At 32.4% G+C, this 269,172-nt stretch overlaps 1 protein-coding gene across 2 annotated transcripts; it reads left to right on the forward strand.

The window, feature by feature from the left end:
• Positions 1 to 4,585: 4,585 nt before the first annotated feature.
• On the forward strand, positions 4,586 to 240,346 carry LOC143913984 (lachesin-like). 2 transcript variants are annotated; one of them, XM_077434039.1, is made up of 10 exons: positions 4,586 to 4,754; positions 4,904 to 5,091; positions 31,423 to 31,514; positions 189,363 to 189,502; positions 214,976 to 215,116; positions 216,969 to 217,062; positions 231,753 to 231,946; positions 232,022 to 232,127; positions 236,333 to 236,474; positions 240,093 to 240,346. In XM_077434039.1, exons 3-10 carry the CDS (start codon positions 31,427 to 31,429, stop codon positions 240,121 to 240,123), a joined length of 936 nt encoding a protein of 311 aa, XP_077290165.1. In that variant the 5' UTR covers positions 4,586 to 4,754; positions 4,904 to 5,091; positions 31,423 to 31,426; the 3' UTR covers positions 240,124 to 240,346. The 2 variants fall into 2 exon arrangements, with proteins under 2 accessions (XP_077290165.1, XP_077290164.1); XM_077434038.1 differs by lacking the exon at positions 240,093 to 240,346 and adding an exon at positions 238,513 to 238,725.
• The last annotated feature ends 28,826 nt before the right edge of the window (positions 240,347 to 269,172 follow it).

The raw sequence follows: 269,172 nt of genomic DNA on the forward strand, positions 1-269,172 counted from the left end.
AGATCAGTAATTATTAAAATAGATATAAGGTGTATCGTGCACATAATTTAGTAATATTAAAAAGCATTTAAAAACCAAAAATCATTTTCGTTTTGTTCGCCTTGATTGATACACAAATGAGTGTTAAAATGATAACCAAGAATGTGTTAAAGTATGCAAGGAAGATATATTTACAGTATATATGTACGTATGTAGTACATAGATATTTTATTTTGAATTTACCGATGAACGCGTTCGTCAAATGACGCGCTCAATGCTGCCGGAAATTAAAAGAAAAAATTATCTCTGAAGTTTAGGCTTTTCTTTGATGTAAAAAATGAGGGTTTACGAGATCGGTTTATAAATAGCCATGTTTACGTTGCCAAGTGGAATATTTCAATTCGATTCAAGTACATATTAGAATACCACTGAAAAAACTATGTTCTTTTGTGAAGTCGATTAATTAATCCATTAAATTTATTAAAATATTTTGTTGTTGTAATAATACTACATTACAAGCTAGATATCAGATTGATTGTAAATATGTTTAAGTGTATATTGTATTGTAAGTATAATTGGTAAAAAAAGTAATGTTGTTTTTTATCTCGTTATTTGTCTTTCGTCCATGAACTCGCCTTTCTTTCGTATAATTTTAATTAATTGCTTCATTATTTTAAGTGATATCGTATCAGACTACGTTCAATTATGGCATCATACTGTATTCTATATTAAAGCATTACTGTAGTAATTAAATAATGTTTTCATACGTACATAAAATTATGTACATTATTATTATCGTGTAATTAAATGAATGTGCCAAAAACAAAGTTCGTCGAAATTGATATATTAATTACTTTATATATGTATATAATATATAAAGTTTTGTGATCATGCGAAAATTCAAACTTGAGATTATGACATATTCATACTCAGAATCTCTAATCTAATCTAAAAAAACGTGCGTGTGTGTTATTTTGTGTCTGTGTATTTTGGGGATTTTTTGAACACCGTTAGTCTGATCGAACTGAAAACTTAGTATCGGTTACTGAAATGCTTATCGATGTAAATTTTTTAGTTTACTGTAAATGGTACTTCCATTTATACATATAAACATAGGTGTCCTATTTTTTGGGTTCAATTCAATTCGCTTATTGGTCTGACACTATTCCTACATTCTTCCGATCGTTTGCCATTTTGCCCGGTTTGTTGAACGATAGAAATTTGATTTTGATTTTTAAATGCTTTTTATTAATACGAAATTATGTTCACAATACATCTTATATCTATTTTAATAGCTACTGATCTACTGATCATTTTCTATTTTACAATTTAATTTAATTTGGTTAGTAATCACAGTATTATATTATTATAATGTTAATCTAAAGCATAATAGGAAAAAGAGCTCAAAAACCTATTTACAATCCTTATAAATGTTCATAATACATCTAATACATAATATTAATTAAAGACTCTCTAAAGTAATGATAGAAATTTTAAATCGCTTCCGCGGTACGATGATGAAAAGCAATCGTAATAAATATGCTTAGTTAACCAAAAATTTTGTAGCCATTTTAAAGTCATCCCATTTCGTTTTTTTTGCAATCCCACATGTCGAAGATTATATCTGTCAAAATTTCGTTTGATGAAATAGTGAAAAATCAAAAATGCATCCACATATTCTATACTTCCATAAGACTGGTCTTGTAAGATTGCTGCCAACTTATAATGACACACTCTCTTTTTTCAAGATCGCTAGTTTGTCTCATCGCAGAAGGGTTTCTTATTTGTTACTTTTATATTATACAAGATTGCTAATGGTATCCTTGACACATCTGTTTTGAACGAAATTAATTTTAACGTTAATGCCCGATTCACCAGATGTAGAAATCTGTTCTATACACCAATTTGTCATAACAACACTTAATTGAATAGTACAATCGCTCGTATATGACGTCTTTACGATGATATTGATGATTGTCCCGACCTTTTTGATGACTCTTTCAGTACTTTTAGGGCTAAGCTGAAGAAGCAAATCTGTGGTTGATTTGTTTCTTCACCTTCATTGTCATTCATTGTTCAATATGTTTTTGTAATTTTTCTTTGTTGTTCCCTTTGTATTACTATGTGATGCTCACTGTATATGGAATATAATATTTTCATTTATATTTCTATATTTTTTGTCTAACTAAGAATCCCTCAACCGGAAGTGGCAGTGTGCTCTTGTTCGATTTTTCTTTCACTATTTTTTTCGACCCTTCAAACATGCGTGCTCGTCACGAAAATATTCAAGTATAATTCTTGTATCAATGTGATGAAAAAATCACTAAATTTATTAAACCAGAAGTGGGATTTTTTCCACTTAGAAAGGTCAAAATTGTTGTCGCCTGGATTCTGTCCACACCCCTGAACGTATTAAGCTGCAAATTTATATTTGTATTATTTATGTACTAACTTAGAGCTTTATGATAGTGGATAGAATGCAAACAGACACCGGTGATCTAACGTTGGATGGAGAGGTGATATAAAGAGTAAAAATATTCAAATACCTGGATACCTGGCTGAATGAAGAGATGGCTAGAACAGCATTTATAAAAATGAAGGCGGCGCTTACAAACAAGCATCTCAATCTTCATACGCGGTTGAGATTCGCGAAGAGCTATGTACGTCTGGACAGTATTACTATACGGATGTGAGACGTGGACTCTGAAGGCGTATGCTAAAAATTCCGTGGACCAAAAAGATATCAAACGAAGCTGTCCTCGGCATGATGGGGAGAGGCAGGGAACTTGTTTCTGTCATCAAGCGGAGAAAAATGGAGTACCTTGGACACATGATACGGGGTCGAAAATACGAATTTCTCCGTTTGATAACCATGGGGGAAAATAGAAGGAAAAAAATGGATTGGCAGGAAAAAGTTATCTTGGCTTCGAAACATGCGCATGTGGACTGATATGAGCGCCGAAGAACTGTTCCGAGCCGCTGAAGACCGATGCGGACATCGGTAAATAATCGACGAGGTGGTCGCCAGCGTCTGGATGCGGACAAGGCATTAACAAGAAGAAGAACTTAGAGGTGCTAACATTTTGGTCAGAATTTGTCATATAGAACAAAATCAAATCATATAGAACAAAATTCGACAACCGCATATAGAACTTTTGTCTTGTGCAAGTTTCCATATATTTGCGCTCAATTTGTATCACTGTCATAGTTATTGGTATTTTTTTACAAACCTCCTTTACGTTTCACTTACGATTACAATTCAGGAAAAAAATTGCCTCTTATCCGATCGTTTTCATACTTTGCCATATTGCTCATTTTGGTCATCAAAATAAGTAAACGATGGTGCGAAAATATCGTGTAAGACGCGTTCGAAAAACGCTCCAACGAAAAAGTGCCCGACGTTTATCCAGCGTTTGTTTAACTATTCTCACTTTTCGCCATGTCAGATTTCAATTGTTTAAATGCCTATAACTCTTTTTTTCCACTCTTTATTTTATAAAATTTGCTTTAGGGGTTCTCATTATTTCAAATATATAAATATTTATATTTTGAACTCTCATATTTATATTTAAATTTCAAATTTGACGTATAGCTTCATGTAATGTAATACACGATATATATATATATATATATATATATATATATATATATATATATATATATATATATATATATATATATATATATATATATATATATATATATATATATATATATATATATATATATATATATATATATATATATATATATATATATATATATATATATATATATATATATATATATGTATATATATATATATATATATATATATATATATATATATATATATATATATTGATTTTTGGCCAAATATGTCAAATCTGACATTTCACTGTATATCTCCTCAGTCGGTTTTATCTGCGAGATAAGTATTCAATAAGAAGTTATGTTGTATCTAATTGTTAATATGATTTATCATTAAATTTTCCACCGACGAACAAATCTGGGCCGCATTTGACGTTTAGCCCATAGCCTCAAATTTCAGTTGTTTCTTCGTCCAAAACAAACTTTCAAACCAATACAGGCTTAATATATGTAGATTTAGCTTCGTGTAATGGCGTATAGCCGCTATATATCGATTTATGGCCAAATGTGTCAAATCTGACATTTCACAGCTAGAACTACATCTCTTAATTGAGCGTTATCTGCGAGATAAGTATTCAATAAGAAGTTATGTTGTATGTAATTGTTAATATCATTTATCAATGATTTTTCCACCAACAAACAAATCTGGGCCGCATTTGACGTTTAACCCATAGCCTCAAAGTTCAGTTGTCTCTTCCTACAAAACAAACTTTCAAACCAATACAGGCTTAATATATGTACACAGATCAAACAGTGATAGTTTTATTTTTAGTCGACACATGCAAACTTATGAGACCAGCAACAACAGCGTACCGTTGTTTACTATCATCAGCGGCGATAAGACGCCTTGTACGCAGTGTAGGGCTTGCGTCCAGGGCCGGAGGGTGGCTGCGATAATTGTGATCCATAAGGGCGGGGGGTGGTCGAGGGGTGACGCCAGTGCGGCGCATGCGCCCCTCAAATCCCCTCAAGCGCCAGTCAGCGTCGAGACGCCAAAGACGCCGGCCCTCACTAAAACCCTCTCCTCCCAGATCAAAAAACCCGCGCGCGCGCGCGCTCAAACCGCAACCGCGAACCGAAATACCGACAAATGTAAAACTCATCAATAAATAAAACAGCAACGACAAAAAAATAATAATAAAAAAGTGAGTCGTAAAAAAAAAAAAATACACACATACAAATTTATATGTATGTAAAATGTACGATGTTTTCACGTGCGCCGATCCCGCTTTCTACATATTGCTGTACGAGTGAACGTTAACCTTTTTATTATTGTCTTGTGTGTCTTTTCCAGTGTTGTTCTAGTGATTTTTCTCGTCGATGATATATGTGATTTTGTTTCCACCGCGGATTAATTGGATGTGTGATTTTTTTCTGTGTTCGATGACATTTTCCGGATCGGTTGTCGTCCCGCTCTAAAGATAGGGAAATGTTGTTCCGCGTGGGATGATGTAACTGTATCATTCGGCGTTACATTATCATGTGAGTGTAACTGTTGTATTTATTTGATGTTTGAATGGTTGAACTGCTTGTCATGTTTATTTGTCCTGATAATTTGTTTTCAAAGTTACTTTTTTTATTATAAATTTAATAAGATTAGATGACATTTATACTGAATATTTGATTATAATTTAAACTGAATGATATCAATTGAAATTTGCTTTCAATTCATATTATTTGACATTTAGATTAATCGTCGACAGTGTATTATGATTAGGATCGTGTTTTATTATTCAATTCGATTTAAATATTAAAATGATAGAATATCGGTATGGGTCCGGTGTTTTAAAATAGTCGAATAATTAAAAATGATTTATGAGTGTTATACTTTTAATTTTTTATAAATACTTTTAAATCATATTAATGTATATGTTATATTTTACATTTATATAAAAAGGCGTGCTCCAATGCATTACCGAATTGAGATTTAAATAATTATTATTTATATGAACTAAAAAAATACTGAGATAAAACACACAGAGGTAAAATCCAATCCAAAAATATTATATTATACTAGTGTTTTTACCCGGCTTCGCTCGGTATTTGTAATATAAACCGCTTAAACATGGCCAATCTAATAGTAAACGTTTTATTACATTTATTTGAATAGATTTATTTTATTTAAATTTTGTTTGAATATTCATTTGCTGGATGACGTCAAGGATTTACGAACCAACATTGCATATTTTCTTATATACTTACAAAGTCTCTTTCAAAATTATATATTTGATTACATATACAGTATATAAAACTAGTTTAAAACTTATTCCCGTAAGATAGAACAAGTATGAATTAATCTAATGCATTTTGGTGGAGTTATATATTGTTTTATACTACTATTAAAGTACCCGGTGCTACCCGGGTAGCACCCGGCTTCGCTCGGTCCACTTTAGACGATCTCTTCCCTTTTAAGCACGGATATACTAAAAGTAAGTTGAAATGGAAATGCAGTCTAGTAGTGAGAATAACATGAAAAAATCTTCATTTTTTCTTGTATTAAATTTATTTGTATATAAAAAAAATTAATATTATTTAACGACCGAAGAATCACAGACGTCTTTGACCAATCCAGCCAATCAAAAACGACTTTGAGGATGGCCAATCAGAAACGAATTACAGACGCCGTTTTGGTTTTATATATAAGATTTTTCGTAGTTTTCGTTGCATTTGCTTTCGTAGCCAGCAGTATGTCTCGGTGGTTGCGTTTATGTATAGCACCGAGAGGTTACCGGGTTCGATCCCGAGCTAATATTCAATACTGCTGTACAGACTTGGATATTTGTGACTCCAAGTCGATCGTTTCGTATCAGAGGTTGCCAAATTATCTGATTTCATTATTGAAACGGTTCCTCCATCAGATTGGAAAAAATCATCCGACCCGCTATGTCACAAATATCTGAATTTGATTAATGTACAATATGTAAAAATTTACGTACAAGTCTAAATCCAGAGATGTCTATATGGATTAATTCATTAATTAATTAATTGTTAATTTTCTGTTCTTCAGTCTCTCAAAATACAGCGATTTATGTAATAAAAATGCTACAATGTTTGCAATTAATTATCTAGGGAGGCGCATTGGGGTCTACCTGTTAGGCCTTGCTGGTATATATCTATGTAAAATAAAAATAAAATATAATATCTGAAATGCGCCAATACAAGTGTTATTCTAAATATATATATTACTAGTTGTATTACCCGGCTTCGCTCAGTATTTGTAATATAAACAGCTTAAAAATGGCGAATCTAATAGTAAATATTCATTTATTTTTTTATTAAATTTATTTGAATCAAAAAAAAAATTATCTTCAACCAATCGAATCGTCGTCGTAGAAACTTTGACTTGTTTTCGTCGTTCCCAACCAAAAATACTTACATACATAGATATATACAAAGTATCTTTCGAAATTAAATAATAGAGACGCAAATATACCATTAGAATTTAAAAAAGTTTCATACATTTTTATTCATACAAAGCTTCATACACTTTTCCTATAACTTTGGCGCATTACTGCGGAACAGCCAACAGCCAAATTTTTACAAATCAAAATCGTTGCGTTTTAAAACGATATGATCATTGTTAAAATGCAAATTTATCATCGGACTTTAAAATATTTTCATTCTACACTTTTCATAAAAAGCTTTTCATAACATTTGTCATACAATATTGTCGCAATACTACGAACTGCTTTTAAGTCGCCAAGCCAACTAATAACTTCTGCAAATCACAACTTTTGCTTTTTTAAACGATATATAATAACTGTAATTAAAATTCGAATATATGTGTACGTAATTGTAGAATAATTAAAAGTATATGTTTCGTACAACTTTGGCGCAATACCACATATTGAATGTAAGTCATTAGTCATGTATTATTACAACTAATCCTTATACATTATGTTCTGAAGTTGTCTGTATATGTAGTGTAAAACCAAAATGTAATATTTTGTTTATAGAGTCGTTCATTCGACAGATCAGCGATCGAATATACCGCTCGAAACAAAGGATTTTAAATATACCGTAACGCAAAAAGATTTGCACACTTTCTCTAAATGTAGAACTACGCATTTCCTAACGTGCAATATCTTCGTACAAAATGAAAATACTATATTTATATTTTGTATTATATTTAAAATAAAATTTCGTGCATTACGGAACATTAAACAAAACTTCATACATTTTTTGCATAACTTTGGCGCAATATTACCTACCAACTGTAAATCATCTAGACAAATAATTATCATTGTTATAAAGTGTCATTATGTTTGTATTCAAATATAAAATTTTAGTTGTTGGGTAAAAGATAATCTGGGATTTATTGCGGTTTTGAAGAGGGCATATTTTCGTGTTGCTGCTTTCATTATATGTATGAAACTTCACGATAGATGTATGTACTTCTTTTTCAAAATTGGAAACAAATATGATGAATTAAGAAAACTAAATAAAAAATAATGAAAATCGAAGAATTTCAAAGACATGTCGGTATAATATACATTCAAAATACATACATACAATATACGAGAATAGTATTGGGTATAGTTTTGGGTAAAAGATAATCTGGGATTTATTGCACACTTTCTCTAAATGTAGAACTACGCATTTCCTAACGTGCGATATCTTCCTACGAAATGAAAATACTATATAGTAATATTTAAAATAATGTTAACAACCAAAAATACTTATGTACATACAAAGTCTCTTTAGAAATTATATATTAGATTTACTAGAAAAGTGGTCGTCTTCTGGTAGAGGTACCCTAAACTCACACATAAAGAATTTAAATTGAAATTGAATTTGGTGTTGATACTTTCCTTAGAACTGCCACATTTTTTGAAGCTATATATTATTGAAAATATTTTTCAATCCTCTATTTATGTATGTATGTATGTTCATTTGAATCACACACTGTCAGCGATTCCCAATCCGTTCCACAGCCACCATTGGGTGCACTTTGATGTTCGACGACAAATATATAAAACGTGATGGCGCATTAAAGTGATGAATCGTTTCGCTTAACGTCAGTCGTTTTTCTCGCGATCGTTATGATCGCAATTGATACGATCGCCGAGACGGACTATGATCGTCCATTAGGTGGCCGGGGGGTGTAATTCAGCGAATTTTACCCGCCGAAGAAATAAGGAACACGCGGTTGGGGAGGGAATGTGAGGTGAGGGATGGGGTAGGACTAGCAGCACAAAGGAACGTCCACTTTTCACATCCCGGCTTCCGCTTTCACCCCATACCGCGGGTTTCCATCATTTATCTTGGACCACTTTTGTCTTCCTCCCACCCACCCACCCCCTGAGCTCCACCCTCCCTTCTGCGTCTACATTTCTATTCCAAAACCGGCCGTACGACTATAGCCGGCTAAACGTACACGCGTCCATCACTTTTTCAATATAATGCTCGGTCATGTATTATACCTAGTTAGCATTCTACAACATAGTTTCTCAACCTTTTTTTTATCTGAAAAGATTCCAAAGCTAGATAAAAATCTTAGGATTTTGACAAAAGTTTTCGTTTCCTAAAAATTCAAACATACTTCTTTATTTATTTTTTATATTGTTCTTATATGATAATGAGACGCACCGATTGATTGCGACCGTAAACATGCGTGTTATTTGAAACAAATGATCTCACACAGAAATGATTTTCGTTCCCTTTTTAAATGTATTTTACTATTGCGTCACTTTTGATCATCGAAGAAGTAACAAGTGCGTGTATTTGAAGCAGATTTTTTCGAACATACGTATGTTTACTTATTATCAATTATAATACTTTGTGTGTGAAATTATTTTCATTGCTATTAACTCGAAAATATTTCAGATTTACATACCTGTTCGAAATATAGTTAGAGGCGTTCGCGAGAGATTGTGATAGTTCTACAGGTCCTTCGAAACGAAAAAGTCAAGATACTAAGATCTGGTTGCAACTACATTCACAGTATACTCTCGATTATCCGGGCTAATGCTGGGGAGGGAGGCCACAGATAATTGAAAAATACGGATAATCCGAATCATCAAATTTAGACTTGGTTTCTAGTATAATATCATATTAATAACACAATTTTTTGTTTCATAATTTTAATACTCATTATTTATTAAGAAAAACGCTTATAGTTAAGCAGATGTGTGGCCGTTAGTACCTATAGTTAGTACTACTGTTGCTAAAATATAAAAAAAATCTAGTCAACCAGCCAGACGAAGCATTGAAGTTGTCTACTAATGCAAATTTTTCATGGAAAAACTTGACTGTTTCCATACACATTTGACCGCTAATTGGTATTCCTTCTGCTCATTTTTGATTTAACTATATATTATATGTATGAGGATAGTTTCAACTGAATCTTCGTATCTTGACATGTTCATACTTTTTCGTTTCGAAGGACCTACAGAACTATCACAATCTCTCGAAAACGCCTCTAACTTATTTATTTTTTAAACTATATTTCGAACGGGTATGTAGATCTGAAATATTTTCGATTTAATAGCAAAGAAAATAATTTCACACACAAAGTATTATAATTGATAATAATTAAACATACGTATGTTCGAAAAAATCTGCTCTGAATACACGCACTTGTTACGTCTTCAATGATCAAAAGCGACTGAAAGAATTGACGCAATAGTAATAGACATTTAAAAAGAAAACGAAAAACATTTCTGTGTGACATCATTTGTTTCAAATAATACGCATATTTACGGTCACAATCAATCGGTGCGTCTCGTTATCGCACAAATAAATTAAATTAAAATAGCTTTCAAAACTGTGGCAGTTCTAAAGAAAGTATCAACAGGAAATTCAATTTCAATTTGAATTGTATACGTGTGAATTTATAGTAGCTCTACCGGAAGATGACCACTTTACTAGTAAATAATACGTATTTAGAATACCACTTGTATTAGCGCATTTCAGATATCTTATTTCACATAGATATATACCAGCAAGGCCTAACAGGTAAACCCCAATACACCTTTCTAGACCATTAATTACAAATACTGTAGCATTTTTATTACATAAATCGCTGTATTTCGAAACACTGAAGAACACGAAATTAACTATTAAGTAAATAATTAATTAATACACAGAGACGTATATGGATTTGGACTTCTACATATCTTTCTACATATTGAACATAAATCAAATTCAGATATTTGTGACATTAGCGGGTAGCTTGATTTTTGCCAATTTGATGGAGCAACCGTTTCAACAGTGAAATCAGATAAATTGGCAAACTCTGATAGGAAAAGATTGACAAAGATGGAGTCACAAATATCCAAGTCTGACCATCAGCATTAAATATTAGCACGGGATCGATCCCGGTAACCTATTGGTGCTTAATATAAACGCAAATGACTTTTAACCATGATATATCATTTACTTGGGGAAATTTTCCGAGCAAAGCTCGGTCTTCCAAAGTTTTTGGTCAGTAACCATATTTAGAATAATAGAAAGTTATTAAATGTCAAACTTAATAATCGGAAATTAATCTATCACTAATAATTAAAAATTGAGAACGTTGATTTGTTACATAACATGAAGGCTTTGAATTTTTTGCTGAAAATTGAGACTACAGGATAATAACAGTGAATTGTCAGGATACCTACAGGTATTCTTTCGTTTCTTTTAAAATATGTAGTAGTATTAATAATAATAATTATAAAAATAATATAAATTTATAATATACTTTTATAATCACTTTACGCAGCACCACTAATCATCGCAACCTTCTCAAATTTCATATATGTGTATTGTATTTATGTTCTGAGAACATAGGTAATTCTTTTAATACTCAACTTACTAATTTTCTTGAAAACATGTCTACTATTTCAACTAACTACCCGGATGATAGATTTTTAATTGTTGGAGATTTCAATCTAAGTAACATCCAATGGTCCCAGGATATCTCCAGAGGAGGACTTATACCTATCAATTCGTTAAGAAGCACCGAAATGACTCTTATTGATGCATTACATTTTTGTAATTTTAAACAATATAATGGAGTACTTAACTTATTCGGCCGTATTCTTGATCTAGTTTTATCAAATGAACATTTGGTAGTAGATGCCTGTTTAGATCCTCTCGTTCCTGAGGATCCTTATCATAAATCTCTGTTAATTACTGCTGATCTAACTTTTTATCGATCACTTAAATCTAAACCTTATACTAGATTCCTTTTTGATCTTGGTAACTATAACGAGATTCAAAATGAATTAAACTCTGTTTCTTGGTCTTATTTACATACTGTTTCTCTTGATGATGCTGTAAATTCATTTTATAATCTTATATATAATTTAAGGGATAAATATATCCCACAGAAACATGTTCAAAGTAGAAAATTTCCCGCTTGGTATACTGCACCCCTAAAAAAAGTCCTGAAGGAAAAGTACAAATTTTTTAAGAAATTCAAAAATTATAACAACCTGGCTGACCATCATACCTTTGTACTATTACGCAATCGGGCAAAAACTTTAGAGAAAGAATGTTTCAAAAATTATATGACTTTAGTAGAAAACGACATTTCCTTGAATCCCAAAGCATTCTGGTCCTACATTAAATCAAGGAACAAAAACAACGTCCTACCTCATATTCTGTATCATGGTGACATTACTGCTGATACGGGGGTGGACATTTGTAATTTGTTTTCTTCCTTCTTTTACTCGACGTTCCTTAAACCGGTCTCTAATCAATCGACTTCCTCTTATCCCTTACCAACCAACGTCTGTTCTGTCACATCTTCCTCTGAAATTGGATCAATTGAAATTCGAAGTGAAAAAGTATTAAATATTTTGAAATCAACTGATATTCATAAAACAGCAGGCCCAGATTTAATTTCTCCAATTTTTATCTCAAAATGTGCTGAAAGCCTAACTTTACCACTAACCATTATCTATAAAAGATCTATTAGTGAGGGCCTTGTACCTTGTATCTGGAAATCAGCATTCATATCTCCTGTACATAAGAAAGGAAAAAAAAACGAAATTTCCAATTACAGGCCTATATCAAAGCTATGTATATTTGCTAAGATATTAGAAAAATTAGTGTACGACCAACTTTTTCCAGCTATCTCGCAATCTCTTAGTATGCAACAACATGGTTTTCAGAAAGGACGCTCAGTTACAACAAATTTACTACTATTTAATGATTTCGTTACTAATGCCATGAACGATCGGTCTCAGGTTGATACTAAATATACAGATTATAGTAAGGCATTTGACAAGATTGATCACGATATTCTCCTTGAAAAACTTTTACAGATCGGTATTCATGGTGATCTCTATAGATGGTTCACCTCATACATTACGCGTCGATCACAGGCTGTCTCATTAAATGGATTTATATCGAAATGGATGAATATTCCTTCTGGTGTTCCACAAGGCTCCCTCTTGGGACCTCTATTATTCAATATTTTCATCTTCGATATTGAAAAATGTTTTCAGAATTCAAATGTACTATTATTTGCTGATGATATGAAGATTTTCAAGAGAATAGACAACCGAAATGATGCTTTGGCCCTACAAGATGATTTGTTCAGACTAGAGGCTTATTGCAGCATAAATAAGTTGGAAATTAATGTAGCAAAATGCTCCTGCATAACCTTCACCAGAAAACTATGTCCAGTTGACTTTCCTCATTCAATTAACGGACATAGACTCACAAGGGTATCGGAAATTAGGGATTTGGGAGTCTTTTTAAACTCTGATCTATCCTTTAGTAAACATATTGACAATGTTGTAGCTCGAGCGTCGAAGGCCCTCGGGTTCGTCATCCGGTCCTCCAAATGCTTTACTTCTATAAAATCATACAAAATACTATATTGTGCATACGTAAGAAGTATTGTTGAGTTTGCATCCCAAGTTTGGAACCCAGATTACTCTGGTGCAAGAGACAGATTGGAGCGCATTCAGAAGAGATTCCTGAGGTACGTCAGTAGCCGTTTTGGATTAACCTATACTTCCTATGAAGATGCTTGTAGGTGTCAGCATCTACTTCCTCTTGTCAAAAGAAGGGAGATAGCTGACATCTCAACAATTTTGAACATCCTTAACGGCTCGATTGACTGTCCTCAATTATTGAGCAGACTATCATTGCGTGTACCAAATAGAATGACTAGATGTAATGAGCTCCTTTACATACCTAATACTTTTTCTAATTATGGAAGAAGCTCATTCATCTGGCGTGCAAGCTCCACCGTCAACACACTAATCTTAACAATTTCTATGTTTGACTTATTTAATATTAATGCTATACAAGCTAGAGTAATTATTGCAAATTTGTTTTTCGATGATTAATTTTAATGAAAGTTTATGATTATGATTATGAATTTTTATTTTGATGTATTTATTTTGTCTTTTTGTTTTTTGTTATATATTATATTTTTTATATTATTTCATAATTTTTATCATATTATTATTCTTATTATTCTGATATTTTTATTATACTGTTATTTCTATTTTTTTTCTTTTTTTGTTTTCTTTAACTATCTTACTCTATTATCATTTTTGTTTCTTATTTTAATTGTTTGAGCTTTTCTTTTTTTACCTATATGTGAAAATTATTAATGGTTTACTTAACATAATTATATTTTTTTTACTATCAATCTAATAAACTGTAAACTGTAAATTTTCCAAATAAATAAAATAAAATAAAATAAAAAAAATATAAAAAATATATATGCATATATGTACATAGATATATTTAAGCCATGTCTAAGCGATCCAAAGTGTGGAATTATTCTTCAAGAAAGAACATAATTTTCCCATTGCGGGATATAAAATATATTCGAATATTCGATTATTTGAATATTTTACCAATGTCATATTCGATATCGAATATGGCATTGGTATCGAAGCACAATACAACTTAAAATATCAAATTATGTTTCAGCTGTTAAAATTACCTGGCAATTTAATTAAAATACTGACCGGTTGATATTTGCACACATACACAGACCTTTTTGTTTTATTATTGACCATTTATTTAACATGTGTTATGTATGCATTAATAATTTATTATAAGAATCGACCTGTATTACTGACCTCACTTTACGAGATTAAGTATGCTTTGAACTTTTGTAATCGGGTAAATATTCCAAATAAATTCAAACTCAAACGCAATAAAATATATATATAATATGTATATTCAACATCTCCTGGAGATATTGAAATGTATTCCTAGCTTCATTGCTTTTCGATTTAAAAGTTTTTATCTTTTATCAATTATTACTTTGTATAAGATAATATGTAATTTTAAGTTTTATAAATTATAAAAGGTGGTGTAATATTTATGACCTCATTAAAGTATTCATGTACATATACAAACATACATATATAGCATTCTTGATTGGACACATGATCTCTATTACTGACCGCAAATGCAATTAAGTTTTAAACTTTTTTATTACCTATGTACTATGAAGTGGAGTTTCCTTCAAAATGGTTCTTTTTTTAAATCTTAATTTTTTGTATGGTATTTTCTATATGGTCAAAGTCCAGGAAGACTACTCTTGTCGAAATGCACTCTTTTAAATGTAATATTGTACTCATAATTTAATTTGCTTCATGACCGGAAATTGAATCACGGCGAGTGATATAAAATCCGGTGCAGACTAAAAATGCGCCTTTCATCATTTTTTTTTTAATTTGTATTAAAACGGCATGATATACATATGTACATATATGTAAAATCAAATAATAAAATTTTATTTGCTTAATTTCATATCAAAAGTTATTAAACTTCCTATTCCACTCCAAGTTATCATTGTACGATTATAATACTGATCCATTACTATGATAATATTAATGAAAGTACATACATATGATATATTGGAATGGCCTTCATCCGCCACACTTTATTGATGGGTGGTTTTATTTGATGATACAATAAAATTGTAGTTAAGTCAACGATGTCAACACAATACATCACAATTAGCCAGTGCGCCAAAAATACGCGTCGGCTTTATTTGTTCTATTTAAGTCCTGTCATATCACAACATCTGTCATATTCGTTTATAACATTTGCAAAATAATAACTATCATAGTGTTGAAGTTTGATCCTTTCATGTTGTTATGAATGCCGGTTGTCTTCGCGCCGTGATGATTTCTAACGATGACTCCCTTTGAAGTCGTGCCGTTGCAACTTTAATAATAGAATATATTTTAAATACACCGATTCAACAGTGCCATAGTTACATTTGAGATTCTATATACATTAGTATGTATGAATTAATTAGAGTGTGTTCGTGTACGCGGGGCACTCGTGTATGTGTGAACAAAGAGGCGATTTGCTCGCGTGTTATTTAAGTTCATTAATCACGAGCGAAAAGGTTTAAAAATATTTATGGTTGAAATTTATACTGGAACACATAATTTTTTGATATAAAATCTTCGATGAAACCTTCGAACGCAGATAGCGTGTGTTTTTTAATGTGAAAACTTTTTTTTCTGTTGTTGATCGAAATTATAATATGTTTCGGTACGTTTTTTCGGGTCTGTAATTAAGTTGTCGTAACGGATTTTTACGCTTTTGATTTTCAATGCAAATATAATGTAATATGTTGTCACTGATTAGTGTTATTATTGTAATTATTATACGCTGATTCGTTCACACATTCATTTTACGTACGTATGTACATATGTACGTGTAAGAACATCCATAATTATGTATTCAGTGATTCGTATCCCTTGATACATATTAATTAACCTTCGTTATGTTCATTAGAACTGTGCCTGTTGATTCTGTTTTAAAACAATTTAATCAGCTACCATACGAAGCTATTTTCATTACTAATTAATATAAATACACAATATTTTCTCGTAGATATATTATACACATGCAGATAAGTGGTACTATTTATATTGTAAAAGTTGTTTATTACATACAGTGAGATAGCTCAAATTAAACATACCGCAGAAGATATGCATATATTTCTAGTATGAAAATGTATTATTATTAGGAGAAATTATTATGTAATGATTTTTATTATATAATATAATATTGTAGTTGAAAAGTTGCCCTAATTACAAATTGTTCGTATAAAAAAGAATGCTTTTTATTAGCTTCACTCTGTTATTAATGTCTGAACACGTATTGATGTGTCTGGAAAATTATTCTCGTAATTCTGTTGTGAATTTCTCAGTGTATTCAATGAGGGGTAGAAAATAGTAAAGAAACAAAGTCGATAAATATTCGATTTTATACTTTCACTTCTCTTGAAGGGAATACAACTTTATATTAACGACTTGACGGGATACATTTTCTACATTGACATGAAACACCTTTTTCTTCGGAAAATGGTTTGATGTCATCCAAATTTTGGTTAAGAAAAGTAATTATTTCATTTAAGATCAGCCATTCATTCAAAAGCCAAAGACTTCATTCTTATCACCAATGTCTTGTAGGTTGGTTTATAAATGCTTTTTATTGTTCTTATGAAATATGTATGCATGTGGCACACCGACAAAGCCGCGCGCGATAATGCCGCGCTGACAATACCGCGAACAACAATGTCGCATCGACATAGCCGCGCAGGACAATAGTAAATTCTTTTATATGATATTTTATATATAAAATATTCTCATATTTAGACATTAAAGTCACGTGGGCCCAACATTAAAAAAAGTTTCCACAAGAGCCCAATTGGGCGCTTCATACTTTTCACAAAATTATAAAATAAATTTATTTTGTGGAAGTTTCCAATTGCAATGAAAATAATTGAAAATATTTTTTTTCAAAGCTACCAAAAACGCCGAATATACAAAAGGCAAAAAATTAAATTTCGCGAAAAAGTCTGACGGTTGTAGTTTTGCCTAGTACTTCCGAAGCTTGGTTCAATATTTTGAGTCCTTAAAATAGTTTCATTCGATTGTATAAAACTAAAGATAATGAATCTTCAGTAGAAGTGCTTCTCTATTTTTTACTTACCTCCTTTACGTTTCATTCTCAAATAGACATTCTTTATTCTACCTTCCCATCTTCTAAGAATAAATTCTATTTTATTAAATTGAATTTATTCTTGAAGACTTCTCGGCACGGCAATGTCCTGCGCGACTTTGTCGGATCACCAATCAGATATAGCCAGATAACTTTGACAAGATACTTTTATTGGTATACATAGTCTAGGACACTATGTTTATCCTAAAGCATATAATGCTTTGTGTAACAAAGTTGTCACGGCTTCAAATCCCACTAGATTCTGCTTGCCAGATCTTCGACTTGTGACTCCAGGTAGATCGTTTTCTATCAGAGTTTGCCAATATCTCTGATTTTCATTGAAACGGTTCCGAAAAATTGGCAACCTTACCCATTTTCTGGCAAAATCTCGAGTTTTCAATGATAAAATAATAAAAAGCATTTAAAATTTAAAAAAAAAATACACATTTTTATATAAATTCACTATGAGCTACGAACCAAGTTACCCATAATTTATATGTCCATTATTATGATAGCCGCCTCTAAGTACGGACATAATACGAACATTTTCCATCGTCTTTTTACGATCGCGTCTCCTCTCCGAGTTATTTATTATCATCGGTCACATTTTGCACATTCATATTCGCCACACACTCCTCTCTACAGAACGCCGCTAATACTGGGCCCCGCCGCTCCGCCTACGGTTATATTAAGCCCTTCTTCTTTTACCCATACGTAATGTTTATTATAAGCGTATTAGGGTCGTGCGACAGCTGACGCCGCGAAAGTGGCGCTCGCGCGTGCAACCCATACACCCGCCCACCCACCCACCCACTCACCCTCCCGCTCACCCACCCTCGCAAATCTTTATGTTTTATGTATAACTAGAAGCTCGGCTTATCTAGCGAGAGAGGAGGCTTTCGCGCTCGCAAACGCGCAAATTTGTGTGCGAAAGTTCTCACCAACCAGCCACCCCCTCGCCACCCACCTTCGTCGTTGACGAGACGTACGGTGCCATTGCATACGTTAGCATATTTGTAAGACTTTATAGAGAGTTTCGGTTGAGGGTTGGATCAGATTGGAGGCTTTGTTTGGTGCGGCAGAAGTACGGACGATTTCAACGATCGTCATGATGACTTAATATATGTACATATGTATGTACAATATATATAGCCAGCAGCATAGCTCGGACGTTAAGCTTCTGCTTAGCGTCAAGAAGGTGCCGGGTTCAATCCCTGAATGAAAATGAATTTTTCAGAGTATGCTGTTGGTCAGACCTGGATTTGTGACTCCAGGTTGATCGTTTCCTATCAGAGTTTGCCAATGTTCTCTAATTTCATTGTTGAAACGGTTCCCGGAAAAAAAAATTGGCTAAAAATCCTTCCTACCTACTATGTCACCACTATTTGAAACTTGATTGATGTACAATAAAAATTTATGTACAATTCATAGATGTCTCGTTAATTTGCGAGTTTTTTCAGTGTCTCGCAATTCAACGACTTATAATAAAAATGCTGCATTTGTATTTGTAATTGGCCAGGAAGGCGCATTGGGATTTACCTGTAAGGCCTTCCTGGTATATATGTAAAATAAAAATAAAATAATAAAAAAATATATGTATGTGACTTTGTGATTTGTGACTCCAGGTGGATCGTTTCCTATCGGAGTTTGCCAATTTTCTTTGATTTAATTGTTGAAACGGTTTCCGTTTAAAAATTGGCTAAAAATCCTTCCTACCTATGTACTATGTCACCACTATTTGATCAATGTACAATAAAATTTATGTACAATTCATAGATGTCTCGTTAATTTGCGAGTTTTTCAGTGTCTCGTAATTCAACGACTTATAATAAAAATGCTGCATTATAATTGTAATTTGTAATTGGCCAGGAATGCGCATTGGGGTTTACCTGTAAGGCCTTCCTGGTAAAAAATAAATAAATAAATATGCACATGTGTTTCCAATTAACCGTGATTAGCCAGCAGTATGGCTCAGTAGTGGCGTGTATGTTTAGCACCAAGTGATTATTGGGTTCGATTGTGACTCCAAGTCGATCGCTTCTTATTAGAGTTTGCCAATTTTATCTGATCATTGTTGAAACAGTTCCTCAAAATTGGCAAAAATATCATCCTACCTTCGTCACAAAATCTTCTGTATTTAAATTTATGTACAATTTGTAAAAATTTGTACAAATCTAAAACCGTCAATTAATTGTTAATTTCGTGTTCTTTAGCTTCTCGTAATACAGTGATTTATGTAATAAAAATGCTGCATTGTTTGTAATTAATTGTCTAGGAAGGCACATTGGGGTCTTCTTGTCAAGCCTTCCTGGTATATATCAATGTAAAAAAATAAAATAAAATAAAATATGCCTTTGAAGATAGTTGTCACGGGTTCGAGTCCTACTGTTTGCTGCTGGCCAGACTTTGTGATTTGTGACTCCAGGTCGATCGTTTCCTATCAGAGTTTGCTAATTTATCTGATTTTCATTGAAAAAGCTCCAACAAATTGGCAACCTTTACCTATTTCTCGCAATTTTTTTTATCATCTCGAATTTCCTTGATTCGTATAAAAATTCTGCAAATTTGCCCATAAATGTCTTGCAAATTTTCGTATTTTTCATTTTGATTTATATATAAAAAAAGCTCCGAAAATGTAAGTTTATCACAAAAGTATCCATAGATGTCTCTAAGATGCTTTTTTAAAATTATTCTAATAATTGTACATCGATATTTGTAATTAGTCAGGAAGGCGCATTGAGGTTTACCTGTTAGACCTTACTGGTATATGTATGTACATATGTATATACTCGTAAGTATGTAAAAATAAAAATCTCAACCGACACTCCGTATATCGGAAAGTTTGATAAAGAGTGACTTACAGATACGTCTCATTCTGACACGTGTCCCATCTTGTTGAAGCCTGTATGTATTACTTGTATGTATGTTTTAAATAAAATACTTTCTGGCAGAAAGTCAAAAGGTATTTGATTGTGTATGAATTTCAATCAAGTTCATTTCAGATGGTTAAATTACCAGATTCAAAGAGTTTATTTGGGCTTGAAGATGATAGTTTGGTTTAATTTATTTCAAGTACACGAAATTGTCAAACTTACCAACAAGAATTCGATTTGTTTGTCTCGATTTGGCTTGTGGAAAAGTTTGGGTAGTTAATTTTGTATTAATTAAAATTTTGACGATGTTTATTTTAGTTCTAGAGACAGTTTAAATTGAAATTGGTAAATATTTATCCCGCTCACCAAACATTCATTCCTTTCATCATTTCAGTCTTAGTCCCTCCGGCAAACTTGAGACACTCACTGGAGAAATACCCTTCTCAAGACACTTCATTACATAGTAGACTGTAAAAATGTCGCTATACTATCCAAGGAGAATAATAATAATGGAATATTAAAGGCACGTCCGTTTTACAAGAATTTATATATATTTTTTTATTTTATTTAAACTAATAGAAATTCCATTTTAAATCAATTTAACATTAAAAATGTATTTAGATGGATACATGCATATTTAAACACTTCTGGAATATACGTATTTACATAATTTCATTCAAATTTATAAAATCATGACGCATGCGTTTATTTAATTCTGATATATCCAACTATATGTATATCCAAGTAGTTGCGAATCATAGAATATATGTACATATGTATGTGTGATTGATAAGAATAACGAGTCAATTTATCGCTTTTTCGTTTGGAACGGTTTGTGATATACGTATCGGCTTTTATTCCGTTGTTGGTTTTTATTACGATGGAAATTCGTGGATTTGTGATTGTATGAAATTGTTAGTCTATTCGTGTGTGGAATTTTTTTTATACTTTTACGTAATAGTTTTTAGCTAATAAATGTTTGGAAATGATCGAATTTCAATTATTTCGAATATATAAATAAATAAAGGTTCCCTCGGTAAGTATCAACCGAATATTAATTTCAGTAGAGTTTTAGTATTTATTTGCCTACAAAAATTTATAAACAATATTTTTTTAATTTATTAATCAAATCGAATACACCTATATTAATTTGGATTCAATAAAAGCTTAATAATACAAATAAATATAATCTCAACGATCATAAGAATACAATAATTAGTTTTAGGTATATATATAATAGCGCTATTCTGTGTGTGTCTGTTTGCAATAACGCTCCCCGTAGTATAATACTCACAAAATGTACGAATATGATAACGAAAGAAAAAGCTTCTATATATATAGTGTTTGTTACCAATTTTTCCTCTAAGTCAATAGTCTCGAAACATGTAGCGTCATCTATTGAAAATTAATTAATTAATTAATTTTTCTATTGGTGTTTTATATTGTTTATATGTAGGTAAGTTTTTACCGTTTTTATTTCATATTAAACAATTACATATAAATATTAAATTAAATATATTTGAAAAAAATGCGGATCGAACATAGAACCGACACATTTCTTTTATATTTTTTTTGTTTATTTAATAACTCAATATGCAAGCACCCATGCGAAGATATTTCATCGGGCACAACACTAGTAAATATTAATTTTGATGCAATAAAAAATATTTCTGATAAACATATGTACTTAGAATACAGAATACATATTGACACTTTTTTTCGTTTTAAATTTATGAATTTAATTAGATGGATTGGATTTGCGGCACGATTGAAAAATGTTATAGTTTATACCCACTCGTTTTTATGCATCATTCATAGGAATGCACGTGCAATTTGCACATGCATATACTCGTGTTAAAATAGCGAGGTCTTGTTTTCCGGAAACGTACATAGTTACAATTTCAAATTGCATCACTCAATATAAGTATTTTCCACATCCCATATATGGGTGAATACAACAATATTACAACACTTTTAACTTTTATTCTACCAAAACCCATCCTATTAGAGACGAGGCTCATGATTTAATTATAATCCACTGAATATGAACATAATTTTCGCATTAGAGTGCATATGCATTTACTTTTTGAATGATTCTTGCTTTTAATGATAGTTTTTTAACAAATTTTCTATATCCATGATCATGAAAAGGATCAACAGCCCAAAGCACCAAACAATTACCATTCTGAAATCTTCGATTTGGTTTCACATTAAATAATATATGTACATATGTACTTCGGTAAATCTCAATTCATACTTTGATGTATTTGATTCATCATTTAATTATGCTTTTATGTACTTGCAGGACTTATTAACCCTCCCTCACCGAAATGGGAAGTTCCCCAATTTTTACGTTTTTCGTAATAACTATGTGGTTTCCAAAGCTATACACCCTATATTTCTTGTATTTTTAGAATAAACTACAAGAAATTTATTTTAATAGATTTTGTATTGTTTTGAAAAGGGGTACATCGTAAAAAAATACATTTATACATTTCTACGTTCCAATGTATGATTTAAAGTTCCAATGAAAGAGATAGCTATATTTTCGTTAGCTATTATTTTCATCGCTTTTGGCGCGTGGTTATTGAGTCATGCAGTCGCACGTTGGCCTTACCTTGCATGTCGATACTTTTCGTTATTTTTTAATACAAAAATAGTCAAAAACATGCTATAGGACTTAATATTTTTTATGTTGACGTATAAAATGATTAATAATATATATATTGAACCCATTTATATTGAGAAAAGCTGTATTTTTCTTAAAAAATACTGGGGTCTTACTCGACCCCGGTTCGGAACACTCGTTCAATCTCGACTCTCTGTCCTTCAAAGGTTGAGAAGTATAATACTATACTAGAGAGGAAATATTGATTCATAATGTTCAGGAGGCTTCTGAATTTTCGGTAGAGCTGCATCGACTGTGCTTGCATATATGTATGTACGTTATCTATATATTTTTTTTACCGATTTCCGAGACATGAAAAATTTAAGAAAAAAGCCACTATCACAAAAGATCAATATTACGATCGATTCGTGTGATTTACAATATGGATTATTTTGTTAATGGTCGCTTTTACGAGCGAACCTTCGACCCTTTCGTGTTTATGTGTTTAACTTTCGCTTTACCCTGCCATTGTAGTCGTAGTCGTTATTATATTTTCGGCTGTTTGCGACGAGAAAAAAAAATGTTATATCCCACCATTACCTTCCACATATCACAGAAGGCACATAATTTGGCCCGTTTTTGCGAGAGAAACTGCCACGACGCAATCTATGCCCCACATGCGTTCGATTTTTCCCGGATACTATTCTCGTATATTGTATGTATTATGAATGTATATTATACCGACATTATTTATTTAGTTTTCTTCATTTTCTTAATTCGTCATATCTGTTTCCAATTTTTGAATAAAAAGAACTACATACATCTATTCGTGAAGGTTCATATAATGTAAGCAGCAACACGAAAATATGCCCTCTTCAAAACCGGAATAAATCCCAGATTATCTTTTATCCAACAATTATAATTTTATATTTGAATACAAGGATAATGACACTATATAACAATGGTAATTATTTGTCTTGATGATTTACAGTTGGTAGGTAATATTGCGCCAAAGTTATGCAAACAATGGATGAAGTTTTATTTAATGTTCCGTAATGCACGAAATTTTATTTTAAATATACTATAAAATAATAATATAGTATTTTCATTTCGTATGAAAATATCGCACGTTAGGAAATGCGTAGTTCTACATTTAGAGAAAGTGTGCAAATCTTTTTGTGATAAGGTATATTTAAAATCCTTTGTTTCTAGCATTATATTAGATCGCTGATCTGTCGAATGATCACCTCTATAAACAAAATATTAAATTTTGGTTTTACACTACATGTATATAGACAACTTCAGAAAATAATGCATAGTGATTAGTTGTAATAATGCATAACTATAATGATTAGTTGACCTGATTTCTTACATTTGATATGTGGTATTGCGCCAAAGTTATAGGAAACATATTTAAAATTATAATATTTTTAATTATTGTACAATTACATACATATATTTGCATTTTATTTATAGTTATTATATATTGTTTAAAAAAGCAAGAGTTGTGATTTGCAGACTTAAAAGCAGTTCGTAGAATTGCGACAATATTGTACGACAAATGTAAGAAGCTTTTTATGAAAAGTGTACTTTTGAATGAAAATATTTTAAAGTCCGATGATGAATTTATATTTTAACAATGATCATATCGGTTTAACACGCAATTATTTTGATTTGTAAAAATAATTAGTTGCCTTGATGAGGTATAGTCATTCCGCAGTAATGTGTCAAAGTTATTTTTTAAATTCCAATGGTATATTTGCATATAAATAATAGTTAAAAACTAATTTTCAGAAATAATTGGCTAGCTTGTTAGATAGATAGTCTACAATATTGCGTTAAAGTTACGTTACAATTGAATTGTATTTTCAGTTGTATTATATTTTGATTACTTGGAATATATTCCATTTAACCTGGTACCTACTGCCGATAAAGTTTAAGTGTATTTTCAGTTGTAATATACATATTTTAACTAATTAGAATATATTCCGTCTTATCCACGTAAGTTTATGCATATAGCGAATTAATTTCCAACTGGTCAAAATATATTACAACTGAAAATACAGTTCAACTATAAGTTGGTACTAAGTTAGATTGTAAGTTTAGATTTTCATGAAAACGTCACTCGACTGGTAAATTGAGTTAGAAAGTAACATTTTTGTTTTATACACGTTCTTAGAATTATCGTAATACAGTACTCGTTACCTTTATTCGATATATATAGCAAGTATTAACGCATTATTGAATTCTAAAGCATTCGTTAAACATCAGAGCTGTCAAACTTGACTGTTATATTACAACTGACTTACATTATTGGAAGTGTATTTTTGCGCTTGTAGAGATATAATTCGCAAGTTGAATTGTATTCGAATATAAATGAACTTTAACGCCAGTCGAAATATATGTATTACAACTGAAAATACACTTCGAATGTAACATATGTATGTATATAAAAATGAATGAAGTTTAGTTTAAACAGCTTAAAGTACACGCTTATGAATAGGTTTATGAAAAACACACGTTTATGAATATGTTTAATGACATCAGAGCTGTTAAACTCGAATGTTATATTACAACTGGCTTACATTATTTAAATCGCTTGTACAGATATAATTTACAAGTTGAATTGTATTCGAATATAAATGAAATTTAACGCCAGTTGGAATATATGTATTACAGTCATTGATGTATAATACACTGTGTATTATATATATATATATATATATATATATATATATATATATATATATATATATATATATATATATATATATATATATATATATATATATATATATATATATATATATATATATATATATATATATATATATATATATATATATATATATATATATATATATATATATATATATATATATATATATATATATATATATATATATATATATATATATATATATATATATATATATAATACAATGTGCATAGATATATTATACAATGTGTATTATATATCTATGATTACAATTGAAAATACACTTCGACTGAAACATATGTACATAAAAATGAATGAAGTTTAGTTTAAACATCTCAAAGCACACCTTTATGAATAGGTTTATAAAAAACACACGTTTATGAATATGTTTAACCTTTGAAGGACGGAGCTTCGAGATTGAACGAGTGTCCCGAACCGGGGTCGAGTAAGTCCCCAGTATTTTTAAATCAAAATACAGCTTTTCTCAATACAAATGGGTTCAATATATATCTTATTAATTATATTATACATCAATATAAAAAAGTTTTAGACATATAGCATTTTTTTTACTATTTTTGTATTAAAAAATAACGACAATCATCAACATGCAAACGCACATAAAGACCAACAGGCGACTGCATGACTCAATAACCACGCGCCAAAAGCGACGAAAACAATAACTTGATAAATATATATGAGAGATAATGAGGGCCTAAAATTCAAATTTTATAAGATATAGTGTGATAAAGATAAAGTTGTAGGTGTTTAAGCAATTAAAATCTAACAAAACGAGTGGGGAGCGGAAATTCAAACATACATATTATATAAGGCTACAGGCTAGTGGCAAATATTTAACTATCATAGTCTCCAACATTTTCGGATTCTTATTAACGTATTTATTACGATTATTGTTCCCCCATCGAATTAGCCGATCCAATTGAAATATCTATCAGCGGGCAAACCTTACAAAATGGCAAAGTTTCAAAGCGATTGGAAGAATCAACATAAAAAAGTTTTAGTCCTATTGCATGTTTTTGACTATTTTTGTATTAAAAAATAACGACAAGTATCGACATGCAAACGCACATATGTAGGTAAGGCTAACAGGCGACTGCATGATTCAATAGCCACGTGCCTTTCTCTCGCATTGATTCATCGATCAACAAGAATATGCAGGCGAACAGTCAAAAACATGACTTATCGCTACCGCCTTTAAATCATACTTTGGAACGTAGAAATTTATAAATGTATTTTTTTACGATGATCCCTTTTCTAAATCATACAAAATCTATTCAAATAAATTTCTTGTAGTTCATTCCAGGAATACAAGAAATATAGGGTGTATAGCTTTGAAAACCACATAGTTATTACGAAAAACGTAAAAATTGGGGCACTTGCATACCCCACTTCGGTGAGGGAGGGTTAATGTATGCAGTTGTGTGAGAGCAGGTTGCAGGTTTGCAATGAAACTAGTTAGCGAAAGTGGGTGAGATTTGAGGATATTAAATTATGTACAGGTGTCCGGCAAACGATGATATATATACGGCAATAAATTGCGTTAAGCTGTTAGTCCTAAAGTAGCCCCTACAGGTGCACTCTCGGGGTTCGCGCAAAATGCATTTAGCTTCGCAATTGCATTAGGGGTGCATCCCGCAAACGGAAATGTTCATTTGTGTCCTTCCCCGCACCTATTAACGGACCCTGCGCTAGAACTCAGCCATGATTTAAGGTCGCACGAATATCAGGATTGCAGGTAAACCGTAAGTTATGTATGTGTATAAATAGGTACACAAGTTAGTTGTAAATTATTTTTCTATCGGATATAATTTCGATAGAATTTTTGTGCAATTTATATAAATATGGTATATACATATGTCAATGTACATTTATTTAATTTAAATATGTGTACGATCACTTGTCGTTATGAAATCTTAACATTAACGGGTCTTATAAAGTTCCATTCAAACTTGAAGATACTTGTGAGAGTTGAGTTGTTCCATTTACCCAACCATTGACACCTCGCATAAGTACTCTTAAATTCTTAATAAAATCTTGTCACTAGCTTCCACTAGAAGTTTCAGAAACTGTAATTATATCAAGGTTTTAATCGTATGGGAAAGTTAAGCCGCGAATAGTCAGTTGACAAGTTTGAGCACTTAACAGACTTGCATTCATATGTATTGTACAAAGTTGTAAAAGTACTTGCCTCTTTCATCATTATTATCTATTAAGACGTCATCTAAAACTATTCCAAATATCAAAAATTTTATTTCTATACTTCATATTTGAAACAAACTTTATACATTGCAGATATTTTTGATTTTTAATTGCTTTTTATTATTGCTAAATTATGTTCACAATACATCTTATATATATTTGAATAGCTACTGATCTACTGACCATTTTCTATTTAACAAATTTAAATTAATTTTTTAGTAATCACAGTATTATAATATTCTAATGTTAATGCACAGCATAATAGGAAAAGAGCTCAAAAAAATTGATCGCTGATCACGTTTTCATGATCTAGAAAAAAGTGTGTGTGGTGTCTGTATATTTTCGGTCTTTTTTGAACACCGTTAGTCCTATCGAACTAAAACTTAGTATCGGTTACTGAAATTCTTATCAATACGACGTAATTTTTTTTCATATGTTAAGTTGACCCGAAATGGTACCTGCCCTTATAGGTGTCCTCTTTTTTTAAGTTTTTGAATTAAATTATCTCCCAAACCGCTAGCTAAATCGGACTGAAATTTTTTTACATGTAATAATAATAATCTTACAACCTTATAGTTTTTAAATATTTTTATCTAAACCGGAAGTAGTACTTTTAATCTAGAGAATCGGGGATTTTTATGTTTTTCTCAGAAACCTTTTGATTAATTGAACTGAAATTTCATATCTAGAAGTTTAAGATTAATACAAAGTTATAAATAGAAGTTGGTGAACAGCCGTCAACCAGAAGAGGCAGTTTACTCGTGTTCGATATTTCTTCCACTATTTTTGTCGACCGTTTTATTCCACTTCCACTATTATTTCGATTTAACACGAAAATATTTACATTTTAATTGATTTATTTTATTATAATACATTTTTATTATGATTTATTTTACTAAAATACATATGTACTCTATTTTACATTGAAAACTCCTATGTATACAAAAAAAAAACCAATAGAATAAGCCTAGAAAAACCGTACTGTCCAAAATGACCATCGTATTTGATGATACGTAATTTAGTATAATATATGTAATGTAAACCTGTATGAAGCAACCTTATTAGGATCTGTCATCTTTTGAAATGACATATAAATGTCATTCGACTTTTGGCCTTGATACCACGCTATTTAACAATCATTATATAACCTAAGAGTGAAGTAAAAAATATAAAAGAGATAAAGAGAGCTTACAAAGCAAATTTTATAAAATAAAGAGTGAAAAAGGAAAAAGTTATAGGCGTTAAAAAAATTAAAATCTGATATAGCGAGAGGGTGGCGAAAAGGGAAAAAACGATCGGAACAGTGTGGATAAATACGGCAAATAGACGTCACTGAGAATGAAAATGGAGTATTTTTCAAACGTGTCTATTACGATTATTTTTCACCATCGTAATGGTGTATTTGATTTCCACAAATATAGATGGTCAAACCGAGCAAAATGGCAAAGTTTGAAAACGAGCGGAAGAGTGTGGAAAAGAACCCAAATTTTATCAGACGAAAACATCGAAAGCAAACTAAGAAGAGGCTAGTAAAAATAAACTACGAAAATGTAGCTCGCGTGGCGAACACCACCCTACGGCGACTCGACAGTGGAGTTCCTCAACGCCACCGATGCGTCCAGCTCTGTCTGTTTGTGCGTTCGAATTAATTTCTAAAGAATAAAGGGTCGTGACGCACCCACCCGACCCACGAGATTTTTACGATAGCGAAGATTTCGAGCCGACAAAGAGCGAACGCTCCGTTAAAATTTAACCGCGCACCCCGTTTACGGCCACACATTAAATTAATTCAAATAATCAACTTTAAAACTGGGCAAAAATAAATTCACCCCGGTTGAAAACCGAGGGGGTGGTCTCGGCCGGGGTTTGGGGTAGGTTGTCCGTAACTGCGCGGTTGCGGCCATTATTCTCACGGCCCGGTACATTTACATTTCTTTAACCTCATATATTTCCTCGTTCCGGTATCTGCGCCATAAATTACCACAATATATATGTATTTTGCACACCCGTCTCTCTCTTTCTCTCTGTATACATACATATGTATGTATATATATGTGTGTGTGTATAATAAAAAATACAAATGCGACAAGTATGCGCCTTCCTACTTCAGATTGTCGCGTTTTTTTATTCGCCCCTTTTTTCTGTTTCGCCACTATCTCCATTTCCGTTTCCTACATATGTCCATAACTCAACGGAATTTTCCCTTTCGTCCGATCCGTCACGATTACATTGTTTTTCCGTCCTATCTTCCAGCGCCATAACAATGATTTAATTTTTTTTCTTTCACATTCTCATGCCAAACATGCTAGAGTTCAAATACGAAGCAAATGTAAAATACATATTAGGGAAAAATTGTATTGTATTATTATTAGAATTGTAATCGAATAATGTTAGCATTCATAATGCCTATTGAACGTCGTGCATGATTTGAATGAATTATTACAGTATAAATGGATAATGGAACGTCAAAAGACATACATATGTATATATTTTTGTCTGTGTGTATATGAATGCATATATTTTTATTTTTCTCATCTCTCTCTGTATTTTTTCGACCATTATGGCACATTAGGAACTCCTGTGATGTCACAATGGTACAAAATAAAACTTAAATAAATGTATGACTATTGAGTCATGCAGTCGCCTGTTGGCCTTACCTACATATGTGCGATTGCATTTCGATACTTGTCGTTATTTTTTAATACAAAAACAGTAAAAAACATGCTATAGGACTAAAACTTTTTTATGTTGATGTATAAAATGATAAATAAGATATATATTGAACCCATTTGTATTGATAAAAGCTGTATTTTGATTAAAAAATACTTGACCCCGGTTAGGGACACTCGTTCGATCTCGACGCTCAGTCCTTTAAAGGTTAATATGTACATATATTATATAATGTAATAAATTCCGATGAAACTTTACCAATAATATCGAAAAAATATTACATCACCACTAATAAATAAATGAACGTATTTACTATTTCAAATAATTATTTTCATACATTTGCATAAAATATACCAGTTTCGACTTTTAAAAATATACATATTTTAGTATTCAAATATATATGTATACATTCGTTTTTTAAATAAGTAGTACACGGGCTAATTAAATTGTAGCATGTTTAAAGTTTTGCGTCCGAAAGATGTCATACATTTCTTGATAGCCTAATAGGCTCGCATAATTTATGTTGTTTGGTGAGTAATTAAAATGAAGTGCGATAAAATATGACTACGTACTTTAGGGTTAAATTTACAACTTATTACTAGAGGGTAGTCGAAGGTCGAAGGATAGATAATTAAGAGCCGCTCCTCAAAGTTTCGGGTGGAAAATATAATATACATACATATGTATGTACATATAAATATAAACATCCTTTATGAAATTTTGATGTTAAATTTAAATACGTTTGGTTGGATTATTAAATTTTATATTGATTATTTTTTGTTTTTTTTTTCCAGAAGGATGACGTCACCAGTGAGTTTGGAGCTGGGGACTTTGTGTCCTAAAATGATTTCAGCATGGATTTTGATATTAGCCGAATTTATAACAGGTGAGTGTTTTGTCGATCCGCTCGTAAGCTTCGTGGACTTTCAATCTGTAGTAAAATGCAAAAATAATCGTCGATTATTAAAAATACATTTTCGAATGCGGGTCGGGTACCTTTTGGGATTTTAATTCGTCTCGGCACGAAAATCTTGAACGAATTATTGTATTCGCGTGCGCTAACTTTGAGCTCGCGATTATTTCAATGTTATAAAACTTTGATTTGCCGTAAAGCTTTCCCCATCAGGGGGGGGGGGGGGCTATTTTTATCCCGAAGATAAAGACAAAATTACGTTGCGCTATTTTCACGTGGAGGCTTTTAAATTCCTCGTGTAATAATTCAAAAACGGCGATCCGGTTTTGATAGGCTTTTTAGCCCTGCTAATGCGTGTCACGCAACCTCTGATTTGTGTGAATTTAAAATAACCCTCACCCAAATAGTACGCATTCGAAAATTAACCATGTCAGACGTAACACATGCCTTTATGAGATTCGAATCTATGAAAGTCAAAACTCTTACGGAAAATGTTTCTACAAATACTTTCAAATGTACTGGGAAAAAAATCACATTTTACAATATTCATAACATACGATAACGTTTGTAGAGTAACCTTCAATTGAAAAAAAAAAACAAACTACCTACATACATATACATATAATAGAGTCTCAGAGTATATTTTTTATATTCAATATATCAATTTGTATTTTAATTTATATCACGAAGGCCTAATAGGTTACCCCAATGCGCCTTCCTGGCCAGAAACATTGTACATTTGATACTGGTATTATAAGTATTGGACAATCTTCATATTTTTATGGCCACTCCCCACTTTAATGTATTATATTATAGAGTAGGGGTGGGTGGAGGATCCAAATAAAAGGCCAAAGTCGCTTCACAGCATTTATTGGGTGATAAAGGAGATCCACGCACTGCCAGTGCTCCGTCCAGAATGCCTTCATATTTATTTTTTATTTATTTTACATATATAACAGGAAGGCCTTACAGTGCCCAATGCGCCTTCCTGGCCAATTACAAACATTGCAGCATTTTTTTTTATATTATACAAGTCGCTGAATTACGAGACACTGAAAAAAAGGGAAATTAACAAGATATCTATGAATTTTACTGTAAATTAATAAATCTCAAATAGTGGTGACATAGTAGGTAGGAAGGATATTTAGCCAATTTTACCGGTAACCGTTTCAACAATGAAATCAGAGAAAATTGGCAAACTCTCATAGGAAATGATCGAGCTGGAGTCAAAAATATCCAGGTCTGACCAGCAGCACTATAAATATACTCAGAAAAATTATTTTCAATCGAAGTCAGCTGATGGGATCGAACCCGGTGCCTCTCGACTATGGCCTAAGGTACCTGCTTATAAAGGGCAGGTCGCTTACTGCATCTTCTTCGACGCGTTTGTTTACCTATTGTTATAGTCGCGTAACAGATACGCAGTCCCACGGTCTCAGCATGCAGTCCCACGTTTTTGCGATGTCAGTTCTGAGAACTCTAGCGGGAAGAAACTGAATGCCGTTCCCAACCACTAAGTCAATTCGAGAGTCTCCATTGTTAGCCGACTGCACTTAATCCTGGAGACAATCCTCGAAAACCAATTAAAACGGCGGCTCCTTTTAGCATATGCTACAATGTATATGTATAAATAGAGTGCTACGGTCAGTTAGCTTTAGCTTTGTATAGTTCAGTGATGTGACCAGTTGCACTGCGCCACACGACCGGCAGTCCCTCTTGCACTTTAAGCCGTAATAAAGGAAAGTAAACCAAAAGGAAATGAATATTATTGATCATTGCCACTTATACATTTCTCTAAGTATTATACAAAGTAAATACATGTCAATTAACACCCACAAAGACATCTACATATGTGATCAAATTTGTAAATTTGCAGAATTTTTTCATCGAAATTCAGTAAATTCGTATCAATCAACATCCACAGATATATTCACAGTCAAATTTGTAAATTTGCAGCATTTTATACAATTGAGCGAAATTCAAGATTGCCGAAAACTCCAGGTTTTGTAAATGTGTATGGTTGCCCTATTTGTTGGAATCGTTTCAATGAAAATCAGATGAATTCTATAAAATCAGATATAATTATGATTTTCTATGATCATATTTTTACTATAATCCTTTATATATGTACAGCCAGCAATTTGGCTTAATGGTAGCGTATATATTTAGCACCACTGAGATTTGGGGGTTTTTCCAAATCGATCGTTTCTCTATCAGAGTTTGCCAATTTTATCTGATCATTGCTGAAACGGTTCCTGAAAATTGGTATTAGATCTATTCCTGTTGTCGCAAAAATCTGCCTGTGTATAATTTGTAATAATTATGCACAGTAATCCAAAATCTATAGATATCTCTATAATTTCGTATTTATTATATGTATAAAAATTGTACACAAAAAAAAATCTAAAAATAATCCATAGATGTCTCTATGATTATTATTTCTGATTAATTGTTATATGCTATATATTCTGATTGTATATGTATTGCTGTATTTCTGATTTCTGATTGTTTATGTATTCTGTATTTCGTTAACGTAGACCCGTTGCATTGGAGCGATCTGTAATGACGAGTGTATGTATATTGATTTGTAACAATAAAATATGTATATATATTACAGTGAAAGCATATTTCAAATGAAAATGTATTTTCACTATTGAAAATATATTTTCACCAATTCAAGCAGTGAAAATGCATCAAACAATGATTTTACAACGTTTAATTCTATAAATTTAACCCTAACAACACAATCGAATTGAATTTTAATTTTAATTTTCATAATAATAATAAAATTATTAGGCTTTCCTTTATCATAAAATTGCTAAATACCCCTACTTATACGACGATAATCTTAAGCTTTACAGCCTTTGGTTTATTTACAAAGCACGAATCCGCTTCAACACGAGCTTAATTCCACATACGGAAATATGCAATTAATTCGATCCTAGTCTAAACTAGCGTGTAATTGAAACGTTTATCTCATTGAGCAACACTTTTTTATTTTTTTAAATAGTGACTGTCAATTTATGACTGACTCGTAATTGCTTCAAACGATGATTATGAGACATCAAGCAATCAAAAAAGTACAAGTACAAGCAACTCATGCGATTAGCCTCGTGGGATAAGATTAATTCGTACGACCACAAACAATTGTGTAGTACGCAAAGAATATTACGGTACGGCGCGATATATCTTGTCGGTCTTTCGCCTTTGTTCGGGCACATTATTCACAAACCGTGGGTCGCGACCGTCTGCGAGTTTAATTTACAACGTAAACTATGTTGAAATTACTTTTATACGAATATATCCGAAGCGTGCCCGCGCGTTAGCTCTTTGATGTACGGCCCGGTGCAATTTGACACCGCGAGAACTTCAAAGCCGAAAAAAAAATGGTTTATATTATATGAGGAGATTCATAAAGTAACCGGTATTTTGGATTTAAAAATTTTGTGCAAATACTCATTACTTTTACAAAAAAATCAACTTTGAAGATCTTCCTACGAAGCATCATACTCATTTCCAATTTCGTTTTTTGAAAGCAGTTCTTAGCTTCAGTTTAGTTGTATTTTAATTTGAAGGAAAAAGTTCAAACAGTGGCAAATTGATGCAAGATATTCCCAATTTTTTACAAACGTCTTCTTACTTTAGAAACGATTTGGTCGTGTGACAAAGTTTCGGTTCTTATGCGATTGTTTTCAATTTTTGCCATCTTGTAAGTGTAAATGACGTTTCGTCATTACGATGGTGAAAAATAGTCGTAATAGACACGCTTGAAAATACACGTCATATTTCTTCTTGATGTCTATCGTCCGAATTGATCGTTCAGATTGTTCGTTTTAGCCTCTTCTTACTTTATATCTCTTTTCGCCACCATCTCACTATGTCAGATTTTTACTGTTTAAAAGCCTATAATTTTTACTTTATCTATGTACGTAGTAACAATAGATGAAGTTTTGTGATCATGCGAAAATTCGAACTCGAGATTTTTTCTTTTTTCAATCTATATTTTAAAAAATTTACTTTTTAGGTTCTCATTATCTCTCATATATATTTTTAGTTCACTCAAAGTGTTCGACAAATGAGGACTTTTTTTTGGTTCAGAGACGAGATATAACTTTTCTTATAGATCTATACCCAATGAACACGAATCTGGTAATAAAAAATGTTGATTGGCTCGAGATTCGGAGGTATATGTATGTGTTTTTTAAATCGCGCGATTTTTCTATAACTTGGTGTTGTTCGGTCGATGTCTCAAAATCTGTCAATTTCCTGTTCAAAATGAATATTGGAATCTATAGTCGGGTATTTTATCTTGCATTTGTAGTACTTTTCAGCTTTCAAATCTCTCTAAGTAGTCGTCCAGTTCAAATCAAAAGTCAAAAGTAAGTTTTTTCACTAGGGATTTTTTCCCACTGTTAATACTGTTACGTACGCCGTGGATTGAGCGAATTGTACTTAGACCAACGGATATCTGTTATCGGATTAACTAAATGCATGCACTTACTTCCAAAGATTATATCTGGACTCTAAGTGCATTTAGGCTAAACAATGACCGATATTAGTTATTTCTCAGAATCGGTACGGGAAGACCCAATATCCGGGAAATACATATCCGAATACGTGACTATACAACAGGTAAACAGATTAGGCGTCCTGAGAGATCTACCCTTTATAAGGCGTAGGCGATATAATTCATTCTGGACTGAACACTGGCAATACGTGTATCTCCTGAATCATCAATAAATGCTGTGAAACGACTGTTGGCCTTTTACTTGGATCCTCCACCCACCCCTACGCAACAATACTATTTTATTTGAAAGATGTTTATTGGGATTGTGTTCTGGCCATGCTTTTTTTTTTTTCGTTTAAAAGGGTTAATTGGAAGTGTGCTGAATTTTAAATCGGTAAAATTGCGAGCTAAAAGCTCGTACTAGTATTTATTCGTATTTACACGAATCTGAATTGAATTAATAGGGATAATATATTAAATTGTTTTTATATGAGAATGAAATAAAATTCCACTTAGAAAAATCATATTTTGACTATTCTTGTGGATTAATAACAAAAATTCGTTTATTTTATCGAGGTAAGCCAGTTATCAATATCTCATCTCTGAACCATTTTTCGTGTCCAACAGTGTAATGAATGTTATCGATATCGTTGTTACGGCCAAGCGTCTCTCGTCCCCATAACGGTTAATTTAATTTGACACTTCGACTGTCATCGACTGTTTGGCGACTAAGGGCCGGGCCGCACCGTGCAACTTTGTCGGCCAGCTAGTTGCGCGACACGAAAAACCAAGTCGCTCGCAAGTCGCACGGTGCGGCCCAGCCCTAAGTTTGCGACTAAGCAACGAAGGACACTAATATATATATGTATATATATATATATATATATATATATATATATATATATATATATATATATATATATATATATATATATATATATATATATCATCATCATCATTTACAGCCATTCGCCATCCACTGCTGGATGAAGGCCTCTCCAACACGCTTCCACTCGTCTCTGTTTTGCGCAACACTCATCCATCTCATTCCGCACATTTTCCTAATTTCGTTCACCCATCTTCCTTGCGGTCTTCCTTTTACTCTTTTGCCTTCTCTCGGGTACCATTCAAGCACTTCTTTTGTCCACCTTTCGTCCATCCTCCTAGCTACGTGACCCGCCCATTGCCATTTCAATCTCTTCACTCTATCCACTATGTCCACTACCCTTGTCATATTTCTCACCCACGTGTTCCGCATCCTGTCTTTCCTCGTTATGCCAAGCATACAGCGTTCCATACTTCTTTGAGTACGTCTCTTTATCTCTTCATTTTTACTACCAGACATGTCAATTATTTGACCTAAATATAAATAATTATTTACTACTTCTACTGGTTTATCATCTAAGGGGATGCTATCAGGCATGCAATAACTATTGAACATTAGTTTAGTCTTATCTACGTTAATTTTTAATCCTACTTTTCTACTTTCCCTGTCCAGCTGTGTTAGTCTGATAAGTAGGTCAGCTGAATCACGAGCTACTAAAACTATATCGTCTGCGAACCGAAGGTGACTCAAAAAGCGACCATTGATGCTTACTCCGGCTGTATCCCAATCCAATTTCCTGAAAACTCCCTCAAGCACCGCATTGAATAACTTGGGCGAGATTGTATCTCCTTGTCTTACTCCTTTTCCTATGCTAAATCTATCTGTACCTGAAAAAATTTTAACCGAAGCTGTGGCATTCTTATATATTGCAGCTAACAGTCCCACATAGGGTTCCGGCACTCCCTGTGTTTTTAGAGCGTTAAGTACTGCATTATGACTAACTGTATCGAAGGCTTTCTCATAATCGACGAAACCTAGGCACAATGGCCGTTGATATTCGTTGGCGCGCTCGATTAGTTCGCCAACTACTTGGAGGTGGTCCATTGTGCTGAAATTTGCCCTAAACCCTGCCTGCTCTATAGGTTGGTTCTCGTCGAGGATATTTTTCAGCCTTTCTGTAATAACCTTCGTGAAGAGCTTGTAGACCGCTGAAAGTAGACTAATGGGTCGGTAGTTCTTGATATCGCTTTTGTCGCCTTTTTTGTGTATTAAAATGATAGTTGCGTTATTCCATCCTTCTGGTATAGCTTGGTTCTGGATGCATTTGCTGAAAAGCCTAGCTAAGATATTAATTAGGGGGGGGCCGCCACATTTTAGTAAGTCAATGGGAATATTATCTTCCCCTGGGGTTTTACCGTTCTTTGCAGTTTTTAGCGCGGCCTCTACTTCGCTAGGCAATACTGCAGGAACCCTTTGGCCGTGTGTCGATTCCAGAGCGGGGAATTGGCCGTTGTCGTTCTCGTATAGTTTTGCATAGAACGTGTAAACTCTGTCTATGATTTCTTCTCTATTCCTAATTATTACTCCGCTCTCTGATCTGATTGCGATCATTTGGTTTTTGCCTAAGAAAAGATCCTGTTTGCACTTTTTCAGGCTACGGTTATTCTTAATGGTATTTTCTATTAGCTTGCTGTTAAAATCCCTGACATCCCTGACTATTCTCTTTTTAATTTCCTTATTTACTAGATTGTATTCTTGCTTATTATTATCCCTATCTAAATTCCTTTTATGCTTAATTAGGTTTTTTGTTTCCGCTGAAATTTTGCTTAATTTAATCTGTTTCCTGAATCCACCTAATTTCTTACCTGTTGAGGTTAGAACCGAACTAATTACAGTGTTCAATTCCTCGATGTCTGCTTCTGGGTTTAATTTCCCGTATCGATTTCCAAGTTCGAGTTCGAATTCCTTTTTCCTAGACCTTAGTTGAGCGAAATCTGGAGAGTTACTGCATCCTTTTATTAATTTCCTTCGTTCGCAATTTATATTAATGGCCATCTTGGCACGGACTAATCTGTGATCGCTACCTATATCTACTTTACTTAAAACACTAACGTCTTTAACGGAGTGCAGGGCATTTGTTAGGATGAAATCGATCTCGTTTCTGTCTCCTTTAGGACTCTCCCAAGTCCACTTATTGTTGGTGTTTTTCCTGAAAAATGAATTAGTGATAAAGAGCCTGTTGTGTTCTGCGAATTCTATGAGGCGATCGCCTCTGTCGTTTCTTTGGCCGGTACCAAAATTGCCTACTGCTCTTTCTGTATTTGCCTTTTGTCCTATTTTTGCGTTAAAGTCGCCCATGATTATTTTAAAGTGGTGACGGCTATTATCGTATGCGTCCTGTATTTTTTCGTAGAAGTCTTCTATTTCCTCGTCTGGGTGGCTAGATGTGGGGGCGTACACTTGGAAGATTTGACAAGTGTACCTGCTCGAGATTCTTAATACTATATAGCATATACGTTCCGATATGTCGCTTATTTCTATAATATTTCTTTCTATTCTCTTATTGATAAGAAACCCTACTCCTCCTATTCTACCATTTGGTAGCCCTCTCCAGTAGAGACAGTTACCACTTTTTAGGATTATTTGGTTTTGCTGTTTTCGTCTTACTTCACTAAGTCCTACTATATCCCATTTGATATTTTCTAATTCATTCTCTAATGCAAGCACACTTCCTTCACTCGATAACGTTCTTACATTGTACGTGGCTAAATACAGGTTTCTATTAGCTAAGCTATCATCCATCGTCACTCTTACCTTGTTGGAGGTTTGGATATTATTTTTCTCGCATTTATCCAAGATGTGTTGAGAAAAAGGCGGTACCTGAGAGAGATTTCCATTCAAGGAGTGAGTTCTTACCGCCATAGACTCTTCTCTGTGGTCAGCTTTGACAGATAGTCATCCTAGGTATCACTTGGATCACTTATGAATTATTACATGCCATTTAACCTTTCCTTACCGGTGATAGAAACATAGTCGACATTTACTCTAATTGTGTGAATATCTCTGTAAATATACTAAATACAGAGTTCATATTTTGGGTATTCCTCAGCAATACATTAATGTATTAGATAGAATTATTATAATATACACGTATTTATCTGACGCAACAGAAAAAAATATTTTATCGAAGAATCGGGCATAATGCACAAATGCAGTGTGTGTTATTACGTTTTTTCCTTCAGTCGTGTCCCATTCTCGGTGCGCGCGTGTTGTTTTTTCGTTTCGGAGCTTTTTTGTACCGTGTGGACCAGCACTTTATTTGTGTTTCTTGATTATTATATAGTAAATACGGTAATAATTATTTAATGTTATTTTTTTTTAATTTGCTATGCTACATTGTATATTATATTTATATTTTCAAAGACAATTTTAATTTTAGAAAAAAATGGCTGAAAGAAATTTGATGAATGAAGAGGAATATGATAGCGATCTCGATTTTGAAATAAATGATAATTTTACTGATACGGAAGATTTTATTGAAGATATGGAAGATACAGATTCGGAATTAGAGGCCAGTGAAAATGAAGACGAAGAAGTGTATACATCGAATCATGGATTTCAATGGAATTCATTACCACCATCATCCTCAAGACGTAGAGAGTGCAATATTGTTACCGAAAATTCAGGACTTATAAATGGTAGCACTACTGTAAATACTATTAGAGAAATGTTCTCTTTGTTTATAAATTCAAATATGGTGAGAGAAATATGTGAACAAACGAATCGTCAGTTACATCGTACATCCACGAAATTTATCGAGCCGATATTGGCAGAAGAATTGCTTGCATTCATTGGAATAATGCTTGCGTCTGGCAGAAATAGGACCCGAAAATTAAGCTTAAATGAATTGTGGACTAATGACAGCGCTTTTTGCCAACCATTTTTTACGGCATTCAGTCAAATTCGTTTTGACGACAAAGAAACCAGACAAGAAAGAATACACGTGTCGTCTGATAAATTAGAACCTATCAGGACAATTTTTAATGAATTTGTAGAAGAATGTAAATGTAATTATTCTCCAAGTTGCAACATTACTGTGGATGAACGTTTGGCTACCTATAGAGGCAATTGCCCATTCCGCGTATATATGAAGTCGAAACCCGGTAGATATGGAATAAAAATGTGGGTATCGGCTGACTCTTCAACAGCATATATATTAAATATACAGGTTTATACAGGTATGGTTAATAATTGCCGAGAGATAAATCAAGGGAATCGTGTAGTGATGGATTTAGTTCAACCGCAATATGGCACCAATAGAGGTGTAACAACGGACAACTTTTTTACTTCGGTGGCATTAGCTGATAGCCTTTTAGATAAAGGGCTAACTCTAACTGGTACCCTACGTAAAAATAAACGGGAAATTCCCAAAGAATTTTTACCATCGAAACAAAAATGACAAGTGAGTATTCTTGTGCAAGATCAACAAGAAGATGGCCTTTTAGAGTGTTTATGGAGATGCTGGATATAGCTGCGCTAAATGCATATTTGCTATGGGCGCAGAAATATCCAGAATGGAAGGCGAATAACAGAAGTCGACGAAAATTATTTATTAGAGAACTTAGTTTGGAATTAGCTATGCCCAATATTGTAAGGAGAAAAAAAAGTACAGTAAAATTCCATAAACAACAACAGGATGCTATTGATATGGTTATATCGCAGTATGATCGACAATCACTAGAAGCACATTCCACTAACATTCCGCAAGAAGGCATATCGGAGAATACATCTACCATTTCTAGAGTGCAAACGAGAAACTGTAGATTCTGCCCTTATCCAATGATAAAAAAAAGAACTCGGCTATTGTGCTATATTTGTCAAAAGCCTGTTTGTATAACGCACAGAATTGAACAAAAAATTATTTCATGCTCTGATTGTTATGTAATGGACACAAATATTTAATTTTATTGTTATTCGGTTTTCGTACATTTTTGATGCTATTGTTCTTTACTTACATTTACATAAAATTTATATTTTTATCATTCATGTGAATTTTGTAATTTTTGTAATTGTCTACTTGTATTATAGCAAGGATGAATACTTATATTTATCAATTAATTTTCAACGTTTTATTATTGTCTTATATTTTTTTTATTTACGTTTACTTCTCATTTTTTTTTATCAATTTATGTATTTGTGTATTAAAATTATTATTGTGAAAATAAATACATAAAAAGTACATATAAATATATTTTATTTAATTTGATGAAAAAATTGAATATATTTTTACGCATAGGTTTTGAATCATCGCGTAATTCTGGCGGATGTGGCGTGATCACTGATCAGCGAGTCGCGGAGTGGGGGCCTAGTGTTCGTCCTCACTTGGAGATGGGCGGTCTTCTGTGATTGTCGTTCACGCGTCTTCAATTTCATGCTTTTTAGATCGTTTTTAGCAGTATATTACCAATATTGATACATATATATACATTTATATAGATACGGACTATTACTATAGTCATGAATAGAAGGAAAAATGGTTAAATATTCATATTTATCCGACTTTAAAATCACGAATTTCTAGAACGACTGAGTCGACATCACCGCTGCACGCGTAATTTTTTAGCACCGTAAGGGAAAGGTTAACAGGGTTACTTTGTAAGTGAAAGTAGTTAGTTATGATAATAATAGATTAGCAATTGTTATACTACTTTTTTATAGATCTTTATCGTGAGACGCCTCTTTGGAGATAACGGATTTATATATGTGAGTGCGGTTTGCAATTTAATATTTTAATAATAACTTTAGTAAAGAATATAAAATTACACGAATTACTTTAATATAATTTAAATATAAAAAAGAACTGATAGACAGTTGGGAAACACCGTTTCTGTTTGCTATTATTCTATTAAGTAAAGTTCGTTAAAGATTTTTGGCTGGAAGCAATTATGTGGAAGATTTATTGCTTCTGTGGGACCGACTGAAGGACCCTTTTTTTGTATTCAGGTAAGGAGATGTATCTCGTTCGTATATTTTTTTGCTCAGATTTGACACAAAAATTAGCACAAAATTTTTCGAAATAACTGATATAAAACCGCTTTTTACGACCGATTTGCTGTTTATTTTTACACTTAAATTATACTAGGATGCAATTAGTAGAATAAGTGATTAGATGGTTAAGTTTTTAGATTAAATTTCGTGCAATAGCCGGGTTTAAGCGAGTAATAGCGGGAAGAACGCAGAAGCACGTCTTCCCCGCATGACACGAAAGACCGAATATATATATATATATATATATATATATATATATATATATATATATATATATATATATATATATATATATATATATATATATATATATATATATATATATAAATAAATAAATATATATATATATATATATATATATATATATATATATATATATATATATATATATATATATATATATATATATATATATATATATATATATATATATATATATATATATATAAGGCTCGTAAAACTTTTTAACCATATGAATCATAACATGTGAGTTGATGGCGAATACATTCCAAAAGGGCAAAATATTGACATATGTATGTTGCAACTGAAAATTGTGAATAGACTTTCGTTAAACGTCAATCGACTAGTAAATTTAGTCACATTTTTTTTGTTTTGAACTCACTCTTATTATCGTTAAAACCAAAATTCCGGCTGCTTTTGGATCGCCCTTCGTAAAATATTGCGATATCGCATTTGGGCAAGGCGTTAGCGATTTTGGGAACGTCAAAGGACAATAAAGGCCGAACGCAATAATCAATCATCCGTTCCTGGAGGGGTTTTCACAGTGACTCGGCGGATGCACAATAAGTCGAAGGTTTTCGCGGTGGATGTCGCGGCTTCTGAGGAAGCTTTTCCCGACTAAACCTACCCCCGGCTTTCCACCGACCCCATCCCCGTCTCTGCTCAGGCTCCCGGGCTCACCGGGCCGTGCTAAACTACAAAGGTTCAGGTTCCTGTAAGCCTCCCCCAGACGCCTTGTAAAACCCGCGCACTCTCTGGATATCCCGATAATCCTGGTGCGGGTCGCGCGTGCACAATGTGTTGCAAATTTGATATTCGCAAAACAATCATTCTGTTTCGAATCAATTTTTACGCTCGCTTTCATCGAGAATTTCCAATTTAACAATTGCGTGTAATTTGTTTCCGCGCGAGCTTTACGTGCAAATAAGTGGATGTTTATTTTTGAAATTAATTGGTTTATAAACTGGCCGTGGGTTGTTTAAAATAAAACGAATGTTTCCAAATTGATTCAATTTTAATTGATGAGGGTATTGTTTTTTATTATTATTTTTTGCGGGTGTGGATCGTAGCCGTGATTGATTTTGTACAGTGTGGAAATTATTTTATTGTATTCTAAATTAAGAACTATGTTTGTATATATGTAGGTACATACATAAATTACAATACAAGTAAACATTTTGTTGGTTCATGAACAGTTGAAGTAGTTTGTTCATAGACGAACCAATCTGGTGAGTTTAAGTGTACATACATACATAGATATGTATATACAAATATACCAGGAAGGCTTAACAGGTAAACCCCAAATGCGCCTTCCTGCTCCACATAATTATTACTAGATACATGTAAATCTAAACCATATCTGACATCTATGGTCAGATATTACAAACATCGTATTAATACGATAAATAACGATGAATAACTTTCATGTAACAATACGAATTTTATATTCGATAAAAAACCACAGAGACATCTATGGTGAGCAATATGGCGAAACCTAAGATATAACAATAACTAAAGGTTCGTAACAGATAATTGGGAAGGAAACGCCAATTTTACAGGAATCGTTTCAATGAAAATCAGAAAAATTGGTAAATTCTGATAAGAAACGATCGACCTCGACAAACCAAGGTCTGATGAACAGCGAGACTTAGCGGGAATCGAACTCGTAACATCAAGTACGAAATAATTCAACATTCACCACTAGACCACGCTGCTGGTTGAATAAAATAATTTCCACATAAAATAACTATTTGACAAACGAACTTGTTTGTTCATACACAAATTCATAATTTAAGTATAAGTACCTTCTATTTACATACATGTATGCTTGCCCTGGGTTAAAATATTTTATTGCAATTAGTAGAAGCGGGAATTATAGAAACGTTGTAATGTGGTTTACATACAATTTCCTATTTAAATAATTAGCTTTTTTACGTTTGAGCTTTAAGAGGGCTGGATACCTGAAACCTTAATTTTGTTGCCGTTCCTGTCTTCGATATATGTACATACATATATATTGAGTGAATGTGACAGTTGCGCGTTGAGCAGATTATACCTATTTTAAATCGACGAAATCAAGGTTTCGTATTCTCCTGTTTTCTCCTCCGAAACTGGACCAATTTTAAAAAAAAGTTTCATCATCGGTATGAGAAAGATATTTTCTATGTTTGTGTCTCCGTATTTTTTTTTTAAAATCAACCATTAAATTAGTACGCTGGACTCTTTTCGTGGGTGTAAAAACGAGGCGATTTTATAGATGTTTGGTAGCTCCTAGCTCCTATAAAAAATAACTAATCAAAAAAATAAAAAAGATAGAAACATGCCTATGTTAGATATCCATTGCATATTAAAAAATAATTTCTCTAGTGTCATAATAGAGTAAAGGAGACGTGTAATACGTTTGTATGGACAAGGCGCTGGTGTACAGCTTAATAGTTTCATGTGACTCTTTGACTGAAACTAAAACCAATAGTTCGTGTATGAACAAACTAGTATGTTCATGAAAGAACCATAGTGAACACTTGGACTGTAACTTATACGTAAATATATGGCAACCCGACATACCAACTACTTTTCTATTATGTTTTGTTTTAATTTTTTTATTAGTGTTATCCGTTGAAATTTAAATAAATAGTTTTGAAAAGGACGTAACTTATATATTATTACATTTAAAATTTATAACTTTTGTACACTGAATTGCCAAAAAAAATGGGATGGTTTTTTGAAATATATTAAAACATTATATTAGATATATAGAACAGGAAAACTTCATTTTCATTTGAAAAACTAAATTTTAATAAACATTCCAGCCAGTAAGGTTGACATACATATACATACAATATGTAGTAGTGTAAGAGTATAATTAAAATTTAATTTTAGCTGCATTTAATTAAATCAGCACTGGCATTGTTCAAAGACTACAAACGCTCCTAGACGTCTTTGAGAGCATACCAGGGGCTTTTCAATCTAATCGCACTTATATACATATGTGCGGTTCCGAAGTTGAACGCCTCTGAATCAACCGTGCTCGGTATATATAATACATACATACATATATTATACATACGTAGGTGTTCTAAGACTCGATTTATACCAACGATGCACAATGCGCTTCATAAGCTAGTAGTAAAATGCAAAAATACGGGGTGTAACAGGGATATTACGACGAACGAAACATAAACACGTTGCATTATTATGGCTAGTCGGGACTTGCAAAGTCGTATGCCGTACGTTACGAGTCATTTTGTTCGTGTACATTGTATGTATGATTTATATTGTTGTGCTGGGGAAAACTATAATACCTGCCGGAAAATTCAGCGATGATTTTCGTGTGTTTTACGTCACGGTTCTGTTTTTAGACGATAATTTAGAAATTCGTCGGAGGTGAATTAGACTGAATTCTCCCTAAATATGTTTGATTTTAATTTTGAATTTTTTGCTCCAGGTTCTCGGAACATTTTGACGAGTTAAAATGTATGTACTTCAAAGCAAGCAAACAATCGTATTTATTTGTTTTTTTATTTAAATGCACAAACAAATGTTTTTTTAGTCTTTAAAAAAGGGAATTACTTTTGGAGGCTTATAGAAACGTGTTTTTTCAAGAGCTCTTTATTGCTTGTTTAAGTATTGTTTGAAAGCTCTTTTATTTTATAAATTTAAATATTTTTTTATATTGATAGTGTTTATAATGTTTGTATTATTTAATATTAGTGTTTGAGGCATAATAGAATGAATAGATTAAACCTTATTTACATTCAACATTTCCATAATTAATGATATAAATATGTTTGATTAAGGAATCGTTAGATCTACCTAATTAAAGAATGCAAACTATATACATATGTATAATTGGTTGAAAAACATAAGTCAGCCAAACAAATTAGTTTTCAGAACTACTTGTGTATGTAGGTATAAAATTTTACGAATTAGTTAAATTATGTGTGGAAAAGTAGAGTTTTCATTTTAATCAGGAAAAATCGATGATCTCAATTGGTAAAAGGCTCAGTTTTGGTAGTAAACTAAGGTATGCTTTTCCTAAAGTACCTGATTGAGACTTGATTCAATCTTAGATAAGAGCTCAAGTAAAAATATTTGGAAAGGAAGCTAATATTTGAGTTGAGACATTGGATGTCCTTTTTCCAGAATCAATCTTAATAATGTTTATTTATTTTCATACATACATACATGCATATCAGCTGAAAATAGTATTTATTTAGGTGCTTTATAAATATATATGTGTATGTTTACGTTACCAAATCAGATTAACATTGTAATTTTAGGGACAAGGTAATCTTTCCTTGCCTTTGATCGTGTCCGCGCACTTAATGAAATTGCACATCGTCAAAAGGCATCAATTTTTCATAAAAGATCAACCCCGAGGCCGCACGCTGCCGAATCCCCACTTTGGTAGGCCAGCATGGTGTAGGGGAAGGTTTTTTTTATTTTTCCACGGAACGGGAAAATCCGCAAGCACATCTCGGAGAAAAGCCTTCGACTTCGCCCCGTGTTTGAACCCGACCTACACTTGCTTTGCCGCATGCACATGTTCGTACGGTCGACATTTCGCGTTTTCTTTTTTTTCCGCGATGGTTTTTTTTTTATTTTCACCATTCTTGTTTTTTTTTTTGTTCAGTTTCACCGCAACGTCGTCGTCGTCGTCGTCGCCTAACAAACGGAATGTAATCAAGGAAAATGTGGGCGTGCTTAAAAGCGTTCCGCGCTCATTTTCCGAGATGAAAAACTGCGACGCGCGCTTTTCCGCTACGCGCCGAACTTGTGTCGGAATTTCGACAGGATACAATTTTCTCGGAAAAAAAGCCCACAAGTTTATTTTGCTTGTGATAAATAGCTGTAGTTTTACTGTTGAAATTTAACAGTGTTTATGATAGTCTAAATATAGATGAACCTTTCGTTTACGAACCTTCCTTAACCTTTCGTAAATTATTGAACTTCTCTAAAATATTCTGCGTGAATATTACGAACAAGATATGTCTAACAAATAATAGCGAAAGGGCCTAAGTCTTATTTTAATTTCATGTACCTATACATATGTTTTTCATTTAAAATGATGATAGTATAAAAATTCACTTGCTTTTTTTGATGATGAAATAAATTTGTCGTTTTTTTTTAATACAGCACCGGGAAATTCAGCTAGTACATATATACATATATTTATATGAATATTCATTTTCACCATAGCTCCAGCAAATTTGATTTAGATACTATGTTATAGTGTCTTCATTTAAACTATAGAAAACTTTCAAAAGGTCTCAGAGTTCGGAATCGAAGTTTTCTCATATAAAAACACCCTGGAAACGCCGGCAATTTTTTTACTATAGAATTTCAGTTTTCAGATCCGCCAAATTTATCAAAACTTACACTGGTGTGGGTTTTGGAAAGGGCTGGCATATTGGATAATATTAAAAAATATATAATATTTAAATTTTTTCATGAATAATTTAAGTATGTTATAATCATCAAGATTAAATTATTTTGATTTTCATCATTATTTATATGCTTATGATATAAAATGTAAGTAATATTTAACTACACAGAAAATAATGTAAATTTATAAATTGCTTTCAACTGATTGCGATTATATATTTACATACATATGAGCCCGCTATAATTGCACGTGGCATAAGTCCACTTGTCTTCATTCCGTGAAATATCTCGCAAAATATTAAATAAAATATTTTGTGTTTGACAATATGTATTTTAAAATACTGGTAGTCTGTAATACGTTTATTCTGCTTTCCCGAGATTCTGAACATATTAAAATTAAAGAAGTGATAACAATCTGTGAATCAAGTCAAACAGAAATAATGTTTTTGGAACTGAAAATTGGACATTGAAATATAACGGCTAATTTTATTTTATTTGATTTTACAAAGACATATACCATGAAGGCCTAACAAGAAGACCCCAATGCGCAATTAATTAAAAACATTGCTGCATTTTTATTACATAAATCGCTGTGTTTCAAAGTGGCTGCAGAACGCGAAATTAATAAATCCAAAGCAACATCTATGGATTTAGACTTGTACATATTTTTTTTACATATTGTAAATAAATCTTATTCAGATATTTCTGACATATCGGGTAGGATGATTTTTGCCAATTTGATGGAGGTACTGTTTCAATAATTAAATCAGATAAGTTGGCAAACTTTGATAAGAAACGATCAACTTGGAGTCACAAATATCCAAGTCTGACCAGCCGTATTAAAGATTAGCATGGGATCGAACTCGGTTACCTCTCGGTGTTTAATATAAACACAACCATCGTGCCATACTGCTGGCTATATATACTTAAATCGTTGCCTTATTTTGAAAGAGTTCCAACTGCACCTGTTCTAACTGTTAGTTAGAACTTTTTTAAAGTAATTTAACGATATATAACATATACATATGTATACCTAGTATTATCAACAAACACGAAAAATAAAAAATCAATTGAAAAAATCAAAGTTTTTAGCTCTTTTAAGTCCTCAAAAATTATTTCCAACTCGTAGCCGTGGAAGTACTCAAGTTTCAAGTTGTTTTTGTGCGCCAGCGAGCAACTCAAGAATTCTTTTGTATTGATTTTCAATGAAATTTTGCGGAAAGTCTCGTGAAGATCGCTTCGTGAAATTCGAGTTCTAACGAAAACTTGCCGACTCTCTTATCTTTAAAAAAAAAATGACTTTAAAATACTGAAAATAAATAAACAACCGTGTTAATTTCACTAATACGGTATTACATAGAAACCTAAAGATTGATCGCAGTTGCGTTTCGTAGCTTCGATTACAATTTCAACGGTTCAAAGAAAGAAAACCGCAGAAAAAAGTGATGTAAATTTTTCCTTTTCTGAGAAATGTAATTTGGCGATTTATTATTGCGTCCGCCCGACCACCCACCGGGCGTTTTAAAAATGGTTAACATTATATTTATGCGAAAGCTGATTGATGTTAATGTTTCCTTGCCAAAAATAAATGGCTGCCATTTATGGAGGCGAACACTAGAGCACAACAATAAATCCATACAATGGTATTTCTGTTATTTTTCGTGCGAGATCAACTTTAGTATAAATCATTTGTCAGAGTGGCAGCCGACCTCCCCGTCCCTTTCTTTTACTCTTCACGAACAATCACGTGTATCAGCTTTTATTTTTATTTTTTTCACGATTTTACGAAAATGTTAAAACATTTCAACAATTTTTTTCGATACATTCAAATTCCCCAGAATATTTCAAATGCTTCACCAGATATGAAGAAATATACAAATATTTTTTTTGTATTGCATAAATACAGAGTGTTTCAAAAAGATGGACTTGATTTTAAATAATTAAATGTCTGTTATCATGAACCAACCAACTAACCTGCAACATGAATGGAATGTAAAATTTCGAGCTCAATACTTTTAAGTGATAAGATTTGAAAAAGTTCGGTGATTGTTACTAATTACTAACCTATTCTTAGTTCGGAAATGATTTTGTCGTTCGACGAAGTTTGGGTTCTTATCAGATCGTTTTCAAACTTTGCCATTTTGCTCGGTTTGGTCATCAATATAAATGAAAAATGACGTCCGCCATTACGATGGTGAAAAATAATCGTAATGGACACCTTTGAAAATACTGCATCTTTGTTCACAGTGACGTCTATCGTCCACACTATCGCTTTTTGTTTTTTTATATACATTTATTTATTTTAATATTATATACAAATCTAAGAAGAGGTTAGTTTTTAAAAAACTTTTTTTTTTATTAAGTTCTTTCATCTTTTCTTTTTTTTCATATTTAATATCTCAATAGCCGTATGTTTTTTTCATATTTATTTTGATATAATTTTTACAAGCCTTTTCTAAGCTTGTCTTTGCTCGTTCGTCTGACAACATTTGGATTTGATATCCTACATTCTTACGATTGTTTTGAAACCATTTTGCGTGGTTTGATCAACAATAAATAGATATTCAAATCAAATCCGCCAGTACGATGGTGAAAAATAATCGTAATAGACAAGTTTAAAAAATGCTACAATCTTGACCGTCTAATGGTTATTATTTTAAAGTATTTTGCTGTATTTATCTACCTTTGTGCCACTCTCTCGCTTTGTCAGATTTTAATTGTTTAACCCTCCCTCACCGAAGTGGGGTATGTAAGTGCCCCAATTTTTACGTTTTCTGTAATAACTAAGTGGTTTTCAAAGTTATACACCCTATATTTCGTGTATTCCTAGAATTAACTACAATAAATTTATTTTAATAGATTTTGTATGATTTAGAAAAGGGTTACATCGTAAAAAAATACATTTATACATTTCTACGTTCCAAAGTGTGATTTAAAGGCGGTAGCGTAAAGTCATGTTTTTGACTGTTCGCTTGCATATTCTTGTTGATCGATGAATCAATGCGAGAGAAAGAGACAGCTATACTTTCGTAAGCTATTGTTTTCGTAGTTTTTGGCGCGTGGCTATTTAATCATGCAGTTGCCTGTTAGCCTTACCTATGTGCGTTTGCGTGTTGATGCTTGTCGCTATTTTTCAATACAAAAATAGTCAAAAACGTGCCATAGAACTAATACTTTTTTATTTTGATCTATAAAATGATTAATAAGATATAAATTTAAACCATTTGTATTAATAAAAGCTGTATTTTGATTAAAAAATACTGGGGTCTTACTCGACCCCAGTTCGGGACACTCGTTCTATCTCGACGCTCCGTCCTTTTGTCCAAAGGTTAAACGCCTACAAATTAATTTTTTCACACTATATCTTATAAAATTTGTATTATACGCTTTCAATATCTCTCATATATATTTATACTTCACTCATAGGCTGTTTACAGATTTTGAATTAGGTTCAAGTTTTTAAATATCAACATTTTTTGAAACATTCTGTAGAAAGGAGCTTTTGAGCGGAAATAATAGTATGTATATTATTCGAATCGCATTATCCCACGTTTTTGTCTGCCTTTCGTATACATATTTGAACATTGTTTCCTGTACAATATTCATTTCACATTTGTAGGTAAAAGTTTGGTAAATAATTTTTGAATAAGCGAAATAACGAAACTGGCGATAAACGAAAACTTTGCATATATTATGAAATGTAAGCGCGGAAAATATAATTTTCATTGTGACAGGAAAAATACATTTAACCAAGTTTTCCGCTTCACTCGACAAAGCGCAACTTTACACCCCATCCCCTACAGTTCACCTTCTTTTCCCCTCTCGCTTCGTAAAACAAAAAAATAAACTCCACTTTGACTTAATACTCGTTTGCTTTGTGAATTATTTAAATCCTTCTATGAAAATTTAATGTAATAACAACGCGGAAAAAGGAATAAATTACGTCATGTTTCGAGGATGCATATTGAAAGATCATTTTTTGATTCTTAAATAAATACTTCCTATCAATAAAGTGCGCATGTGTATAATTCTTGTCGCTCTTTTATTTAAATAGAAATGTTATTTTGAAGAAATTTGATTTAATGCGAAGGGGATGTTGCTCTCGGGGGAGTGTATTTTTAATGCTTTCAAAATAATGAAGTCGCCTTTGAAGAAAATATTAAATATTTTTCCCATTCGCTCCGCTGAGAATTCGGTTCCTTACGTCTTTAAACGTAAATAAATTCAGAATAAAATTTCCACTTGATCATTTTATTATAAATGTATTATACATATGTACATTTGTCTTCATGAACCTTCAGTTACATAATAGGGTGATTTTTATTATATATTATTATAATAATTTTGATACTTTCGAAGTTCGTATTGCAATATTGATAATTTTAAGGTTTTTTTTATAATTTATTGATATTTTTTATATAAAAACATACATATACATATATGTTACACTAAGAGCGTCAAATTTCAAATAAGTATACACTGACTAGTAAATGTGTACACTAGCTTTGGTTTTTAGCTAAATCTTACTACGCTAGATTCCGCACATACTTTTAATAGACAGAATATACACTGACACGTAAGTTCGTGCACTTACTGCTCTGCACTAGTAAATCTGCTAACGTATTAAGTTTGAGTGGTTTAACAGCTGACCTTATGTTATATATGTATGTATGTATGTCACAGTGAAATTATATTTCAAGTGAAAATATATTTTCACTAACGTTTGAGTGAAATCATGACCAGTTACATTTTCAAGGTTGGTTTTATTAATTTAAGATCAGATTGTTAGGGTTGGTATTATTTAAGGGTTAGGAGAGGTTAGGTTAAGTAAAGGTTGGCCCTATTCATTTAAGATTGGGTTGTTATGGAGTTAAACGTGGTAAATTCATTGTGTGATATATTTTCACGGCTTGAATTGGTGAAAATATATATTCACTGGTGAAAATATATTTTCACTTGAAGTATGCTTTCACTGTAACATATATGTACATACATATGTATAGTTGCTCTTCCAATGAATTTTATGCTCATAAATATAGCTGGTTGTGTTCAAATAATAACAAATTTTGCGCTATCTATTGAAAATTTATTAAATTAATTAATTAATTTTTCTATTGGTGTTTTATATTCTTTATACATATGTAATAATAATTTAAAATCCCTTCTCAATTCCTTTCCAAAAATAGATGTATGAAGTCAACTGATTAAAACTAGAATATTCTCGGTAGTCCAAAATATTATACATATGTACATACATACAAGTCCTATTTAAAATATTGTATAGATAAAATTTTGAAGTGATTTGAATTCCTCTTAAAACTTCGAAAGGATTTTAAGTGGTTTTAAAGATAATCCTGTATACTTAAAAATGCTATTTAAAGATCGACAAAGATGTTTTATGGCTATGAAAAGAAAACTCTGAAGTATTCTGAGAATATTCTGTACTTGCATCTTAAGTGTTATATATTGAACAGAAAAGAAATACAATAATTTTGCTTAAAAAAAATGAATAAAAGGTGAAAATATTTTAATTTCATTGTAGGTAGGTAGTTTTTACATACATACCTCCTTTACGTTTCACTTACGATTAAAATTCAGGAAAAAGTTTGCCTCTCATCCGATCGTTTTCATACTTCGTCATATTGCTCATTTTGGTCATCAATATAAGTAAATGGATCCTCTGCCATTACGATAGAGATAAAATATCGTTTAAGAAGCTTTTCAAGTCCGAACATTTTTAATCTCGGTGACAGTTGGTAGTCATTAATTTTATAAATACATAGATGGCGGTAGTAAAAAAAAAATTGGTGTTTTTATTCAAAATAATAATTTTATATACAAATTATAGAAGAGGTATGTTTTTAAAAAGCTTTTTTTACCATTTTTTTCATAGTTAACAATTAAATATAAATGTATTTAAAAGTTATTTGGAAAAAAATCGACCGCGTGCGGATCGAATACGGGACCAATACATAAATTTTTTTTTTATTTTTTTATTTAATAACTTAATATGCCGACACCCATGCGATGATATTTCATCGGGTACAACACTAGATAATAACAACTGTTCTTCCAGTTTTTAGTGTAATCCTTCATAGGCCAACTATTAAACTGTTAAGAATGTCAAATTGTTATTCCTTTCGTAAACATGCACTGTGTACGGATAGCTAGTGTATGAATGAACTAACAAACGTGTTCGTTCATTCTCTCGTGTATACTGTACAAGTCAGTGTATACTGATTCGAGCATACACTCCTACTGTAAAGATTTCTTCCAGTCGTAGATGGTGAAATAGTCGAAAAGTGCCACTATTTTCTTAGGTATATGTAGTATGTTGAATCAATTCATACTACTAATATGTTTGTATGTTTTAAAATGTCACAAAATAACACTGAGCAACAAAAAAAATTACCAGAGCGGAGACTAACCAACCTTTACTAAGTTTGACCCACTGAATTCGAATATGATAATGATTTTTGTTGGTTAGTGATCGTTTACGAGATATGAGGGTCCGACCGCTGAACTCTGTGAGATGGATTAAATAGCATCTCGCTTGCACCAACGCTAGCCGCGTTACGAATATCTACACAACGAAAGCATTTTTAATGCAATAACCGCTCGAGTTAGTAAGTTTAGATAAAAAAAATATTGAAATAGAAAACCAATTCTTATAAACGTGCTGAAATAAAAAAAACTGTCAAAATAAACGCAACATAGCACGGAGAAAAATTCTGTAAAAAAAATATATTTTTGACTTTAAAATTCGCTAGACAATTAATTATAAATTTTTTATAGCAATGAAATATTACAATCAATAGGAAAAACATCTGACTATTGATTACAATACTGACTTTGAGCACAGTAATAATAGATTTTGAGTTAAAGACTGCAAAAGCCAAAAAACTGTAAAAATCGTGCATTTTTTTAAACGCTCATATCTCGTAAACAATTACTAAAAAACAAAAATCATTATCATATTCGAATTTAGTGGATCAAACTTAGTAAATATTGGTTAGTCTCCGCTCTGGTAACTCAAAAACGTGATTTTTTGTTGCTCAGTGTATGTATGTAATTAATAGTAAATATGAAATGCAGCGATTGAATTTAAATGGCGTAACACATACACATATTTGTTTTCGCATTTGGATCGGCGAACGTCAAATCGCAACGTGAACGTTTTTTCCATTTTAACACGTCGACGCCCATTTGCGCGTTCGCCAATAAAATCGGCATTTATTACTTTTCGGCGGGCGAATTTCGTCAAATTTACACAATTCCCATACCGAGGGACGAAAGCGGAAAAAATTCGAACTAATATAATATTCTGATTGTGTAGATATGCAAATTGTGCGGAACTCCCTCTTGCGTTCCCCGTCCCGATTCATTGACTCAAGTCGTTGGAGGAAACGTGACTTGATTCGCCATTTGTATATTTTCGCGGACTTCGGCCGACATTAGGACTTCTGGGCTAACTTGACGGGGGTAAAAGGAAGATAGGGGTGTGTTTGTTATTAGTGGAAATTATTCCGAATAGGTCCGTTCTACGGGAAGTATCGAGTCGACGGATTTTATCGACACGCTTTGTGTGACTGTTATACCTTTATTATATTCATATGGCCAACTATCGGAATTAGAATTGATGTGTCGTATCATAATATTTTTATGTATGTAAGATGATTGTTCTACATATACATACATACATATTTATATAAGTAATTGGAATAAAATTGATGCTTAATGACTATAAAAATATATTTGATGGAATTTTTTAGTTTTGCTATAATATTATGTATATTACTTATAAACCCGATAAAATATCATATAAATTATAATAAATTTGAATTAAATATATCAGCTGATAACTAAAAATAATTGTATGTGATGTATGTATGTGTATGTAAGCTTATTGTAAAAAATTAAATGTATGTAAGCTTATTGTAAATCATATTAACAATTAGATACAACATAACTTATTATTGAATACTTATCGTGCAGATAAAACTCACTGAAAAGATATACAGTGAAATGTCAGATCTGACATATTTGGCCAAAAATCAATATATATCGTGTATTACATCCATGAAGCTAGACGCCAAATTTGAAATTTATATATACATATGAGAGTTAAAACTATACATATTTAAATATTAGAGATAACGAGAACCCATAGAGTAAATTTTATAAAATATAGAGTGAATTATAGGCGTTTAAACAATTAAAATCTGATATGGCCATTTCATGGCGAAAAGGTTGAAGATAGATTATGGTAGCTTGCCGTCACCGTCATAGATTTCACCGTACCCGAGATTGTGGATATTTGATACGCATTGTATACGATATTTTATCTCCAACGTAATGGCAGACGATACATTAATGTATATTGATGACCAAAATGAGCAATATGGCAAAGTATGAAAACGATCGGATAAGAGATAAAAATGTCCACTAACACAAAAGCCATGTGAAATGCAAAGGAGGTATGTAAAAATAGCAAAATAAGAGTCATCTAACGATTTAAAAATAATCTCTGATTGTTATCATTAATCCATAAACGTTGATTTTTGTCACATACACACACATTTACTGAAAAACACTATTGTGCATATTTTTAATTTCATTTTTACATATGTATAATAGATATGTACCTGATTTTTTTAATTTTCACCCATTTCATAAATCGCTGTATTTCGAGTGGCTAAAGAACACAAAATGAACTATTAATTAACTAGTAAATTAATCCATAGAGACATCTATGGATTTAGACTAGTACATATTTTTTCACACATTGTACATAAATCAAATTCAGATATTTCTGACATAGATAGTGGGATGGTTTTTGCTAATTTGATAGAGGAACCGTTTCAACTATGAAAATCAGATAAATTGGTAAACTCTGATAGGAAACGATTGACTTGAAGTCACAAATATCCAAGTCTGACTAGCAGCATTAGCAGCAAGAATAGCACGGGATCGAACCCGCTAAGCTCTCGGTGATAAACATAAACGCAACCACCAAGCTATACTGCTTTCTATATATGTATATTATTTAATAATTTGAATCATCGTTGTATTATCTTTTTATTACATACCTCCTTTACGTTTCACATGGCTTTCGTGTTAGTGGTCATTTTTATCTCTTATCCGATCGTTTTCATACTTTGCCATATTGCTCATTTTGGTCATCAATACACATTAATGTATCGTCTGCCATTACGTTGGAGATAAAATATCGTATACAACGCGTTTTAAAAACGGGGCCCGTAAACCTTCCTGACGTTTAATAAGCGTTCGTCCCGTGTCTTCCAACCTGTTCGCCTTGATATGGCCATATAAGATTTTAATTGTTTAAACGCCTGTAATTCACTCTATATTTTATAAAATTTGCTCTTTAGGTTCTCGTTATCTCTAATATTTAAATATTTATAGTTTTAACTCTCATATGTATATATATAAATTTCAAATTTGGCGTCTAGCTTCATGTAATGTAATACACGATATATATTGATTTTTTTAACGTATGTATTAACATACGTTAAAACAATTTAATTTAATTGTAAATAAAATGCACATGCATAGTATTTATTAATGATTTGTGTAAGAAAGAAAACGCTTCTTTAAAAAATGTTGACTTTGAATTTTAGTTAGTGTAATTCGTTTATATAATATATAAAATAAATATTTTTTGTAAGAATTCCAATTTACAAACACATGTGAATTTTTTTTTGTAGCTGAAAGCTCGGCATTTCTCAGTGTGATGAGTTTAAAAAATATAATCTATTAATGGTATTGGTTAAAGTAACATAAGATAGGAAAACGAATTTAGAATTAAAATGGAAAGTTGTAAATTTTCATAGCAGACAAAAGAAGATAAAATTGATTAGTGATATAGTAAAATTTTTGAAGATAAAATCAATTAGTGAAATTGTTTCTGTTTAGCCATCGTAGTATTAAAAAATATAAAATATAATAAACGATGTTGAACAATGTAATTGTTTTTACTTATATTCGCTAGATTTGAGTCCACACTATAATAATACAACATGTGGTTTTAAATCATATTTCGATTTAAAAAATTGTAAGAATTTCCCAATATATTTATTATTAATATTATATAATAAAACGCGTATACGTATAGTATGAATGATTTTTTTTTTGTTTCTTATCCGCATTATCATTGTCCGCCCACAAAATCGGGGCTAGAAAAATAAGGAAGGTATTTTTTTGCCTTTGGCAACTTTCTTTCGCTACAAAATGATCTCAGCCATGATAAAAAAATATTGTAAATAAGATCTTTATTGGATTGGCGAGCGCAAAAAAAAAGGCGTAATAAGGAAACGAAAAAATGCTGACCTATAGACGGCGAGAGAAAATGGCGCGCGCATGTGTGTATCCACATTTTGTATTAAATAGACGTGGTTATTATGTCCAGAGATACCCGTTTTCACTTCAACAACTTTATCTGCAAATTTTATCATCACCGACATTTTTTTCTATCACAAAAGAGGGTAAAAAACGCAGCGTTCTGACGGAAACTCAAATAAATTAACGGCAGCACGCAACGACACCTACGCACATAATGTTCTACATAGAAAGGCCACACAATGCGAATCAGAGGTGTCCAGCTCGACCCGTTCCAAAAAGTGAATATGCTTTTTGGGACCCGTACGTATAGATTATCTCCATTGTTCGCGTCCATTAAATAAGTAATTGGGTAAACCGTTTTCAACGATTAAAATTCGGGAAATGGCCGCTATATTTGATTGTTACCGCCCAAAGTAAAACGATATTTCATACATTATGATACTATCATTTCGTTTCGTTATTATTTCACTTACATATCGTGTCCTTAGAGAGCAATGGCCATATCTGAACAATACCCTTTTATTCAGGCCAGTATTATATAAATTATAAAACTGAATATAATCAACATTATTTTACATATTTTTCACTCCAATTAATATTCTTCTATTTCATGTATTATTCCAATCGCAATTATATGCTTCTATAGTTTAACCCTTTGATGGTTTTTGAAACCATCCATTGAATGGTTTCAAAAAGTTCCGTTTGACAAAAAAATGGGGCGCTATTTTGAAAATTTTCTAATGCGTGAAAATGGAAGTAAAACTGCATTCATAACTTTATTTATAAAACGACTTTTGTGTATATGTATAAACAATGGCATCATCTGATTCCGAAAACAAGAGGTTTTCAAAAAGAAAATCTCATATTGTATACTATAAAATAGAATAAAATAAATGAAGTTATACTTTACTATGGATAAGCATTCAAAGAAATCTTTAAAGTATATAAAAATATGTATTTTCAATATTTGGGTACTATCACGATGATATCTTAATATTCACAAGTATATCAAAATTCGTTTGTGCTTGTATCAAACCAAAACCATTTTGACCAAAAATAGTCCCTGATAGCCTCTGTTGATATGTGACGATTACTATCGATTACTTTCAGAATTTATTTGATTTCATTGGAAAAGGTTCCAACAAATTTGCAAGGTTGTCTTATTTCTCGCAAAATGTAAGTTTATAGCATCTCATAATTTATTTGTTTGGTATTTCAAATGCTTCCAAAATTTGTTCAGAGATGTCTCTATGATCATTGTAATGTTTGATGATCGATGTTTGTAATTGGTGTACAATGTACAAAAAAACTGATGTACAATGTTGACAATCCAAAAACAGATTTGCATTTATCCTATCTTAACAACATTCCGTTACCAATGATACAAAAGCCAGCAGTATAAATCGATGGTTGCATTAATTCTAACCACCAAGAGGTTCACAAGTTCAAACTCTGGTTTGAAAAGGATTTATTCGGAGTGTTTCTGCAGTCCTGCTGGTCAGATTTGTCTATTTATGAATCTAAGTCGATCGTTTCCTATCAGAGTTTGCTAATTTATCTCATTTTTGAAACGGTTCCTTTTTGGAAAATTCGCAAACCCATCCTACCTATTATTTGCCAACAATATGTATTTTTATTTTTTTAAATTGGTGTCACTCAGGGGTAGGGCCCGCAAAGAATAACATTAACATTAACCAGTAGCGTGGTCTAGTGGTGAATGTTGAATTATCTCGTACTTGATGTTACGAGTTTGATTCCCGCTAAGTCTTGCTATTGGCCAGACCTTGGTTTGTCAAGGTCGATCGTTTCTTATCAGAATTTTCCAATTTTTCTGATTTTCATTGAAACTATTCCTGTAAAATTGGCGTTTCCTTCCCAATTTTCTGTTGCGAACCTTTAGTTATTGTTATATCTTAGGTTTCGCCATATTGCTCACAATAGATGTCTCTGTGGTTGTTTATCGAATATAAAATTCGTATTGTTACATGAAAGTTATTCATCGTTATTTATCGTATTAATACGATGTTTGTAATATCTGAACATAGATGTCAGATATTGTTTAGATTTACATGTATCTATGTAATAAGTATGTGGACCAGGAAGGCGCATTTGGGGTTTACCTGTTAAGTCTTCCTGGTATATTTGTATATATGTATGTATGTAAAAAATAAAATAAAATAAACATTATAAATACATATGTATGTATGTACCTACATATATATGAAGAAATTTGATAGCAGGTTTATGGAAATTTTAAATAACGAACAAAAGGTTTCCGGAAACCCGTCGAAAACCTCTTGGATGACAAAATTGTATATTAAGTACGTCAAAGAAACTCATGTACGTATTTGATTTTTTTCTTTGACTATATTTTCACATTTAATTTTCAATTCGCGGAATACGTTCGTGTGCATTGCGATTGTTTTAAATTGAATTTTTACAATTTGCCGCTGCGATAGAAGGCGGTTATTTTGCATTTTTTTTTACAGGTAAGAGAATCCTCTTTATGCGATCGTAGCGTATTATGGCTTTCGGGTCTAAAAGGTATGAATAGGTAACGAATGGAACGTACGAAATATGTGAAAAGCAATTTGTACGAAATACACCTGCCGAATTTTCCGCAAACGGAAACGATACGAATCTGCTGCGTATGAAAATCATATCGATGTTTCCGATGCTGAAGTAAAAAAAAGAAAACAAGAAGAACTATACCGCGTATCTATTCTTGTTAAACGTTCTTCGCATTTTACTATGCAAATTTGAGTAACTATACATTTATGTATAGAATTCGTAATAATAAAATCTTAAACGTTCGTGAGATTAAATTACCCTTTTTATTACAAGCATATATTGTATGAAAATATATTATGAAGTTAAGCAGACCGAGTCGGGGGATCAGATGTGACCTGAAAACCCAGTTTCAGTTTCAGCGGCGCTTCGGCGATAACATCGAATTCTTCGTTACACGCGGTTGGAAATATTTTTTTAATTACCTCCAGTTAAGCGATGGGAATGTGACCTTATTATAAAAGGGACTTTTGCGATGAATCAATGACAAAATCAAAAATAGAAGGCCGGTTCGTGCGACACGACTCAATCCGCGCACACTCGCATGACTTTGGGCCTATAATTATAATGGTGAAATTCGTACTAAATATGTATGTTTGAATTATAAGACGGGATAGGAATCTATAGATTGCTTTGGGCCTATATATTTTTTTCATTTTTTTATATTTTAATGGAAAAGGTGCCTATTTTGCTTTCGTTCATCTGACGTGGGAATACGTATCGTACACTATTCACTATTCCGTACTAAGATTAAAATATTGAGATTGAAAACCAATTTTTGTAAACTTAGTAAAATATAAAACTAATAGGTTGATAAAAAATGTGTTAGTGAAGTAAAAATATATATGAGAGATAATGAGGGCTTAAAATGCAAATTTTATAAGATGTAGTGTGATAAAGATAAAGTTATAGGTGTCTAAACAATTAAAATCTAACAAAACGAGTGGGGGACGGAAATTCAAACATACATATTTATTTATTTTTATTTTTACATACATATATACAAATATACCAGGAAGGCTTAACAGGTAAACCCCAAATGCGCCTTCCTGGTCCACATAATTATTACATAGATACATGTAAATCTAAACAATATCTGACATATATGGTCAGATATTAAAAACATCGTATTAATACGATAAATAACGATGAATAACTTTCATGTAACAATACGAATTTTATATTCGATAAACAACCACAGAGACATCTATGGTGAGCAATATGGCGAAACCTAAGATATAACAATAACAACAGGTTCGCAACAGAAAATTGGGAAGGAAACGCCAATTTTACAGGAATCGTTTCAATGAAAATCAGAAAAATTGGCAAATTCTGATAAGAAACGATCGACCTTGACAAACCAAGGTCTGGCCAATAGCGAGACTTAGCGGGAATCGAACATCAAGTACGAAATAATTCAACATTCACCACTAGACCACGCTACTGGTTATTATATTATATAAGGCTACAAGCTAGTGACAAATATTTAACTATCATAGTCTCCAACATTTTCGGATTCTTATTAACGTATTTATTACGATTTTTCCCCCATCGAATTAGCCGATTCAATTGAAATATCAACAATAATATGCAAGTGAACAGTCAAAAACATGACTTATCGCTACCGCCTTTAAATCATACTTTGGAATGTAGAAATGTATTTTTTTACGATGTACCCCTTTTCTAAATCATACAAATCTATTAAAATAAATTTCTAGTAGTTTATTCTAGGAATTCAAGAAATATAGGGTGTATAGCTTTGAACACCACATAGTTATTATGAAAAACGTAAACATTGGGACACTTGCATACCCCACTTCGGTGAGGGAGGGTTAGTACATATGTACATAGTTAACTTACCACACAGTTAATAATCCCACATACGCGAAAGGCAAAAGCGACGAAACGACAAGCATGTCGAGACGGTATTAAAATTGGAAAGTCGTAAGCTTTTCGCGGTTAAGCCGAACGTGTACGCGTTAACGCGAAATCGCATAATATCGTACGCGGATAATAATTATTATTCGCGTACGAACGGTCGTTGTGCTTCGCGAATAATTCGTTCCGCAAATATGTCGTTCTCACGTGAATACTTCAGGGTATTAAGCGCACCTGTGCGTGCACACACACACACACACCTGTATGTACACTTATAAACATCCAGGTACACTAAATATGTGTGTGTGTGTGTCGTAATAATTCTTAGAACCCTTTTAATCCGAGCCAAGTACACCCCCATGCTTTCGCTAGTGCCGAACTCGCGCGCCTATTAAGGCCTATCCCCGCGAACACAGATGCGTCATAAAAGCGACCTAATTAAATATTCCAACGTTTTAATAAAACCTCCGTTCCATTCTGTACACGTTGCTCATACTTATGTACTAGCAGGCGTTGCTCGGGTCGACGAAAGTTGGAGAAAAAGCCTTCAAAGTTCTCCGACCCGTTCCAGTACATACGTGCATAAAATCTATGTAAATGAGATGGTTTTGGATTATAAACTGTGCTTTTGCATATCGAAATAACACTCACCCGGCGTCACCCGGGTGTTTTTCCTTCGCTTCCGAGACTTGTTCCGAAACTAGCCTAGCTAGAGTCTAAATTACATTACGAGGGCTGTACACCCGAAACCTTAATTTTGTTACCGTTCCCTTCTTCGATATATATATTGAGTGAATGCGACAATATATCAATATATATATATATATTTTGAGTGAATGCGACAGTTGCGCTTCAACCAGATAAAACGTATTTTAAATTGACAAAATCGAGGTTTCGTATTCTCCTATTTTCTCCTCCAAAACTGGACCAATTTTTAAAAAAATTTCATCATTGGTATGAGAAAAATACTTTCTGTGCATCTATCAGCGTTTTTTTTTTTTTTAATCGACCGTTAAATAAGCACGCTGGACTCGTTTCGTGGGTGTAAAAAAGAGGCGATTTTATAGATGTTTGGCGGCTCCTACCTCCTATAAAAAATAATTAATCAAAAAAATAAAACGATAGATGCACCCCAATAGTGGATATCCATAGCATATTAAAAAATTATTTCTCTAGTGCCATAATTGAGGAAGGGAGAAGTATAGTACCTTTGTATGGACGTATAGTACGTTTGTAAGGCGCTGCTGTCCAGCCCTCTTAATATGTGATTTTATTTTATTTTATTTTATTACCAGCAAACATATATCAGTAGTTACATATATTCGATTGTCTATAAACACAGATTGCCTAAACACAATCTTGATTTTGATTTTTAAATGCTTTTTATTATTACTAAATTATGTTCACAATACATCTTATATCTATTTTAATAGCTACTCATATACTGATCATTTTCTATTTTACAATTTTAATTTAATTTTGTTAGTAATCATAGTATTATATTATTCTAATGTTAATGTACAGCATAATAGGAAAAATAGCTCAAAAACCAATTTACATTTCTTATAAATGCTCATAATACATCTAATACATATACATACATCTAATAATCCCCTTCAGGTATAAACTAATGATCAGTAGATCAGTAGCTATTAAAATATATATATGTACATAAGATGTATTGTGAACATAATTTAGTAATAATAAAAAGCATTTAAAAATCAAATATTCGATCCGATGTAGCATGAAACTTCAATCATGCTATCGCTTTTTTGCAATATATTGTAATATAAAGGACGTTAAATAGTTTCTTTGTTTTTTTAATTATTTACTATTTTACTATTTTATCTTTAATTTATACCAGGAAGACCTAGCAGGTAATCGCAATGCACCTTTCTGACCAGAAACATTGTAAATTTGATAAAAATATTATCATTATTATACATTGTACATAAATACATATCAATTAATATCCAATACACATATATTGTCAAAATTTGTAAATTTGCAGCATTTTTAAACAATTCAGCGAAATTCGAGATTGCTGAAAATCATATAAATTGGAAAACTCTGGTAGGAAACGATTGACCTGGAGTCACAAACCAAGGTCTGGCTAGCAGCAACCAGTGGAACTGGAACCCATGACCACTATGTTCGAAAACATACATACATGCTTACTACTAGTCCACGCTGCTGGTTTGTGTGGTCACGGGTTCTGTCCCTAGCTTTGTACCGGCAAGAACCCTTGGATATAACCAGCGACATGGACTAATGGTTAGTATATAATGCTTTTGAACCAAGTGATCACCGGTTCCAGTCCTACTGGTCGCTGCTAGCCAGACATTGATTTGTGACTCCAGGTGGATTGTTTCCTATCAGGGTTTACCAATTTATATGATTTTCATTGAAATGGATCCTACAAAATTGGTATTCCTCTCCATCTCTCACGCAAAAAATTGAGTTGTTCAACATCTCGATTTTTCACTGGTTTGTATAAATGCTACAAATTTTTCCATACAAGTCTCTGTGGATGAGTAATGAAAGTTTATGTATTAAAATTGAAAACACGCACATCAAAATCAACAAAAATACAATTGCCTGGTTTCAAACCCTTGTAAAGTCACTCAACATTCTAAGTAAGAGTTCCATGAGATGTGTGCCAAATTTCAAACTATAGGCTTACGTTCCGGATAAAAATACATTTTATATACATACAAATACGAGTATACATAGTCAAGTATACGTCTTATATTGAAATCGTGTGCTTTGCCGCTCTCTTTCCATCTCGAGTTTCGCTATTGTGGTTTGTTGATTTCGCTTCTGGTGCGAGATATAAAAATTCATCCCTTCAAAACTGACAACCTTATTTGGGTAAAAACGGAAAATTTTGATGGAAAAACGTAATAGGATTCCGTCTATGAAAAAAAAGATCACCTGCAAAAACAAAGCTCGAAAATTTTCATATCAAGTTATTCTTGAATGTCATTCAAACGCTCTGAGAAGATGAAAATAAAAATGTTTTATCAAAGACTCGACTCTTTAGCTCTGAAATATAGGACTAAGTAGATTTTATTTAACTGTATTTTTATCAAATATTATTTAATATTTAATATAAATAGAAATATCATCATACATTATTATTATTATCTTATCATCTTATGGAGGCCATTGTGGCGCATTTGGTTATTTCTTTAATGCCACAATGGTCCAAACTAATGTTTAAATAAATATTATAATCACTTTATATTCAAATAGTTGTTTTACCCGGCTTCGCTCAGTATTTGTTATATAAACAGCTTAAACATGGCGAATCTAATAGTAAATATTAATTTGTTTTTTATTAAATTTATTTGAATCGAAAAAAAAACATATTCAACCAATCGGATCGTCGTCGTAGAAACTTTGACTTGTTTTCGATGTTCCCAACAAATAATATACACACAAATTTACATACAAATTCTCTTTCGAAATTATATATTAGATGTGAAACTAAGAATAGGATTTTATTTATTCCTTCGTTTGATTTTTTCACCTTATCTTCATTTTTACAAACCTTATTTACGTTTCACTTACAATTACAATTCAGGAGAAATTTGCCTCTTATCCGATCGTTTTCATACTTTGCCATATTGCTCATTTTGGTCATCAATATAAGTAAATGGATCCTCCACCATAACGATACAAATAAAATATCGTTAAAGACGCGTTTAAAGTTTTCAAATTTGAAATCTGGGTAACGTCTATGTAGTCTTTAGTTTTATACATAGATGGCGGTAGTAAAATAAAATTATTGGTATTTTTATTCAAAATAATAATTTATATATCTTAATATTATATAAAAAAATTAAAAAAGAGGTTTGCTTTTAAAAAACTTTTTTTTATTACGTATTATTTTTCTTTTGTCTTTTTTCGTTTACTATTTTTTTATCATATTATTCTGCTTGTTTTTATTTTATGCATTTTATTGTATTTTATTTTTCTGTTCTTCTCTTTTTCAAATGTAGGCGATTGTGGCGCATTAGGTTCTTTCTGCAATGCCACAATGGTTCAAAACTATAAATTAATGAATTAATGAATTATTTTATTTAACTTGTGTTGTGTCCGTTGATTTAACTAAATCGAAATCGAAATCGAGATACAAATCGAGATCTAGATCGAAGTCTAAATTGATATTTTATTACTTTATCTATGTACGTAGTAACAATAGATGAAGTTTTTTTTCTATATATTCTGGCGCGGCTTTGTCGCCGAGCGGTTTTTGCTGGGGCGGTTTGGTCGGCGCGCGGTTATGTCTGTCCCGGTTTTGTCGTGGCGCGATAATGTCGGCGCGGTTATGTCATAGCGCTTATTGACCGAGCGGTTTTGACTGATCACCCACATACACACAAACATACATAGATCGCGTCCGTTTTTATATATATTTAATTAATATAAATAGAAATCTCATCATACATATTTAATTGAAAATTCCTTTTTCTTTCGTTTTTTAAATCTCGTATTTAAATTTAATTATTGAGCCGGAACAAATTTGACACTGAAAAAATTCTCATACAGAAAATAGCACGTTACTCTTTTTGAATGTTTTCAGTCGTTTATTTTACCCAGTCGACTGTTTATTTTGTATAGAATTCGGTCGTAAAACACTCAATTTTTTTTATTTTGCTGAATAACCTTTTGAATGGAGAACGTATCTGCTCTAGAGTGTTTTATGGGAAATTTAAAAAAAAAAAGATAAATATCTTTACGTCTGAGTGCGTCCAGGCCGATCGAATTTTCAATTTGTTTTGATTGTGGAAAATAGTCGGGAAAAAAAAGACAAAATCGAACGGTTATATTTGACGAGCGCGCAAAGTGCGGACGACAAAAGCGCAATTTGTGTGAAAAATCTTAACTATTTCACGAGACGGCCAACGGAAAACAACTCTTAACTCTTATTTCCACTTCACCCCTTAAATCGACCCTCGCGGAAAGCCTACCCGACCCGAATATCTCGAGTTACCCCCACACCGGTTTCGGGTTTGCCTCCAAAACAGCGGTTCCCAACCTCTCCTGGTCCGATTCTCAAACGCACCCGTCCCATTGCCATATCCGGCACCACTCCCTCTTTCCACCCACCCTCCATATCCCCACCCCCGCGATTTCCCGCCTCACCTCCGACCACCCTTTGAACGAGCGATTCCCTTAAACTCTACCCTCGAATACATTTTACATCGGGCACGAGTTCTCTTGAAGCCCTTTAATTTAATTTTGATAAAATGAGAAAATTGCTCGAATTAAAGTGAAAAACAAATCAAACACATTTACGTTCGCAGCGCAAATTGAATGAAATTTTTCCATTGAATTTTGTTTTAATAATTTTGCCATCGCGCGAATTTTACCATTGCAAATAATTAACGTAAATTACTCATTTTTCATATCAATAGGCATTCACAAAATAACATAACGCCAGTCGCATAAAATTATGATATTACACACTGGATTTGAGACTACATAAATAATTTTATATTTAATGATTAATATTTAAAAACTTTTCCTTAAATTATTTGGCTTTAATAAATAATGTAGAAAGTATTTTTATTTCCAATTGAAGATAGATTCGTCTTTATAACAAAAATACATATGATTCAGAATATAAAAATATATTCAAATTAATCCTGTTCTTATTTATACGAAAAAAGCCTTCGTTTCGAAATTTTTGTCAAGATTAATTGATCGTTTGACAGAATATTGATTAAAATCAATGAAAATTTTATTGAGCGTTTTCTAGATACGATGAAAGTTTTCCACTAGGTCCATCGATGAAAATCCAAAATTCCAGTTTTTCGCGCGAACCTACATAAATCTAATTAGGAATTGCAATAATACCGGAATTATTGAATTAAAAAAAGAACGATACCGGTATTACCGCTACTTTCGGTATTTAAAAAAAAAACATTGCTTACGATATCCCGAGCACCGCTTGCATAATGTTTCAACAAAATTTATTAAAAAATACGCCAAGCCCTAACATTCAAATAAAAGATATTCGGGTATAAAACCGTTAAGTAGGTACGTCCCAGGTAAAAGGATTATAATAATTCGTTGAAAATAGTGTTTTTTTGTGTGATTTTTAGTTTATTTTTTCAATTCCGAGCTAGGCTTATCAGATCCATATCCAATTATCGCTCACTGGAGATGCAAACGAAGAGTTAATCAACTGGGGTATTAGTTGTTGTTGAAAAACAAATTATATTTTTTTCCATACACTAATTAGAAAAATAGTCCCTGTCTTGTCATCATTGTATATGTATGTATGTATATTTCGTACTGAAAAATGTACCAAATAATATATTTTATCATATTTCCAATGTATCTACGTAATTAAAAAAAAACAGCACTTTATAGTAAACATTTTCTTATTTAAATTAAAATTGAAAATGTTTGCAAAGTTGGGACCACAATATCGAAAATGTCGCCGAACATTGTATTTAACAATATGTATCGGAAAACAGTATAAAAATCAAAACAATTTTACAAAGATATATGCAAAATATAAACGTATCACAAAAATACACGCATCGGTCGTTCTCGTAGTTTTTAGCCATGGTAATATAGTTTTCGATACTATCGTTATTTCATTTTTTAATACCGGTTTTACCAAAGGCTTATTTTCGGTCAAATACCGATACTACCGGTATCGGTACTTTCGGTATGGCAATCCCTATTTATACATATAAAATTGAATGTCTGTTTTTTGTCTGTCTGTCTCGAATAGGCTCCTAAATCACTCAACCTTTCATGATTTGTTGTATGCCTGTCCAGGAAGATTACTGTGAAAAAAAAACGGGAAAAAACATCTTAATAATAATAATATTCGTTATTACAATTTTACCAACGCGAAAGTTTGAAGCGGCGCCATTGTGTAGTCAAGGATATGTGTTCGGTGGTAACCACGTTACCAGTTGGTTTATGACGACACGGCTTTGAAGAGACGTTAGTTTAACTCCAACCATACTTGAAAAGGGAACGGAAATTGCATGTCTTATTCTGGCATTGCAACGCATGTCGGGTTCAGCTAGTATGTAATATACAGTAACGTGCAGATAAATCGCATCACTTTCAATTGTTCGATGTTTTCGAATTTTTTTAATTACATGAGGCTATACACAAGTTTTTTTGGTTTTATTATTTGATTTCAACTATTTAACATGTTTTACGATTAAAAAAGATTATTTATATTTTTAAATTAAGGCGAGACACGAATTTTAAAAAAACATGTACAATAGGGCATTTTTCTTATATGTATTTCAAATGTCTCTAGCTAAAATAATATTACAGTAAATATTTTTCTATGAATTAAAATACATAGTCAATGGACATATGACAACAATAAATAGTAATATAATAATTACTAGACAATCGTCTAGGTTTTATGATGGGATTCATACCTGCCAGCACGGACAATAAGACTTTTTTTAGTATGTCGTCCAAAATTTCTTCAAACCATACATTTTCAACAGTTTTTTTAGCTCATAATGTGCCCCAGGGTTTTGTTTTTATTCCGTTTGCTTTATAATAGCCCATAAATATTCGATAGGTTGTAAGTCGGGACTATTGTCTGGTCATTTTAGTGATGAATATCTACTTTCTATTTGTAAAAAAAATAGCCGTCCAAACTTAATAAAATGCTATTAAATTTGTTTGATGATATCAATCACTTATTTTAAATACAATAAATATAATTTGTGCCCGATGATAATTTTCAAAATCGGCCTGAAATTTTGAAGTCGGTTGACTTTGAAAGAAGTTGTACATGTGTGAGTACATATACTCACACATGTACAAATATGTAAGTGAAAATTCAACGATCAAATAATCAAGACGGTATTTTAAGCATAATCACTTATACATTGCGTATTAATAAAGGGAAATTAATGTATAATATTGTTCTGTAGGGGGTTGGTCATGCCTTGTGTTGTAAAGCTGCGCTTTATCCCGGGAAACAAGCTCGCAAACAAACGGCAATTACAAAAGATCCCGGGCGCTGAAATTAGTGCTGTGCGAAAGAAATATTGCTTATTATATTTTCCGTGATTCAGTTGCCGGGGCGAAAGTAAACATAATTTGTAATTTGATGTCATTAATAGGGACCGGAAGGTGGGAGGATGGGGGGAGGTGGGGGGGGGGTGGTGGTGTTTTTTGGGCCTTCGCCACCCTCCCGTTTAATTATTTCGACAAAAGGGCCGGAGATTATTAAAATTCTGGACATTTTTCATTACTTCATCCGCTCTAATCTACGAAGTTAACTTTTAATTGTATTAAATTCGACAACGCGCGCACTCTTGATCCCCTTACATTTGTATTGCGCGGGCCGAATTAACTCCGGACCGGAAATATCGTAATTTATGTACGCACTCGACCGGTTCGGAAACTTTCGTTTTTGGAATTTGTCGCTTTCACTTCGTTTCGTACATTTTCCGAGTTTTCCGATCGTATGCGGACTGCGCCGTGTGACGCAACAAACGATGCTTGAGTTTAACTATTGATTCAAAATAGTCGATTGGATTTGTAAGCGTCGTATTTCATTTCTGTTTACTTGATCAATACATTGTACAACTTAAATATATAAACTACAATACACGTGTAAGTTGCAATGATTAATAATATTCCATTCCTTTTGGTTTACTTTCCTTTATTACTGCTTTAACCCTCCCTCACCGAAGTGGAGTATGCAAGTGGCCCAATGTTTACGTTTTTCATAATAACTATGTGATTTTCAAAGCTATACACCCTATATTTCTTGTATTCCTGGAATGAACTATAAGAAATTTATTTTAATAGATTTTGTATGATTTAGAAAAGGTTTACATCGTAAAAAAATACATTTATACATTTATACGTTCCAAAGTATGATTTAAAGGCGGTAGCGTAAAGTCATGTTTTTGACTGTTCACTTGCATATTCTTGTTGATCGATGAATTAATGCGAGAGAAAGAGACAGCTATACTTTCGTAAGCTATTTTTTTCGTAGCTTTTGGCGCCTGGCTATCGAATCATGCAGTCGCCTGTTAGCCTTACCTACATATGTGCGTTTGCATTTCGATACTTGTCGTTATTTTTTAATACAAAAATAGTCAAAAACATGCTATAGGACCAAAACTTTTTATGTTGATTCTTCCAATCGCTTTGAAACTTTGCCATTTTGTAAGGTTTGCCCGCCGATAGATATTTCAATTGGATCGGCTAATTCCATGGGGGAAAAATAATCGTAATAAATACGTTTAAGAATCCGAAAATGATGGAGACTATGATAGTTAAATATTTGCCACTAGCCTGTAGCCTTATATAATATGTATGTTTGAATTTCCGCCCCCCACTCGTTTTGTTATATTTTAATTGCTTAAACACCTACAACTTTATCTTTATCACATTATATCTTATAAAATTTGCATTTTAGGCCCTCATTATCTCTCATATATATTTTTACTTTACTAATAGCTTATTACACATTTTTTTCAAGTGATTAGATATCCATTGGGGCAGTTTTATATTTTACTACGTCTACAAAAATTGGTTTTCAATCTCAATATTTTTATCTTAGTTAAGATTGATTAATCTCCTCTCTGGTTATTTTTTTCGTTGCTCAGTATAATTATCATAAAATATTACCTATTTAAATATATAAATAGTGTTGTTATGCAACACATAACCTGGGTTTAATTACAATTCTCAAGGTGGTTAATTATCAAATATGATTTACTTCACATTAAATTTAATTGACTATAAGCCACCAATCCAATTTATCGTTAAAATTACATAACATAACACTTTATCTATGCAATGATAAAATATTATTGATATCTCAGATTTGTCACGATTTAAAAAAATCAATGGTAGACTATTAAGAATCCAAAAATATTGTAGTATAGTCTTTTTTGTTTGACTTTTCACCCCCCACTAGTTTTCTCACATTTTAATTGTTTAAACGCCTGTAACTTCATCATTTTCTCACTATTATTTATAAAATTTGCATTATAAGCTCTTAATATCTCCCATATATATTTTTACTTCACTAATTCATAGATTATATGATGAATTATGATATGAAATGTTTTTATAAAAAAAATAGCCGATGCGTTGTTCGTTCTTTGGCCAAAGCAATCTCACCGGTTGTTTGACGTCTCTCTTTTCAATCTCTTCTATCTTTGTTTTCAACTCTCTAATTTCGACTTTTTGGATTGATTTTGGACTGATAGCGTCTCTTTTATCATACTAGATTTTATAAGCCATTTTAAAGTTGTCCCACTACGTTTTTGTCATCCCACATATCGAAGATAAGAACTGTCAAAACTTCGTTGTTGAAATGGTGAAATCGTTTGACAGTCATCGGCAAATACATACATAGCTCCAATGTTAAAAACTGAATATTATTAAATATTTTCTTATTATCACTAAACAGCAGGAGAAAACTTGTGCTCAAAATTTTCCGGGAATGTTTATCGAATTTCATACATTATTCAATATGTACTTATACATGCATTGAATATTTTCCATGATAAATTTTAATGTATGCAACGCGGGACTTAGCCAGTGAAACCTCGCTTTAGATGTATTATTTTTGGAAATATCCTCTTGCGTAAAATAATATTTTGAATCCCATGTGTGGGTATTAAATTCGTACAGATTTAAAGCACCTGCACATGTGGGCTTTCGTTCCATGGTTCATTTTACTATATATTTAAATAATATATATATTATACATACATACATATACTGTGTACATGTACACATACTTTCCGAGTGTTATGAATGAAATGTGCATTGTATCTATGTATGTATATTATATATGTGAATATTATTTCATAAGTGTATTTTTGATTGCGAGAATTAATCCTTCGCTCTGCAGAAATCGTATACGATTTGTTTATTCTACTTTCCTGGAAAGATTACAAATGTTTTTTTGATTTTTAAATGCTTTTTATTATCACTAAATTATGTTCACAATACATATTTTATATATTTTAATAGCTACTGATCTACTGATCATTTTCTATTTTACGATTTTAATTTAATTTTGTTAGTAATCTAAGAATTATATTACTCCAATGTTAATGTACAGCATAATAGGAAAAATAGCTCAAAAACCTATTTACAATTCTTATAAATGCTCATAATACATCTAATACATAATATTAATTAAAGACCGTCTAAATTCGTTGATCTAAAGCAGATTGTGTTTAGTTAATCTGTGTGTATTACAAATGTAAATACTATGTATTATATTATAACAGAATATTAGCAGAACAAAGGTTGATACTTTAAGGGTGATGTTTGTTATCTTATTTGGAATAATTGTATTGTAATTATATCGAAATGTTTATAAAAGAATCTGTTGAATATCTTGTTTACAATTAATTTTGCAACATCTTACACAATAAAGTATAAAAAAATCATTTATACTAATTATGTTTATCTTTTTTGTTACAGGTATGAGCCGAATTCGTTGAAAGCTTACAAAACAGGTACCTTTACATTTCGTTAAATTATTTACACATGAATGCGTTACCAAAGGTCGAATTAGTCCTTACTAAGTAGTTGGGATAAATTAAATTTGTTTTTTAATAGGGTTAGTGGTCCTTGATATGGATTTTCATTTAAGTTGTATAAAACGTGTTCAGTCATGCAAAGTAAACTATTTAATTCTACGCAAGGCTGTCATTGATAAACATACATAGATACATATCTAATTTTCTAAAATACTATATATTGATATAAATTTGAGTAAAAAACTCTATATTTTCAGAAATTTTATGTACATCTTATATATATGAAATTGAATTTCTGTCTGTGTGTACCGTAAAGGCTCCTAAACCACTGAACCGATTACGTTTGAACTTTCAGAATTTGTTGTATGCCTTTACATATCGCTCTAAGGCGACGAGTGTACTAATACAGACACAATGTAACAATACAATTAATACAAGCATTTTATACAATGCAAATTCACACAAACATCATCCACAGTGACATCTATAGAGATATTTTTGTGGAATTTTATTATAGAAATTGACGAACCTCAGATCGCTCAATAACTTCATATTTGTAAGAGGGATTGGAAAGGAGATGCCAATTCACAGGAAACGTTTCAAACGATCAACCTGAAGTCACAAACCAAGGTCTGGTCAACAGCTACTAGTGGGAATCGAACCGTAAAAAATCGGCTCGAAAGCATAATATGTTCTATTCCACCGTGCTGGTTCTACAATAAGTATGTTCAATTTTCAATAAATATTGAATTTTATTTAATACTAGCTGAACCCGGCATGCGTTGCAATGCAATTCCCGTTCCCGTTTCAAGTATGGTTGCAGCTCAAATAACGTCTCTTCAAAGCGGTGTCGTCATAAACCAACTGGTAGCGTGATTACCAACAAACACATTTCCTTGACTACACAATGGCGCTTCAAACTTTCGCGTTGGTAAAATCGTAATTACGAATATTATTACTAGGTTTGTTCCCGTTTATTTTTCACAATAATCTTCCCGGACAGGCATACAACAAATGCTGAAAGTTCCAGCGTAATCGGTTGAGTGGTTTAGGAGCCTCTACGAGACAGACAAACAGACATTCAATTTTATATACATATACTATTTGAACCCGGCATGCGTTGCAATGCCACAATAACGCGTGCAATTCCCGTTCCCGTTCCACAGACATTCAATTTTATATATAGGTATAGATATATTTGTTGACGTGAGCCATCCGCTGTGTGTTTGTGGTACAGCCCTGAATGGTCAGTACATTCGAGTGCGAGGTAGGCGTGGCGCGATTATTGTCACACTCGCGGCGTGATGCGTTGAAGGCGGGAGGATAGCTTTACTTTCGCGTCAGTAAAATAGTAATTACGAATATTATTATTAAAAGGCTTTTTCACAGTAATCTTCCCGGACATGCATACAACAAATCCTGAAAGTTCCGTCGTAATCCATTCAGTGGCTTAGGAGCCTATTCGAGACAGACAGACGGACATTCATTTATATATATATATATATATATATATATATATATATATATATATATATATATATATATATATATATATATATATATATATATATATATATATATATATATATATATATATATATATATATATTATATATATATATCCATTCAGTGGCTTAGGAGCCTATTCGAGACAGACAGACGGACATTCATTTATATATATATATATATATATATATATATATATATATATATATATATATATATATATATATATATATATATATATATATATATATATATATTTATATATATTATTCGTTTATATATATATACTAACTGAACCCGGCATGCGTCGCAATGCCACAATAATGCATGCAATTCCCGTTCCCGTTTCCGTTCTCTTTTCCGTTCCCAATTGTTGGAAAAACGCAGGCAGCGAACACGTTGATCGCGACGCGAAAACATTTGAAATTGTAGCGTTACAATAACACTCATTCCCGTTTTTCCCGTTTTTTTTTCGCAGTAATCTTCCCGAACATGCATACAACCAATCCTGAAATTTCCATCACAATCGGTTCAGTGGCTTAGAAGCGTATTCGAGACACACACAGACATTAATTTATATAAATATATATATATATATATATATATATATATATATATATATATATATATATATATATATATATATATATATATATATATATATGTACATATAATATATACATATAGATAGAATAGATTTACATTTACTTCATTAGCTTACATTTGTGTATTAAATTTTAAAAATAAATAATTTTAACATTTTACTTTATTGGTCGCACGACGATTCGTACATATGTATGAAAACCGATACTAAACATTTACACGGCGTCAATCGACATACGCCTACATAATATGTAAATTCAATCGCAGTTTGCTCACAAGCCACATAACATCCCCAGTATATTCTCGCCGTTCGGAAGGTTTCCTTTATTTTATAGGCCTTTTTGATATTTTTACGTTTGAAATGCGCGAAAATATAGCAACAATAAAAGTTCGCCAGCGTCGTCGCGGCTAATAAAAAGGTCTCGTCGTTCGAGTTTTCCAAAATTGCTTTTTTTCCCTTTCCGCTTTCCACCGACACGTAGAGGACCGCCACTTTTCGTTTCCGGTCGGCCTCAGTAATCGCCCGGAAAATCACCATATTGTTAGTTTTGATGAATCGGCACAAGGCTGTGTATACGTACATATGTACATATATACAGGTACATACAGGTGTGTTTCGTGTGTCGTGCGTGAGCCGCATAACACGACAAGTTGTTTGAGCAGACCGATTTTCGCTGAAAGCAAAGTTGACGACGATCCTGCTTTTGCCTGGTAGTTCTTTCGGGGAGCTTTCGCTGAATGTGCCAGAGTCAAAGTCGATAATCCCATAGGTCTGATGTGTTCCCATACACCTTTACGAGCGGCTTAATCAGGTGTTCTTCGCTCGCGATCGGTATTTATCTCGCCTCCTATCTTCTCCCTTCCCGTGTCTTATACCTTATTCCCCCACCCCTCCCCCTCCCATTATGGCTCCTCTTAATAACTTGTCTTTTGCCATTTGTGCTACACGGGGCTGAAGTGAACGCGGCAGGTAGCTATAATAATATGAGAGGACTCGGTATAAAAAGAAAATTAAGTGCGCTCCGAACGGCTGCCTTATAACGGTGAAACGATCATTGATTTTCCATCGAATTTCTTATTATCATTCCGTGGATTTTTCCGAAGGTGATTGCCGAGGCTCTATAGCACCGCTTTTGATTCACAACTGGGTCGCCAAATGTGATTAGATTAAGTATGACGTTGTACAAATGCAATACACGTGGAACTGAAACATGTTTTTTATTTTTTATTTCCTAGCTGAACCCGGCATGTGTTGCAATGTCAGAATAAGGCATGCAATTTCCGTTCCCGTTTCAAGTCATGGTTGGAGCTCAAATAACGTCTCTTAAAAGCCGTGTCGTCATAAACCAACTGGTAACGTGGTTACCAATGGACACACTTCCTTGACTACACAATGGGGCTTCAAATTTCGTGTCGGTAAAATCGTATTAATACGATTTTACGTATTAATACTCTTAATAATATTACGAATAATATTATAAAGAGGTTTTTTCCCGTTTTTTTTTTCACTGTAAGCTTCCCGGACATGCATACAACAAATCTTTGAAAGTTCCATCGTAATCGGTTGAGAGGTTTAGGAGTATAAATATTTTTTTATTAATCTTTTATGTATTCGGCTTAGTTTGAAGTTCGAATTAACATTTAAATTGGGCTAAAAATGTGATATTTATTTATTTAATTTTACAAATTTAGGACCATTGTGGCATTACAAGATGTCCCTAATGCGCCAAAATGGTCGAAATAATACAGAGATGAGAAAAATAAAAATGTATACATACATACATATGTAAATATGTACATATGTACATATATATACACAGACAAAAAATACATTTATACGTAATCATAAGAAAACAATAGCAATATCAAATAATAAAAAAGTAGGGAATGTCTTGCAATTATTTTGCGATTCCTTTTCAAAATCACCTGTTGGATGATCAACCGGCACAGCATTAGGTTGCAATTTACTATTTATATTTTTAAATTAGTTTTTTTAGTTAATTAGTATTAGTATGGAAATAACCAAGTTAATTAGTATGGAAATAATCAAGTTAATTAGTATGGAAATTATCAAGTTAATTAGTATGGAATTTTATTTTTATTAAACTTCAATAAAATAAACTTTTGCGTGTAGTTAAGTCTATGTAATATTTTGCATATTTGTTCAAATAAATTAAATAATTGAAATATTATATATAGTGTCCGCAAGGGCAATTACTTAAAATTTGGCTTAGTTAAGTTGTTAATGAAGTCGTTCTATTAAAAGATATTGATAGCTTTTCAAAATTTAATTTAAACTTTAAACTCAAATATTGTCTCAATTTCTGTTATTAATTAATAATTAATCATTCATACGTCGAAATATTACACGGGCAAAACCCCAATGAAATATAAAAACCAAAAGAACATGAAATTAAACTTGAAACTAACAGTTGAAAAACAGATAATTGGTGCTAATTCCGGAAAAATATGTAATAATCGCATTCATTCCCTCCCTGAATTAGTTTTCATTTAATTTTATTTAGTTTTTTTAATATTTTTTTACATTGATTTTAAATTTCTTATCAATTATTCCAATACAAAATTCGTTGAAGCTTCAAATCACTGTATTTTCAGAAGCCTAAGAACACGAAATAAAAATTAATTAATTAATTACAGAATCAATCCATTGAGACATATATGGATTTAAATTTTGTACATAATTTTTACAAATTATACACACAATAAATACAGAAGATTTGTGACAACAGGAAAGATGATTTTTGCCAATTTCGAGGAACCGTTTCATCAGTGATCAGATAAAATTGGCAAAATCTGATAAGAAACGATCGATTTGGAGTCACAAATACTCCCAAATCTAACCAGCAGTATGGCGGATCGAACCCACTGATCACTTGGTGCTAAACATACACACTACCATTAAGCCATACTGCTGGCCATATATCTATGTAAAATACAATAAATTAAAAATATAATCACCTAACGATGCCCATACACGCTCTGCACTTTGCAAGCTCGCCAACCCCACACGTTCAAAAATCTCCTACAAATAGGATAAAAATGTTTGGGCCCCCTGATTTATAGTAATATTTAAAAAAAAAATACCCCGAAAAAAAAAGTTTTTTTAAGTATAACCTTGGCAAAAGAGTATTCAACAGTGCACTTTCGAAAATCCTCAAGATCGTAATTCGAAATTCGATCACTGCGAGTGGCCGTAAAAAAATCTTAAAAAATTCGAGCGTGCATAAAAAAGGGAAGAGCACACACACACACACACACACACACACACACGCACGCACGTGCACACTATTTATGCAAAAATATACACGTAAACTAGCACGTATAAAATATTTCGCTATATAGAAATATGTCGTCGTCCCGAACACGGCTCATTGATTTTCCATCGCACGCACGAAGCTTTCCCGCTCTCCCGGCATCCTTTGCGCTTTCCCCCTCGCTCCATCCCCCAGGTTTTCCCCTTCCAGTTTTCCAGCTTTTCTAAGGGGTCCTCCCCCTCTCCACCTCTCTATCCCCGCTCTCCCATTCCTCGCCCTATTTCCTACCGGTGGCCTTCCGCCTACCTTGGGCCTGACAGCCTGACTCAGCGAGCTTTCATTAAATAAGGTGAGCTTTAGCGCGGCCTGCCGTGAATACGGGATGTATCGACGAAATAATCAAGATAAGCGAGAAGCACTCACTATACTCGTATATATATGTATGTATGTATAAACATATGTACAGATATGTATAGGTGTAGTTTATACATTGACATGCTTGAAACTACTAAGCTTTCGAAAACTATGGCTATCCTATCAAGTTCTAATGTGTGAAACGTATTTTTCATTCCTAAATGAAGCTAAAAACTTGGCTGTGTATTTTATTACATTTTATACCAGGAATGCCTTTCAGATAAAGCCCAATGCGCCTTCCTAGCTAATTATAAACAGCACATCATTTTTATTACAAACCTCTTTTACGTTTCACTTACGATTACAACTCATTATACAAATCGCTGAAAACTTTTTATCGGACATACGTCGAGCACCAAGCATCAAATACGACTAATGCTAAAATTATTTAGGATTTTCTGTGGACAATCGCCACTTGACAACAATATGACGCCTATAGATACTTCTATTAATATAACATTTATCTGGGGTAGGACAATTTTTGTCAATTTTGATTGAGGAACCGTTTCAACAATGAAATCAGAGAAAATTGACATTTTTTGATTTCTTTGAAACGGTTCCAATCTATTGAAAACCTTGTCTTATTAACCACGTTCATTATAAAACTCCAGTTTTCAGTATCTCAAATTTTCTGATATATAAAATACCTCAAAAATGATGTTCTAGAATTGCTCTATAAATTACTTATCGATGTTAATAATTGGCGAGCAAGGCACATTGGGGCTTGCCTGTTAGGCCTTTTTGGTGTATACATACATACATATATGAGCCGTTATAATTGAACGTGGCATAAGTTGTTCTTCGTTTTGAGAAATATCTTGCAAAAAATTTAATTAAAGTTTTGAATTTAATAATATTTAAAAATATTGGTGGCCTGTAATACGTTTATTCTGCTTTTCCGAGATTCTAAACATATCGAATTGAAAGAAGTAATAACAATTTGTGAATTAAGTCAAACGGAAATAGTGTTTTTGGAACTGAAAATTGGACTACCTCCACTTTCGAATATAATGGCTCATGTTTATAAAATGTAAAATGTATTTTGTTTATTCTACATCCGTTTATGTATTAAACATTAACATACAAAGAATATTACATTTAACTTCATAAAATAAAACACGGCAAAAATAGACAACAAGACTTGTATCATCGGAATACCAAAAAAAATCAATGTTTTTCAGCAAAGTGAAGGTCACTCTAATGACTTTTTCACAGAATTTCAGTTTTACGACCGTTTTTTCTTTACAAAAAAACGTATATCAAATACGTGTCAATATTTGCTTTCAATTTTTTCAGAATGGAAGTGCAGTTTTATCATGTTTGTTTTAATGTGTACTCTGAAAGTCCACAGATTTGCTAATTTCAAATGCTAATTAGTAATTATGTATGCAAAACATATTTTTTTACCCGATAATAAACGGTATTAGCGGTGACTTGCTTTTATAGGCCAAACTATAAATGAGTAAATAAATGAAACGTTCCGCGATGTGTAAATAATACGGTAACGAAACATCGAAACTCAAATGTTGACTATTTGTAATGTGTTTGCGAACGACGAACAAACATAAACGTGGCACATTTGTACAAACCTGACAAATACCTATAATTATATCCGTTTACCTACTTCGTCGGTTCATTTCATAGAATTAACTCTATATATTTGTACACATGTACATATATACAAACATATATGTACATATGTATGTTACAGCTTGAGCCCTGAACACCTCAATATATCCGAACGTTGTAGAATTATGACTTTCCTATTGATTCCCAATGATATATGTATGTGTAATTCAGATTCTAGGAACGTATTTGGTATTATTAAAAGATCATTGTAATAGAATGTCATTTGTAAGTTATGTGCATTCAAAGCTTGCATATAGACAGTGGTCTATTGTGAAAGTTGAACCATTTCTATACAATGAATTCGAATATACAAACAATTCTTTGCTGTCTATCTCTTTGTATATACATATAATCTGCAACTGATCTGAATACTAAAAATTCAAAACAGGTATCTCGTTATTCGAAAAATATCCGTTTTTTCTTATTCATGTTATTATCATATTTTTCTACAACAATTTCTTGTTCTTTTAACGATAGTCAATAACGGGTATTCATGATATGCATACAGATAGTTTTCAAAAACAATATTAGTCTCAACTTTATCAATGATTTTAAGATCATATATGATATATTCAATTTGATTTTGGAATACCGAAAATTTGTATAAAAATAATGGATGTTTTTGTCAGCTATGAAAATTAAGTTTTAAACTTATGATGCTAACTTAGATCATAGACATAGTTGAAGTTGAAGCCACCCGAGTAAATTTTAGCTAGTTTCAAATATTATACGAATCATAAAGGTTTTGATGAGGAATACATATAATATCCAGCTGCGTGGCTCGGTGTTTGCATTGATACTAAGCACCGAAAGTTGGCCGGATTCAATCCCGTGAGCTGACCGGTATTGAAAATAGTTTATTCTGAGTATAATCTCAATGCTGCTGCTCAGACTAGGATATTTAGTACCCCAAGCCGATCGTTTCCTATCAGAGTATGCCAATTTGTATGATTTCATTGTTGAAGCGGTTCCTCAATCAAATTGGCAAAAACCATCCTACCCAATTTGTCACCACTATTTGAATATGATTTCAAAAAAATGATCTACTATCTATAACATAAATGTCTCGCTTATTCTTACATATAATATTTGTATCATGCTTATATGTATATCTGTATTCTTATATAACGTATTTATATTATGCTTAAATGTCTGGTCACAGTGACGCGTTAGAGTATTCTGTAATGTCACTGTGGCAAAATATGTTAAATATATAAAATATTCAGCATATTTGCAGTAGTAAAAAAAGTGCTGGCTATTCATCACCGTGCGGCAAGTGTTTTAAAGTAGGATACTTGACTTTTAGGTATTAATGTCAAGGACATTATTCATTTCATTTCAAATACTACAAATACTACTCAGATTTCATTTCAAATACTACTTAAATGTGAACCGTCCATTTTTTTATTACTAGTCTCTTCTTGGCTTGCTTTCGATTTTTTCGTCTGACGAAATTTGGGTTCTTATCCGATCGTTTTCAAACTTTGTCATTTTGCTCTGTTTGGTCATCAATATATGTGAAAATCAAACCACCATTACGATGGTAAATATAATCGTAATCGACACGTTTGAAAATACTCCATATTCGTTTTTTCCCTTTTCGTCACCCTCTCGCTATGTTAGATTTTAATTGTTTAAACGCCCATTACTTTTTCTTTTTTCACTCTATATTTTATAAGATTTGCATTATAAGCTCTCTTATATATTTTTACTTCACTCGTAGGTTATACATATAATGATTGTTAAAATGAATGTTAAATATCGTGATGTTTCGGCCAAAAGTTGAATGACGTTTATATCTGTCATTTGATGTGCCGACAGATTCGCCGAAATAACAGATGCTAATCAAATTGCTTCATACAGGTTTACATATAATTGGTTATACTTAATTACATATATCATCAAATACGATGGTCTTTTTGGACAATACGGTTTTTTTTTTAGTTATAATCATAGAATACGTTTCTTCAGAGTTGACAGATGTACATATGTACATAGCCTCAAATATTACAAAAGTTTGTCTTAGGGTTGACAAAGAAATGAGAATTAAAAGTAAAAATATTAAATATAGAGTGAAAAAGAAAAAAGTTATAGGCGTTTAAACAATTAAAATCTGATAACGAGACGGCGGTGAAAAGGTATATAAAGTAAGAAGAGGCTAAAACGAACAAACTGGACGAAAAGTCTGAACGATCAATTCGGACGATAGACTTCAAGAAGAAATATTTTCAAACGTGTCTATTACGATTTGTTTTCACTATCGTAATGGTGGACGTCATTTCCACTTCAGGTCTGACCGCACTATGCGACAGCCGAACGATCCGACACTTCACAACAGTACGCGACCAAATATTGTTTGTATGAAATTGTATGAGACATCACACAATGCGTGACAGTCGCATGACGTAGAACGCCACCGTGCGTCAAAGTTGACATTCCGACCAACTTTGACGCAAGGTGTCATTTGTGACGTGACGCAAGTGTCGTTGAGTGGGAGTTGCCTTGCGACAATTATTCTCCTTCTTCATATCGTGACTTTGAAATAGCATGTAGCCATAATCTTTTGGTTTTTCTCGATTATTCTTCTTCCTCGCATATCAAATATACTATAATAGCGTCTGTTTCGTCCATCTTGCTCCGAGGTACCGAACGAATGATTGACATAATTTATTGCGTAATGTCACATCGCTGTCGTTCAAGTGCGGTTTACTTAAAATTGTCGCACACTGTTGTGAAGGGTCGGATCGTTCGTTTGACGCACAGTGCGGTCAGACCTTTATATTGATCGAGCAAAATGGCAAGTATGAAAACGCTCGTCTAAGAGCCCAAAATTTTTTTGACTAGTGATCGTAAGTGAAAGTAAGAAGAGGTTTGTAAAAACCAATTGATAGAGAAAGAGGATTTTTGAACCAAATATAATTCTGTACATAATTTCATATACAAATTGGGACGACACATCACAATCCCGAATAAAAGCCTATGCTTCACCTGTATGGAATAACGCCTCGAATACTAATCTTTCCAAGCTCCAAGTAATACAAAATAAATCCATAAAAATAATTTATAATACACCCATATATACTAACTTGAAAAAACTGCATGCCATATATAATCTTCCGTCTGTTACAGACATTACTAACAAACTAACCAGTAGATTATATGACAGAATCACTAATAACCATACTAACACACTTGTGAAGAGTCTCGGTGATTACAACAAAATGTCTATACCCTTTAGTTATATATGTACACAGATTACCTAAACACAATCTGCTTTAGGTCATCGACTTTAGAGAGTCTTTAATTAATATTATGTATTAGATGTATTATAAGGATTGTAAATAGGTTTTTGAGCTCTTTTTCCTATTATGCTGTAGATTAACATTAGAATAATATAATACTATGATTACTTACCAAATTAAATTAAATTGTAAAATATAAAATGATCAGTAGATCAGTAGCTATTAAAATAGATATAAGATGTATTGTGAACATAATTTCGTAATAATAAAAAGCATTTAAAAATAATAAAAAAAATCTCATATACAAATTGTGACGACACATCACAATCCCGAATAAAAATTTCAACCAAATCGTCGGCTTTGTAAGCTTCATAAGCATGCAAGATTTAGTCGTCGCGGCGGACAATACGTAGCGTACGACTCGTATAGACAAAAGTACATACATACATATACATATATATGTGTGCAAAAGGTGGATACGTACATATATACGTATATGGAGCGTGAAAGTACAGCAGTGGTGTATTCGTGCCGAGTCATCAAGCGAGGCGCTTTATTTTGATGAAATATCCGTTATGCAAAGTGCGCGTCGGAGCCCACCTACTGGCCCCGGCCAGGTGTATTCTTTTTCAGGGGTGCACTTGAATTATTCAGTATACACTTAGCCCGGAGTCGGGGGGTGGGTTGGGGGAGGATGCTGCGGTCCTGAGGTGGCCGTGCCGAAGCGCAGGTGGCGTAACGACGTTACGTCGGGACGTTCCCATACAACCGTCGGGTAATACCACTCATTACGGTTCATTACTTCGCCTTTTGCCTCGCGGACTCGTAAGATACCCTCTCGTCTATGTGTGCGAACAGTTTTCCACTTTTCCGTCCCTTTTTCCTCGTTTTTTTGTGTCGTTCGCCCCTTCTGAAACCGCTGCTTCGCGACTGACTTGTCTTAATGGCGCCGGAGTCGTCCCTTACTTTCTGTCTCGACATTATGACTATTTTCCCTTTTTTTTATTGTGTTCGTGAATGACGTAATGCGGTCGACGATCGTCGGGAAAATGCTGCCGTGTCAGATTGAATATTTATACGGGGCATTTTATATTTAAATGCGTGATCAAAACGTGTGGAGGATCGGCGCATATTGATATAAGTGTATACGTACTGTAAATTAATATACATATTATATGAGTGAATTAAAAATGGAATATAATATTGTTGCGTAGGGTTGGTAGTAGGATCCAAATAAATGGCTAAAGTCGCTTCACAGTATTTATTGGGTGATTAAGAGGGCTGTACACCTGAAATCTTAATTTATATATTGAGTGAATGTATATATTGAGTGAATGAGACAATATATATCAATATTTATATTGAGTGAATGCGACAGTTGCGCTTCGACCAGATAATACGTATTTTAAATCGACAAAATCGAGGTTTCGTATTCTCCTATTTTCTCCTCCAAAACTGGACCACTTTTTAAAAAAATTTCATCATCGGTATGAGAAAGATATTTTCTGTGCAACTATGCGCGTATTTTTTTAAAAATCAACCGTTTAATAAGCACGCTGGACTCTTTTCGTGGGTGTAAAAAAGAGGCGATTTTATAGATGTTTGGCGGCTCCTAGCTCCTATAAAAAATAACTAATCAAAAAAATAAAACGACAGATGCATTTCAATTGTGAATATCCATAGCATATAAAAAATAATTTCTCTAGTGCCATAATTGAGGAAGGGAGAAGTGTAATACGTTTGTATGGACAAGGCGCTGTGTGTCCAGCCCTCTTAGGGAATTCACGCACCTCCTGGACACAATCGCACGCCACATCCCTATAGCGGATGTTTAAAATGCACTCATTGGTCAGAATGATTATACATTCCTCTAATTGGTCAAAGTTGAGTGCGCGCATTACACGCTCATTGATCCATCCCGTTCACCCGTTCAAAATAATGAATGAACGTGTGTTTGTGTGTATCCTCGTGGATGTTTATATGTGTGTACGCTCCCGTTCTGTGCATCTGACGCTGACGTCACCCGTTCCTCGGCCTGACGTCGCTCCGCGCTCAATATCAGGAGCTCATGTCAGACGTTCTACACTCCTCCACTTCCCCGCTACCCCACTTTTTCGCGACTCCTTGACACAATCGCACGCCACATTCTTATAGCGGATGTTTAAAATGCACGCATTGGTCAGAATGATGATACGTTCCTCTAATTGGTCAAAGGTTTTAATTCACGTGGGCCACTTCAATCTTATTGGCTGTGCGCCTTGTTTTCGTGTATTTATTTTGTTTAATATTGTTGCACAGGGGTGGGTGGAGGATCCAAATAAAAGGCCAAAGTCGCTTCACAGCATTTATTGGGTGATTAAGGAGATCCACGCACCATCAGTGCTCTGTCCAGAATGTCTTCATATGGCCTAAGTACCTGCTAATAAAAGGCAGGTCGCTCACTGCATCTTCCTCTACGCGTTTGTTTACCTATTGTTATAGTCACGTACCAGATATGCAGTCCCACGGTCTCGCGCTGTCAGTTCTGTGAATTCTAGCGAGAAGCGACCGAATTCCGTTACCGACCACTTAGTCTATTCGGGGGTCTCCATTGTTAGCCGACAGCACTTAAGCCTGGAGATAATCTTCGAAAACCAATTATAACGGCGGCTCCTTTTAGCATATGCTACAATATACAATGTATATAAAAACGGACGCGATATGTGTGATTATGTACGTATGCGGCAGTGGCGTGCGGTGGCTTTTCAACAAAGGGGATGCTGTCCAATTAAGCCAATATATAAAAAATAAATGTATATAATCGACCTTAAGTCACAAATCACAAATGAAATCAGCAAAATGATCGACCTTGGAGTCATATATTCCAGGTCTGGCCAGCAGCTCAAACCAAGTGATTGAACCTATGACCACAGAATTTAAATTATTACAATGTAACCACTGATATATGCTGCTGGTGATTAAGATTTTAATTATTTTTTTTATTTAATAGAACATGAACACTCGCCTTTACAGATCGCTCCAAAGCGACGCGTGCACTTATACAGATACAATTAATTCAATCAATATATTATATACAAAAGTATTTTTATTCATTACGAATTCATACAAACATCCACAGTGACGTCTATGAAGAAATTTTTGCATCATTTTGTTATCAAATTGGCGAACCTCAAGACGCTGAATAATTTGAAATTAGCAAAAGAGATATAAAAGGAGATGCCAATTTTTACAGGAACCGTTTCAATGAAAATCAGAAAAAAATAAATGTTTATAAAAAACCTAATGTAGTAAAATATAAAAGATAATTATAAAATAAAATAAAAAGGCAACTTAAGCAATATTTCAATAACAAATGTACGTGAATATAAACTATAAATATATAAAATGTGTGGAATTTCATGATTAGGATTGATTGAATCAAAAATATTTCAATGATTGGGATTTCAATCAAAATTATGATGCCGGCTTAAACTTATGTAATTAAATATTACTAAGAGAAAAATTACTAAGAGGCTTGGGCCGCGTAAGTACGTATGTAAAGATATAAATGCGAATTATATTATAAATGTTAAATAAATTTATAATATTAATATTTTGTTGACCCAGTCTTCAATTTGAAATACATTTATTTAACCTACATACGTATATAGAGATTTATTTTAATCTGAAGGCGAAATTCGAAACATTCATTATTCATATTATTACATTTATATGTAATACTAAATTTTATTTAATCGCAGAATTGAATATGTATGTTTCAATGAAATCTTTTTACCAGGCCTATTTTATACAATTAAATTCAAGTTCACTGTAAGCTAAGGCAATTTGTAGAATTATTTAGTGGCAAAACTAGGCTGATTTTAGCTCGATCCATAATTTACAAGTTGTTACAAACATGCCATACATACGTGATACGAGTATGTATATATTTTAAATAACAACTTTTGAATAATTCAAAGGTCGATTTAGTAACAATTGCCTCAATGAAGGTATATTATTCCTGTAGAAATTTTGAATCCGTATGTTTATAATATAAAGTCAATGCTTAAAGTATAATTTGATACAATTTAAATGTCGTAAAGTGGCAAACATTTCATGTAAAATATGGCCGTAGACTTTTCAAAGTACGAATAACTTTCTCGTGTGAATGTTTCATTAAGTTTTGCGGGGAGTTAATTTAAATTTGCTCAAAATTTACATTTTGAACGTCGTTAATGGCATTACAATTTAGTCCATTCGGAAAAGTTGTACAATTTTTGGCGATTGTGTTCATTCGAAGTCACATGGTTTGGAAATGTAGCAAAAACATTATATTTTTAGTACAAAATTTTATTTGTTTATATAATATTGACATTAATATTATAATATATAAAAAGTCAAAAAATAGTAATAGAAGAAAAATATGACAAGAGTAAACAGCTACTTTCACTTAACGGATTTTATCTAATTTAATACAATACTTAATCTTAGTTAATTAACTTATGTATAGATACGAAACGGCTTTTGAGGAAAATATAAAAAAACCCTTAACATTCACAAATTAAAGTTCCGTATAAAGATTCGGATCAATCCATTAAGTGGTTAAGAAGATAAAAAAAATAAAATTAACTTTTAAGGGAAAATACAAGAAGTCTATTTAAAATTATGAAAAAAAATTGCAACGATTAGCATTTATGTAATTCACCAATACAAATTTTCAATATAGGATTAAAATTTTTCAAATAACCCCTCAAAATAAGTTATTATATTTTCAAGAAACCATTAAAGGTCTATTCATACTATCCAGCAGCTGACGGCAACAGTAAACGACAGTTTCTATTCATACTATGTATACAGTAACGCACGTTTTGGCACATTTTTGGCTGAGAACAAGTTTTGGCAGAGTGCAAGGCAAAATCTGCTTATATATAAATTATATGGAATATTTTCAATATTGTACAATATGTTGTTTCCAAAAATATTCATATGCGCATGCGCACTTTCAACAGTACGCGTCCACTCGCTATTGCGACGTCACGTCATGTGTGAATATTTTCATAGCGGCCAAAGAAAACCGGTTTGTCATGATACTGTAACGTGGGAATATGGGAGAGATTATCCGCTGTCGAAGTGCATTCGTCGGTGAACAATAGAGATCCCGTATTAGGCTAATGAGACTCAGTAAGTGCCCTAACAGAGAATACACTGGGGTTCTAACAGAACGGCAAGACCTACTTGCCTAGACAATACATACGCCTAGAGGCACACACGGTAGATCGATTATTCTGAAGTGAGCGGTGGTTACGTGTGGACCTACTGAATCGTTAAATAAATACTGTGAAGTGACTTTGGCCTTTCATTTGGAGTCTGAACCCATACTACGCAACAATATGTTATGGTGACATGTACTGCCGTATCGTATGAATAGATGTTGCCGGCGCGTGATAGTACTTGCTGCTACGTCTACGCCACGTTACACATGAATGTGTCCATATAAAATGTACCAAATAATACTTAACGTGCAGTTGCCGTTACGTACTGTGCTAGTATGAATAGACTTCAAAGCGATTCCAAATCAGTATAAAAATATCCAGGTTGATTTTTTTTCACAATCACGACACTATATTGATACTTCGTTTATAGATAGAGTAAAAATGGCACTCGAATGGAATATTTGTGATAATATTTAATTAGCGTTTCTGGCGTATTGCGGCACGACGAACAAACAGACAAACAAAACGAAGGGAAAAAAGAGGATCAACAAAAGAAATATAAAGCATAATAGTGAAAAGTATGAACGTTTCATCTTTTTAAGTTAATTTTCTGCCTCGGCTCGGTATAAAAATCCCGAAGGTTGAAGGCGAGCCAACGTTGGCTGCTTTTCTTGGCACAAAGCACCCCTGTTGGTTATTTTGGATGTTCACTTCATTCAAACTGGATCCAACTTCCCCTATCAACTTTTTATGAAAGCTTAGCTCAGCAAACAAAAACTCATCACCGACACTGGCCGTAAAGACGCAAACTGGATAGGGGGATTTTGCGAGGCAAAAAAAATATACAAAAATAAATAAAAGAAGTAGCGGTGTTTCGGTACTCGTGTACCTCTCCTAATTTAGTTTTTACCTAAGCCATGCGTATTTTTACATTATCTTTATACATGATATCGATAATTTGTTCGAAATAGAAAGGGTATCGTGAGAAATTCACTGACTGCAATATTCCTTAGGATTGATTTACTTTATTTATATTTATATAAATAAACTGTCCGGTAGTAAAGAAGAAGAAATAAAAAGACGTATGTTATTAGGATGGAGTGCATTTTGATAAATGAATGTTGTTTTCAAATGAAAAATTCCATCCTGCCTGAAGAAAAAGATCTTCTATCAATTAGTTTTGCCAGTGATGACATATGGATGCAAACTTGAACATTGAATGCGAATATGCCACATCAAGTCCAATTAACGTTTACCTTTTTACTTTATCTATGTACATACGTAGTAACAATAGATGAAGTTTTGTGATCATGCAAAAATTCGAACTCGAGATTTTGACAGATTCGAACTCAGAATCGATCACTGATCACTTTTAATGATCTAGAAAAAATGTTTCAGTGTATTTTGGGGATTTTTTGAACACGGTTGGTGGAAAGGTCAAAAATGTTATGGCCACTATTCTGTCCACACCCCTGAACGTATCAAGCTGAAACTTTATATTTGTATTCTTTATGTACTAACTTAAAGCTGATAATGTTTTGGTCAAAATTTGTATACAAGAAGTACATAGTATTTTGTTTAAAACAATATTTCATTCTTTTTATTTTCTTGATATTTATTTACTTTTAGTAGACTGGAATTAATACCTATGTATGTAATTTTTATATTTTTTAGCACCTAAGCCTGTCAATTATTGATTTGATTTATCTTTCTAACAAATATGTAATAGGTATGATAAATTTTAGAAATAAAAAAATTTTAAGTGTCTATATTCTCGAGCTTCTAGATTTTTCATATCTTTTTCTGAAACCGTATAATGCATTGAACTAAAGTTTAATATCTAAAAGTTTCAACTTTAGGTCAAGTAACATAATAAATTTGATAAACATCCACCAGCCGGAAATGGTACTTTACTCTTGATCATATTTTCTCCCACAAAGTTTATCGAGCTTTTTTTTAATATTTCCTATCTCTTCTTATTGTATTATACTATAAATTTTATATCAATAATATGTAAATAAAAAATAAAAAAAATTTGCTAAACCTTTGAAGGACAGAGCGTCGAGATCGAACGAGTATCCCGAACCGGGGTCGAGTAAGACCCCAGTATTTTTTAATCAAAATACAGCTTTTCTCAATAGTAATGGTTTCAATATATGTATATATTATTTATCATTTTATACAATTACATATAAAGTTTTAGTCCTATAGAATGTTTTCGACTATTTTTTTATTAAAAAATAACGAAAAGCATCAACATACAAACGCACATATGCAAGACCCCAGTATGTTTTAATCAAAATACAGCTTTTCTCAATACAAATGGGTTCAATATATATCTTATTAATCATTTTATACATTAACATAAAAAAGTTTTGGTACTATAGCATGTTTTTGACTAGTTTTGTATTAAAAAATAACGACAAGCATCAACATGCAAACGCACATAGGTAAGACCAACAGGCGACTGCATTACTCAATAGCCACGCGCCAAAAGCAACGAAAATATAGATGTCTCTTCCTCTCTCATTGATTCATCGATCAACAAGAATATGCAAGCGAACAGTCAAAAACATGACTTATCGCTACCGCCTATAAATCATACTTTGGAACGTGGAAATGTATAAATGTATTTTTTTACAATGTACCCCTTTTCTAAATTATTCAAAATCAATTAGAATAATTTTTTTGTAGTTCATTCTAGGAATACAAGAAATATAGGGTGTATAGCTTTGAACACCACATAGTTATTACGAAAAACGCAAAAATTGGGGCGCTTCGGCGAGGGAGGGTTTAACTCCAAGTGAAATTTTTTCATTTATATTCGTCGTTGATAAGATTTTGCTTAGAATTCGTCAATATTTTTCTGCTTTTCAAATATACGCGATCTCCAGATTAATACAAAATAAATACACGTACATATTTTTATTCACAAGCGCACACACTTCATATATGTATGTATATGTTTATAAATTGATTTTGTGCGAATATGAAGGAAAGGGAGGGAAAATGGGCAGACATTATTTTAGGTCGCAGAAAACCCGGGGTTCTTCAGAAAAGTAAATTGATTCCGCACACTTGACGGAGAGAACACGCGCAGGATCTCATAAGGCCCGATGATTGGGTCATGTGAAATGATTACGGCCTAAACGCCCAACTTTATCTTCAATTTGTCCTAGTCCCGCAAAACGTTACTCATACGCGCACAAAATCCAATAAGCGAATCGGCAAACATCGATTCGCTTATTTTTGGAAATTTTTCCCGTTTTGACCGAAACACCCCCGCATTAACCAAGGTGGAATTAATTCAAAACATGTCTCTGCCCGAATTCCGGGATGTAAATTGAGCCATTCGTTGTGGAAATTGAACACGGCGACACTTTGACTTTGAAGCGAGAATCGTTATCGTCGTGATGATTAGACAGGGTGTGCTCGTTCTGTCGCATCATCAACGATTAACGTTCTCAATTGGAATGTATCTGAATTACATTATAATAATACAGATTCTACACACATATGTATAGCCTCCAAGTATGTTAAATAAATAAATAACAGCAGTGTGGTCTAGTGGTGAGTGTTGAATTCTTTCATGCATTATGTCACGGGTTCGATTCCCACTAGAGTCGTTGTTGGCCAGACCTTGGTTTGTCGAGGTTGATCGTTTCTTATCAGAATTTGCCAATTTTTCTGATTTTCATGAAACAATTCCTGTAAAATTGGCTTTTCCTTCCCAATTTTCTGTTGCAAACATTGAGTTATTGTTATAAATCAGGTTTCGCCTGATTTCTCACCATAGAAGTCTGTGTGGTTGTTTATTGAATGTAAAAAATGAAAAATGTTATTAAACGTATTTATACGGTGTTCGTAATATCTGACCATAGATGTCAGGGGGTTTGGTGCATCCGCTCTAAAATCGCCAGATAAACGAACGACAGATTAACAGAACGGTAGCTTTAAACGTAATTCTCGTTTACTCGAATGATAGATTGCACATCAGATGACGAGTAACCTTTCGATGTGCACAGATGCAATTATTAAAATGGTACTTATTAAAATTGAGTTGGGTCTTTCTGGCGAGTTTAATAAGGCAAGATTCGGAACTTATCGAATCTTGCCTGAAAGATCCAACTCAATTTTAATAATTAGTTTTCATGATCTAGAAAAAATGTGTGTGTGTGTGTCTGTGTATTTTGGGGATTTTTTGAACACCGTTAGTCCTATCGAACCAAAACTTAGTATCGGTTACTGAAATTATTATAGACACGAAGTAAATTTTTTTCAAATGTTTAAGTTGACCCGAAATGGTACCTCCCCTTATAGGTGTCCTCTTTTTTTTAAGTTTTTGAATTCAATTATCTCCCAAAGCGCTAACTGAATCGGATTAAGTTTTTTTTACATGTCATAGAAATAATAATATCTATAACCTTATATTTTTTTAATTTTTATATGTCATAAAACGTGTATATTTTCTTAACTTTAATTATATTATGAAATACAAAAATTTTATCAGATCTTAACTAAACTACGCTTTTAGCATATGGAATCCTCATTTTAAAAAATATGTTATATGTATCAAAAGAGTACAAAGGAGAATTACAAAGATTCCTAATGCACTTTATTATAACGAAATATTGAAAATAATGAATCTCCCAATCTACACTGGAGACGAGAAGAATAAGTCTAAGAATAAGAATAAGAAAAATATGTCTTTAAAATACTAAATAATCATTATAAATGTCATATGTCCAATATTATTACATTCAACGAAAACACTCCCTTAGATGCCAAAAAGAAAAATCTAATAAATTGATCACAGATTCCTTCTTTTCAAACAGAGTGGTTTCAGTTTGGAATAGTCTTCCCAATAATATTGTAATTTCTGATAACCTTAATATTTTTAAGAATAAACTTGATATATTTCTTAAACTACATAAAAGGATTTCTGTAATTCTTCTTTCCCAATATCTTAATTCTGTATCTTGTTTATTTTTTTCTCTTATTTTTATTTTAATATTGTCATTTTGAATGTATTTTACTTTTTTCTCATTTAATTTACATATATGTATAAATCAAACCCCTTGGGTCTATCGGCTTTGCCGCTTCCCCAAAGTACATATGTTAAATAAATAAATCCAAAGTAAGTCCAATCATTATGTAGGTTGCATATAAATCACTCTCTCCCTAATCAATTCTATATATATATATATATATATATATATATATATGTATGTACATACCTAGCAAAGCTCGATTTTTTTAGATAATTTAGATATGTTGAAGTACATACATATGTTAATATAATACATACTGTTTGTTCAATACATACATTTTTTGTATTTATTATACCGCAGTGGCATTTCAGACTAATCCAATGCGCCATTGTGGCCAAACATATTAGTTACATTTATTTATTTTCACAGGTTTGTACCCATATACTTTTACATTAAATATGTACGACATATATGCTTAAACATTGTACATTTTAAGTATTGTAAGTATAATACAAGGCATATACAAATATCAATTAACATCCACAGAAACATCTATAGTCAAACTTGCAGCATTTTATACAAATCAGCGAATTTTGAGATACTGGAAGCTTGAAATTTGCGAGAAATGGGTAAAGGTTGCCAATTTGTTGAACTGTTTCAATGAAAATGATATGAATTGACAAAATCTGAAGGAAATGATTGACCTGAAGTCATATATCCAAAGTCTGGCCAGCAGCAACCGGTGGGATTAAGCCCGTGACCACTTTGTACGAAAGCTTTTTTTGGTAAGAGTCTAGTATTGTCGTCAGATAATGTGTGTAAAATTTCGTATATATGTATGTATGTAAAAACATTAGTAAAATATATTAAAAACAGCCGGCGTGGACAAATGGTTAGAATATTATACTTTTGAGCAAAGTTGTCACGGGTTCGAGTCTGACTAGAGTCCCGCTGTTGACCAGACCTTGGTTTGTGACTCTAGATCGATCGTTTCTTATCAGAATTTTCTGATTGTCATTGAAACGGTTCCTGTAAAATTGGCTTCTCTTTTACTATCTCTCTTGCTAATCTCAAGTTGGGGTTCGCCAATTTAATTTCAAAATGCTGCAAAAATTTCTTCATAAATGTCACTGTGGATGTGTGTATGAATTCGCATTGTATAAAAAATACTTATGTACATATCTTTATTGATTGTATTGTATCTGTATAAGTGCAATCGTCGCTTTGGAGCGATCTGTTAAAGCAAGTGTTAATATTCTGAATGAAATAAAATAAAAAATGGGTTTGTAAGAGTATATGTATGTATGTATATTTATATATCTACAAATGCTAACTATATATCAAATTTCTTATCACTTTCGAATAATCTATTCTTATATGGAAAATTTATAACCATAAATGTCAATTTTAAGTACTGTAATTACATTAAGTTAAGTTAGGCAAAGAAATTTATTTTTTAGGCGTCTACAAATAAGTGGCGTTAAATGTGAGACAAAAAATATTTTTGAATATTAAATTAAATGTCAAAAATGACAAACGTTTTTTATTCGGCTTGTATAAGTACAGCATTAACGTTGTTTACAGCATATTGACTTTTGGCAAAAATAACGGTGGCATAAATATATTTTATTATAGATTTCACTAACATTAAGCTACACTTATTTATAAAACCGGGGATATTATATACGAGACTCACCGTATCCATTTATCCAATCCCTGAGAGAATTATTTATAAACCATACGCTCTGGCAGTATTGCGTTTGTGATTGGTCGTTTGAAACGTTCGCCATTTTTTTTGTTCTTTTCCTTTTTATTTATACACACACACACACACATACATATATAAAAATGTACGACGCGATAGTCAAACTGTGTGCTTAAGCGTAATAAAAATTTAGTTTGTATATATTATGTATGTATGTAAATTTCAACTTTGTAATTGTGTTTAATGTTTCGAGCGGGTGAGAATCATTATTCATTCTTTATGCGTTTATTATATGCGATAAAACAAAAAAGTTCGGCGTAATCAATTTACCCGAAAAGGGAAAAAAGGGTCGCGAATTAAATTAAAATCTTGCAATTTTCTTTGTGTAAATATACAGAAGCGTTCAAAAAGTTACCGTAAAATGCTAAAAAAAAATACTTAAATAGTCGGGCCACAATTTCACCAATTTATTACTTTATTTAATCTAATATAATGATTTAAAAACGTATAAAATTGTATTATTGAGTTCATATGATATTAGTGTAAATAAGAGTGACATAAGTATTTAAGTTAGTTGTGAAGGGGCGTTAGAAAGACTGAACGACTAGTCTTTTGATGAACAGCCCGTGTATTTATTTGATTTTGATTTTAAAATGCTTTTTATTAATAATAAATTATGTTCACAATACATCTTATATATATTTTAATAGCTACTGATCTACTGATCATTTTCTATTTTACAATTTTAATTTAATTTTGTTAATAATCATATTATTATATTATTCTAATGTTAATGTACAGCATAATAGGAAAAAGAGCTCAAAAACCTATTTACAATTCTTCTAAATGCTCATAATACATCTAATATGTAATATTAATTAAAGGCTCTCTAAAGTCGACGATCTAAAGCACATTGTGTTTAGATAATTCTATTCGTGATTTTTTTTTTTTTTAAATGCTTTTTATTATTACTAAATCATTTTCACAATACATCTTATATCTATTTTAAAAGCTACTGATCTACTGATCATTTTCTATTTTACAATTTTTATTTAATTTTGTTAGTAATCATAGTATTATATTATTCTAATGTTAATGTACAGAGCATAATAGGAAAAAGAGCTCAAAAACCTATTTACAATTCTTGAACAGCCCGTGTATGAATAGTCCTTTTATGAAAAATTTTCTATGATTTTCGATTCCATTATTAGATGATTAAATACTCGAAATAATTTCTTCTGATATAACAAATACGTTTAAAGTCTTATCTCTGCTTTGCACTATTATTTTATCACTTTTTAAAAGATTATCCTCATCATTTACAAAAATCATTTTTTTAATGTTCTTTTGCATCACATCAAAATCATAAATCCGTTCATAAAGGTGACAATTTAAATGGTCAGTTTTTTTCAATAAATGGTCAGTAACTTTTAAGATAGTTCATTGACAATAGTATACCATATTGATAAAAAAAATTAGCGGTCATTAAGCTGCTTATTGTTTTCAGTATATTTTGACAAAAACAGATCGATCAGTCAATGGCCGATAATAACACTTACTGATCGTCTATTTACTGACAATCGTTTCATTCTGTGATGAAAGGGTCTTTTGGACTGAATCCATTAGAGCGTGGCTTCATGTTGAGGATTTTATAGGTTGACTCCATTTACTGACCAAATAAATACTGTTCTTCTTTAATTTATTTTCACTATAGACATAATTACATATGTACATGAAATACTTCCCGAAAAGATGCACTAAATTGCACTGAATAGTAGCGCAGTTTCGAGAAATCATAATGTTCAAAGGCACTCAAAAAGAACTTATACCATAGAATTCCACAAAAAAAAAGTTTAGCATCCTCGAATAACATACAAATACCCATTCATGCTTTTTTTGGAATTCTATTGCATTAGTTCTCCTTGTGCATCTTTGAAAGTTTGGATGTATCGACAGTGCAACTATCTCAAGTGCATTTTTCCGGTCATCGTGTAATATGCCTTTTTTTAGATCTTATCTCTTCTATTTGGGCCTCACAGGGATGTTTTGTATTTGCGGCTGGTTTTTATATTATATATTGATGCTGGCTATAGGTGCCTACATTGTATTTTATTATTTGATATTTTTACATTATCTGCTATTATTATAATGCTATTGTTTTTTTTTATGATTATGTATAAATGTTGTATTTGTCTGTGAATAGTATCTATACTTTTTATTTTTCTCATCTCTCTGTATTTTTTCGACCATTGTGGCGCATTAGGGACTCCTGTAATGCCACAATGGTTCAAACTTAAACTTAAATAAATAAATATCACATTTTTTAGCCCAATTTAAATTTTAATGCGAACTTGAAACTAAGCCGAATACATATTTACTGATGCAAAGGTTATTTCACATTTATGTTAAGCACTATCATGAATATCTGATAAAACAAGTTTTATATAGCTTACATTTACTTAGCCAGCAGTATGGCTTAATGGTAGCGTGTATATTTAGCACCAAGTATTCAGTGGGTTCGATCCGCCATACTGCTGATTAGATTTGGGGGTATTTGTGACTCCAAATCGATCGTTTCTTATCAGAGTTTGCCAATTTTATCTTATCATTGTTGAAATGGTTCCTCAAAATTGGCAAAAAATCATATTTCCTGTTGTCACAAATCTTCTGTATTTATTGTGTGTATAATTTGTAAAAATTATGTAGAAAATCTAAATCCATAGATGTCTCAATGGATTAATTAATTAATTAATTACTTGTTATTTCGTGCCCTTCAACTTCTGGAAATATGGTGATTTATGTAATAATAAAAAATGCTGCATTGTTTGTAATTAATTGTCCAGGAAGGCCCATGGGAGTCTTCCTGTCAAGCCTTCCTGGTATATATCTATTTAAAAATATATAAATTTTATATATGTAAGTATAAATATGGGATTTTATTTACGAATAATAAAAATTTTCAGGAACTTTTCAAACGCCCTGTACATATGAATGTGTATGTGTACTTTCATCGTTGCTGAAAATAATGGGCTTTTACGTACAAATCTGTTTTTGATATGCGTATATATTTGAGTAACAAAGCGTCAATCCGGTTCTTACCTGTCAAAAGTGTTTTGAGTCAAACAAATTTAGATAAACGACGAGAGTTGAAAATTATACATAATATAGGCGATGAGCGCAGAATCCGCCTTTTTTGCGCTCCGCGCGAAGAAGAGAAGAAAAAAAATCGAGGCATTCATTTCGCGTTTCTATCGCGAAAGGAAAGGAAAAAGGGAAACTTGATTGATTGATAAGATAACTTTAAAAAGCTTTTCTCCTTACACGCCTTTGAGCGGTGGGCGAACATTTCGCGGCCGAGATTATTTATTTTTTTCACTTATTTTATTTTTTCATTTCGCCTTATGAATAAAAAAAACACCATCACTTTTGTATCAGAATGGCTTTCCATTGAATTCGTTTAATGTTTTTTTTTTATTTTTTATTATTAGCAGAGTGGCAAACAATGGACTTAACTGGCCTTTTGTTCGCCGAGGGCCGCCTCGAAAAATGCGCATGTCGCCACTTTTCCGGTCGCAAAATAACGAAACGTTTACGCAATTCGGGATTACCGAGACCACCGTGTTAAATTGGGTGAAAATATGTCGGTGCTCTTTTTCACAGAGATAAATTCGACTTCGGAAAGTCTGGCGCTCGTACGCAAACGACAATGGGTTAAAAAATAGCGATACGCTGCGAAAGGATTGTGCGATTACAATAAAATCAATACATGAATTATTTATGGCAGCCTTACTGTTGCTGCTACATTCCCCTTACACATCTCTACCGATAGTTTAAATGATTCGTATTTGTATATATTATATATAAAAACGGACGCGATTTGTGTATGTGGCGGACGAGTGGACAAATATGGGGATTTAAAAAAAAACAAATTTTAGAATACCAAGATTATATACATATGTTGTGCCTAAAGATATTGTAGCATATGCTAAAAGGAGCCGCCGTTATAATTGGTTTTCGAGGATTATCTCCAGGCTTAAGTGCTGTCGGCTAACAATGGAAACCCCAGAATGAACTTAGTGGTCGGTAACGGCACCCAGCCACTTCCCGTTAGAGTTCTCAGAACTGACAGCGCGAAAGCGTGGAACTGCATATCTAGTACGTGACTATAACAATAGGTAAACAAACGCGTCGAGGAAGATGCAATGAACGACCTGCCCTTTATAAGCAGGAACCTAGACCATATCAAGGCATTCTGAACGGAGCACTGGCAGTGCGTGGATCTCCTTAATCACCCAATAAATGCTGTGAAGGGACTTTGGCCTTTTATTTGGATCCTCCACCCACCACTACGCAACAATATTAAACAAAATAAATACACGCGAACAAGGCACACAGCCAATAAGATTGAAGTGTCCCACGTGGATTAAAACCTTTGACCAATTAGAGGCACGTATCATCATTCTGATCAATGAGTGCATTTTAAACATCCGCTATAGGGATGTGTCGAGGAGACACGAAAAAGTGGGGTTGCGGGGAAGTGGAGGGGTGTGAAGCATCTGAAATGTGCTCCTGATATTGAACGCTGAGCGACGTCAGGCCGAGGGACGGGTGACGTCAGCGTCAGATGCACAGAACGAGAGCGTACACACATACATACATCCACGAAGATACATACAAACACACGTTCATCGATCATTTCCAACGGGTGAACGGGATGGATCGACGAGCGTGTAATGTGCGCACTCAACTTTTTCTATTATTATATTTTTATTTTAATTCATGTAACAATTCCGTTCTAAAGCCACCCGTTGAAATCAACGGGCATAACACTAGTGTGTCAATAACAATGAATGAGTCACTTTATTCTGCATTTCTTAGAGATTTGTATGCATACTACTAGCTGGACCCGGCATTCGTTGCAATGCCACAATAACCCATGCAATTCCCTTTCCGGTTTTAAGTGATAGTTGGAGCTCAACTAACGTCTCTTCAATTCCGTGTCGTCATAAACCAACTGGTAACGTGGTTACCAACGAACACATTTCCTTGACTATATATGTACAATGGCGCTTCAATCTTTCGCGTCGGTAAAATCGTAATTACAAATATTATTAAGAGGTTCTTTCCCGTTTTTTTTCACAGTAAGCTTCCCAGACATGCATAAAACAAATTCTGAAAGTTCCATCGTAATCGGTTGAGTGATTTTGGAGCCTATACGAGACAGACATATAGACAAACAGACATTCAATTGTATATATGTATGTATATATACGTAGATTAAATTTTTTTTACGTGTGTGTGTGTGTTAACTTTTTCATTAATTTTTTCTCGACCAACATCTGTTGCTTTTACGCAAAATTTTCACTTTCCAATTTTAGTGAATTTGGTTTTTATCTACGTATATTTTATATAACATTTTTTTAACGACCAAACATCACTCTCGTCCGTCGATAAAGGTATCAAATTATTTCGAAGCGTTCAAAGAGGCATCGCGATTTTAAAACCGACAGCACACTTCAAAAGAAAAACCTTTTTTGAAAGGGCACACCGATTTTTAATATCGCGTAACAAAATAAACAAGCAACCCCCGGTCAGATCAATTGAATGCAAAATGATCATCGACCGATAATGAATTCGCGGGAAAATTTTGACTGATAAAATCCACCCATTTATAACAAGGATTCTTGTCCAGTGGTCCACTGGGATTTTTGTAGTTCATGGCGAAATTTAAAGGGTCTGTGATGTAATCAAACTTGTTGGAGGGTTGACGGACTATTGGCCGTCAACTCTTTAACTGAGTTAAGCCCAATATTGGAGGGTTGACGGACTAAAAAATGTGTGTTTTTTGGTGAATTTTTGAACACCGTTAGTCCTATCGAACTCAAACTTAGTATCGAATACTGAAATTCTTATCAATACGACGTAAATTTTTTTCAAATTTTTAAGTTGACCGAAAATGATACCTCCCCTTATAGGGTCCTCTTTTTTTAAGTTTTTGAATTCATTCGTTATCTCCTAAACGGTTAAACGAATCGGATTGAAATTCTTTTACATGGAATAGAAATTGTTAATTTTATACCTCAATATTTTTTCCTAAATCCAATGTAGTACTTTTACTCTATAGAATCGAGGTTTTTTATGTTTTTCTCAGAAACCTTTCAATTTATTGAACTGAAATTTCATATCTAGAAGTTTAAGCTATGTATAAAATTTGGTAAGCATCCGTCAACCGGAAGTGGCTGTTTACTCATGTTTTATATATAGATTTGTATTATGCTTATATATATGTCTCGTCACAGTGACGCGTTAAGGTCTGACCGCCCTACGCGACAACCGAACGATCCGACACTTCACAACAGTAAGCGACCAAATTTTGTTTGTATGAAATTGTATGAGACATCACACAATGCGTGACAGTCACATGACGTAGAATGACAACGTGTGTCAAAGTTGACATTCCGACCAACTTTGACGCAAGGTGTCATTTGTGACGTGACGCAAGTGTCGTCGAGTGGGGGTTGCCTTGCGACAATTATTCTCCTTCTTCATAACGTAACTTTGAAATAGCCGATGCGGTGCAAACGATTGACAAGCGCCAGACAGAATGAACCACAGATTAACGACACGTGTACCTTATGCGTGCGCACTTCTCGCACTTACACTAAGCGAAATCTACCCGAAGTCCCGACATACCTACCCTGTATACGTTATGTGCTTCTGACACTTTAATTCCGATTTTTGCCTTATTAAACTCGCCAGAAAGATCCAACTCAATTTCAATCATTGTATCTGTGCATATCGAAAGGTTACTCGTCATCTGATGTGCAATCTATCATTCGTGAAGTCGAGAATTGCGTTTAAAGCAGCCATCCAGTTAATCTGTGGTTCAGTCTGTCTGGCGCTTGTCGATCGTTTGCACCAAACCCGAAATAGCATGTAGCCATAATCTGGTTTTTCTCGACTGTTCTTCTTCCTCGCATATCAGAGATACTATAATAGCGTCCGTTTCGTCCATCTTGCTCCGAGGTACCGAACGAATGATTGGCATATGTAATTTACTGCGTAGTGTCGCATCGCTGTCGTTCAAGTGCGGTTTAGGGCCGGGCCGCACCGTGCGACTTGCGAGCGACTTGGTTGAGGGCGACCAGACCAATGCATGCAGGTAGATGGGAGATGCTACACCCATCAACTTGTTTGTTGCACACATTTCCATACATTTTTTCGTGTCGCGCAACTAGTCGGCCGACAAAGTTGAACAGTGCGGCCCGGCCCTTACTTAATATTGTCGCACACTGTTGTGAAGAGTCGGTTCGTTTGCTTAGAGTCATCTGTAATGTCATTGTGGGTAATATGTAAATAGAAAAATAAAGCTAAGATTAAGTTAAATTAATGAAACTGCAACCTTTTTCCTATAAACTGAATTATCCAAGGATGAACTAATTGGTCTTTTAATTGTAGTTTAATTCAAAAACTTTAAAAAGTTTAAGAATCTCTTATGGAAAATATTACATAAGCTAACTTTGTTATTTTCCAATTTTGGCGACCGCAACAAAATAGCTCACTCACACGGTCGTGATTTAATAATGAGTACGTTGGTTGAATAGCATTTGGCTGGGTGTCTGGCAACACTAAAATACTTTTACGAACGGCAATATCATTCCAGATACATACAAGCTGTATTCTTGCTTTGTAACAAATTTGCCACGAGACCCGACATTGAGACACTCTACGGTTATGTACACGTATATACGTCTAACCGAGCAACACTATGTATTATATCTAACTTAATTTACTACTGCTCTACCGAGACTTATTATTATATGAATCGTTTTGTCGTTTTTAAGTGGAATGAGCTTTCTCTATGTATTGTATACATTGTCGGCTTGTGGGGTAGTATGTAGCTGAAAATTTCCGATAATTTTGGTCTATTTATAGCGGTGGTGAATCGTACTTTTCATCGTAGTGATGTTGAATCAAAGGTTTCAACGCACGATGAAAAGCTTTTTGTAGTACTGTGTAAAATTTAAATACGGTTCTTGTTTATTTTTACATCACTAGCCGTGCATTTTTCGGAAAATCTAGATATTTTCCAGCTTTGTCTGGCAATACTCAGATAGATTAAAGTTGAGGAAAGCAAAATCAAAAGGCTCCAACTGCTTCCAAAACTATTACAATTATAACAAGATACGTACTTGCGCTCTTTATTAAGTTCAACTTCGAGCTTCAAGCCTTCTTTAAACCCGTTTCCTGGAGTATCGATTATATACTGAACTAAGACACTTATTTAGCTGGTAGTTTTTTGAACGGGATCTCTTCAATCCTAGACTCCTCGAAGCCCTCCAAAAACTCATCAGTGGTCTTAGTTAAGTAAACATAAGAAAAGTTAACAAATATCGAGGTTTTATATTAAAATAATTGGAATTAAGACACTAGCCTGGCATTAACTAGTTTAATTTTGTTTGAGAACCCTTTAATTTTGGGCTAAGAGTCCTTCCAAAACTCGTCTATGGTCTAAATTAAACTACTGAATATTGATTAATAGACAAGTTTTGGGTCGTTTTGTTTGGGAGGCAAGCCATTTCAAAGGTATTTTATGGTTTTTAAGTTGACAGACCATAAGACAGGGGTGTCCACTAATTTTAAGAGCCACTCTATCTTAAGAGTGACCGATTCAGGTTGGCTTAGGTATTATTTATATTATTTTATTTTATTTATGTATGTACATATGAACATCATGGTAATTTTTATGTGCAATCGAACGTAGACCAGTGATATTATCAGATCCAATTATAAATGAAATTGACCCAGCCTGTAATATAAAACTAATGGCATTGAAGAATATTTTGAAATGTCCTAGATTTTCACCCTGTAGTACTCCAAAAGATAATTTATATTTATTATATACATTTATGTATATATCAACTAATACTAATACATTTCATGATCATAAGTTGAAATTTGTGTATTTGTATAGTGGAAAAAGCACACATTAGTTAAACAAAAACTTAAATTTAAAAATATTTTTTCGTCAAAATTTTTAAAATCGTAAATTTAATCGTACATATTGAGAATATTTTCCCGCTAGCATGTAATAAATGACATGAAGTAAAAAAATCGAATCTTTTTCACATCTAGACTTCACTCGCTTTCCTCATAAAACATTCACAAGTTATGATCTCCGGCCAAGATGAAAATATTGCGCAGTAAACGGTCGGAAAAACTTTTCACGAAAGAAACTTTATTCCGCTTACACCATAAACGACTCATTTACCCACTTCGCGATGCATAAATTTCCCAAAGAAATATTACAAGGTCTTCTCATGACGATTCCTATGTAGCTTTTGGATGGTGTGTGCACCTGTCTGGCTTAACATAAATCAATGTCCGCTGTCCTCTGTCTCCGTTTCCCCGGCTTGTTTTCCCCGCTTTTCCGATGGATACAAAGAGATTAATCCGAGCCACTATTCATCGGCTTTTCCCATCCCCTCACCTTCCCCACACCGTTCGTGCGATAGCAGGGAAGCTCTAGCTCTTCATCCCTCGCGCCTGGAGGGTGCTAGTGTCTCGATCGTTTTATTGTAGTCGCAATAAATTGCCCGCACTACCCCTCCGTGTGCACCCTCGTCTGTCTGCAACTGTTCTCTGTTCTCTGTTGGCCGAGGAAGCGGAAGTGCCTTTGAAACGGTAACAGATTGTGAAAATAAAAGTAGTTTAAAGCGACTCTCTTCTACGAATGGAACGAATACGTTCTCTATTCAAAAATTCTATCAAGTACGTGCCGGTGTCGGATTTATTTTGCCTTCCAGTCGGAGAGATAACGATGTAATTAAGTAGGCTTTCCTTTGAATTTATAAAAATACTAGTAGTGCTCTACCCAATATTTGCACAATTTCGATACAGAAATGCACATTTTTCAACTTATTCTCACCATATCATAGACGGGTTTTGACAGATCTCTGATCCCAGATCGAAGGTCTTCCATACAAAATTGTTCTGGAAATTTGATGGTTTTTAATATAGAACCCCTAAATTATAATGGGTAAGAGCCATTTGATTTTGATATTAGATTGGAAACGTTTTTTGGCAAGAATTGAAGCTTGAAATCAAAGGATTATCACACAAAACGAATATTTGAATATACTGAATGTTGTTGATGTGAATATTTGCCTCTACTCAAGATTTTTGATGTGTTTTGGAACAGTTTGGAGTTTGGGTGTGAAGGGTTCTTATAAAAAAACCCCAAGTAAAACATGTTTGTTAATTATTTTCGTGGTTAGACAATCAATTTCTGTACTGGAAAATTATGTTTTGGAAGGATTCAGAGCCTTTTGAAATTTTTTTTTCAACTTTCATATGTTGAAGTAACGCTGAGTGAAGCCCAGAATTTCCCAAGCTCCCCAGACAAGTATACAATAATATAGTAATTGTAAGTATACGGATGCATTTTGATAAGCTGTTGTAAAGGGAAATTCACTTCAAAGTGCAAAGATCACGTTCACTATAAATATGATGCTTTTAAATTTAAATAACACCTTCTGGAATTTTTGAACCAAAATTATTGGGGCAAAATGGATTCTCCTTTATATAGGATTTAATTAAACAGGATCTTAAAAGCAAGTAATAATGAAATTTTAGTACAATAAGCTAGTATTTGATGTATTATAATATAAATGACGTAGTTCATAGACATGTATATTGAATTTCTTGTTCGATAGTCATTCGTCCATTTCCCGGTTTAAAGTGTTAATTTGTAGCGTCGCTTTTTTCCGTCTATTTTCCAAAAAAAATAACGGGGAACGCTTCGATGCGAAAACAACTGGTTCGCGAATTAATTGGCTTAAAGTGTGAAAAACGGAAAAGCTTCGTCGGGGAAAAAACTAGACAAAGCGAACATTTACGCCAGTGCCGTCTCTCTGTGTAGTTTGGAGCTTTTACGGCTCATTGAAATGTATTAAAAGAATCACTTTCAAACGACCGGTTAATTTTTTCCTCAATCCAATATGAAATATCTAAAAAAAAGTGGCAAACGATTGAATGAAAAATATATATATAGCATTATGTAAGTCTTAGCTTACGATTTTTCTCAGAAATGATAATATTTAGAAAGGCGGCTGCTTTACAAATATTCATTAATTTCAAATTTGTCGCTATTGTTTTGTACATTTGCTTTGTTTAACATCAGCGGAATAAACAGTAGTTTCATTAACTAATTTTATACAAAATTTTATACAACTTTGACACAATACTGTAAGTAATTACTTACACCAATTAATTAATTACACCGAGCAACAAAAAAATCACGTTTTTTTACTAACTGTAACGGAGACTTATCAATCTTTACTAAGTTTGAAACACTAAATTCAAATATGGTAATTTTTGTTGGTTTCTCCTCGTTTGAGGTACGAGCGCTTAAAAATGTGCAATTTTTCAAGATTTAAGGATGGCTTTTGTATTCTTTAACTCAAAGTGAAGTCTGTAGTTCTTTGTCAAAGTGAGCATTGGAATGAATAGTCAGATGTTTTTTTAATTGATTGTGATTTTTAATTGCTTTAAAATACGAATAATCAATAATCTAGCAAATTTTTAAAGTCAAAAATATTATATTTATAACACATTTTTTTCTCTAACTATTAGATATCCATTGGACAGTTTTATATTTTACTTCGTCTACGAAAATTGGTTCTCAATCTCAATATTTTTATCTTAGTAACGATTGATCAATTATTCAAATATATAAATAGTATTGCTATGCAACATACATATGTACATATAATCTGGGTTTAATTACAATTCTAAAGGTGGTTTATTGTCAAACATGATTTACTTAAAATAAAATTACATTGACTATAAGTCACCAATCCAATTTATCTTTAAAATTACATAGCATAACTCTTGTTCTATTCAATGATGAAAATATTATTGATGTATCAGATTTTTCACGATTTAAAAAAAGATATATTTGTTTTGCAACTACTGCTAATTTGTCCAACATTAACATATGTAGTTTTAAGTCAAAAAATTCATAATCGCTTTTCTATAGTGTGAGGGTTTCGAATCAAGTAAGTGGAATTTATTATATTATATTAACACTGTGTATTCAAAATTAATCTCGTTTACCGCACAGTGGTACAATGTGGGGGTCGAATGATATAAGACCCGTGTAAATGAATGTTTACGTACATGTGCGCTTTGAAGACAATAGGGGATGAAAGTTGGTCCATTTCTAAAGACTTAACCTCGTTTCGACGACTCTATTATTGGACACAACACAAAGCATTTCGTTTACAAGGAGTTAAATCAATACACAACAAAGACAACAACACAATTCTCTAAAGAATTCAACATCTTCCAACTCCAAACTTTTTATATGAAGTAATATGTATATATGTATGTAAGCATTGGTTGATTTCATTTAGAATTGTGCACAGTTGACTTCACGTACTTTCAAATTAGCGTTGAACAATTTAGAATTAGAACATGGTTGTTTAAGTAATTGTCTTTTGATCTTCGACTACTGTTTGAACGATTCTTCGTCTTCGGAGATAGAAACGTAACTCGGTTTCTCGTTGACCCGAATTAATTCGTTCGTTTTGCGAGCGTACCGCAGTTTCACTATAAATATGTATATAAGGAATGGTAAGTTCGCACGCGAATAATTAAGCATTCTCGTGAAAAATATTCAGCAATTTTAGCTCGCAATCTGAGATCGGCGACAAACTTGCTGAAAATGCACGAAGCACTTGAGCTTTTCCGGGAAAGCTTTATACTTTGCTCGCGTTTGTGTAAACAATCAACGAACTTATTTATTGAGGTGCGAAAATGGAACTCGCACACTTTTTGCTTTATTTTTTCTTATTATGCGGAAGGACTGCTTTTAAGAATGCTCGGCTATGCAAATAATGCAAATAAATCGGCGGAGTTGGCTGGGCTTTTTTTTTTATTAAAATAAACAAAAATAATTTATCGATTGTGGTGGTATTGGAAAGGTCATTGGTGAAAATGAAATCGTAAAAATCTATACGTGCTGACATTTCGAGATTATTTTTTACAGCCTTATATTACAATATAACATGAAAACTCAAGCCTTAAATCATTACAGTATAAAAAATGAGAATTTCGACATTCAAAGATTTCATAATTGGAATACAACAGATAATATTAAAAAAATCTTATATTTGATTTCAAATTTTATTTTATTTATCAAGAGGAAAGATCGATTCCAGAACATTTTCCTTCGCTTAAATATATTACATTTCCATTAATTAGACAATTTTATTTTGAAGTGTATTTTGTTATCATTTTAATTGTTCTATATATACAAACGCAAATATGTATAGCATAGTCTAAGTATACGAATTAACATACATACATACGTTCATATGTAGATAGTAACCAGAAGCATGTAATGCTTTCAATTGTGTGGTCACGGGTTCTATCCCGTATGCTGTTAGTCAGACCATGGAAATGGGACTAAAGTTGATTGTTTTCTATCTAAAAATGCTGTAAAAAAGTGTCCATTGATGTCTCTGTGGCTGTTAATCGTTTGACCATACCTATATATGTCGTGTTTAATAAATGTTTTTATAATTAATAAAAATATTTTGTATTCTGTATAGCACACTCATCGAGTTGAAGCAATCTGTTAAACCAGTTTATAAACTAGATATCAAGTTTTCGTTAAACCCTATGATTTTCCGGGGCCAAAAATGTTACCTTCTCCATGATAGCGGGATTGTGAATATCTCTTCTTAATGTACATATATACATGCGTATAGATACATATATTTTAACATAGATATATAGATACATATATTTAACCAACAGTGTGATCTACTGGTGAGTTTTGAATAATTTCGTGCTTGATGTCACGGATTCGATTCCCACTAAGAGTCTCGTTGTTGGCCAGACCTTGGTTTGTCGAGGTCGATCGTTTCATATCAGAATTTTCCAATTTTTCTGATTTTCATTGAAACGGTTCCTGTAAAATTGGCTTTTCCTTCCCAATTTTCTGTTGCAAACCTTAAATTATTGTTATTTCTAAGGTTTCTCACCATATATGTCTCTGTGGTTGTTTATCGAATGTAAAAATTCGTATTGTTACATGAAAAATGTTATTAATCGTATTTATACGATGTTTGTAATATCTGACCATAGATGTCAGGTATTGTTTCGATTTACGTGTGTATGTATGTAATAATTATGTATTTAGATGTCTTGTAATAAATTAGCCGTAGTGACGACCTGGAGCTAATCTGTAATGTCACTATGGCGAAATTGTAAAAAATATATACATATATGTGTATTCGTAGTACAAACACTTTTAAACTTAATTTAACCTTCCAGCGGGCGCGCTGTCGTAAAATTTACAACAAATGCGCTTTATCGCATCTCCTACTTTTACCACTTAGTGATAAGCATCGAGCTTCGAGCTATTCGAAGGTCAGTGTTTCCCAAAACTGCAGGCGAATCGGTTGTGCTTAGAAGTTTTTGTGAGTCATCGATATTTGGGAATTTCCGTTGAGCGTTCCGTTGAGTCCTTTACATGTAAGAAGCATTCTGCAGTTGAGGTGGTTTGTAATAATTGTAAGGATGAAAATATTAATTCTGACTAATAGGTAATACTGATTCTGATTAATAATTCTGACTAATGATCGAATAGGTCGATAAAATATTTTGTTTTGAAATTTTAGCATATTTAGAGTGTTGTTTTGGTTTTTTGTTTAGAAAGTAAAATATATATTTTTTAAAGTATTGTCATTTATCATTTTTCATAACCTTACAATATTTCCTTAACATTTACATAAAGAAATCACCATTTACATAAATAAAACAGCATTTACATGGAGAAAACTTGATGACGTAAAATTTACGACAAGCACCTGCTCAAAGGAAATAACTCCGCGCGCCCGCTGGAAGGTTAAAATAATACCGAGGTGAATGAATATATACTATGTATGTAAAATTTGATCCTTTCATATTATATATTGTTTCGCAATAAGCCTTTAAATAACAAACATGTGTACATATCTAAAATTATATACAACAAGTTTCAGGCCACTGCGTAGACTCTGATTCAATTTGAGATAGCACAGCCTCGTTTTTGCATTACGACCGTAATCTTTCGGCAAATTTGAATTCGGACCACAGTGTGTATCTTTGTCGACAAGCGTGGAGGACATTCAAAATTTTCAGAACGCCCACTCGCTATGACCCAGGGCCAGATTGAGTTATTGCGGTCGTCGTCGAGACAAAGTGCCCCGCGAAAGCCTCAAAAATATAGAGCCTTCGGCGACGCGTTGTTTATATAACCGAGTCCGAGCCGTTGAGGACAAGAGGGCGTGGAAGATAAGATAAAGGGGGTGGTTGGGATGCGAAAATCGATACGTTTAAGTTATTTCATAGATGAGGACTCATGAATAGCGGTCGTCCCGTACAATTTCTCACTTTTATGTGGGAGATGCGACATCTGCCGGATTACTCTTTGTTACCCTCCCCCTGCTTTTCCAGTTTTCCCTCCCGTTGCTCGGAGGGAAAACTGGAGAAGAGGACCTGCCCTCTCGCATCGGAAAGTGGTGCGGTCTGAAAGGCCAGTAAAAAATATCGCACACGACTTGTGAATTTTAAGCTAGGGTCCTTTTGACAAAAACGCTCTCGTTCTGGTGTTATTTGTCTTCGTTGCGAGTTTCTTCTTTGACAGTGTCATTTTTTTTCCAAGGTCTTTGAATCGTCGTCATGGTGCAGCGGCTCTTGAAATTATCCACATAACGAGATCAGAGCTGTGCTTGATTTCTTTTTTTTTCAAATCTTCACTTGATAATATAATTTAAACCGCTTTAATAATAAAAATACTATTTTTTTACTCCAGGCGACAGGGAGAATAGTGCAATCCCCAACGCCCATATAAATAACAAAAATTCCATCGATAAAATAAACGAATTTTTGTTATTAATCCACAAGAATAGTCAAAATATGATTTTTCTAAGTGGAATTTTATTTAATTCTCATATAAAGACAATTTAATATATTATCCCTCTTAATTCAATTCAGATTCATGTAAATACGATTAAATAATAGTAGTGAGTTTTTAGCTCGAAATTTTACCGATTTAAAATTCAGCACACTTCCAATTAACCCTTTTAAACGAAAACAAAAAATAGTCTGTCCAGAAGACTATTCTAATAAACATGTTTCAATAGAAAAAACTTAATATAAAATAGTATTAACAGTGGGAAAAATTCCAAAGTGAAAATACTTACTTTTGACTTTTGATTTAAATTGGACGACTACTTTGATTTGAAAGCTGAAAAGTACTATAAATAAAAGATACAATATCAGACTATAGATTCCAATGTTCATTTTGAACAGGAAATTGACAGATTTTGAGACATCGACCGAACAACACCAAGATATAGAAAAATCGCGCGATTTAAAAAACACAGATATATCTCCGAATTTCGAGTCAATCAACCTTTTTTATTACCAGATTAGTGTTCACTGGACATAGATCTATAATAAAAAGTCATATCTCGTCTCTGAACCAATAAAAAAGTCGTCATTTGTCGAACAGTGTTATCAACCAACTCAATGTCCATTTAAGGCGGTTGGTGGAATAGCTCCATCCATCGAACATACATGAAGATTGGAGATGAGAATATGCAGCAGCAAGAACATAATTAGAAGATAAAAATATGCAAAGACGTAGAGAGGCCGCTCTCATACTGAGACTGGTCTCAGAGTGAGGCCATCCATAAACATTTGCGACGCACTGCAGCTCCTTAGTAGCCTGAAGAGAGCACTGTAGCAGTTGCTATATTGTACCTTTATCTTTATCATCGTCTCCCACTTGTATCTGGTCCATAATTCACCAGTATAAAGGCTAGTAGAAAAGGACATAAATAATTGTCTCTTAACCTCTACACTGGAGTGATAAAACCGTCTTGCCAGCATATTTGCCCTTACACAAATAGCTCTCCTTTGTCTTTCGATGTCAAATTATTAGTATATACATATATACTAATCCAGAATCCTATTAAATTTTGAATTCTCAATACTTTTTACAGTTCTGATTCCCAATTCCTTGTTTCAGTTCCGAATCCCGATTGCTGCTTCAGTTCCTATTTCCGATCCCTGTTTCAGTTCCGATTCCCAATTCCCAATTTCTGTTTCAGTTCCAATTCCGATTAATTATTACAATTCGTATTGTAACTTTATTTTAAACCATGTATCAATTTGTTTCCGAAACCAGTCGTCGAAATTTCAACGGGCATAACAATAGTTTCGTATAAACATGGTTCAGTACAAAAATGTGTTTTGTTTAAAATCATCATAAATCTTAGACCATTTCTTTCATTGCAATAAATTTAAAATGTTTGAAAAGTGCAAAAACGAGGCTTTTTAACAATCATAAATAGTTGGTCTGGAAACATAAAGTTAGTCAGAAGGGTTGCGTCAAAGTTGTAAGATGTTGTATTGTTGTATAAAAGCTCTAAAAAAAACAAAAAAATACTACAAATTCTGTATAAAGCTTCGTAAATAACTGTTACAAATGAAATTGTGTAAGCGAATAAAATAGATAATGACTTGATAATAAACATTATAAGACTCAACGAATAATATCTACATACATAATAATGTTTTCTAGAGTATGTATGTATGTAGCCAAATTTGAATACTCAAATCTTCAAATTTAAAAAATCTTTATACTAAAGAGATTATATTTTACTGTGCTCTTTCACTGTTACAGGTGTAAATTTCACTCATGAGGATTTTCTATCCATTTGATATTTTAACTGCAATATCAGTGCTCATGGAATATAAAGTAAATATTATACAAATAGATTATGTTGAATATAATATACATATGACCATTGTTCATTTCACTGAATTTTTCTTAAGACAGTAAGTAGTATTTGCTCTTTTGAATATCTCAGTTACGAAGATTAATGGTCGTGGTATAAATATTGTCCGCCTTTAAACGTCAAGTTATCCGTTAGCCGTATAATGCCATCATTATAATGGCGTAATATATTCCGTTTCCAGGAAAAAAATGATTACGAAACGTAAAGTTTGAAGGTTGAAAAGTTCGTTCAAAATTAGGATTTATTTAGGGTCCATTAAGACGTGCGAAAGAAAGCAAATCGAAGTTGCCTAATCTTGTCGAGTATTAACTTCGACTTAATTTCATTATAATTTCGCGACGTTAAATTCAACAACTTTTTGAAAGGGAGGTGTCGGCGAGGGGAGGGGGAGATGACGGCAAAAACTCCCCCGCAAACTGATTTGCATGCTAAAAATATGTAAATATGAGGTTCATTAATATTTTGTCTGTTTTATAATTTTAGTCGGAACCGGCGGTGGCTCAGTCCTAATGAAATATACTTGTGTCCTGGGCGGTTTTCACATTCGAATCTCGAAATTTTAATTAGATTTGTGTATATGTATGTACATATTTGATTCATTTAAATTTATTTTAAATTGCACACATCTATGATGTTAATTTAAAAAAAAAACCTTGTTGCACTTGTGTGTTTTAAGCAAACCACTAGTCAACTTCCACTTCGTTTCATTTCAAATATGATATTACATACATACATATGTATATGAGTAGTTAGTTCGTCGGGAAAATTTAAGCTTTTATTTAAATTTATTTATGTGCATCAAATTAATTATATTATTTTATTCAATTATCTTACTACTCGATTCGAATGCTGCAAATTAAAAACTATTATAAAAAATCAAAAATGCTTATTTTATTATAAAAAAATCAAAAATGCTTATTTTATTATTAAAAAATCATAAATGCTTATTTAATCATCACAAAATATTTAAAAGTCGGCTAAATCAAAAAAAATATATATTTTGAGCACATTTAACAAGAGAAATTTGTCAAATAAGCCTGTATTGGTTAAAAAGTTTTTATTGATTTGAGGTTATGGGTTAAACGTCATTCTGTCAGATTCACCTAACAGTGTTGCCACCCTGCATAAAGGCCGGTGTGGCAACACCCAAGACCGTTGGCTCAGCAAACCTCCACAAAACTGATGCGTAGGGGTGGATGGAGGATCCAAGTAAAAGGCCAACAGTTGTCTCACAGTATTTATTGATGATTAAGGAGATACACGCACTGGCAGTGCTCAGTCCAGAATGCCCTGATATCGCCTACGTACCGCCTTATAAAGGGTAGATCTCTCAGGACGTCTAATCTGTTTACCTATTGTATAGTCACGTATTCGGATGTGTATTCCCACGACATTAGGTCTCCCCGTACCAATTCTGAGAAAGGACAAATAACGGTCATTGTTTAGCCTAAATGCATTTTCCAGTTCAGAGTCCAGATATAATCCTGGAAGTAAGTGCAAGCACTTAGTTAATCCGTTAACAGATATCCGTTGGTCCTAAGTGCAAGCGCTTAGTTTATCCGTTAACAGATAACCCTTGAACGGTCACATAGTCTCTGGGATTATATTCGCTTAATCCGCGGCGTACGTAACAAAACCATAAATATTTATATATTAGAGATAACGAGAACCTATAAAGCAAATTTTATAAAATATAGAGTGAAAAAAGAAAAAGTTATAGGCGTTTAAATAATTAAAATTTGACAGCGAGATGGCAGGGCGAAAAGTAATAAAACTACCGATGTGAATGATGAATGTGACAGATAAACGTCACCGTGTAATAGGATGCAGTATTTTCAAACGTGTCTAATACGATATTTTTTCACCATCGTAATTGCGGATGATACCTTAACTTATATTAATGACCAAAATGAGCAATATGACAAAGTATGAAAACGATCGGATAAGAGATAAGAGATATAAAAAATGACCGCTTACACGAAAACCATGTTAAACGTATAAGAGGTTAGTAAAAAGAGGACATATGCTCTCGAAAATAAACCTGTTGGTAACCCTAAATGTACCTAGTACTCTGTACAATTAAGATATAGTCAATATTAATAATAATTATTTCAATATTTATCTTGAAATTTCCAGTATTCACTAACATCGAAGTGATAACTTTAAATATTTGGGAATAACTTTCCAAATTCGAATCATTTCAATGGCCCAAAATGCATTATAAATTTTGACAAAATTAAAACTGCCTCACATTTTTCAGCCGCACGCACGCTTTTAATTCAATTTTCGCGGGCATTTGCAAATATATGAACGGCACGAAAAAAGTAATAACGTCTCAAATTTATGTACCTGAACAGCCCGCGAAGATATTTTTAATTATCCTTTGCCGCGTTATTAAAGGATCAGTGCGAGTCGCGCGGAAATATTTATTCCGGAATTTTTAATCTTCTTACATTGTGACTTTGTCTCTCGCGGATTCTGGAGCAGGGTTTGGAGGGTGCTACTACATTGTTAGGGCTGTCCCTCACACCCCACATCCCTCACACTCCAGAACCTCTCCTGGAAAAATGCTCGGCTGGCTATATTCGACTGCGTGCGAGACGGTAGGGTGTGGCTCTCAACACGACCAAGATTAATGTTTCAATTTAAAATAGTGCATTGCGACTGAGAGCCACACACTCACCCTATAATATATACATAATGTACCCCTATCTACGTTCATCGCATAACCATTGAACTCGACTCCCTATATATCACTCTTAAACACGAAAAATTTGATCGTACTTAAACCAGGGCTGTGGAGTTTAAAAAAACACAACTCCAGTTCCAACACCTAATTTTCATGTCAAATATGTATATTCATGTTAAAATATTAACCAGCGGCGTAAACTAGTGGTTAGCATTTTATGCTTTCAAGCAGAGTGGTCACGGGTATATAATATTTAATTTCATTTATTTAATTTATTAATAGTTTTGGACCATTGTGGCATTACAGGAAGAACCTAATGCGCCACAATGGCCTACATGTGATAAATATATAAAAACAAGTACAATTAGTATAAAGAAGAAAAAGTGAAAAGCAGAAAACATGGTAAAATAAAATAATAATAAAAAAAAAGTAACAAAAGAAAAATAATACTAATCAGAGAAAAAAAAATGAACTAGTGTAAAAATCAAAAATAAAATCTATAAATCCTATTATTTGTTGACATTGAGCAAAATTAAAATAGTACATAAAAATGTACAAAGAAGAAAGAAAAATTAAAATAAAATAAAACAAAATATGAATAAAAAATAAAATAAAATCACAGCGAGGCCCAAATGGAAGAGAGTCGATTAATATTCCACTCATAATCACATTCAAATTAAGAAAGTAACGGTGAGCGGAGGTTACCAGATAAATATGTTAAAATAATATCCGATAATCTACGCTCACCGAGGTGGAAAATATCGCATTCAGGGACGGCAGCAACGATTTCATTGATAAGTCGAATAGCTCTTGGTATAGGAGCCATTCGAAAAAGAACTGTGCGAGCAGGAGGTACATCCATTAAATGATGATATCTACCACGCACATAATTGTTAGGTACATTAAGTCCCAACTGTTCCAGCAACAACGGGCATGACGTATTACCACGCAGTAGCTGGAGAACAAAACGAATTAGTGAGAAGTTTCTCCGAAGTTCAAGGGAATTATACCCAAGCATGCCCAAAAGGAAAGAAGTAGGATAGAGATATGGGTAATACCCAAAATCTTTCTTATATAGAAAACGAAGAAATGCTTTTTGCACTTTTTCGATAATAAGAGAGTAGTTTGCTTCATGCGGATTCCACACAATCGCATTATACTCTAGCTTACTTATAACAAGCGAGTTGAAAAGCAAGCGAAAAGACAAGGGGTTGGAGAATAATCTAGCATATCTCATAATATGTATAATGTTTTCAAGTGGAGTGGTAACGGTTCGACTCCTACTAGTGGCTGTTGGACAGACCTTGGCTTGTGACTCCAGGTCGATCGTTTCCTATCAGAGTTTGGCAATTTTTCTGATATTCATTGAAACAGTTCCTGTAAATTGACGATCTCCTTTCCAATCTCTCTTGCAAATCTCAAGCTATGCAGCGTCTTAAGTTTTTCCAATTTCACTAATAAAATGCTGCAAAAATATCTCCATGGATGTCACTGTGGATGATGTTTGTATGAATTCGCATTGTATAAATGTTTGTATTATAATATTGTATCTGTATTAGTACACTCAACGCTTTTCAGCGATCTGTAAAGGTGAGTGTACGTGTTCGATTGAAATTAAATAAAATAAATAAATAGTGTTTTTGGATATTAATAAGAAGAGGCTAGTAAAAATTGAACTTCCGCCACTTTGAAATATAACGGCTCATATTTCGCCTCTTAAGAATCTCTTTGAGAATACGTACACATGTATGTATGTACATATGTACAAACGTTTGAATTTCATATCAGAAGGATATATGAAATGAAAGTGAATATGCCTTCAGCATCCTATTTCCTTTAAATATCATCAAAATGTGTCCGCGTTTCATATATTGTATGTTGAAACGTATCGAAAGCTTTCTGCAAAACGTTACGCGTTCATATATGTTAATATTACATCATAAACATATGAATATTTCCTTATGTAGAAAATATCATTGATCTATTTCGATTATACACTACCTATATAATTATTATAAATACCAACTTTGATATTATTATTATTATATAAGACAGCTGATAGATACATTCGAATCAAAGAGAAATTGTAAACATCGGTTGACGAAAATGTTTGAATAGAATACTGAAAATGATGAGCAAGCTAATGAGAGCCTGTTTTATCCCTTTTAGAATATATGAATTATTAACCAGTGGTATAGTAGCTATAATACTAACTACATGGTATAATACTAACTACATAGACGTTCCCGTATTCAAGTCCTCGATTGAAAATAATATTTCTGCAGTGTTGCTGGTCTGACTTTTTTTATTTGTCACTCCAAGTCGATCGTTTATTGTATGAGTTTGAATTTGCCAATTTATCTGATTTCAATGTTGAAATAAATCCTCATTAAATTGTCAAAACCATCCCACCTACTATTTGTCACCACTTTTTGAATATAGTTTAAAATTTAAAACCTATAAATTTATATATTTACAAGTTTAATATTGTTACGTAGAGGTGGGTGGAGGATCCAAGTAAAAGGCCAAAGTCGTTTCGCGGCATTTAATGGTGATTAAGGAGATACACACACTGGCAGTGCTCCGTCCAGAATGTCTTGATATTGCCTAAGTACCTTATAAGGGGCAGGTCTCTCAGGACATCTTCGACGTCTGATTTGTTTACCTATTGGTATGGTCACGTACTCGGATATGTATTCCCACGACATTCGGTCCCACGGTACCATGGTATCGGTCACTTCGGAGAAGGGACCAATAACGGCCAACTCGGTGGCTATTGTTTAGCCTACATGCACTTAGTAATCCTTGAAACCAATTATAACGGTTGCAAAGTTTCAGGGATGCGCCCCGGCTTAATCCGATTGCACTTAACCGGCGGCTCTTTTTAGTATATGCTACAATATCATAGGTGACACTCAGCTGTAATGGCATCATGGTATAATATGAATAAACAATAAATAATAATCAACTGAGGGGTCATGGGCTCAAACCCTGACCCGATGTTGCTGACCAGACTTTGGATATATGTATATGACTCCAGGTCGATCGTTTCCTATTAAGGTTTGCCAATTTATCTGATTTCATTGTTGAAAAAATTCCTACCAAATTAGCCTCCTACCCTCATTTGTTAACATTATTTGAGTTTAATTTCAAATTTATGATAATTATGTTTTCAATTTAAATAATGTATGTTAAAATTTGGCCATATAAGTATGTATGTCACCTTCAATGTATGTATGTAAATATAAATTATAAATTAAGTAAAAATTAATTTAAAAATCGTACTCAATTATTATTAAAGATAAATTAATTTTTATACATAGATTTCTCAATATACTAAGCAAATTATTATTAATATTCATTAGTCTGTTTATATTATTTTCATCAAAAAAATATTATCCAAAGTTTGAAACATAATTACTTTTTATAATTAATCAGAATATATTATTTGGTATCGTTGTATTATTTAACCTAATTATATTTTAAAAATAACTATAAAATTAATTAAAAATATGAAACTAATTAAAATTGAATTCTCTATATGAGAAAAATTTATTAGGCTATCTTTTTTATTATTCACAGATTAAAAATATTATAAATATAAACATTTTTTTTAAATGTGTGTACATAAATAGATATATTACTAGTGTTGTGCTCGTTGATATTTCAACAGATGGTTTCGGAAAAGAAATTGATAAATGAAATAAATTTAAGGACTCGTAGAGACGTGATTTAACCGTGATATATACACGCCCCAAGCTACTATATTTTGGACATATAAAGTAATATTAAATTACTAGAATTATTTTCATATCCGGAGAAAATTTGTTGGGGAAAAAGTATAATCATATTCAACTTTTTTTTCCATTTTAGTGCATTATTTATCCCATTTGATTGCATTACTATTTTAAATTATTTTTCTCATTTTAGTGTATCAATTTTTAAATTAGTTTTTTTTATAATTCTATTTTTTCAATATATATATTATTGTATAATATATGTATTCTTATATAATAGTTTCAAGTATTTTATGGTTTTAAAAAATCAGATAAAATTTTCTTACAAAACAATCCTTTTCAACTAAAATTCATTCATCTTTATTTAATTATTTATATAAAATCCCATTGAAAATTATTATAATAAAATCTATTGTATACTTATTTTCTCTCATGAAAGCTTATTTGATATCACGACTCACGTTAATAATAGGGAGATGTTATCTTCCCGCGAAAAATGTCTTATAAATGTACTCAAAATATAATATAAGACACTTTTTTCTATACAATTGAAACTTCAATAGAAATTTAAAAATATGCCATCATGCTATGAAAGCAGTTGAATTTATATACAATATACTCATATTTCCCTGTTTCAAAAGCATTGAAACAACCCTTGAAAAATTCCCATTATGAAAAACCACTCTATGTGAGACAGTATAATAAATCACCAACGCAACTATTTTTCACTCGGTCAAAAATATGTGAAAGTTTACATTTATGGGACAGAGACATATTTTTTTGATTTTTAAATGCTTTTTTATAATTACTGAATTATATTCACAATACATCTTATATCTATTTTAATAGCTACTGATCTAATGATTATTTTCTATTTTACAATTTTAATTTAATTTTGCTAATAATCATAGTATTATATTATTCTAATGTTAATGTACAGAGCATAATAAGAAAAAGAGCTCAAAAACCTATATACAATTCTTATAAATGCTCATAATACATCTAATATATAATACGAATTAAAAACTCTCTAAAGCAGATTGTGTTTAGGTAATCCGTGTGTTATACCTGAAGGGTATAGACATTTTGTTGTAATCACCGAGACTCTTCACAAGTGTGTTAGTATGGCTATTAGTGATTCTGTCATAGAATCTACTGGTTAGTTTGTTAGTAATTTCTGTAATTAACGGAATATTGTTTATGGCATGCAGTTTTTTCAATTTAGTATACATGGGTGTGTTATAAATTATTTTTAGGGATTTATTTTGTATTATTTGGAGCTTGGAAAGGTTAGTATTCGAGGCGTTATTCCATACATGTGAAGCTTAGGTTAATATGAGGGCGCGATATAATTTTATGCTATTTTGAGTTGATAAAGAACTATGGCGATTAAATATTGGGTATATTGAGGATATACCCCGCATCACCTTGCAGGACAGAGACATATGCAATTTAATACAGATATGGGAAGGCATTGAAAAGTGATATTAATTCATAGGTAGGTGATTCAAGCATTGAATCATTGGATTCACATTGAATCACGTTGGGCATTAGGTAAGATTTATGAACGGCGTTAGATCTGACCGCTTTGTGTTCGTACTGGAGTGACAGGCGCGCGTTAATGCGCTCCCTTACAGGAAGAGATTTAACGCCGGGAATTCCGGGACGGAAAAAAGTTGCGCCGGCTTAAAATCCAGGAATGTGTGCGTTCGGGAATGAGGCGCGTGTTTCGGGTATTCAAATGACAAAGCACCTGGACGTGCCGGGAAAATCCGAACGGATAAGGATGACGCGGGGGCGGGAATTTCAGGATGAGGAGGCGAAAAGCGGGAAAATCGGGAAAGCCTATGACGCGCTTCATACCCAACCCCCCCCTCCCCTGGTCTCACCCTCTTCATTCCGTCTCCCGCAATAATAAACAATGTCTGTTTAATTGCAGTGTTTTGCTATATGAAAATGCACTATACCCTTCTGGCTAATCTAATATATAATTTCGAAAGAGACTTTGTAAGTTTGTATCTTTGGTTAGGAACTTCGTAAACAAAACAAAGTTCAATTGGTTGAATATTATATTTTTTGCGATTCAAATAAATTTAATAAAAAAACAAATGAATATGTACTATTAAATTCGTCATGTTTACGCTGTATATAAAATAACTTATATGCATGTATGTATATGTATCTATATTGTATATAAAAATCAATGTTTGTCTGTATGTCTGTCTCGAATAGGCTCCTAAACCACCGAACCAATTACGATGGAACTTTCAGGATTTGTTGTATGCATGTCCGGGAAGATTACTGTGAAAAAAAACGGGAAAAAACCTCTTAATAATAATATTCGTAATTATTATTATTATTATTATTATTATTATTTATTATTATTATTTATTATTATTAGACTTATTTATTATTATTTATTTATTATAATTATTATTATTATTATTTATTATTATTATTATTTATTATCAGTAATATTTATATATTTACTTATGTATTTATTTATTTATTTTTTGTTTACTATTTTTCAATACTTTTTTTATTATCTATATATTATTTATATGGGCGTTGGGGATTGCACTATTCTCCTCATCGTCTGGAATAAAAGCTATTATTATTATTATTATTATTATTACGATTTCATCGACGTAAAAGTATGAAGCGCCAGTGTGTAATTAAGGAAATGTGTAGGTTGGTAACTAGCTTGCGCGCACGCATGCCAACCGTTACATTACGTACTACTCATACCAACCATGCATTACGTACCACTCATAACAATCCTACATATGTATATATAAAAATCAATGTTTATCTGTCTGCAACGTATGCGTTCCTATACTTTACTATAATTTAATTTCATTATTAAGTATTTATTTGAAACTGAAACATTCACTTATCGAAACGCACGAGAAACGGAAACGGGAACGGAAACTGCATGCGTTATTGTACGATGGAACTTATGGAACTTTCAGGATCGATTGTATGCCTATCCGGGAAGCTTACTGTGAAAAAAAATCGGCCAAAAACGGGAACGGAAACGGGAATGAGTGGCATTGCGACGCAATAATTTCAAATGTTTTCGTGTCGCGACATGCGTTACGGTAAAATAAACAAATAATTGAATAATTTCAAATGTGTTCGCTGCCTGCGTTTTTACGATAAATGGGAACGGGAACGAGAACGGAAATGGGAACGGGAATTGCATACGTTATTGTGGCATTGCAACGCATACCGGGTTCAGCTAGTATACAAAAATGAATGTCTGTTTGTCTGTTTGTCTCGTATAGGCTCCTAAGCCCCTCAACCGATTACAATGGATCTTTAAGGATTTGTTGTATGCATGTTTCTATAAAAAAAATTGACCGAAAATGGGGAAAATCGGGAATGAGTGGCATAGCAACGCAATAATTTCAATTTTCGGCACATATTTTTTATTTTTTTATCTTCTTAACCACTTAATGGATTGACCCGAATCTTTAAAGGGTACTTTAATTTGTAAATTTTCAGGTTTTTTTTTATATTTCCCCCAAAAACCATTCATCTTATTGTTCTGAAGTTTCGTATCTATACATAAGTCAATTACCTAAGATTAAGTATCGCATTAAATTAGATAAAATCCGTTAAGTGAAAGTAGCTTTTTACTCTTGTCAGCTTTTTCTTATAATAACATATTGTGACAATATTGAATATGATTCGAATGTAAGCCGATTTTGCCTCACAATCGACCAAAACTTGTCTGAATTTGACGAAACATGCATTGCTGTATAGTATGAATAGAAACTATCGTTTAATGTAGTCGTGACCTGCTGGATAGTATTAATATACCTTAAATGTTTTTTTGAAAATATAATAACGTGTTTTGATCTTTAATCCTTTATTATTATCGTTACGTTGCATTTTTTTTTTCGAAAATTTAAGTAGACTTTCTTTATTTTCCCTTATACGTAATTTGACATACAAAAATACGTCAGCAAATAATTGGGCGTGTAACGACAAACGGCAACGTCCACCTTAACCCTCGTTCTAAAAATACTCGATTGTGTCACAATGTCAAATTTTACATAACGAAATGCAAACTTTCGCCGTACACGTGATTCGAGCATTAAAATAAAAACTGCGCCAAATATGTCATGGCGGAAAACACAAATAAAAAAAAGTAAACCATGCAAATTTCGCCTCTTTATTTCCACCGGAACAAAGAAGCGTGTACGCTCGCCATATCAATCGATATTTTCGCAACACGTTCGAATAATATTTCAACACTTTTATACTCTCGGCGAGTGTTCGGCGAAGATTTACAACACCGGAACGGAAAGAGTGGGGATGGGAAAAAAAGTTTTAGAAGTACTTAGAAGCTGGAACAACACCTGAATAATGCGGGGGTGTTGGGGCACGTTTGTGCGTGACAGCCTCCCTACAGCAACCCCCCCACAAACCACCCTATTCCTGTCGTGGCATATGTCTTCGTCTAGCCCCGCATAATCCGGACATGTATTTGAATTAAACGAATTTGATCTCCTACCTAGTATGTTGTAACATTCCCGAGAAACGTGTGTTTTATTTTAATGTGCCACAGCTTTTATTCTCAACGTGCTCGGTTTCAACCCCCGTACATCCAAAACTACCCGTACAAGTTTTATTAAGTCGTTTGATGTCCCCCCTCTCTCTTACCACTATAACATTTTCAGCTTCCATCCAGTTTGGTTTAAACTACTGCATTCTCCTTTGAAGTGTAAATTTGGAATGAATTCGTCATAAAATATAAGCATGCAAAGACTTTTCTAATATTTTACAAACATTGTTTTTGTTTGATAATAGATTTTCAAAAACGAAACTTTTCTTTCAATATGGCTTGGAAAATTTCATAAACCACCGAGATCTACCGAGAAATTTCAATCTAAAATCCATATAAAGATTTCTCTACGGTCATTTTAGTAGATTTTTCCCTAGCGATTTGTCTATCGTAGCTTTTATACATATTTTTTTAATACATACAAACATTGTATGTGCCATGACATGGATTACCCCAAGTCAACACATATTTTATTTTTTGTACATTCGTACTGAAGAGTATTTGGGGGGAATAGGTGTCAAGTTAGAAAACAATTTGAGTTTTTAAGATTTTAAATAGATGCAGGGCTTCAAATGAATGCTGAGGCCAACCCTGCTTGATCGTTTAGTCGAGCTCGCTCATTGGTTGTTTGGTCGTTTAGTTGAGCTCGCTTATTGGTCGATGAGTCGGGCTCTCCAATTGGTCGATGAGTCAGGCTCTTTGATTGGACGATAATGCCGTGCTTTTCAAACATATGATACACAGAATACAATAGAGACATCTATGGACAGTTAATTTGTAGATACACATTAAATACGTTGTGTATGTAAGTAACGTTTATAAGATTCAACAAATTTAAGGCGGTAATAAGTTGAATTTGCGAGAAACTGAATGGAAGGATATCGATTAATTGGATCCGTCACAAAATATTAAGCTCGAAAAATCGTGAAATTCTAACAGGAGACGGTCGATCTGTATTTTTATTTTTAATAACCATTAAATTTCGCTAGCAACGTATATGCTTAAGAAAACAACCCTTACAGTTGAGTGATCCAAGCTGATCATTGCTATCTAAAATTTGACGCGGTAATGCTAAGGTTGACATTAATTTAATAATAATAAAAATAACAATAATGAAAATAAATAATAAATAATAATAGTAATAACTTGGAGACTTGGTCTTTTGAAAAATTGGCCAAATCGTTAACGAATGTTTCTCAGCAATTTGTCTGTCTGAAGAGAAATTCTTTACTTTAAAACAAAATACAACTGATTGGGTAATCCTATTTGTAACCGTCACTACCTTTTAACAACTTAAAGTTATCCATATATAACATTATCGAAGTACTTAAGAAAAGAATAACCTGCAGATCTTTTCAAAAACAAAATCAAAAGATTCATCTTTCAAATTATTTATTTACATTCAATTTATTTGTTTTTATGTAATATTAAATGAAGTCTTGAGACTTACCTCTCATATGATCCGTCGTAGAGGTTCTACAATATGTAGCTACTACGAATACCCTATGAAAGACTCGTCTGCTGAAAAATACCTTCATAAATACACGTATTTGTGTACGTGTTTAATTGCACTGACGCGCTTGTACGCACTTAAAGACTGATTGGCAAAAGTCGGTTTCGAACTGATTGTATTTCCATATCGAAAAGCGTCCTTTTTCTTCGTAATGGAAAATTGAAAAGAGAGGAGGGGCAAAAAAACAGATGAATTGTTCGGAATCGGTGCCAATTAAAAGCCTTTGTAGTAGTACTTTCAGGGAAAATAAATAAGCGAGCTTTTTTCCTCTGGCCCGCGTTATGGTTTGTGATAATTGCCCCACTTTGTACGCCGATCGATTCGACAACTATTCCGAATGTATTGATCGTCCCGCACAATAGTGAACCAAGTCCGCGTGTAAAACATTCATGAACAATTGCCTTAACTGAAGCATTAATAATTTGATAACTCGTGTTAATTTCTTCATTCCTTCGTTATATATACATACATACAAATATCGTTTACTCAGAATCACATATAACCGGTCGAAAGCGTGGAAAATTAGCTTGTCAATTAACACTTTACAAGCAACAAATTTATATTAGAATTGTCTTCATTTTGCTTTTTTATAGCTGCATACATATATTGGATGATTGAAAAAATCAGTACCTAATTTTTATAAATGACAGTAATTAACAGACAGTGAGCTTCTAATAAATGAATGTACATATGTATATATGTATATATATTAGGCCGGAGTGAAAAACACAAATTTTTTTTTTGTATCAAGGAAACGTAAAATAAAATTAAAAAAATGATTATAAACAATGTCCTATGCTTCCAATCATTCATTTTATCCCAAAAAAAAATCGGAAAAGTAGGTTTTTTTATATTATATATATATATATATATATATATATATATATATATATATATATATATATATATATATATATATATATATATATGTTTTTAGAATAGTTTCGGTTATTTTATTACTTAAAAAAAATTAAACACTTAATATTCATTAATTTTTTCTGATTAACGAAAATTCAAAGTTACAGTTTCGTTCGAAAGTCCTTATACAAAGCGCACCGCGTTCGAAATGTGTGTTTGTATGGGAAAAGCGTTATTTTCATTAAATCATAATTTTTTTCAAGTTAACGTTATTACTTTGAAAACAAAAGTCGTGGAAAGCTTCCTTAAATATATACCTATAATTTAAATAAAAAAATACCCAAAAGATTAACGAGTTTTATGAAATATAATGAGGCCAAATTAACCTATTTTGACGCAAAATGTCTTGTTTTACTTGAAAACACGTCGTTTTGGCCTTTTTAAAATATATAAAATTCTTAATATTTTGTGTTCAATTTAAAGATATATAGATACATAAAGCTTTCAACGACTTTGATTTTCAAAATAACTACGGAAACATGATAAAATGAATATTTCTGTGGAAAAAACGCTTCTCCCATCTTTGAGCGACTGAAAAGTAATATATTATACAAACGTAGTTATTGAACAAGATATGTTTTTATATACTGTCTCACAAAGAGATTAGGAATTTACCTAGTGATTTTTCAACTCTAATATAAAAGGAATATAGCATGTGTACATAAATAGTCTTTCCATAAAGCCTTACCTATAGTTAAAAATGTGAACGTAATTTTTACGAGAATGGTTTATCTGAATTCTTCATCATAACAATAGATTATATGTAATACAGGACTAATTGATTACTTTTTACAAACCTCTTTTATTCCTCTTGTTTTCTCCACGCCACTGTCCACAAATAATCGTTTAAGACTCTTTCTAAACTAGGAACAGCATCAGGTCATTTGTAATCTCAAAATATTTACATCAAAGTGATTTGCTTATAAATTATTAACATATAACACGATAATTAACACATAACCATTCACGACTTATATCCATATATAATATAGCATTATGTTATCTTCGTGGAAGTTTCTTGTGCTTGAATATACAAGTAAATTAAGTGTACAAGTATATGATTTGATAACGGTCCAGTTTTGACTCAAAGCTGACACGCTTTTCACATAACGACCTTCCCTATTATTTACAACAACATATTATGAATCTGAAGGCTGTAGAACACTAGCGGATGTGTTTATTGGACATATCTTGTTCATCTCGTGGAATATTCGAAGGCTATAAAGCAAAGTGGGATATTGAATATAATAAATATCGAATTCCAAACCACCTCAAATAAAGTAAAAAGAGGGGGGGGGGGGAAAGATCGCTTCTTAGATTTATTATTATGATGTCGAGATTGGTCGACGCTTATAATGTTTATTTCGCGTAAGAAAAGACCGGGTCGAAATTCGAGATATATCCAATAAACCAATTAATAATCCACTTCTTCTGGAAAGCGAAACGGTGTTTGTGCAAGGCGCTGAAAGAGGTTCGGTTTCCAGTTTTGTCGGTTGCCTTGTAAGGCTTTTATAATATCCATGTATATAGTGCGGTATAGGTACGTATATCTATTTATTTTGTAACTCAATCTTTATTGAGGCGCCCGTGGGCCTCGCCTTATCTATCACTCTTCTTAAAATGGCAGGGGCAGACGGGCCTGCATAGTCACTTACGTCCATTGTTAACGAAGTACTGTTGTGTGCCTGAATACATAGTGGGCCAAATATCAAAGTAGGGTTTGTAAATGCAATAACTTTTTTATTAATAAATTTAATATAATAAAATTACACAAAATAAATATCAAAAAAAGGAAATTTCTAATCATAAATTCGATATTATTAGCCAGGAGTACGGCTCAGTGATAGCGTGTATGTTTAGCAACAAGTGATCAGTGGGTTCGATTCGGCATACTGCTGGTTAGTTTTGGGGGTATTTGTGACTAAAAAATCGATCGTTTCTTATCAGAGTTTGCCAATTTTATTTGATCATTGTTGAAACGGTTCCTTGAAAATTAGCAAAAAATCATCTTTCCTGTTGTCACAAATCTTCTGTATTTATTGTATGTAAAATTTGTAAAAATTATGTACAAAACTAAATCCATAGATGTCTCAATGGATTAGTTATTTAATTAATTGTTCTTCAGCTTTTCGGAATACAATGATTTATGTAATAAAAATCAGCTGATAACTAAAAATAATTGTATGTATGTAAGCTTATTGTAAAAAACTAAATGTATGTAAGCTTATTGTAAATCATATTAACAATTAGATACAACATAACTTCTTATTGAATACTTATCTCGCAGATAAAAACCGACTGAGGAGATATACAGGGAAATGTCAGATTTGACATATTTGGCCAAAAATCAATATATATCGTGTATTACATTAATTAAGCCAGCAGCATAGCTCGGACGTTAAGCTTCTGCTTACCGTCAAGAAGGTGCCGGGTTCTATCCCTGAATGAAAATGAATTTTTCAGAGTATGCTGTTGGTCAGACCTGGATTTGTGACTCCAGGTTGATCGTTTCCTATCAGAGTTTGCCAATTTTCTCTGATTTCATTGTTGAAACGGTTCCCGGAAAAAAAAATTGGCTAAAAATCCTTCCTACCTATGTACTATGTCACCACTATTTGAAATTTGATGGATGTACAATAAAAATTTATGTACAATTCATAGATGTCTCGTTAATTTGCGAGTTTTTTCAGTGTCTCGCAATTCAACGACTTATAATAAAAAAATGCTGCATTTGTATTTGTAATTGGCCAGGAAGGCGCATTGGGATTTATTTACCTGTAAGGCCTTCCTGGTATATATGTAAAATAAAAATATAAAAAATATAATATGAAGCTAGACGCCAAATTTGAAATTTATATATACATATGAGAGTTAAAATTATAAATATTTAAATATTAGAGATAACGAGAATCTATAGAGCAAATTTTATAAAATATAGAGTGAATTATAGGCGTTTAAACAATTAAAATCTGAAATAGCATATCAAGGCGAAAAGGTTGAAGATAGATTATGGTAGCCTTACGTACCGTCATAAACGTCACCGTATCCGAGATTCTGGATATTTGTTACGCATTGTATACGATATTTTATCTCCAACGTAATGGCAGACGATACATTTACGTATATTGATGACCAAAATGAGCAATATGGCAAAGTATGAAAACGATCGGATAAGAAATAAAAATGACCACTGACACGAAAGCCATGTGAAATGTAAAGGAGGTATGTAAAAATGCTGCACTGTTTGTAATTAATTGTCGATGAAGGCGCATTGGGGTCTTCCTGTCAAGACTTCCTGGTATATGTCTATGTGAAATAAATAAAATTATTTAAAAAAAATCCTATTTACGCCTCGAAAAGTTTTCTCTTTCGGTAGCAAAATTCATACATTAGTTCACTATTGAGGCTCTAGGCGCTTTAATTTTTGAACAATTGTCCTAATAACAAAGATTCCTTCTTTACTTAAATCATTTTCATGAAATTACACAAGATTTGGCCATATAATACATATGTATATATCAGTAATAGAAAAAAATGGATTATTGTTATAGTTTTTGACACATCCCTACTTTAATATATAGTCTACCCTGTATATGCGGGAAAAAATTGTGAGAAAAGTTCACTCGGAAGAATTTTGCGGGCAATCAAAGTAACACGTTGAAATATATACCCTTTTTGTTATTAAATACTCCTAACTTTTCTGCAAACGTTAATCATCAAGCCCCTCTCTCGTTTCGCCACCGAAATGAATAAATTCAATTTTAACTCTTGATAAACTGGGCCGTTTCGACTGTCGGTGAGCCGGTTCAAATTAAACGTTATTTAATTTGATGATGAACTAAATTTATTTTGATCTATTTGCATTCTATTTTATTGGTTTTTGTTCAAAAATTTTTATTCAACATACATACCAATAATTTCCCGATAGCCGTATACATATGTACGTACTAACATGCCTGTTGGTAATAAAGATAAGTACTAAAATACATATTGGAGTTTTATATATGTATATGTAGGTACAACAGACCTATTTTGATTAATATTATGTACACGATCGAAAACATGTATTTCAAAATCGAAAAGCAACATTTTATACGAATAATTTGGGTAAAATGAAAAACAGTATGTTTTGCTTATATAATATGTATTATGTCTTACAAGTAAAAAGGTTATATTCATACTGAAGAGTGTATTCTAACGTTAAAATAGTTACTAACACAAAAAATAGAAAATAGAAAATGATCTTATGAGCAGTAATTATTACATTAGACCTAAGATGTATTGTGAACATAATTTATAAGCAATAAAAAGCATTTCAAAATCAAACTTAAATATTGTTCAACCCGAGAAACTACATTTTAAATCTACTAAAAATTAAAATTATTACTAGGCTTATATAGGTAATTACAGAATTCTATCAAATTTCAATTTAATATTGATTAGAATATTATTTTTAGAAAAAATGAAACAAATATAATTTTCATTAAATCATTTTGACATATTTGTATATCGGTGCTAAGATTGATATTGCATATATAATTTACATATGCTGAAAATTGTTTATAAAACATTTTTTTCAGTTTCCAAAAAATATTATAATTTAATATATAATTTCGAAAAAGTAAATATAAAAGTAATTGTAGGAGGTTCAAAAAAAAGTTAATTTAGCATAGATAAGTTTTTGATTTAGCTTCATTATAATTCATACTTTTTACACACATTTTAAACGATAAGAATAAACTTATTGTAATTTTTTTTCAATTTTTAACTCTACAGTTTATAACTGGGCCAAAAAACAAAATTTATAAGTACTTAATTAAAATATATTAGAACTTTTGGTGTACATATTTATATTTTGAAATTAAAATTCTTAAATAAATTACCAAGTTCATTTAATTCAATGTTTTATATTAATTTATTAATTTAATTAATACATATTATAGTTTGTACAACAATGTGTTTACAATTGGTATTCGTCTAAGGTTCTTTTTAAATAGAACATAAGTTATTGCGCCAGTAAAGGTTGAGCTTGAAATCGGAAGATAGGGAAAAAGCAATCTTCCGAAACAGATACAAAGCAAATAAGCCTCAAATGAAATTTCACATGGGAGACAGAATTGGAAGAAGAAAGCCAGAAGAAAGGGGGGTTGGGTGGGTGGTAGAAGTTGAAGTCAAACTGAGCTTTATTCGCATATAAATTGCTTACGTACGTACGAAAAGGTCGCCTTTCGATAGATAGGTACATATTGTATATATTTATTTATTTATATTTAGATATATGGGGACGAAGGCTTCGGTTCTAAGGTTCTTTCAAATAAATTTATGGTTAGAAATCAGTTAACCCCTTGCAGCTCCCCTGCATTTATTTATCATCAACCCTCGCGACCCACGACTGGGTTGAACCTTTCACATGTAGAGGGGTTGAAAAAGCCGCACAAAAGACACTATATATTTTCTTCTTCTTCTTTAAAAAAGTATAACGTATTATCACCAGAAAAAGCTTTTAGAAGAAGTTCATCCGCATCCCTTCTAGTTCTGAATAAACATCTCGCGGGCTTTTTAAATATCGGCTTTGTTAACAGTATCGTGTATGCGTAAATATGGACATTTTATCCGGGACGTATCCTTTGCTCAACGAACCGGTTTTTTTTTATTATTATAACTAAATATATATGTAGATATATGTAGTTTCAAATATTGCATGGATATGTGTAATATAATATATATAGTTTATCGCTGAAAGACGGTGAAAGTTCTGGAATGACTATTATATTTATAAATCCCCAATAAAATGAATTAATGTTTTTCATAGTATGTGAATAGTTATGGACCAAAAAAAAAACTAACGTCGGTTTAATAACTTTGAACGTCGAACTGAAGCGAAATTATATTTTTTTCCGAACGGTAGTTTTTCCATTAGTTACACAGTTTTTCCGTTAGTCAATGTTCGAAGTTGGGAAAACCTTTTTATTACACTTTTTAATAGTGCTTGCGTAATGGCTACTACATATAACTAATAAATCGTATATATGTATTTATAGATCTCGAATATATGTTTACATTTAAAACAAACATTCTTAGTATCCCCTTTCATAAAAGGAGGATATTTCGATAGCAATAATAAATATAGAAATAATAATAAAATAAGCCTGCTCGATTTATAACAAGCACTCAAGATGTGCTTGTTATAAATCGAAATTCAAAGCTTTACTTGAAATAGATGCTTCTATATTATTTAAATAAACAATGTGTCTTGTTTTTTTTATATTATATTTACATAACATTAACTTTTTATGATAAATTGTCAAATATATTACGCTCTTGGAACGTAACGATGTTAAGTCCAAAAGTGCTCATTATATCTCATAACTATTTCCAGTTTACAGCTTTTGAATAATTTTAAGTTTTTTTGGCTTTCATTTTCATGGACTTGTGCTTAAGTCATATTTTATTCAGTTGAGATATTTTTTCACGTATAGATATGTACCTATGTATGTATGTCAGTGCTATACACTTTCGTATAAAAGTAGAGCTGATCACCGCTATGGGAGATAATTTATCCTGAATTTTTTACCCCTGGACATCGGAACTTTCATTCGGTCCAACACGTATTACTAATCAAGGGTTAGTTCGGAACGGGGTAGACCGCGATTAATTGAAACTCACCCCCTTCACCCCCACGGTCGGGGTAGTTCGCCAGAACGCGGAGAGGTCATAATGTTCTTTCGAGTCCGACCAATACATCTTTTTTTTATCTCGTCCACTATTTTACTTTTATATCCTTCAATCCTCATTATTTCTCTTCGGCGTCGGAGAAATCGCGAACATAATTTCTACTTCTTTTTTTTGGTTGCTATCTATTTTCGAATACCCAACCGGAACGGCTTAATTCACCCCTCAAACATAACTTTCTACTTCCGGTTTGGATTGATTCATCGTCACACCAAAACAAAATGGATTTAACGTCAACTCAATCTTTAAATAGTATAATTGAGTTATGACAATTTTTTAGCACCAACAAAAAAATGATTCGTCCTCAATACCTACCATTCTTTATCATCTTTTAAACAACAACGCTGTTACTCTTAAATAACCAGCAATCTATATTCAATCCAATTTAAATTAATAATGTTTGTTTGATTTCAACAGACTTCATTTCATGTCCTCAAAAATTCAATTAAACTATAGATTGCTTTGGAAAGGCTCACAGCCCTGACAAAAGATATACATATGTACATATAAAAACGCGCTGCGATACAAATCTTGTGTTTTTCCGTTTTAAAATTCTATAGTTTTAAATATAAAATCGTCAAATTTGATATACTGTAATACTAACTGAGATTGTAGATAGGTTTTCAAAGGGTTCTAGATTCCAAAATTGAACAGTTTTCAAGCAGAAACGCCTGGGCAACGCCGGGCAAGTGTTTTGTTCCACTCTGCAATTCTATAGATATCAATAACCAGTAAGAATCTGAATGTTTTGTATGTATATTTGTACGCATGTTTTCATCTTAGGGGCATTAAATTCAGTATATACATATGTATATACCATTTCATTTTACTCTAAATTAGGCAGTAGACTAGTTTTGTTATGAGTAAAAGCCGTTTGAAGGATTTTTTTTCTAATTTTCAACGCCTCAAATGTAATATCAAACATATTATTACATTATTATCGTATTCATTTTTTTTTCATAAATGAAAATCGGTGTATATTAAAATTTAAGCATAGATTTTAGATAGGTTTTCTAGAAGTGTAGATTCAAAAATCGAACAGTTTTCATGCAGAAACGCCTGGGCAATGCCAGGCAAGTCTTGATCCACTCTGCAATTCTATAGATATCAATCACCAATAGTAATTCGAATGTTTTGTATGTACGTATGTATATTTGTACGCATGTTTTCATCTTAGGACCATTAAATTCAGTATATGTGAATATATATCATCTCATTTTACTCTAAATTAGGCAGTAGACTGGTTTTATGAGGAGTAAAAGCCGTTTGAAGGATTTTTTCTAATTTTCAACGCCTCAAATGTAATATAAAACATATTATTACATTATTATCGCATTCAATTTTTTTTCATAAACGAAAATCGGTGCAAATATTAAAATTTAAACCTCAGAAATATCCATAAATCTTTCTTATAAATGTAATGGAAGAAAAAATTTAATTTAAAACCGGTTGTGGGCGCTGAAATGCTAATAATAATCGGCGTCTGATTTTCCTTACTCGTCGTTTTTGCAAGCTCTCTCGCGAGTTTTCAATTAATTCAAAGCCTTACATCCACCCCCACCACCTCAACATTGGCACATCTATATCTGTATATATGTATATACATCTTCAACACATAAACTTTATATCTAAGTTGTTCTTTTGCCCGAGACTGAATTGCCAACAAAAGCGATCTCACCACCCCAACAATGGATCGACTTCAAACTTCCACTCCCCTTCCTACTGAAGAGATATGTAGATATTCGAAGAGGAGAGAAGGAAATTTTCAAATCGTTTTTCATTCACGAGGGTGTGAAGGTGGCGGGGAGGGGGTGGGGTGGTAAGGAAAACACCGACACCCCCTCAACAGTCTATCGCAATTAATTATAAACAAAGTAAGTCGCTGTGAAAAGAGGCTTTCGAGGATGTACGACTGGGGTGGGCCTCTGACGTAACTAATTACTCGGCGCAGACGCGTCTCCATACTTCAATTAGTCATTAAATCGCCGGGATTCGAAAAGCCTCAAAAAACAATTATTTTCGGTGCGAAATTAATGCGGAAAATTTCGACCGTTTCGTTTCGCGAGCTTTTCAACGCAGATTTAACCCCACCCCGTTTTCGTCCGTACAATTTCCCCCTTCTATGTTTGGAATGTTGGAAAAGAAATATGGGTCAAAGTCGGCCTTTCGTAGCGCGACATTCTTATCGACGATCGTTGGGGGTCACGAATCTGCATAAATTCAACGCGACATCAATCAAAATATTCTAAATAGCATAGTGCAACATTTTCAGAGCTATACTTTTCAACAACAAAAAAAAATACCACGAGAAACTTTTGTTATTTTTATTATTTTGTAAAGCTCGAACAATCAGCACTCGTCGACCAATCAGCGACCGGCACTCAACGACCTATGGAACGGTAATGTCTCGGCCAATAGGCGATCGCGAATGACACTGAGCGACAATTAAAAAATTAACAGAATGTAAAATACTATAAAAGGCTGACGAATCACTTCATGAAATTCATTCCAAACTAGTTGTTCAAGACGTGAACAATAAACCATTACTTTTATAAATGTGGCTATTTGTACATACAGTATCGAAGAATTATTGACTATTTGTACATACATCATCGACGAATTATTGGCTATTTGTACATACAGTATCGACGTATTATTGGCTATTTGTTCATAAAGTATCGACGAATTATTGGCTATTTGTAGATATAGTACAAAATACATAAGAAGATTATAAGAATTAGGAAATAAGATTAATAAATTATAACATTAGAAATTTAAAGTCAATTAAGAAACTTTTCCTTCAGCCGTTGCACATAACCTAAAAGCGCAACATTTGACAGTGAAAGTGACGTTTGGTTTAAACTTTTTTAGGTTATGTGCAACGGCCGAAGGAAAACTTTCTTAATCGAATTTAAATTTCTAATCTTATAATTTATTAATAATTCTTATAATCTTCTTATATACTATGTACTGTATGTACAAATAGCCAATAATTCGTCAAAACTGTATGTACAAATAGCCAATAATTTGTCGATACTCCTCTTTTCGTCCGAGCAACAATATAAATCTTAAATCTGATAAGAATTTTATATCTATGTATGTATATTAAATATAATTTTAATTGTGTGTGAAATATTTGTATTCTTTGTGTTCAATTTGAAGCAAGCTTTTAAAATGAAATATTTTAGTGCTTAATATAAAGCTTGATGCGATGAAATATTAAATTTACTAACTTTTTATGCAATTTAAAATTAATTTCGCATTGAAATTTTCTTAAGCATGGTATTAGTACATATTTTCATGTATGTATAAGTATATACATCATATTCTATTCCAAAATTCGCACTATATATGCATTTTCATTTATAAAATTATGTTTTATTGTGTAATTAAATAACAATTTCCTTTTAACATGGTTTATTAATGTCCATTGTATATTTAATGCTCTAATAAATATAATAAAATACTATTATCATTTTTGTGAAATCAAAAATAAATGTATAAACATTTTCAAAATAATACAAATAAGTTACAATTTTGTTTCGTTTGAGGCTTTACAAATTTTTTCTGAAAGATTTTCTTAATTATTCCCTTTATTTCTATTGAAAACAATAGGAATAATTACTCTCGTGAAATATTTAATACAAAATAATCGCCTTTGATAAAAGTGTATACCTTTATATTATTTTACTTAAAATGACAAAATATATATATGTACATACATATTTCGATTACCTCCTTTATTTTTATTATAATGGAAAAAAATTTCACGAGACTGAAAATTTCATAAACAAAGAATTCTATACCTTCTATATACATATATAAAATTTTCATTTCAGACGCGGCTTAAAATATTAAATTTTCATATAAGAAAACTTTGATATATGTACATATAAAAATAGAGAAATAAAACACTACAAGCTACATGGTTTTATAAAGTTTAATTTTTGTTCCTTCAAATATTGGAAAAACACGACAATTATACACAGTTGTATCAAACAAGAACTGAATTTTCATTAACTACTTTACCACCGCACATTTTAGTTTAAGCCTCGAAAATATTCAACAACTTTATCAACTTTATTGGTTTTAATAACTATTCATGGATGTCGTTGTAAAGATATCAAAATAAATTTAAGGTGAAGCGAATATGTTGCCCTTGGGCGAGCGCGTGACAATTTCGAACCTAGCTCAAGCGCCCACCGGTAGTCGCACGGCGATGAAGCGATGATTTGGTAATCAAGTAATCTATATAACAAGTTTTGTAAATACATAAAGAAAACCCACTCAATGAAAATGAATCAAATAATTTTCAACGTAAATTTAACCAGCAGCGTGGACTATTTGTTACCATATACTTATATTTTCGAACATAGTGGTCCAGGGTTTGATTCGCATCAGTTACTGCTGGCCAGATCTTGGTTGGTTGCTCGAGGTCAATTGTTTCAGAGTTTGCCAATTAATCTGATTTTCATTGATACGGTTCCAACAAATTGGCAATCTTTACCCACTTCTTGCAATTTTCGAGTTTTCAGCATTTCAAATTTTGCTGTTGCATATAAAAATGCTGCAAAAATGTAAGTTTATCAAAAATTATCTATAGATGTCTCTATGATGCTTTCTTAAAATACAATTGTATATTGATTGACCAGGAAGGTGCATTGGGACGAGGCCTTTCTGGTATATACATATATATATATATGTAGGTACATACATATATATATGTATGTACATACACATATATATATATATATATATATATATATATATATATATATATATATATATATATATATATATATATATAAATAAATAAATAAATAAATATATATATATATATATATATATATATATACTCAGTGTTACTCAGGGGTCCACTTTAGGCCCATTGCTATTTACAATTCTTATTAATAACCTCCCTAGAGTTTTATGTAATGCATCATGTCTCTTGTTTGCTGACGACGTTAAATTATTTTTTGCTGTCAAGGATGAGAGGCAAGCCTCTCTCCTTCAAGCTGATATTAACGCTGTCTTGGAGTTCAGTTCTAGTTTAGGCCTTGAACTTAATTTAAACAAATGTGCAATTATGAGCTATGGACGTGCACATTCACTCTATTGTCACGGATATTCCATTAGATCCGTCTTGTTGAAGCGTGTGGAATCTATTGTCGATTTGGGTATCACTTTTGATCCTCAGCTCACCTTTCACAACCATATCAAAAAAGTCGCAGACGTTTCCTTTAGTCGACTTGGATTTGTTTTGAGATATGCAAGATTATTCTCCAATCCTTTGTCTTCTCGCTTGCTTTTCAATTCGCTTGTGAGAAGTAAGCTAGAGTATAATGCGATTGTGTGGAATCCGCATGAAGCAAATTACTCTCTGATGATTGAGAAAGTGCAAAAAGCATTTCTTCGTTTCCTATATAGGAAAGAATATGGGTATTACCCATATCTCTACCCCACTCCTTTCCTTTTGGGCATGCTTGGGTATAATTCCCTTGAACTTCGGAGAAACTTCTCATTAATTCGTTTCGTTCTCCTGCTCTTACGTGGTAATACGTCATGCCCGTTGTTGCTGGAGCAGTTGGGGCTTTATGTCCCTAATCACTATGTGCGTGGTAGACATCATCATTTGCTGGCTGTACCTCCTGCCCGCACAGTCCTTTTTCGAATGGCTCCTATTCCAAGAGCTATCCGACTTCTTAATGAAATCGTTGCTGCCGAGACTGAATGTGATATTTTCCACCTTAGTGAGCGTAAATTGTCGGAAATTACTCTAACCCATTTATCTGGTAGTCTGCGCTCATCATTGTTTTCATGATTGATTGTGATTTATGAGTGAAATTTTGATTAACTCTCTTCCATTTGGGCCTTACAGGGATGTTTTGTATTTGTAGTTGTTTCTTACATATTTATTGAAACTGGCTGTAGGTGCAAGGCATTCCTTATGCTATATTTTACTTTATCTGTTATTATAAATGCTATTTTTAATGTATGTATGGATGTATTTATGTTTATGTTTAATTGTTATTTTGTTTTTTTTTCTTTTTTGTGTTATATTTTTTGACCATTGTGGCGCTTTAGGAATTCCTGTTATGCCACAATGGTCTGTTTAAAAATAAATAAATAAATAAATAAATAAATATATATATATATATATATATATATATATATATATATATATATATATATATATATATATATATATATATATATATATATATATATATATATATATATATATATATATATATATATATATATATATATATAATAAAGTAGCGTGGTCTAGTGGTGAATGTTGAATTATCTCGTACTTGATGTTACCAGTTTGATTCCCGCTAAGTCTCGCTATTGGCCAGACCTTGATTTGTCAAGGTCGATCGTTTCTTATCAGAATTTGCCAATTTTTCTGATTTTCATTGAAACGATTCCTGTAAAATTGGCGTTTCCTTCCCAATTTTCTGTTTCGAACCTTTAGTTATTGTTATATCTTAGGTTTCGCAATATTGCTCACCATAGATGTCTCTGTGGTTGTTTATCGAATATAAAATTCGTATTGTTACATGAAAGTTATTCATCGTTATTTATCGTATTAATACGATATTTGTAATATCTGACGATAGATGTCAGATATTGTTTAGATTTTCATGTATCTATGTAATAATTATGTGGACCAGGAAGGCGCATTTGGGGTTTACCTGTTAAGCCTTCCTGGTATATTTGTATATATGTATGTATGTAAAAATATGTATGTAAAAATAAATAAATATGTATGTAAAATAAAAAATATAAATTTTCAGCTTGATACGTACAAGGATGTGGACAGAATAGTGGCCACAACATTTTTAACCTTTCTAAGAGGAAAAAATCCCACTTTCGGTTACTTAAATTTAGTGATTTTTTTTATTTTCATAACATTAATACATTAATTATACTTGAATTTTTTCGTGAAGAGCACACACGTTTAAGGGGTCGAAAAAAATAGTGGAAGAAAAATCAAAAAATAAAAAAACCATCACTCATAAATCTTTTATATAATATACGGTGTCTAATCACCGTGATGGACTATTTCACTTTGTAGTGCTTCGATTTGCTATCAGCTCATTGATATTTTCTTAGACGCCCACACAGGATGTTCAAAGCCTATATTTGTAAAATATAGGACATCCACATACGAATACATTTATATCCAAGTCATCGCTTAGCGAACACGTGATACGTAGCTTAAAACATCGGTACGTGTGCTAGTATACATATTTATGGATGTGTGTGTGCACGTTTTTCTCCTCTCGGGTAATATTTCCTTCCCTCTCTCTGTATATCACAAAAAAATGACGCTCATTTTTCACTCCAGCCCTATACTCGCACGCGGGTTCATGATAAACGAGAGGAAAGGGTAACGCCGTTATTTTTTCATTATAACACTAAGAGGCGGGGGGGAGCCGGGTGCGGAGCGGGGGGAAAGGCGGACGAAGGGGTTGAGAATTCCTCGGCCTACCCTAAAACGGGTTCGGCGGTTTTCCGAGGGGTCTGCCGGAAAAAATGTCGGAAAATTCATCCTTAAAATCATTATTGTCGAGAGCAAACAAAATTGCTAAGTACGACTCGGGTTTCGTCGGCGATTATTCAAAAGTGTTGTTTTTTATGTATTTTTTTAATATTATATATACAAATATAATTATATATAAAAATATTTTTTACGATTTGAATACATATAAAATGAATAAGCTCTTTAAAGGTTTATAAATGTATTAAACTTCTAATGTCAAGGAAAAGTTTCTAAAATGGAATTACATTAAGTCATCATACATATTTGATGCGATTTAAAAAAAATAATATCGTTGTAGACAATTACTAATTTTTACTTTGTCTACATAAATACATATATAATTTTGTGAACATAAGAAAATTTGACCTTGTTTTATGTATGTATATATGTATGTAAATATGTAGGTTTAACGTCCTTGAGACAACAAGATAATACCCTTCAGGTATAAACAGATTACATAATATAATTTGCGTTAGAACGTCTACTATAAAGTATTTTTTCGGTTCAAAAAATATATTTTCAACATTTATATTATAGGAGTTGCAATTAGGTTTTTGTTGTTTTTATAACATATTATGCTGTATATATGCACCAACAATATGATGAATAAATACTTAAAAGAAAAATGATGTGTAAAATTGACAATTATTACAGAATCAGTAGCTATTAGAATAGACCTACATATAATGGTATTGTAAATAGGTTTTTGAGCTCTTTTTCATATTATGCTGTACATTAACATTAGAATAATATAATACTATGATTACTAACAAAATTAAATTAAAATTGTTAAATAGAAAATGATCAGTAGGGCAGTAGCTATTAAAATTTTACATACATATTTTTACATACATATATACAAATATACCAGGAAGGCTTAACAGGTAAACTCCAAATGCGCCTTCCTGGTTCACATAATTATTACATAGATACATGTAAATCTAAATATCTGATATCTATGGTCAGGATACATATATTACAAACATCGTATTAATACAATAAATAACGATGAATAACTTTCATGTAACAATACGAATTTTTTATATTCGATAAACAACCACAGAGACATCTATGGTAAGCAATATGGCGAAACCTAAGATCTAACAATAACTAAAGGTTCGCTACAGAAAATTGGGAAGAAAACGCCAATTTTACAGGAATCGTTTCAAGGAATCAGAATTCTGATAAGAAACGATTGACCTAGACAAATCAAGGTCTGGCCAACAACGAGACTTAGCGGGGAATCGAACTCGTAACATCAAGTACGAAATAATTCAACATTCACCACTAGACCACGCTGCTGGTTAAAATAGATATAAGATGTATTTTGAACATAACTTATTAATAATAAAAAGCATTTAAAAATCATACATAATTTATAAATAAAAATCAAAATCGAATGAAGATTCTTTTTAAAAAATTTGTGTTTTGTTTTTTAAATAAGGTTTTTGTTTATTAAATACACCTACAAAATTTATGTCGAAAAATCATGTTTTAAAACAATAAAGGTGGCGAAAAATCTGCATGTAAAAGTTGGAGAAAAGAGTAAAAAATATATTCTGCTATTACACATTACATGAAATAGTATAAATAAAATGTATGAATTTAAAACCACCTTATTGCATAGCAGGCAAAAAACAAATACCCAGCGTTGCTCGGGAATTTTTTGTAATGAGATCCTTTCGATCACGGGTTCCAAGATATCCCAAAACCCATTTACCGTCAGTGTTATTAAACCATGAAATACCGAATTGGTAGGTTTATATAACAAACACTGAGCGAAGCCGGGTAAGTCCACTAGTAACATATAATTTTATTTTAATTTGTTTATCAATTCCTTTCCAAAACCAGCCATTGAAATCGACGGGCACAACACAAGCTATAATTATTTATTTATCTTTTACAATTTCACCATGGAGACATTACAGATTAGCTCCAGATCGTCACTATGGCTAATTTATTACAAGACATTGAAAACTCATAATTAACGAGACATCTAAATACATAATTATTACATACATACACATGTGAATCGAAACAATACCTGACATCTATGGTTAGATATTACAAACATCGTATAAATACGATTAATACCATTTTTCATGTAACAATACGAATTTTTACATTCGACAAACAACCACAAAGACATGTAAGGTGAGAAATCTGGCAAAACCTGAGATATAACAATAATTCAAGGTTTGCAACAGAAAATTGGGAAGGGAAAGCCAATTTTACAGGAACCGTTTCAATGAAAATCAGAAAAATTGGCAAATTCCGATAAGAAGCGATCGACTTCGACAAACCAAGATCTGGCCAACAACGAGACTCTTAGTGGGAATCTAACCCGTGACATCAAGCACGAAGAATTCAATACTCACCACTAGACCACGCTGCAGGTTGATATATAATATTACAATATGGGGTTCGATATTATATTAAATTTAAATAATGTACTTGTCAGTTGTTGATTTTACGATTATACGCTCGTTACTACGAGCTCAAACACTCGTTGACACTCCTTTGAATTATTCATATTCGTACATTTAAAAAAATTCAAATACATTCGCCCAACCCTTTGAAGTCACACAAAGTATTTTGACAATTTAAAAAATGCAACGCACATATTCAAAGACTCAAACGAAAATAAACTTCACGCTACAGCGTTGAATGTAATTTCGAATTTTAATTTAAACGAACGGGTAACGGGAACCTACCCCAGCGTACAAATTTCAATTTAAATTCTCTTTATGAATTTGCTCATTTTCAATTCCGTCTTCTACGATTATATCCAACAACGAATGTGTTTTTTTTTTTGTTGTTTTTTTCAACCGAGAGCTTTTTCACGAGCCAACGTTCGGCTTCATCCAGTGCTGCATTATTCAAAGTGTTCGCGACCGGAATATATATTTGAGTAAATGTAGGTTAAGCCGATATTTACAGCCGTTTTATCGCCGGTTTATAACAGGTTACACTCTCGAGATTCCCATATCAATTATTCTGGCAAACTTCGATCCGCGTGCCTGGCCTGCAATCTATTCGAAAAGTGTCGTTGTACACAAATGGTGATAAATTAAATTTAAAGCACATAAGTGTCATGGAGTTTTCCATCGTCGATAATCGCATTAGTACGTGTAAATTGAGGTTCGCGTGTTTCACGTGACAAAACACAAATTATATATAAGTCCATGTATATATGTGTGTGTATTTATACGTAGTTGGCCATAACTCGTTGTTGCAACTTGAATGCATGCATGCATGCAATATACTCTAAAATGTAAGTACAGTATAATATATTTTGATACATTATCGCAATTGCTTTTGTATGCCATTAGTGTACAAGTCACTAATGACCTCGGTGAATGAAAGTGAAGGCATTTTTTTTTTGTATGACATATGCGATGCATTTGAAGTGGTTTCAGATTAAGCTCAACAGTTGCTAAAATGTTTTGTATATTTTTATTTTATTTTTACATACATAGATATTGATATGATATATGATTAATTTCACTGTTCGACACGAAAAATGGTTCAGAGACGAGATATGACTTTTCTTATAGATCTATGCCCAGTAAACACGAATCTGGTAATAAAAAATGTTGATTGGCTCGATATTTGGAGATATACGTGTTTTTTTTAAATCGCACGATTTTTCTATATCTTGGTGTTGTTCGGTCGATGTCTCAAAATCTGTGAATTTTCTATTCAAAATGAATATTGGAATCTATAGTCGGGTATTTTATCTTTCATTTGTACATAGTACTTATCAGATTTCAAATCTCTGTAAGTAGTCGTCCAGTTCAAATCAAAAGTCAAAAGTACGTATTTTCATTTGGGATTTTTTCCCACTTACTATTTTATATTGAGTATTTTCTATTGAAACATGTTTATTGAAATAGTGTTCTGGCCACACTATTTTTTTGTTAATTGGGTTAATTGGAAGTGTGCTGAATTTCAAATCGGTAAAATTGCGAGGTAAAAGCTCGTACTAGTATTTACTCGAATCTGAATTGAATTAATAGGGATAATATATTAAATTGTCTTTATATAAGAATTAAATAAAATTCCACAAAAATCATATTTCAACTATTCTTGTGGATTAATAACAAAAAGTCGTTAAGCAGATATGTGGCCTATAGTTAGTACTACTGTATAAATATAAAAAATCTAGTCAACCAGCCAGACGAAGCATTGAAGTTGTCAACTAATCCTAATTTTTCATAGAAAAACTTGCCTGTTTCCATATACATTTGACGGCTAATTGGTATTCCTTCTACTCATTTTTTATTTAACTTTATGAGTATAGTTGCATCCAAATCTTCGTATCTTGACATTTTCATACTTTTTCGTTTCGAAGGACCTGCAGAACTATCACAATCTCTCGCGGACGCCTCTATATTATTTTTTTGTTTGACTACATATATTTCGAACGGTTCGGTGATTACTGGTCACAAATTACTCGTCACAAAGTCACTAAAATCTCTATAACGGAACATCTGGCAGCCGAAAAGTCCATCATACTAACGATAACTATCATAGTAACGAGAACTTGAGTGCCAAATATTGTGTATTCGCGATTTTCATGACAAAAATTGTCTTTGTGACCACCCCAATGTGACGAATAGTCCAATTACCATTTCGAACAGGTATGTAAATCTGAAATATTTTCAAGTTTATAGCAAAGAAAATAATTTCACACACAAAGTATTATAATAGATAATAATTAAACATACGTATATTCGAAAAAATCTGCTCTGAATACACGCACTTGTTACTTCTTCGATAATCAAAAGCAACTGAAAAAATTGACGCAATAGTAAAATACATTTAAAAAGGGAACGAAAAACATTTCTGTGTGACATAATTTGTTTCAAATAACACGCATGTTTACGGTCGCAATCAATCGGTGCGTCTCATTATCATATAAGAAAAAATAATTAATATTTTTCAAGCACGGATAATCCGCACCCGGATAATCGAGAGTACACTGTATATGTAAATGAAATTTAAAATAGAGACGGTAAAAACAAGCAGCGAGAACGCATTGACCAAAGAACGGACACCGAATCGGCTATTTACTTCACAGTACTTCACATCTACATCTATGTATGTATGTACATCATATATTTATTTTATCTTACATACATATACCAGGAAGGCTTAACAGGTAAACCCCAAATGCGCCTTCCTGGTCCACATAATTATTACATAGATACATGTAAATCTAAACAATATCTGACATCTATGGTCAGATATTACAAACATCGTATTAATACGATAAATAACGATGAATAACTTTCATGTAACAATACGAATTTTATATTCGATAAACAACCACAGAGACATCTATGGTGAGCAATATGGCGAAACCTAAGATATAACAATAACTAAAGGTTCGCAACAGAAAATTGGGAAGGAAACGCCAATTTTACAGGAATCGTTTCAATGAAAATCAGAAAAATTGGCAAATTCTGATATGAAACGATCGACCTTGACAAACTAAGGTCTGGCCAACAGCGAGACTTGGCGGGAATCGAACTCGTAACATCAAGTACGAGATAATTCAATATTCACCACTACTGGTTATGACACACCTACTTCACAATATTTTAAGCATTGAAGTAATGCGCAGATATTTTCTCAAGACTGAATTGCGTTTTTATCAATTTTTTTACGCGACACAATAACTTTACGGAGACATAAAAGTTTTCTTGTTCGGAGCCTCAATTTGTCACCGTCGACGGATTTCCACAGCCGCGCGCGAGCTTCGCAATGCATTTTCGCGGCAAAGCCTCCACCATTGTTCCCCATCGTGACACGTTTGCTCCCTGGACCGTTTCATGTTTTAAATCGTCACGGGATCACATAAAAATACGGTTATGGTTTGAGAAATGCCGGTGAATATTTCATGAGAAACCCCGCGCGCTACGCCTCCGAAAGGACACACCGACAATTCAGAGAGGCTTACAATATTATACGATATATTTATATAAGCGAGGGCGTGCGTGTATTTATACAAATACATATATCCGTGTGTGTGTGTGTGTGTGCTTATTTTTATATCCATAAATTATTATACGAGTATCTCCATTTGGACGGGCGTAACATCGCACCTTTCCCTCGGCTATAAAACCTTATGCGGTGCTTAACAGTGCTAAAAGATTTCATCTCGAATTTATAACGCAATGTGTAATACCGGGTCCCCGACCGAAAAGTAAATACGTACTCGAATAAAAAAACATATATTTTTTCATATATACATGTTTATTTAATACATAAAAAAATAGGCTTTTGACTTACAAACATATTACGGTGTGCGCACGAGTTACTTGCTCGTACTGTTTATAATACATACATAGTTCTATAGTGAAAACTCGATCGGAATTGTTTGTCACGAATGTTTTTATTTAACAGCTTAAAATTGCTTGTGCAATATATTTATATTATATTTCGCACGCGACTTATATTATACTAAGTATGGTGAAATTAGTTGAAATAATTACGAATTAATTTTCACTAAATTGTACACTGGCTAATGTGGTTTTTCTTAGAATGCAAGTCACTATTTTCCAGATTATATTTTTATAAACATAATATTCTGCTTTTATGGAAAATATTATATAGTGAAATTTCGGTATAACAAATATCGAAATGATGAAACTTTCAGCGCAGTCAATTATTGCGGTCGTTGAGAAAACCAGGTGCTTGGCAGCAATTTCCCGTTCTATCAGTTAATTACAACAAAATAATTAAATATGCTAAATATAAGTTCGTTATAACGCTATTTAACTGTGTGTGTGTATAAAATACAGCGTATAACGAAATAATTAATTTTTCGAATAATACATATTGTAGTATTATATTTCACTGTCATTTAAAGCAAAAACTTTAGCTATATATGTACATGTATTTAAGCTTATTGGATTTATTGATTAGGAATTTATTATAGAAAAACAACATGTCAATACATTTTATATAATTTTAAAATTTCAATTTATACTTATTTTAATTTAAAAATTAATTTATATAGTCTTAATATTTTAATTATATAACAATACATAAAATATACCAATGTCTACTTACATTATTAGTATATACAAAACTCACTCAAAATACGTTAATTTATAAGTATTATATTAATTATACATAAAATTATTTTATGACAGGTTCAATTCATAAAATGTTTATATATGTATGTATGTATATAAAACTATGCTTGTATAGTTTCCCGTATATCTACCGTACCTGTCTATTCCGAAAATTCGTACCCAATTTTTTTCAACATTATCTTCATGAAAACACTGTCCCACTTTTCTTAATAATGCCACATTTGGTTCTTAGCATACGAAGCCAAACAAAAGGTGACATGTCTCCGTTGCGACACATCTGAGGCAATAAAGAATAACCAAAAAAAAAAATAGCATGTAATAAACATTATACAAGTAGAACGAATACAACACAACAGCTATTAAGATGATTGCCGGAAGAGAGAAAAAACCGGAAAATTTATGGAAATCGACTTCTGTAATTAATTCGAAAAGTCAAACAGCTCACGGAAAGGGATGAGTGAGCTAAAAGGGGGCGAACAAAGACCCAAAAGCCCTCGAGACGAATTTCTTGGGAGGCTTTCGAAAAGTTTGGCCACGATTAGTAGTACAACATAAAACCGGGCAGGTTGGAGAAGTGTGCGAAACACGTGCTTGTAGCTTAAAATTAATATAAATGCTTTATTTTTATTTATTTATATGCTGACCAGCTCATCAAGTGGTGATTAATGTTTAAGTATTTAACCGTTTTCGAATATTTTACTATTCTGATAACACTGTTCGACAAATAACGACTTTTTTTCTGGTTCAGAGACGACGAAATATGACTTTTCTTATAGATATATGCCCTAGTAAACATGAATCTGGTAATAAAAGATATATGTGTTTTTTAAATCGCGCGATTTTTCTATATCTTCGTGTTGTTCGGTCGATATCTGTTAATTTCCTGTTTAAAATGAATATTGGAATCAGTGGCGTAGCGTGAATTCCAGGCGCCCCCCCCCCCCCCCCCCCATATATTTACAATATTTGCAGCAAATTATTAATTACAGCAAAATAACTTTCCAAATTAATAATTCATACCCTTTTTACGTAAACAAACTTTTTTTCTGGGCTTCTCATTGGCAAACACGACTATTTTTTTTTAAATTTAATACTTATCATTACTAATCATTGCTAATACTAGTAATACATTGTCAATGTTGTCACATATGTAGTTGACCTTAAGTAATTTTTAATAAGTTTCAACTTGTGAACGAGCGCTCCGTAGTGGCTTCAGTTACTGGAAGCGTGAGGAACAAGATGATTGAAATGACGAATTTCAAGTATAAAAATTACAAATGAAGAGCTTTGCCAAATTATGAATATTGTCGATCTTCTTTTAAGCACGAACGGAAATCAAGTACCTGATTAGGCAATGATTATTCAAAATCATTGACAATTTAATTGGCTAGAGATTTGGCTTCACGATATACGAGTACATATATGTAAATCGTCATCTGATAATTGCTTTGCAGGAAAGCGAACTTTGAAACAATGTTTAAATAACGTGATACGAACCTTCATTTGCACTAAGGTTACGTTTAGTGCCGCATTTAAAATTGTTTAAAAATTCTTTTAATGGATTCTGGAATCATTGAAATGCTTTTAAATAAGAGATTGGCGATTCAATTTCAATTTTGGCTTCAACCCTAATATTGTTACGAATTCTTCAAATTTATTTCTAAAATTACTGATCTCGCAATATCCATTTCTAATCATAGACTTAGCACTGATGACTAAAGAGCAGATCAACTTTTCGCCGTTCATTGTTCAATGTTCGTCGTGCTTTGTTCATTTTTATGATGAACCTTTTTTTATGATCTCTAGCTTTGTAGTTTGCCCTGTTTCCTGGAAAATAAACCCAAAACGTCCTTTTTCCCGGAAAAAGCACGCTTCCGGCCCTACATCTACTGATAACATAAGCGTTTATTGATTGAAAGAGCTTTGAAAAAAAGTTGGGAAACCACCGAATAATTTTTCAAGAAGCACGAGTAGGAGAATAAATTCGAAACTTTCTATTTTCCTTTTTAGTCACTTTTCTTCTGATTGTTCATCATTTACTTTTTAAAATTATTTCTGTAAGAAATTTTAAAACATCTGTACATAATAAATTTTAAAACATCTGTATATGTATGTACCTATATATCGAAGTGCATTAATAGAATCTAATCTGAACGACCAACAAGCAGCGCCCAGTCTGATGTCAGCAAAGTAACTGATGGTGAATTTTCCTTAAAAACTTCCCACCTGTTAATGTTGACAACGAAAAATTTATAAATTTGTAAATTTTATTGGTCTTAACGCCTCGTATAATTTTATTTTATTGTTTTAACACCGAAAAAATATATACAAGAATATAAAATAGCTCTCAGCTATATGTATATACAATAAAGCGAGATGCAAATAGGTTGAAAAATAATAGACGTTTTTAAAAAAATTATTACAAAGAAAATACAGAACAAATTAAAAAATCTGTGAAAAAGGCACGCCGCTTTGCGGCGCCCCCCCGCATTGCGGGGTCTGCGGGCGCGGTAGGTACGCCACTGATTGGAATCTATAGTCGGGTATTTTATCTTTCATTTGTAGTACTTTTCAACTTTCAAATCTCTCTAATTAGTCGTCCAGTTCAAATCAAAAGTCAAAAGTATGTATTTTTACTTGGGATTTTTTTACTATTGTTAATACTATTCTATATTGAGTATTTTCTATTGAAAAATGTTTATTGAGATAATGTTCTGGCCACACCATTTTTTATTTTCGTTTAAAAGTTTTAATTGGAAGTGTGCTAAATTTTAAATCGGTAAAATTGCGAGCTAAAAGCTCGTACTAGTATTTACACGTATCTGAATTGAATTAATAGGGATAATATATTTAATTGTCTATATATGGGAATTAAATAAAATTCTACTTATAAAAATTATATTTCGACTATTCTTGTGGATTAATAACTTCTTTTAGCATATGCTTCAAAATATTAGAGTTATGAATATTGTAGTTTTTGTCGTGAAGAGTGGTTTCTGAGATCGGATATGTACATACATATATGAACTAAATTTTCAAAAACATTAATTGTATTGTGGGAAAATTAGTTTAATAAAAATAGTACTTAAAGATTAATCGAACAGTTTAGCTTACGAGCAATCATTCCAAAGTCAACTATCTGAAAATTTCAACGCCATAAAGTGATTGTTTAACGAGTTGTTTGGAATGTGGCCCCATCATGCTTATAGTTGGTTCACATCCTTTTCCTACAGCTTAAGCCATAAAACTCCCTTAACGTGTTAGTAATGATTTAAGTGACGTTATGGTAGCAATTTTCATGTTTCAGACCATTTTCATAATGAGTTTGTCTAACTACTATGAAATTATAATTTGAATATGATGTACACGTGTACGTATACAGGCTAGTAATGGTAGACCGCATAGTTTATCCCAAGTTAACATTGATTACTTTAATATCCGCGAGGGGAACATTAGCGGGGGTGGTCGGGCGGGTCAGCTAATCTTCTTTATTGATCTTCAATCAATCAAAACGTCCTCCCCCAACCCCAGTATCAGACCCACCAGACCCAATTCCGGAGGATGAGGTCCTCTGCACCCTCTGTACCACCCCCAGACCCACCCCCCGAACTGGCAGAGTGGTGGCTCGTCAAAAATCCCGCTGGCATACTACAAGTCACTCGGTGAATGAGCCTCGAGGTATATACGAGATGAAAATGTACGCGTTTTTCTTTGTAAGAAAATCCCGCATTATACGTAACGCGATTTGTGTCGGAATAATTTATGCGATTTTTTATCGACTTTGACATATTAATTTATTAGATTTCTCCGAAATGGAGGGGAGATCCTTCCGCTTTTTATGGGTATACTAATAGATAACAGTCTATTGGAAATGTCTATAATCTGCATATGTAGACATTCTAAAGCAATTTATTACGTTTGATTTATATGTTAATAATACACGAATACTTCGTATTTCAAACACATGTGTAACAAATATTAAACACACTTTTTTTTTAAATGTGCCATGTATATGATACAACATATGTTAAACAAATAAATATATCAAAATAATTGGTTCTACATAGAGAGAGATTCCAATACCGGTACTGCCGAAACCGGTTTTAAAGGGTTTTCAGATTAAAATTCAACCTTTGGTACTACCGGTAGTACTGATATATAATAATTTCAATGTAATGCTATTTTTTTTAATTTAGAAGAAAATGTATCGAAAAGTTTCTATGGATGAATCAACACTTAACAAACTTTTTGACCCGCTATTTAAAGGAGCCACTAAGTGTATCATATATTTATATAAAATCATTATCAATATGCGGAAAATATCATACTTATACCTGAGACTATTTTTGAATATATACATACTTTGATTTAGAACTGACTGTTGACAATGAGATGACTGGTCGCTTTCCTATTTCTTCGAAAATCTATTTTTTATTTCACTTGAAAATTATTTGAATATAATATTTCAAAGCCAAAAACATAATTTGCAAACAAAAATTCTTTGAAGAAAAGAGGGCGCAAAAGTAAATTCACTTTTATTTTATGTAAATATTTTTTTATTCATGTTATATGCACAAAGAAATGTTAACATACAAACGTATGTCAAGGAAAAATATAAAATATAAATAAGACAAAAATAAAAATACCAAAGATATCGTGTTTTTTAAATGGAAATACATGATTTTAATACATGTAAGCTATGGGCTATTCCACGTACATATTTACCATATTAAATTGACTTCTGTAAACATTTCTTTTGTATGAAAATAATATATAAACATTAAAAAATCGTTTGGAAAGCTATGTATAGAAGAGGTATGTAAAAAATCATGCTTTATAATATAGCTTTTTATACATATATTTTATATATTTTATTTATATATCTACATATACATATGTACATGAAGCTATTGTTGAATTGTTTAACATTTATTATATCAAATAATACGATATTTCATAACTTTCTAATACAAGTGTTGTGCCCGTTGATTTCAACGGGTAGCTTCGGAAAGGAAATGATACAAAAATTATATATATTATACATATATTTATAAAAACAATTTATCTAGACAATTTAAAAAGCTTTATAAGCAACTGCAAGTGAGTGACAGATATTATTACATATGTATGTACATATATAAGATATTTTCATACAAGTCGTAAATAGATCTTATATTTGTTTATTTTTAACATGCGCTACATCGTACAATGTGACATGTACAAATATTTTGAAAGTATCACATATGACAAACTCAATCAAATTAGTATATACCTATATTTTGAATGATTATTGTAGTCGAAATAATATTATATTATATTTTTATATATTTCAATTATCAACTTAAAGTTTTCGCGTCATGAAAAATTTAATCAAATTTTATAATGCGATTTAAAATAAAATAAAAAGAAAATTTAAACAATATATCAATAACAAATGTATGAAAATACGATGATTAGGATTTCAATCAAAATTATGATCCCGGCTTAAATTAGTGTAATTAAATATATTGCTATATATTATAAAGCTTTGGGTCGCATAAGTATGAAACGATATAAAGGCAAATATAATACATACATATATAAGGTTACTTACCATAAAACGTCAAGATGGTCAAAGTTGTAGCATTTTTTAAACGTGTCTATTGAGATTGATTTTCACCATCGTATTGGTGGAATTGCTATTCTTGACCAAACCACGCAAAATGGCAAAGTTTCAAAACGATCGGAAGAATGTAGGGTATAATATAAATATGTTGTCAGACTAATGAGCGAAGCGAAACATGGTAAGCCCTGTAAAAAGGTAGCTATTCTGTTCTATTCCATAATTGTATATATTCCATGCAGTTACATATATCAATCAATTGAGTGAAGTGTAAAAAAATAGCACCCATTTACAAATATTATGAACGATTTCATGCAAAGCTTTCAATTGATATGCACGAACACATATTTTACGTCCATTACAATATTGACAAGGTGGTAAATAATAAGTGCAATACATTAATTCTAACGCAATTCCTATCTACTATATTCATTCACGTTACAATTATTTTCAACCGTCAAACCTTTCACCAAAAATATACATATTTACCAGTGGCGTTCAGTGACTTTTCAACCACAAGATGCTGTCCAAAATACGATTATTTTATTTTTTTAAATTTATTCTTTCAAACATTGTCATTTTTTATTTATTAAAATGTCTTTGATATGTTTTCGTTTTTGAATGAATATTCAATATTGGTGTGGGTTTTGGGCTCATAAAAATAATCTCTTTTTCCTTATATGGTAGAGAAGCAAATGTCCCTTTTAGTACATTTTTTATTAAACAATTGCAATTATTATTAACAACGGCGATAAATCCACTTGCATTGTTACTTTGGCTATTTATATTTAGGGCCATAATAAATAATAATTTAGGACGTAATAAATTACAATAAAATAATAAAAGTAAATAACTTACGACGTAATGTACGAAATATCGATCAACGAATCAAGCGAAAGTCCATACATAAAAAGCGAATCAAGTCCATACATACGCAAAAGGAGATTTTGCTTCCAGAGCAAGTGTCGCGCAGGCGAGACGACTGTAGAGTCGTCTCACGCATGCGCATACGCAAGAATGACAGCTCACTTGTGCGCATGCGCAAAGGATTTGTAGAGAACTTCAGCGTCCACGGTAATATAAGCTTGATGGGAAACAAGCACCGGTCGCATAGATGGCTACGACCATTCAACGAGGATGCTCGTTTATGTCAATTTTGGATCAGACAAAAAAATCGTACATATCGTAATAAAATAAAACTAAAAAAAATAAAGAGAAATGAAACTAAGAAATTCATAAAACAAACGATATTAAAATATTTTTGACGTAAATTTTAAGGGATACGCAGCATCCACAGCATCCATGGACGGCACGCCACTGATATTTACATACATACATAAATGCAAATTTTCAACTTTTTAATTGGATCGAAAATTTGTAAAAAAAACTTCATTCATTCGCGGGCACGTTATTGAATCGGATTTTCGCTCAATTTGAAATTGCCATTTTATTGCACGTGTGTGTGTGTGTGTGTGTGAACACGTAAAAATACATTATTGTTTTTGTTGCCGGTTACAAATTCGGCTTTATCGTCGTGTGTGTCCCACCAGATCGGAAACTATTTGCAAAACGGGCAAATTGTGAAACCCCCGAATTACGCGAATTCCCAACGGACTATTTTTGTTGCCGGGACTAATGCTTAATTGGAAACTTTGTTCGGGAATGTGTATCACTTCTACATACAATATGTAAACATACATATGTATGTCGACATATTATTTATGTGGGAATTTTGTACAATAGTCACTGAAATACCGTGCCGGGTTTACTAAGATTTCAATATAAAAGCTCTTGTGAAATTGAATATTTAAATATCTTTCAGTTTTTGTCATATATAAAAATAGAATTGTTGTGCGTGTCATATTATTGTGAATTTCCGACGCAATACACGGGTATTTTTGTTTTATTCATATTGTTCCTATGAAAACAAATATCTATGGAATAAGTGTACCAAAAATGATTCGTGTACTAAAAATAATTTATTTATATACTTAAAATAAAAATAATACTTAATCTATTGTACTTTAATTAGGCAAACGAAAGTAACAACAATTTATGCTAACCACCGAGAGGTTGCCAGGCTCAAGCCCTGGGTTGACCTCATGAAAATAATTTATTCCTAGTATTTCTGCATTGCTGCTGACCAGACTTCGATATTTGTAACTCCAATTCAATCATTTCCTTTCAGAGTTTACCAAATTATTTAATTTCATTGTTGAAACGGCTCCTCATTAAAATGGAAAAAAAACCATCCACTATGTCATCACTATTTGAATATGATTTCAAAATTTGTAATATATATGTACAAGAATAATACAATAATATTTTTTTTATTTGTTTCAGGTATGTTCGATGCGATTTTTCATCTTATATTTGCAGATATTGGTAATATTTTTATCTTATTAACAACATGTGTCAACATTTTCTATTTCATCCGCTCAAAATATGGATATAAATCGGGACGCAAATATATGAAGTTTTTATCTTATATTATTTTAATTAGTCTTTTATATATGTATGTCTTACAAGAGCACGGCGATAGTGGCATCATGGAAAAATAAATAAATATTTAATTTAATTTGACAAAAATAAAAAAATGCCCCTCTCTAAAATAGCTCGCACTCGAATTAAGAAATGTTAATTTTACATTAAATGTAATGTAATTTATTTAACAGCCGTATTTTAATATATTTTCTAATATATAAAAATGCTTATTTCAACATATTATAATGTTATATAGCAATTTACATTCAAAAAATTACATTTAATTTCTAGTTTTTATAATAAGTTCACTATCAAATTTTATTTTTGATACTGGCAACCCATTTGACGTTTGATTTGCCGGGCGGACCCCGATTGGGTCGTGCGAGCTTTTTTACACATGTTAATTTGGCATTAAATGTCGTTTTGACATATTATATCGTGTAATTTATTTTACGAAAATATTATCCCTTAAAAAAATAACCGTCAGTTTTTCCTATAATAATAAAAGAAACCGCAGAACAGCCCTCCATGTTCCGGAAAATTCCAATATTTCACCGGATACTATCCACTGGAAATTCATAAATTATTAATTTAATATTAGACAAATGTTCAATAAGTAAAGTACCCCATATTTATTATTGGATGGTTTCGCCGTGTACCGCTAATGTGCCGTTAATTTCGACGCTCGTCCCCCGCACCAACCCTTCACCTATGTATACAGACACACACACACACACACACGTATATACATAGCACACCCTTAAATATAATAATAACACACGAAAGCCTTATTGTCTGCCTTGTAGACATGCGATTCGGGCGTAAAGCCTCCCACACACACCCCAAACTCACCACTCAACTTTACAACAATCGTTATCGCCGTGGATAACGCGCCTTGCGCCAACACAAAACCCTAATTCGAGTCCTGATGTAGATGTATAGACACAACAAATATCCATACACAGATTCTGTTAGGACTAAGCACACATCTGAACCCTCAAATGCTTATAATTATCTATAATTGTACACAATTGCTTAGTTGCCAACGTTGGACTGAAATAAACGTTGAAATTTATTTATGTGTTAGATTATGCCAGCATTATGGTATACTGCTGGTTAGATTTGTGGGGATTTGTGACTCCAAATCGATCGTTTCTTATCAGAGTTTGCCAATTTTATCTCATCATTGTTGAAACGGTTCCTCGAAATTGGCAAAAAATCATCTTTCCTGTTGTCACAAATCTTCTGTATTTATTGTGTGCACAATTTGTAAAATTATGTACAAATCTAAAATCCATAGATGTCGCAATGGATTAATTCTGTAATTAATTAATTGTTATTTCGTGTTCTTCAGCTTCTGGAAATACAGTGATTTATGTAATAATAAAATGCTGCATTGTTTGTAATTAATTGTCGAGGAAGGCGCATTGAGATCTTCCTGTCAAACCTTCCTGGTATATATTCTAGAATTTTCTTCCATTATATGGAGTCCTACCCATATGACTCATTCATTGAAGATTGAGAGAATCCAAAAACGGTTTCTCAGATATCTTTATATGAAACTATATGGTTATTATCCTTGGCTATATCCTAGTGCATTCCTATTAGGGGCGTTGGGTTTCAACTCATTGGAGTCTCGTCGGGTTATGTTTCTAAAAAGGCACCTTTTTAATCTGTTAAATGGGATAATACACAATCCTCAGGTTCTTAATGAATTTAGGTTTTATGCACCTAGTAAATTCAGGGACCTGAGGAATCGTGATTTGTTTGTTCCTCCTGTGGCTCGCACAAATATGTTGGTGAATTGCTGGTGAAATTGATATCTTCAATATAAACTATGTTAATCTGGTTGAGTGGTTGTTGAGGAACGCCGACATAGATGTCTCAATGGATTAATTTTGTAATTAATTAATTAATTAATTGTTATTTCGTATTCTTCAGCTTCTGGAAATACAGTGATTTATGTAATAATAAAATGCTGCATTGTTTGTAATTAATTGTCGAGGAAGGCGCATTGGGGTCTTCCTGTCAAGCCTTCCTGGTATATATCTATGCAAAAATAAAAATAAATAAATAATAAAATTTAATATGTACATATAAAACACTTTGAGTATGATAAAACATAACTACCTACATATATACTATAATTAATGAAAGAGTGTTGATTTTGACTCAATTGTTTCCATGTAACCATGCTTTAAAATTACGTCCCATTTAAAATCGCTATTATCTTATATTATCTTTTGAATAGCAATAATACATCTGATACATATTTAAATAGCTACTGATCTACTGATAATTTTCTATTTTACAATTTTAATTTAGTTTGTTGGTAATCATAGTATTATATTATTCTAATGTTAATGTACAGATCATAATAGGAAAATTTGTCTCACATTTATTTTACTTTAAATTACACTTTCCTGGCTTGTTCCATAAGTTGCGCGCCGATGACTGCCGTGTGTATGCGTGGGCTCGAGTGACTGATTTCACGTGTCTGTCTGACTGTGCGTGAGCAATGCAACTTATAGAGCATTACGAATAACGGAAGGGGAAATAAGTCGTAACCATTATAAACACAAGTCTGTCCACCTATTTACAATTCTTATAAATGCATAATACATCTAATATATGTTTATTTTTTTATTTAAATAGGCACACATACAGAATAAAATATAAAAAGAAAGTTGTATAATGAGACAAAAAATAATAATAAACATAAATAAAAATATAATATTCCATTTACAGTGAGCACCACATGGTGATATAAAAAAGGAAAATTACAAAAACATCAAGATTTTAAAAAAAATAAAAGAAACAGATAAAGAAAAAGATACAGATAAAGTAAAAAAGAAAAAGAAAGACTATAAGGGTAAAGAAGCAAATCAACCACATATTATTTTCTTCACCTTTGTCCTAAAAATACTAAAAGGGTCACTAAAGAGGTCAGGACAATCATCTAAGCTATCGTAAATACGGCATATACGAACGATTGCACTATTGAAAGAGGTGTTGCTTTGACAAATTGGTGGATAAAAAAGATTTGTGCATCTGGTGAATCGGGCATTAACGTTAAAATTAATCTCGCTTAAAACAGATGTGTCAAGAATACCATTAGCAATCTTATATAAAATTAACAAATCAGAAACCCTTCTACGCTGAGACAAACTTGCAATATGGAAAAAATAAAGTCTGTCATTATAAGATGGTAACAGTTTTTTAAGACCAGTCTTATAGGATAAATGGCGCAAAAAACGCTTCTGGATTGTTTCTAAATGCTCAATGTGAGTTTGGTAATAGGGAGACCATATGATTGAGGCATACTCCATATTACTACGAACTAAACTGTAATAGAGTAGAATCAGAGTATGGGGATTCTTAAAGGGCTTCGCAACTCGGCAAATAAATCCCAAGAGTTTATAAGATTTAGTAACAATATGATTAATATGTTCATTAAATGATAGTTTGGAATCTATAAGTATACCTAAGTCTCTGGCACAATTTTTTGCTGTAAGATCTACGTTATTAATATTGTAAGTAAAGTCAATTAGGTTACGATTTCTGGAAAGTGTCAATGAGAAGCATTTAGAAATATTGAGATGCATAAGGTTTAAGATGCATAGATGCATTCAGATATTATATCAATGTCGGATTGTAATTTTAAGCAATCCGACTCACTATTGATAGGATGGAAAACCTTAAGATCATCAGTATAAAGTAAGCATTGACACTTCAGTAGGGGGATTAGGTCATTAATAAAAATAATAAACAGAAGTGGTCCAAGGTGAGAACCTTGAGGAACTCCTGAAAAGATTATTCTAGGGGCAGATGAGAAACCCTTAATTGTAACCAATTGACTTCTCAAATTAAGATAAGAAGTTAACCATCTTAGTAAATTGCCATGAATTCCAAATTTAGATAATTTACGAATTAGCAAACCGTGATTAACCTTGTCAAAAGCCTTTTGAAAGTCTATATATATAACATCTACTTGTGTACGAATATTAAGATATTTATAAATTGTGGTAGTGAATTCAATAAGATTAGACACGGTTGATTTTTTTTTAACAAATCCATGTTGTTCCTGTGCAATTTTAGGCGCTACATGAGAATAAATATGATTATAAGTTAAACATTCAAAAATTTTAGCAAAACAGGATATGATACTTATTGGTCTATAGTTATTACAAAGTGATTTATCGCCAGACTTGAAAATAGGTACAATATTGGCTAGTTTCCATTTAGAAGGGAATACACCAGCAGATAAAGAATTGTTAAAAATTATAAATATGTATGTACATATATATGTATGTACATAATATTAATTAAAGACTCTCTAAATCTAAAGCACATTGTGTTTAGCATAAATATCATGTAAAATGTTGTAAAGCTCTGAAATCATATTTTTAATTGACTCAAAACGTGGAAAATTATTCTCGTCCCATTTTTTTTAAAGTACGTGCTTCAATTTATAAAGGTCACTGCGACACTTGACAACTACTGGTCCTGAAATACTGTTGACACTCTATTATACATATAATATATATGTATAATAGAGCCTTGGACATTTGAACTTGAACCTTTGCCGAAATAGTTTCGCCTATAATAACTCGTGTATGCTTTCTTCGGGGGTGTCCATTTGACGTGCGTCTTGTTTTGTCACGTCAATTTGAAGCGGAAATTAGAGCAATGAAAGGAAAAACAAAAAATTTCCTTTTCAATTCATATGTATTTCAGTTAAACGATGACAAGCTTTCATTAACCCGTCAATTTACTTCGAATCGAATGATCGAGTGGGCGTAGACGTGTCGTAGACATCTCAAGATTAATTCGTCCTGTAAGAAAACTATCCTTGTCACGGCTTATTTCGAATGACGAAAGCAATTACTCCAATTGGATTAAACTACACCGATGAAATATTATAGTAGAAGTTTTCGAATTGCTATAATTTGGTATAAAAAATTGATTCAAACTCGATAAGACACGTGTAGGAAAGTTGACAGTGATAATTCTGTCATATTAGCTATAGTGAATGGTTTCTTTGATATGTGAAATGCTATTTGCCTCACGAATGTGACCGGTCTTGACAATGTGCCAAATTGAATTACGACTCAATGTCAAGTATGGTATTCGAGTTGAACATTCCAAGCAAGACGTTGCTCATGTAACATTAGCTATTTTACAATTCATATACATATGTATTATATCTACAATGTAATATTTTCATTATACGTACAACAAGATAACAGACAAGAGGAATTCAAATATTCATACGTATATAGTTTTCAGTAAAATGTCTCAAATTTCATGTATATATTACAGAAACGAAGGCAATTTGTGTTTAAAACTAACACTCCTTGTCAGAAAAGCCTCTCCAGGTAAACATTTATATTATGTTACATGGTATATTAATAGATAAGTAAATGGACTTTTCTTCGTTTGCCTGTCAGTGCTAATTTTGTAATGAATGTCAGAGCTTTTCCTAATAAAATGTATTAAGTTAAAAGAAGTTGACATTTTAAAACAATATTACGATTATAGATTATAGACATGAAACTTACGGAAATCAACGATCCAATTAGAAGCCAATTATACAAGAACCATTTCAATTGAAAAATTGGCAAACTTTAATAAGAAACGATCTACCTGGAGTAACAAAAGAAGGTGTGGCCAGCAACGGGACTTTAGTGGGGCTTGAACCCGTGACCACTTCGCTCAAAAGTATAATATGCTAACCACTAGTCCACGCCTGCGGTTCTTACTGTTTTCAATATATATTTATTTTATATTATAGATATTTTACTAATGTTTGTACATACATACATACATACGAAATTTTACACACATATACCTATGTATATCATTATCCGACGACAATACCAAAAATGCTTTAAATCGTCAGTGACATTTAATCTTGGACATACCAGCAGAATTGACTAGTGGTTAGTATATAAAGCTTTCGATCGAATTGGTCACGGTTTCAATCCTACCGGTTGCTGCTGATCAGACTTTGGATATGTGACTTCAGGTCAATCATTTCCTTCAGATTTTGCCAATTTATCTCATTTTCATTGAAAAAGTTCCACAAATTGGCAACCTTTACCCATTTCTTGCAAATTTTCAAGCTGATTTGTCGCTATGAGACATACCTTGAGTCACAAACCAAGGTCTGGCCAGCAGCGGGACTCTAGTTGGATTCGAACCCTAAGCATAATATTCTAACCACTAGTACATGTCACTGGTATATATTTATGTTCATTTAATTTTAAATTCATGAAAGAAAACAGATAAAAACCACGAAAATATTGGTGACCTATGATCAATATTGAGTGCACTCAGACGTTATCTTATTATATAAATATCGTTATAGAAAACTCAACACGTTCAGAATTTAATACACGTACTTTATGCACAAATATAATATAGTATGAAAATCGATCATACATTTTATTTTATTGCACATGCAAGACATAACATTTTCATCTCGCATGTTCCGTGTACAGGAATTGATTTAAATTTCTCTACTACCAGTACCAGTACTAGTAGTGAAGTGGAATTGAAAGTCATAAAAACGTTCCCGTCATTCCCATTTTATGCATATCTTATTGCATACGTGAAACTTTTATCATAATGTTTTATTAGAAAAATTTCGCGGCACACCAGTAAGTGCATATACATAAATCCGAGGAAATTTGATCGTCTGCGTGGTCTTTATTACCGTCAAACTAGGGCTTCCAAGCCGGTTTTTTTGACCATTTTTGACAAACAAAACCGAAAAGCCGGTTTTTTGACCATTTTTCAAAAAACCGAAAACCGGCATTTTTAGCTCAATTTAAGGCTTTTTTTCTCAAAACTAACAATTATGAATTTAAAATTTCCATAAAAGATCAAAATAAATGTGTATATCTAAACTTTATTCTTGAATGGGCGTATATTTCTTTGAACAACAAATAAAGGTATCGCACTCAGCGGTGGCTTTGAGATTTAGTTACGGACAAAGACCTGGTCATAAACCAATAAAATATTATTGAAAGTATTTTCAATAACTTACCCAATGACTTTCAAAATTTCGTCAAATTGGGTTTTCCATAATTTGTAGTTTTTGCGTCTTCAGTTATAAAAGTATGTATATAGAAAAAGTTATCGTAAGTAAGAATTCGTTGTTGTTTGAAACTAAAACAGATGTGTAAAATAATTTTGAAAGATGGAAATATTTCATATTTAATTACGTTTTCGAACACAAATTCATCTCAGCCGTGTACTTATTCACGATTCCACGATTACAGTTTTTCTACGAGGTAAGACGTTATTTTTTTAATATATTCTTGATTATTTAAATCATTTAATTATTTTTGCGTATTCAGGATCTACCATTTTACGGCTGAGATATATAATACAAATTCTATTATTTGTAATTTTATTTTTATTGTTACAAATCAATATAAACTCGCCATTACAGATTTGCTCCGATGCGACGGATGTACGTTAACGAAATACAGAATACATAAACAATACAGTAATACATACATATACAATCAGAATATATAGCATATAACAATTAATCAGAAATAATAATCATAGAGACATCTATGGATTATTTTTAGATTTTTTTTTGTATACATATAATAAATACGAAATTATAGAGATGTATATAGAGATATCTGTAGATTTCAGATTACTGTGTATAATTATTACAAATTATACTCAGGCAGATTTTGTGACAACAGGATTAGATCTAATACCAATTTTCAGGAACCGTTTCAGCAATGATCAGATAAAATTGGCAAACTCTGATAGAGAAACGGTCGATTTGGAGTCACAAAACCCCCAAATCTAACCAGCAGTGGCGAGGACTCGAACCTTTGAACTCAGTGGTGCTAAATATATACGCTACCACTAAGCCAAACTGCTGGCCAAATATCTGTAATAATAATGATCTTATGAAAGTTCATAATGTTTATAACTCAATTTAATTTATAAGCAATTATTTTTTTGCATAATATAATATATATATATTTACAATTTTTTTTCGATGTAAAAATTTAAAACTTAAAAAAATCTTAATTTCCTAAATCCGGTCAAAGCCGGTGTACCGGCTTTTTATTTGTAAAAAAAAACTGAAAATCGGCTTTTTCTTTTGGGTTTGATTGAAAATGTAGTGTTTAAAAAGTTTTTCGATATATATAAGCATATAATATGACACGTGGCAGATAAAAATGACATATTTGGCCAAAACTCAATATATATCGTGTATTACCTTACAAGAAGCTACACGCCAAATTTGAAGTTTATATAGACACATGAGAGTTAAAACTATAAATATTTATATATTAGAGATAACGAGAACCTATAGAGCAAATTTTATAAAATATAGAGTGAATTATAGGCGTTTAAACAATTAAAATCTGATATTGCCATTTCATGGCAAAAGGGTTGAAGATAGATTATAGTAGCTTGCAAGACGTCACCGTACCCGAGATTGTGGATGTTTGATACGCATTGTATACGATATTTTATCTCGAACGTAATGGCAGACGATACATTAACGTATATTGATGACCAAAATGAGCAATATGGCAAAGTATGAAAACGATCGGATAAGAGATAAGAGATATAAAAAATGACCACTAACACGAAAACCATGTGAAATGCAAAAAATGACCACTAACACGAAAACCATGTGAAATGCAAAGGAGGTATGTAAAAAGGAACCGTTTGAAATCGACGCATGTGATTAAATTAAACGGTGGTTATCAAATTGCCCGCAATCCTTCCGTTGAATTTATTATCCTCGAGAGTGGCGCTTTGAATCATTAAAGTGGCATTATTAATTCAAGGTTCAGACGTGTATAAATCCATTAAAATTGACATATCGCCTTACAAATTGGTTGCGAACAAAGTGCCACGGCAGAGTGTAGACATCGTCTCAGTGCGCCCCCTCATAAATATTCAGTTAATTTACTCGGGATGGATCGCACTCGCAGCATCATCCTCATAGTGTAGGTATTAAATTCAAATGCCACAATTTGTCAATATTATACTTTTGCATTTTTTAATACACATATTTACTAGTGTAAATGCATTGACCTCAATCGTTACCTTTCAGAGTTTTCCAATTTATCTGATTTCATTGTTGAAACGGTTTCTCATTAAAATGGAAACAACCATCCTACCCACTATGTCAGCACTATTTGAATACGATTTCATATTTATCTACATACATATATACCTATATATAAAAATCAATGTTTATCTATCTGTCTGTCTGTCTCAAATAAGCTCCTAAACGGGAAACCATTTCCTTGATTGTTCCGATTTATTGAGTAAGGTTGCTTTCAGGATCCCAATTAGGTTTTCTAGACCCGTTGCTCTCTTTTCATATAATCCTTTCAAAACCAATTTTCTAAAATATTCCATAACGGGGAGCCGAATGAAGTTGATCTATTCAGTATTTCTTTACATCAATTCAGGACTGCCATCAGGTTGTTTTGTTTTTCAGGACTGCCATCAACTGTCTTGACTGATTGATCCATTTATATTTCTATTATATAATCTTTATCCAATATTATATCAGTTTATGTTTATTTATGCACTGTCCTATTTAGTCATATTTTAGTTTTTATTTTTTTCTCTTTCATTTGTTTGTCTCTATGTACCATTTTATGTAATTTGAATTAAGCTTATTGTAAAAAACTAATTGTATGTAAGCTTATTGTAAATCATATTAACAATTAGATACAACATAACTTCTTATTGAATACTTATCTCGCAGATAAAATTCACTGAAGAGATATACAGTGAAATGTCAGATCTGACATATTTGGCCAAAAATCAATATATATATCGTGTATTACATTACATGAAGCTAGACGCCAAATTTGAAATTTATATATACATATGAGAGTTAAAACTATAAATATTTAAATATTAGACATAACGAGAACCTATAGAGCAAATTTTATAAAATATAGAGTGAATTATAGGCGTTTAAACAATTAAAATCTGATATCGCCATATCAAGGCGAAAAGGTTGAAGATAGATTATGGTAGCTTGCCGTATCGTCATAGACGTCACCGAACCCGAGATTCTGGAGATTTGATACGCATTGTATACGATATTTTATCTCCAACGTAATGGCAGACGATACATTAACGTATATTGATGACCAAAATGAGCAATATGGCAAAGTATGAAAACGATCGGATAAGAGATAAGAGATATAAAAAAGTGACCACTAACACGAAAACCATGTGAACTTAATAAGAGGTAAGTAAAAAAATCTTTAATTGGGCTCAGATGTTATTTTGTTACATTTATTCTTTATTTTTATGAATTTCTTCATATGAGGCCTGTTGATTTTTCAACAAATAAATAAATAAATCATGGGAAAATAAATATTTATAAATCAAAATAAATAAATGTTTATTATTTGAAGGATATTTGTAACTATAAGTCGATCATTTGCCAATCAGAGTTTGCCAATTAATCTGATTCCAATTTTGAAACGGTTTCTCATCAAATAGGCTAACCATTCTACCCACTATCTCATCACTATTTGAATATGATATATGTGTGTATATAAAAATCATTGTTTGTCTATTTGCTGTCACGTAGGCGTTTCTATACCATTCAATCGATTAAGATGAAACTTACAGGAGTTTTTGTGTCTATTTCCGCAATGGTTTCTGTAAAAAAATCGACCTAAAACGGGAACGGAAACGGGAAAAACGGGAACGAGTGGCATTGCAACGCAATAATTTCAAATGTTTTCACGTCTCCACCTGCGTTGTTAGGGTAAAATAAACAAACAATTGAATAATTTCAAATGTGTTCGCCAAATTATCCGACAAATTATCATAAATGTAGTTTAATTTGATTTTTAAGTATAAATCTGAAACTGAAACATTCACTTATCGAAACACATCGAGAAACAGGAACGGGAATTGCATGCGTTATTGTGGAATTGCAAAGCATGCTGGGTTCAGCTAGTAATCTTTAAAATATATATTGAATGTACAAGTTTAATACCATAGATGTCACTCAGGGGCAACCTGTAATGGCATCATTGGAAAATATAAATTAAAAAATAAATAAAAGACTACAGACTATTCAGCTAGGAATATACATATACTTAATTTTCCTATGTTTATGATTCTGTTCAATTCAAACAATAGCAAATGCGGCAATTAAAATTCGCACTTACATAACTGCTAATCCAGATTTTGAGGAAATATTTTCTTACGCTAAGGTTCTTACGCCTCAACGTTTTAATTATAAAACTTTTTTACGCAATACTTTCGTGCGAAATTTTCACACAGAGCAAGCTGTAGATTATTATTTCCAATTTGGCTTATCTTAATCCTGCTGTGTCGTCAAATAGTACAAATCCGGAGATTTGTCAACAAATGCCACAATGTTTGTTTGGAAATGTATCGAACGAGATAAAATTACGATCAACAAACAATAGTCGGATTGAATTTCCTGCGAATAAAACACACAATCGAGCCACATTGATTCAATACTTAATTTTATATCTATATACATATATTATTTCGCTAAAAAAAGTCTTCGAAGACTAATATAATATACATATTTTCTATTAAACATTTAAAATGATATGATTCGTTGAATGCATTCTCAATTCCGAACGTAACGGACTTTATCATACTGTAGCGTTGGAACATGAGAGAGTATCCACTGTCTAAGTGCATTCTTTGGTTAACAATAGAGACCCCGGATTAGGTCAACTTTGGCCTTTCATTTGGATTCTGAACCTACTCCTACACAACACTGGTCGTCAGAAATGGGATCCAAGATGAGTAGAGGAACAAAGTCGCTTCACAGCATTTATCAACGATTCAGGTGGTCAACACATAACCACCGCTCACTCCAGAATAATCTGATGTACCGTATGTACCCCCTTATAAAAGACAAGTTTCCCAACACAGTTTCCCCGATCCATTAATGTGTCTATTGTCTAGGCACTTAAAGGTTTACCCTGGCGAGTCCATTATTTACGCATACACTAAACCCAGGTCAGTGAGAACTCCAGCTTATTCTTTGTTCGGGCACTTACTGCGTCCCGTTAGCCTAATCCTGGGTCTCTATTGTTCACCCATGATTACACAGACAGTGGATACTCTCTCTACAATACTCAATATTTATATATATATTTTTTTTAATTCAATAAATCATGCACACTCGCCTAACAGATTGCTCCGAAGCGGCGAGTGTGCTAAGCAGATTAATACTTGAGAAATTATATATTAAATACATAATTATTACATACATACACATGTAAATCGAAACAACACCTGACATCTATGGTCATACATTACAAACATCGTAAACAATACGATCAGTCACATTTTTTATGCAACAATACGAATTTTTACATTCAATAATCATCTATATAACAATAACTCAAGGTTTTCAATGGAAAATTCGACAGGAAAAGCCAATTTTACAGGTACCGTTTCAATGAAAATCAGAAAAATTGGCAAATTCTGATAATAAACGATCGTCCTCGATAAACCAAGGTCTGGCAAAACAACGAGACTCTAGTGGGAATCGAACCCGTGACACCTTGCATGAAATAAAACAACATTCACCACTAGACCACGCTGCTGTTTGACTTTTTAAGCCATCTCAGCAATAAATACGTCAGATAAATCCAGCAAACTCTAGCACAAGTCGATCAATCTGAATTTCATAACCATACAATATAACCATAACCATAACCATGAACAATATATCAAGAATAGGCACAATTTCCAAACTTGCCATCATTTTGAAGACTGCAAAAGTAATCTGGCAAATTAAACGACGTAATATCTGATATTACATTATGTAACATCGTACAGAGGAGTTTTCCGATACGCATTACGTATCCCATAATGATTTTGTGAATTTGTAGACAATCCATCATTTTATATCGATATTTCCATCAGCGTATAAAAACCCCTTTTGTTGCCATTGTTCAAAGTTTACATGCAAGCCCACTCGATTGTTTCCCCCATATCATCCCTGCACACCATCACTGTCATTCTTTTACGTGGCTTCCTTGATTTCTATAGTTTTGTACACTCATCCTAGTCGATTCATCCACACACATATTTTTATTCCAGAATGTGCGTATACACAATATAATATTAAAATAATCGAAGCGGAAACGCTTTCCCGTAATTCTCCGCATTTTTGTATCGCTTGAAACATCGTCCTGTAAGCGTGTTTACTTGATGAAAAAGAGTTTTTATTTAAATTGGGCTCTTTATTGAGCGAATTTTGGGGGGCAAGTTGAAGCTAGGGGGTGGTTGGGTTGAATTCTGTGCCCCCCAACTAAACTATACATTACATATTTGGTGTAATGTGCGAAATGGAGGTGCCACGTAACCATGACGTAATCCAGGTACTGTCAACATTTTAATCTTGGCAAGGGTGTGATGTTAATTCTTCTCAGGCGTTTATAATTAGTACACGTTTTCGGAGGTCTGTGAAAGGAAGCTTTGTGTAAAATTAATTTTGTTTCATTAAATAAAAATTTACCGAGGCTGAAGTGGATTTGCATGCTGTGCTAGTTATAAATTTCAGGCTCCAGCAGTGTTATAACTATCATCAATGATATACGTATAAAAATAAGAAATATATTTTTACGTTGTGAATGGATATTATACGTCAAAATTTTATTCAAATATTTTAAGATTTGTAAATAGGTTTTTGAGCTCTTTTTCATATTATGCTGTACATCAACATTAGAATAATATAATACTATGATTACTAACAAAATTAAATTAAAATTGTAAAATAGAAAATGATCAGTAGATCAGTAGCTATTAAAATAGATCTATTAAATTAGCTATTAAAATAGATCTATTGTGAACATAATTTAGTTATCATAAAAAGCATTTAAAAATCAAAATCAAATTTACATAAATATCCATACAATATATGTGTATGTTTGTATATTTAATAATTTGTATATAAAATTATTATTTTGAATAAAAACACCAATATTTTTTTTTACTATCGCCATCTATGTTTAAAACTAACAAACAAACGTCAACCGTAAACGTCAAATAGAATGTCGGCGGGCAAATTACAAACGCGTCTTACACGATATATTTGCACCATCGTAATGGAGGAGGCTCCATTTACTTATATTGATGACCAAAATGAGCAATATGGCAAAGTATGAAAACGATCGGATAAGAGATAAAAATGACCACTAACACGAAAGCCATGTGAAACGTAAAGGAGGTATGTAAAAAGATCAAGAGTCCAACATTTTAAAGATAATAGAACCAAATAAAAAAAACAACATAGAATACATAACAATTAATGCACTCATAACCTACATTCAGTATTATGCACGGAAGTTTGTTTACCGTGTTGATATATTTATCGCACGCTATTTACGGTTTATGAATGTATGAAAAAAACAACATAAAAAATTATACACGTTATCATATAATGTATTCATACGTCGTAAAACGAATCACGAGCGGTTGATGTGTTTGCATTTTGGAATTGCATAAAATTCGCAAATATCCCACGAAATGGAAAGGGGGGGCTTTTAAAACCCCAGGCCGTATACAGATTACGCGGACATCAAACTCGGACATTTTACGATTCCCAAACGTATTTGCACTGACTCGATATGAGTTTATGCTTTATGGGTGGAAAGGTTGAGAGCCCCTGGCTCGCGCGTGTGTTTATGTGTGTGTGTGTGTGTGTAGTGTAGGGTCACCAAGCATTCGCAAAAATCGAACGGAACTTGACTTTGGCCAGCCTCCAAATTGGTACAGCAAAATACACACGCACAAACAAACGGAAGCAACTTCAAATATTGTTTTCAATCACGAAATTATATTTACTCTCGCTCTATTATTCATTCGATTACATTGCATGTGAATTTTTGTGAAATGAAAATGTGTTTTTATTTTATACTCATGTCAATATTATGTTTGGTTTCTGACAATGAAAATGTAATTAAATAATATTGCATTATTTGTAAAATTTATTGATTTTATATATGTACCAGCTGAACCGTTCCCGTTCTCGTTCCCGTTCCCATTTGTCGGAAAAACGCAGGCAGCGAACACATTTGAAATGATTCAATTATTTGTTGATTTTACCCTAAAAACATTTGAAATTATTGCGGTGCAATGCCACTCATTCCCGTTTTTCCCGTTTATGTTCCTTTTATTGGCCGATTTTTTTCACGGTAAGCTTCCCGGACATGCATACAATAAATCCTGAAAGTTACATCGTTTCATCGTACAATAAGGCATGCAATTCCCGTTCCCGTTTCCGTTTCTCGATGCGTTTCGATAAGTGAATGTTTCAGTTTCAAATTAATACTTAATAATCAAATTAAATTATGGTAAAGAATAGGAACGCATACGTGACAGACAGGCAAACATTGATTAATATAGATATGTAGGATTGTTATGAGTGGTACGTAATGTATTTGTACGTTGGCAATGCGTGCGCGCAAGTTGGTTACCAACGTAAAAATTTCCTTAACTACACACTGGCGCTTCATACTTTCGCGTCGATATAATCATAATTATGAATATTATTATTTAGAGGTATTTTCCCTTTTTTTTCACAGTAATCTTTCCGGACATGCATACAACAAATCCTGAAAGTTCCATCGTAATCGGTTCTTTGGTTTAGGAGCCTATTCGAGACAGACAGACATTGATTTTTATATATATATGTAGATGTGGTACAGTGAAAATATATTTTCACTTGAAATATAATTTCACTGTGACATGCACTGTATAGCAGCAGCATGTACTAGTGGTAAGGCTTCCAATCCCGGGTTCCTGGTGTTTTCTGGTACCGTGAATCCCGGTGCTGAAACTAGTCTGAATACCGGGATAACGGTGCTCTACAAATGGTTGCAAACCACGTGGCCGCATGCTCATTTCATACTTTTGTTTCGGCTTTTGCCATTTTAAACTTGCCAGAAAGATCCAACTCAATTTTAAGAATTGCCAATCATCAATGTACATCGAAATGTCATCTGCACAACCCCATGAATATCTCGTCTTCCGTTAATGCTGAAATTAAAACAGTCAAAATTCGTTTGCAACCATTTGTAGCAACCCATTCAAAAACTGCAGATTTAATTATGGAACGATGATGAATTTAAAATGAGATACGTAAAACTTTGTTTCACTTATTAACTTTGGTTCACTTTGTTCTGCTGATGTGCAGACCGTCACTTGCGGGGTCGATGTTAACGACTACCACTCTCGGAGTCTCGATGGTGATGACAAACTTATGTGATCAAACTGTGATATATATAAATGATTTTTATCTTTTGGATTGGGCACAGTCCGACACTCCTGCCTTACCTGACTATCCCTTTACAGGAATTTTAATGGACTTTTTACTCACGTATATGAATGTGAGAAAGTGAATTTGATTATTGTGGGAACTATCTACATTGATAAGCGAGTGACATAGCAATATATATGTATTATATATTAAAATTAATGTTTACATTCCTCAATTTTCACAGATTTGTTTAACCATCTTACGGTGGGCTTACTTTGCTGGTTAGTAATATCTACGAATGTGTCCAATCGCTTCTTAATTCTTAATCGTACTGCGGCTCAGTGTAGTGTACTTGAATATACTACATATAAATGATAATTCCCATTGGCATTATTTAAAAACTTATTAAACATTATGCGAATATACGACATTATTATATCCTTTCCGCTCGTTAATATAACTTTCTCTTTACGCCGGCAAATCTCCGGCGCAAAATAGTGGTACACGACGATAAAAAAATACTACTTTTTTCCTAGTAGGCAGAGGTCGTGCTTTGGGTAGGCGCCGAAACCCATCGAATATGGGAAAACTTTAACCGTTAGCTGTCTCGTAAAGTTAGAACGAAATTTTGGTTACCTTCTCGCAGTTAGTAGCCCTTGGGAAAGATTTAGAGCGTTGTTCGCGACCGCTCCCCCGCAAACAGTCCCGTCTCTATATCAAGCCCCCTTTTTTCGCATTCATTTTCCGGTGGGTTTATTTTCCCTTCATGTTCGTATCTCCTCCATCAAATCCCTTCCCGGAAGAAAAAAACACTTCTAAAATACCACACGTGATGCAAAAAATCAGAGAAAATACACACGAAATTATTATTCACAAGTACTCATTGATGTTTTATCTCCAGGTTTTGAATGGAATTTCAATATTGTTATTTTAGTTTATTTTATTTTATCTTTAATTTATACGTTTAATTTATGAGTTTATAATTTATAATTTTATCTTTAATTTATGAGTTTGGGCGCTATCCCTACTTATTTCCCAGTAAGTTTGTCATGGGCTCCTTGGGCTTTGACTCCTTAGCTTCACGTAGAAACAATCATCTTGGTAAGCTTTTTCTAAAAATTCTAAGGGGTGAATGTCATCTTCCTGAAGTTATGTGTAATCTTAAACTTAGAGTACCTGAGAAACTGAGAGAATCTCGCTCCAGAACTCTATTCCTGCCTATTCCGGCCAGAACTAATGTGCTTGATGACTCACCCCTTTCAAGAGCCATTCGACTATTTAACCTGCTTTCTGGGAGCCTTGATGTTTTTACTTCATCATACAGTTCTGTCAGGCAGCATATTTTAAATGACCTCTAGCTACATACATATTTACACATGTTGTTTTCATTTTGTAATGTTATTATTTAGCATAATGTGTATGTATGTTGGTTTTATCTTCATTTATATATGTATGCTATTTTTTATTTATATATATATATATATATATATATATATATATATATATATATATATATATATATATATATATATATATATAATAATTTATCTTTATTTATGTGTATTTATGTGTTTATGTGTATATGCATGTATAATGTTTGTATGTTTATGGATGTATGTAATGTATGTGTATGTGTATATGTATATGTATATGTGTATGTATGTATATGTGAATATATATATATATATATATATATATATATATATATATATATATATATATATATATATATATATATATATATATATATATATATATATATATATATATATATATATATATATGTGTAGGTGTGTATGTATGTATATGCATATATGTGTATTTTTATATTTATGAATGTATGTATGTGTATTTGTGTATACGTGTAAGAATTTGTGTATATATGGATGGTGTACATATATGTTTATATAATTGTCTTTGGCCAGGAAGGTGCATTGGGTTTACCTGTTAGGCCTTCTTGGTGTAAATTAAATAAAAAATAAAAAAATAAAATAAAATACCAGGAAGACCTAACAGGTAACCCCAATGCGCCTTCCTGGCCAGACATATTGTACATACGATACAAATATTATAAATATTATACAAAGTATATGAATACATATCAATTAATATCCACAGAGCATCTACATATGGTCAAATTTGTAAATTTTCAGGAATTTAAGCAATTCAGAGAAATTCAGTAAGAACATATCAACTAACATCCACATTTTATGGTCATTTTTTTTTGTATATTTGCAGCATTTTATATAATTCAGCGAAATTCGAGATTGCTGAAAACTCGAGATTTTGCGAGAAAATGGGTAAGGTTGCCAATTTGTTGGAACCGTTTCAATGAAAATCAGATAAATTGGCAAACTCTGATAGGAAACGATCGACCTGGAGTCACAAACCAAGGTCTGGCCAGCAGAAACCAGAGGGATTTGAACCTGTGACCACTCTGTTCAAAGCATTATATGCTAACCACTGGTCTATTCTACTGGTTATATCATATATAATAAGCAATCAAATAATCTATATAAATAAAAATGAATGTCTGTATGTGTGTCTCGAATAGGCTCCTAAACCACTTAACCGATTTCGATGGAACTTTCAGTATTTGTTGTATGCATGTCCGGGAAGATTACTGTAAAAAAACATCTTAATAATAATATTCGTAATTACGATTTTACTGACGCGAAAGTAAAGCTATCCCGGCTTCAACTCATCATGCCGCGAGTGTGACAATAATCGCGCCACGCCTACCTCGCACTCGAATGTACTGACCATTCAGGGCTGTACCACAAACAAACATAGCAGATGGCCCACGTCAACAAATATATCTATATCTATATATATACAATTGAATGTCAAATAAAACGAAAACGGGAATGGGAACAGGAACGAGAACGGGAACGGGAATTGCACGGGTTATTGTGGCATTGCAACGCATGCCGGGTTCAGCTAGTTATAACTAAAAAGTACACAACATTAATATAAAGGTTTAAATAAATCTATGAATTTTGGTTAAAGTTTAGAAAAGTTAATCAATACTATGAATGACCACAACATTTTGTAGGTTAGACTTCAGACTTCACTTAGATATATCAGTTTCACTCTAAAGAAACTATACACACCTATGAGATAAGATGTTCCTGAAATAGTTTTAGTCCGATTTTATCGATCGGTAAAGACCAACCGCCAAATGTCAAATCTGACACAATTGACCATAAGACAACACTTTAGAGGTTATATACGCTAATCATCAATATATATATATGAGAGATAATGACAACCTATAAAGGAAATTTTATAAAATATAGAGTGAAAAAATAAAAAGTTATAGGCGTTTAAACAATAAAAAAACTGACAGCGAGAGAGTGGCGTAAAGGGAAAAAACTATCGGAATAGTGTGTATAAATCCGGCAATGTGGATAATAGACGTCACCGAGAAAGATAATGGAGTAATTTCAAACGTGTCTTTTACGATAATTTTTCACCGTCGTAATGTCGGATTTGATTTCCACATATATTGATGACCAAACCGAGCAAAATGGCAAAGTTTGAAAACGATCGGTTAAGAACCCAAATTTCGTCAGACAAAATCAGACGTAAAAATCGAAAGCGAAGTAAGAAGAGGCTATTAAAAAATAATTATATCCCAATTGAAAATAATCACACGTTTTATCATTTCAAGTAAGTCGACCGTTTCCAGAGTTTTCCAATTTTCACAAGCTTTTTATTAGCTTCACTCCGTTATTTCAGTGCAAGTCAAAAATTTTGATCTGATTTTGAACCACTTCCACTCTTCAGACCTCTTTGATATCTTACCGACATTCTGGGATTAGCTAATTTTTAAGGAAGTTGATGAATCCTAGAGGAGTTTAATCATCCATGAACTCGTTAGAAATGCATTGAAATAATATCTGTCTACCAAAATATGACTTATAAAATAATAAAAGTTACTTTCTTCCCTATCATTTTTTAATTAAACTGTTGGAACAGTTCCTCACAAATTAGCCAACTAACCTCTATTTGTCACCACTGATTGATTAAATATAATTTCAAATGTATATACACATACATATTGTAAAATTTTGGCCATTAGTGTCTATTTGAGGGAACCTTAATCAAATATAGTATCAACAAAATGGCTCCACTTCCCATACAAGTCATCAAACGATTGATCTATGCTTTCAAAGCTCAGTGATAAAATTCAAGCATTTTTTTATATGAAATCGTGTAAATATTGATTGATCTGAAATGTAGTGCATTTTTTGTTAAATTTATTTATTCTTTAGTTCATTAAGAATTATTTAATGTACATTACTCATAGATTAATTACATACAAATATAAAATAGAACAATCAAAGTAAGTAAATTATCCAAATAAAATACAACAAAAGTTTGAATTCAATACAAATAAAAAGACAATGTTAAAAATTCATTTAGACGAAATACATGAATCGTTAGATTTGTTTTTGAAGAATTTAGAATTTTACTAGACAGACTTGTCTCAAACTTTAGCTACTCTACGATAGCAATAAAAAAATGTCCAACTGTCTTATTAAATTTATATCACGAGACTTTAAGAATTTAGCTTCTGAGAAAATGAGCATTTTCATTAAGCGTAACATGTTTTTATTTGACATTTATAATAGCTTTTGATAACTTAGCAGACTTTTATTAAATCACCTCTCAATATTTATTACATCAAATTCAGATACAATTTTGAACCGTTTATATATAATTCTTATTTGAATCCTAATTGCAATTATAATATATATAAAGTAGTCTACCTATATATATGATATTAACATATAATAGTATACAATTTAATTAAATTTTATGAGATTCTTATCATTATGCAATTTTTTTTAAAAGTTCAGAACAATATCTACTATCTACATATGTATATATAATTGCTTTTGATGTAAATACTCAGTAAATAGGTAGTATAATATATTTTTTATCATACCTCGTGCATGCAAGGTAGAAAAGGGAAAAGCGAAAAGCACCGGTAGCGTGCTACGACTCGATATATTCATTCGTTTCACAGAATTTTCCGAAAAATATACGTATGCAACCACCGAAAATAAGTGTTCACGAAATATGAGACCTTGGCACATTACCTCCATAAATTCATTAAAATACATTGCTTCGCCATATTTGCGTACACGAATACATAAATTTCACAACGCCGAATACATTGCATACTGTAAGAAGGTATATTTACGTATGTATGAATATCGAAATCCAAAGGCCTATTCAGATCAGCGACATACGACACGGGCCTATAGCTTTCGACTTTTTATATGAAGAATGGTTGTGCTGATTGATAACGATCTAAAGTGGCCATTAGTTATTTGTGTTTTGACTGATTTATTATGCGAACGTATGTACGTGCATTAATGATTGGAGCACCATGAAAGGTCTTATAAACCGGTATTATATTAAATTCATTGAATTTTTACTTGATACGTTTTTAATGACTTTGTTAAGGCGGTTGTGCATTTGTTATTAGAATTTTGAATATATAATGAGAACTCGTTATACTACTGAAACTACGAGCGTGTACGAAAAATACATAGCCGTACATGTACGCTAGAATGGTCCTGAATTTTCTAAAATAAAATAAGAATAAACAATTTCAAAAATTGCATCCAAATCTTGATTGTATACTGTATTTGTTTGCGTCAAAAATAAATGTGTCCCTTTAACATATTTATTCATTATAACTCTTCCGCAGTGACATGGCGTTTTTCCTCCAAACATATGCATCATCAATTTGAGTTGAAATAGTCCATCAAATATACTTAGATAATAAGTTTATTAATGAAATAAGTTATTTTTAAATTTGCAATAGGTACTATAATATATCATGGTACTCATATTTAGATTTTTGACCGTTGAAATGGGTGAAAAAGGTGACCAGAAAAATGCACTCGAGATAGTTGCACTCTCGAGACATCCAAACTTTCAAATATGCTCAAGAAGGATTAACGCAATAGAATTCCAAAAAAAGCGTCAACGGGTATTTGTATATTATCCGAGGGTGTTAACCTTTTTTTTGTGGAATTCTATTGCGTAAGTTGTTTTTGAGCGCCTTTGAAAACTAGTACTTCTTGAAACTGTGCCACTATTCACGTGCAATTTAGTGCATTTTTCTGGGATCCGGTGAAAAGAGCCCAAGTTCATAACCGTGTTTCAATTTAAGCCACCCGAGCAACGCTGGGCAATTCGGTTAGTCTATGTACATATGTATAATGCTGGTTAAGACTACCAAATTTGATATACTCTCTCATCGCATCCAAATATATACTGTAGATAGGTTTTAGAAAAGCCCAGAGTCCTAAGAAATGTATTTTTCTAACTTTTAATGCTGGGTAAGTGTCTTCCGAATTTCACAGTTTCCAAAAAAACGAGCAATCGCATTTTGAAAAGGGATGGAACCCTTTGGAGATTTTTTTCCCCAAATCCCATCCGTTCGAGAATTTCCGGCTAGTGCTCTCTTATAAAGCTCTCTTATCATATATAATTCAATATATAGATAAATTAGCGTATTACAGAATCTTTTATCGTTAAGGGTAAACAGATCAATAGACATATTCTTTAACATTTAAAAAACAAGTTAAATCCATCCTCATATTGACCGTGCGAGATTTTTTCGCGTTTCATAAATATCAATAACAACAAAAGTGATCGTGAAAATAACTACACATCCTCGTAGTAAATTCGCGATCGTATCGCTCTCGGAGGACCCACACAGGGCATTTACTTAGTAAAATACGAACTTGAACCCACCACGAAAATATTTACTACATCGTAACGTTGCTGAAAAGGTGAGAATCGCTAATCTGGTAGCTTTTATAAGCTATAAAATATTTCTCTCGCCTTTGGCACCCCGTCCGTATAAATTGCGGCAGCGGACTCATTGCCAAAAACCGCAAAAACGAGACTATACATTTCGTATATTACATACGTATTATACAGACATTGTCCGTAAATACGACAGCGTCTTTGACACATTGATATAATAGTTTCACGAACGATTTCCCGTCCGAATTCCGCGGATAAACAACCGCAGAAATCGTTTTAGCAAAGGTTGATTGGGTTCGCCTTGCGCGATCGAATTTGCCGAAATGTACAGAGTGTCGCTTTTCCGTTATCGTTTTCGTTTCGGTATTGCCGAAAAGCTATTTGGCGATATAATCACTTCGGGATATGACTTTTATAGACCGCCTACTACTTACTATTTTCCATTTCGACGTCAATCAAACATCAATACGTCACTCACAAAGCCGTCCGAGCGAAAAACGTACTATTATTTGACTTGTCACTTGTTAGGGGGGGTAAGTAATCGCTCTATTATGAGACGAGTTCAAATTGTTCTGTTTATTTATATTCACGAGGATTTAGAGGCTTTATTAAAATAAACTTCAGGTCTAAATATACCTATGCCTACATTAAAATTCCAACCGCAAAGCTGAAAAAATTTTACACCTTCTGAGCCATTGTATGCGGAGAAAATATACAAAAATTTTAATTAATAAAAACACCATTATTCATACTTTAAATACTGAGTACTCCTAATATGGATCCTATCAATTACATTATAAACATATTTAATGAGGAACAGGTCAAATTTTGACTGCCATCAAAATAATCATTCAAATTGAATTTATAACAAACACGTAAAAAAATGCGACCTTTTGACTTATTTTTCATCGAAATTTCAAAAATGATATTAGATTTCTTCATATAAAAAACCAATTAAATGGAATTAAAATATATAAATCGAAATATTATTCAAAATATTTAAATCAATTAAATTATAAGAACACTTTCTTATGATCATTCCCTCAATATGCACATCTCAGTATACATATTTTAATCAAATATTCTAGAAAATACTTTGATATGTGTATATTTCTATATAAATATTAAATACATTCAATTACATATCTGACAAAATTTTTAGATTTGCAGTACGGCCAAATTTGTATGAGAAAGTTTTTACGAAAAGGAAAGGTACAGTTGTAAGGAAAAATATATTTTCCTTTCTGAGTTAGCTTTAGAATACATCCCATTATATAACAAATCAAAAGACTTACCTATTTCTCGTATTTTTCTATTTAAAATCATAACGTCTATCTATTCGTCATACATATAAGAGGTTAACCACGACACAAAAAGGCATAACTATAAATCTGATATGATCGTCTGAATCGTAATTATAATGATTATCTTTGAATAGAGCTATAATGATACTTTTTTAATAATAATAATGTATGAAATGTTGTTTTAAGTTCATTTAAAGACTATAATAAACAAAAATACGGGTAGTTTCTGATCATCTAACATAGAAAATGAGCAATAAAATAGTGTTATGTAATCCAAATTGCAAAAAATGTATACCTACTTAAATTTCAATTATTTGGATTTATCTATAGGATTCATCCACGACATACTCGTACGAACATCCACGCCTCGCTTAACGTACATGCATACGTACACATAGGCGAATTTCGAATTCAGTACGTATCGTAAAATTCCGTCACGTATCCACCCGCATATGGAATATTTTCCAGGGCGTATTTCTTTTTTCCAGGGCTTCGGTTCGGTCCGGTTCGGGGGGCCCCCTCCAGACCGCAGCGGAGCCCCAGGGGGAGTGTGCCCTCCCTCGAAACGTACCCAGTGCTGTCGTAATATTTTCGTTTTATACCCCCCAACACCAGATATTGAACAGTAGACCGGTTTACGCGAAACACCTTATATACGTCGAGATGAAGTCGTGAATCTAAACGAGCACGTAAAGCAAGATTGCATATCAATCAGTTACAGTGCCAGCTAAAATTCGAAGCGGTACCGCTTAAATCGACAACTGATGGAGATATTTGTCCGAAGACATGATTTGTATATCGGAGTTATTTATCACAGACTAAAAACGAGTTTCCTGATAGATAAACCTATTTTAAATTCTAATTTTAGTAATTTTTTTTTGAAAGGGTGTGCCACAAGGATCCGATTAAGGTCCTAATTTTTTTTCCATTGAGGTTATTAATTACTCGAAACTCAGTTTTCTTAAATCTCTTGGTGCTGGTTACCTTAATGGTTGAGACACACTTTGGCTGACTGTACATGCTGAGGTTGGGAGAAAAAACTAGATATAAAACAGTGCTGGGATTGGTCTTGAATGGAGGAGATAAATGCGGACGTAATCCTCGCACAATCCAATCAAAAGATGTTCCTTTGACGATGCGAATAGAAAAACGTTGCCCCAAGTGGGATAGGAGATGTTGAGAAGATTAATAGGCAACAAACATAAGTGTGCGGCGAGTTTATCTTCCGTGATGATAAATTTACTTCTTTGCTTTCAAAATCCGAGATATATACGAGTGAATAAGATGCTATTATCCAGGCGGCACGTTTTTGTTAAAGAAAAAAAACGAATTTCTCTCTATCGATATTATTATATTTATATATATTATACTTTTCTACGAAACTCGCTTCGGGATTACGATCAAGGACTTGATTTGTTATATTCGAATCCGGAAATAAATATTTAATTTGTATTTCACAGACATGTTTACATACAAAATAAAAATTCGATTCAAGGCCTCGATCGTTCAAAGAACTTCATACATTGAAAAAAATATGTATTTTGCTCAATTGTATAATATTTACATATTTATAATGGAATTTATTTATTATTTACACTTTTATATCCTATTGAATTTTTTTCTGCTTGTTTTTCAATACAATACGAGGTATTATTCAATTCTCAACTAGATCAAATTAGTTTGAATCAAGACCATTCATATTTATCCTAATGTATGTACATATTTATTTATTTATTTTATTTATCTACATTATTGACATTACAGAATATTACAGAATAGTCTAACGTGACATGAATCTAATACTCCAAATGAAATCTAATACTCCATAGTGACATTACAGAATACTCTAACGCGTCACTGTGACCAAACATATAAACATAATACATATACTTTATATAAGAAAATTGACGAGACATCTACATATGTTAAAGATTTTTTTAAATCATATATTCAAATAGTGGTGACATAGTGAATAGGATGGTTTTTATCAATCTGATTGAAGAACCGCAATGAAATCAGATAAATGTGTAAACTCTGTTAGGAAAGGATCGACTTGGAGTCACAAATATACAAGTCTGACCAGCAGCATTAAAGATTATACTCAGAATAAATTGGTTGCTGCTGGCCAGACCATGGTTTGACTCCAGGTCGATTTTTTCCTATCAGAGTTTGTCAATTTATCTGATTTTCATTGAAACGATTCCAACAAATTGACAACCTTTACCAATTTCTGATAATGTAAGGAAAATTTAAGTTTATCAAAAATGTATCCGTAGATGTCTCTATATATGATGGATAAATGGTTAGCATACCTTGCTATGGTCAGTGTGGTTATGAGTTTGAGTCACACTGATTGCTGCTGGCAAAACCTTGGTTTGTGACCAGGTCCGGTCGTTTCATATCATTTTCTGATTTTCATTGAAACGAATCCAGAAAAATTGGCTATCCCTCACCATTTCTCTCGCAAAATCTTGAGCAATTATGTTATATCTCAAGATTCGCCAGGTTTCTCTCCATATATGTATATGTATGTATTTACACATTGATATCAATACTTCAAATTGTATAAACGTATAAAATTTGAATTGAATACAAAAATGTATGGAATTCAGTGTTAATTCGTATCAATAATAAAATATATCAAAATTTCTGATATATTTTATGATTCATAAAATGAGTATATTTTTTACTTAATCTATGTACGTAGTAATAATAGATGTACATAGTTTTGTGATCATGCGAAAATTCTAACTCGAGATTTTGACTGATTCGAACTCAGAATCGATTACTGATCACGTTTTCATGATCTAGAAAAAAAATGTGTGTGTGTGTGTGTGTGTGTGTGTATTTTGAGGATTTTTTGAACACCGTTAGTCCTATCGAACTGAAACTTAGTATCGGTTACTGAAATTTTTATCGACACAAGGTGATTTTTTTTCAATTTTTTTAGTTGACCGGAAATGGTACCTCCCCTTATAGGTGTCCTCTTTTTTTTAAGTTTTTAAATTAAATTATCTCCCGAACGGTTATTCGAATCGGATTGAAGATTTTTCATGTAATAAAAATTGTAAATTTTATATTTTTTCATTCTTATTCATAAATAAATCTTTTTAATTATTTTTTATCCAGTTTTTAAAGTCCCAAATAATTTAATCTATATTTAATAACAATATAAGTCACTTAATCGTCGGAAAAACACCCGAATTCGCCAACGTCGATGGAGTATGTGTTTCTGATTATTATTGAGTGCTCTAGAAAAAGTTGTGTGCTAATCCTCTTAAGACAGAGTGGAGGAGGATGCTGTTTGGGAAAAGGAAAGACAAACTGAACTCCGTTAATACTCTTAACTTTTCTGAAAGCGTTTTCGTTTCGTCTAGCTAGGCTATTGTGTTCTATGTATTCTAAAGGTGTACTTAATTAAAACTTTATACGACGGATCACATCCGCACGTTCATTCCACCAACGCACATACATACATACATATACATATGTATGTATATATGTATATGTACACATACATATGTATATATAATATACACATGTAAGTTGAACGGCCGAAACGATACTTCAAAACTGAACAAAACCTGGAAAATCCGGAAAAATCACCCGCACGGTGTGATTTACAAGACGGCGTGTAATTAAACATTGTTATGTAGGTGTTATAAAGTTATAATCTACAAGTTGTAATTAATTTTATTTATATTATAATAACACATTCAGTGTAGGTTGTGATTAAACGCTTGCATAATAAATAACGCTCGCGTTTTCGCAGCCGACACTACATATGTACATATGTACGTATATACTACACACTAGCAATGTTCTTTAACTTAATTTGATTTATAATTTCATGACATGTAAAAATATTGTCCCACTTTACGGCAAGATTCCCTATTTATCAAAGTAATTGGACGTTTCCATTCCCCGGCTCGGAATAATTTGTTCTACGCTCGCACAGAGCATCAAGTCATACACGTGTCGCATATTCGTTAGAATTTTCCTTTTTTTATATACATTTTTTCGTTTTTTTTTTCTTCTTGTTCGTGTGTCACGAGCGAATATCATTAACGGCGTATACGACGGCTAAGGATTCCCCACATTCCTATGAAATAATAAATAAATAAAATGTCGTGCGTACATCGCATTCTCTTGCAAGCGAGAATAACGACAACGTTCATTAACAACGTGCGGCAGAAAAACGAGCAAATATGAAATAATTACATTTTGTTTTACTTACATAATATTATTTATGAAATGAATATATGCACCAAATATAAATACACACAATATATACATGATAATGTATACATTAATTGCAAATAAAAGCATTTTAACATAGAACAATGTCTATTCGTGATTTTTTTTTATTTTTAAATGCTTTTTATTATTACTAAATTATTTTCACAATACATCTTATATCTATTTTAATAGCTACTGATCTATTGATCATTTTCTATTTTACAATTTTAATTTAATTTTGTTAATAATCATAGTATTATATTATTCTAATGTTAATGTACAGCATAATAGGAAAAAGAGCTCAAAGACCTATTTACAATTCTTCTAAATACTCATTTTTTTTTTTTTTTTTTTTTTTTTTTTATTTCATACCAGGAAGGCATTACAGGTAAACCCCAATGCGCCTTCCTGGCCAAATTACAGCATTTTTTATTATATAAGTCGCTAAATAACGAGACACTGACTTAAACTCGACAATTAACGAGACATATATGAATTGTACATACATTTTTATTGTAATATTTACATTAATCATAATTATTAATAATACATCTAATATGTAATATTAATTAAAGGCTCTCTAAAGTCGACGATCTAAAGCACATTGTGTTTAGGTAATCTGTGTGTTATACCTGAAGGACATAGACATTTAGTTGTAATCACCGAGACTCTTCACATATGTGTTAGTATGGTTATGAGTGATTCTGTCATATAATCTACTAGTTAGTTTATTAAAAATGTCTGTAACTAACGGAGTATTATTTATGGCATGCAGTTTTTTCAAGTTAGTATATATGGGTGTGTTATAAATTATTTTTCGGGATTTATTTTGTATTATTTGGAGCTTGGAAAGATTAGTATTCGAGGCGTTATTCCGTACAGGTGAAGCATAGGTTAATAATGGTAATATGAGCGCGCGATATAATTTTATTTTATTTTGAGTTAATAAAGAAGTATGGCGATTAAATATAGGGTATATTGAGGATATACCCCGCATCGTTTTGCATTTCGCTGCAGTATATTCGTGAGAATATACTCTATGATTAGCAATAGTCACGATATGCAAATATTTCGTCTTTACAATATTTTCTTTTCGATGACAATTGCAGTTGCATCTTTGATTAAACAAAAAATAAGGCTTTGTTATAAATTCAAATTAGTTAGCCTGACGGTTTATAGACAGATTGCAATATTGAGTTAAAGTTGTGCTAAGAATGTACGAAATTTAAATAAGTGTCCGTATTAATGAAATTATATAATATATTTCGTCGACTCGAATTTGTCTTGAAATATGCTATTTTATTCTCCAACCCTTTGTCTTCTTGCTTGCTTTTCAATTCGCTTTTCAGAAGCAAGCTATAGTATAATGCGATTGTGTTGAATCCACATGAAGAAAATTACTCTCTTATGATTGACAAAGTGCACAAAGCATTTCTTCATTTCCTATATAGGAAAGACTATTTGTATTACCCATATCTCTATCCTGTTCCTTTCCTTTTGGGCCTGCTTGGATATGATTCCCTTGAACTTTAGAGAAACTTCTCATCAATTCGTTTTGTTCTCCAGCTTCTACGTGGTAATACGTCATGCTCGCTGTTTCTGGAACAGTTGGGACTTTATGTCCCTAATAATTATGTGCTTAATAGATAGTCCTTTGTCAAATGGCTCCTATTCCAAGATCAATCCGACTTCTTAATAAAATTGTTGCTGCTAAGCCTAAATGTGCTATTTTCTATCTCAGTGAGCGTAGGTTATCGGAGATTATTTTGACTTTCTTGTCTGGTAGCCTGCGCTCATCATTATTTTCGTAATTGAATGTGATATATGAGTGGAATTTTCATATTCTCTCTTCCATTTGGTTCTTAGAGGGATGTTTTATATTTTAAGCTGGTTCTTGTATATTAGTGCTGTCTATAGATGCCAGACATTCCCTACTTTACATTATATTATTTGATATTTTTACTTTATCTGCTGATATTATAATGCTATTATTTTTTATGATTATATATAGATGTATTTTTGTCTGTGTATATATGTATATATTTTCATTTTTCTCACCACTATATTTTTTCGACAATTGTGGTGCATTAAGGACTCCTGTATTGCCAAAATGGTCCAAACTTAAACTTAAAATAAATAAAATAATTTTACTAATTCCAATGATATTCTCAAATATACAAAAAAATATTTAAAATGAGTTTTTAATGAATTGGTATATTCATTTCAGTTAAAAACTTCTAAGCCTGGTACGTATGCAGTTCTGTGTACGCACACCGTACGATACTTTCTAAATCTATTCAGATTATATATAAAATAATATCATTCAAATTTTTAATATAATTTATAATTTATACAGCTGTTGTATATTTATTTTATGTTAACGATTTGAATTTATCTGCGTATTTAAAAATAACATCTGCACTTATGTAATCGCCCATATATCTGCCGCACCTTAATAAGCGTGAAAATTTCATTCTTTCACAACGGACAACTTTATACATATTGTTACATAAATCTTTCATTTTCTTGTTTCAGTATTATCTTGCGGAGAGGCTCCGATGCCGAGACACACGGTCAAAAGGTTTTCCGGTCTGTACACAGGCCCTTATTTTGACCCTACCACTCCGACAAACATCACGGCGCAGTTGGGCACGCACGCCTATCTACCCTGCAAGGTAAATAATTGAGTCATAGCATTAAAATCGCACGAAACCGCCACGGATTCGCCCTATCGCTACATAGGGGTGGTGTGGCATGGGATGGGGTGGGTTTTTGGCAATTTCGCGAATGCTCACTCCCCCCGCTTTCCAACCATTGGACCTTAATAAGCCGCATTCATTAACCATACATTAGTGGGGCCTTTCATAATGGAAAATGCTACGTAGTAAAAATATACACGGAAGTGCAATAGCCGGAAAATGAGCTTTCATTTTTCAATGTTTTCAAGGTTCCGTATTTACATACATATTATATTATGTAGATCTTGAAGCTATTTTTATATTAGTTGAAATTTATCGTTATCAGCATATCTATGTATTGTGGAATGATTTGCAAAGTTTCCGTAATTAATTTATCTATGTATGTACGTAGTAAAAATAGATGAAGTTATTTATATGACTATACGAAAATTCAAACTCGAGATTTTGACTGATTAGAATTCAGAATCGATCACTGATCACGTTTTCATGATCTAGAAAAAAAAGTGTGTGTGTGTATTTTTGAAGATACCGTTAATCTTAATATCGGTTACTGAAACTCTTACCATAGAAATTATAAATTTTACGCGTTTTAATATTTTTACCTCAACCGGAAGTAGTATTTTTACTCTACATACATAGAGAAACAAGGTTTTTTATTTTTTTCTCTGAAACCTTTTGGTTTATTGAATTAAAATATCGTATCGAGAAGTTGAAGCTTATTACCGAGTTATATATTGAATTTGGCGAGCATCCGTCAATCGGAAGTGGCAGTTTACTCTTGATCGATTTTCTTCCACCATTTTTTTCGACCCTTTAAATATGTGTACCCTTCACGAAAAAAATCAAGTATAATCCTTGTATCAATGTAATGCAAATAAAAAAAAATCACAAACTTTAATAAACCGGAAGCGGGATTATTTCCTCTTAGAAAAGTCAAAAATTTTGTGATCAAACGATATTTTCCACACCCCTGAACGTATCAGGCTGAAAATTTATATTTGTATTATTTATGTACTAACTTAGAGTTGATAAGGTTTTGGCTAGAATTTGTAAATCGGTAGTAGTAATTTTTTTTAAATAATATTTCATTATCCTATTTTGACCTTTTAAATTATTTTCATTTTCTTGATATTTAATGTGTATAATATTTATAGTGTTATAATTAGTAATAAAAAAAAGAACAAAATGTGACAACCGGAAGTAGAACTTTTTTCTTATGTACATAAGTTTCCCTACATTGCGCTCAATTTGTATCGAAAATGCTCTCATATCAGAGCCTGTATGAATTTTTAACTATCGAATTTTGTTTTAAATTCCTCAAATACATAGATAATATCTTAGGTTGGTCACAACTTAATATTTACTGCTGAAATTTGTGCGAAATAATCCAAATTGAAAGCTTGCAATCATTTTAATAATTGGGGTTGTAAATTTAGTAAAAGATAAGGCCATTAATTGTACTGCATATAAAAAATGACGGTTTTCATTGCTGAATAGTATCGACTCACATTTAAAATAAATACACTAGTTTTGCCCCCTATACATGTTCGTGCAGTGCATATAATACAAGCATAGATATATAGGGGAGGGGGTGTCGACGAAAGTTTGTTTCGTATGTAAATTCGACGAACAAATTAGAATGTTAAGCGTGGCGCACGACTTCGGCAATAATACTGTTGCTCGTTTTTAATTTATGCACAGAAAGTACATAATTATAAGGTCCTTCGACAAAGGGTAAATATTACGATTTTACAACAGAAGTTTTCACATTATCCTGAGCTAAATGGCGCAAATGAGCGCTCCTTTCGGCTGCGGAATTGAATTAATGTTGTTGCGTATGCGTAGTACAATTTTCGACACGGCAAATGGACTGGTAACGAATCGAATACGTGTGTTTACACGCAAACTTTTACCAACCCCTCCTGCCACCCCTCCCCCCCCCCCCCTCCTAACTTTGCCAAATTATATTGGAATTTGTAATAACGTTTAAAGCGATTGTGACTTAACCGCGGTATCGCGAGGAAGCTTTCAATGCTTGGGGCTACAATTTGAACTGTATACATTTATATTTATATTTATTTTATTTTAGTTTACTTAGTTTATTTATTTACATATTAGCCACAGTGACATTACAGAGAGCTCCAACGCGTAACTGTGGCCAGACATTCAATTATCACAATATAATTATAATATCACAATGACATAATAATAGTTTGATTACATTTATGATTGTTAAAAACAACTATTGGCAACATTCCTCAACAACCACTCAACCAGATTAACAAAGTTTATATTGAAGATGTCAATTTCACCAGCAATTCGGTTGAGCAGATATATCGTCCTAGATATAGGAGCCGTTGCCAACATATTTGGCGAGCCACAGGAGGAACAAACAAATCACAATTCCTCAGGTCCCTGAATTTACTAGGTGCATAAAACCTAAATTCATTAAGAACCTGAGGATTGTGTATTATCCCATTATTAACAGATTAAAAAAGTACCTTCCCAGAAACATAACCCGACGAGACTCCAATGAATTGAAACCCAACGCCCCTAATAGGAATGCACTAGGATATAGCCAAGGATAATTACCATTTGTTTCATATAAAGATATCTGAGAAACCGTTTTTGGATTCTCTCAATCTTCAATTAATGAGTCATATGGAAAGGACTCAATATAACCAGCAGCGTGGTCTAGTGGTGAATGTTGAATTATTTCGTACTTGATGTTACGAGTTTGATTCCCCGCTAAGTCTTGCTGTTGGCCAGACCTAGATTTGTCTAGGTCGATCGTTTCTTATCAAAATTTGCCAATTTTTCTGATTTTCATTGAAACGATTCCTGGAAAATTGGCGTTTCCTTCCCAATTTTCTGTTGCGAACCTTTGGTTATTGTTATATCTTAGGTTTCGCCATATTGCTCACCATAGATGTCTCTGTGGTTATTTATCGAATATAAAATTCGTATTGTTACATGAAAGTTGTTCATCGTTATTTACCGTATTAATACGACGTTTGTAATATATGTATGTATACTGACCATAGATATCAGATATTATTTAGATTTACATGTATCTATGTAATAATTATGTGGACCAGGAAGGCGCATTTGGGTTTTACCTGTTAAGCCTTCCTGGTATATTTGTAAAATAAAATAAAATAAATAACGGAAGAAATTCTAGAATATATACCAGAGAGGCCTGACAAGAAGACCCAAATACGCCTTTCTGGACAATTAATTACAAACAATGCAGCATTTTATTATTAAAATCACTGTATTTGGAGAAGCTGAAAAACACGAAATAACAATTAATTAATTAATTAATTCAATAATTAATTCATTGAGACATCAATGGATTTAGATTTTTTCATAATTTTTACAAATTTTACATACAAAGTACAGCAGATTTGTGACAACAGGAAAGATGATTTTTTGTCAATTTTGAGGAACCGTTTCAAAAATGGTCATATAAAATTGGAAAACTCTGATAAGAAACGATCGATTTGGAGTCACTAATACCCCCAAATCTAACCAGCAGTATAGCGGATTGAACCCACTGAAAATATATTTTGGAATATAGATTTTTTTTTTCAAATATAGTAGGTAGGATGGTTTTTACCAATTTGATGGAGGAACCGCTTAAACAAAGACTTCAGAAAAATTGGTAAACTCTGATAGGAAACGATCGACTTAGAGTCAAAAATATCCAAGTCTGATCGGCAGCATTAAAGATTATACTCAGAATAAATTCTTTTAAATCGCGGAATTGAACCTGGTGACCTTTCGGTGGTTAGTATCAACGCAACAACCGAGCCATGCTGCTGACTAATATATAATATATATATATAGGTTTATATAATTACATATATGGACGATAAGGATTGTACTATTCTTTCTATCGACTGGAATAAAAAGTAATTATTATACAATAGGTAGGTAAACTGATATTAATTGCAGAAAACCGCAATCATATGTATACTTGCAACACTGAAAAAATTCAAGCCGGATGTTTTTGTTATTATTCGTTGTGCAATATAAAATTTTGCGATTTGGAGTGATAAGTAGCGAGGGATACCAAAGCTTTTATCGTTCGACGATTCAGCACATTGGAAATGTAAAATCCGTGAAAGTTTTCTTTGCAGGGCCACTTTTCCGCAGCACATACACACACAAACACTCGCCAGCATCCCCAATCGGCCCGTTTGACAATGCTAAATGGGACCGAAACCCTTCGGGGATGAGGACAAGAGCCCTAGGTAGGCTCCACGTTTGCCAGGGATAGTCAAATCTAATTTGCGTGTTTGGCCTTGCGGGTGTTGACCCAATTCAGAACAAATTCGACGACCATTAAACAATCAATAATTTACACGTGTAACGCATTTATTGAATTTAAAATACGCACATTCGCATTCGCAGAAATAGATTATATCCGGAGCTGGTCAAAAAGCTCCCGAAAAGACTGGATATCGAAACGTGTACTACATTTTTACAAGGTTTCGTTAAAAGAAAAACCCATCTAAGCTTAATAATCGTGGCATCTGCACTTCTAAGAATGGAAATCGGTGTTCTTTGATTCTTGCCACTAGCTACAAAGATTTCACTCATCGGAAAGACTCGGACACTTTAACATACTTTCTATTGATCCTACAGATACAGACCATATGTAATTTTTTTTCATAGAACATGTACACTTACCTTTACAGATCGCTCCAAAGCGACGAGTGCACTTTAACAAATACAATACAATCAATATACATACATGTGCATTTTATACGATGCGAATTCATACAAGCATCCACAGTGACCTATATAGAGAAATTTTTGCAGAATTTAAAAATCAAATTGGTAAACTTCAACACGCTGAATAGCTTGATATTAGCAAGAGAGATAGGAAAGCAGATGCTAGTTGAAAGAATTGCAAAATAATTGGCAAACTCTTATAAGAAACGATCAACCTGCAGTCACAAACCAAGGTCTGGCCAGCAGCTACTAGTGGGAATCGAATAGATGGGAATGGAATAGTAGTAGCCAATTTTATAAGAATCGTTTAAATGACAATCAGACAAATTGGCAAACGCTGATAAAAAACAATTGACTTGGAGTCACAAACCAAAGTTTTGCCAGCAGCGGGGCTCCAGTGGGACCTTGGTTTGTGACCAGGTTGGTCGTTTCCTATCACAGTTTGCCAATTTTTTTGATTTTCATTGAAACGACTCCTGCAAAATTGGTTTTTCTTTCCCATTTCTCTCCCAAAATCTCAAGCTATTATGTTAAATCTCAAGGTTCGCCGGATTCCCTCCATAGATGTCTCTGTGGATGATTGCTGTATAAAAATTCGTATTGTTGTATAAATGTTTGTTGATCGTATTGTATACGATGTTTGCAATGTTTGATCATAGATGTCATGTATAATTTTGAATTATGTAATATATAATTTAGTGTGTTTCTTGATCTGACTTGATAATGACGAGTGTACTATAATGGAGCGATCTTTAATGAATTGATTGATTGATTGAATAAAATATATAACCAGTGGCGTGTTCTAGTAGTTTGCAAATTATACTTTTAAGTAGAGTATAATACCAGGTTCGGTGATTACTGGTCACAAAGGACTCGTCACAAAGTCACTCTCTATAACGGAACACCTGGCAGCTGAAAAGTCCATCATACTAACGAGAACTTGAGTGCCAAATATTGTGTATTCGCGATTTTCATGGCAAAATTTGTCTTTGTGACCCCCGCAATGTGACGAATAATCCTATTACCATAATACCACTACTCTACGTATGCTTGCGTTTTTGTTCAATGGTCGTCTCCATGCTCACCTTGTTTGTACGCCGCTTAAGAAACAATCAAAACTATCTCAATCACCTGATTAAAAAAAAGTGTGTTACTCTGACAAAAGATAAACACTTTCCGTGAGCTTTTTGAATATGCCACGTATACGTGCATCCACATTTTAATATTTACGATTCGATATTCAATTTGCGTGTACGCGTTCTGCTAGCGGGCTTCGCGAACAATAACCGAATTATCGATTCGGAACGGTTACATCAAAGGATATCCGATGAAATTTCATCGAAAATCGCTTTCGAACCAAGCGATACGGCCTTTTGGATTGAAAGCGTAATTTTTGATACGAAAATTTTGAATCGAACCACCCCCTCCCTCCAATTTCCATCCCTGCCGTGTAGCGACGCAAAATCCGATTAAAATAAATCGCTCGCGATGCTTAAGACGTCGGTTATACATTATTATATACGTAAAAAAAGCTTATTCTCGATCGTGTTGGGTTTGTGTGTGTGTGTGTGTGTTCTGTAATCTTCGCTTATTAGATGTGGGGAGCTTTTGTGTCACGCTATTTAGCCGATAAGCTTTTACGACTCGTCCTGTGCTTTTCGTGGTTTAGCGACAAGATTGATTGGACGGCATCGGCGATACACTATTCTTATGGACAATTAATCGATTTATAAAGAAGAATTGAGGCCATTAGTCTTGCTCAATTATGGCGAGGGTGTACAATAAGTCGTGGGAGTTTTGAAACAGCCTTCGAAAGGTTTTATTAGGTGACGCAAATTGTGCCATTGTGTTATATTAGGTGTAACGAAAGTGGATGGCGAAATTTACTGGTTTTTTTTCCGGCTATCTGTGTCTACTGATTTTGTGATCGTAAAGCTTTGATTTTTTATCATTCTCTTATAGACATGAAACATGCAAGTACAAGGATGAAACTAAGACAGTTTTGGCACCGTGTTTCTATTATGTTACAAACATTTCTTGCAAAATTCGCTGTCTAGAAATTCTATTTATTTAACGTTATTCTCCTAACAGAATTTTTTTATTAAAATAATTCCATTTCGGATTGATGGGTTCATTAAAATTTCAATGAGCATATTTGAGTTGTATTTCTCGGAATAAGGAATGTTCTTTTTCAGAGTATCTATAAATAATGAGAAAGTGAATAAAAACCATTATACTCGTTTTAATAATAAATGTTTTTATTCAACTTGAGAAAAATAAATGTGGATATTTAGGCAATCTTACGTTGTGATCGGTTTTTTTTTAATCGTTATTATATTCGTACATTATGTTGGCAGTGACGTACATATGTCGAATTGACTGTTATACTACGGAGAGCGTTACTTACACACACACACACACAGACATATAAGGCGATTATATAATAAATAAAAATATGAACAACTGCACTAGTATATTATTTATATACTAGTGCAGTTCCCGTAGATTTCAACGGGTGTTATATATAAATATAATGTAAAATAATTTATAGGAGTGCGCACGTATTAATAATAAACAAGTTGAGCGCATTACACGCTCGCCGGTTCAACCCGTTCACCCGTTAGAAATTATGAACGAATGTGTGTGTGTCTTCGTGGATTAGTGTATGTGTGTACGCTCTCGCGCATCTGACGCTGCCGTCACCCGTTCCAATGCAAGCGCTCAGTATCAGGAGCACATATCAGACGCTCCATACCCCCCCCCACATACCCGCTACCTCGCTTCCCTGCTTAGGCGCGTTTTTTTTAATCTCCAACCTTTTCGACGCATCCGACACATACATGCCCACATACGCACAAACATACATCACGTCCGTTTTTTTTACATATTACTAGCTGAACACCGACATGCGTTGCAATTCCATAATAACGCATGCAAATCCCATTCCCGTTCTCGTTCCCGTTCCCATTTGTCGGAAAAACGCAGGTAGCGAACACATTTGAAATTATTGCGTTGCAATGACACTCATTCCCGTTTTTCCCGTTTCCGTTCCCGTTTTTTTTTCACAGTAATCTTTCCGGACATGCACACAACAAATCCTGAAAGTTTCATCGCAATCGGTTCAGTGGTTTAGCAGCCTATTCGAGACACACACACACACACACATACACACAGACATTCATTTTTATATATATATAGACTAGTATTGTGCCTGTCGATTTCAACGGGTGGCTTCAGAAGGGAATGGATACACGAATTAAAAAATGTTTTACCCGGCTTCGCTTAGCATTTGTAATATAAACAGCGTAAGCATGGCGAATTCTAATAGTAAATATTCATTTGTTTTTTTTATTGAATTTATTTGTATCGAAAAAAAATCGACTCGTCGTCATTGAAATTTTGACTTTTTACGATTACCAACCAAAGATACTTATAAACATACATACATATATATTTACATACAAAGTCTCTTTCAAAATTATATATTAGATTATTACACACTATATATTACATTTTTTTGGCAGTGTTTTAACTGTGACATATGTATGTCGAATCGAAACCGACTATTATACTACGGAGAGCGTTACTTACACACACACACACACACACACAGCCATATAATAAATGACAGTAAGAAGTATTAGTTTTTATTTACATATATATTACACACTGTATATTATACATATGTACATATATAATATAATGACAAGTACATATTTAAGCGAATAAGAACGGCAAAGCGATAATCGTCATTCCGCAACGGTGATTTATAACCGTTTTGTGTTGGATCGTTTACGCGAGAAACTCTCCATCTCTCCATCTGTTTTCGACCAGACAATGCGACACTAAAAACAATACCGAATTTACATTTTGACTTCAAAGGAGCCCGCGCCTGATTCGATATACAAGTTTACGAGTTTTCTTTGAACTTGTTCATTTCCATAGAAATTAATATCGCTTTATTTACCGAAATGTTCCCTCCTCGCTCTGGCGTCTGACGTCGACCTCGTAAAACTTCATTGATCCTTTGATGCCGTTGTAATGTGAAAATAAAAGGACCGGCCGAGGATGGGTTCGTCGGAAGGTCGATCATTCCACCGGGTAACCCGACTTGCCACCAATATTCCGAAATCCCTGCTCGCTTTTTACTTTTTTCCCCTCGTGTGACGTAATGCTTACATACATACATATAAGCCAAAGAAAACGGACGAAAAGGAATAAGATTGCGCATTCATGAAAACAAAAGCAAAAAAGCATACACCATTAGAATAAGTGACTGTTTTATATTGATCGGCATCGCATACGGTAGTTTGTTTAAATCATAATAGGAAATACCTGCTCAATCCCGTTCTAACAATTTCAATGTAGAACTAAGCCTTTTTAGACTAAATAATACTGTGACGTGGAATGTTCATGAATCACTGGTTGACCAGCACTCGGCCAATGAGTAAGCTGCATGCAACAGCCAATAAGATCTCGCGTCTCATCGACCAATAAGATTTCTGCGCTAAGTTTACACATTGTGTATAAACAGTCGGCGGATTTATTACGTGGTTCATTCTGAGCTGGCTGGTTGACGAGGAAACAATAAAATACCTTTACTACTACTCACTGAATCTTTCACGCTGATCATGAAAATCCCACTACGCGATAACATAAGCTTCCTTACGCAAAATATAAATACATATATATGCATAACAGGCAAGAAACATGTTAGATTTGTGAAGTAATTCTCAACGATTTGGGAACTGTATGGCAGAAAGAAGTGGGAGTGCAACTTCAGATACATAATCTAAATTCACTCTATGGTGCAAAAAAAAAAGCTTCCACTATTTTTACTTTATCTATATATGTACGTAGCAACAATATATGAAATGATACATTTTATACACTTTGAATCCAATTATCTCTCAAGCCGCTAATTGAATCAGACTGAATATATTTTACATGCAATAGAAATTATAAATTTTATACCTTAATATTTTTACTTCAACCAGAAGTAGAAGAGTAAAAGACTCTAGAGAATCGAGGCTTTTATGTTTTTCTCAGAAACTTTTAGGGTTGTTGAACTGAAATTTGATATCTAAAAAATTATGCTATTAATAATACCAAGTAATGTATACAATTTGGTGAAGATGCGTTAACCGGAAGTGGCAGTTTACTCTAACTAATTAACTTGTATCGAAAATGCTTTCATAGCCGGCATGTGTGCGTCATTAAAGAATTTGGTTTTTTATACTTCTAATATTCCTGAAATACATACATGTGTAGATAAAGCCAGCAGCGTGGCTCGGTCGTTAAGCTTCTGCTTAACACTGAGAGGCGCCGAGTTCGATCCCTTGAGCTGACCTCGATTGAAAAGAATTTTTCTGAGTATATCTGTAATGCTGCTGGTCAGACCAGGATTTGTGACTCCTGGTTGATCGTTTCCTATCAGAGTTTGCCAATTTTCTCTGATTTCATTGTTGAAACGATTCCCGATTAAAAATTAGCTAAAAATCCTTCCTACCCACTATGTCACCACTATTTGAGTATGATTAATGTAAATATTACAATAAAAATGTATGTACAATTCATAGATGTCTCGTTAATTGTCGAGTTTAAGTCAGTGTCTCGTAATTTAGCGACTTATATAATAAAAAATGCTGTATTGTTTGTAATTTGGCCAGGAAGGCGCATTGGGGTTTACCTGTAATGCCTTCCTGGTATGAAATAAAATAAAAAAAAAAAAAAAAAAAAATCATGGATTGATCATATCCGAAATTTTTTGTCCGATGCCCTTACACTTGCTTATCAAAGTTAATGCAAATAATGTAAAAAAGTTACCGTCAAAATTGAAACTATTATTATTTGTAAAATTGTTCACAAATTATACAAAACAGTGTTAAAATCGTAGAAATAAATGAACCTAAAGAAAGATTCCATTCCATTTAAAAAAAAGGGAAAACATATAATATAATTAGTAGTGGTGGCAATGGTTTATTGTTCACATCTCGAAAATTTAATTAGAATGACAAAACGAATCAATTGAATTGGCCTTTTAATCTCAACGCAATGAGCTACTATTGGTCAATTAATCATGATCACCAATAGAGGTCGATAGCTCATTGGCCAATGAGCACCGCGCGCTTATATACTGTTGAATCCCGATCGCTGATTGGACCATGAGTGCTAGTCATCCATTGGTCGACATACATACATTGATCGCACAATCTCTACAAAATAATATTCATAATTCTCTCAAGTCATATATGAATACAACATATGTAAATAAGAATGGCCATTTCAAAAAAATGCTATAAATCACCCAAACTTCTCAACATATATTATATAGAAAATTTAGGTTTTTGTACAGAGCAGTGACGTGCGGTTGTTCTTGTGCAATATTACTGGAAAAACGTCTCATTCTCCGATGAAAAGGTCTCTCAGACTGTATTCTTTGGGGAGGGGGGCTGGAAACCTCATGTTGAGGGCTTAAAGGGTTGAATTATTTGACCTTTAAAGCGGGTTTTTAGATAATTAAGGTACGTATGTACATACTTACATAGATTTTTTTTCTATTTATTTTACTTAATCGAACATACACTCGCCTTTAAAAGATCGTTCCAAAGCTACGAATGTACTTACATATATAGATACAATATATTCAATCAATATACATAAGCATTTTATACAATGCGAAGTCATAAAAACATCCACAATGACATCTATGGAGAGATTTATACAGCATTTTATGCAGCAAAATTTCGAACCTCAAGACACTGAATAAATTAAGATTATCAAGAGAGATAGGAAATTAAATTGCCAATTTACAGGAACGGTTTCAATAAAAATGAGAGAAATTGGCAAACTCCGATAGAAAATGATCGACCTTGAGACACAAACCAAGGTCTGGCCAACAGCTACTAGTAGGAATCGAACCGTGACCACTCCACTTGAAAGCATAATATGCTAACCACTAATCCACGCTGCTGGCTACAGGAATTTCACAGGAACCGTTTCAATTAAAATCATAAAAAAATGTCAAACTCCGATAAGAAGTTCTATTAGCTTTATTTTTGATACACATTGCATATAAAATATTCAATCGTATCGTGCTCCGTATCCATTCGTTAATATGTACACAAAATAAACATACGCAAATTTTATCGACATTACATATTTAAATTTATCAATTTAAAAGCAAAGCATTCCAAACGATACTTATGTACGTTATATAAAACACAGCTATTTTACATACCGTGGTTTTAAACACACTCGTATAGAGATTAGATCTCAAAGGCTAGAAAACGACTCGAAACGGTATCGATTTTCCAATCAAATTTTACGCGATAATTAGCGTCACCGGAAACGGGATGATTTCCGATTACCCAACGGTATAACGACAACAACAACAACGCCACCATCGTGTATGGGCGTTTGGCATGAAAGCCCCAACGTGGCCTTTGGTTGAGGCTTTCGTGGCCTTTTCAGCCTATTAAAAATTCGCCAGCGCCGAATTTCATTTACCACACTTAACGGTCGCCGTAAAAGAAAATGAAGTTAATATCGCACCAAAACGCCGTTCCGCAAATCGACAGGGCCGTGCCGGAGTCCAATAAAAAGGGTCAAGGCGTCGCTCCGGGGCGGCATCGACTGAAGCCTCGGGATCAATTTTATACCGTCGGCTTTTGTTTATGGAGTTACTTTGTATCGAGCGCAATTAAACGCAAACTCGATCAAAAGTGCACGATAATGAGCTGAGCTTCCAAAGTATGTACGTAGGTCCTTTCAGAGCTTATTTTGTATTATGCCAACGAAATTCTCAGAAGTTATTATGCTATTATTATTATAGTTTTTATTTTTCTCTCTTATTTTCTTATGGAGGCCATTGTGGCGCATTTGGTTCTTCCTGTAGTGCCGCAATGTTCCAAACGCAATGTGGGGGTGGGTGGAGAAACCAAATAAAAGGCCAAAGTCGCTTCACAGCATTTATTAGGTGATTAAAGAGATCCACGCACAACCAGTGCTCCGTCCAGAATGCTTTGTTTTGGCCTAAGTACCTGCTTATAAAGGGCAGGTCACTCACTGCATCTTTCTTGACGCGTTTGTTTACCTATTGTTATAGTCACGTACTAGATATGTAGTCCCACTGTCTCGGCATGCAGTCCCACGCTTTCGCGCTGTCAGTTCTGAGAACTCTAGCGGGAAGTGACCGAATGCCGTTACCGACCACTAAGTCAATTCGGGGGTCTCCATTGTTAACCGACTGCACTTAAGCCTGGAGATAATCCTCAAAAACCAATTGAAACGCCGGCTCCTTTTAGCATATGCCATATTATTATAGACACTTTATATTCAATATGAAACTTAGAATAGGATTTGAGGATTTTTTATTTATTCTTATATTTGATTTTTCACCTTATGTTCATTTTAATGTATTATTTTACTTTTTTTACTATTTTTTTATCATGCTTTTCTGCTTTTGCTTTTATCTTTTTATTTTATATATTTGACTTAATTTTTTTTTTCTTCTCTTTTTCAAATGTAGGCCATTGTGGCCCATTTAGATTCTTCCTGTTATGCCACAATGGTCTAAAATAAATAAATTATACATTTGAAACTGAACTTCAGAGTTTATGTAAGCTTGTCTGTAATTTTGAACGCACGAAAAGAATTCCATGTATATTATATGATGCTTCTTTGATTTTCGATACACATTATCAAATATTCATGGTATTTTGTAGCGGGTCAATACTTTCCAGTTAACGAACATCCCTAAATACATACATATTCATATATATATATATATATACACAAGTCCGCCCAAAAGTCAAACAGTTTTATGAGTGACGTGTTTACGAAAGGTTAACTTTAAACGTGATTTTAATTTTGTGTTTGAAACACATGAAAATGTGTGTACTTTTTGAGTAGAGATGTAATTTAAAAGATAAATTATACTTGCCGATATCCTTGAAAGGAAAAATTATAATGTGGCATGTATCGAAAAAAATTCGATAAAATAACCACTATATGTTTTATAAGTCAAGACCAACTTAATTACATTTTTTTAGAACGATAGTGAATGAAAGTGACGTGATCTGATTCTGAAGCCCATTAAAAATTGGCTCCAACATGCATATAACTTATTCAATATCCCTAATCGAAATAAAATACATAACTATAAAACAAGAGTTAAATTAATATACTGTTACGTATTCCGGAACTCTACAAAGTTCCAACGATCTAATTTATAACGATCATACATGGCAATAAAAAACTACAAAATTGCGATAAGATAAAATATTTGAGATAAAACAAGCATTGACATCATCGAATTGACTATATAAACCGCACCATTAGTGCGACATTCAGTCAGTACAACCAGCTCATTCCTATAAGTCAGTCAGTACTTAATCTAAAACTACGCATTTCTCCAAGGATGGAAAAAATATTCTCCTATATATACATAACTAAATCCATATTTTAGCCTGTAGTATGGCTCGGTAGTTGCGTTTATGTATAGCAACGAGAGGTTACCGGGTTCGATCCCGTGCTGATCTTTAATACTGGTGGTCAGACTTGGATATTTGTGGCTCCAAGTCGATCGTTTCTTATCAGAGTTTGCCAATGTATCTGATTTCATTGTTGAAACGGTTTCTCCATCAAATTGGCCAAAATCATCCTACCCGCTATGTCACAAATATCTAAATTTGATTTATGTACAATATGTAAAAAATTATTTACAAGTCTAAATCAATACATGTCTCTATGGATTAATTAATTGCTAATTTCGTGTTCTTCAGCCTCGAATAGCGTTTTATGTAATAAAAATTCTACAATGTTTGTAATTAATTGTCTAGGAAGGCGCATTGGGGTCTACCTGATAGGTTTTCTTGGTATATTTGTATCTATGTAAATTAAATAAATATTTGTTTTTGCTAGGTTTTTGTTAGTTTGCTTTGAAACTTTGCCATTTTGCAAGGATTGGCCCCTGATAGAGATTTCAAAGGTTTCCGCAAAATCGATAGTGAAATATAATCGTCATAAACATGTTTAAAAATTCGAAAATTGTGGAAACGTTGACTGCTTTCCCATTGCCAATAGCCTTGATTGTTTGACTTTCCGTTTTGTCAGATTTTCCCCCACTCGTTTTGTCAGATTTTAATTGTTTAAACGTCTATAAAATATAATACACTATATCTTATAAAATTTGCATTATAATCTGGCATATATATATATATATATATATATATATATATATATATATATATATATATATATATATATATATATATATATATATATATATATATATATATATATATATATATATATATATATATATATATATATATATATATATATATATATATATATATATATATATATATATATATATATATATATATATATATATATATATATATATATATATATATATATATATATATATTTATATATATATATATATATATATATATATATATATATATATATATATATATATATATATATATATATATATATATATATATATATATATATATATATATTTATATATATATATATATATATATATATATATATATACATATATATATATATATATATATATATATATTTTTTTTTTTTTCTCTTAATCAATAATGTATTATATAATGAACGATAAAAAAGGTTTATATAAAATTACATAGCCAATGCAGTGTAACGCCACTTTTTTGACGTCTTTCTTTTCGATCTCATCTATCTCTGTTTTCAACAGAATTTCACAGCTTATTTTTACTTAATATTTGATATGACTTTTTAATATTAAACTTAACAAGTTTGTTTTAATAGTATTATTAGAAAAAGATTCAGAGAGCGACAGATGTCAAAAAAATACTCATATAAATAGGTTAAAATTTTATTAAACTATGTTAATTGAGTTGCTCACTGCATATGTACATACATATATCGAAAGAAAGAAATGTACGTCCTAGAGAAGTTTTCAAATAGAAATTCAGTATTTAAATTTTTCAAGAAGATTAATCGGAGCATAAACTTAAATTTATTACGACTTACAGCAAACTTGATGGCCCGCAACCAAAATACTCGAATGCAGTATTCACTTCGAATGAATTAAATACACACTTTTAGTACCGATAAAATCAAACATTTTATTAAAAGTTTTCTTTATGACGTTAATTTGTACGAAGACACAAATATTAAAAAGATTTCATACTTTACTTTCCAAGACGATGCGCGGTATATCTTCAATATACCCAACATTTACTCGCCATAGTTCTTTATCAACTCAAAAGAAAATAAAAGTATACCTCATTGCATGCCATAAATAAGATTTCGTTAGTTACAGACATTAATAACAAACTAACCAATAGATTCTATGACATAATCATTAATAACCATACTAACACACTTGTGAAGAGTCTCGGTGATTACAACAAAATGTCTATACCCTTCAGGTATAACACACAGATTACCTAAACGCAATCTGCTTTAGATCGTCGACTTTAGAGAGTCTTTAATTAATATTATGCATTAGATGTATTATGAGCATTTAGAAGAATTTTAAATAGGTTTTTGAGCTCTTTTTCCTATTATGCTGTACATTAAAGTTAGAATAATATAATACTATGATTACTAACAAAATTAAATTAAAATTGTAAAATAGAAAATGATCAGTAGATCAGTAGCTATTAAAACAGATGTAAGATCTATTTTGAACATAATTTATTTATAATAAAAAGCATTTCCAAATTAAAAATCAAATACTAGACTTTCGACATCGATTATCTCACGTTGAAATTTCAAAAGCCATTCTTCGTGCTGCATCTTGAAGGCAAGTTTTCCAATAGATAGAAACTGTTTGAACCGAGATTCTATCATTAAAGTTGAATGTGTATTCGATTGCACACACAATAAGATAAAGTTTTCTCTGTCACCTCACACCCACCTCACTCCCCCTCCATTGTCGTCGTCGAAATGGCTTTTAGAGCGACCCTCTTCCAAAGTCCGAGTGATGTCAAGTCAAGTGAATAAAAGGGTGCGAAAAGTCGAATAGTTATCTCGGGTCGCTAACGAGACACGCGACCTTTATCTTTATCGCGACACTACGACGTACGGTTGACTACCCCTGGACTGGTTGACCGACCTTTATTTTGACTTTTAAATTTTAAATATTCCAAATAAAAAAAACGGAAAAACACACAAAGTAAGGACGAGTGAGATAATTGTTTATGTATGACAAAATTTATATATGTAAATACATATGAACCTTAATATATTATTTACATACATGAAGTACGATTAATTTCGTTAATGAATACACGCTTCTACTTACATTCGAACTCTCCCGTAATTCGCCCCTTAAATTGGGGCTCGTAATTATGATTCAACCCATATACATAGGTACATATAAATTACACAAAGTTTATTGGAATCAACGGTATTTTATTACATTTTTTACATACCTCCTTTGCATTTCACATGGTTTTCGTGTTAGTGGTCACTTTTTTATATCTCTTATCTCTTATCCGATCGTTTTCATACTTTGCCATATTGCTCATTTTGGTCATCAATATACGTTAATGTATCGTCTGCCATTACGTTGGAGATAAAATATCGTATACAATGCGAATCAAATATCCACAATCTCGGGTACGGTGACGTCTTGCAAGCTACCATAATCTAACTTCAACTTTTTTGCCGTGATATGGCCATATCAGATTTTAATTGTTTAAACGCCTATAATTCACTCTATATTTTATAAAATTTGCTCTATAGGTTCTCGTTATCTCTAATATATAAATATTTATAGTTTTAACTCTCATATGTATATTTAAATTTCAAATTTGGCGTGTAGCTTCTTGTAAGGTAATACACGATATATATTGATTTTTGGCCAAATATGTCAGATCTGACATTTCACTCCTAAAAGTATATCTCTTCAGTGAGTTTTATTATTTCAACTAGATGTACATATGTACATATATACATGCGTAGTACTTTTTCTCTAGGGAATTTTTTTTATTTTTTCCTCCAAAACCTTTCAGTGAATTGAATTTAAATTTCATATCTGGAATCTAAAGCTTAATACCAAGCAACATATAAAATTAAGTGAAGATTTTTCAACGGAAAGTGGCAGTTTACTGTTGTTCGAATTTCTTCCACTATTTTTTTCGACCGTTTCAATGTTCTTCACGAATGTACATAATTCAAGAGTGTAATAGAAATTATAATCTTTAAAACCTAATTTTTTTTTATACTTTTACCCGAACCGGAAGTAGTACTTTTACTCTAGAGAATCGAGTTTTTCTCAGAAAGTTTTTGGTTTATTGAACTGAAATTTCATATCTAAGCATCCGTCAACAGGTAATGGCAGTTTACTCTTGTTCGATTTGTCTTCCACTAGTTTTTCGACCCCTTAAAAATGTGTGCTCTTCACAAAAAATTCAAGTATAATTATTTTATCAATGTGTCGAAAATGAAATAAAATCACTAAATTGAATAAACAAGAAGTGGGATTTTTTCCTCTTAAAAAAATCAAAAATGTTGTGGCCACTATTCTATCCACACTCCTGAACGTATCAAGCTGAAATTTTACATTTATATTCTTTATATACTAACTTAAAGCTGATAAAGTTTTGGTTAGAATAAGCAAACCGGAAGTAGTATTTTTTTTTTAAACAATATTTCATTATTTTATTTTGACCTTTTAAATTATTTTTATTTTCTTGATATTTGATGGGTATAATGCTGATAGTGATTTTAAATAATTAAAAAAATTTGAACAAAATCCAAAGACCGCAATTTTCGTCTTGTGCAAGCTTCCATACATTTGCACTCAATTTGTATCGTGCAATTAGTATTTCATAATGCTGCCGGTATGTGTAATGTGTCAGCACGTTTCAATTTCGAATCTTATATTCCTCAAATGCATAGATAAAGTCATGTGTTGGTCACATCCGAATTTTTTTCAGTAGTAGTAATTGATCAGAAGTCATTAAGTAATTGATTAATTCCGAAATCTACTACATCTCAGTTGAATCAAAAAAAAAAACACTAATTGGAACGAAGTAATGATTTTGCAAGGTTTGTCGAGATCGATCCGCAAACATCGGTCCTTCGAGCGGGATATTTAAATTAAACAGGCCGGTCTATGAAGTGTCATCGAAAATTGATTTATTTGACAAACCACCCACGTATATAATTTTTCAAACCGAATGAAATGGGATCGAACACCATACGTAACAATTAATTCCAACCATATATACATATGTATGATAAAGTACACACTCAGAGAGCATCGCTCACATACACGCTAGCTAGAAGGGCCAGCATTATGCAAATGCCCTTCGTCGGTAGACAAATTTTTAATTGGCGCTTAATTGAGTCGGGTCGGAGCAATAAAAGTGGCGTCGCCGCCGTTCCGGACGGTACAGTGTTAAGTTTTGAGAGGAGGGCGAGAGTGCGCGCCCTTAATGGCGTGATGCGCGTTAAATATGAAATATCGTTCGTTCGGATTTAATACGCCATTAAATAAATTTAATGCTCCAATTTGAAATTCAAAGTTCCCGCCGACCGTAACCGCTTTCGCGTAAATTTCGAACCGTCTACGTGACGCCAATGGACAATTTCGCACGGAGGGATGCTGCGAAAGGGATGGAGGGGGGGTGCTCATTTGCGGGTCACTTGAACGTCGAACCCCGTCGTCGGTAATAATTCGACGAACGACCTAAATGTACCACTCCCCCCCCCCCCCCCTCTAACCACCCCCATGCCCCCTAGTGGTCCTTGATATCCAATTTTGGGCTGGCATCCGAGATACGGTCGCATTAAAATAATTTTTCGATTTCGAAGGAGCGATAGGGCAATCGTCGGATGTGACCAATTTTTCCGGGGGAAAAGACGACGAAACTATTAACAAAAAAACCTTGGAATAAATTTCCCGTAGTCGGTACGCTAATTTTCAATGTAAAATTAACGTTAAAGTGTGTGTGTGTGTGTGTTTCCATTGTGTTATGTAACAGTTTTTTTTTAGCCTTGACGCTTTAACCTTTGTCGTTGGTTTAAATTGAAATTTTCAGTGGAGACGATTCCGAAGCAGGTTTTCTCGAATCTAAATTTATCTTGTGGCTTTGTGAGGCTCTCGTTTCAATGAAAATTTAATTTTGTATCATCTTCTTTGACATTAATCTAAACTATGTAATACATTTATATGTATCACAATATATTGAAAAGATATGTATTTCATTGGTATATTTCAATTTTTTTGTGTCTTTGTACATAAATATAGTATGGTCTGTAAATAAGTTAGCCGACAAACGATCAGTAATTGTAATACTTTAGTCATGTAACATGTTAATTGGTACTTTGAATTGGTATATTGAAGCTATTTGGGCAGTTGGTTCGTAATTTGACGAATGAAATTCTATTGTGATATTACGCAGCCGAAAGCACGTACGAGATTTTCTAATTTTATGTAATCATTTTTATAAATCTAATACCAATGTATTTATCTAATACTAAAGTATTTAATGACTGAGTAAATTCGTATGCAGTTACTTGCCATTTAATTAAAAAATTCTATGCAAATTTGAAAGAAGCAATTATTCATAATAAAAAATTCAAATGTGACCAATCCAAGGTCAAATTAAAAAATGAAAAATTGTTTAAAAAAAAAATACTAGTTCCGGTTTACAAATTCTTACCAAAACCTTATCAGCTCTAAGTTAGTACAAAAATAATACAAATGTAAATTTTCAGCTTGATACGTGTTCAGGGGCGTGGACAGAATCGTGGTCACAAAATTTTTGACTTTTCTAAGCGGAAAAAATCCCGCTTTCGGTTTATTAAATTTAATGATTTTTATTTTATTTTCATTACATTGATACAAGGATTATATTTGAATGTTCTCGTGAAGAGCACACATATTTTAGGGGTCGCAAAAAATAGTGGAAGAAAAATACTAATTACCTGTAGTCAATGACTGACCAAAAATGTTTCTATATTATGAATTAAAATAGAAATTAAACCCAATAATGCATGAAAGGTTAAATGGGGAGTAGTTTTTAATAAAATTAAAAAGTATAATTACAAATGTATATACATATATATAATATAGCGATAGCGAAGAAAGTCAAAAATCCTTATTTAAGAAAATCGATCTTTAAGAACATGAAGCTCTGTATTTTGTGACTTTATTAATATTTTGACTTAACAAATTCAAATTCAAAAAATCCTATATTTGACGTTTTCCGCCAATATACCGACGATATGTACAATGTTTTTCTGGAACCACTAATTGAAATATTATAAAGTTTATATGATACTTCACAATACAATTAATTCATAAATTGAATATCGAACTGTAGAATAAACTTATCAAAAACAAACTACATACATACTATATTCACTTTAGTCAATCACAATCCTCAAATTCGTACAACTATAGAAAAATTCAGATCAAAACGCTTTCACATAAAAAAAATTTTAAATGTTCACTTATATGAATAAAATATTCATTTTTTACAATATATTTTGTATAAAATTCTTCTAGAATTATGCTTATCACGTTAACTTTTTGCTAGAATGTTTATAATACAGTACATGTGATGAATAGTGTGAACATTATCAATGTACAATATTTGTCCCTGACCTAAACAGATATCTGAGAATATATTTCAGGTGTTTCTTACCTATGCGAGCACACGTATGAAGCTTTTAACCAAGGCGTATATACATATGTTCACACGACGTTTGTGATGATTAATGAGTTGTCTTGAATTCTACTAGATCGATGTCAGGTCCTGCCGAAAATAAATTCTTTAGCACACAGTTAAGGTGAAGGTCGAGACCGAATTTTGTCCTTGAAGTTTCCCTTTCTAGTGTTTTTTTTATTATTTAAATAAAGAGAAAATTCGATGAATTCATTTCACTTTGCCACTGGGGGGACAGTCTCTTCGGACAGAAACTAAATTACATTTGAGACCTTCACACTTAGCGAGACCATTAAAACTTAATTGAAATGAGAAATGTCAAATGCTTACATATACCTATACATACTCACTTACATAATATACAATGTAAAACTGTTCGAGCAACAGTTTTGTGTTTTTTTATGGCTGTGCGTGACGTTAACTGCGCGGCTCTGCCCGTCAAAGTACACTAAAACTTACTGTTTGTTTTGAACTTCATACATTCGTTCATTGTTTTTACGTTCCACAAACATTATTCATTATAAAATACGATATATTTTATTTAAGAAATATACACACACATATGTAGAATATATACGTGTACATTACATTTATATAGCCAGCAGTATTGCTCGGTAGATGAGTTTATGTATAGCACCGAGAGGTTACCGGGTTCGATTCCGTGCTAATCTTTAATACTGCTGGTCAGACTTGGATATTTGTGGCTCCAAGTTGATCTTTTCTTATCAGAGTTTGCCAATTTATCTGATTTAATTTTTAAAACGGTTCTTCCATCAAATAGGAAAAATCATCCTACCCGCTGTCACAAATATCTGAATTTGATTTATGTACAATATGTAAAAATGTATGTACAAGTCTAAATCAATAAATATCTCTATAGATTAATTAATTGTTCATTTGGTGTTCTTCAGCCTCTAGAAATACAGCGATTATGTAATAAAAATGCTACATTTGTAATGAATTGTCTAAGAAGGCGCATTGGGGTCTACCTGTTAGGCCTTCCTGGTAAAATAAATAAATATTTATTTACACAAGGCTTTTATTTGTTTCGTTTCGTCCAATGGTTTGGAAAAACTTTCTAAAATTTTCCGATCGCTTTGAAACTTTGCCATTTTGCAAAGATTGGCCCCTGATAGAGATTACAATTATTTCCTACATTTGTAATTAATTGTCTAGGAAGGCGCATTGGGGTCTACCCGTTAGGCCTTCTTGGTATATATCTTTGTAAAATAAAAATAAATATACCTAAAGTACGTCTAATATGGCACTCGTTTTTATATGGTTTTATTTAGCTTGATTTTTTTTTAATGTCAATTAATCAATTTTCAATTTATGTAATCAATTTTTCATTCACAGATATTTTAAATGATGACAATATTCAATCACATTTAGCGTTGAATTTTTTTCGTTAACGTTAATTTTAAAATTCATTAGTTATTTATTTATTTACATAGATATATTAGCCACACTGACATTACAGAATACTCTAAGGCTTTGTTCATAGTCTCGACAATGTCGCTGCGATAAAGTCGCAGAAGTGTCGCTGTTCATACTAATATCTAATAGTGTTCATAGTAAGCGCGACAAACTGTCGCGCTTACTATTAGACATTAGTATGAACAGCGACACTTCTGTGACTTTGTCGCAGCGACATTGTCGAGACTATGAACAAGGCCTTACGCGTCACTGTGACCAGACATAAGCATAATACAAAGACTTTATATAAGAAAATTAACGAGACGTCTATGTTCTAGGTAATAAATTTTTGAAATCATATTCAAATAGTGATGACATAGTGGGTAGGATGGTTTTTGCCAATTTGATGGAAGGACCGCTTCAACAATGAAATCAGACAAATTGGCAAACTCTGATAGGAAACGATCGACTTGGAGTCACAAATATATGTACAAGTTTGACCAGCAGCATTATAGATTACACTCGGAATAAATTATTTTCAATCGAGATCAGCTCACGGTATTGAACCTCACGACCTCTCGGGAATTATTATCAACGCAAATACCGAGCCATGCTGCGATATCTATCTACATATATACCTATATATGTATATAAAAATGAATGTCTGTCTGTGTGTCTCGAATAGGCTCCTAAACCACTCAACCGATTACGAAGAAACTTTCAGGATTTGTTTTATGCATGTCCGGGAAGACTACTGTGAAAAAACCTCTTAATAATAATATTCGTAATTACGTTTTACAACGCATCACGCCGCGAGTGTGACAATAATCGCGCCACGCCTACCTCGCACTCAAATGTATTAAACATTCAGGGCTGTACCACAAACACACAGCGGATGGCCCACGTCAACAAATATATCTATACCTATGTATGTATATATAAAATTGAATGTCTGTGGAACGGGAACGGGAACGGGAACAGAACGGGAACGGGAACTGCACGCCTTATTGTGGCATTGCAATGCATCCCAGGTTCAGCTAGTTATAAATAAAATGGATGTAGCCAAACTGTATCAAATAAATAGCATTCAGTACGTATATTATAAAAATATTTTTAGCGAACTGTATGAATAACAAAATGGAAGCTTTATAAATCAATGCAACTTTTCTTTTTTTCCTAGACGAAGATTTAAATTTTTGCGCGAGCCTACATGAGAAGCTTTACGAGGCTCGAACCGGGAAGAAATATTTTCTTTTATTTTAATAGGCTCTATAAAATTAATTCGCCGTCGTAAAACGCAATTGGTTCATGTAAATTTCGTATCATAAAAGTAAATGTCGCAAAAGGCAGTTTTTCGCAAATAAAATGCCCTTTTTATTATCAATTCGAAACGGGGCCCAGACCGATGTATAAATTTTCAACGGTAAAAATTACAAAAAAAATAAATAAACAGTCGTGCATGCGCTCACATAAAAAGTACATTTTCTCTTATTACAATTTTTTTTACAAACTTCCTAGTTTACGAATCGCATGTGTTTGACTTGAGCTGGATTCAATTGGCATCGCATGCTGTGAAAAAGTTTGAACGTGTGCAATTTCAATTATTACTTACTTGAAAGCTCGCCGACCGTAATTCTCGCAACTCGAACAATTAGCATGAAATGCACGAAAGCCTTATTCGACTCAAAGAGGATACTCATCAAAGTACCACTACATATGTGTACATATGAGCCACTACATTTGAAAGTGGTGGAAGTCAAATATTCAATTCCAAAAACACCATTTCTGTTTGACTTAATTCACGAATTGTTATCACATATTTTAATTTGATATGTTCAGAATCTTGGAAAAGCAAAATATACACACGACAGGCCAATAGTATTTTTTAATATTATAATACGCAAAGCATTATATTTAATGGGTAGTAAGAAATAGGTGACAAAAATTACAAAATAGAGCTACGAGGAGTATTTTAGATATAAATAGGTATGTTAGTATACGATCAATGTTGAATGAATTGAATGTTAGTTATGCACTGAAAGTATGTATGTTGGTCTTTATTTATAAGTTATATAAGAAAATGTTACCGGTATATTTTAATAAGTACTTTGTTAGAGGATAAGATTTACATAAATATGGTACTAGGGGTATAGTAATAAGTTAGTAGTGCAAAATATAAAGTTAAGTAAAAATATATTATATGAAGGTGTTGTTGATTACAATAAGCTACCAGATGAAATTAGAAAAATAAATAATATTAACAAATTCCTGGTACCTGGTGGGTAAAAAAAAACCACCTCCATATGAATAAATAGTATAGTTAATTTTATTCGTTTATAGTTTATTGTTATTGTTTTATTAGATTCTTTTATTTTTTTATTATTATATTATTGCAGTTGTAAATAAACTATTGAGCTATTTCTTAAAGTAAATAATATTTTGCGAGATATGTCTCGGAATGAAGAGAAGTGGCCTTTTCAAATACAATAACGGCTCATATATGTATGTACATAGATAAACACAATTCGTCTCGCTTCCGAGTGAGAATTTAACCTGAAAAATCTTCATAATATTTTATTTTCTTGATTTTCAGGTAAAACAATTAGGCAACAAGTCCGTATCCTGGATAAGGAGAAGAGATGCACATATTTTGACAGTGGACCGATACACTTTCATAGCTGACGAACGCTTTCAAGCTTTCCTCGTCGAGGCTTCGAACACATGGACGTTACAGGTATTATATTTTAATCATTTTTTTATAAAACCAACTCAATAGGTATTATATATTTATATAAAATCGCTATTCCATCTGTCTGTCTGTCTGAGATAACGCTCGCCATATAATGGACGTTTCGATTCGACATACATATGTATTATAACGTCACTGCTAAAACGTATACGAAGATATAACAAAATAAAAAAAAACTTCTATATGTATACTAATCGATGTCAATATTTCCGCTTGGCTGAGAATTTACCGCCATCTATTGAAAATTTATTTAATTAAATATTTTTTCTATTGGTGTTTTATATTGCTTAAATGTAGGTAGGTAGGTAGGTAGTTTTACCTTTTTTCGTACCAAACAATTAAATATAAATAATTAAATATAAATAATTAAATATAAATAAATTAAATATATTTAAAAGCTTAGGTATCGAACTCATGACCGATGACACATTTCATTTAATTTTTTTTTATCTAATAACTTAATATGCCAACACCCATGCGATGATATGTCATCGGAGACAACACTAGTTGTTAAATAAAATTAGATTTTTATTTTATATTCATATAATTCATATTTATTCAGCAAAAATAGAATAATCATCGAATAAATAAAATTCTATCGTTTATTTCCCACAACCTCTCAACTGATAAGGACAGAAAAGCATTATAATAATAGAAGTGGCTTTAGACGTCATGTTGTTGTCAAGTGAGGAATGTCCACAGACCTTTTTAAATAATTTTGGCGGCAGTCGTATTTGATGCTTGGAGCTCGACTTACATACATATGTCCGATAAAAACTTCTCTGTTTGTTTATATTACTCGCAATATGGGCAAGTGCATCGTTAAAAATTGCACAATGCATTCAAAAACACACAATAAACAACATGTGATACATTTTTATAAGTAAATTGATCATTTAAGTAACATATTATTCAATTAACATCGTAGTTTGACAGTTTTTAAAAGTGTCATGGCGATCGCCCGCATTCTACATAAAATTTCAGGGGTGGCACCAGAGAAATGTAAAAATTATTTTAAATAAATGTAAAAACATTTCTCTTGGTGGCGCCGATTACTCAATTATTTAATTAATATAAACATCGTTCATTTTATATTATACATATTTTTGTTGAAACCATACATTACACGTTAATTTAAGAGTTCCCAAGGACAGACAAATACAAAAAAGTGGATAAAAATAATCCACCAACTGAGAAAAGAAACGGATTGGCCACCAACGCCCAACACCACCATATACTCAAATTGTAAATAAATCTATATCAAAATGAAACTTTAATTTCTGTAGTGAATATATGCGATGACCCTGATTATATTCCGTGCGTTGTAGCGTAGTTATGGAGACGTACCGCGCGTATTATTGACACAATTTATTTATTCGTAAAGGCACTTCTATTATTATAACATTTGTCTGGATATTGAAGTCAAATATCCTGATAATGCATGGCTCAACTTAAATTATATGCTGTAGTATCACACATTTATGAGTTAATCAACAAAAAATATAATATATTCGTCAATCACTCCCTAATAACCGGCCTGTTGATGACGACGTGTCATTTTGGGTGTTATGGAAAATGCCAAAAAAAATGAATGCTTTGCCCAAATTAACCTACGTGGTTCATATTTCGGGTCTACCGTACATAATGAATCCCTTCCACACAACCTCCCCCTAAGTCGTGTACCTCTACCCCACCTCTGAACATTATCTGGGTTGGTCGTTAATTAGCCAAGACCCATTAATCACCGTCGGTGTCACGCACTGTTACTGAAAATTGTTCGGTGGATTTATTTATTTTTTATTTCATTTTTTTCATTGTTTTATTTTTTTGTTAACAGGTGAAGTACGTGCAACCTAGGGACGCGGGCCAGTACGAATGCCAGGTCAGCACCGAACCCAAGATGAGCCACTTCATACAGCTAAATGTTGTTGGTGAGTTAAATAATATATTATTGTATTATTTTACATACATATATTACACTGTTCGACACGAAAAATGGTTCAGAAACAAGATACGACTTTTCTTATAGATCTATGTCCAGTTAACACGAATCTGGTAATAAAAAATGTTGATTGGCTTGAGATTCGGAGATATACATATGTGTTTTTTAAATCGCGCGATTTTTCTATATCTTGGTGTTGTTCGGTCGATGTCTCAAAATCTGTCAATTTTCTGTTCAAAATGAATATTGGAATCTATAGTCGGGTATTTTATCTTTTATTTGTAGTACATTTCAGCTTTCATATCTCTCTAAATAGTCGTCCAATTCAAATCAAAAGTCAAAAGTACGTATTTTCACTTGGGATTTTTTCCCACTGTTACTACTATTTTATATTGAGTATTTTCTATTGAAACATATTGATTGGGATAGTGTTCTGGCCAAACTATTTTTTGTTTTCGTTTAAATGGGTTAATTGAAAGTGTGCTGAATTTTAAATCGGTAAAATTTCGAGATAAAAGCTCGTACTAGTATTTACTCGTATTTACACGAATCTGAATTGAATTAATAGGATAATATATTAAATTGTCTTTTTATGTGAGAATTAAATTAAATTCCACTTATAAAGATCATATTTCGACTATTCTTTTGGATTAATAACAAAGATAGAACTACAGAAAAATCGCGCGATTTCAAAAAACACATATCTCCGAATCTCGAGCCAATCAATATTTTTTTTTATCAGATTCGTATTAACTGGGCAATCTATGTACATATAAGAAAAGTCATAAAAATTGAAAATACACTTCGACTGTAACAAATATACTTATTACGTATACATATTTTCAATTACGGGTTTCCCCAGAGGGAATTACATATTATAAATTTGAAATCATATTCAAATAGTGGTGGCATAATGAGTAGATTTTTTTTTTCAATTTGATAAGGAACCGTTTTAACAATGAAATCAGATAAATTGGCAGACTCTGATTGACACAGTAACAAATATCCAAGTGTGACCGGCAGCACTGCATAAATACTTCAAATAAACTCTATTAAATCGAGATCAACCCAGGTCTTGAACCTGGGAACCTCTCGGTGGTTAGCATTAACGAAACCAGCGAGCTATACTACTGGTAGATGTCTGTATATGTTTACAATTATATATGTATGTATGTGACCCATTTATTACAGGTACGTTACTATATCTACAAAATTAGACTTTAAGACCTAGGGACCTAGTTTTCCACAAAGTTAGGACCACTTTGTATTTTAAAATCCAAAGACTTTTCGATTAGATTGTCTTTCCTGATAAAACATGTGTTATACATCTATGAGGATGACGTTATCCGATTAACTACATAATCTGACAGCTTTACGATCAGGTATTTCAGATCCAATCTAAATCCATCTTTTATCCCTTATTTTCTATTACACCTTGTAAATTATCATGCATAAATCACGATTACAATATCGCGTCCTTTGAGAGCAAAGGTGATACCCCACAAGACTCAACTGTTCAGGGTAGTGATTTAAAGATTATAATCAATCTATTGGACTGAATATAAAAGGGTTAAGTTCCATAGGCTAAGTAGTATTTTCCAGTTGAATTTCAATGAAATAAAACTTCCATACATATTATTAGTGCATCTTACTACCGAAAAATACTCTGAAGGAATATGATTACAGAAACAAACTGCGTCATCCAGAAATATATGTAGCTCAGTGGTAAATATATAACGCTATCAACTGAAGGATCATGTGCTAATTTCTTGGCCTGTTGTTGCTGGTAAGATGGAAGAGCTTTAGGAGACTTGTCCAGGAAAATCGCAAAGTTTATTTATTTATTTCAGTGAACATGTACACTCGCCTTTTACAGATCGCTCCAAATGTTCTTATACAAATAGAATACAATCAATATACATAAGCATTTATAAAAATCCAAACTCATAGAAACATCCACAGTGACATCTATGGAGAAGAATCAAATTGGCAAGCCTCAAAACGATGAATAACTTGAGATTAGCAAGAGAGATAGAAAAGGAGATGCCAATTGTACAGAAGCCTCTTCAATGAAAATCAGGAAAATTAAACAGGTCTTCAACCGCTTAGACGCCCAGCCGACGCGCTGAGCGTATAATAGATACGGCTGTTTGCGCCTTAAGGCGCTTCGGGCAGCTAAGCGGTTAAAGATCACTCCAATGTGACCAGTGTACTAATAAAGATACAATTCAATTAATGCAAGCATTTATACAATGCAAATTCATACAAACATCATCCACCGTGACATCTATGGAGAAATTTTTGCAGCATTTTATTATAGAAATTGGCGAACCTCAAGACGCTGCATAACTTGAGATTTGCAAGAGAGATTGGAAAGGAGATTGCCAATTTACAGGAACTGATTCAATGAATATAAGAAAAATTGCCAAACTCTGGCTATTTTTTTAGTTACATACACTACTAACAAAATAACCAGTAGATTCTATGACAGATTCACTAATAACCATAGTAACATACTTGTGAAGAGTCTCGGTGATTACAACAAAATGTCTCTACCCTTCAGGTATAAACACAGATTATCTAAACACAATCTGCTTTAGATCATCGAATTTAGAGAGTCTTTAATTAATATTATGTATTAAATGTATTAGAAGCATTTATAAGTATTGTAAAAAGGTTTTTGAGCTATTTTTCCAATTATGCTGTACATAAACATTAGAATAACATAATACTATGATTAATAACAAAATTAAATAAAAATTGTTAAATAGAAAATAATCAGTAGATCAGTTTTAAGTATCAAGATTTATTGTGTACATAATTTAGTAATAATAAAAAGCATTTAACATTCAAAATCGATGGACACGTACAAGTCAAATTGTCAAAATATCATGGCTAGTTGGGAAAATAGTGGTCAAATTATAGAACACATTCAATTCCAGCTGGAAAAAAGGTTGCCAATTAACAATTGAAAATGCAAATGTGCGCGCGCTGTTTTGCAGTGAAATCGCACCGTTCGTTTTACCGTTTCTCCTTTTGTAATGAGCGCGGTTTTAATACTTGTAAGTTTTCAGCGATGGAGAACAAGGCTTGTTTACACATTGTCGAAGCCGTGTAATTTATTCTTGGAGACTTTGTAGCAAATCTCAAGAGCGTCGGCGCGAAATGAAGTTGTCGTTGTGTTGAATGCAAACGTAATTGGCGAGAAAAGTTCCATAGAACGAACGAACGAACGAACGGCGCAAATTCAACTCGCGCGAAATATTCCGCACTTACCTTTCATGACAATGAAAGTTGGAAAACTACCTGGGAAAAAAATACATACATATGTAAAAGTTTCACGTGGACTAGTTTGCGCGACCAGTTATGGGAAAATGTGTCTAAATGTGTACACAAAAGCCGTATATATGTATAATACAAACATAAAACTTGATGAAATTTCAATATATCCATACACACTAACTTGTCAATGTTTCAAATTCAAAACGACAATTATTTAAAAGGAAAATATAAACTATTTTATCAACCTTTATAGGTTAATTTATACTATAATATATATCGATCTGATGTAACGTGAGACTTACGAGAACCTAGCTGCTGTAGCATTCATGCAATGTGTGGTAACTAGTGATTCTGATATCTGGATGATTTCCATTTCTCGAGAAATAAGAATTCTCAATTTAACTTTTTAAATATCTTGGAAATTCTCAAGATATTTTGATGAATTAGAAAAACGTTTATTCGACATTATTGGATTCAAGAATACAAATATATGTTTTCGCATTATTGGAATGTAGTTTTTGTATTCATTTTGTTTTGCAATCTGCCAATTCCCACGCCTTATTTCTTCTTGTCGGAATGATTTCCATAATGACCAAAGCAAATATGACACCGCCAGCCGGCAAGTTATAGTAATAGAAATAAATAAAGGTCAGGTCAAAAATTACGGTAAATGCATTCAGAGGATAATTGTGGGTAGTCAGAAGATATTGTTTGCGTATTTCTAAAGATTGACGCGTTTGCAATGTCCAGGTCAAAATGAGATAAAGATCAATTCAGAAAGTAGTCAAAATAAGATAAGAAAAGAACGTAAGACAGGGCACGTTCGAAAGTTAGAAATTTGTAAACAATTTTTCATCATTCGCAGACCTCATATTATAACCTTCTAAGAAGTATGCACATTGTATATAAATCCGCCCTTTCAAATGCAGCTTTATAAAGGGCAGTGGTTGTAAACTTTTTGAAAATATTCGACAAAAAAATATTTTTGTATAATAAAAAATGTTTTATAGAATTTCTCGAAAAATTGTAAAATTTCCCAAGAAATGAGAATTCTCAATTTGGAATTTTTTTCGAGAAATTCTCGAGAAGGAACACTAGCTGTAACATTGAAAGGACGTTAAATTATTTTTTTTTCTTATTTCACTATATAATATTATTACAATATAATTCAATGCAAAGTTTTTAATAATATTACTATAAGTTTTGCTGTTCATAACATGACTTTGACAATTTATTTTATCGTCTAAAAAATATAAAATTCCATTAATATAAAATATATTCGTATTCCATAAATAAATTAACGATATCAACAACTTACGTATTTTATATTAAAACTTTATAAATGTAAATATTTCAAAATACGAAACACGAACTCAAAACTAATAAAAAATAAAAGTCACATTCTATCGACCGCTATACGCTTGAACAATTTTGTATAGCTTTCATACCTAAATATGTATCTACGATTTTTTAATTTATTTAATTTTACCATAACAGGTTGCCCCAAATCGATACCTGGTAAAAATAAGTTTTAAAATTATTATAAATTAAATACTAATGATAAATAGAAAGTAGGCAGCCAATTTCGTGAGGAACCGTTTCAACTTGAAATCAAAAACATCCAAGTCTGAACAACAACTGTATTTGAATGTAATATTTCGAATCATACCACTTATTATTATTTTCATCGAAATGAGGTAAATATTTTAAATAAAATAAAAACGTAATAAGTATGTTAGTAATGGCAATTTTTATCATGTCATGTTTTTGACTGTTCGCTTGCATATTCTTGTTGATAAATGAATCAATGCGAGAGAAAGAGACAGCTTTATTTTCGTAAGCTATTGTATTCGTCGCTTTTGGCGCGTGGCTATTGAGTCATGCAGTCGCCTGTTGGCCTTACCTATGTGCGTTTGCATGTCGATCCTTGTCGTTACTTTTTAATACAAAAATAGTCAAAAACATGCTATAGGACTAAAACTTTTTCATATTGATGTATAAAATGATTAATAAAATATATATTGAACCCATTTGTATTAATAAAAGCTGCATTTTGATTAAAAAATACTGGGGTCTTACTCAAACACGGTTCGGGACGCTCCGTCCTTCAAAAGTTAAATATACTGAGTAATAGTAGTGGCAGCAAGAATATAATTTAATGATACAAAGACGCTACAACGTAGGGAGGCCGCTGTCATTCTGAGAATGCCTCAAAGTGAGATACGAGCCCCTTCCACAAACATATGCAATCCTTTGACAGCCCAATGAGATCACGGTAGCAGTTGTTGTTATAATGAAACATTCAAGACCGTTCTTAGTTGAAATCTCATTCTCATTTATCAAGTTTCAAGGTAGCCGCTGTTCGGATGTCTCCGAATCGCCTGAAAGCTGCTGATATTGAGTCCTTGTCGTCGGCGAAACTTGACGGGAAATCCGTTTTTAAATATTCAGCTTAAATTTTCAAGAATTGTAACTGAACACCTGAAACTGAATTTCTCTCCCTTTTCGCTTTCCTTTTCGTGCGAAACATTAAGTGTCTCCTTTTGTTAGTAAAGTATATTTCAAGTTTGATAAAAAGACCTTGAATATAAAATTGTACCTATATAATACTTCGTTCGTCGTGAACACGGTTTTTTATCTTTATTATAAAAACGATATTTAGTTATCTTCGCACCAATTAATTTTCGTATTTTAATACCCAAACTCATTCACTTTCAATAAATCTTATAACATTTTTATTGTATTTCAATCTAACAAGTACATATATACTTACATACATACACTCGCCTATAGAGATCGCTCCAAAGTAAATAGTGTACTAATACAGATACAATACATTATACAATTAATACGAGCATTTTATGCGAATTCATACACACATCATCCACAGTGACATCTATCGAGAAATTTTTGCAGAATTTTATTTACAGAAATTGGCGAACTTTAATACGCTGAATAACTTGAGATTTGAAATTTAATTGCCAATTTACAGGAACCGTTTCAATAATAAAATATAGAGTGAAAAAAAGTTATAGGCGTTTGAACAATTAAAATCTGACAAAGCGAGATGGTAGCAAAAAGTGAAAAACAATGGGAACAGTGTGGACAAATGCGACAATGTGGACGATAGACGTCACCGAGAATGATAATGAAGTATTTTCAAACGTGTTTATTACGACTATTTTTCACCATCGTAATGGCGGATTTGATTTCCACATATATTGATGACCAAACCGAGCAAAATGGCGAAGTTTTAAAACGATCGGATAAGAGCCCAAATTTCGTCAGACGATAAAATCGCAACTGAAGTAAGATGAAGCTCGTAAAAAATAGTTTTTTCAAAACTTACCTCTTCTATAATTTGTATATAAAATTATTATTTTGAATAAAAATACCAATAATTTTATTTGACTACCGCCATCTATCTAACTAAAAACTGGATAATCATCAGGCACTTTTCAGAAATTCAAATTTCGAACGCGTCTAAAACGATTTTTATTCTCCATCGTAATGGCGGAGGATCGATTGATTGATGGAGGATGACCAAAATGAGCAATATGACAAAGTATGAAAACGATCAGATAAGAGGCAAATTTTTTCCTGAATTGTAATCGTAAGTGAAACGTAAAGGAGGTTTGTAATAAGCTTATTGTAAAAAACTAAATGTATGTAAGCTTATTGTAAGGCATATTAACAATTAGATACAACATAACTTCTTATTGAATACTTATATCGCAGATAAAACTCACTGAAGAAATATACAGTGAAATGTCAGATCTGACACATTTGGCCAAAAATCAATATATATCGTGTATTACATTACATGAAGCTAGACGCCAAATTTGAAATTTATATATACATATGAGAGTTAAAACTATAAATATTTAAATATTGGAGATGACGAGAACCCATAGAGCAAATTTTATAAAATATAGAGTGAATTATAGGCGTTTAAATAATTAAAATCTTATATAACCATATCAAGGCGAACAGGTTGGAAGACACGGTACGAACGCTTATTAAACGTCAGGAAGGTTTACGGGACCCGTTTTTAAAACGCGTTGTATACGATATTTTATCTCCAGCGTAATGGCAGACGATACATTAACGTATATTGATGACCAAAATGAGCAATATGGCAAAGTATGAAAACGATCGGATAAGAGATAAGAGATATAAAAATTACGGTGGTATGTAAAAATGGAGATAAGATTAAAAAAATCAATCAATAAAAGAATAAATAAAATCTTCAAATCCTATTCTTAGTTTCACATTAAATATACAGTGAGTATAATATTTGTGATTATCCAACATATACATAAATGTATCTATTATTAGTATTAAGTCACCTATTCACATACCGGTTGATTATCAAATAATAAAAAAAAAAACATTTAACACTTGTAATATTCACGAAATGTAATTTTGACAGTGTTTATAGAGACCTTGATTCACTTTTGAACCCATTCCCATTCGTCGTACGAATGAATTGTTTTATTCGTTTATCTTTTTCATGGCTAGTTACCCGCTTTCAGGCAAATAAATCGCTTTTTAAAACGTCTCGAAAAAATAAATATCATCCGAAATTTGATACATCCGAGTACGGCGCGTATTTTATACTCATTATACAAAACACAACCGTCATCTGATAAATACTATCCAACGTTTCTTTCCACATTTGTATAGAAACGAGCGCAATATCCCGAACCACTCGCTCTATATCGGTTTGTTCTCGGTTGCGCGCCCGCATACATCTATCTGATGGTAAGTACAAAAGAAAGACGAGAAATATATCTTATTCAGCGACTCGGGAATTATGTAACAGAGAAAAAATAGCCCGAATACTTACGTACGAACATATAACGGGTGATCCAACGGTTGTTTTCGATGTTTTTCCTAAATAAAACACATTTTACGAATGAATATCAGAAATATTTACTACTAACCAGCAGCTTGGACTGGTCGTTGGCATATTATAATAATTATTAGTGAATAGCCCGATGAAATATCATCGCATGGGTATAAAATTATAATATACTCGTATAAAACTAAAAAAAAAAATCCGGAACTGGAACCGTTATTTTCGTAGACTCTCATAGATAGTTTTCAATTCTTTATTTTTAATAATTTTCAATTCTTTAAGTTAACGTTTACAAAATGTTAATTAAAGTTAACAAAATGTAATATTTTCCGATTATAGACAAACGGTCATTGACCTCGTAACGTTGAATATTATTATTACACATAACAAATTGTGCATATACATATGATGTGTATGAATATTATTATTACACATAACAAATTGTGCATACACATAACATGCATATACATATGATGTGTATTTACAACACGTATTCTGGGCGAGGATATGGCGTGCGGCGCGGGCTCGTGAGAACATTGCGTTTGGATCGGAGGGTCTGAGGTTCGATTCCCAGCGCCCGCGGTGAATGAAATCAATTTTTTTCTCGAATATCGTCAAAATATAAATAATTTAAATTAAATTTAAATTTAAATTTAATTAAAAATAAATATATAAAAAAATGGTTTAAAATTACGTATTTTTATATGGTGAGAAGGAATATTTCAATTAATGTTTAAAAAAAAAGGCGAAATGAAGAATTGGATTTGGGGTGATGATGTTCGTGACCATTAGCTCAATTTAGACCTATATTCAGGCTATTTGAGATGAGTGGTTCGAGTCGTTGCAAAGTCGACTCGACGAATGAATTTATCGATTTTTATCGATTCGTTCATTATGTTCGGCGAGCGTAAGGACACACACACACACACACACACACACACACACAGATTACCGTCTTTATATATATATGATGATGTGCGTGGTAGACATCATCATTTGATGGTTGTACCTCCTGCTCGTACAGTTCTTTTTCGAATGGCTCCTATTCCAAGAGCTATTCGACTTCCTTATGAAATCATTGCTGCTGAATGTGAATGTGATATTTTCCACCTTAGTGAGAGATATTATTCTAACCTACATATTTGTCTGGTAGTCTGCGCTCATCATTGCTTTCATGATTGATTGTGATTTATGAGTGGAATTTTGATTTACTCTCTTCCATTTGGGCCTCACAGAGATGTTTTGTATTTGCAGTTGGTTGTTATTTATTGGAACTGGCTGTAGGTGCAAGACATTCCTTATGTTATATTTTATGTTTGATATTTTTACGTTATCTGCTAATATTAATTGCTATTGTTTTTTTATGATTATGTATAAATGTTCATATTTATTTTTCTTTCTCTTCTTTCTTTTATAAGATATTCCCTTCTTTGTTGTTTTTTTTATAATTTGTTATTATTATCCGCTCTTATATAGCTTATTATTTTTATGATTGTTTTAAAAGTGTTGTTTGTGTATATATGTATGTATATGTTTTATTTTTGTCATGTCTAATTTCTTTAGTTATTATTTTATTTATTTTCTGTTATATTTTTGACCACTCTGGTGCATTAAGAATAGCTACAATGGTCCAAACTTTAAATAAATAAATTATGCTTTTGAGCGGAGTGCTCACGGTTCGATTCCCAATAGTAGCTGTTAGCCAGACCTTGGTTTGTTACTCCAGGTTGATCGTTTCCTTTCAGAGTTTGGCAATTTTTCTTATATTCATTGAAACAGTTCTTGTAAATCTCCTTTCTCCCTTTTGCAAATCTCAAGTTATTCATCGTCTTGAGATTTGCCTATTTCTATAATAAAATGCTGCAAAAATTTCTCCATAGATGTGACTGTGGATGATGTTTGTATGAATTTGCATTGTATAAAATACTTGTATTAATTGTATTACTGTATTGTATCTGTATTAGTACACTGGTCACATTGGAGTGATCTATAAAGACGAGTGTACACGTTAGATGGAAAAAGAGTTCGAGTCCCACTAGAGTCCCGCTGCTGACCATATCTTGGTTTGTGACTCCAGGTAGATCGTTTTCGGACGTTTTCCATTGAATAGGCTCCTGTAAAATTGGCATCTCCTTTTCTATCTCTCAAGTTATTCAGCGTTTTGAGGTTCGCCAATTTGACAATAAAAATGCTGCGAAAACTTCTCCATAGATGTCACTGGATGTTTCTATGAGTTCGCATTTGTATAAATGCTTATGTTTATTGATTTTATTGTGTTTGTATACTATAAAATCAACCCTTTGGAGCGATCTGTAAAGGCGAGTGTACATGTTCGATTAAAATAATATGAAAATACCTATATGTTATAGTTGAAGTGCATCTGCCAGTTGTTATATATTTTGACTAATTAGAATATATTCCGTCTAACCCACGTTAGTTGATTCGTATGGCGAATTTGAATTTGATCATATCGAATTTGCTAATTTATAAAATAATGATTTAAAAACATGTAGGGGTGTATGTATGTATGTATAGATGAAAGTTTGATTTATGAAAATTACAGACAGAATCTAATATCGTTTATGGACAATTATCTGAACTGACCTTAAGTAAATTCATTAATAATTTTTACAATCTGAATTGAATGAATCGACTCTGATTTCAACAATCTCATATATTCAAATCTGATTATTTGATTATTAGAGGTTCAATGATCGCATAATTTTCAGAAACTCCAGATTGATTAATCTTCAAGATTATGTGATTTAACTCTTTTGCACATACTTACTTTGGGGTTGTTTTGAAAGTAAATGTTATACCGTTAATATATAAACACTTCAACACGCAAAGAACGCACGATCTTTCTATTGACTAATTTTTATTTTGAAATGTTGTCAACAATTTGATTGCCAATAAATATAAATATACATTGTAAGAATAATTAATGTTACCGTATCTATAAATCATGCAATCACCAAAATTCGAGGGAAGTAATGCGATAATTTGACAAGTCGTATGTGAGATGACGCCATTTTGTTTAAGCAATAGCTGATTTACATCCAATTCCTTCAATTTCGGCCGTAAAACTTATCAAACAAGTAATATGATAGCTTTGAGATGAATTTAAATAAACAAAGCTTTCAATTGTGGTGATCCAACGTATGATATTGTGTACGTATAATTGACATACATCTATATAATTGCAACGATAATACGATCATCAACAGTGATTGTTTTATGACTTGTATGATATATAGCGTCATTTTGTTTTAAACTAGAGCTAATTTACATCCAGTTCATTCAATTTATCAAAAAAAAGCTTAATGATTGCACTAAAATCAATTCAGATAAATGAAGCTTGCAAACGTGGTGACTCTACGAAGGATATTGTCTAATATATTATTGTAAATTGAACTGTCAGATATAATAAAGATCTCCAGTGTTCTTTTATAATTTTGTTTGTATTTTATTTAATAAAAAAGATCACCCGTTATATAATTCGTATGTATAGGTATATTGTATGGAACACGAAGATCGGTGTACGTTTCATATTCGGCGCTTTCGTTGTATCGGCGCGCACTAGCCAATCTTTTCTCGTTTATTTATATCATCTCCGTGACGGACGAGGATCAATCATGGATGTTATAATGGACATGATTTATAATCCACTTCTTTGCCATTCGCCACTCCACTGTGTACCTAGTGGTGCCCTCCCCTGTTTTCGATCTCCCTCTCTTCCCACATTCGAGCAACTGGGTCAAACTTGCCAAACGCGGATGAAGATTTATCGAGAGCTCCGATAAATTGGCGACTATGTAAAATTGTCTCATTATGGACCGAAATCTTCGCTAGAATTAATTGTGCAACATTCCAAGTGCTGCTCTCACTCTTGATTTGATGCATTTCTGAGATTTTCGACCGGTTGTTACAGCTTGGAAATGATTACGAACCGAATAAAAGGGTTGAAACGAGTCCCCTTCTCTTATATTTTAATACCATCTTATATAGTTTAATTAATTCCCAATTTAATTTCAAATATATTCACATGCATAATACTATATTATATTTTAAATATTTGATTCATTTTAATATATATTCTTATATTAAAATATATACAAATATCATAGATGCGTTATTATGTTGGAATCTTTTCGTAAATAAAATATTATATTTAACTACAATTAGTATCACAACAATGATATTTTTTTTATATTTCTAGTAACTAGATACATATATAAGTGTTTATTTACATAGAAAAATCGTTCTTATAAAATATATTGATACAAAAAAATGTCAATAATAAAGAATGTAGAAGAATATGTTGAATTTAATAAAAATATAATAAGAACTCGTAATGTGTTCTTTTTTACATACCTCTTATACAGTTCTCATGGTTTTCGTGTTAGTGGTAATTTTTTATATCTCTTATCTCTTATCCGATCGTTTTCATACTTTGCCATATTGCTCATTTTGGTCATCAATATACGTTAATGTATCGTCTGCCATTACGTTGGAGTTAAAATATAGTATACAATGCGTATCAAATATCCACAATTTTGGGTACGCTGACGTTTTGATCTTCTAGCAAGCTACCATAACCTATCTTTCAACCTGTTCGCCTTGATATGGTCATATAAGATTTTAATTGTTTAAACGCCTATAATTCACTCTATATTTTATAAAATTTGCTCTATAGGTTCTCGTTATCTCTAATAAATAAATATTTATAGTTTTAACTCTCATATGTACATATAAATTTCAAATTTGGCGTGTAGCTTCTTGTAAGGTTATACACGATATATATTGATTTTTGGCCAAATATGTCAGATCTGACATTTAACTGCTAAAAGTACTTCTCGTCAATGAGCGTTAACTGCGAGATAAGTATTCAATAAGAAGTTATGTTGTACCTAATTGTTAATATGATTTACAATAAGTTTTCCACCAACTAAAAATCAAGGCCACATTTTTTATAGTGTGGTTCCAGCATTGATGGGTATACATAACTCATAACCTCAAATTTCATTGTTTATTCCTCCAAAACAAACTTTCTAACCAATACAAGCTTAATATATGTACACAGATCAAACAGTGATAGTTTTTTTTTAGTTATCAGCTGATTTATTACTTATTAAGCTTAGCCGCTTACAAATGCTATCGATTGAACTGTATATGAATTGTATTTACGTTTAAAAAATAGAAATAATTAATATACTTTCGACTTTATTCAAACGTGATATTACATATTATAAGGTTTGGTATCAATAATGCAAAAATACAAATGGATGCTAACTATATTTTATCCTGAGAGTTTTAAACTGGATTTAAATCTAGTGCAATGAATTGTCTTGAAAACAAATGGAGCACATATTTTCTTCCTTCAAATAAAGTATCCATAAATGAACTTAATATAGATACCTACATACATCTGTATATATTATATTATATATAAAATATTTACAATCATTGGTCACCAATACAATTCCAATGTTCACATATATCTATTATACGAGCTAATCTTGCTAATATGTCAATTTTTTCTTGAAAAAATCCTAAGGATTTTTCAAAACTTTTCATTTACCCTATTTCTGGCCTAATATTTCAAATGGAATGGGTCTCAATCGTGAAAAAACTCATTTTGTTGGTAAAAATATCCTTTGTAACTGATGGTTGACATAAAGTAAGTCACTTTATGTCTTACAAGTCATATATTATTCACTGTATAATATACAAGTCACTGTTTTATGGCTGCAAAAATCGATCGTAGGACAGAAGGACAAACATTATATACATATGTTACAAATAAACCATCCTCTCTCTAATTGCCTCTTTACCAAGTTTTATAATGTTTTTTTGATATATTCAAAATCTGCCCAATACATTTTTTTTAAATATGCTTTCGCGGTGAAAATACTGTAGAACACTTTATAAAATCAAAAAATGTTGACGGAAACAAGGTTTTTATGTCAGTTCTTTAATTTGAGTACATTTTTTACTTAAAAAATTATATTAAGGTAATTATTCTAATTAATGTAAGTGTTCTTATCAAAAATGTCAGTGGATTTAATTTATGCCGAGCAGGTACAATGTGGTTAAGTTTTACATATCAAATCGAGAGAAACGGGGTAATCCGTTAACGTCTACGCAAAATAAATAAATGGCGACTCTTTTTTGACACGATTCGCGATAAAATGGCTAAAAGTGTTTTCGAAAATAACATTTTATCTCTCGCCGTTTTAATTGCTCAGATAAAACTTTATCGTTCATTCGGAAAACGAGAAAGTTAAGGCGCGACGCGAGAACTTTATTTATTTTCGCGCGCTTTAGTTCCAAGATTTTTGCTACACAGTATGTAAATTTATACAAGAGTGCTTTCACAATTCAACGACAGTATTGTCTAACCACAATTTGAAAAACATCGTACCTAGTGATAACTGTCCAACTTGTACAACTGTTCGAACTGTACATCCACTTTCTATTATTCTATTCCGCATTGTTAAGTGTTGCTAAAATCTACTTTCTTCTTGATTTTTCAGTACCAAAAATTGAAATCGTCGGTGAAGCTGAATTGTACGTAAAAGCCGGAAGCACTGTGAGCCTGCGATGTGTAATCAGCCGTTCTTTGGAAGAGCCTGCTTATATCTTCTGGTACAGAGACAGCGAAAGGGTCTTGAACTATGACAAAACCCTTATAGACATACGCATGGAACGCATAGGAGCCGATACTACAGTAATCATAAACATTATTTACAATTTTATTAGATGAATTGCTTATGAATTGGATATTAATCAGACTATGATTTAGGTCGGAACACTGATCATCTACAACTCGAGAAGGGAAGACTCCGGAAATTACTCATGCAGTCCATCGAATCTCGACTCGGCTAGTGTGATGCTGCACGTGCTAAACGGTAAGATTATTCAAAATTTATATTACAATTAACTGTATTTAATTTAATTTTAAAACCCACGAGTACGCTTATCTTTTCTACTTCTTATAATTAAACATCTCTCTAATTTAATTAATTCCAAGTAGCTTAAAATATATATATTATTTATGTAGCTTAAGACCGTACAAAGAAAATTTGTATGATATACATATGTAGGAATTGGCATTTAATTCGTTAAGCTCTACTCCAGTCATTAAGCTTCTTAACTACATTTCATGTTATATTATATTTTATTAAAATTCAGATTTGTTTTGCCAACTGAATTAATGTACTTAACACCTAATGATAAATCTTCAAAATGGCTTTTAAATTTGCGAGATTATGTAATATTTCATTTTACTTCCCTCTTATACAGTTCACATGGTTTTCGTGTTAGTGGTCATTTTTTATATATCTTCTCTTATCCGATCGTTTTCATACTTTGCCATATTGCTCATTTTGGTCATCAATATACGTTAATGTATCGTCTGCCATTACGTTGGAGATAAAATATCGTATACAATGCGTATCAAATATCCAGAATCTCGGGTACGGTGACGTCTATGACGGTACCACAAGCTACCATAATCTATCTTCAACCTTGATATGGCGATATCAGATTTAAATTGTTTAAAGGCCTATAATTCAGTCTATATTTTATAACATTTGCTCTATAGGTTCTCGTTATCTCTAATATTTATTCTTCTCTCGACTATTAGAAAACACACTTTTATAATGCAAATACTGAATGCTGTTTAATTTCAATTAAAAAAAATAATATATACATATATATATATATATATATATATATATATATATATATATATATATATATATATATATATATATATATATATATATATATATATATATATATATACATATACATATACATGAACCTATGTATACATACTAATTATAGGATTTGTTCCCAAACATGTAGAAATATCAAACTAAAAATAGAATACCTGTATTTACTTGGTCAATTATAATAATAAATTTTTAGCTACCATTATTAATGGTCAGTAACTTTATAGATACATATTACAGTAATGATAACATATTGATCCTTTTTTTTCTTAATAATTCGTATGTACATACATATGTACATATGTATGTATGAACCATTATATTTGAAAGTGACAAAGTCCACTTTTCTTTATTTCGAAAAAAACTTAGCAAAACATTAAATATTATGTTTCACGTTTAACAAAATACTAGTGGCCTGTTATACGTTTATTCTGCTTTTCCGAGATTCTGGACACATCGAATTACAAGAAGTAATAACAATTTGTGAACAAAAACAGTGTTTTTTGAACTGCAAATTGGACTTTTGCCACTTTCAAATATAACGGTTCATACATACATACATATATCCCATATATATTTTACCACTATTCAATTTTTTTAAAAGAAATAAAAAAATATACAATTTAGTCAATACTTCAATAAAATTTTCATTTTATTTTGAAAGTTGGATCTTAATTTGATATACGAAGTTCTACTGTAATAATTCGAATAATTAAATTATTTTTTCATAGAACATACATTTTGAAAAATTCAAATAAATTATTTAATAAACAAATTGACAACTTTACTAACCAGATTAGTATATAAATACATATGTACACAGTTATTAACCGTTTAATTTTATAGCTGATCAACTATCAACTTTATATTTAACCACAAAATCAAATCGATTAAAACAAAGGGAGTGATCCAGTAGTTACAAACTCTGCTTAGAATTTTACAATATACAAGATTCGAAAAGGAATTTGAAAATAAAGGAATTTTAAATAAAATTTAAATCATTGGCGATCTTTCTTTCGGCGGAAAGCCTCTGAAAACATATAGTATAAAATATAAAGAAATCTTACACATCATATCAGTTGATAAAAAATTTCATAAAAACGAAACAGCAACCCTCAAAAATAGATTACTCTTAAAAAGGTGCACAAAAACAAAACCAAAATCAGTATTCAGAGCTTGTCGGTTCCGCTGAATGCACATCGAACGCATAACGCAATTTCATAAATTTCCAGCTCGAATGTAAAATTTGCAATGGCGTAATTTAAACGGGACCGGGATTTATCCCTACACAATGGTGGGGGCTGTTTCCAAGTAATCGTGAATTAAAAACAGATAAAACGGAATTTATTGGCGCTACGGGTTCCGGACGCATCCACTGTTCGGATTAATGCGTGCCCGTTTATTTATTTATTCGATAGATGTATATATTTATATACTAATATATTCGGTGCCGAAATGTACGACCGACCGAGTTGTTTGTTTGTGTGCACCGGATTGTTGTATGGGATTTTCACGCGAATTTTCCGCTGCACCCGGCTTTGGAAAAACCGGAATGAAAAGCGGTCTAATAAATAGACTGCGAACTCCACTTGGACGCCGCAATCAAATGCACACAGAACTGGTCCAACGTTTTCCGGTTATATGTTACGTATTATATTATACAATACAACAACTAGGATGACACTTACATTATAAACTAAAATTTATTTATGGGTTTGGTGCATCCGCTCTAAAATCGCCAGATTAACAGAACGGCAGCTTTAAACATAATTCTCGTTTTCTCGAATGATAGATTGCACATCAGATGACGGGTAACCTTTCGATGTGCACAGATGCAATTATTAAAATTGAGTTGGATCTTTCTGACGAGTTTAATAAGGCAAGATTCGGAACTTATCGAATCTTGCCTTATTAAACTCGCCTGAAAGATCCAACTCAATTTTAATAATTACCATTTTAATAATTGCATCTGTGCACATCGAAAGATTACTTATCATCTGATGTGCAATCTATCATTCAAGACGAAAATTGCATTTAAAGCAGCCGTCCGTTAATCTGTCGTTCAATTTGTCTGGCGATTTTAGAGCGGATGCATCGCATACTTTATTTATGTATATGTTACAAAAATGTGTAACGAAACTTTGAAATGTATTGTATTTGTAATGATATTGCGGCGTGAACGTGTAGAGAGGTTTCCGAGATCAGAGTGAAAGACATGGACAGTAGTAGTAGAGGTATTTTTGTTCAGTCGTCTAAAATTATCGAACTAGCGGAAGCAATTGAAATCTTTATCGATGGCCAAACCTCGCAAAATAGCAAAGTTTCAAAGCAATCGGAAGAATGTAGGAAGTTTGCCAGACCGATTGGCAAAGTGAAACTAAGTAATTTTTTTTTTAAAAACAAGCCTCTTCTAAGTTTTGATTATAAAATTAAGACAATATATAAAAAAAATATATATATGAGAAAAAGAGAGCCTACAATGCAAATGTTATAAGATGTAGTGTGAAAATGAAAAAGTTATAGGCTTTTAAACAATTAAAATCTAACAAAGCGCAAGGGTGGCAGAGAGGCAGATAAATACGGCAACTTACCATTAAACGTCAAGAAGATCGAAATTGTAGCATTTTTTAAACGTATCTATTACGATTATTTTTTACCATCGTACTGGCGGATTTGATTTACACATATATTGACGTCCAAACCGAGCAAAATGGCAAAGTTTTTAAACGATCGGAAGACTGTTGATATCAAACGCAAATTTTGTCAGACGAAAAAGGGAAAGAAAATAACAGGCTTGTAATAAAATAGCGATACCATGACCTAACAAAATCACTTCCGCAAAAAATCCTTAGCTATGACGTATTTTATTTTTACATAGATATATATCAGGAAGGCTTGACAGGAAGTCCCCAATGCGCCTTCCTGGACAATTAATTACAAACAATACAGCATTTTACTATTGCATAAATCACTGTATTTCCAGAACAATTAACTAATTAATTAATTACAGAATTAATCCATTGAGACGTCTTTGGATTTAGATTTTGTACATAATTTTTACAAATTATACACACAATAAATACAGAAGATTTGTGACAAATGATTTTTTGCCAATTTTGAGGAACCGTTTCAACAATAATCGGATAAAATTGGGAAACAATGATAAGAAACGATCGATTTGGAGTCTCAAATACCCTCAAATCTAACTTAACATCCAAACAAACAAATTCCGCTTGCATTTATGGTATATATTAAACTTAAATTTCATCAAATTTGATTCCTTCAAAGCCTTGTATGCAAATTCAACTACCAAATACGTACGAGAGGTAAATCGTGAATCGAGTACACCTTGAATATTACATTTGTGTAATTTACAGGTGAGCAACCAGCCGCAATGCAACATGGAAACAGTGGTGCTCGAACACGGCCCGCGGACTGGAGGTGGGTCAGTCTACCACTGGCCCTTTTGGCCGCTCGCAAACCAAAACTTCTACTCCTGGCCGCAGCTCTACTCATACTGTAAGCATAAATTCATTATCACATTCCAATTAGCAAATTTGCATACATGTATAATTTAATATTATATAATACACTAGTAACCAGGTGCACACATTCGTGCACTTGATAAAAAGTGAACACCTGTACGAACAATCAGCGTTATGTAATTACAATTACATATATATTATAGTAAACCTGGAGACAACGGATCGCCTTATATAATACATGCTTTTTATTAGCTTAACACTATGACGGCCGCTGACACATATTTGTACCGTGTTGGGTGCACAACGCTTACTGGCCGCAGACACAATATGATTCACGACTGCGTGAATTGTTTCAGTCCGCCGATATATTTTTATATCACGTTTTCGACATATTTTTGTGGCCGATGATACAATTTTGTATCACGTTATTTATTTTATTGTCACAAATCAATACACACTCGCCATTACAGATTTGCTCCAATGCGACGGGTGTACGTTAATGAAATACATAAACAATCAGAAATCAGAAATACAGTCATACATACATATACAATCAGAATATATAGAATATAACAATTAGATTTTTTAATACCAATTTTCAGGAACCGTTTCAGCAATGATCAGATAAAATTGGCAAACTCTCATAGAGAAACGATCGATTTGGAGTCACAAAACCCCCAAATCTAACCAGCAGTGGCGAGGACACGAACCTATGACCTCAGTGATGCTAAATATATACGCTATCACTAAGCCAAACTGCTGGCTAATATATATATGATTCACGACTGCGCGAACTGTTTCAGTCCATTGATATATGTATGTATGTTTGTCATAAACGAAACTGTTTCAGTCCACTGATATATTTTTGTATCACGTTTTTGTCAATCGTTTGTGGCCGATGATAAAATTTTGTATCACGTTTCGTTTATGACAAACATATACCAGCGAAGTGAAACAGTTCACGCAGTCGTGAATCATATATGTATTAGCGGCCAGTATGCGTTGTGCACTTAACATGATACAAATATGAGTCAGCGGCCGTCATAGTGTTAATGAGCGATATCTAAGTAGATTTCGGAACCCCGACTTCTTCGCTCGGTCAATAAGCGCCCCGAAATTATAGTTAATAGTCAAGTAGTACCAAAGGTTGAATTTTGCTCAGAACCAAGTACTTCCAATTTCGGTATTACCGGTATTAGAATCCGTAGTTTCATCAGACATCATTATTCTAATTTCAATTCCTGATAGTACATATGTATATTTCAGTATTACCGATAGTTAATAGTCAAGTAGTACCAAAGGTTGAATTTTGCTCAGAAACTAGTACTTCCAAATTTGAATCAAAATTGTATCATCGGCCACAAACGATTAACGAAAACGGGATATAAAAATATCACGATATATGTTTGTTATAAACGAAACGTGATACAAAATTTTATCATCGGCCTCAAACGATTGACAAAAACGTGATACAAAAATATATCAGTGGACTGAAACAGTTCGCGCAGTCGTGAATCATATATGTGTCAGCAGCCAGTAAGCGTTGTGCACCCAAATATGAGTCAGCGGCCGTCATAGTGTTAACAAACATTGAAATCAATTCAATATTATCTCATAAAAATATTATATAACCTTTTTTTTAGTTTTAAATATATATTATAAATTTATATTTCAATCCATCCGTTGAACATTAATGACACTGCACATTAATTCAGCAAACATTACATTTTACAATCCAGACATAACTGAACGGGTGATCACACTCGTTGAGGGATGTTTCATAACTGAAGGGGTGGTCCATATGCTCTAGGTTTATTATTCATATATACATATGTACATTGCGAAGATAATTTCGCGGAATGTATACGTAATGTTTATTTATTTTTGCCAGCCATTAGTGGCTTGTTTGTACAAGGTCGTGCGGAAAGAAGTTCGCGTAGGCTTTTCCAACTCCCCACGCCCACGCTCTGCCCCGCTTTTCCGAATGATTGTTTTCCGGAAAAAGTGGTTGGCAACGGCTCTGGTGCTCATCAATCTTGGGCGCGTAATTAATTACTTGTTGAATTTCACAGGATCGCCTGTCACGAGAGCGACGACGGCAAGTAGGAGGAAGGAAATCGCGGCTCAGCACGGCCCTGTAAATAATGTCCACTACTATAAGTCAATGATTTGTAATAAATAAATAAATTCAAAAAAATGAATTATCAATAATTGCTATCATAATGAATTTATCATTAAAAAAACTTCAATAGGGGCAATTTTTGCGTAGTTAAATAAACATTTCCAAAAAAAAAAAAAATAGCATACGTATGAATCTACTACGACATCATGTTATATAATGTAATGTTTCGATGAGTACGATTAAGTGTAATTTGAACGATTGAATATTTTATAGTTTAATTGTGATATATTATTATAAATAATTCAATTTTCGTATGTGAAAAAAAAACAAATTTTATAATAAACATATATACATATTACTTATATAAAAAATATTAATAGCAAAAAAAATTATATAATAAAATTTAATTTTGTTAGTTTCAACGATGTTTATTTTGAAAAGTTATATTTTTTGCGTTGTTACGAAAACGAAGTCGTTTGCAGAATAAATGACCGTCAAAGCGAGATGAAGATTTGACCTGTCGTTTTTCTCGACCATTAATTTCGAATTGTATAAATTTTTCGACGTAATGTGTACTTTTACGACATCATATAAAATTTAGAAATCCATTTTCATAATTGAAATTTATTCATTTGAAACTATGTCAGTTTAATATACTTTTTGTAATAAAAAAGTGACGACTTTGCAAATCCACTTAATCTTATTTTATTTTTACATGTCAGTTTATTTTATTAATTTTAAACGTTTGGGAGCCATTTTGAATTACTTTAAAGGCCTAAGTGGGATCCATATTCACCAAAAAATAATTAATGAATAGGTAATTATCATAATGACTAAGCGTAAATTTAGTATTTCATCTACAAACCATACAGCAATGAGCATAAACGAATATTAATTAATAATAAATAAAAAAAATATATGAAAAGAAACAAATAAATATAAATAATAAAACCAATAAGTGCTTCCAGTACAAACAGTGTAATGTAAAATGTACACTTATCATGTGAAAACAAGAATAATTAGGGTACTTTTAATAAGTTTAAGATGTATTGCTAAGTACCTACTTAGTTGAGAGTATGTTTAATTTAATGAAAATCATAATATGATGATAAAAGGCCAACATTTCTATTTAAATTTTTCATTGTTTTGAATAAGTTGTTTAAATTAGTTAAATCATACGAATTCAATTATTCAATACCTTACTTATATTTTATTTTTTCGTCTGTGATTAAATGGCGTATATTTTGTACATAGGTAAAAATTAAAACAAAAAATCAAAAAAGTAATCGTTATTATGTTGTAAAAGTTCATCGATTATTTTTATGTATGTACATATTGAAAAATCCATTAAAAAATTATACATATTGATATCAACGATATATATTGTTGTTACTAAAGTGAATGAATGATGGTTAATGACATATTTCGATTATGTAGTGCGTCAATGAAATAAATATATTTAAAATATACATAAATTATGCTACATTTTTGTACTTAGTACTTTCATCGCGGTGAAAACTTTCCTTTCAGAAAGCTAAAGAGACGACTAAGCATTGGATAAGAATGGTCAAAAGTGAGTGTCATTTTGTATATACATTACCTACATTTAATAAAAAAAAATCATCGTATTCTTATATAATAATAATGGTACTAAAAAAAATTGCTTCAAAATATCTCAATCCTATGTCATTGCATACTTACTTATCCAAATAAAATTAAACAAAAAAGAATATGTATAACTAATTCATAAGTGTACAAAGTTGTAAATAAAATGTTAAACATTGAACACTCTATTTATTTACGAAACCTTAATTTTGCATCCCCAACTATGTCTACTAAGTATCCCAACTAAATTGAGCCTATTCGACAAATTTCGATCCCACGAGTCCAATTAAACACAAGAACGCCCTATGTGCAATATTTAAACGATGACTCGGTATCCTCCAGCTTTCCCTGGCAAACCCTGTATATATGTATGTGTATATACTGGAAGAAAAACTCCACCGTTCCATCCTCAAATTGCCTGAACCCAATTAATATCGTAATTATGACGAAACTATGTAAATGGCGTGAAGTAGTGGGCTAATTTAGACCCGTGCAATCCTGCTCATGGCACATACATAAACACACTATACACACGTACACATTGTACGAACAAGCCTTTTCAATAAGCCACTGGAAGTTTACCGCCACGATGACGTGAACGTGGCGTTTGAGTGACATCACCACGCCCTGGAAACCGGATCGTGAGAGAGGACGCGTCTCCTGTGTGCGAAACGACTATATATCATATGTAGCATGTATGGGAACCGTCACGTTTCGAGTTGAACATGTTTGTTACGTTGTCCATTATGACAATTTTTCAATAAATAATGTAACCGCAAATCGAATCCGATTCAGAAGCACACACGTCTATCGAAAGACAGCGTTCGCGAATAATACGTTCAAGCTTGTGACGCTGTCGCACACTTGAACGTGTCATGATTTCGAAACAAGAATAACCAGGACACGTTACAGGTGTATTCAGAGAGGTTTGGATCGAATAAAAATTATGACTTAAGAAGGAGATACATACACAATCAACCCTCTTGTAATTTATTTATGTATTTAAATTTGTTGCACATGCAGAATAAAATAGAAAAGAAAGCAGTACAGTGAGAAAAAAACTCAAGTAAAAAAAAACTGTAGTAAAAAAATAAATGTATTTAATAAAACTGTAGTAATAAAATAATCTACTAAAATATAAATAAAATAAAAAGGCAATTTAAACAATATTTCAACAGCAAATTAACAAATATGTGGGATTTCATGATTAATATTTCAATCAAAGAGTTTTCAATGATTGGGGTTTTAATCAAAATTATTATCCCGGCTTAAACTAATGTAATTAAATATATTACTAAGAGGTTTGGGCCGCATGTGATGATATATGTACGTATGTGATGATTTTTTTTACTTGAGTTTTTTTTTAATTTTATAATTTTATATATCTTAATATTATATACAAAACTAAAAGGTTAGTATTTAAAAAAGTTTTTTTTACCAGGGTTTTTATTTTAAAATATTTAGTTTACTAGTTATATGTATAACCGGAGTAGAACTTTTAAATCAGCTGATAACTAATAACTAAAAATAAAACTATCACTGTTTGATCTGTGTACATATATTAAGCCTGTATTGGTTAGAAAGTTTGGCGTTATAGGCGTTTAAATAATTAAAATTTGACAGCGAGATGGCAGGGCGAAAAGTAATGAAACTACCGATGTGAATGATGAATGTGACAGATAAACGTCACCGTGTAATACGATGCAATATTTTCAAACGTGTCTAATACGATATTTTTTCACCATCGTAACTGCGGAAGATACCTTAACTTATATTGATGACTAAAATTAGCAATATGGCAAAATATGAAAACGATCGGATAAGAGATAAGGGATATAAATAAAAAATGACCGCTTACACGAAAACCATGTGAAACGAATAAGAGGTTAGTAAAAAAAGCCCAGCGCTGCAAACGATTGCAAACCAAGCGCCCGCATGCTCATTTCATACTTTTGTCTCGGATTTTTCCATTTTAAACTTGCCAGAAAGATCCAACTCAATTTTAAGAATTGCCAATCATCAATGTACATCGAAATGTCATCTGCGCAACCCCATGAAGATCTCGTTTTTCATACATGCTGAAATTCAAATAGTTAAAATTCAATCGAAATGAGCATGCAACCGGGTGGTTTGCAATCATTTGCAGCAAACCCAAAAAAAAAAATTCAGTCCGATTCAGTTAGTGGTTTGGGAGATAATTGAATTCAAAAACTTAAAAAAAGAGGACACCTATAAGGCGAGGTACCATTTCCAGCAACTTAAAAATTAAAAAAAAATTTACGTCGTGTCGATAAGAATTTCAGTAACCGATACTAAGTTTCAGTTCGATAGGACTAACGGTGTTAAAATATCCCCAAAATACACACCCACACAGACACACACAGACACACACACACACACACACACACACACACACACACACACATTTTTTCTAGATCATGAAAACGTGATCAGTGATCGATTCTGAGTTCGAATCAGTCAAAATCTCGAGTTCGAATTTTCGCATGATCACAAAACTTCATCTATTGTTACTACGTACATAGATAAAGTAAAAATATATATTAAATATATTAATATATTAATATTAATTATATTAGATATATTAATATAATGAATAAAAATATTATATTCCAAGTACAGTGAGCACCACATAATATACATATGTATGTATCTCAAATCAAAATTATGATCCCGACTTAAGCTAATATAATGCAATATATGTCTTAACCCTCCCTCATCGAAGTGGGGTATGCTAGTGCCCCAATTTTTACGTTTTTCGTAATAACTATGTGCTTTTCACAGCTATACACCCTATATTTGTTGTATTCCTAGAATAAACTACAAGAAATTTATTTTAATAGATTTTTTATGATTTAGAAAGGGGGTACATCGTAAAAATCGTTCGATCCCGGTTAGGAACACTCATTCGATCTCGACGCTCCATCCTTCAAAGGTTAAAGTCTTGGGCCTTTATGAAAGAACATTGGAGATCTTTATTATATCTGACAGTTTAATTTACAATAATACATTGGACAATATCCTTCGTATAGTCACCACGTTTGCAAGCTTCATTTATGTATCTGAATTGACTTTAGTGCAATCATTTTTTTGATAAACTGAATGAACCGTATGTAAATTAGCTCTATTTTAAAACAACATAGCGCTATATATCATATTTCATAAAACAATCGCTTCGCTGTTGATGATCGTATTATCGTTATCTGAATTCATCTCAAAACTATGGTATTACTTTTTCGTAATGTTTTACGGCCTAAATTGAATGAATTGGATGTACATAAATCAGCTCGGGCTAAAACAAATACGACTTGTAAATACTAAAACATCACATACGACTTGTCAAATTGTCGTATTATTTCTCTCGAATTTTGGTGATTGCATGATTTATATGTAGATACATACAGTAACATAAATTTTTCTTGCAAAATATATAAAGGCAATCAAATTTTTGACAACTTTTCAAAATAAAAATGAATCAATGGAAAATTCGTATGGACTTTGCGTGTTGAAGTGTTTATATATTAATGGTATACATAACATTTACTTTCAAAACAGCCCCAAAGTAAGTATGTGCAAAGGAGTTAAATCACATAATCTTGAAGATTAACTTATCTCGAGCTTCTGAAAATTATGCGATCATTGAACTTCTAATAATCTGATTGTTTGCTGATTTGAATGTATGAGATTGTTGAAATCGGAGTCAATTCATTCAATTTAGATGGTATAAATTATTAATAAATTTACCTAAGGTCAGTTCAGATAATTGTACATAAACGATATTGGATTATGTGTGTTATTTTCATAAATCAAACTTTCATATATACATACATACCTACTCGTTTTTAAATCAGTATTTTAAATTCAAGATGATCAAATTCAAATTTGACATATGAATCAACTAACGTGGGTTAGACGGAATATATTCTAACAATCCAAAATAAATTACAACTGGCAGATGCACTTCATCTATAACATATGTATATGTATGTATTTTTTTTTTTTTATTATTTCCATTGAAAATCTACAATAGCCTTTACAGATCGCTCCAAATCAATGAATGTACTAATACAATAATACGATTAATATGAGCATTTTTATACAATGCGAATTCATAGAAGCATCATCCGCAGTGACATCTATGTAGAGATTTTTGCAGCATTTTTATAATAGAAATTGGTGAACTTCAAGACACTGAATGTTTTGAGATTTGCAAGAGAGATTGAAAGTAAGATGCCAATTTATAGGAACCGTTTCAATTAAAATCATAAAATTGGCAAAAATCTGAGAGGAAACGATCGATCTGTAGTAAAAAACCAAGGTCTGGCTAACAGCTACATATTAGTGGGAATCGAACCGTGACCACTCCGCTTGAAAACATGATATGCTAACTTCTAGTCCACGCTGCTGGTTTGTTAATGACGAGAATGGCGAAAAAGGGGATAAATGAAATAAAAAACATCTTTGCAGATTATTATTTTATTTATTTGAATTACTTTTTTTTATACTGCATGTAAAAAGTAGTATAAAAATGAAAATAAAACAAAATTCAATAATGACGCACAATACTTTTTCTAGGTGCCACCAACCCGTTAATTGCTTATACATCGTTTTTACCATCTACTATTTACTAAATACAAAAATTATTTTCAAATAATTTAGATTTTTGATCTATTTTGAAAAAAACACAATTGAAAATAAATATATATTAAAATTAATATTTTTGATAATTTTAAACAATTAAAAAGTTCATTCGGCCAAGTATCCGTTCAGCCAAGTGTTCATCGAACTAGTGCCCATTCGGCCAATAGTCATTCAACCATTATATCATGTTTTCTTACAATTTAACTTTTTTTTGCCTTCTTGTTTTTTTTCCGTTTTCGTTTGAAACAGATCTAGTGCATTATAATTAGCTATACATACATTCATTTTTATGAACATACAAATAAATAGTCAATTAAAAGATGTAGTGAAGAGATTAAATTTGGATTCAGAAAAATCCAAATTCAACCTTATGTACGAGGTATTTCACAATACATCTCAAGTATAATCAGACATTCAGTATATTCCAGTGATAATTGTAATTATAAGATAATAATTAGTGACCATTCGGTATAATAGGAAAAAAAGGTCAAAGGAATATATGTATATGTATATACATATGTAGATGAAATAGAAAGGTTGAGTGTAACATTCGAATAATACGGATACTATAAGTAGCACTTTGAGTAAGATAAAGAAAAGAAAAGAGAAAATAAAGTAAGAATGCTTTGAATTCAATTAATGGTACACGACTCTCAATGATGATCTCAGTGATAAATTAAAGAAAAACAATTGCAAGAACATCGAATTCATTGACTTGTTAGTTCAAATAATATAATGTCAAATGTGAGTATTATTTTATATAAGTCGCTGTAATCTCCCAATGCCAATGCTAGTTGAGTAATTCCAATTTCAAACATGGATTGTATAGGGTTTTGCTATTTATTCTGTCAAAATAGTTATTCTCATTATACTCAATTAATTACAATAGCTAAGATTCAGTTGAAAATAATGTAACATACGTACACTCAAATCTTTCTTTAAAAGTTTCGTGATTTAGAAAACAATTTCATATTTCTCTTAGCATATGTCTCTTATCGATATATCAAAAATGATACATTGTTTTACAAATTGCTTCGCATCATCAATCGTTGTTGTAAATTTCGTATGTGTGCTATTTGTATTAACCACATGTTGCTTTTTAAGTATTTTATAAATTTATTTATAGCACAAATTGACGTTTAATAACACCCAACTAGTGCTTCCAATCCCGGAAGGTTACTTCAGCACCGGGATTGCGGTGCTGGGAATTTCCGATCCCGGGATCCCGGTGCTAGCGCCGGGATTTCAAATATATAAGAAAAAAAGTTCAATTGCATGTTTTCATATTTCAAAAACGTTCAATTGCATTTTGCAAACTCTCCCGATGTTTCACGCAAAAAATACTCGCATATTGGCATACTAATTTTGAGAATTTGGCTACATTCTTTAAATTTTCGGTACGAATCCATAAATTTCTAAGATTAAATAAAACACATTCGAAAATGTAATAAAATAAAGTAAAAAACATCGCTTTGATTCATTGATTTGTTTTTTATAAATAGTTGAAATAATCCACCCAATATAAAAAAAATCTCCAATTACATTTACTTTATGTAAAAAATTCGGATGTGACCAACCTACGACTTTATCTATGTATTTGAGGAATATAAGAAGTATAAAAAACAAAATTCGATAATCGAACATATGTATGTACATACATGTTCACACATACCGGCTATGAGTATTTTCAATACAAATAGAAAAACTTACACAGACTAAAGTCCTAATTCAGTCCAATTTGATAAGTGTTTTGGGAGATAATTTAAATCAAAAACTTAAAATGAAAGAGAACACCTATAAGGGGAGGTACATTTCCGGTCAACTTAACAATTTGAAAAAAAATTACGGTGTATCGATAAAAATTTCAGTAACCAATACTAAGTTTCAGTTCGATAGGACGAACAGTGTTCAAAAAATCCCCAAAATACACTGACACACAATAAACATACAGACACTCACTCAGAAACACACACATTTCTTCTAGATCACGAAAACGTGATCAGTGGTCGATTCTGAGTTCGAATCAGTTAAAATGTATTTCAAATATCTTTGCAGTTGAGCACAATATCTGCGACAAAATACAGGCCGTTCATACCATTTCGTGGAAACGACAAGCCGGCGTCGAAACGGGTGGCAAACAAATGGACTATGACTGTCATTGCTCATCCCACCATTGTTCATTATATAATATTGCTTTATGTTTTTTCCATATTATTTTTGTAAAAATAATATTTTTAAAGAAATTTCTGCCAGCACCGTAATCCCGGTATTCAGACTAGTTTCAGCACCGGGATTCACAGTGCCAGAAAACACCGGGATCCCGGTGCTCGGGATCCCGGGATTGGAAGCCTTACACCATTTTTTTCAGTTTATGATACTTACATATACGAGTATACATTTCAAAAAACCGAGATCTTCTGACCTGTTTTTTTTACGACTATTGTCTCATTTGTTATATTCATGTGGTGATGTTTTCGTAAGTCGTATGACCTTTTCGTAAATTATCCAATTAGATTACATCTTTCTCCCTCACAATAGTTGACCTTCTATGAAGACGAAGCGAGAAAATCTTTTATTATAAATTTCAATATATTTAACTTACTCATTTATATATTTCATATCCATTATATGTTATAAGAAAATAATTTGACAAAAGCTTTTCATTTCGAATTTGAAGAAACTTATTAAAAGAAATTTGATCAATAATATTATTAATGTACGAATGTAGGATATATATATATATATATATATATATATATATATATATATATATATATATATATATATATATATATATATATATATATAGATATAAAGTAAGCAGTTGAAACTTTCTAGACGACATTTGATGACATTTAGCCAACCTTGTACAGGTTATATATATATATATATATATATATATATATATATATATATATATATATATATATATATATATATATATATATATATATATATATATATATATATATATATATATATATATATATATATATATATATATATATATATATATATATATATATATATATATATATATATATATATATATATATATATATATATATATTATTTATTTATTACATATTTGCCACAGTGCGATTACAGAATACTCTTTTCTTTTAATAAGTTTCTTCAAAGAATTGTTTTATTTACACACTATATAAAATACGTAATAATAATTTTATTTAGCGAGGTTTTGAACCATTTTTTTTTCGTTTTCATATTAAACAATTAAATATATATTTTTGAAATAAAATTTCTTATATTTTAACGATATTTGATAAATAAAATGAAATCGAAATAGAGGGTACGAGGTATCGAACCCAGATCCCATACTTCTCGGCACTCGGCGCGGTCTTCCCCGGGAAAAGTTTGCTAAATGCACATCATGTATGTAATTTATTATGTGTAATAATAATATTCAAGGTTTCGAGGTCAATGACCGTTTGTTTATAATCGGAAAGTATTACATTTTGTATAATAAATATGGGTTTATTTATATTATAAATAAATACTTGACGAGCCAGAATGTTAAATTACAAAAACCATAAATATCGGAAGGCAAAGATCGAAAATCGAAAGATCGTAAGTCGAAAGATCAAAAAAAAATGTTGCATGATAAACGGTACATACTCACGTACATACTCACTTAATTTGCGCGAGCAGGGTACAACAGGAACAAGAGGAAAAGGCTTTTCCTCCCGTATTCTGCGCGCGCACATTAAAAACTGTATTGTGTATTGTATTGATGTATTGTGAATTTTCAACGGGCATAACACTAATATATAATAATTAGCAAGACATTTATGTTATATATAATAAATTTTTGAAATCATATTCATATTCATATAGTGGTGATATAGTGGGTAGCATGGTTTTTGCCAATTTGATGGAGGAACCGCTTCAACAATGAAATCAGATGAATGTAAAAACTCTAATAGGAAACGATCGACCTGGAGTTACAAATATCCAAATCTGAATAGCAGAATTTAAGATCATACTCAGAATAAACTTTTTTCAATCGAGGTCAGCTCACGGGATTAAACCAGGTGATCTCTCGGTGCTTAGTATCAATGCAACTACTGAGCCACGCTGCTGGCTAAACATGGTATACGTATATGTATGTAAACACGGTATAATATGTACATGTTTATATGTAATACTTTATGATAAATCTACCTACATATATACTGTACGTATGATTGATTAAAAACTAATAATAGATTCTATGTTCGAATTCAATTTATCCCAGCATCCCTAAAAGTGCGTTTAATCAACGCTTGAAATTCTCTAAAATACTACATAACGGTTCGTATTCAATTTCAAACGTTCGGCAAACATAATTACTATTTTATCATTACTAATATTTATCAGTATTATTAAACGTATACTGGAGGCTGTTAAAACAAACTTGAACAATGCAGATTGTGTGCGCCGTGTAATGTGCTTTGCGTTTAGTATTGTTTGCTTTTTACAAGCAAAGGCGTTTTATGTTTGTGTTGTTGTTGTTTTTTTTTTATGAAAGTCAAAAAGCGTAAATATTATATTCTTTTGTAATTTCGTCCAAAATACCATCATTCTTAAAAGAATTTCTGCGAAATCTTGCGAAAATTTAGTCGTAAAATGAAATTTGTTAATGTAACAGACTTTATGCGAGCTTACGCTGAAGGCACATTACACTGTATGTACATATAATACATTCAACGTTGCTTTTTTACGAACAATGATTTTTTTTTCAGCTGTTTAAATATATGGTAAGTCCCACAGGTATGTACGTAGAACTTAAAATAAAACGAAGCAATATTTTTGTAACAAACGTCAAAAATCACGTAAAAATATCATGCATTTTTATTTTTATTTTCACAAAACTTAAGTTCTCATCATAATATAATAGTTCAGTGATATTTATTTTTGATATTTATAGTTCAGTTTATTTAATAAATATCATAGTATATATTTATATTTATAATGGTTCATTGATATATTATAAATTTATATATTTATAATAGTTCAATGATATTTAATAAGACCAGTGATATTTATCATTGATAATGGTTGTAATTTTAATGCACAAATATTTAAAAAATACAATAGTATAAATTTATTCTCAAAAACAAATTTATATATGTACAGATATATATATATATATATATATATATATATATATATATATATATATATATATATATTGTAGGTGTAGATGTATACATTGACATGCTTGAAGCTTCCGAAAACTATGGCTATCCTAACAAGTTCTAATGTGTGAAACGTATTTTTCATTTCTAAATGAAGCTAAAAACTTGCCTGTGTATTTTATAACATTTTCTATTACATTTTATATAAGGAATGCCTTACAGATAAAGCCCAGTGCGCCTTCCTGGCCAATTACAAACAATACAGCATTTTTATTATACAAGTTGCTGAATTAAGAGACACTGAAAACTCGCAAATTATCGAGACATCTGTGGATTGTACATAAATTTTATTGTACATTAATCATACTCAAATAGTGGTGACATAGAAGGTAGGATTTTATAGCCAATTTTTTTTAAACGGGAACCGTTTCAACAATGAAATCAGAGAATATTGGAAAACTTTGATAGGAAACGATCAACCTGGAGTCACAATATCCAAGTCTGATCAGCAGCACTGCAGATATATTCAGAAAAATTATTTTCAATCGAGGTCAGCTCATGGGATCGAACCCGGTGCCTCCTGGTGTTATGAACGAGCTATGCTGCTGGCTAAAAAAATATGCCACGGGTTCGATTCCCACTAGAGTCGTTGTTGGCCAGACCTTGGTTTATTTTATTTTTTATTTCATTTTATTGTTACAAATCAATATACACTAGTCATTACAGATTTCTCCAATGTGACGGGTGTAAGTTAACTATCAGAAATCAGTAATACATATACAATCAGAATATATAGCATATAACAATTAATCAGAAATAATAATCATAGAGACATCTATGATTACTAGATTAGACTACTGTGCATAATTATTACAAATTAAACACAGGCAGATTTTTGTGACAACAGGAATAGATCTAATACCAATTTTCAGGAACCGTTTCAGCAATGATCAGATAAAATTGGCAAACTCTGATAAATAAACGATCGATTTGGAGTCACAAAACCCCCAAATCTAACCAGCAGATTTGGCGAGGACTCGAACCATTGACCTCAGTGGTGCTAAATATATACGCTACCATTAAGCCAAACTGCTGTTTGTCGAAGTCGATCGTTTCTTATCAGAATTTTCCAATTTTTCTGATTTTCTATGAAACGATTCCTGAAAAATTGGCTTTTCCTTCCCAATTTTCCGTTGCAAACCTTGAGTTATTATTATATCTCAGATTTCGCCTGATTTCTCACCATAGATGTCTCTGTGGTTGTTTATTGAATGTAAAAATTCGTATTGTTACGTGAAAAATGTTATTGAACGTATTGATACGATGTTTGTAATATCTGACCATAGATGTCAGGTATTGTTCCGATTTATATGTATATGTAATCGGCCTGGAAGACGCATTGGGGTTTACCTTTCAGGTCTTCCTGGTATAATATAAATAAAATAAAAAGCAATCTTCGTTGACATTCTAACATTTTTGAAGAACATTTTCCAACCTTTCCTACAATAGAAGCAGTTGGTGACAGTTTGGTATACGTTAACAACAAAGCACTTAACAGTTGGGAATTAGCTGACAGCGTCACAGACACGTTCCCGACCAGGTTGCATTCCGAAGCGTCGTTAATATATGTAAACGATCCTCAGTTGAAAAAAAAATAGTCCTCATACATTAAAATGATTTATCCGACTTATGAATAAAGCAATAGTCGCGTGCTCTCGCAAACCACTAGAATATATTCCACATATTTGAATTTCATTACGTGAATTCGGTGCCGATGTCAACTTCGGAACATACGCCGAGTAATCCATTACGTGTGACTTGCGGATATGGAACTGCACTAATCTCGTGCATATATATTCATGTGCAAGGGGTGTGGGTGAGCCTCGAGGGTAGAAAGCACACGGGGCTGGTCTCCAGTGTGACACTCGAGACATTGATTATGCAGGTGCTAGAGTCTCGGATGAGACACTTTTAGAATAGTGATCGAGTCCGTGAATGGACCACGAGTACACAAAGCATGCTAAGTATGAAGAAAATCAGAGCAAACATATGTATGTATGTACATAGTACCGTGAAAATTCAACAACTTGAGTATGCACTGTTGATCCGTTGAATCGTTTGGTAATCATTGTCTTATCAATATTTTATGAACGATTTTACTCACCGAAAACATGTAACCAACCACAAATTAATCTGTGTATTTTAGAAATATTATATAAGAAGTATAAAAAATCAAAATTCGATAATGAAACATATGTACATATGTATATACCCGCAATACAAAAGATATATTTAAGGTAGCCGGAAAAATCACTATAATTATTATAAATATAAAATATCAAAAAGATGAAAATAATTTAAAAGGTCAAAATAAAATAATGAAATATTATTTAAAAAAAATACTACTTCCGGTTTACGAATTCTGATCAAAACCTTATCAACTCTAAGTAAGTACAGCTTGATACGTTTAGGGGTGTGGAAAGAATCGTGGTCACGACATTTTTATTTTTCTAAGAGGAAAAAGTTCCACTTCCGGTTTATTAAATTTAGTTATTTTTTTTCATTTTCATCACATTGATACAAGGATTATATTTGAATTTTTTCGTGAAGCGCACACGTGTTTAAGGGGTCAAAAAAAATAGTGAAAGAAAAATACTACAGTAGTCAAATAATGACCAAAAATTTGGTTGCCTGTTGTAATAATTCAAAAATGTTTCTATATAATAAATTAAAATAGAAATGATTGCCAATAATTCATGAAAGGTTAAATGGGGAGTAGTTTTTTATATAACTATTATTGCATATATACATACATATATAATATATCGATATTCCACTTGTCCTCTTTTTTTATTACTTACCTCCTTTACGTTTCACATGGCTTTCGTGTTAGTGGTCATTTTTATCTCTTATCCGATGGTTTTCATACTTTGCCATATTGCTCATTTTGGTCATCAATACACGTTAATGTATCGTCTGCCATTACGTTGGAGATAAAATATCGTATACAACGCGTTTTAAAAACAGGGAAAGTAAATCTTCCTGACGTTTAACAAGCGTTGTTTAACAAGACGTAAACTGTTCGCCATGACACGGCCTTATCAATTTTAATTGTTTAAACGCCTATAATTCACTCTATATTTTATGAAATTTGCTCTATTGGTTCTCGTTATCTATAATATATAAATATTTATAGTTTTAACTCTCATAAATATGTATATATAAATTTCAAATTTGGCGTGTAGCTTCTTGTAGGGTAATACACGATATATATTGATTTATGGCCAAATATGTCAAATCTGACATTTCACGGCTAAAAGTATATCTCTTCACGGAGTTTTATCTGCGAGATAAGTATTCAATAAGAAGTTATGTTGTATCTAATTGTTAATATGATTTACAATAAGCTTACATACAATTAGTATTTTACAATAAACTTACATACATACAATTATTTACAAACCTCTTTTTACTTACACTTACGATCACCAGTTATTATAAGTATTTGAATTCAATTATCTCCCAAGCCATTAACTGAATCAAATGATTTTTTTTTACATGCAATAGAAATTATAAATTTTATATCCTAATATTTTTACCTGAACCGGAAGTAGTACTTTTACTCTAGAGAATCGAGGTTTTTTATGTTTTTCTCAGAAACCTTTTGGTTTATTGGATTGAAATATCATATCGAGAAGTTGAAGCTTAATACCAAGTTATATATTAAATTTGGTGAGTATCCATCAACCGGAAGTGGCAGTTTAATCTTGTTCGATTTTCCTTCCACTATTTTTTTCGACCCCTTAAGCTTGAGTGATCTTCACAAAAAAATTTAAGTATAATACTTGTATTAATGGGATAAAAAAATACTAAATTTAATAAACCAGAAGTGGATTTTTTTTCCTGTTAGAAAAGTCAAAAGTGTTGTGACCATGATTATTTCCAGACCCCTGAACGTATCAAGCTGAAAATTTATATTTGTATTTTTTATGTACTAACTTAGAGCCGCTAAGGTTTTGGTCAGAATTCGTAAACCGGAAGTAATATATATTTTTAAACAATATTTCATTATTTTATTTTGACCTTTTAAATTATTTTTATTTTCTTAATATTTAATGTGTATAATTGAGTATAGTGTTTTTAAGTAATAAAAAAATTTTAAGCAAAATCCGACAACCGGAAATAGAACTTTTGTCTCGTGTAAATTTCCCTAGATTTACGCTCAATTTGTATCGAAAATGCTCTCATAACCGGTATTTGTGAACGTGTATGTATTGTTTAATTATCGAATTTTGTTTTGTGACCTTCTTATATTCCTCAAATACATAGAAAAAGTCATTGGTTGGTCACTTGCAATTTTTTTCCTTTGGAAAGGATAATATAAGGATAGTCATACAAGTATATCTTGTTCATTGTTGTTGTGATTATTATTACTAGAGTTAGGATAGTCACAGTGCTATCCATTGTTCGGCAAGCCTTGAACAATGCATTTACAACCTTTGAACAATACACGGCCCCCTCAGGCTCCGGTGACTAATTATTACACGTATTTTAACTTTAATTTAATTATACATCAATTCCTTTCCGAAAGCAACCGTTGAATGTTCAACGAGCATAACACTAGTATAATACTAATAATTTAGAAAATAACAAACAAAGTACAAATCTTTCACTCGTCAAGCTGCTTCTACTGACAGAGCTTTTGCCACAGATCATAATGACATCAAACGCACCAAAATTTCATGCCATTCCAAAAGCATCTGCATCCGACAGACCATTTGAAACTTGTACTGACCCCCTTCAAGGTAACTTTTGTCCTATTCTCCCACTACCTCGAATAACTCTCAAGCTTGAACTTTCACAGACTAACTTTCCAAGTAGTATATATTATACATGTACACAATATTCTAATACATACATTGGTATGATTAGAATATCTTCCTTTCGCACACACTGTTTGCCGATCCGTCAATATTCAAATCTTATGCGGAAACAAGCTGAAGCGTTTCAAAACACATCACTGTCGCTACACAGTGGCGTCCGAAATCGAATAAATCAATACGGCACGTGTATGTATACTCGATAGTAAGTGTTTATTGTCGCACCGTGTGCAATTTGTCGACGGTTCAACGTGCAAACACCGGTTTCCCGTTTTAATTCATAAGGGATGCTTGACGGCTGAATAGTTTTGCATAGATTAAAGCGGAAATTCAGAATTCTGCGGGCGAGTTGACGAGAAAATCTCTACGGGCTCACAGCTCCAATGCTCGATTGGACGAAAAAGAACAAAATGCACAATTGAAACGAATTCATTTGAAAATTGTTCACAACTATTTTAACTATTCATCTATAATAAGCCAGCAGCATAGCTCGGTTGTTAAGCTTCTGCTTAACGCCGAGAGGCGCCGGGTTCGATCCCATGAGCTGACCTCCATTGGAAAATAATTTTTCTGGGTACATCTGTAGTGCTGCTGGTCAGACTTGGATATTGTGAATCCAGGTTGATCGTTTCCTATCAAAGTTTGCCAATTTTCCCGTTTAAAACAAAATGACTATAAAATCCTTCCTACCTATTATGTCACCACTATTTGAAGTATGATTAATGTGCAATAAAATGTATGTACAATTCATAGATGTCTCGTTAATTTCCGAGTTTTTCAGTGTCTCGTAATTCAACGATTTGTAATAAAAATGCTGCATTGTAATTGTAATTTGTAATTGGCCAGGAAGGTGCATTGGAGTTTACCTGTAAGGACTTCCTGGTATATGTGTAAAAAAAAAAAAATAATGTTGCAATAACTTTTTAACGTGTTGTCCGGAATAATCACTCCTCTGAATCACCGTAAATCCCGCGATGAGAAATAGTAACCGTTATAACCATATATCGGCGCACAGAGTGGTATTTAGCCGTATAGTTTTTCATGATTAAATTCTTCTAGATCAGGGTTTCCCAAACTATGTTCCGCGGAACACGAGTGTTCCGTGGAACCTGAATAGGTGTTCCGCCGACAATTTGGAAAGATTTATGCACTGCAACACATTTAAAGATCTTCTATGTCATATTGAAAGGCGAGTGATGATCAATCTCGACTGATGTTTAAGTTTAATTTTAAAGTACATGAAGAAGTTTCCGCAGTATTGTTGCGTAGGGGTGGGTGGAGAATCCAGACAAAAGGCCAAAGTCGCTTCACAGCATTTATTGGGTGATTAAGGAGACCCACGCACTGCCAATGCTCCGTCCAGAATGTCTTGATATGGTCTAAGTGCCTCTTTATAAAGGACAGGTCGCTCAGGGCATCTTCTTCGACACGTTTGAATACCTATTGTTATAGTCACGCACCAGATATGTGATCTCACAGTCTCGCGTAGTCAGTTCTGAGAATTCTAGTGGGAAGTGGCTGGGTGCCGTTACCGACCACTAAGTCCATTCGGGGGTCTCCATTGTTAGCCGACAGCACTTAAGCCTGGAGATAATCCTTGAAAACCAATTATAACGGTGGCTCCTTTTAACATATGCTACAGTATTTTTAGATCACCTATATAACTTGAAAACAACTCGTTTGCAATATTGTCCGTAAACTAGTAAGGACGCTTCCTGGGTTCGGAATCCATTTTCCGTGACAGCTAAACCAGTAGGCTTCAGCGGAAGTGACTGAAAATCTAATTGATTTTTTTAGTGATTTATTTATTTATTAATATTTTTATGTTTATATTATATTATAGTTTTATTTATTTATATTTATATAATTTTAGCTATCTAGCTAATTTAAGAAATACATTCTTAATTACTGAACTCTAAAATTGTATGTAAAAATTTATATGCACTGTCCTTCACAGAGGTGTCTGCAATGCATCCAAAGAATGCATACACGGTCTTAGAAGCAGGGCTGTGGAGTCGGAGTCGGAGTTGGACTCGGAGTCGGAGTCGGAGTCTTGGAGTCACGCTGTTTTGGCCGGAGTCGGAGTCGTGAAAAATGAGTGACTCCGACCAAACTTTGTTTGCTATAATATAGCAAACAAAGAAGACTCCATTTCAAAATTTAAAAATGAATTTTACGATGCATTGCAAATGGTGGAAAAAATTTACGGAGCTAATAATTTAAATGTTAAAATGGCAGTACAGCAGTATTCAGAAATCATAAAAAAATCAGCTTTGATCGTTTCAACATTGCCGAATCCGTAGAGCGGTTATTTTCCACTCTTAAAATCCTTAATTGAGAGCTTCCATGAATACAGATTTATTAGAAGCAATGTTGTTTTTAAGAATAAATTCAAATAAACAATTAATAAAGTTTGATTTGATCTTGTTTTATTTTTATGCCTATAACATGAAAAATATTTGCAAAGATAGGAAAACAACCTGATAAAATTTAACATTTTTGAGTCAGAGTCGGAGTCGGAGTTGGAGTCGGAGTTGGAGTCGGAGTCGGAGTTGGAGTCGGAGTCGTGTTGTTGGTAAATATCTGAATCGGAGTCGGAGTCGGAGTCGTGATTTTTTTAACGACTCCACAGCCCTGCTTAGAAGAATTGACGCACTCGGGGAATTCATTGTACATGAGCACACCCCTGTGAAAAACACTACCAGTTGTTTTATTTTTTCTTACTCTACCTACAACTAAATTGTTCTTATTTCTAGTATAATAACTATGTAATGTATAATCCTTAAAATACTTACTAAATAAATAATGTGTTTTAATAACGTTTTTTTAATTTTTACTCGTGGAATTACCCAACCTAAAAAATAAGCCGAGTGTTCCGTTAAAATTTCCGGGTTTCTGAAGTGTTCCATTGCAGAAAAAGTTTGTTTAGATTGATGTCAGACTGTTCTATATTGATGTCAGATTGATATTTGCTTACTTAAATTTTAGTGAACAAATAGAGTGAACCTAATTGGAATTACAGTAGGAGAGGAAGTACACATTATACATATATAAACTGTTGAAAGTTAACTATAGTTAAATAATTCCAATAACTTTGTAGTTTATTTTTACTTTGTTTTCTACTAGTTTTTTTACACGGCTTCACTCAATATTTGTACATAATATAAACAGCTTAAACATGGCGAATCTTATAGTAAATATTCATTTGTTTTTTTATTAATTTTATTTGAATCGAAAAAAAAATATTCAACCAATCGAATCATCATAGAAATTGACTTGGTTTCAATTTCCAACCAACTAAAGTTCAAAACTTACAAAGTCTCTTTCGAAATTATATATTACTAGCTTTATTACCCGACTTCGCTCGGTATTTATTTTGTCTTTTTGTTTATTGTTATATATTATATTATTTTTATTATTTCATAATTTTTATCATATTATTATCGTTTTGTTATTCTTATTATTTTGATATTTTTATTATACTGTTATTTCTATTTTTTCTTTTTGTTTTCTCTAATTATCTTACTCTATTATCATTTTTGTTTCTTATTTTAAATGTTTTTAAAGCTTTTCTTTTTTTACCTTTATGCGAAAATTATTAATGGTTTACTTAAAATAATTATATTTTTTTTACTATCAATCTATGTAACATAATAAACTGTAAATTTTCCAAATAAATAACAAATTTGTAATATAAACCGCTTAAACATGACTAATCTAATAGTAAACATTTTATTAAATTTATTTGAATAGTTTTATTTTATATAAATTTATTTGAATACTCTTGTTTTTTTTTATTAAATTTACTGTCACGAACAAACAAACATATATAGTAAGTCTCATATATATATATATATATATATATATATATATATATATATATATATAACTATATATATATATACATTTACACCCCCGGGGTCTGCACCCCCTAGGGCTCCGCCCTCGACGTCTGCACCCCATAGTGGGCAAAGCTGTAGGGCTTCGCACTCGGCGCCTACGCCCCCGGGAACTTCGAATCCTTTTAATCGGAAAAAAAGCCAATTATTTGTTCGAAGACGTCAGAAAAATAGACTGTCGACTATTAATTAAATTGACGAAAAATACAAACTTTAGTGTTTTATATGTACATATGTAATATACCAGAATCCGGCGGCTCCCCCGGGGGCAATCGCCCCCGGCGCCCCCTGTCCCCCGTCCCCATATCATCATGGAAATTTTGACTTATTTTCGAAGTTTCGAACCATTTTCCAACCAACAATACTTACATAAAAAGTCTCTTTCGAATTTTTCTACATATATTTCTTAGCAACCGCAAAGATTGTATGTAGAACGACTTTCGAATTTGAATTAAAGCCACTGATTAGATTAAGTTAAAACACTACATGTATTTATGTATGTTGTATATGCAGTATTATGTATTGTGAGTTTTAGAAAATATTAATATTTTTTTAAATATTTTTTATATAATTTTTCCAACCGGAAGTAAATTTTCAACGACATAAATCAATATTGGTGACATTAGTGTTACATATATTGAATCGAATCGGAATAGATCGCGTTTCAAGTGATGAGCAATTATCGAATAGGTGTGGATGTGGATGGATGGGGGTCGGGCATTGTTTAGCGCAGGGCTGGCGTCGGGTAAGGGCGGTTCAAGCGCGGGCCCGTAATTACACAGGCTATTATTCGCACGGCTAATGGCACCCTCTGGAGCCCGCCTAATTTACTGCTAATTACAGACACATTAGTAAAGAAGTTGCCGCCATGGGCCGCCGCCTGCCTGCCTCAAACCGCACTGTTCAAATACTGCACGCGACCGACCCCTATCTCCTCGAGTGCTCTACGATAGACCCACTACTCGTATGCACATACATAAATGTGTGCAATTGCACCCGCCAAGCGTATCAACCTTTTAACCATTCATTTCACAGTGTCTCTGTGTGCATTCACTCTGCTATGTATAGCTCAGTAGTTAAATGTTAAAGCCCGCTTTAAAGGTCAAGGAATTTGACCCTTAGATATTTAAATTGGGTTCGCTAAATTGATGGTGAAATACAATCGTCATAAACAAGTTTAAGAATCCAAAAATTAGGAGATGGTGACACCACACCCATTGCCAATAGCCAAGTAGCCTTGTCTGTTTGACTTTACGTCCCCCACTCGTTTTGACAGATTACTTGATGTTACGAGTTCGATTTCCGTTGTCTCGTTGTTGGCCAGACCTTGGTTTGTCGAGGTCGATCGTTTCTTATCAGAATTTGCCAACTTTTCTAATTTTCATTGAAACGGTTCCTGTAAAAATTGGCGTTTCCTTCCCAATTTTCTGTTGCAAACCTTTAGTTATTGTTATGTGTTAGGTTTCGCCATATTGCTCACCATAGGTTGTGGTTGTTTATCGGTAGCTGTGGTTGTTTATCGAATATAAAAATTCGTATTGTTACATGAAAGGTATTCATCGTTATTTATCGTATTCATACGATGTTTGTAATATCTGACCATAGATATCAGATATTATTTAGATTTACATGTATCTATGTAATAATTATGTGGACCAGGAAGGCGCATTTGGGGTTTACCTGTTAAGAGGGCTGTACACCTGAAACCTTAATTTTGTTACTGTTCCTTTCTTCGATATATATATTGAGTGTATGTATATATTGAGTGAATGCGACAATATATATCAATATATATATTGAGTGAATGCGACAGTTGCGCTACGACCAGATAAAACGTATTTTAAATTGACAAAATCGAGGTTTCGTATTCTACTATTTCCTCCTCCAAAACTGGACCAATTTTTAAAAAAAATCATCATCGGTATGAGAAAGATACTTTCTATGCATCTATCGGCGTATTTTTTTAAAAATCGACCGTTATATAAGCACGCTGGACTCGTTTCGTGGGTGTAAAAAAGAGGCGATTTTATAGATGTTTGGCGGCTCCTAGCTCATATAAAAAATAATTAATCAAAAAAATAAAACGATAGATGCACCTCAATGGTAGATATCCATAGCATATTTAAAAAATAATTTCTCTAGTGCCATAATTGAGGAAGGGAGAAGTATAGTACGTTTGTATGGACAAGGCGCTGCTGTCCAGCCCAGCTTAAGTCTTACTGGTATATTTGTATGTATATATATATATATATATATATATATATATATATATATATATATATATATATATATATATATATATATATATATAAATCAATGTTTGTCTGTCTCTCTCTCTGTATGTGTGTCTGAACCACTGAACCAATTACGATGTAACTTTCAGGATTTGTTGTATGCATGTCCGGGAAGATTACTGTGAAAAAAAAACGGGAAAAAACCTCTTAATAATAATATTTGTAATTACGATTTTATCAACGTGAAAGTATGAAGCGCCAGTGTGTACGTTGGTAACCAACTTGCGCGCACGCATGCCAACCCTTACATTACGTACCACTCATACCAACCTTACATTACGTACATTACATAACAATCCTAAATATATATATAAATCAATTTTTGTCTGTCTGTCACGTATGCGTTCCTATACTTTGCTATAATTTAATTTGATTATTAAGTATCAATATGCACTTATCGAAACGCATTGAGAAACGGGAATTGCATGCGTTATTGTACGATGGAAAAATGGAACTTTCAGGTTTTATTGTATGCATCGGCCAAAAACCGGCCAAAAACGAGAACGGAAACGGGAAAAACGGAAATAAGTATCGTTGCAAGGCAATAATTTCAAATGTTTTCGCGTCACGATTTGCGTTGTTAGGGTAAAATAAACAAAGAATTGAATAATTAAAAAATGTGTCATTAATATTATTATCAAATGAATGTTATTAATCATAACGATGATGGCTTTCAATTCTTATATTTTAAAAACATTTGATTATTTCAAAATAAACACAACGATAAAATTGTTGAAAGTTTCCCCTAAAAATACACGAATTTACAACGGGCACAACAACAGCATCCGCATAAGCAACAGAAACTTAACTCCCACTACGAGTCCGAAAGTAAAGTCCGCATTTTATTTCACAGCGGGCGTGTGTACTGGTACAATACATATAATATAATACATAGAGGCTGGCACGAAAGTAACGCGGCAATTATTATGCGAAGCGAGCGGGTTTTTGTTTGTACACAGTGAACGCTTAACGCGCTAGGAAGTGTTTTTATCATAATTTTGTTGATGCACGACACAGAGTACGAAATTGCCGGAGCACTGTGGCGTTTTAGAGTATACGGCTTATAATGCGTACCGTTTATAGGGAGGAAGGGAAATGGGTGGAGGCTTTTCCGGGAAGCCCTCCGGCGCTGGGCTCTTGCATACATTTTGGGGCTTATTAGGGCTTAAGCGTCCCGCGGACGACGCCTTGCAAACACCCCAGTACCTAGACTCCCTCTCCGGGTAACTTAGCACCAGGATCGGAAACTCTTCTTCGCTGAATGAATTTCAACTCTCAGCATCCTCCCCCCCCCTCTCTCCTTCTCATCAAACGCAAGTGAATTATAATTTGATCCGCTCAGATCTTTTTGATTGGCTGTCAAAATATTTGAAAATGTCTCAGACGTCTGTGGGCTGTTTGTGCGATTCAAGGTCGTAGCCAAGGGAAATGTATAAATTTTCCGAAAATAAAGCATTTTTAGCTGCGTGGTTTCTTTTTAGATTTAAACGCATGTTACCTCTCTTCTAAGGTCTTCCGTAATCAGTGTTTATTTAAGTGAAACACAACTTCTTTTTACATACCTCCTTTGCATTTCACATGGCTTTCGTGTTAGTGGTCATTTTTTATATCTCTTATCTCTTATCCGATCGTTTTCATACTTTGCCATATTGCTCATTTTGGTCATCAATATACGTTAATGTATCGTCTGCCATTACGTTGGAGATAAAATATCGTATACAACGCGTTTTAAAAACGGGGCCCGTAGACCTTCCTGACGTTTAACAAGCGTTCGTCCCGTGTCTTCCAACCTGTTCGCCTTGATATGACAATATCAGATTTTAATTGTTTAAATGCCTATAATTCTCTCTATATTTTATAAAATTTGCTCTATAGGTTCTCGTTATCTCTAATATATAAATATTTATAGTTTTAACTCTCATATGTACATATATATAAATTTAAAATTTGGCGTGTAGCTTCTTGTAAGGTAATACTCGATATATATTGATTTTTGGCCAAATATGTCAGATCTGACATTTCACTATTAAAAGTATATCTCTTCAACGAGTTTTATCTGCGGGATAAGTATTGAATAAGAAGTTATGTTGTATCTAATTGTTAATTACAAACCTCTTTTATATTCACAAAATTTGCCTCTTATCCGATCGTTTTCATACTTTGCCATATTGCTCATTTTGGTCATCAATATTTATTTATTTATTTATTTATATTTGACATGAGAATTAAAATTCCAGATATTTAAAAAAGTAATTCCCAAATCCTTAACATCAATGTTGTAACCAAATTCAATTGATGATCGAGATCTGGAAAAAGAGACAATGTTAAATATAAGTAAATGCATCCTCCACCATTACGATGGTGCAAAAATATCGTGTAAGACGCGTTTGAAAATTCTCCCACGAATAAGTGCCTGACGTTAATCGCCCAAAATGTTCGGTGGCATTGTTCGCCTACTGCGCTCGCTTCGGCGTTTTTTTGGTGAATATCCGTTTTCGCCGTCATCCATGGACCATGGTATGTTATGGACCAACTTCCGGTTGCTTTGAAACTTTGCCATTTTGCGAGGTTTGGCCGCCGAATGAGATTTCAAATGAGTCCGCTTAGTCGATGGTGAAATATAAACTTAATTATATAACCTACTAGTTGTTTTACCCGGCTTCGCTCAGTGTTTGTAATATAAACAGCTTAAACATGGCGATTCTAATAGTAAATATTTATTTGTTTTTTTTTATTTAATTTTTTTGAATCTAAAAAAATATATATCGAGTCATCATAAAAACTGATTTGTTTACGAAGTTCCCCTCGGACGAATGCCCCCGGCGCCCCCCGGGTCTTCGCCCCCAGCGCCCCCCGGGCCTTCACCCCTGTCCCCCGTCCCCATGTCGGCATGGAAATTTTGACTTGTTTTCGAAGTTCCCAACCATTATCCAACCAACAATATTTACAAAGTCTCTTTCGAAATTATATATTAGATGAGTTAAGTAAAAATATATATGAGAGATGATGAGAGCCTATAATGCAAATTTTATAAGATATAATGTGAAAAAGATAAAGTTTAAACAATTAAAATCTGACAGGACGAGTGGGTGGGGGAAAGTCAAACATATAAGGCTACTAGATACCAAACATCAACGTCTTAAAAATTTTAGCATTCTTAAACGTGTTTATCACGATTATTTTTCACCATCGTACTGGCGGAAGCGATTTAAATTTCTATCGTCGACTAAACCGCGCAAAATGGCAAAAAAATCTTCCTATCTGATGTCACAAATCTTCTGTATTATGTATGTACAATTTGTAAAAAGTATGAACAAGTCTAAAGTCCATAGATGTCTCAGTGGATTAATTCTTTAATTAATTTAATTAATTGTTGATTTGGTATTCTTCAGCTACTCGAAACATGCAAAATGATTTATGTAATAAAAATGCTGCATTCTTTGTAATTAATTGTCCAGAAATGCGCATTGGTGTCTTCCTGTCAAGCCTTCCTGGTATATATGTATGTAAAATAAAATAAAATAAAATATGTACCTATAAAAATAAAATAAATAAAGTGCTTACCTTATTTGATTTTTAAATTATTTTTTTTATTACGAAATTACGTTCACAATACATCTTATATCTATTTTAATAGCTACTGATCTACTGATCATTTTCTATTTTACAATTTAATTTAATTTGGTTAGTAATCATAGTATTATATTATTCTAATGTTAATGTACATCATAATAGGAATAAAAGCTCAAAAACCTATTTACAATTCTTATAAATGCTCATAATACATCTAATACATAATATTAATTAAAGACTCTCTAAAGTCGACGACCTGAAGCAGATTGTGTTTAGGTAATTTGTGTATTTATATACATGAAGAGTATAGTCATTTTGTTGTAATCACCGAGACTCTTCACAAGTGTGTTAGTATGGTTATTAGTGATTCTGTCATAGAATCTATTGGTTAGTTTGTTTGTAATGTCTGTAAAAAACGGAATATTATATATGGTATGCAGTTTTTTCAAGTTAGTATACATATATGGGTGTATTATAAATTATTTTATTTACTATTTTATGTCTAGTATAGTATGGTGTCTCCACGTGTACTAATTTAGACGAAGCATTACATACATACATCGTGTTGGCTACCTGAATTCAAACTAGAACTCAAACTCGAGCAAAAACCACCCGAAACAAAATACATATGTAGATCAAATTTGATTAATCATAATCGTACATAATAGTTGGTGCATAATAAGCTCATTCCCATCGGATAGTTGTAGGTATTAGAGTAGTGACTCACGTAGAGTAATTTTCGTGCACTTAGTCGGTCGTCGCGCACAAGTAGAGCACATTCTCCCCAGTATTAGGGGTACATTAATTTCCAATTAGCAGGGCGAGCATGCATACAGAGCCGAATTAGGTGGAGGACCACCCCTTCTTATGGTGGCTCAAGTCGGCTCAAGCCGAGGGGATTTGGCGACTCTTCGCCCTAATGTATGAAAATCCAACGCAAATTCATTATGTATTATATATTGAAGGCAAAAACCCTAATTACATACCAAATATGCAAAAAAAAAACAAATCGAATACTGAAACGACGTCGAAATCGGGACACAAAGTGCATCACGGAAAAACAACGCGCGAGTTAAGGGCTGAGGACAACCCTCTACCATTATAGCATATTTATTTATATATATTATAAGATATTGTAGCATATTTATTTATTTTTTACATATGTATATACCAGGAAGGCCTTACAGGTAACCCCAATGCGCCTTCCTGGCCAATTACAAACAATACAGCATTTTTATTATACAAGTCGCTGAATTACGAGACACTGAAAACTCGCAAATTAACGAGACATCTATGAATTGTACATACATTTTATTGTACATTAATCATACTCAAATAGTGGTGACATAGTAGGTAGGAAGGATTTTAGCCAATTTTTAATCGGGAACCGTTTCCACAATGAAATCAGAGAAAATTGGCAATCTTTGATAGGAAACAATCGACCTGGAGTCACAAAAATCCAGGTCTGACCAGCAGCACTACATATATACTCTGAAAATATTTTTCCAATCGAGGTCAGCTCATGGGATCGAACCCGGTGCCTCTCGACGTTAAGCAGAACCTTAACGACCGAACTATGCTGCTGGACATATGTTAAAAGGAGCCTCCGTTATATGTAATTGGTTTTCAATGATTATCTGCAGGCTTTAGTGCTGTCGGCTAACAATGGAGACCCCCCTGAATGGACTTAGTGGTCGGTAACGGCACCCAGCCACTTCCCGCTAGAGTTCTCAGAACTGATAGCGTGAGACCGTGGGACTGCATATATGATACGTGACTATAACAATAGGCAAACAAACGTGTCGAGGAAGATGCACTGAGCGACCTGCCCTTTATGAGCAGGTACTTAGGCTATACCAAGGCATTCTGGACGGAGCACTGGCAGTGCGTGGATCTTCTTAATCACCCAATAAATGCTGTGAAGAGACTTTGGCCTTTTATTTGGATCCTCCACCCACCCCTATGCAACAATATCACCAATTCATCACTAGTATGACACCATCGTGTATGACTTCTTCATTGTTGCATGATGTGTAATCAATGCTAACAATTAAAATAACTAAACAGTAGGAATAAGACACACCATTGATTTGTGGCACACCTAATTTAATAAGTAGCACCATTGATTTGTAGCATAACTAATTTAATAAATAGCACTATTGATTTGTAGCACACCTTAAGCACTGACTAACCAAAATTGTACACGTGTCTTCTCATAAAACTTGATACTGTTAGAATTTAAGCTAGTCCGTAATCAGCTCTTGTACTGAATATATTAATAAATCATTATTTTATATTCAAACCGTTTGTATGCAATTCTTTATTCGCGCAAGGTTTGTCTCCGTGTGCGCTTGTGTCCTAATTACCTAACTTTACTCTGGTGTGATTTGCTGTCCCATATGTCAAAGTTGAGGTTTCCAAATAGCTAGAAATGTTTCAAAGATCCTAATAGGTAATTCACTCAATTATATTTTTTTGACTCTGAAGGCGTATGAGACATAAACATATTCCCACTTACCAGTGTGGGCGGGGCTGTCACCTCCAAAAATATATATGTATATGAGGTAAAGTGAATGAAATGACGTTATGTGGCATCTGAAAATAATGTATAGGCGCAGCCACACAAATATGTACGTCTCATGTGTTTTTTATGAAGTTTTCATATGTAAAAATTCGCTAGCACGCCTGATCTAGCTATGGCAACCAGACCAAAAATCCCCCCTGGTATTATTTTTTTTTATTTTCTTGATGTGTAATGTTTTTATATTAATATATGTGTTCAGATCTGAAAATCCCCTCTGGAGAAAGTCTGAAATGGCAGTCAGTAATAAAATATTTGGGAGTAACGTTTGATAAAGAATGAGATGGGCACCTCACATTGAGGCAGCGAAATGCAAGGCGATGCGGGGTATATCCTCAATATATCCAATATTTAATCGCCATGGTTCTTTATCAACGCTAAATAAAATAAAATAATATCGCGCGCTCATATTACCATTATTAACCTATGCTTCACCTGTATGGAATAACGCCTCGAATACTAACCTTTCCAAGCTCCAAGTAATACAAAATAAATCCCTAAAAATAATTTATAATATACCCATATATACTAACCTGAAAAAACTACATGCCATATATAATATTCCGTTTGTTACAGACATTACTAACAAACTAACCAGTAGATTCTATGACAGAATCACGAATAACCATACTAACACACTTGTGAAGAGTCTCGGTGATTACAACAAAATGTCTATACCCTTCAGGTATAAACACAGATTGCCTAAACACAATATGCTTTAGGTCATCGACTTTAGAGAGTCTTTAATTAATATTATGTATTAGATGTATTATGAACATTTATAAGGATTGTAAATAGGTTTTTGAGCTCTTTTTCCTATTATGCTTTAGATTAACATTAAAATAATATAATACTGTGATTACTTACCAAATTAAATTGTAAAATAGAAAATGATCAGTAGATCAGTAGCTATTAAAATAGATATAAGATGTATTGTAAACATAATTTCGTAATAATAAAAAGCATTTAAAAATCAAAAAAAATCTATATTTATATATGTAGGTATATAAAGCTATTTTATGTAATAAAAAAAATTGAACAAAATCCAACAACCGGAAGTAGAATTATTTTTTTGTATAATGCCAGAGGTTATATGTGTATAGGTAATACGAATGTAGTTGATATATATTCCGTCTAACCTGGTACCAACTACCGAAAAAGTTTAAGTCTATTTTCAGTTGTAATTTATTACATTTTGACTAGTTGGAATGTATTTTTTTTAACCCACGTAAGTTGAGTCATATGGCGAATTACATTCTAACAGGTAAAAATATATTACAACTGAAAATAAATTTCAACTATAAGTTGGTACCAGGTTAGGTTTTCGTGAAAAGGTCACTCGACTAAGTAAATTGATTTGGAAAGTAACAGTTTTAGTGTTATCTTGATACGGTGTGTATTATATTTATTCATAATAATTAGCAAATATCGAAGCATTATTGAATTCTAAAGCATTCGTAAATCCTAAGAACTGTAAAAATTAAACTTTTATATTAAAATTGTTGAAAGTGTATTTTCGCTTGTAGATACATACATAATTTACTAGTTGCGTTGAATTCAAATTTGAACGACCTAAAACGCCAGTTGGAATAGACTACAACTGAAAATACACTTCGACTGTACATTTGCGCTCAATTTTTATCTGAAATGCTCTCATAGCTGGATTAAGTCGTGGGTTGATCACATCCAAGTTTTTGTTATTGAATCAACCCCAAAAATTATGTATGTGTGAAGGTGTATGTATGTTTAATTGCCGAATTTTATTTTTTATCCGTCTTATATTCCTCAAATACATACCAGCCAGCAGTTTGGCTTAATGGTAGCGTATATATTTAGCACCACTGAGGTCGAAGGTTCGAGTCCTCGTCAAACTGCTGGTTAGGTTTGGGGGTTTTGTGACTCCAAATCGATCGTTTCTCTATCAGAGTTTGCCAATTTTATCTGATCATTGTTGAAACGGTTCCTGAAAATTGGTATTAGA

The sequence above is a fragment of the Arctopsyche grandis genome, chromosome 7, assembly GCF_051622035.1.
Source record: "Arctopsyche grandis isolate Sample6627 chromosome 7, ASM5162203v2, whole genome shotgun sequence".
Taxonomy (NCBI): Eukaryota; Metazoa; Arthropoda; class Insecta; order Trichoptera; family Hydropsychidae; genus Arctopsyche; species Arctopsyche grandis.

Bases quoted from the DNA above. Each gene is read 5' to 3' on its own strand.
- LOC143913984 (XM_077434038.1), top strand. From the start codon at position 31,427: ATGACGTCACCAGTGAGTTTGGAGCTGGGGACTTTGTGTCCTAAAATG. The intron at 31,515-189,362 runs GTGAGTGTTTTG...TTCTTGTTTCAG, and splicing joins ATTAGCCGAATTTATAACAG to TATTATCTTGCGGAGAGGCT. The intron at 215,117-216,968 runs GTATTATATTTT...TTTTGTTAACAG, and splicing joins CGAACACATGGACGTTACAG to GTGAAGTACGTGCAACCTAG.